Raw genomic sequence first — 221803 nt, 5'->3', positions numbered from 1 at the left:
TGCAAATTTTCCCTGTAGTAATTTCCATTTTCAATGTACAGGTATCCTCTATCTCTGTCCCACCCTCAGAAACACTTTTTAAAAATCTGCTTGTACACATGCTAAACAGGGCCAAGAATGGTCATCAGTAAGACCCCACAGTGTCAAGCACAGAAATGAGTCATCCGTGCCTCTGTTTACATGTATATGATTAAGAACCAACTTATATGTGCTGTCAGAGGAGGAGCACGATTTCATAGATTTTCATAACTTTCTTATAAATATGGAGGAGGCTGAATATCCACTTACTGTAGTGCTAAAAGATAATGACCCTGAAAATCATCAACCCCACCATCATTAATGTCATCAACATATCATCATCGCCAAGGCATTCTGAGAGGCTGATATTAGAGATTAATCAAGAGAAGAGAAGGCTATGTTTGACTTTATAAAAGCACTTACAGTAAATGTCAAATTTACAGTAAGAGTAAATACCAATCTACCTTTAATCTCCATTAATCTACAGCTGAGAACATTCAAATATATATGTATATATGGGCTTTTACCAAACTAAAATGTTTAAATAAAGCTGAAATTGTATGAGATAAAAGGTTTAATATATTAGGATATTTTGGATTTTCCGTTCATCTACTTGTTTGTCATATAACAAAAATTTTCAATGAAAACCTCTAACATAATATTATGTTTTTTCTGAGTAACAAATGAAGAATTTTCCAGTTCAGTGTCCCTGTGTGACTGTTAGTGGATATTGCATTTCAATATGTTTGTTATTATCTTTCAGGGTGTATTTTTTTCTTACTTATTGAATGTTCATTGAGTCATTATGTATTTCTGGCTGGTCTTGATGGAGGATGCTAAACCACATACTGTCCATATTAGCTAATGTTCTGCCCATTGGCTGCGGCTACTTAAAATGTCAAATGAGTCATCATTACTAATATGTCCTTAAATGTCATATTAGACATCTAATTTGGCCTTCTGTTTAACCTTTTGTGTTATTATGATGCCAAGTACCAGACCAAGTACCAAGAAGATTTATTAACAACTGACCACTACATTATTCTTCTTTTCAAATAAATACAAATATTAGTATTAATATATTTTTATAAACTGTGCCTATGTTAAAATTTAAGTAACTTACATAAAGTAACATTAAGTTGTATTAACACACTGTATATAGTATGCTATATATATATAAGTCTCAAGTGTTGCCATTTCATTGATTTACAGATGGATTTATAGATGGATTTCATTTATACTAAATACCAGCAATAAAACTACAAAGCACCATAACAGCTGAGTCACAAATATAGTGATGAACAGCAGCAGTTAACTAAAGTTCATATCATTATTTACCATATGTAATAAAAACTAACATTTTTGTTCATGGCTGCAAAAAACAAGACGTAAAATGCAGTGGAGGCGTCAGCATGGGCTGTGTCTAGAAGCCGGCTCCCTGGCAGCCTGCGAGAGTCTCATTCACTGCTACTAAGGTTAGGTTTAGGGTTAGATTTAGTGGTAGGGTTAAAGGGGTCATTTCATGTGAAATCAAATTTCCCTTGATATTTTGACATACAGTATAAGAGGTCATTATACTCAAAACTTTCTCTCCAGTTCGAAAAGAGCATATTGTTTCCACCTTGCAAAAACGACTCGTTTTGAAATCGGCCCCATAGTGACATCAAAATGTGAGGTTTATTTGAATATTCTCGCCTCCACAACGTACATAATGGTCACGGTGAACTGAAAGAGTGGCTGAGGTACTTCAGCTCTGAAAGTGGTACTATTGTTACTGTAGTTTGCTTTTAACAAACAAACAAAAATTAAGATGTCAAGTAAGGACCCCAGACTTCGTTGTGCTCTTGGTTGTGTAAAAACTGCATCTCTGCATAGCCTTCTGAAGGATCCCAACATTAGGAATGAGGACTAACCTTAGTTGAGCACATTTCTCTAAGGATTCTATTGAGAACCATTATGAATCAGGCTTTGCAAAGAAACTTATTTGAAAAATGGAGCAGTGCCAAATATATAGACACGATAGTAATGCTGGTGAGTAACAAATGTAATACTACTGTTTCATCTGTCTGTGTTTGTTTGATATGTAAGGAATTGTATGGTTAGATATTTTTATCACAAAATAAACTATGATCAGGACTTCAGCGCGAAGCGGATCACGCTTATTACACGGTTACTTACCAAAGATAATATGTTGCATAACTGCTCACGAAATATTGATGTGAGATTCAATTATTTTATTATATAAGAAGAATGCATAGCATGGAGTGCAATGAAAGACAGTGGTGAAGTAGACACTGGTGGCTGCCATCTTATCTATCTTGTATTTGCCAGGACGTCCTGTATTATGGTCGAAACGAACTCATCGGGACGTCCACTATACCGTATTTAAGCAGTGAAACAGTCGTGGGTGATCCCTGCCTTTATAAACTTATACGCTTCACATTTCTGCATTCAAACCCTCCAAAGATTGCCCCCATTCACTTCCATTGTAAGTGCTTCACTATAACCTAAAGTTTTGCCTTTTTATGCCACAAATGCTGTCGAATGAGATTAACTTGTATTGAACTGGGAATATTCCTTCAAAGGTTATTGCAACAACAAAAAATGGCTTAGAAAAGCACTAGCATCATTTGTTAGCAGATGCCTCTTGGTTTGATATTTTGTAATCAAATGCAGTTCATTTCAAATACTTTTTGGGCCACAGTATATTGTGTTTGTGGTTATTTCAGAACAGCTATGTGTTTTACACAAGACAGCCTTGCTGTTAACAAGATTATCAGTGGGGGTAAAAACCTTTAAAGAAAATAATGTTTGCTGTGAAATCTCAGTTCTCTAAACGTCCCTTTTCACGCCACCCTCACCTCTATCGCAACATTTCCTTTGTCCAAAAGTTTTGACAAGATCAAACTTACCCCACATTTTCAAAACCTGGTCACTTTGCTTTATTCTGATCAATGTGCTCTACGCTTCAACTCAGTGTCAGAGTAGTCAAGAGATAAAAAAAAGAAAAAAAAAAGGAAAAGGGAAGGAGGGGTGAATGGGGGGTCGGCTTACTTTTTTAGATGGCAATTGTATGTCTCTGTGGCTGCCTTACCTGTGTTGCTTTGATCATAGCTGAGCATGGCGTGGCGTTTGATTCCAGGACTACTTTGACAGCTCACAGGCTGGCAGAAGCCTTTCGGATGACTGGAGATCAGAGGAGACAGGCTGGAAAGCAGAAGTCCAGCTGAGTGAAGATCAGAAGAGGCACAACTTCAACCAGAGCTATTGTGAAGGAACATAATGACTTAGATAACTTTTCCCCCCATTTTTCTCGTGAAAACTTCCCCTTCAGAATTTTGACTTGCCCACTTAAAGGTCTGTGGGGCTTTGTCTATCTTTGACAAAAGAGGCATGTTTTTCTTTGTGCCTCATCCTGCAGAGCCAGATCCATTTAAAAACTATCACTCCTGTCTCAAGTCCTCTTGGTTTATTTAAGGACTGCTGGTTTAGTCTGGTTTACTAGCTTAAGACATACACACTAGACAAGAATATTATAACTGAAATATACTAAATAGCCCTGGTTATAGTTTTCGCTTAATGCAATTCAATCTCTGACTAGTTATTATACTTGCATGGGTAGGCCTTTATGAAATCTGCCTTTAGGGTTTTATTTTGGGGTTATATTGTTGTTGCTGTTGTTGTTTAATGTTTGTTGCGTTTCCTAAAATGTGCTTAAAATATTAATTCCATTCACAATTATTTCCTTGAAACTCCCTCCTGAACCTGTAATATATGTGACAGCAAAAACAATCCAGAGGGTTCCTGTAGTGTCATGTCTCCCTCTAGTGGTTGACATATGAACATTTTGCGCAGCACTGTAGATATTTTGTTTTAAACTATAGTAAGTAGGCAGCAAGTGGACTATCTCTTAACATACAAATATACATTGGTATAAAAAAAATAGAAATAAAAGAGTAAATTACAGTTTGTTTTATAACTGTATTTCTCTTAATATTTCTCTCAATTTCTCAAAGATATTCCAGGTTCAAAACATGTTAAGCTCAGTCGACAGCATTTGTGGCATAATGTTGATTACCACAAAGTAAAAATAAGTCTCATCCATCCATTTCTTAAAAAAAAAAAAAAAAAAAAAAAGTTACACTGAGGCACTTACAATGGAAGAGAATGGGGGCCATTTTTTGAGGATTTAAAGGTAGAAATGTGAAGATTATAATTTTATAAAAAGTACTTTAATGAAGCCTTCTTTTAAAACTAGTGTATTATTTAAGCTGTAACGTTGTTTAAAACATTGTTTTTTGCAGGATAACAGACTTTACGTTGCCATGACAACAAAGTATATAACCTTACCCAGAAAAGGATGTAAAGCGATTTTATCACAATAAAATCATGTAAACATGCATAGGCCTATTGTTTATGTGTTATGGCTATAGTTTTGAAACAGTGAGCATTTTAAAGTTTATGGCCTGGCCCCATTCACTTCCACTGGAAGTGCCTCACTGTAACCTATAGATTTTTTGCTGTTAATTGGGCTTAACTTGTATTGAACCCAGAATGTTCCTTTTTAATGTCTATAATGTACTTTCATATAATGTATTCAAAGTAGATAATGTACTCTGACTGATGAGGTTACTGGTTTTGTGTCTTTCTGAAGGTGTTTTTAGAGGAGATCTTGATGTGTCAATGCAAAAGCATTTAGGAGTTTTTGTCTGGTTTCTTTTCTACACAGAACATGACACAATTAATTAAAAAAAAACTATTTATTTGAATAAAAGCAATCATGCTTCACCAAATTTGATTTAAAAATTAAAAATAATTAATAAAACTCATAATGACTGTTCTCATGATTGTTCATACATTTGGTACAATACTTATATATTTTCCCCTGTAAAGGGTTCTAGCTTGGAATGAGTTGAAACTGAGGTAGACGTTGATCTGTGGGATCCTCCAGTTGTGGATAATGACTTATCTGCTCATCTGGAACCGATACTGTGCATCTCTGGACTAGTTTCCTGTACAAAAATAAATTATTTAGGGCTGGCGGCTATATAATATTAAACAAAAGCACTGCTACGTTTCGGCTCAGGAGATAAACTTTTGTCTTTTGTTCACGAAAGACTTGGTTTGAATCCCACAATGTTACGTTTCTTTTGTTGCATGTAACACAGCATCTCTAATAAAAAAGACAAGAGTCCTGAACTGTGAGGACATGAGGAACTTAATGATTAGGGTATAGCCCCCACCCCCAGAAATCCTCAGTTTAATTACCAATCTTATTTTCCAATCTCGAATTTCCTTTTTTCCTTATTTTGTAAATGATTTGTGACAAACCACCCAAAAAGAACCTGAATGTGCTAAGTTGCCAGTAGATGAGTGGTATAAGTGTAGTCCACTTGTTGGGAAAACCTAACCTGTTGATGCTCATTGTTCCCACCCATAGGCCTGACTTTAGTTTGCTTAAATAAGAATTTGTCAATTTGGCATGCACATCAACAGGTTTTTGAGTCCCAGTCAAGAAAAATTTGCTGATTTATTTATTTATTTATTTTTTGGGTAATTAATTTAGAGAAAACCTTAATGTATGTGTCACAGTGGCGTAAGCGCTAACCACTTGCACAGAAAACCTTGGTTATATTCCCATTGAAAACATGACAATTTACTTTAGTTTCTTTCAAACCTCCTAAAAATAACTTGAATAAGTGCAAGGGCCAGGGGCTTAGTGGTATATGCACAGTCCTTTTTCACATTGCTCTCCTAATTGAGACAACCCTCCTAAAAAAAATTGATGACTGGGATTTGAACCAAGGCTTTCCATATCAGAGGGCTGATATTACTGAGCCACAAGTACATCTGCACTTTTCTGCTTTTTTTTTTCTTGGGAACTTTGTCTCAGTCACTTACAAACATAATCGCTTTTACCAAGTGGGAATTAAAACCAGGATCCTAAATATAAGGACCACACATTCATACCACTGAGCCGCTGGAACTTCCACTCATTGTTGTGGTTTTTTGGGAGCTTTGTCTAATTATTTAAAAAAAATGTAATTTTCTATGGCTCAATCATTTACAAAGCAAATTTCTTCTTTTGAGGTTGGGATTTGAACCAAAGAATTCTGCACAAGAAGCTGTTATTTATACCACTGAACAACTGATGAGTTTAGCTGAGTTGGGAGGTTTGTCTCAAACATTTACAAACCAAAGAAATAAGGCAAAATTATGCTGGTTAGACTTGTAATTGAACTGTGTTTTCTGTGCAGGACCACACAACTGCTGAGACAAATGCACTTTTTCTTGCATGTTCTATTTTTAGGAGTTCTGTCTCAATCACTTACAAACTGTAGATATAAAGCAGTTTTTCTTTAACCACACTGGGATTCAAACAGGGATTCTCTATGCAATGACAGTGCATACCACTGAGCCACAGCCACTTCTGCTCAAACTCTACTTTTTTCTGTATTTGTCTCAATGAATCATGTACAAACTGAAAAAAACTTAAACAGGTTTTCCATGAGATTACTGAGATTCAAAACAAAGTTATCCAGTCAAAGACAACCATACTTTTACCACTGAAGCACTTTGTAGAGCTTTTGTTCTTCTGGTCTCAATTTTCAACCAAAACAGTTATAAACTAAAGAAGTGATTATTTCTTGGTTCAAATCCCAATGTAAACGTATGTTTTCTTTAGTCTTTTTGATTTGTAACTGAGACAAATCTCACAAAAGACATTTAGGAAATGTGTAAGTCCTAGTGGCTCAGAGGTGTAAGTGTGGTACTTTTGTATGGGAAACCTTGGTTTGGTTACCAATGAGAACTTCAGTTTTAAGTCAAAAAAACTGAGCTTTTTTCCTGTTTGTTAAAAGAAATGAGACAAAATCTCTGGGGGTAAAAAGCAACAAATGTGTGCATTGCAATGCCAGTGGTCCAGTGACATAAGTGCAGTCCACTTGGCATGGAAAACCATGTTTTGATTGTAAATCATTTAGACAAACCACCCAAAAAACTGAATATGTTAAGTTACCAGTGGCACATTTGAATAAGCATGATCTTCTTGTACTGAAAACCTTGGTTTGATTCCTAGTGTTATAATTTGTCTCAATGAATCACTTACAAACTGAAAAAAAAAAAATACAAATAAACAAGTTTTCCATGAAAGGGCTGAGATTTAAAACGAAGTTCTCCAGTCAAAGACACACTATTACTACTGAAGCACTTTGTAAAGCTTTTGTTCTTTGGGTCTCAATTTTCAAACAAAAGTTATGAACTAATTAACTAATTGAGGCAAACCTCCTAAAAACTTTGATGTCCCATAGAAGTCCAAGTAGCTCTGTGGTATGACTGTGCCTTCCTCATGGAAGGAGGTGTGGCACACCCTTGTTTGGAGCTTGGTTTGAATCCTGATTATGTCACTGAAAACATGCTTAAGTTTTTTTCATTTTGTAAGTGATTAATTGAGACAAAACTTCTAAACAAACAAGTGTTTGAGTGCAAGTGTCAGTGGCTCAGTTTCATGAGAGTTTCTTCCTTGTGTGCAGGATCCTATTTTGAATCAGGGCCTGGTCACAAAAATCTGCTTTTGATTGTTCTGCTTTAGCTTTATTCAGTTTGTTGGTGAATACTTGAGATAAAGTGTCTAGATAAAGAAGTGTTAGTGTGGAAGTGCCAGTGGCTCAGTGGTATGAGCATGTCTTCCTTGTGTGGAGGATCCCAGTTCAAACCTGGCCTGGTCATGGAAGCATGGTGGCTGAAGGGTTGTCTGATCAGCTGTGGAAGGCTGAGTGAGTGGGGGGGTCAAACAGCTGGGTGGCCCCCCCTGGACCTCCAACACAGTGTCCAGCTGTGGTTCTGCAGCTGGAAGAGAGAGAACAATAACTTAGGTTTTAAACTTACCCAAAAGGAGCTTAGATTTTAAAGTAATTGTTCTCCCAGCTGAAGAACCACTGTGTTAGAGGTCTTGGGGGGGGCACCCAGATGCTTGGCCCCACTATCACTTGCTTGCTCAGCCTTTCACAGCTGATCAGACATCCAGTTGGATGACCCACCATGCTTCCAAGACCAGGCCAGGTTTTGAACTGGGATCCTCCACACTAGGAGAACATGCTCATACCACTGAGCCACTGGCACTTCCACACTAACACTTCTTTATCTAGACACTTTATCTTGACTTGCCACCAAGAAGACGAAATTAAAGCAGAAGAATCAAAAGCAGATTTTAGTGACAAAGCCAGGATACAAACCAGGAAGGAGGACCCACTAATCCACTAGTACTTGAGCTTTGAAGGGTTTTTCAGGATTTTGGTCTTATTGTTTTTGACTGGGATAAAAAAATAAAAAAAAGTTCAAAAGTGTATGAACTTTCATCTCGAAATTGATGGGCATAGCATGGAGCATACCTCAAGTCACTAACTTAACAGTATGAAAGAAGTTGTATCAGAGGGTGTTTTTGAAACAGGAACACTCAGAGTTCATGGAGCAACACCCTACCTAAAGTGCCACTGAAATTATCATGTCAACAGTTCCTGTGTTGCATGAGACAAAAACTTAAAACATTGTGGGTTTCGAACCAAGACTTTCATGAGCAAAAATTGAATGTTTGTCTTCTGAGGCACTGAGTTTGGTCGGTTTCACATTGTGTCTTTGGAGGGTATGCTATGTTACATATGACCTAAGAAGCCTAAACATTGCCAGATTCAAACCAATAGTTTCATGTACAAAAGGTGACAGTTTATCTCCTAAGCTACTGAATTTGCATAAGGCTCAGTTCATGGTGCATGTACTTCTACCTCTGTGTCACAGCCAAAGGTGGATTTTTAGGAAAAATGGCCTTTAAGAGGCTTCAGATAAGCATGTGTCTGTTAAAGACTGGTAACAGGAGAGTGGTATGCTGGTGAATGCCAAACCTGACCTCCATATTTAAGGTCGCCAGTTCAATCATTTCCGGGGGGTTTTGCCACTTTTAGATGCTTCGGTTATGTTGGCATCTGGCTATATACTGAATTAGGCTGGTAGGGAGGGAGTGGGTGCCAAACTCGACTTGCATTTTTAAGGTTGTCTCTTTGATCTGTTAAGACTCCTTGGTTTATTTGTTTGTCTGGCTATATCAAATTTAGTCTGCAGGTAATAGGATAGTGGGCCCACTCCCAGTTTGCGTACCAAAAGTCTCAACCCTCACTGTTTCAGGGCGAGGAAGAGATGGGAAATGGACATTCAGCCAGACTTACAATCTAAAGTTTCCCAGTACAAATCCCATGAGCACCAATTCAATTCAGAGCAGAGGTCTATTGAGATGCTTTGAGCAAGTGTCTGTTCAAAACCAAATTTAGATGGTAGGGAGGAGTTGGGTGGTGAGATGATGGATTTTCAACCAAATATCATGAACCACATTTATTGTTCACCTTTTTTATGTTGGACAAAAAAAAATTTAAAAAAATAAAAATAAAAATACAAACATGTCTTGTACAGATGATTTTATTAGAGCATTACATAGGAGATCATACTGTATAAAAGGCTATAGTTGATCATTCATACTAAGGTATGCTCTTTTTCTTTCTTTTTTAACACCAACAACCTGAAATTGAAAAAGTGTGATCTGAAAGATTCCTCACTTTCCTTACACAAGCCCTGAGACTGAAACATTACGATATTAAAAAAATGTGCAAGCTTTGGGTAAGAAAACCATTATGCACATTAACCTGTTTGCTAAAGGTTTGATGAGTAGTTATACATTTGAAGACTAATTTTGCACAGAATGCTGCCAGCATTTGAGAAGGTTAAAATCCAGTGTTTTAACTAGCAATTTTCAGATCCTTGGCCACCAGCATTTCTGTGACGGGGTGCAATGCTCCACGGTGCTCCTTAAAAGTCTTCACTGCCTTGTCACTGTACTTAGGGAAGTTGTACACTTCCCTAAAAGAGAAGGGAAGAGAGAGAATGAGGTCAGCAAGGACTTGCATACCAAGAAAGCACCTATTTGCAACAACAACTGGATTCTTCAAAACAGAAGTGTGTATAAAGTCTCCTTGGCTGCAAACAAGCAAATGTTAGGCTGCTCATACAAACAAGTAAACTACAAAACTCCACTAGTCTGTAAAATCCTATTCCTTGTATTAATCTGTAGTGATCTCCCCACCTATGTACGTACGTACGTACGTACATACATACATACATAACACATAACAGACAACTTTTTTTCTGGTGAAATCATGAATTGTTAGAACAAACTGATGAATTTACTTAAAGAGGGGACGGGTGAATTTCATCCTGCCCTGTTCAGTAGCCATCTTAAGTGCCAGGGGAACGGCTTCCTCCCAGTGTGCCTTGACACACACACGCAACCATCTGTATAAACACATACGTGCAAAAAAAAAAAAAAAAAAATGTCTGATGTCTGCAGATGATCATTGACTGTTAATTTATTAGCATGACACTTCAAAGACAAATAATCAAAGGAAGTGTCCTGCTTACCTGAAGCGGACCTCTGCATTTTTAATACTGTTTAGCTGGTAAACCTCTTGCATCCTCTTCACGTGGGACAGAGGGAGGGGCTCCTGATGCAAGACAATACATATTGAGAAGACAGACATACATATTTCAAAACAACTTCTGCTTTCGGTACCTTAATAGCTTTTAAATTAGGGTAAAAAAAAAAATACTTAAACTTAGACACTTCAAACATTTTAAACAAATGGATTACTATCTGATTGCGTATGCACATCCCACTTACAACTGGCATAAACAAAAATGTCTCCGTCTAAAATAATAAAAAAAAAAAAAGAAACAGCCAAGTCTATGATGCAGCCAGTTACAACAAACCATTCAAGTCCATTTTTACTTTACATTCTCCTCCCAGCCCAGTAGTTGGCAATATGCACAAAGAATGCGAACTGCTAAAAACAAAAGAAGAATGTGAATGTGAAAGTGGAGGTTGATAATAAGGACTTAAATATTGCATGTTTCTCACCCATACTTATCAAATCGCTTCTGAAGATATAGAATTAATCACTGGAGTCTTATGGATTACTTTTATGCTGCCTTTATGTGCTTTTTGGAGCCACACCTCTCCTTATCAAGCCGCATGATTTGAGATATCATTCATGGACATAGCACAAACGGTGCATGACAAGGTATGTGCCAAAGCTTAATATTTAACATTAGGGATTTAACCCTAACGTTAAGTATGAGAAATAGTAATAGTGATGCTTCTCTTAGCAACTAATTTAGTACCTCTTGCAGTAGCAAAGCCATGAACTCAATGAGCTGAGGAGAGTTTAATTTCTTCACATCTGCCTCACTGAAACTTGCAAGGTCTCCTTCTTTTGCCTAAAGACAAACACATACAGAGAGAAAAAGGAAAAGAGAGTTTTGTCTCAGACTCAGCATAACTGAAATAAACTCTAACGTTGAAGCTCTGGTATTTTTTTTAAAAGAACAGCTTTTGCTCTTTAGAGAAAGCCTCACCTTTACCCATCTCTGACACAGAGAAGTGCAGGCGTCAGCCATTGTGGTGTCATACCTGTGCACAATGGCAAAGTTCAAGTTAGTTTTTCATTTACTTATAAATTGTCTTCCCAAATGAGGATGTCCGCAAATGTCCTTAGTGGCAGGTTTGGTCAGATTGAGCCAAATTTGTTCCCAAATTATAGCCAAGTAAACCTAAACACACACTAAACATGTGCTCACTTTGGTTTGATGGGAGGCATTCCTGGAGTGTGCATCCATGCATTCCAGTCCACTTTATTCAAGATGTCCACCTGACACAGATAAACAAAAAGAGCTCAGTTACACAGTAAACTGATCGTCAAGACAACCTGAAATTTGCTATATTGCACAAGGATTACAACAACTTCATGAACAGTTTCCAAATACGGAAGAACTGAACTGCACAGTGTAAAAATAATTCAGTAGGTGAACATTTTTTTGGTCCTACAAAAATCTCTAAACATTCTCTCTTAAAAAAAATAAAAATAAATAATAATAATTCTCTTAATATTTTTTTTTTTTTATCTCTTAACATTTTTTATCTCCATTTTCTCTCTTTTGCAAATGTTTTTTCTAAAAAAAATTGTCAAAAAAATGTTTTGTTGTCCTCAAGGAGGCATCACGTGAGAATAATAATTAGCATGCAGTACCAACCTCGGCCACCAGATGCCACTATCAGCAAGCATGATATCCTATGCTTACAAGGTGACAGATGACAGCTGTGGTACTTGATCTGTTTATTTATAGTCTGTATAATACTCTATCAAAAAATGTTTTACAAATATTAATCAAGGGAAAAAAAACATATCATGTTTGGGAGTCTACTAATACATGAAATACTAAAATTAAATTAATATACCTCAGGTTACATATGTTTCATATGGCATTCATTGTCAAGTGGGACAACGGGAGTGATTTCTGTTTGTTTAATGATATTCACCAGAGGGAATACTGATTCTTCTATTGATATTGTGCTATTTTAATTTGTTGACCCATGTAAACATGCACTAGACAGACATCTTCTACCATGGCGGTGCCTCTGGCTGCATTTTCAGTGCTGTGATTAAAGGGATGACTTGTGTTAGTGTTGCCCAAATCATTAAACTCTTTGGAGTGATGCGTCAGCTTCAACGGTACCACGGCACCGTGTCGAGTTAAAGGAATATGCAGAGCTGCTTGAGGAAAATGGTGTACTCTTCGTGTTCAAACAACATCCAACTGTCTGGTTGTCCCCTGGTCTGTGAAATGAGGGGAAGCACTGAGAAATTTGCATCTCTTAAATATAAAGCTTATAATGTAAAGGGCTACTGCACCAGAGATACAGTAGATTAGAGCAGAGTATGTCATTGGCACGAGTGGTTCTGTAACAAATGCACGAAAACAAAGCTTTAATCGCACCGTGGAAATATCATCCAGACAACCGGACGTTGTTTGAACACGAGTACACCATTTTCCTCAAGCAGCTCTGCATCTTCCTTTAACTCGACAAGGTGCTGTGGTACCGTTGAAGCTGACGCGTCACTCCAAAGAGTTTAATGATTTGGGCAACACTAACACAAGCCATCCCTTTAATCACAGCACTGAAAACACAGCGAGAGGCACCACAATGGTCAAAGACATCTATCTAACAGATGTATACATGGGCCAACAAATCAAAAAAGCACAATATCAATAGCAGCATTGATATTCCCGGTGGTGAATGTCCCACAACAAATGCCATTTGAAACCTGAGGTATATTCTTTTAACTATAGTATTTCATATATTAGTAGACTCTCAAACATTATGTTTCTTTCATTGATTAAGACTTGCAAAACATTCTCGTTAGAGTATTATAATAGAGTATTAAATACACTTTTAGAGGGAGAAAAAAATTGAGAAAATAAATTTTTTGAAAGAGAGAGAAAAGAAAATTAGAAAATAATTTGAGAAAAAAAAAGACAGAAAAAAAACATTTTAGAGAGAGAAAAAAAAAAAACATTTTGAGAGAGAAAAAACCAATTAGGACAGGTTCAGACACCTTAAAAAAAAAAAAAAAAAAAAAGTATTCAGTGGTTCAGGGCTTCCATATCCAAGAAACCTACTCTCAACAAGAAAAAATAAATCTGACTGGAAAACATCCTAAAAATTCCCATTTTTACTTAATTTGAAACTGAATTTCACAATTTCAGTTTAACTAGTGGCTTATTAGATTCTTACAGAGGATTAGATGAATCGTTTGAACTCATTGGTTCTGAATTATGATTATGAAATTCCATTAGCAATGCTCTACAATTATTTGACAAGAGTATTGCACGTGCTTTCCTTAATAATAATTTGTAAATGCGGGGCCTGGGTAGCTCAGTGGTAAAGACGCTGTGCTGAGTGACTCCAGCCAGGTCTCCTAAGCAACCAAATTGGCCCGGTTGCTAGGGAGGGTAGAGTCACATGGGGTAAACTCTTCGTGGTCGCTATAATGTGGTTCGTTCTCAGTGGGGCGCATGGTGAGTTGAGCGTGGATGCCGCGGTGGGTGGCATGAAGCCTCAACAAGTGCTATGTCTCCATGGCAACATGCTCAACAAGCCACATGATAAGATGCTTGGGTTGACAATCTCAGATGCGGAGGCAACTGGGATTCGTCCTCCACCACCCAGACTGAGGCAAATCACTACGTGACCACGAGGACTTAACTGGGAATTGGCCATTCCAAATTGGGGGGAAAATCCCAAAAAATAAATAAGAAAATAATAATAATTTGTAAATTTCCCAATTTTATTGTGCATATTACATGCATGTGTATATATTCATACACAGATTATATCAGTTCTCACCTTATCTTTGAAGTAAGTGAACAGATAGTTCTTCCATTCTTCTGTGGTCGCGCTGCCATAGGCAAACAGCTGAATGTAGGACTTCACAAAGCCCATGAAGACCTCTACAGTTCATACAAGAAAAGCGAAAGACTTATTTCATTTTATTTACAAAATAAAACAAAATGATGCCCCATGGGTATCAAAAAGCACTAGCAAATCTTAGCGATTCACTGACAGGTTTCCAGACACAAAGGTATTACACATGTGAACATGTGGTTTAGCCAAGTGGTAAAAGATCTGGGCTGGAAAACTAAAGGTTGTTGGTTCAAACCCCACAAGAGATGATCTGGGCTGAAGTCACATAACTTCAGGAGGGATGTACTGCAAGTTGCTTTGGATGAAAGCATAAATATAAGTACCTGGACCTCCCATGAGTTCCTCGAGATGATATAGCAGAGCGAATCCTTTCTCATAGGGCACACTGGAGAAAGCCTCATCCGTGTCCACCTCATGCAGATTTGGGACCAGGTTTGTCAGGACATTATTAGCTCCAAACTGTTGCACCTACAGTACAAAACAATAAAATAGTAACTTATTTAACAACTAAACTGCATCAGAAAATCTAAATAAAGATCTAACAATGGACATTCATATTTTTTTTTTTGTTTGTTTCTCATAACTGCATTATGTATACCTGCAATGACATGAAAAATTGTCTATATAACAGTGTAGTGTAGATAAATCTAGATTTATCAGGGTTTTAAAGCATAATTGAAAAGGCATATACACGTGCAAGTATGTTGTTTTTGTGTATGTGTGTGCTGATCTTACAGATTCCTGAAGCTCTTTCCATCCTCCTATGCCTTTAAACTGCCTGAGCTGTTCACTCTCCATGCACCTGGCGATCATTCTCTCAATATACACTGTATGACCCTCATTCAACCTGGAGACAGAGAATGAGCTTACTTGTTAAATATTAAAAGGGTCATATTATGGAAAACAGCACTTTTCTTGCTCTTCTGAAATAAAGAGTTAAATGTAGTATGTAGACAAGCTCTAACGTTCACAATGCAAAGCTCCCTCCCCAGGCCAGCTACATTACATTTCAACGCATAATTGTTTTTTCGCTACTTGGTTGCCCTGACGAACAACAGTGTGAACAATGCCTATACAATATGTTATGGTTAGCCATTCAACAGTGGTTGATTACATATGGAGGTCTTTAAGGTACAGTAGCAAAAACAGCCTGTTTAATTCTATGGGTTAGAGAACGGGTGAAATGGTCATGAAACAAAATTAACAAACTGTTTTTGGTGCAAGAAACCTTGATAAACCTTATAAGTGGACTTCAAGGAAAAAATGTAATGCTACAGAAGTAGAGAAAATTCCCCTTTAAGTGTCTTGGCCTCATTCCCACCCAGCATGCATCTTATATTTCATGCATATTGACCATTGCAACCAAGAGTACAGCGAAAGAGGTGGAGTCTGGGTGTCTCATTTGCACATTCAGTGAAAGCTCAATATGTGCGGACTGACCAGAAATGCTCCCAGGTCCTATTGGTCACCAGATTTCCTGTCCAGCTGTGAGAAATCTCATGAGCGATTACCTGCAGCAGGACAGATGCATGCAAAATAATGAGCATGGAGCAAATTCACATAAGCACAATATACAGTATCTGGTTTAGAACAAATAATATACTCTTCATGCACATCAACAGAATAATTGTTTTTAGCACTTCTTATAAATGCACACAGATAACTTACCCCAGCGAGGGACCGGTCTCCAGCCTGAAAAAGACAGAAATAAACAGAAGTTTATAACCACAGCTGATTATGCTTGATTGCGACCATAAACGTTAAAACTGCCATAATATGTCAAATTTGACATAATATGTCAAAACAATGTCTATATGGCGGCTTGAGTTGTTTCCAAGCGAGATTCAGTTGAAAAGAATGTGCATGAGAGTTGGATTATATGTACTACTGACCAGTACGGTTGGAGTGACAAATGTGAGGCAGGGGTTCTCCATGCCTCCGTATGGAAAAGATGGAGGCAGCACCAGTAAATCATACTGGCCCCACACGTATGGCCCGGCCAGATTCTCAGCCGTCTTTAACATGGTTTCAGTCTGAGGAAGAGAGAAAAGAGTGATATCTTTCTGTATATCTTGACACATATCTGAAAATGTCTACCATTTCATACTGATAAGCATCAGTGTGAAATGAGTCTCGAGCAAAGCACCATCTCACCTCTGAGAACTCAAAAGCGGCCTCATCAACATACTCCTTCTCAGACCAAACTCTGGACCGAGGACCGATTTCCCTGTAAACCATAAACAACATGACCATTAACACCTGAACTGGGAGGTGCAAACAGACAGCATTTTGTAAAACTAATTGACGAGAGGTTACAAAGGGGAAAATGAGTAGTGTAAAAGTAACTAGTTAAGAAGTTAATGGTTGCTGCAAGGTGTGATAGTCTACATTTACAATTATTCATTTAGCAAACCCCTTTATCCAAAGCGACATACACATGAGAAATACAACAGAAGCAATTCATCCTAAGGACGCAGTAATATGAGAAGTGCTGTAATACAAAGTTGCAAATTGCTCAGGGTAACACAAGTGGAGAGGAAGGTGAGAGACAGTGGTGAAAGAATGGAAATTTCTTTTTTTTTTTAAGAAGAAAGGCTTTTACTGCATAAGAAGGATTGGGTCAAGTGCTTGTGAAAGGGATGCGTCTTTAGATACTTCTTGAAGGTGGCTAGAGTATCAGCTGCTTGGGTGGGGTTTGGTAGGTCGTTCAACCAGCGAGGAACAGTTGAAGTAAAAGTCCAGGAAAGTGATTTTGTGCATTAGAGATGGCACCATGAGGAGTCGCTCACCAGCTGAATGTAAGCTTCTGGAGGGCACATGGACTTGAAGTAGTGAGTGTAGACAGGGGGGCATGGAACCGGTGGTTGTTCTGTAAGCGAGCATCATTGCCCTAAACTTGATACGAGCAACCATTGGCAGCGATGAAAAGAAGCATGACATGCACTCTCTTGGGCTTAATGAAAACCAATCGTGCCACTGCTTTCTGGATCAACTGCAGAGGTTTGACTGTACATGCAGGAAATACTGCCAGAAGAGCACTGCATTAGTCCAGTCTAGATATGACAAGAGCCTGGGCAAGGGGTTTTGTAGCATGCTCAGATAGGAAAGGTATGATCTTCCTAATGTTATATAGAGCAAATATGCATGATGGGGCTGTTCTTGCAATATGGATCGTAAAGTTCGACTGATCCTCAATCACAACCCCAAGATTTCTGGCTGTCCTGGATGGTGTAATTGTTGACGAGTCTAGTTGAATGATAAAGTTAAGATGAACTGGTGGGCTTGGTGGAACAACAAGAAGCTTCGTCTCCTAACTCAAACCTGTCTTAGAGAACCCTCAACACTACACATGTTTGGATTCAACTCATCAGCTCGTTAGTGGAGACTCCAAGACTTAAATTGGGTGTGTCTGAAAAGGGCGACATACAAAATGTGCAGTGATGAGGCAACTGCAGAACCAGTTTGAGAACCAATCCTAAGTAGTGTAAAATGTGAGTGAAAATTATCATGCAAACTGAATCCATGGTTACATGATGCATTAAAAGGGCCATATTTCGCATATTTTTGTAGCATTTTTTTTTAGTTATTTTTATTCATGTTTAATGTTAGTCTGGGTTTCTTAACATTAGGCCTTTTCACCCTTAAGATTAACAAGCCTGTTTTGTACCTTTAAGATTTCTGTATGTAAATGACCTCTGTTATGATTGCATATAAAATGAGTAGCAAAAACAACAAGTATATAAATGCTGAATACTAAATAGGCTTTAATACGTGACAATGTTCATGACAATTTTCTGAACTGACTTCTGAACTTTTAGTAAATCAAAATTGTATTTCAAAAGTACCAGAAAAATCTGGTTTTCCATGTTATGACCCTTTTAGAAAACATGATAAACTAAGTAAGAAATAAACTGAGACAGAGAAAAAGGTAAGGTAAGTATTAAGGAGATGAAAGATCACCTGCTTTCCAAATCACCAACTACAATGGCAATGAGGTAAGAGGGCATGGGGACCTGAAAGACAGAAAAGATGGAGCAATCTATGGTGTTTAAAGACAGAGAATGCTTCTGCCAAAAATATAAAATTTCACTGAGGAAGAGAAACCAACCGGCTGCCTGAAGCGATATAGAACTCTGCTGCTGTCGTTTGGATCCGGTTCCTGACCATCCCGCAATGCACTCATTAAAGCCACCAGCTCTCTGGGGACAGACACCTGAAATAAACACACAAACCAAACATATATTAATATATATATATTCAGTATATAAATAATATATTCAGTGCTCAGGCAGAACAACTGTCCATTTTAAGTAGTTTGTTGTTTTCGGTCGAGTTGCATTTAGATTGGAGTGTTTATCTTGGTGTAAACTTCGAGTGTGCAAATAGTAGTTTGTGTTACCTGCGCATAGTAAGTGTGCTTCACTGATGGAGTGTCCTGGCAGGGCACCATGGTCCTACAGTGAATGGCCTGTTTTAAGAAAACGTATAACATGACATTATCTCTCAGAGGCCAAATACCAAGTTGATTTTGTTTCAGTTCCACAATTGGAAAACAAAATCACACATGCACACACACACACAGTGTTGCCATTATAATGACTACATATTAACCCAAACCCTACCTGCAGCTAAGAAAGCAGACACTTTTAACAGTAGGAAAATGTGTACCCATGTTTATCAGAGATGGTGTTTGTGATAACTGTTGAGGTCTAAAGTGAAGTAGTTTGTGGATGAACTGAGCTCCTAATGGGAAGATTGTGCAACAGTGTGGTTTGTACTTCATGGTTGCATAAATTCTAATATCTCAAGGAAACTGCACTGCAACCACACATCTTAACACATATGCAAACAAGCACGCACAGACTGTAATTTTGAAAGGATCTTAAAAAATACCTGGCACTGGCTGAAAAGGTAGGGATGTTTCTTTCCAGCAGTCTGTGCAGGAGTCAGCCACTGCAGTGCTGTAGCACTAGGAGATGTCTCATATTCAATCTCCACAATCACGTGCTGCCCACTAAAAACACACGAAGACAATTCAAACAAAGCCTCAAACAAAGAGAAAAACAAAAAATGTAAACTTGTCTGCAAAAGTTGACGTGTTAACATCTAAAAATTCATTAAAAAGGGCAAAACTCTGTTTTTTTTTCTGTTTTTTTTTTCTGAATGCCTCAGACTGAAATAAATGTATCAAAACTGACATTTAACACTGACATTTTAACTAAATGTACAACACATTTCAAGACAAATAAAATATATATTTTAAAGAATGACATTTTGGTCCTTTTATCACCCAAAGCGATCGTATCCCTTCAAAAGACATGGATTAAAACCACTCATGTCATATGGATTACTTTTATGCTGCCTTTATGTCCTTTTTGGATCTTAAAATTTTGGACCCCATTGACTTGCACAAAAACACATCATACATCCTCCAAAATATATTTGTTTGTGTTCCGCAGAAGAAAAAATGATGTAATGAGTAAATTATGAAAGAATTATTATTTTTGGGTGAATTATTCCTTTACGGCAAATTCAACATCTAAGATTACGGTAATCACATTAATTCCCCCCAAAAAAATAAAAAAAATCATCGGATTATTGACGATAATTATTTTATCATTTGATAACTCTACAATTTTTTTTCTGACTACAGCTCATTATAAACACATACCGACTTCATCTCTCACCTTTTCTCGTGTTATACTGAATTCGTGTAATTGCTTTCACAAAAATATCAGAAAATATATTTCAGCCTTTAAACCTTCCAAACGCTGGCAACACTTGCTTCCATTGTAAGTACCATCTGCCAACATTTATGCAATAAATGTTTTTGATTCACTTGTATTGAACCTGGAACACCATTTTAATAGTTACTGACAGCAGTACTCAATGGTCCTAAAACCAACTTTCAGTACGCAACTCATGACAGCATGAAATCTGTTGCAGTACCGTGAGAGCTTAAAAGGCAGAGTGATCTCCAGAGGGGTTCCCTTAAATCTGTGCTGAGCCCCCAAAGCAAACTGAGCTGCCTGGCCATTGGCAAAAACCTTGAAGATCTTTAAGTCCTTGGAGTCCAGAGTCTAGAGAGAAGGAAAGAAAAGAATATGCATGAAACATTATGTCTAAAACATTAAGTTCATCTGTTATGGAAATTATTTCTAGCAACATTTAATGCAGTATCAAGAGTACTTAAGATAATGTTGTGGCATTCCTCATTTTAAAGTCATTGTGGATTAATAAATGAATCTAAATGAAAATGCAACCCCAGATGCTCCCATCAAAAGATGTTGATTTGTTGTTATTAGGTGTGAATACTAGGAATAATTACACATTAGAGAAAGTGTCTCTCTAATACAAATAAGAAATAAAAAGTTGCACAAGAAAATCTCAATTTATTGTCTATTACTTATTATGTATAATTGTAAACTGCACTGTTCCAGTCAGCAGGGGTGATTTCATTTGATAGTGCATATGATATAGTACATGTCACATTTTGTCCAAATAAATGGTTAACCCCTAAAGTGATAGCTGTGATCAAATTCTTAACATACTTGACTGCAATGTGCACCTACTAATATGCAAAGATATGAATGGAACTGGCAATTATAACTATCCAGTATTTCTCTGAAATCTTCTTGCCTACGTGTGCTAGTCTTTCAAGCTCAGGTAAAAAGTCCAGTAATGTGATCTGTCAGCTTCTGAAACCAAAGTTCAGATCAGGTGCAGTAAACCAGGTACACAGTCCATTAATAAATAGGACAATCAATGCAAAATGCATATGCAAATACTTTTGCAAAAGATGACATATCAATGCATTCATTTAATAAACAATAGGCTTTAAATGCAGTGAGAAGTCATCCACATCATAACTATATCAAGTTCAGGTAAATATGTAACCCAGTCCTGATCTAATGTTGAAACTGCCGTTACTGTTTTACTGTATCACTTTCACATCAATCAAAATAAAAGTAATAAAAAAAACACACTGCACTTTGAATCTTGTTTATCCACATGTATGTACATGTACTGGAATGAAACAGAAAAGCATGCACACTGACAGCATTTATGAATCAAGTGAAAACTATACCAGAGAAGAGAATTTATCTTCCAGAACTTCCACAGTCAGTGCGACCTTCCCTTTGAGCACATGCCTGTCGAAATCCACATGATATGTCAGATTTAAGTGCTTGGTAGTGCACTTTGATGAAGAAGAGAAGGAGCTCGGGTCTGAAACAGGAGCCATGGTTTAGAGACAGAGACTAGTCGCCTCGCGCTGCGCCTGGATTTTTAACGCAGAGTCACGTGACACCGGCCGGTACGTTGCATTGTGGGAATTATAGTTTTTCATCTGATCTGCAAAAACGATTAATTACTGCCCTCTTGCGGCTGAGGGTGTTTTCAAAGCGGAAATAACTTTGTCTGTTGTCGGTATCCTTTCTCACTCACTGATATATTTAATCACTCCAATACAATTTAGCTTTAGGTTTTTGTGTTTCTGATATTGTGTTGAATGTTTTTTATGTACATTTATTTTTAGTATTTTGAGTGTCTAAAATGGCTCTAAAATGAACTTTTATTAGGACATCATGCCTATATTGTTATTATTATTATTGTAATAATAATAATAATAACAGAAAAGTGGAAGTTGAGTAAAAGTTAAACTGCTCATCATGTCACCTTCACCATCTAACCACTTTTTACTCTTTTCTGTAGTTCAGTAGTCCTGCATTGTGACACATTATTTTATTTTATTTTTTATTTTTTATGAAAAATATTCACTGTAGTTTCTCTGCTAATTTGTGCTCATAAAACTGCACATATAATAATTATACAATAATTAGAAAAATACAAATGTTTAAAATGGTTTTAGATTAACTGGCCAAGTACTGAATAATCAATTGAAAATCAAGATTCAATACGGAAAATTATAATATTCCATATTTTACTAAGGAATGCTTGTATTTTAGCTATCAAAATTAGATGCACAAGCCAAGCACATGCAATGCCTTCTCCCTCCACTAGAGGGCGTTTTATTGGCGCAGGTTGTAATGCCTTCTTTCTCCACTAGATGGCGTTTTATTGGCGCTTGTTGTAATGACTTATTTTTCCACTAGATGGCGTTTTATTGGCGCTTGTTTTAATGCCTTCTCTCTCCACTAGTGGGCGTTTTACTGGCGCTTGTTGTAATGCCTTCTCTCTCCACTAGAAGGCGTTTTACTGGTGCTTGTTGTAATGCCTTCTCTCTCCACTAGAAGGCGTTTTACTGGCGCTTGTTGTAATGCCTTCTCTCTCCACTAGATGGCGTTTTAAAGGTGCTTGTTGTAATGCTATTTCTCGCCACAAGAGGGCAGAAAACGAGAAGAAATGGTAAACTGGAAACAATTGCTGAGAATTACAGTTTTTCTGAATTGCCAAAACACATTTCTTGAAACCTTCACCCATTTTCTCACAACTTTAAACACAAAACCAAGTCTTCAAACTGCATTCACAAAACCCTTCTGACAAAATCAAACAATCGCCCCAAAACCATTTAATCTGGGCTCAAAATCAAACAGTGCTACACAGCATACACACAGCAAGTCGATATGTAAACACTACAGAGCATTCATTGGACACAACATAATTTTTTTTTTGTTTTTTTTGTTTTTTTTTAATGGAGAACACAGCGTGCAGGGCATGTAGTTACAGACATTTTTTTTTTTTTTTTTTTTTTTTTTTGTATTTAGAAATCGCATTTTGCAATTACTGTCAAAAAAACTATAGTTATCACAACTTACAGTATTACAGTGAATATACCGTATACTGTAAGTACTGCAAGTAATACAGTAGTGAATGTCTGTATATTCAACACTTGCATACTGTAAAAATACAGTAGTCCAACTCAAAAACCCCAAAGAACAAAGAACACTAAATGAAACACATATTACAGTACACTCAAAAATGTTGTGCAACTGCAAAATCAAAGTCAATGAGAGATTACAGTAATTCAGCCTCAGCATCACGTTTTCACATCATTAGAAACTAGTCTGAACAACTTTGAGTCGTTGTGTGTAAACGATGACAACTGCTGCCGGTGTTTACCGTGTTGCAGCACAAGTGCATCACAGTGCGAAATGTGTTTTAGTGAGTGAGAATGTGTGTTTAGAGTTTTGCCAAAAGAGTTGACAAATGTGTTTAGGCCACTGAGCGGGTATAGTGGGTATAGGGTATAGTGTTTTAAAATTCAGAAAACTGTAATTGATTGCATATGTTCCCTCAAAAAAAAGTGTTGCAAGTGGACACATTTAAGCCTATCATTAATATTAGAACTCATTTAAATCATAAACACAAAATAAAACAGAATTTGTGCTGATGCGAACAAATTGTTAGTCAGTGTGTGTGTGTGTGTGTGTGTGTGTGTGTGTGTGTTTGAAGGATACAGCTTCCTGTCAGTGGATATCCCTCCAGGAAATCGGAAGATGGTTCCACCCAACTGAGCCCCATGTCACTCATAAAATAAAAAGTTGCTGTCCATTTATTGATTTATTGGAATGAAACATGTTAAAGACCAACCTAAAATGGATTATAACTTTATTACCATCCCACAATTGCATTAAAGCAATTCTGTTCATTATGATTTACTGCATCCTGCCAATAAGTTGTTTGTAGCTAAGCAATTATCACATGAAAATCAAATTAATTGTAACTATAAGTCACATTAATTGTAACAGATTTTTATCTAACTTTATATTTATTTAAGTTTTTTAATTAAGGTAATTATAATTACTAGACTCACCCAAACCAGTGTTATTATAGTTAACGAAAACGAAAACTAACTAAAATCATTTTCGTTAACTAAAATAAAATGCTTTTTCAGAACTCCAAAACTAACTAATTTCGAATTCATTTTATTTTTAGTTTTCGACATAATATGGTGAATATGGGCAAAGTGGGACAATTTAGGAAATATTTATTTTCTTGACACTTTGAATTATGATCCAAACGACACATAACCTAACATTATACCTTTGAAGAAAGCTTAGGATGTCTTCTACCTTTGTCATAGAAAAAAATTAAGAAATATCTAATACTGGGAAGAACCTTTGAAGATCCTCTTTTGACAAAATCCCAGATGTGTTTAAGCAGCAGGGCCTACTGGTAAAGTGGGATAGAGGAAAAATGATTCTCTGAAAAAAAATAAAAATAATAATAATAATAAAAATAAATATATATATATATATATATATATATATATATATATATATATATATATATATATATATATATATATACATACACACATATACATATATATACACACACACACACACACACACACACACACTTTCACATCATAACATTAAGTTAACTTTTACTTGTTTATAAGCTTAACTTGATTCACCTCAAATTTCTTTCATTTTCTTTACCATTGCTTTTCCCACTGCAGTGTGTTTATTAAATGAGCTCTGCCTCACATTCCAAAGTAAGATCATCAATTTTAAACCATAAAAAGATAAAGGGATAGTTGACCCAAAAGTTAAAACTGTCTTATCATTTACTCGCCCTCATGCCATCCCAGATGTATAAGACTTTCTTTTATCAGCTGAACACAAATGAAGATTTTTAGAAGAATAAATCAGCTTTGTTGGTCCATACAATGCAAGTAAATGGGGTCTAAAACTTTGAAGCTCTAAAAAGCACATAAATGCAGCATAAAAGTCATCCATAAGGATCTAATCTGTTTTGAGTGAGAACAGACCAAAATATAACTCCTTTTTCACTGTACATCTTGCAATTGCAGTCTACAGGAACAATCATGATTTCAAGCTCGATTACACTTAGTTCAGTTCACAGAGTGCTAGATGGTGCTTGGAAATATAAGTGAGCTTGAAATCATGATTGCCAAGGAGACTGCTGATGTTAATATTTACAGTACAAAAATATTTTCATATTAAATATGTATCTGTTTCTTACCCACACCTATCATATCACTTCTAAAGGCATGGATTAAACAACTGCCGTCTTATGCAGAACTTTTATGCTGCCTTTATGTGCTTTTTGGAGCTTCAAAGTTTTGTCCCCTATTCACTTGAATTGTATGGACCTACAGAGCTGAAATATTCTTCTAAAAACCTTCACACAAAAGAAAGAAAGTCATACACATCTGGGATGGCATGAGGGTTAGTAAATGATGAGAGAACTTAAATGTTCTGGGGTGCACTATCCCTTTAATTGTATACTCCCCAAATATTAGTTTAGTAATGATTTATAATCATTTAATAAAATACATATGGATACAGTGTGGATCAAGGTTAAATGCCTTTTGTCACTTTGCCCATATTCGACCTATATTATCAAATTTGCAACATTTACAATCCACATTAAACATGAAAATACCACTAGATAGACGTAACACAAGAATGCCCAGAGAAACGTAATGATGTTAGACTTTTTAAATTACACCATTAAACGATCAGCTTTGGCAGCCATAAAAAATACTCAAACTAAAATAAAAACTAACTAAACTAAAAAAATAAATAAAACAATAAATAAAAATTACACTGAGAAAACGAAAACGAAACTAAAACTAAAAGACAAACTGTGAAAACTAACGAAAATTAAACTAAATTGTAATAACAAATTAAATATAAAATAGAAATAAAAACTAAATTAAAAATCCAAAACTATAATAACACTGCGCCAAACCCTAACCAGCCACATAAATACAACTTTGGGGTATTTTTAGAAGATGAACAAAGGCATTCTCTTTATCCACAAACGCAGGTTTTTTCCAGATTTAGTAAAATTTTTAGAACATTTTACAGCAATTTGGTCCCGTAAGTGGTCAGAAACGCACACCCACACAAACAAAATGTGTGTGTGGAGGAAGGAACCCGGACTCCTCCAGGCGGGTCCCGGACAGGAAGGGGGTGACGTCAGTGTACTCCGCTCACAGCAGATTCAGGTTACATTATATTACCGTGTGCGCGCGTCCGCATCCGCGTGCGCGTGTTCTTGAATGTCGCGCATCCGTGGATGGTGGCTGGAGGAGGAAAAGCGTGTTTACTCAGACGGGCCGAGTGCCTAAGGAATAGCGTGCGGCGAGAGGAAGTGAGCCGGCTCACTGTCTGCCTGCACCAACTTCCTGCTCAGAGAGAGAGAGAGAGAGAGAGAGAGAGAGAGAGAGAGAGAGAGAGACCGAGAGAGAGAAAACAGTCGGGATCCCATTACAGTCCGACTGCGATCTGCCGAGACAGCCGACAGCATGGAAAAACAGCGCATTATACGGAATTCTTTTTAGAAAAGTGAAAAAGGAACCAAAAAACGCCCGACCAATACGCACAGGTATGTGAATTATGCGTCCGTGCTTTCTGAATGTTTTATACATGTTATTACATGTTTACAAATATAAATGTACTTGTTAATAACATTAAAAAGAAGAACGCTTCCAAAGTACAGGAGTGAAACTTGATATCCCAAAAAGTCGGTCATCACAATAGACCTATCCAAATGAACCAGCTGTTTGAAAGTCTTATACAATTATACAGGTAACATACATAACTTAATAGGTACAAAAATAAAAGAGTCTCTTCTATCAATAATAAAGACACAAGACACACCAGAAGTGTCCACCGTTCCCGTTACTTACGCGCAAGTTACGCACTATTAACTTACGCACGACTGATGAAAGTTTGGATACCTGTTGAGCTCCTGATCTTATATTATATATGTCATAAACATTTGGCGATTGTACATTTAAAATCAATGTTGCTTGACAAGCAAGGCTCAAATTTGGCTCCTGGCTCTTTAAATGCACTAGTAGAGTTTCTGGTTTGTCTGGAAACAGCAGCAGACTAATTGCCATGAGTTTCCGGATTGAAACTGGCAGCAGACAGCATCTTGAAAATGAGTCATTGGGGCAAACAAAGAAACTTCAGTTCAGTATTAGAGCTGATGGTATTCATGTATCTGGATTGGGGAAGATCAATATTTTGGGGCGATATACAGCGGCCCCAAAAAGTATTTGGACAATGTTTGAATGTCACTGCGTTAGATAACAAAATATCAAACCAAGTGGCATCTGCAATCAAATGATGCTAGGCTTTTTCTCAGAACTAACTTCACTTTTCTGAGCCATTTTGCAATTACTTTTAACCAAGTCTGGTCCCTTCAAGTTCACACAGGTGTCCAAGCAGAGTAACCACAGGTGTATAGTTCATCACTATGGACATGTTCCACTAACATCTGACAACCAGATGTGTTCAAATCCTATTTGTCATATTTTCTTAACAGTATATCTGTTGTTTTATTATTTAAAATCTAAATGTTTTGCTTGAAGTGTGCTCAACCTACTGCATTAATATTCATATTTTGCAATACTTTTTGGAGCCACTGTATAGAACAGAACATCCCCAGATCTGTCTGTGTAATTTAAAGCACTGTAGCTCTCTCTGGAGAGATGTGGTCGTGGAGAGAAATCCTTCACGGTTCTCTCTCCATCTCCTTTGCCGGATCTCCCTGAATTTTCCACTGCTACAGTCTGTGCACAGGAAGAGCGCACATTTAGTCATGGCGTAGTAATGTCTGCGCACACCAACTAATCTCATTCCGAGTTTCCACTGGAGCTACAATGGAGAGGTTTGTGCGCGCAACGGCAAGTTTGGCTTTTAAAAGCTGCCCGGGGGCCATTCAAAACACTGTGCCGCGGGTTTTGCTTTCCAAACTGTCCCTGCATGTCTGTTGCATGAGTCTAGAAGGGTGTGAGCGTGTCACTACTAAGCGTTCCTCACTACTCACCTGAGAGATCCTCCTGTTTCTCCACCCATACCTGCACACACACTAGCACACAAATGTCCAAAACCTTAAAAAAGACAGCCTCATCGGGGAGTATCTGGAGGCAAAAAGGTATCAAGACGCATTGGAAGCTTGTCTAAAGCAGTTCCCTTAAGAGATGCCATCATACAAAAACTTCTGTCTGCAAAGCCCTTGATGCCTTCTGGTCACAGGCACATATGTAATTAGGTAATAATTAGTTTTTTCCTCCTGTATGGTTAGATTGTTTGAGTAGATTTGCAGGTATGCAGGTTTCTTGGTGTTTTCCAGTGACATTGTTTGGAGATGAGTTTCAATACACTAACTCAATTCGTTTTAAGCTTGTGGTAGTGAGACTGTGTCCTTATATAAGAGACCGCTCTTATGCAGAGAGATGCAGTTCTCTGCTAAAGGGGATCTGAGACAATGGCCTGCTGTATTTCCTGATGCCCTGTGTCTGTACAGAGAGACAGAGAGAGTAAATAGAGAGCTTCTTCCTGGTACTAATAGTAATAGCATTTATAGTGGCATAAGTTTGGACACTGTTGCCTCAACTGAAGAAGTTTAAAAACATTGTGCTGCATTATTATTACAGATGCACAATATATCAAAGATCTGATTAGTTTGGGCCATTGGTGGCATTTTTTAAATGATCATCTTCTACATTGATTATGAATGTGATCCATGCCAGACAGCAGCACTGTAAGAACACAGCCAAGGCAGTGCTATGTTTAAGATGACTCTATAGTGTGTCTTTTTTAGTGCGCACTATCTATTATTAATTTGTGTGTCATGAGACGGAGGTCATTCTTCCGGTGAAAGATTCAGTGTTCTGTTCACTTTAAGTGCCTAAATGCAGTTTTTAGTCCAGCTGTCTTATACTGGCTTTGGATTCAAACTGTTTTAATGCACTATTGCTGTCATTGCTTACCTTGAGAAATACAGACAAAAATAATTTGATTGGTTGTGTCAGAGTTAGGGCAGGACTTCTGTCATTCGTTTGCAAATGCAAATTGCATTTGTACACAGCAACGGCGAGCTTAAAAAGGAAACATGTTTTTCCTCTTGCAATAATCCAACAATGACTTTTACAGCCACGTTCCATGCAGGCACGTCTCCAAACAGCCAAGAGGTTTTGTAATCAGGGGGGCTGTTCTCACTCCCCATGTTTATTCCCTTTGATTAGGGCGGTAAATCAGGTCACCTATGAGTCATGATTATTCTTCAGGATGTCACATCGACATTTAGTCCATATGGGCAAGAGAGAGGGAGAGTGTGTGTGTGGGGTGGGGGGGGGGGGGGATGTTGGTGCCAGCACAAAAAAGAAGAGGAAACCTCCCATTTGTGCTGTGTCCGTGTGGTCCCCGCGTTCCTCCCTGCAGCAGGAATTCCTACCTTTCAGTTTGGGATCGGCATTCCCATGAAGACGCCCTTCAAAGGAGAATTGGAGGAAGTCCTGATATAGACAGTTTTACGGTCCTTTAACACAGATGCTCAACTAAGAGGATGCTGTAGCAGGAAATGATTTTATTTCGCTTCTTTGGGGATTTGAAAAAAAAAAAAAAAAACATAGGGAGAGTACATTTGTGTGTGTGTTCACCCATGATGTACTATAGGTGAGTTATGGTTGTTCTACCAATAAAGTAGATAGGAGTAGAGGTAAAAATATGTATGTATTATGAGATATACAGTACATATGTAGAACAGTAATTGACGTGAATGAGTGTGTGTGTGTGTATCTGCACAGAACTTCCTGATAAATATCTGCAGTCTGTATTGGCTGTGTTTTTGGGGCACATCCTCCTTTGTCACCAGTCACCACAGGTCTGGCCTGAGTGTATCTGGCTGTTTGTGTCTCTTACACTCGATCTGTCTGAGTTTCCAACCATAAACTTATAAGACTTATAAAATGATGGTTTTTAGAACAAAAATGGTCAAGAACATGTTGGTGGTCATCTTTCGCCCCATAATCAAGTGGAAAAATAAGATATTCAGGGTTCCCACAGTCATGGAAAAACTAGAAATATCAGGGAATTTTTAAATTATGCTTTCCAGGTCTGGTAAGATGTTGTGTTTACAAAAAAAGTGTAAAAATCTGCATTCAGCAATCACAATCACCTGGAAAGGTCATGGAATAAAGTGGAACTAAAATTATATTAAATAGTAAAGTACATTTGTAAAATATAATTGCAAGTGTACATCATGGTAGTAGGCTATTTGTTGTACTGAGTGTAATTTATGTTGATTTTAATTAAAAAAAAAAAAAAAAAAAAAAAAAAACAGGATTTTCATTATTGTACTATAGTAATGAGAATGTTTTTCATGTTGCAGTAATGTGAATTTGAGGCTAAATGTGCTTTGTAAATTGTCATGAAAATAATTGTCAAAATAATTTTTTTTTTTTTTAATTTCTTTATGTAAAAACTAATTTACTATTTTTGTTTTGATTTTCTGGTGAAATATGACCCAAAAATTTCTTCGTGAGATTCACCCAAAAAGAAAAAAATCTTAAATTATCAAGAACCCCTAAAAGCAGACAACATGGCGTTGATTGCATCTAGGGCTGTGTCGATACAATCAAATATCGACATATCGCTATAATAAAAATAAAGCTAAAATGTCACCAAAATGATGAAAAACGAATGATAAAATTTTATTTGTAAAATTGATATGTCCGTAATTTAACAAGTAAGGAGGTCCCCTGCATAATGAATAACAGCATTAGCTGAAAGAGAATTTCTTTCTTACTGTATGTAAGCAAAATGGACATTATAAGTGAACTATACCCAAATTAATTGAAATTAAAAGTGAAATCAAACCATGATATCGTGATGTATCGCGATATATCAAATCATGACGTGTATCGCAATACGTATCGTATCGTGAGGTGACTGGCGATACCCAGCCCTAATAGCAACCTCTCCTGATTGGCTTTGGCATCAAAAATTATTTCTCATCTGCTCTTTTAGACATCAGTCCTGGGCAGTCATTCTCTCAATCCCTCGATGTCTCCCAGAGCTGTCAGTTTGATGAGCGAAACTGTGGTAAATACACTTGCTGGTGAAAGTGTGAGCTTATGCTTCATTGTCAGAATATGACAGAGACTTTCCCAAAATAAGCCAGACTGCAATCAGGGAGTTCCTCTTGGCCTATAAAACATGTTCCCTGTCAGTGCTATCCACACTAGTGAGTTAGCCGATGACTTTTCCCCCATCTTCTACTGTTGTCTTTTTCTTTCCCTCCATCCAGTGCTCCATCTCAGGGGAGTTCTTGCTCAGACAGCAGGAAGGTTGCACTAAATGCCAGCCCACCCTGTTTGACTGACTTACAATTACCAAAGGGCATGATGTAATGCTAGTTATAACCAATGAGTGTGCTCAAATATTTAAACACACATTTGACAGCTTTGAATTTTGGTTTTCTCATGTCTATAAAAAGCTGTCAGTCCTCAACCTGAGGTCTGTTCTGTCCTCCACTCAGGTTTTCCTGCTCTCTCTCTTCTACAAACCCACGTTCCATGTCTCAGCAGCATTTTTCATTTTAGCCAGTGACGGAGTGGAAGAGTACAGCAAGGTTAAGTGTTTGGCTCATGGGCATGACGACAGTGGGCACAGGTAGATTTAAACCAGGGTCTGCTTATACTGCAGGGCTTTAAATATTGAACCACTGAGCCTTCCTGTTGGAGTCAATCCCAGATCCCATGCATGAAGGAACTTACTTCTAAAACCCTGGTTGATTGGAGTGGTGACTTTGATGTCTACATCTGTGTGTGCTGGAGAAAAATGGTAAGGTTTTTTTGGTAAATAACTTTTATAGTACTCAAATCTTCTCAAAGGTATACAGGTCACAGATTTATAAGGGCTTTGGTTATCTATAAGGTTTCTTGGTGTACACTGGAATGTGAGTAGATAGCTTTGTGGACACTGTGTTTCATGTGATTGTGGCTTCCTGTCTGTGTCCGATCTCAAACAGTGCATGAGAATAAAGTACACTTTTATGCAGTTTACTACAGTTCTCTGGTCAGAAACTCATTCACAAAACTGGACTGTCTGTCTGTCCTTATCTTCAAGATGGGCTGTTAGCCAGTGAGTGTGTAAAATGTGTATGTCTACACATGGGTGTGTTAGACTACTTTTGTCAGTATTAGGGCATGATAATGACTGTGATATTCATAGTTTGACTGTGAGTGATATTCATGGTTTAAGCAGCAGAAAACATTAAGGGAAGTGTTTGACTTCATGTTATTTTTCTACCATGTTATTCTGAAACAGCAGGCATTTGTTTTATAAAACTGAGTACTCACCAGCTCAGATCTAGATTTGTTTTGTGTGTGTGTGTGCGTGTGTGTGTGGGTACTGTAGTAGTAGTTACAACCCAATTCCAAAAAAGTCTGGACAGTATGAAAAATGCTAATAAAAATAAAAAGGAGTGATTTGTAAATTATATTCACGCTTTGCTTTATTGAAAGCACTACAACTACACATATTATATTTTTCCTTGTGAATTTCATTGTTTTTTGAAAATGTACAGTAATTTCAAATCAGATGATTGTAACATGCTCCACTGGGGCAATTTAAGGCAAATAACAATTTGACAAGTTGAAATAACAAGGTGGTGTGAAACAGGAGATGTTAAACAGGTGAAGCAATTGTGTCATAGTATATAAGGAGCCTCCAAAAACAGCCTAGTCCTTCAAGAGCAATGATCGTTCAAGACTTGTCAATTTGCCAACAGATGCTTCAGAAAATAATCCAGCACAGAACAATGTTCCCCGAAGACAAACTGGAAGGATTTTGGGCGATTCAGTGCACAATATATTTAAAAGATTCAAGGAATCTGGCCAAATCTCAGTGCGTAAAGGGCAAGACAAAAACCACTTCTGAATGCACATGATCTCCGATCACTCAGACGTCACTGTCTTAAAAAATTTCATTCATCTGTAACGGATATCATGAACATGGGCTTGGGTAAACCTTTGTTAGTTAACACCACTTCCCACTGCATACACAGATGCAAGTTAAGTCTTTACTATGCAAAGCAGAAGCCATACATCAACACTGTCCAGAAGCGCTGCCGACTTCTCTGGGCTCGGTCTCATCTTAGATGGAAAGTAGAACAGTGGAACCATGTTTTTTGGTCCAACGAGTCCAGATTTCAAATAGTTTTTGAAAAACACAGCCATCGTGTTCTCCGGGCCAAAGAGGAAAAGGACCATCTAAGCTGTTATCAGCGTCAGGTCCAAAAGCCAGTGTCTGTATGGGCCAGTGGTGTGTCAGTGCCAATGGCATGGGTAACTCACACATCTGTGAGGGCACCATTAATGCAGAAATGTAAAAATTTTGGAGCAACATATACTGCCATCCAGCATGTCTTTTCCAGGGATATCCCTGCATTTTCCAGCAGGACATCTTCAAACCACATACTGCTTGGATAACAAGTGCATTCCTGTGTAAGCAGAGAGTGTGGGTGCTAGAATGGCCTGCCTGTGGTCCTGACCTGAGAATGTGAATGTGTGCCGCATTATGAAGCACACCATACGGCAACGAATATCCAGTACAATTGTGCAGCTGAAGACCTACATAATGGATGAATGGGGGAAAATTCCACTTTTTAAACTTAACAAAATTGTGTCTTCAGTGCCCAAATGCTTAAGTGTTATTATAAGAAATGGTGATGTTTCACAGTGGTAAACACTCGACTGTCCCAACTTTTTCGTGCAAATCTCGCTAACAGATTCGAGGATTCTATGTGATGGTGAGGCAGTTCTGAGGGATTTGTAGTGTGGTTATTCTCCGGCCCAACCTCCAAGTCTCTTATGATATTCTGGTCTCTTGATATGGCTTGGTCTCTCCTTCAATGTAAGTCTTTGGGCTTCTTTTTGCCAGTTTTATGGTCTGCCAGGACAAAAAAAAACGAAAGTCTGATTGCTTAGAAAAACATAGCACACCTCTCCTCAACAAACCATCAAATTTAAGGTATCATGCATGTGAGTTTGTGGACATTTGAGTGAACTATTTTGTACCCCTTCCTACAAATGAACATACTGCATATTTGCTGAAGTAATAATCTCTGTCCGAGTGTGGATGTATTTGCCTACCTTTGAGTGGACACCTTCATCACAAATAAAAAAACTAAACTCTGCAAGCATATGAGTTGGCTCAGCATGTAAGCTGACCTAAGGTCAGCGAGAAGGCCAGTGCTGCAGCACGGTGCTTGTTTGCAGGAGGTGAAGCCATTCCTGTGTCAGCGTTTGGTTTCTGGCTCAAAGCCCTTTGTTGTTTATGAGCCTGTGCGTTAATGTACAACAGGACAGGAAATGCTTGCTGAGTTTGTGGGAGGGCACCCAGGAATTAAGATTTTGCTCATGGAGAGAGAGGAAGAGTGTAGAGAGAAAAGGGAAATTAAAAGAATGGATTCATACTCATCCTATGCTAGAGGTTAAGGCCGGATCAGGGGCACGAACGTGGCGTTCATTAATGTGGTCGTGTTTACTGGACCGATGCTCTTGCCTCTCCCACAACCACTTCCTGTTAGAAACCAGCACGGATACTGCTCTGGTTATAGGAATTGATAATGATATAACTCCAAACCCGTATGATGTTATTTTTTTTCCATGGAACCTAAAAGACGAAAATTTGTAAGAATCTTTATGTAGCACTTGCCATATAATGACAGTTTATTGTGACAACAGCTGTCAAGCTCCAAAGATTAACACCAAACAGCTCCATAAAAGTATCATGTATGAGCTCATGATATCATCTGCAAATATGCAGATATCTAGTATAAACACATTTAATTCACAAACCTCGAAGCTTGAGCAAATCCGTTTTCTTCATGTTGGTGCTCATATATATTCCTCTTAAGCACGTTTTATAATAGCCTTGAACAAAACTGTGTCCCTCTGACTGACGAATGTTGCTCAACGGTCAGTCAGTGACACTCAAAGCAGGCGATCTGGGCAGAGTAAACTGGAATCGGTCAGTAGATTGCTGTGCTCGATGGATCTGCAGAGCGATAAAGCAGCTTCTAAGTAAAAGTGCTTTACATGCACTATAAGTAAATGTCATATTCACTGTGCAGTTTTTGTGAATATGTTTGATTCTGTCTTTTTGTGAGAAAATGCGATTTTTAATGCGCACATACTGTCCGTGGTTGCTGGACTACTGTGTGCACTGTTGTTATTTCCATTTTTCTAATGTATTACAATATCTTTTTGTGCAAACAGTTACTAAAATGGAAGACTAAACCAGGAGAAACTGTGATCTACCATCTTAAACACGAAGTCTTATTTTTTATTATTTTACAAAGTTTTGTGTGAAAGTTTGAGTAAATATAATGCTAAATAAATGTTAATTCATTTTTTAGTCAATTTATGTATATGTCATGTACTATTATATTAAATTGTGTGATAAATTAGCATTATATCAGCCACCCTGCTCTCTGGATATCGGCATCGGCCATGACTTTGGCTATATCCAAAGTCTTTTGAAACCATATAATAGCTTTGTGTGATGAACAGACCGAAATTCGGTGGTTGGAACTGCATAAAAAGTCTCCTTTTGTGTTCTACGGACAAAATAGCAGCTTATGGGTATGGGGCAACATAAGGGTGAGTTAATTATGACAGGATTAAAATTTTTGGTTGAACTAATACTTTACGCTCTTGCAAATTAAAACATTTTATGAACTTTTAAAAAAGTTTCTGAGCTGAAAGATTGAATCGAACACATTGCACATGCCTCTTTCTGGAAGGGAAATTGTCTGAATATTAGATAAATAGAAACGAGGCCAGTCCACACATAAGCAGGGTTGGGGAGTAACGAAATACATGTAACGTGAATACGTATTTAAAATACAAAATATAAGTAACTGTATTCCACTACAGTTACACTTTAAATCATTGGTAATTAGAATAGTTACATTCAAAAAGTATTTTGATTACTGAAGAGATTACTTTGCATTTTATTGTCATTTGTTTCATTTAATATTTAGTCCTTTCAGATGGAAAACATTTATACATATAAATGATGCGATCCAAAATGCATTTGAACAGCGGTGAAACACTTTCTTATGATGTGTTACATTCATACGAGCAGACAGAGAAGTACGTTTGAAGTTTGGAGCAGAAGAAATAGAAATAAACCTTGTGTAAATTGTCAGCTTTACACTAAGCTAAAATGCTATTTCTAGCCATTTTACATGCACGTTACCAGGCACGATCATATTTTATCATCAAGAAAATTAATGTTGGATCATAATTTCTTTTTTTCTAGTAAGACCTTTGATATTAGGGCAAAAATTGTATTCTTGATAATAATTTTTTTATTGTTTTCCTGTAAAAATATCTAAAAATCCTTAAAACAAGATCAATTTGATTAATCTTGCTTTAGAAACAACACTGCATAAGATATTTAGGTTTTTCAGAGAATGTATTTTTAACATGTGTATTTTGTCTTACTGTACTGGCAGAGTTTTTATAGTCAAAACAAGTGAAAAAATCTACCAGTGCTGAAGAAGTAATCCAAAGTATTTAGAATACATTACTGACCTTGAGTAATCTAACGGAATACATTACAAATTACATTTTACAGCATGTATTCTGTAATCTGTAGTGGAATATATTTCAAAAGTAACCCTCCCAACCCTGCACATATGCACACACAAACTAGTAAATTTGGATTTGTAGTACCACAGGATCATCCTAAAGATCCTTAAACTTTGTAAGGATAATTAGATGATGTCCTCATGGCACCTTTACTTGCCAAATAAACACAGGACATACAGCAGCAGGCGCACACAGAGTGTAACCTCTGCTATAGAATTAGACGGAAGCTCTGGAGCAGTGCTACAAAATGTACGCCACAGAAGTCACTCATATGACAGACCCAATGATACACACCACTTTAAAGTCAATGCTATTTACTTTCTTAATACATGTTCCTGGTTTTGTTGTAACAATTCATCTTATTTCAAAGAAAACTTTAAACTGAGTTGCTGCCATAGAGTATTCTGAATCAGCCACTTGTGAGTTCCCATTTAAATTAGGATCCTGCCTTAGAAGGCAGCTGCATATGTAGTTAGTAAACAGCAAGGCAGCTCACTAAGTTTTGGAATAGAGCTAAAATTAGCATGATTATGTTATGCAAATTGTAATAAACAGAATTTCCTCTCTCTTGTATGACAGATATGGAGAGTGCTATCACGCTGTGGCAGTTTCTGCTGCAGTTGCTGTTGGACCAAAGCCACAAGCACCTGATTTGCTGGACGTCCAATGATGGCGAGTTTAAGCTACTCAAGTCTGAAGAAGTGGCCAAACTCTGGGGACTGCGCAAGAACAAGACCAACATGAACTACGACAAACTAAGCCGAGCACTACGCTACTATTACGACAAGGTTACTAACCCTCAAATGTCATATACTGTATGTCAGTTAGTGACAGATATGTAGATTAAGATTTGGCGATTTTGACTGGGGCCACTCATTCTTGCTCTAAAAAAGCAAGAAGCAGCGCAACAAATGAAACAGAATGCAAAAGTCTTGCGAAAATGGTCAGTAACATCCATCTAGCGTATGTTTACATAGCAATAGCACAGATAGATGCAAAAACGCATTTGGTGTGAACGTCTCCTATCAGAAGTGGTAATTTCCTCTCATGACAGGTCCAAAATCTAGCACAATTTCTGTTTTGAAATATAATTTATATATATATATATTAATATTTTGTAAGTGTTAGTTTGTATTGTGTATGATTACAGTATGTACTTATTTAAATTGTATTATTATTATCGCCATTGGCCACCCTGCCACAGTTATTTAAAACCCATATCGGTTTATCACTAATGATAGTACCTACCAAATGCCTGATCAACCAAATCCGCCTTGTTTTTTCTCCTTCTTTTGTAGAATATCATCAAGAAAGTGATTGGTCAGAAGTTTGTTTATAAGTTTGTCTCGTTCCCTGACATTTTGAAGATGGATCCTCAAGCAGTCGAGCTCGGTCGGGATGGGGGCCACATCTTGGGAGGCGTCATGTTGCAGGAGGTGGATTCTGATTGTGGTGAAGGGGAGGAGTCTCCGAAGCTGTCCCTGTCATCCCTGAGAAGCCCCGCCTGTAGGAACGAGTATCTTCACTCAGGTCTATACTCATCATTCACAGTCAGCTCCCTCCAAAGCCCACCTCCTCTGCTACGTCCAATCAAAGTCGAGAAACAGCAAAGGGGTGAGCGAGGGGAAGAGGGACCAACAGTGATACGGTTTGTCACAAATCGGTCAGAGAAGGTGGTACCCTGCTCACCACCACCCACCTCTGCGGAGGTCTTCTTTACATCGAAACCCTCCCCCTGCTCCTCTTGTAGCCCCTCCCCCTCTCATAGTCCCACATATACGCTGCGGCCGGGGCGAAGCCAAGAGGCTCACATAGACGAATCAGAGCAGAGCACTCAGCCTCTGAACTTATCATCCGGCCACAGGGAGCGAGCCCAGAATCAGGCCACGCCCCCTGAGAGGAGGACCAGTAGCAATGGACTTCCTCCCAAAGCCCGGAAACCCAAAGGGCTGGAAATCTCCACCCCTTCCATACTGCTTTCAGGAAGTGACTTGGGCTCTATTGCCCTAAACAGCCCAGCACTGCCCTCAGGGTCACTTACACCAGCCTTCTTCACTGCACAGGTATGGCATAACGTCACATGTACATGTACTGTCACACAGCCTTATACACGTATGCATTAGAACACCTAGCGAGCTGTCTACCTAGACAGCATTTAAGCAGAGACTGTATAGAATGAGACGAGTCACTGATATCCTTATGAATGGGAGAAATCGAAATGTCGAACAGGGCATCTCTAGGAGTGGAAGTCCCACTTACTCCCACCTTTTTTATAGAGACATCACCAGTCAGTTTTCACCAAGAACACACAAGCGCATTAGCTAGACTGACCTAGAAAATTCTTGTTTTTTAGCGTTCTCTAAGCTTTAGAAGCTAAATTTATGATACGATTGTTGTCAAATTTTATTGTTATATTTGTTCATAATCTTGAACAACCGTTTTGGAGATTTTGGTCTTTTTCGATTCAAGTAGATAGGAGCTGTACGTGTATCCCGTTTGTATCCAATAGAGAGAAAAAAAATATCTGCCCAGAAGTGTTGCAAACATGGCCGTCGAGTGACCTAAATTGGCTTAAAGGGAATTAAATTTAAGGCATCATAAGCTGGGTTTCCATCCACGTACGTTTATGCGCATTTTGGGATATCGCATAAAAACTAATGGTTGGAAAGATGCGAATAAAATCTCCAAAATGCACATAAAAACATATACGCTTGCTCTAGGTGGATAATTTTTTTTTCGATAAGAAGAAATGCTCATAAACTATAATGAAAGCACATGTAACAAATAAACTCCTATTGAATTTATTAGGAATACAAGATGCACATAAAAAAAGACATGTGACTGAATAATTCATTCATAACTGAACTAACCAGAGAACTAATCATCGCATCTGAAATTGCTCTGGTCATCCTGTAATAACAGTGTCCTTACAATCCAAAGCCTGCAAAGAGTTTCCAGAGCAAATAAGTCGAATACAAACTTGAACTGTGCCGAAGAGCAGGTTTATTGACACTTTTGAAAAATATATTATCCGGACGGCAAAGACATAAGGAATGAGGAACGCACACACATAGTGCTCCCAGAACTGAGACAAGTTCTTCTAGAGTGTTTTGTCTGCATGCTCTAAACCTTGAGTAATTTGTGAATAAAATTCACAGTGGCTACAGTTTTTCAGGAAGTGGCGATATTGTTCATTTGAACACATGGGATTGCAACATGTTAATATGTTAATGTGAATATGTTAACGTCAAGCTCTTATCATCAGTTGTGTGTGTTGTTTTGTGTGGCGTGGAGTTGCTGGCTATTTAGTGTGTTTCAAATTAGTCACATTCAAGGTTTCATTTCGGTTAGGATGTATGCAGCACACTAGGCTCTGGTTCATTCCTCCTGACTATTCCTCCTGACCGCCAGAGGTTGTTTTTGTGTTGAACTGTAGATCTATTACAAAACACTAGTTACGTAGGTAACTGTGGTTCTGTGAATTCCTCCTGACTGCCAGAGGCAGTGCTTAAGCACTAGTGGATTATTGCTATGCCAACTAGATAGGTCAAGAGCATATACCAACAAAGTCACGTTGTGATGTAGGCTGAGCTTCGAGGATAATAGTCTCATTAACTCAGCGTTCAGCCTCTTTTGCTTTCTCGCCTGATAGAGATAGGTTGTTATTCTTCGTGTGATTCCACGCTGAGAAGTACAGTTTACAAGAGCAGTGAAATATCGTCCTTGAAAGCTGTGACAGCACGCTCCTAAGCCTTTTGGATTATTTTGTCGGCGTTTGGTGAGTTTTTGTATTTCATTGGATATATTGTCACGATCTGTCAGTAACACTTTGTGCTTCTCGGTGCTATCCGGTGGCTAGTGTTTACTGCGCTGATAAGTTGGTGGTCCCCCAATAAATTGACCCCTCAGTTTCTCAGTTCCTGCATACAGCTCTTCTGACTATGGGCCATGTGACCTGTGAACTAGGTCTTACCGCCTCACTTCTGGCAACCCACCGCCAAGTGTAGCTTACTCAGGCGAAGGATGGTAAGAAAACTCTGCGGGACCTCCCAATTGTTCCTGGACACCTCTTTAGGCCTAGCGTTCCAGAACTGCTAGAAAAGAAAGGGTGAAATTGTCTGAGGCCACTCGCCAGCTGACACAGGTGCAGCACAATCCTGCCTTTATGGTGCCAACAGCTCAAGCTCGCCATCATTATACCATGGCAGAACAACGCTTCCGCCAACATCCTACTCCACATCCTCAGGGGCCCACAGAGGCCCCGTGCTGCTGACGATGCTCGAGGTTTTCGACCTCATCGGCAGTTGCCAGGGGGACCACGCCACTAAAAGTCGCACCCATAAAGCCTGAAGTGCTTGGGCTGGCGGTCGATCATTTTTCAATGTAACACCTGCAGTACTGGAGGAGCACAACAGTAGATCCCTGGGTTTTGACTACCCTAAGCAGGGGGTATGCTCTACAGTTTCAATGCCGGCCCCCCAAGTTCTCAAGGATTGTCCCTACAGTGGTCAGGGATGCAGTTCATTCAGTGGCTCTCTCTCTGTTGGAGAAGGAAGCCATATGAAAGTTTCACCCCTTCGTTCAAAGGGAGGGTTTTTATTCAACTTATATTCTAGTTCCAAAAAATGATGGTGGTTTCGTCCAATTCTCAATTTAAGGCATCTAAACTTGCTCCTGAAAACTCTGCCTTTTTTAATGTTACGCATAACCGATGTTCTTCGGTCTGCCATGAGGGAGGATTGGTTTACGAGCATCGACTTGAAGGATGCATACTTTCATGTTCCGATTGCACCTCAGCACAGGAAGTTTCTTCAATTCAGTTTCAAAAACCAAGCCTACCAATTCAAGGTCCTAACTATCTCTGGCCCCTCGTGTTTTCACGAGGTGCATGAGTGCAGCTCTGTATCCTCTATGGTCCAGAGGAATGCGGATCCTGCCTTATTTGGACAACTGGCTGCTTTGTGCCCCCACAAGGCATCAAGGTGTCTGCGACACCAGACTGCTTTTGGAGCAGGTGCAGAATCTGGGTCTCGCTGTATATGAGACAAAGGTTTGCCTGATTCCGATGCAGTCGATTACTTTCATTGAAATGACTCTTGAAACTCATGCAGTGTCTGCCAGTCTGTCACATGCTCAGGCAGACAGTATTCTGCAGCTCCTTGCTCATTTCCGGCTGGAAATGATGTTGCCATACAGAGTGTTACTACAGCTTATGGGGATGCTGATTGCCGCCACTTCTGTGATTCCACTGGGCTTGCTCCACCTTAGGCCTTTCCAGCGGTGGAACAACCGTTTGCGGTTGAACCCCCACCAGACATCTTCATCAGTTGATTGTTGTTTCACACCATTCTGTTCACGCATTGACACAATGGAATCACTGAGAGTTTTTAATGACAGTTGTACCCCTAGGGGTAATTTCTTCTCGTCGAGAAGTGGTCATAACCGATGCTTCCCTCATGCACTGGGGTGCAACGTGGAATCACGGGGTATTGGCCATTGGTGTCCATATCAGTCCACGGACCACATCAACCTCTTAGAGTTATGCATGGTTTTCCTATACCTGCGATATTTATTGCTGGTTCTGGCAGGCCGTCATGTGCTCATTCGGTCCGACAACACTTCGATGGAGTCCACCTGAACCAACAGGACCTTGGATCTCACTCACAAGATTCTCACCTGGTCTCTCCCCCAACTAGCATCACTGAAGGTGTTTCACCTCCCAGGGTCGAGCAGTCAGGTATCAGATGCTCTTTCAAGGGATCTTCTGCATCCGGGGAAATGGAGGCTTCACCCAGATGTGGTGCAGAGCATATGGCATCAGTTTGGCGAAGCAGAAGTGGATCTTTTTACATCAGTGGTGACCACTCACTGTCACTTGTGGTTTGCGAGGGCAGAGACATCCAGCCCTTTGTGGCAGGATGCACTGTCTTACCGGTGGCCGAACTGCCTACTTTATGCATTTCCTCCTATTTCGCTATTATAGGAGACAGTACACAGGATCTCCCTGTGCAACCCCAGGGTGCTCCTTGTAGCACCCCAATGGCCAGCCAGGCCTTGGTTTCCCATACTTCCAGCGGGCAGACCGTGGCAGCTTCCGCTCCGGAAGGATCTGCTATCGCAGATGGACGGCGGTGTTTGGCACCCGGATCCAGCCCATCTGCAGCTTTGGGTTTGTCCTCTGGGTCCAACCCTCTTCTAACTGATTGTGAACCTGCTGTTGTTCATACTATTGCTAGTGCTAGGGCTGCATCCACACGTCAGCCCTACGCTGCGTGTTTGAATTTTTTCTCTTCATGGTGCAGTGATTGTGGGTTCCAAGAGTTTTGAGTTTTTTGCAACATCTTTTGGATGCAGGCAAGGCAGCTTCTACATTAAAAGTATATGTTGCGGCCATTTCTGCGTATTATGTACCAGTTATTTGTTCTTCTCTTGGTTCCCATAATCTTTTAGTTTTTTAAAGGGTACGAGACATTTAAGGCCAGCCCGCAACCCTTATGCTTGTTTTTCTCTGTTTGCCACCATTCGAGCCTTTGCAGACTGACCTTAAGTAGGGATCTTTCAAAACTACTTTTCTGTTTGCCATCGCTTCCACTAAGTGAGTCAGTGAGTTACATGCATTGTCTGTTAGTGAATTATGCATGCGTTGGTTGCCGGATGATTCTGGTGTTGTGCTTCGGCCAAATCCATCTTTTTTTCCTAAAGTTGTTTTCTCAGTTTGTAAATCAGTCTACTAATCTGGCTGCATTTCAGAATTCATCCCAGTCAGAGTCGAGGGATCACGTCTTGTGTCCTGTGCGAGCCTTGAGGTGTTACGTGGATGCTACCGCTCGTCTTAGACAAACAGATCAGCTATTTGTTTGCTATGGTGGTGTCTGGAAGGGTGTCGCTGTATCAAAGCAGAGATTGTCACATTGGATTGTGGAGGTGATCAATCTAGCATACAAGAAATCCCAAAAGTCCTTGGCAGTAGGTAACTCTTGTCATTCTACTGGGGCTGTGTCTTCATCTTGTGCTGCCTCATGACTATATTGGTAGGAGTCATCCACTAGTGCTTAAGCACCGCCTCTGGCGATCAGGAGGAATGAAACAGAATGCTAGTTATGTAGGTAACTGTGGTTCTGTGAATTCCGGATGATTTGTTATTTATCAATCAGAATGCGCAAGAAAGACGTACCAAGGCTGAACGATGAGCTAATGTGGCTATTATCCTCGAAGCTAAATATACATCACTATGTGACATTGTTGGTATATGCTCTCGACCTATCTAGCTGGCACTGCAATAATCCACTAGTGCTTAAGCACCGCCTCTGGCAGTCAGGAGGAATTCACAGAACCACAGTTACCTACGTAACTAGCGTTTTGTAATAGATCTACAGTTCAACACAAAAACAACCTCTCCGGCATAGTTTAAAACCTGTAACACGCAACAAATACACAAGAAACACACCTATATTGGTATTACAGCAAAACTACACAAAGTTTTACTCTTTGCTGGGTGTGTAGGGAGAAATGTGTGGCAGGCAGACAGTTTTTTAACAAGAGGTTGAAAGTGAGACACGAATAGGAAAAAGACAGACAGCAGGGCATTAGAGAGTGAAGAGAGACCTGTAAGTAAAGCCATATGTCTGTAATCTTGCACACTACAGCATAGTGACACAGCAGAGAAAAACAGAGAGTGCACGAGAGACAAATTGGTTTCATATGCTGCCCTATGGCCACAACCTGGTGATCCAAAGTGCATGACCCATGAGAAGCAACACACTCATATAGACTTCTCTCTTTAAAGGTTAGTTCACCCAAAAATTACAATTCTGTCATCATTTACTCACTCTGATGACATTTCTAACTGTATGACCTTCAATGAAACACAAAAACAGAAGTATGAGACAATGTTTACGTGGCTCTTTTAAATTCATCAAACAGAAAAATATTCCCCTCTACAAATCTCATTCACTCTTAAGTCCAAATTACTCTTCGGTTTTGACACGAACGCTTAGCACCTGCGTACAGTCGAATGCTAGCCTTTCAAAGTATACTTCGTTTGACTGTGCGTGCATACACAGGTGGTTGGCGCATGCGCACTACAACTGCTATGAGAGACTGGACTATTTATCTCGAGTTTAGACACATGAAGATGTCTTTATAAACCTTCAGACTCGAGTTATACAAATGCAGGTATCTCCTGATGTCCTCGCACACATGCTCTTGACGTGCACATCCACTCTTGTTGTTTCCACATTCGTCTCCTATTGTTTAGCAGCCATTACACCTTCTACTAGTGCTTCTTAGTGACAGCAATGGCTCAACTGTGAGTGTTGTCACCTTGTGGACCCACTAAGTAGTGCAAATAATTCCAAGTGCATACTGCGCATTCAGACTGCACGCGTTTAGAAAACAACTCAAATTTTTGTCTGTTCCTCATATACAGCTATTGTATGCTTTCAAAAGAGAATGTAGGACACAAGTCCTATGGACTACTTTTATGGTGATTTTATGTGCATTTTCAGAGCAGCTTTGCAATGCCATTCTGCAAAATATCTACTTTTATTTTCCACGGAAGTCATACGGCTTTGGAACGACAAGATGATGGAATTTAAATTTTTAGATGAACTACTCCTTTAAACACACCTAAAACAGACAGTTATTTCAAAATGATCCATCTGTTAGGACAGATATTTATCAAATATCAGCTGTTTTGGGGTCAGTTGTGCTACCGCTTACAGGCATTTAATTTGCTCTACATACTCTTTATGTTTGCAGTCAAGATTTGTCCTCTTAGGGTTTTTCTTCTCAAAACATCTGTTTTTTTATCATTCTTTAAAGGGGTTCTCAGACTTTATTTCTGCATGACAGGCTTCACAAGCTATCGCAAGCTAACCAAAGCAAAGACAAACTCAGATGTGCCCAAACATGCAGAAACTCACATTTGTCTTTCCTAAGTTTCAAAAAGACATTGAGATTTCATGATCCATGACCTCCATGACTAATACAAATAACGTCTTATGTTCCCTTTCCCCCCCCTCCTCCCTTTCACAATACCTCCTCTACTTTTCTGTCTCTCTCCAGACTCCCTCTGGTTTGCTGTTGACGCCCAGTCCTCTCCTGTCCTCCATTCATTTCTGGAGCAGCCTGAGCCCTGTAGCCCCTCTCAGTCCAGCGAGACTACAGGGCCACGGTTCACTCTTTCAGGTATGCACGAAACACTCCCAAATATGCAAAACCATTTTAACAGCTATAAAAGAGCAATTTGGAGGTTTAGAGGAGATACAAACAGTTAATGTTTTGCATTGTGTATGTTTTACGGTTCTATAGTTTTACTGCACAGAATGCCTGATATTCACAAAGTTTTACACATTTAGTCTTGTGTAGCCAGATCTTTGCTTAATAGACAAAGGCCTGGTCCACATACTGTAGCATAAGAACTGGCCCACTTGGCCAGATTAAGGACAGGAAGAGACCGTGTGACTGACATGTAAAGCAATCGATCACAGTTCATTTTGTTCTTAGGTGCCGTTTGGGGGGTGGGGGGGAGGGATATGTGAGATATATATCAATAACAGATCAGCATGGGGAAAAAATATTTAAATAATGGTAAATTATGAACAACTGTACAAAAAAGACATGGAAAAACAGCAGACTTTAAGTACAGTACAGAAAAAAAACAGTAAGTTCAGACTTTCTTAGACTTCACCAAGCAAAATATACAGTTCTGATTGTAGATATCTTGTTTAATTGCTTCTAATTGCTAGTTTAAATGTCTTTTAGAGATTTGGTGTCAAAATTTGGAGTCAAATCCAGTCATTATTTCACTCTCAATAGTGCTTAAGACAACTCGGTGCCTTGTAAGCACAACTTTTTTTTTTTCAAATGGACATATAAAATTGATGTGCCCTTTTACTCTAAAGCTGTGTAAAGAAGGCTAATCAGACAACGTTTTCAAGTTTTGTCTGCAATATGCATCAAAAGGTCAATAAATAGGTTTTGGGCGTTTCTGGGTGTCTAAGGTTAAGATTTGTAATAAGAGTGTAGCACTATCACATTTGACTATGTTTACATCCATTCCACATAAATCTGCAGTTTTCCTCCTAAAATCAGTATGGAAATAAAAAAAAAAAACATTTTTTTTTAAAACGTATAATCTATCTGGTTATCTTTGTTTCCTATCATAGGCAGGCAAAGGACAAAGCCTATATATGAAGGTGTATCACTTCTACATGTCACTTTAAATATGTTTTTCGTGTAAGCGCTGACATACATGAGCTTGTCTGTTTCACGAACATGCTAGTCTTTTCTCTGTAAGCGTGTTTGTGTTTGGTGTCGTGTTTCAGTCTTCATGTGAGCGAGAGGGGAAATCCTGTGGATACTTCCTGTTCTGGCCCGGGGGAGAGTGTGTTGCAAGGTGTGTGTGTGTATGTGTAACTGACTAAAAAGACAGAGAACAAACTGTATATGTATGCCCATCTTTCTTTTTGAGGGGAGGGTCCAGTCTTTATTGTAATCATTGCTCCCCAGCAGGAAACGATTAAGGTAACCACAGCGTCTGTTTGGCTCCGCCTTCACATGAGTAGTGACAGTTCGTGATGTGCACTTTTAACGTGCTGCTGTATACACACACACAGTCATACACTCACTCCCCCACTCTCACTTCCTCCCCAGGCGACCTGATTGGGAGCTTTTCTGGTTGGTCACATGGTTGCCGATCCTGCAGTTATTGGCTGCGGTGGAAAAACTCTTGTTGCCCGCCTGGCTTTTTCATCCAGAGTCGTTCATTTTTGCTGATTTCTATGCAGGCTCTGGAAAAGATGCAAGGGTCTTGCATGGAGTTATTTTTTAAATTCATCTGTATCAAGTTTTTTTGTCACTCCATGTATTTACTGGTGTGTGAGTGTGTATTAGGATTTGGAAATAAGCTACAGATGTTTCCTCTCTGCTTTGGATATGGGGGGAAAACAGCTTCCTGTTAAAAAAGGGAGGGGGTGATAACTGAAAAAGACTCAGTGTGTAGTCAGCTCTCACATAACAGGAAGTTCCTCTCCACCATGATGCCTTGCCTACGAGCGTGTTTGTTTTGTGTGAACGTATGTTGAAGCACAAAGAGAGAGACTTTTTTTGGGGGGAGGTGGGCGGGGGACAGGTTTTACTAAGGTGTACTGCATATTTCAAGCCAAATTAATAATAATAATAATAATAATAATAATAAAAGAACATTTTTAAGGGTCATTAAAGTTTTTTGCATTGTGACATTATCATTAAGACAGTTAAGGAAATTTTCATTTATGTAATGTAAAATATATATATATATATATATAATTATTTTATATTACATTAATATGGGTATTTATTCATTATTATATATTACATTAATGTGGCTATTTATATTACATTACATGAATGAACATTTCCTTAACTGTTTGTTAAATAAAAAATAAAATTAAAAAATATATTTATAATAGATTTTGAACTTAATTTATGCTAATTTTAAAATAAACAAATTGTATCACAATTTGGAAAGGCAATTCGATAAACCATCATGAAAAATAATGTCACAGTAAAAAAAAACAAAAAAAAAACACCTTAATGGTTCTTAACAATAGGCTTAATTTAAGAAGGTGGTGAAATATGACCCAGACATTTCTTTGTGAGTGGACAAGGTCAGATATAATCTATTGTAATTGTAATCAGGTCAAATTAGAGCTATTTGCTTGATATGACCTTCCATTCAGTAGTAGAGTTGCCTATACGCCCTCATTAAACTATTTTTATTTACGTTATAAAGCATTAGCTGTGTTTGAAGGCTGTCGTAATTCGGTGTTGGCAGCATTACCTCAGTAGTTTGTTTACTTTCTACTTTTCACAGTTCCCATCCCTGCTAAACGGACCACTTCCCGTGCCACTCCCCAACCTGGACTCGTCTTCATCATCCTCTTCTCTTCTCCTGTCCTCCAGCGCCCAGAAATCTTGATTTCTGGACAGTTCATTCTATATTTCCTCAGTTATACCTATACCTTCACACTAAGGTAGAAGGAAATATGGACCTTCAAGTCATGTTGAGCCAGACTGCACTTCGCCCCCTTCTGTTGAATTTAGAAACGGACCAGCAAACTGTATTTTTACTGTTAAACTCAGGCTGCAATCCAAACATTTCACCAGTCTCCTCCCTCAAGCTCTTTAATTGGGTAATTATTATGAAATAAGGCCAAAGAATATGAAGTGTCCTTCTGAGGAGATGGTGAGTCACTGGAAATGCAGTCCAAGAATTTTTAGCCTCATTTTATTGGAAAACATGTCTGAGACTTGCCTTTTTGGCAGGTTATTTTCAGTGTCTCTAGGACAATGACAATGGCAGCTAGAGACAACTGCAATGCTGGACCATTCTCAATTGTGATCAATGCAAAAACGTTTAAACCACAGTGCCCGTACCTTCAACACTGAACTCTCTCCATATCCTCCAAATACAGCCCAAAAATCCTTCAAGCAAAACCTCTGATGAGTTCCCAACAGTTCTCCATTAATGACAACCAAGGTGCTCCAACTTGAATGTTCTGCTTATTTTTGACCAGCTCAGTAACACTTGGAGTTCTTATTACAAAGAGAAGTTTAAACAATGTTATAGGAATATTATTAGCATTTTTTAAAGGAACGTTTTGGGTTCAGTACAAGTTAAGCTCTATCGACCCCTTACAAAAATTGAGAGTTCTGGCAAACCCCTGTGGCAAACTTGCTGCAAATTTTCCACTCATTATTTTCTCATGCAAATGAGCTTTGCGGCAAACACTTCATTGTTGACACAGAGTTTGCCAGTAGCACCATGTGTCCATTGTTTCCAAAGGTTTGCTGCAGGTTCACCACTACTGGTGAAGAGCAGCAAATTGTAGCTCATTTGCATGTGAAAATAATGAGTGCAGCAAGAAATCTAGATTTTTGTTAGGGATAATGTTTATTACAACAGAAAATAATTTTGACCCTCAAAAAATAAAATAAAATAAATACTTCGATTTCAGTAATGCACTTACAATGAAAGTAAAAAGGGCAAAGGGCCAGTGTTCCGGAGAGTTTAAATGCAAAAATTAGCATTTCGTATTTTTGTTTAAGCACTTACATGAATCGTTCAGTAAAACCCTGTTTACTGTTGAGATTTAAAGTTGTTGGGACTACTTTTCTAGGTGGATGAACTTCTAATTATGTGTAACCAACATCATTTCTGTGGGCGTAGTTTATGATGCCCTTTGTTGTATGCTTGCGTTTATCTACACGTTACCGACTCTGGCGGCGTTACATTGTCATCACAATGAAGTTAAAAAATTGGATATAACTTTATGCTGACAAGGTCAGCAAGTGATTATATCACAGTAGTGGCTCACGTTGAACTTATATTGCAAATGCCTTACAATGACCACAATTTTTGCTTTAAAAACTGAGGAAGAGAAATAATTTTCTGTGTTAACTGACATTATATAAATGTTGTCGACAGAGCTTAAATTGTATTGAATCCGTAACATTCAATTTAGTCTCTCATTTTTTTTTATTATTTTTTTTTTTTGTAATATTTGAGGCTGTGAACCGGGTTTCTATTTGTTTGTTTGTGTGGTATTGTATTGTATATTGCATTTTGTATGCACTGTGCTTCAATTGTACTACCGGCTGTGCCTTTTTTTTTATAAGAATTGTGTATTTGTATTATTTTCTTGCTTATAAACTTTTTTTTTTTTTTTTTTTTGGTAATAGACGAAATTCCATTTCAATAGTGGAAAGAAAAGCTTTGTAATAGCTTACGGTCATATTTTTTTTTTTTAATTATTATTATTTAGGATTTGATTAAAAATGTATTCTGGTATTAATTTTATATTTTTTGCTTTCCAAGAGTCAAGACAATGTGCCTTGTGTTTTTAAAATAAAAGAAGCATTGAATGCGACTCAACGTCTAGCCATGTGAAAATAATAAACACCTCATATTTCTAAGAGAAACACTTTAAACACAAACATGCACACAACAAAAATTTATAACAATGGACAGAGCGTTCTCTGTATGAAACAGACCATGTTTACTTTACTGATTAAGAGAAATAAATATCTCCAGTACAAAGAGTTTAACTGTCAATTCAGCCAACAGCTGGGACTGAGATTGTCAGTTTCAAGAGGCGGAGCTTACAGGACAACACGCGTCACGTACACACACACGCACGCACGCAAGCTCTCTCTCTCTCTCTCTCTCTTTCACACACACACACACACACACACACACACACACACACACACACACACACACACATCTCCAGAAACAATCAACTCCAATATTACAATATTGATTAACATCTGTCAGTTAAAAAAAAAGAAAAAAAAAGTCATCTGTTGAAACGAAACCTGCTTGATATCTTCTGCGTTCTTCATGTACATAAATGCTGGGAAAAAGAAACATTGGTCCAATGCAGCTGTCCAAATTTTCAAAAACATTTTTTTTTTTTTTTTTTACTTTTTCTTTTCATACAATTAATATCTTTTTTTCTCTTCTGAATAAAATAAGAGCACAAATGTGGGACAGTCGGACTCTAACATGCCACATTTAAGTTATCATTATTCACAGAAGTGTCAATATATAACATTAAAAAAATCTCTTAATACTGTTAATGAAACTAGCTCATCTTCACAGCCATCGCTTGCATGGAGCAATGTGGCTCTGTACAGTTACTGGTTTTCATATTCACATACACTCTCTCTCTCATTTACAAACATTATAAAAACGCTCACACTCATAAGCTACAGAGGAGCTCAACTGATAGGAAAGAGTCATTTCTGTTTGTGATGATGCATTAGGAAAGTAAACTGGCAAAATATAAAGAAATAAAAAAATCTGCCATACAAGCACTTCAATTCAGGCAGTAAGTTCGCTAAGAACTTAAAAACTAAACAAATGAACAGAAAAAGAGGGAAGCTAAGGGTATAGTTTATCCAAAAATGAAAATTTACCCTCATGTTGTTTCAACCCTATATGCCTATTTATTCTGTGGATCACAAAAGGAGATGCTAGGCACAATGTAAGCCTCAGTCACCATTCACTTTCATTGCATCTTTGTTTCATACAATACAAGTTTACTGAGGCAAGCATTTCATCTAACATCGCTACTCTTTCTTTCAAGTTCCACAAAAGAAAGTTACAGGGGTTTGGAACAATATGAAGGTGAGTAAATCATACTTCAACTATCCCTTTAAGAAAATATGGTCCGGTTCTCAATCAGACTGGTGAGGTCACATGGTTCCTGCTGGTCCAGTGTTTGTTTTCTACCGTCTCTCTTCCGTCACATTAACCGGATGTGCTGTAGCAAGACCATAAACCATAAACAGTCACAGATTCATCCGACTAACAGTGTTGCTGATGAAGCTGGAGCTTTCTGAATGCAACCCGGTTGGGAAGGTCCCCTGGAGCAAGCTTGCTCAGCAGGCCCACAACTGTCAGTGTGCCATAGTCCTCACAGATAATGAACATTCCCATATCAGAGCGAGTCAATGGAAGAAGCGTGGGTCTCTTTTGAAATGGTATGTTAAAATTTGATGTTTGGAATGAATATTTGGGAAGGGGTCATTTTTGTCACTCAGTTTTTCTGCGAAATGGCCATGCCAGAAAAAACTAAATTAAATTCAAAACACACTTGTATAGGCACTCCATCTCTGTAAAATCAACACAACAACAAACAACAGTTGCAATGTCGACATTTCACCAGAATTATAATAACTTTAAAAAAAATAAGAACAAACAAAATTATCAACATGGGACTGATGTGTCCATGGCAACCCGTGAGGGTCACCCAAGAGTGAGGAAGTTACGAAAAGACAGTAGTCAATTAGCAGCAAAACAATCCCCCAATCAATAAATATATACACGTTTACACGCGCTCACACACCCTAATCGTCACACAGGGGAAGGGGTGGGGCGTCCAGACAAAGGGCGTTGGGCGTTCTGGCTCAAGGCTGCATGCTGGTGGCGGGTCACTGGAGCGAGACAGACAGTAGGTTCGACCAATCCCCTTCATCTCACATGCACGCAAAAACACCCTCTCTCGGAGAGTAAGAGGGGGGCTAGTCAGTTAGCCTATACAACACAGTCACGGATTAAGAACCATCAACATGATCCGTTAAGTGTGTGTGTGCTTGTGTGTTTATGTGAGGGTGTGTGTTCATGAGGGGCAAGTGTGCGAGGGAACGCAATTTAAAACAGCATGCTCTGCCTTCTGTTCTTGCCGTTTCCTGTGAGGAGAGAAAAAAAAGAAAAGGAAGAGAGGTGAGAAAGGTGTACAGAGTTGCAAAACAATGGCAAAAATAAAAACCAAAGTTTTAAAAAACACAACAATATACAGTTTTATGAGTTAAAAAATGCCTCGTTGACATAAGAAATGTGTCAAACTATGACACACTTGAGGTCAACTGATATATGGCAGAGGCTGATTAATCATCTGGTATTTGGTATATTCGATTACCAGCATCAACAAAGGAGGCGTGTCTAGTGGTAAACCGATATGGGCTTTGCAATGAGCGATATAATACTGGTATGTACATAATACAACATGATGACACCAAATGAGCACAAAAATACAAAAATTAACTGAACAAGCATTTTACACAAGCATTATGAGATTATCAGCATCAACCAAGAGGCTTGTCTAGTGGTAAACCGATATGGGCTTTGCAATGACCGATATAATACTGATACAGTTGAAGTCAGAAGTTTACATACACCTTAGCCAAATACATTTAAACTCAGTTTTTCACAGTTTCTGACATTTAATCGTAGAAAATATTCCCTGTCTTAGGTCAGTTAGGATCACTTCTTTATTTTAAGAATGTGAAATATCAGAATAATAGTAGAGAGAATGATTTATTTCAGCTTTTATTTCTTTCATCACATTCCCAGTGGGTCAGAAGTTTACATACACTTTGTTAGTATTTGGTAGCACTGCCTTTAAATTGTTTAACTTGGGTCAAATGTTTTGGGTAGCCTTCCACAAGCTTCTCACAATAAGTTGCTGGAATTTTTGCCCATTTCTCCAGACAGAACTGGTGTAACTGAGTCAGGTTTGTAGGCCTTGCTTGCACACGCTTTATTAGTTCTGCCCACAAATTTTCTATTGGGGCTTTGTGATGGCCACTCCAATACCTTGACTTTGTTGTCCATTTTGCCAAAACTTTGGAGGTATGCTTGGGGTCACTGTCCATTTGGAAGACCCATTTGCGACTGAGCTTTAACTTCCTGGCTGATGTCTTGAGATGTTGCTTCAATATATCCACATAATTTTCCTTCCTCATGATGCCATCTATTTTGTGAAGTGCACCAGTCCCTCCTGCAGCAAAGCACCCCCACAACATGATGCTGCCACCCCCATGCTTCACGGATGGGATGGTGTTCTTCGGCTTGCAAGCCTCACCCTTTTTCCTCCAAACATAACGATGGTCATTATGGCCAAACAGTTAATTTTTTATATCAGACCAGAGGACATTTCTCCAAAAAGTAAGATCTTTGTCCCCATGTGCACTTGCAAACTGTAGTCTAGCTTTTTTATGGCGGTTTTTGAGCAGTGGCTTCTTCCTTGCTGAGCAGCCTTTCAGGTTATGTTGATATATGACTCGATTTACTGTGGATATAGATGTTACCTGTTTCCTCCAGCATCAACACAAGGTCCTTTGCCGTACTATTTTTTGTACAGATGAACGAGGTACCTTCATGCGTTTGGAAATTGCTCCCAAGGATGAACCAGACTTATGGAGGTCCACAATTGTTTTTCTGAGGTCTTGGCTGATTTATTTTGATTTTCCCATGATGACAAGCAAAGAGGCACCGAGTTTGAAGGCAGGCCTTAAAATACATCCACAGGTAACCCTCCAATTGACTCCAATTAGCCTATCAGAAGCTAATTGGCTAATTGCCTAAAGGCTTGGCATAATTTTCAGGAATTTTCCAAGCTGTTAAAGGCACAGTTAACTTAGTGTATGTAAACTTCTGACCCACTGGAATTGTGATATAGTCAATTAAAAGTGAAACAATCTGTCTGTAAACAAGTTTTGGAAAAATTACTCATGCACAAAGTACTTTGCAGATATGAAATCTGTGGAGTGGTTAAAAAATGATTTTTAATGACTTCAACCTAAGTGTATGTATACTTCTGACTTCAACTGTAGAGACAAAATTCTAAAATGAATTGATAACACTTATTTTACACAATATTTGCACAAAATGTACTAAAAAAAAACATCAACAGAAAATGTGCACTATTGACAAGATTATCAAGATGTTTTTACAATTTTGACCTGACACAATGGAAAGATAGCAATGTTAATCAAATGGTCATTAGAGATTATCTGACCAAAATGGCCAAATATTGGCTGATTAATCTGTATATGACCAACCAGGTCCTTTTGGGTGATAATAAGAAGGTTTAGCTCCCTCTAGTATCAGTTCCAAAATCTACTGATATAAATGGTATTATGCATAGGCATTACATGGCGCATCGGCCATTGAAAAAAACAATATTGGTGGAACACTGTAACATCCTTTGTGGAGAAAGTCTAAAAAAGTATTTAAATATGTACAAAGACTACTTGCACAAAAGCCCGCACGCATACCTGTCTCTGGATACGAGGAGTTTCGGTAACCGGGGTCCCTCTGAAGCTGCACTTCCTTCAGTGTAAATATGGATATGTCTGCAGAATCACAGCACATCATAAGAACATGAGTATATGTGTGTGTTTGGAGGTGATTACGCAGTATTTCATGAATCCATCTAGTTGTTTGTGTTGGCACTCACTCTCTGGCAGTGTGTGCACACGCATGCCCAGACTCTTGAAATAGGAGTGTTTCATTGATTCATCTGCAGAGATTCTCTTCTTGGACTCATACTACGGGTAAAGTGGAAGGTGTTGTCAGATTGATAAAGAGTCAAATCAAGTTTGATGTTTATTGTATTATAATAAAATATAATCAGTTATAATTGTGTCTATAAGTGTATATTTTAATGCAGTCCATATTGTGGGGATTCTTACCCTTAAAAAGGACAACAACAACTCTATTCCGTCAGTATCCAACCTGTAGGGAGGGAGAGAGAAAGAGGGAGAGAGAGAGAGAGAGAGAGATGTGACCATCAGCAGGTTGACAAATTAGACTGGCAAACTAAAGGAAGGAAACAAACTGCCTCTGAAATTCCACAGGATATCCTGCTTTCCTGGCATGCACACACACACAAGTTTCTAACATACACCAGGACATACACAAACTTTCCCACACTAACAACGGCATGCACACATACACACAGGTCATGGTCATTTGCTCTGTGTGACAAGACAAACACACAAAGGTAATGGCAAATTCCCTGAATAAATAAACATAACAAATACATTAGACAACATGTTATTTAAAAAGGAAATGTACTGCCTGTTCACAAACACACACACATTTAAAAGTACCTGGGTGCATGATTGATGAAGGGCTGAGGCTTATATTTGGGGAAGTTGTAGGATTTGAACTCATCGATGGACGAGATACCAGGCCAGTTGTCCTCTGTAGGTGTACCTGTTTAAGAACAATCATGAAACACATATTAACCCTGTCAAAATGTTAGCGATGTTTGAGGCCGTTAACTAAAACGAAAACAAAAATGAACTAAAAAATAAAAAACAATATCGAAAAACTGAAACTAAACAAATACATTTTCATGGCTCTGAAAATAACTAAACTAAATTAAAAATAAATAATCTTGAATAATATTTAGTTTTCGTTTTTGTTGCGGTATGTTTTTAAACCTTTAAACCGGCCATTACCGTGACATGAAGATGCCACTAGACAGCAATAATAGACGACCTATTGACCTCATTGCATTAGCAACAAAGTGGGAATCACTACCATCACGGAAATAAGAAAATCACATGCTAGTCATGTCTGGGACCAAAGTACATGTACTTAGATGATGTCGATTCTGAGTACTCTGACACTGATGCTGACGAGGAGGAGGGTAAGGATTATATAAACAGTTTCTCTCATTAGTATAAGACTGTTGAGAATTACTGTTGCCAAATGTATTTATTTAGAATTTATTCATTTATAACATTTTAATTCTAAGTTATTGTATGTAAAGTTGTGCATACCCTTGCAGAAATTGTGAAATTTTGGCATTGATTTTGAAAATATGACTGATTATGCAAAAATTTTATTCAAGGATAGTGATCATATGAAGCCATTTATTATCACATAATTGTTTGGCTCCTTTTTAAATCATAATGATAACAAAAATCACCCAAATGGCCCTGATCAAAAGTTTACAAACCCTTGAATATTTGGCCTTGTTACAGACACACAAGGTGACACACACAGGTTTAAATGGCAATTAAAGGTTAATTTCCCACACCTGTGGCTTTTTAAATTGCAATTAGTGTCTGTGTATAAATAGTCAATGGGTTTGTTAGCTCTCACATGGATGCACTGAGCAGGCTAGATACTGAGCCAGGGGGAGCAGAAAAGAACTGTCAAAAGACCTGCGTAACAAGGTAATGGAACTTTATAAAGATGGAAAAGGATATAAAAAGATATCTAAAGCCTTGAAAATGCCAATCAGTACTGTTCAATCACTTATTAAGAAGTGGAAAATTGGGGGATCTCTTGATACCAAGCCAAGGTCAGGTAGACCAAGAAAGATTTCAGCCACAACTGCCAGAAGAATTGTTCGGAATACGAAGAAAAACCCACAGGTAACCTCAGGAGAAATACAGGCTGCTCTGGAAAAAGAGGGTGTGATTGTTTTCAAGGTAAACAATATGACGATACTTGAACAAAAATGAGCTACATGGTCGAGTTGCCAGAAAGAAGCCTTTACTGCGCCAATGCCACAAAAAATCCTGGTTACAATATGCCCGACAACACCTTGACACGCCTCACAGCTTCTGGCACACTGTAATTTGGAGTGACGAGATCAAAATAGAGCTTTATAGTCACAACCATAAGCGCTATGTTTGGAGAGGGGTCAACAAGGCCTATAGTGAAAAGAATACCATCCCCACCTTGAAGCATGGTGGTGGCTCACTGATGTTTTGGGGGGGGGGGGGGTGGGAGGTGAGCTCTAAAGGCACGGGGAATCTTGTGAAAACTGATGGCAAGATGAATGCAGCATGTTATCAGAAAATAATGGCAGACAATTTGCATTCTTCTACACAAAAGCTGCGCATGGGACGTTCTTGGACTTTCCGGCATGACAATGACCCTAAGCACAAGGCCAAGTTGACCCTCCAGTGATTACAGCAGAAAAAGGCGAAGGTTCTGGAGCGGCCATCACAGTCTCCTGACCTTAATATCATCGAGCCACTCTGGGGAGATCTCAAACGTGCGGTTCATGCAAGACGACCAAAGACTTTGCATGACCTGGAGGCATTTTGCCAAGACGTATGGGCAGCTATACCACCTGCAAGAATTTGGGGCCTCATAGACAACTATTACAAAAGACTGCATGCTGTCATTGATGCTAAAGGGGGCAATACACAGTATTAAGAACTAAGGATATAAAGACTTCTGAACAGGGGTCATTTCATTTTTTTCTTTGTTGCCATGTTTTGTTTTATGATTGTGCCATTCTGTTATAACCTACAGTTGAATATGAATACCATAAGAAATAAAAGATACTGTGTTTTGCCTGCTCACTCATGTTTTCTTTAAAAATTGTACATACAGTATATTACCAATTCTCCAAGGGTATGCAAACTTTTGAGCACAACTGTATGTACATGATCAGTGTTGGGTAAGTTACTCCAAAAAATGTATTAATTACTAACTACTAGAGTTGTACCCATATGGAATTTTGGCCGATAGCTGTTATTTGTTCCTATGTTAACACAAACTAATACAATGCCCGATATTAGAATTCCATTCCGTTTTGTCTATTGTTGTTTTCACACTAATGTTGCTAGAAGCAATTTTACATGCTTCATTGCTTCAGTTTATTGCTGTAGATCAGCATAGAAAAAGAATATACTATTTTAATTGATGAAAAAAGCCCTGATCTGCATTCAATATCTGACAATTGCAGGTAAATAAATAAAAAAATAGTACTGGCTGATACCGATATGATCATTGATATACATATTTTGGTTCCCTTACCAATTTAGATTTGCTGAAGATGTCACATTAATATTAATAATTGTCGGAAGGAGAAAGATGATTGATGTGTTTAATCCTTCAATTCACTTGTATATTTGACTATAATAAAAGCACTAGTGGAAAATGCAACATTATCTTTTAAACTTTCCATAGAAAGGATGAGCAGTGGAACTCATCAGGTGAGTGTCAGCCGGACAGGATTTCAGCTGAACTGCAGTAACCTACCATGTGATCTCACAGTTTCCATGCAAAAGCCTGTGTGTGTGTGTGTGTGTGTGTGTGTGTGTGTGTGTGTGTGTGGTTAACAAGCATGGCACAACTCAGATGACTGCAGTTTGTTTTTGAAGCAGGTGAGAGCCACTTCCTGGTCTGAATGCTATGAAATAAGCAGTTTGTGTTGAGTGTCGTAATGTCTGGAGTGGACGTGTGTATTTCATCACATAGGCTCTGAATTGAATCATTTAGTTTGAGGACTGGACGCAAACATGTGAGATCGTGTCTGCTCACCCAGTAATCGAAAGATTAGATGCAGCTCGTCTTCAACGGTGGATCCGGGAAAGAGTGGCCGACCAGCAGCCATTTCATAAAATATACATCCAACACCCCTGAGAGAGAGGGTAAAAAAATAGAAACATTCTCTGCAGACAAAAGGGAGAGGGTTGAATCTAAATGAATCTTAATGATGAATCTTGAATGACCCCTACTGCAACGCACACGTTACTCACCACATATCGATCTGTGTGGAGTACTCTGAGGATCCCAGTAGTACATCAGGAGGTCTGTACCATAAGGTCACCACCTCATTAGAGTACGTCTTAGTGGGGACAGACTTGGCTCGCGCCAGACCTACAAACACAAACAGTTCGAGGGAGAGAAATATAAATAAAATTACTTTATCCAAGAACAGTATACATTATTAAAGTATTCATCAAACTAATCAATAAATATTTAATGCAATATGTAAGGAACAATGTACAGCACTGATCGACATGTCAGGGTTTTGCGATTATGACCCCGCTGACTGTACATTAACCCACATATTGCATTAGAGCAATCAGAATCAAGTATTCCAAAAGCTTTCATTAGTACTTAATGAAGTCTTAAAAGGATAGTTCACCCCAAAATTTAAATTCTCTCATCATTTACTCACCCTCAAGCCATACCAGATATGTTTGACTTTTTTTCTTCTGCTGAACAAGTGAAGATTTTTAAAAGAATATTTCAGCTCTGTAGGTCTTCACAATGCAAGTGAATGGTGACCAAAATTTTTAAGCTCCAAAATGCATACAAAGGTAGCATAAAGTAATCCGTAAGACTCCAGTGGTTAAATCTATTTATTCAGAAGCGATACAAGTGTGGCTGAGAAACAGATAAATATTTAAGTCCGTTTTTAACATAAATTCTCCTCCCTGCCCAGTAGATGGCCATATGCACAAACAATGCAAATCGGCAAAAACAAAAGAAGAAGAATGTGAAAGTGAAAGTGGAGATTGATAGTAAAGAAGGACTTAAATAATGATCTTTTTCTCACCCACACTTATCACATCGTTTTGAAGATATGGATTTAACCACTGGAGTCTTATGGATTACTTTTATGCTGCCTGTATGTCCTTTTGGAGCTTCCTAATTTTGGCACCCATTTACTTGTATTGTGAGGACCTACAGAGCTGAAATATTCTTCTAAAAGTCTTCGTTTGAGTTCAGCAGAATAAAGAAAGTCATACACATCTGGGATGGGATTAGGGTAAGTACATGATGAGAGAATTTTCATTTTTGGGTGAACCATCCCTTTAAACTTGATTGTTGTCCTCTGAAAAGTGAAAAATGCAGTGTTCTCCAAAATTGTGCACTGATGTGGATTCAAATGCAAATGTCTGCTCTCACATTTAGTACACACATAGAAGACACAAAAGAGCAGGCAGAATTTATTAGTTCATCTGAGTAAAAACACCAAAGTGTCAGAAAGGACACAGTAGGCTTTTCTTGGATATTAAACGTACCAAAATCAGCCAGTTTGAGTTCTCCTCTCTCATTAATGAGCAGATTTTGTGGTTTCAGGTCCCTGTGCAAAACCTTGCGTCTGTGGCAATACGCCAGCCCTCGCAAAATCTGGAACAGGAAAATCTACAACAACACATTACTCCAGGTTACAAAACCAAAAACACAATGTTGTTGTTTTTGCATGGCAGTGTAACAAACCACCAGTTTATGTTGTCTAAACTATTGTTCTTATAAAATAAATAGCTTTACAACCGCAACCAACATATATTACACAGATATAGTACTTACCTTAACATTGTGCATACTCATGATGTTCCCACAGTCATCCATGTACTGCTTCAGATCTTTATCCTGTGGGAAGACAAAGAAAAATGAATGAATAAATGCAAAGAAGGGCTAAAAGAACAGGGTGGCACAAACCAAGAAAGGGGAAGTTCTCTCACCAGGTACTCAAAAACAAGAGTGAGGGATTTGTCTGTGTGGACGATGTCATGAAGCGTGACAATGTTGGCGTGCTTTAAATCCTTCAGTAACGACACTAAAAGAGAGAGTGGGAGGAAGAGACCAAACAAATTACTCATGTGTAAACTAAATACTGGTTGATTAGGTCAAAATTAACCAAGGAATCTAGGAATCCAGAGGTGCATGGGAAAGAGATGAAGAGATAAAGTTTACACCTCACCCTCTCTAATAGCCGTGCATGGCGCTCCCTCCTCGTGCTCCAATCGGATTTCTTTCAGAGCTACGAGGTTGTCAGTCAGTTTGCTCCGCCCCTTGAAGACAGTGGCATATGTCCCCTATGATACAATTATGAGTACAATTTTATTTTAATGCATGTAAAAAAAATTTTTACAACCATTTTTGACAGAAAGGGTTTATTTTACATCTAACTACACATTTCATTATAAAATAGAGAAAACAAAAAAATGATTACATAAAAAATGTGTAGCCTATTAAGAAAAACTTTATTTTTAAATAGTCTACTGGATAATGCAGCAGCTAAATTAAAAGTAATTCTAGTGTCTTCAGTAGAAAAGAAACCAGTTGTTTTTTAACTTTTATTTCGACCTGGATTCAGACCTTTCCTTGAATGACCCCTACTGCAGTCCACTGAGTCCACTTTTCAATCACACAGTTATTTTTTTGGAACCCAGTCAACTTAAATATTATTGTAATTTAATATAAAAAAAAAAAAATAAGAATAAACAATAGACTCTGCACTTTCAGTGCTTGGGCCCCACTTCTGAGACAGCGCCACCAATAGTTCAAAAGATAATCCACACTTTGTGCTGACTCTAAACTCGGCATGTCTCTTTGCCATGGCTGAGATGTGTCAGAGTTGCAAAGTGGTTAGTGTCGGACTACGGCTCAAAAGGTTGTGAGTTCAAGTTCAGCAAAGACTGATTTTCACATTTTTAATTGTGTTGACATCTCAGACTTCATGTTGCACTTGATACTACATTAGCTGTACTACATTGATAATTCCTGCTTGAATTCAAAACCACTTAGCATTAAAATCAAGATATTCTCAGCTATCGTTTTATACTCTCAGCTTGGAATGTGTCTTTGGTATTGTTGAGCTATGTCAACTGAGTGACCCACTGGTTAAAGCATTGGGTTATGGCTCAAAAGATTGTGAGTTCGAGTCCAGCAAAGTGTGCTTTTAAAAACTGTGCTTCTGATGACCTCTGAGTCTTCCTGTTGTGCTTACTACTACTGCAGGCTGGACTACATTGCATAATTCTTGCTTGAATTCAAATCCACTTGGCTGTAAGAAAACCTTCGCTTGGACAGTCTCTTTAGCATTGCTAAGCAGTGTCAGCTGAATGGCCGAGTGGTTAAAGCTTTGGAATGAAGTTCAAAAGGTTGTGAGTTTGAGTCCAGCAAAAATTTGTTTTTACATTTTTACTACTGTTGACCTCTGAGTCTTCAAGTTATGCTTACAACAGTGTAGGCTGTACTTCATTGCATAATTCCTTATTAAAAAGTGATATATATTTTAAAAGGAGTGTCAGATTTAAAAGAAAATTGGAATGCATCATCTACATAATGACCTGAGCATAACTGAGCAGTTTTGAGACAGCGCTAACTATAGTTCAAAAGATAATCCACACTTGTTTGCTGAGTCTAACCTTGCTTATTTTGACAGAACACTCCAGGAAGACGATGACCTTGGAGTGTCTGTGTGTGGGCTAGTTCCAAGTAGTTTAAAATACTTTTCATTCAAAATTGAGTTTTGATCTCAATGCATATTATAAGTGAACCAAACTATCGAGCACTATCAGCCCACGCGTGCTATGTGTGTGTGTGTGCGTGCGTGTGTGTGTGAAGCGCGCTGCACATGCAGACAATATATTTTTTATTAAATGCAGCCTTCTGAGATTCACAAAGCTATCGCATGTCTTCAAGACACTTTAAATAAAATACACGAGTCATGTGGACTACTTTAATGGTTCTTTTATGCCATTTTTTAGCTTGACGGTAACAACCATGTCTATCACACAATTTTGAAATTGGAAAGTGCTCGTCAGACCGATACCCGATCCGGTTAAAACTGTCAGTATCGATCCAGGTATCGGATCGATGCATCTCTACAGCATACTTACACTAAGTGAACATTTCAAACTTCAGTATGCTTGACTGTTGTCACATGACTATACTGATTTTTTAATTTGTCATCTCAGTTCTGGCAGTCTGTTTATGTCCAGAAAGACATCTTAGAAATCGAAAACTGTATCTCATGCAGTGTGCTCTGGTTGTATATTTCATATTTTGACAAAAAACTTGCATTGTATAAATACTGCATTCTAAAAACAAAATAGCATACAGTATGCCAATACGAACAGAACTTTAAATGAATGAATGTTACATTTATATAGCGCTTTTCTGACACTACACTCATAGCACTTTACATAGTAAATAGGGGACTCTCCTCAACCACCACCAGTGTGCAGCATCCACCTGGAGCCATAGTACACCAGTACACACCAGATATTGGTGGAGAGGAGAGAGTACAGTTATATAGCCAATTACTGGATGGGGATTATTAGGAGGCCATGACTGATAAGAGCCAATGGGGGGAATTTGGCCAGGACACCAGGGTTACACCCTACTCTTTTCAAGAAGTGTCTAGGGATTTTTAATGACCACAGAGGGTCAGGACCTTGGCTTAACATCTCATCTGAAGGACAGTGCCTTTTTACAGTACAATGTCCCCATCACTATACTGGGGCATGCATACCCACACAGATCGCAGGGTGAGCACCCCAGCTGGCCTCTCTAATACCTCTTCCAGCAGCAACCTTAGTTTTCCCCAGGAGGTCTCCCATCCAAGTACTGACCAGACTCAACCCTGCTTAACTTCAGTGGGTAACCAGTCTTGAGCTACAGGGCGATATGACTGCTGACAACAGATACTTCAGAACTTTTGTATAGGCTCACCTCTCCCAACTTGTCAAGTTTTATGTAGGTCTCCAGTTTCCCAAACCCGATTTCAGACTGTAAGCAGAGAAATGAGAGAGACAGAGGGAGAGAGATATTGTCTTATTAATGCAATCTGGTTAATGCTGAACAGGCCTGCATGTGTTCAACAGACCTTATCAGTTAGAACCATGTGTTTGAAGTGTTGCTCGCTGTCTCTGATATCTACAACCAAAATAATTTCTCAGACAAAGCAATTAACCATCACACACACACACACACACACACACACACACACACACACACACACACACACACACACTATACTTGCTCATATGTGCACCAGGGGTCACTAAAATCTCAACATAAGTAGAAACCCGCTATCTCTCTCTCTTACACACACAAGGACTGGACGGGGGACAAGATAGACGGATGACAGCTAAGAACAATGGATGCAGAGAAGACTCAGTCACTCATGCAGGGGGCTTTTCACATGCAAAACCCCTGTGTATGCAACCTACAGACAAAGAACATGGTATGTGTCTTTGTGCTCCACTGAGAGTACTACGACACAATGTACATAGTGACACTGGGTTTCTTGTTTAATGGTCTGGGTAACTGCATGACTCCATGGTGTGTTTGAGAAGAAAAGCTTGCTGTGCAATGTGCACTCATTACCAAAAGCAGTTCAGAATATACCTAAGCAAACATAACAAATCGTTTACTCTTTAAAACTTAATTCCTTTATGATTTATTCACCCTCGCTACTTTTAGGGTGCTTTTTTGATAACTGTATACGTATATTGTATGAAAAAGAGCAGCATAAACATTCTGTCTAAAATCTCCTTGTGTTAAGAAAGCAAGTAATACATGTTTGGAAAGCATAACGGTGAGTACATGATACACATTTCATTCTTAGGCGAACTACTTCTTTAAATTGATATAAACCACACTGTTTATTAAATAGCACTTGTTTTTTCTTCTTCTTAACATTAAAAACCTACCAGCTGTGTCACAGTTTTAACCCTGGCAGAGGGAATAGTTTACATAAACCTTACTAATTCAACCTCAGGCTAGGATTTATTAACCTAGAATACAATCTTGTTATGACAGATAGAGCAACATAATTGACACGTTGCTATGCAGTGTGGTTGCTAGGTAGATGTCCCATTATGTTCTTCTCCTGATACGCTCAAACAAATAGATATGGTGAGTGCTTTGCATCTGAGATTAAACTATTATAATAAGGAGTTTCATGTTTGCATGATAGAGAATGTAATAATTGCTCAAAAACATATGTTTTTGAAGGCAGCCATTGGAGGCACATTGCATTTTAAACCTCAGTGTAGTTCCATCTTTACAAAGACATCCTTAGAGATGACCTGAGGGTTTATGCAAGTAAACAAACACACACACATACACACACTCCTCTCTCTAAACTCTCTCACACACACACACACTCACTAGCGAAGCTCTACGTGATCGTCGGCTGAGGGGTTGGTCAAACGGTGGGCTGCTCAACTGAAGCTTTTCCAGGTAACCGTCAGGAATCCGGATATCAGCAGGCAATGACAGGCGTTTATTCAGGTCCTGAGAAATCACACACACACACACACACACACACACACACATATGCAAACAAGTCAGTCACAAGGGCCAAAATTAGGGCACTTCTTATCAAAGCATAAATCAAATTAATAATTGATGCTTGGTGGCCAATTTTCATTTATCACATGTGTCTAATTTGAAGGCAGTCTGTGTGCGTGACTGCATAAACCCCTTCTCAACCCAAAGCATTAGCGTCTTCCATAAATAGCCCTCCATCATGCTCTGAATGTCTTCCATTTACAACTCTCTCTCTATCTCATGCCTTTCCTCTCCACCCACACAAACACACACACTAAAGAAGCATGAACTGTACAGCACTATGAACATGTATCTGTACCATGTCTAGATTCTATGTAAAAAAAAAACTAAAAAAAAAACTGAATCTGGCGAATGCATCAAAACTGTATCAAATACCAAATAAATATATGTTACAAAAAGGTATGTCTGGCTTGTCACTATAGAAAAAGCCAGTATTTTGATATTTAAATGGGATCTGTGAACTAGTGCTGAGCTGTATATATAATATTTATGAAATATTCAATATTAGTTTATTAGCGATATAAAATAAATCAACATCGTCAATTTCGCAATTATTTTAGTGCACTTTTTATTTGGCAAGTGAGTTTTGTAAAGGCTGCACCAGTAGACCCGATTAATGCCCACTTCTTATGATTCGTGAATATGAGAGCTCTAAAAATATATATATTGGAATAGTATCTCTAATTTAAACTTTAGAAGCAAAAAAGCTGATAAGAGTTAGGAATTTTGGATCATTTATACAAATCATGTCCCGGCGTGGTATTTGTCAGGTATTAAAATGTTTTAGTAAAAACATATATAGGTAAAATGTTGCTGTTTTATATTAATATGTATTTATATATTGGTGCATACACATCAAAATGATAAAAAAATTCTTCCTTGTACTTGCTTAGTGAAAAACTGAATGGCAATTTTAAAATGTAAAAATATTTTTCAATATTTCAGTTATTTTAGGTTATGGTTTCTCTGATTGAAAATAATCCTTTTAAGCCATTTCTGAGAAAATACATTAATACTGAGATATACTGTATATTAAATATCAATTCACTGTGCGCGTAGTCAGTGTAGCTGCAGTAATCTCATTCATACAGCAGGGGGCAAAAGAACATCAAAGACAGAGACTGAGCAAAAAAAAACGGTCAAATAACTAGTTTGGACAGATGTTTGCAATTCAAATCTCAGAATAAGAGGCTTTAAACGCTTTATGTAGCAAGACTGCAGAGTGTGACGTGAATGGTTTGATGTATTCAGGTTAATTCTGATAGAAAGTTTTCCAGCTTCAAAATCCTCTCTGAATGCTATTCAAACTCACATTTCCCCTCACATTTTACTACAGAAAAGAGAGAATATAGAGTGCAAATAATAAAGCATGGAAAGGAGTGAGAAAGAACAAGTATAGTTAGGACAGCAGAACGGGCTTAAAAGGGAGAAGAAAATTCTATATCTTTTATTGTTGACGCCAAAGGCCGTGTGTCCATTCAAGCTCCTCAGTGCTAATTCATCTGAAATTTGGTTGAAGCTAAAAAAAAAAACTGCAGATGCCAACATAGACAGGTAGCAGAAATGAACCATGAACAAAACCACACTAGATATGGGTTATGTTTGGTTCTGTGTCGGGTCGCTACTTTATATTCAAGGTACAATCTGGACGTGAAGCAAAACTTGATGCTTTATACCATCTGTACACCATTGCCCACAAACCGTCACATTTCTTAAGATGTCTCATTAAAGAATCAGTGCGGAGGAAGAGGAAGACAGAAGTGAGTACTGAGAGAGAAGAGAGAGAGAACTGAAAAAGAGGAATCCCTCCACCTACCCAAAGCAAAAAATAAAGCTTTTAGTAGTGACACATCACAGCCCAATATAAAGCTTTCAGGGTGCAACACATACACGGATGGTTTCTGCTGCCTTGAATAACTGAGCATGTGGCGAGTTTGTGGTGGAGATTAATTATGGACACACATAGTTGTCTTACCTCCATGGATATACGCCGGTGTGATCTGGTGCGGAGACACACACCAGTGGGCGACTGAACTTCGTCTGAGGATGTCCCCGAGGCCTGATCGCTCTCTCCGTCAGAACCCATCTTCAGATTCTCATGAACAATGTCTGGGAGAGAGGATAGGGAGGTTAGGAAATGAACTGCATGATATATGTGTTGTTAGATTGCAGAGATCTAAGGGAAGGCAGCTACTGGCCCTCTAACTGCTGAGAAGTGTTAGCTTGTACATGTATGTGGCTTTACTGTCTTTATGTATGTACGTCGCTGGTTATGGAAAATTTCTGTGGTAATCAACATTATACCACAAATGCTGTTGATTGAGCTTAATTTATTAAACCCAGAACATTCCAGAAAATCCAACAACAAAAGAATAATTTCTAGATCTTTAAAGAATTTTAAAATGCCATTTTAAAAAAGCATTTACCAATAACCTTTCTTAATCCTTCAGTCAATTAAGCTAAAAAATGTCATAACGAGGAAGCTAAACACGAGGAAGCAATCAATGAACTTTTGACTTAAATGTGTGTGTGCGTGTGTGTATGTATGTGTATGTATGTATATGTATATATGTATATATATATATATATATATATATATATATATATATATATATATATAGTCTATTGTGTATTCTTTATATACTTTATTTTCTTTTCAATATTTTTTTATTTTATTTTTTTTTATTCAATTTTTAATTATTTTTTAAAAGTCTTGTTGCTGTTTTGTACTGTTGTGTACTGGAATCTCCTGTCACCAAGATTCCTTGTATGTGTAAGCATACCTGGCAATGAAGCTCATTCTGATTCTGATTCTAATACTGAAGAGGCTGCACCTCTGTTAATAATTCTCCAGCAGTTCATCATATTCAACAGCCACATTAATCATGAAAAACACTTGAACATGACATGGACACACACACTAAACTTACATTCATCTACGCCACAATTTCCAAAGAAAGAGGAAGAGACATGGACTTCTCAGAAAAAAGAAATCTGACAAGGCATTCAGCATGTACTGTTCCATGTGCATTTTGTTTGTAAGCGATTGTGTGTGTGTGTGTGCATTGAACTGTGTCCTCATCTCATCTCTATTACATTAAAGTATGATCCTGCTTATCGGAGCTGGCCAATGGGTCAAATTATGATGTAATCGGGGTTTATAAACCGCACAAACACAAACTGAAAAACAGCTAGGAATTAAGAGTCCTCATGTTCATGTACATGTGCTTGTATGTACAGTCTTTCAGTACTCGGAAAAGAGACGGACTAAAAGCACAAAAATTTGTTCCAGAAGAACACAGATGGATATTCCTTACAAAAGAAAGCTGGGAACTACAGTCCATAGGGGTTGTCATGACTCTGTAGTTTTTTTGGCAGGCTGCTTGCTGCAACACAGCCCCCACCTTCCTGTCCTCATAAGACGGCGTCCCCTAAGGGTGACACATCGATCCGCTCTTTTATCTGGCTGAGGCAGTAAAAAGCACCTAATCTGAGGGCCTTCCATTACAGAACAGAGCTGTCCACTGTCTCTCTCCTCTGATGTCTTCAGACAAGAGGGGAAAAGGAGGATAGGGGTTAACTGTCCTGGTCATATTTTACCCCAAATCAAAAGAAAAATTAAATTATATTTTGCATAATGAAAATTAAGCCTATTCTAGGACCATTTTTTTATACAGTTGAAGTCAGAAGTTTACATACACTTAGGCTGAAGTCAATAAAACTAATTTTTTAACCACTCCACTGATTTAATATTAGCAAACTATAGTTTTGGCAAGTCGTTCAGGACATCTACTTTGTGCATGACATGAGTAATGTTTCCAACAATTGTTTACAGACAGATTGGTTCAATTTTAATTGACTATATCACAATTCCAGTGGGTCAGATGTTTACATACACTAAGTTAACTGTGCCTTTAAGCAGCTTGAAAAATTCCAGAAAATGATGTCAAGCCTTTACGCAATTAGCCAATTTGCTTCTGATAGGAAGTGTACTGAATTGGGGGTATACCTGTGGATGTATTTTAAGGCCTACCTAAAAACTCAGTGCCTCTTTGCTTGACATCATGGGAAAGTCAAAAGAAATCAGCCAAGACCTCAGAAAAAAAAAATGTGGACCTCCACAAGTCTGGTTCATCCTTGAGAGCAATTTCCAAATGCCTGAAAGTACCACGTTCATCTGTACAAACAATAGTACACAAGTATAAACACCATGGGACTACGCAGCCATCACACCACTCAGGAAGGAGACACATTCTGTCTCTTAGAGATTAACGTAGTTTGGTGCGAAAAGTGCAAAACAATCCCAGAACAACAGCAAAGGACCTTGGGAAGATGCTGGAGGAAACAGGTAGACAAGTATCTATATCCACAGTAAAATGAGTCCTATATCGACATAACCTGCTCAGCAAGGAAGAAGCCACTGCTCCAAAACCTACAGTTTGCAAGTACACATGGGGACAAAAATTTTACTTTTTGGAGAAATGTCCTCTGGTCTGATGAAACAAATATTGAACTTTTCGGCCATAATCACCATCGTTATGTTTGGAGGAAAAAGGGTGAGGCTTGCAAGCCGAAGAACACCATCCCAACCGTGAAGCATGGGTGTGGCAGCATCATGTTGTGGGGGTGCTTTGCTGCAGGAGGGACTGGTGCACTTCACAAAATAGATGGCATCATGAGGAAGGAAAATTATGTGGATATATTGAAGCTACATCTCAAGACATCAGCCAGGAAGTTAAAGCTCGGTCGCAAATGGGTCTTTCAAATGGACAGTGAACCCAAGCATAACTAAAAGTTGTGGCAAAATGGCTTAAGGACAACAAAGTCAAGGTATTGGAGTGGCCATCACAAAGCCCTGACCTCAATCCTATAGAAAATTTGTGGGCTGAACTGAAAAAGTTTGTGAGCAAGGAGGCCTACAAACCTGACTCAGTTACACCAGTTCTGTCTGGAAGAATGGGCCAAAATTCCAGCAACTTATTGTGAGAAGCTTGTGGAAGGCTACCCAAAACGTTCAACCCAAGTTAAACAATTTAAAGCCAATGCTCCCAAATACAAACAAAGTGTATGTAAACTTCTGACCCACTGGGAATGTGATGAAAGAAATAAAAGCTGAAATAAATCATTCTCTCTACTATTATTCTGACATTTCACATTCTTAAAATAAAGTAGTGATCCTAACTGACCTAAGCCAGGGAATGTTTTCTATGATTAAATGTCAGGAATTGTAAAAAAAAAAATAGGGTTTAAATGTATTTGGCTAAGGTGTATGTAAACTTCTGACTTCACCTGTATATACTGTTTATATATTGCAGTACTTTCTACAATTCCAGATTTATATACAGATAATTGTTTTTATGGATCAATGTATTTAAAACAAAAATAGGTATTCAAAAAGAAGTACTACCATTTTTTTGCAATGTGACATAATTTTCATGTCACTTAAACTCATTTTTTGTACGTTAAAAATATTTTGTACTATCCCAGATTTATATGCAAAGATTTTTTTTTTTTATATGGACCAAAGTATTCTTTTCTCTCTTTTTGTTTCGAATGTAAATATTGTTTACAATAAAAAATAAAAAAAACACGTTATTAAAAAAAAGTAATAATACCGCTTTTTGCATTGTAACATTATTTTCATGACATTAAGCATTTGTAAAAAAAACTTCAACAATCCCAGATTTATATGCAAAGACAATTTGTTGTTTGATTTGTGTGTGTGGTGATGTGGTGCTCTCATAACACTGCTCTGTTTGTTTGAGCAGACCAACACAGCAACACTGGCTAAACCAATAGTGCGAGTTTGGGGTGGGACTATCTATTTGTCCAACCAAAGAGAGATTGAGGAGTGTTCGGAAAAATTGCAACAAATTGTATTGTTCCTCACACAGCCTTCATTTTCTTTAAGCATATATATATATATATATATATATATATATATATATATATACAGTATATATACACACACACACACACACACACCGATCAGCCACAACATTAATACCACCTGCTTAATATTGTGTACGTCACCTTTGTGCCGCCAAAACAATGCCAACCCACATCTCAGAATAGCATTCTGAGATGATATTCTTCTCACCACAATTGTACAGAGTGGTTATCTGAGTTACCGTAGACTTTGTCAGTTCGAACCAGTCTGGCCATTCTCTGTTGACCTCTCTCATCAGCAAGGCATTTCCGTCCACAGAACTGCCGCTCACTGGATATTTATTGTTTTTGGCACCATTCGGAGTAAATTCAAAAGACAGTTGTGTGTGAAAATCCCAGGATATCAGCAGTTACAGAAACACTCAAACCAGCCCATCTGGCAGCAACAATCATCCATGTGATTATTTAATCAGCCAATCATGTGGCAGCAGTGCAGTGCATACAATCAAGCAGATACAGGTCAGGAGCTTCAGTTAATATTCACATCAACCATCAGAATGGGGCAAAAATGTGATCTCAGTGATTTGGAGCATGGCATGATTGTTGGTGCCAGACGGGCTGGTTCAAGTATATCTGTAACTGCTGATCTCCTGGGATTTTCATGCACAACAGTCTCTAGAATTTACTTAGAATGGTTCCAAAAACAAAAAACATCCAGTGAGTGGCAGTTCTGCAGATGGAAAAGCCTTGCTGATGAGAGAGGTCAACAGAGAATGGCCAGACTGATTCGAACTGACAAAGTCTACGGCAACTCAGATAACCGCTCTGTACAATTGTGGTGAGAAGAATAGCATCTCAGAATGCATACACAATATTAAGCAGGTGGTTTTAATGTTGTGGCTGATCGGTGTGTGTGTGTGTCTGTGTGTGTGTGTATTTATATATATATATATATATATATATATATATATATATATATATATATATATACAGTACTGTGCAAGTTTTAGGCACTTGTGAAAAATGTTGCATAGTGAGGATGTCTTCAAAAATAATGACATAAATAGTTTTCATTTATCAATTAACATCATACAAAGTCCAGTAAACATAAAAAAGTGAAATCAATATTCGGTGTGACCACCTTTGCCTTTAAAACAGCCCCAATTCTCCTAGGTACACCTGGACACAATTTTTCTTGGTTGTTGGCAGATAGGATGTTCTAAGCTTCTTGGAGAATTCACCACAGTTCTTTTATCTATTTAGGCTGTCTCAATTGCTTCTGTCTCTTCACTCTTGCAGAGTCCCCTGTTCCTCTATTCTAATCTTTTCTATTTGCAAAAGTAATGTTTGGGAGTCTAAAATGTATTTTTCCTATTGACACACTAAAGCTGATGATATAAATAACCATCTTAAGACAAATGTTTTTGTGAAACATCTTAAGTGCCTAAAACGTTTGCACAGTACTGTATGTATATATATATATATATATATATATATATATATATATATATATAATTGTTTTTTTTTTTGTTTTTTTTATAGTAAAATAGAGCCTGTACATTTCTTTTTGAGATTCATCCATAGAGGGCTGGAGTTTTAGAGAGACAAGAAGGGAGATCCATTTTCTTAAAACAGCATTTCTGCACCCTGTCACAGTGAAGTCTTTGAAACAGTGAAACGGTGCATGTGTGGAAGTGTAAAAAGTGTGTGCTGTCATAGGTGCAGTGCTCTACTCATTTAAAAAAAAATCTAATATACTGCAAGGTAATGAGTCGCTCTGTCAGATTACCCTGTATTTCCCTTTGTTCACTCTGCCTTTCATTTCTTTTATCTCTCTACCTCCTCTCACTCTTTCAACATCACAAGCACTGTGCTCTTTCATTCCCCATCATGCCCGAGACAACCTCAATCTCTCTCTCTTCTAATTTTGACATCTGTCATCTTGTCTCTCTCACCCCTTCGCTGTGTTCTGCTCTCCTCCGCTCTCCAGTCTTTTTCATACAATGTGCTGAAATTCTAGCATGCGCAATGTTCCACTTTTCCAAAAAAAGTGTGGCACGGAAAAATCTTGCAAGAACAAAAGTGGGTCAAACTGTAATAAACTCCAGACTGTCTTATAAACTTCCAGAGTTGCCTGAAATCACTCTGATCCGGAATATATCCTGTTCGAGGGAATTCAAGACATTTACCGAACAGATTTACAGTACCAGTAAAGTTTAGACACATTCCTTCACTATCCTCTCCAACTCATCCATTTAATTTTTTTTAAAATATCAGTTTTGTCAAGAAATTCATACTTAGACAAAGTTTACAATTACTATTTTATAAATCATGAGAACCATAAATTCAGTAAAGTGTGTCTTAACTTTTGACTTAGTAGTGTACATCGCAGTTTCCAAATAGCACATTCCATGCCAAATAAGCACACACTTGCTCTGTGACATTGGTGTTAATGGATAAAAATGGGGGTATGGGGAACAGACGCGTCTGGACTCATGTCTGTATTGCTGGTAAATAATATGCTCACGCATGGGAACCACCACGCATGGACACACACTCAGAAAGCAGCAGGACTGAACTGTGACACACACTTCTTGCTCGGTTACCTCCCACTAGCCTTCTTACGACTCACATCTCGCCAGTGTGTGAGTGTGTGTGTTTGTGTGAGAGAGAGAACATCCACACACACTTAAACGCTTGCACACCAGGGTTAGACATGACTGCTCCCATGACAACAAGGAGATAAGGTCAAGTGGCCCAGATTCATTATATACCAAGATTCTGTAGACTTGATTTTCTTTTTAATGTGACACAGTCGTTAATTTAATGTTTGTTGTGCGTGGTTTGAATGTCTTTAGAATGTCTTTTGCTGACAGTCATACAGAAGCAACAAACGAACTGAAAGTGGATGTGGTCTTGGAAAATGTAGGATTGGGATTGGTCAAGGTGTGTACGATCGGACACTTTCAGAAGTGTCATATAATCCATGTTCCATCACTATCATGTTCCCCAAAAATTTGCCACAATTAAGCCAAAGGTTTTAAGAAAATATATAAAACATTATTACTTAAGACTTCAACACCCCAAAAGGAAATCAAAACATTTCAGTAACAATAAAATTTATATTGCATATTTTCACTGGTCACTGCTCAAGCATTTTGTGTTAGGATTGTTATCAGACAGAGCATGGACAAAACACAAATAATGTATTATAGGTTTACATATCACAATATATCACAATAAAACTTTAGGCTTTTGTTTAGCTGACATTTAACTAAATTTGCTAAGGGCAGGAAAAGACCATATGTTGCACTAGATCAGATGGCAAGCCAGCAAATTTCCTACAGAAATATACAGTGGCAAAAAAAAAAAAGTATGTGAACCATTTGAAATTACCTGGTTTTCTGTATTAATTGGTCATAAAATGTGATCTCATCTTCATCAGTCACAAGTACAGACAAACACAATGTGCTTAAGATAAAAACACACAAACAATTATAATCTTTATATATAGTCTTTACTGAACACATCCCAATAAACATTCACAGTGCTGTGGAAAAAGTAAATGAATCCTAGGATTTAATAACTAATCGATCCTCCTTTGGAAGCAATAAACTTAACCAAGTGTTTCCAGTAGCTGCAGATTAGACTTGCACAATGTTCAGAAGGCGTCTTCCTTCGTGGTGTCCTGCCATGGACTCTATGCCTGTTTAATGTTTTCTGTATAGTAGACTCATAAACAGAGATGTTAACCAGTTCCAATGATTCCTACAAGTCTTCAGCTGTCACGCTAGGGTTCTTTTTTACCTCGTTGAGCATTCTGTGGTGTGCCCTTTGAGTCATCTTGGCTGGACGGTCATCTCCATTCATAGACAATTTGTCTAACTGTGGACACATGAATATCTAAGATCTTCGAGGTAGCTTTGTTAACCTTTCCAGCTTTATGCAAAGCAACAATTCTTGATCGTAGGTCTTCTGAGATCTCTTGTTTGCGAGGCATGGTCCTAATAATGCAGCAAACTCGAAATGTTTGAGTGCTTTTTATAAGTCAAAGTAGCACTAACCCACACCTTCGATTTTGTTTCATTAACTGGATGTCAGGTTTGCCAGCTCCTGACTCTAATTAGCTTTTGTTGACGTCATTAGCCAACATACTTTTTAAACCTACAATGTGAAATTTCAAATGATGTATTCAATATGTACAAGAACAATACAATAATTTGTGTGTTATTAATTAAAACAGATTGTGTTTGTTCATTATTGTAACTTAGATGAAGATCAAACCAGATTTTAAGATACATTTATACATAAATGCAGGTAATTCCAAAGAGTTCACATACTTTTTCTTGCCACTGTACACTAATAAAAATAAAACGATGGAATATCACAGTACAAAATGTCTTACTCTGTATGAAGTAGCTCATGGAGATGCATTTCTATTTAAAGGTGCACTTACTAATCTTTGAGTACATAATGCACTAACACCAAGCGGCTTATCTGCAGCATCACACCAAAACAGAAGTTCTCAGTTACCAATGTCATTGTGAAAATGTGCTACTCACAGTCAGCCATGATTAATTTATTTTGAGAGTCAAAGCTTCTCATTACAAGGGATAATTAAGAAAAAGCGAGTGGTATTTATCTTATTTCTCTATGACTGATCTCATGCGTGAGTACTTTTTAAACATGTTTTTCCAAAATACTATTCTACTATAAATATTTATTGAGTTTTGCAATGAACCTTTTGCACATTTCAGGGTTTTGAACACGGAAGTAAACTATAGTGGGGTAAACTTCGATGGCAGTTAATGGGTGACCACAGCAAATATTAAGAAATGTATTACTCCATTAATACATTTCTATGACTTTTCAAAAGAAGAAAAACAGGAAACAAGTGGTGGATTATGGCAGTCAGATGAGAGAAAGATACCACATTTACAGTGACTCCCTTAGCAGCTGTATTAGAAGCCCATCGCAGCTGTGGTAACTATTTAATATAACACAAAGTAATACATTTACACTAAATAAAAATGGAAAATATTAAAAAAGTGCCCTAGATTTATGCTACTAAATATGGTGGAAACCCGTCATCACAGTCTGTGAAAAGGTTCATTAGCAAAAATATCACCCTCAAAATCTTGTCATCTTTTTTTGCACATAAAATTCTAACTTGGTGTGAGCAGACTTTAAATGGTTCATTTTTATTAGAACCTTCAAAAGTGTAATGATTGGTCACTCACCAAGACGACTGCCATTTCGGGGCATTGCCATGAAGGACCCCAGGCTGCCCCCGATGACACTGTGCGGCCGACGCAGAGGTGGCTTCTTAAAGGAGCCTGTGTACTGGTGCAAGAACGAGTGCATGCTGTGGGAAGAGGGCGGCCGTCCATTCCTCACAATGGGCTCTGGAATAATGACAACACCTCTGTCAATACATACAAATCTGTGTAATTGCATGAATAGATTTATCTTTTCATGAACAAGACCCAACACAGGCAGTCAATACTTCATGTAAGTGATTATTTTATTTAATAAGGTCAGGCTGAGGCCAAAGGGAATATCAGATAACTTTCTAGAAACTGATGATGGAGGTTGAAATAAACCTATATACTTCACTCCCCCGCCAAACTGAGTGATGCTGAGCAGGCAACACCTGCTGTGTTTTTCACTTTTGATCGAAAGGTGAGACAATAACTGCATTGGTTTTGCTATGGCAACGTTTCGACCCATAGGAACAGAGCTGTAAATACTGGAGTAGTTTGAGCCAATCAGCACAAGGCATGATCAAGCAAATGTCCTTTAGATAAAAAAAATACAATGCATTTATTAACTTCAGTCAAGGTCTGTAGAGGTCTTTTCCTCCCACCTGCTACTGCTTACACAACCTGTCCCATCAAAAAACTTCTCTTTGAGCTTGCACGCACACACATGGCACCAAAGTGGTATTGCATTACATAAGGAGATAAAAAGCTGCTCTCTAGGACATTGTAATCTAAAAGTCATTCAGCCCCCTCCATGCTAACACACAAACAATTAGAGGGGCTCTGCATCGCTACAAGATCTAAGCAATTTCTTTACCCTTATGGGTGAATCTCATGAACCCTGTCTAGAACATGTCTGTGTCATATTTTACTCCAAAATCAACAGAAAGCATTACATATTTCAATTGCAAGAAAACGAGGCCTATTTGTTTGCATTGTTTTGCATTGTGACATTTTCATGACAATTAAGCACATTTCCCCACAAATTTTTATTACCATAATGCAAAAAAATTAAAATAAATACATAAATAAATATCTGGATACCTAAATTGTAAAAGTATTTATACATCAAGGTAGCATTAGTTGTACTGCTTTTAATGTAAATCGTTGTATCGAAGCATGTTTCACAGTAATATATTAAAAAATACTGTATTACAATAATGACAATCCTTTTAGAAAAATAGGACAAATGTAAAATCATGCCAGACACATAAGGGTTATGAGAATTTGGTGGGGTGACGATGCTTGAACATTTGAATGTGAACCTCTGATGTTGTAGTATCCGCATTTATTCAAAGAGTCTTCTCTTTTCTTTTTCGCTGTGGTCGCTCTCTCATATCTTCCCACATCACAGCTCTATCTCTTATTACAACAGGCCTTTCAACCTGCTTCCTAAGGACAATCCAACAAAACATCAGACTCCCAAAAGCAGAACAGCACAGTGTTATTGTGGTGCAGGTCTAAGCCAGCCGAGCCTATGTGGTAAAAGTTCCACTCATGTCCAGCTGCGCACAGGGGCCTTGTTTACATATTAGCATCTTGGAAACTCTGGAATGTTCCACGGCCAACGCCATGGTAATGATCCACAGGTAGGGTTGACAATATGTCATGCTGTCAAAAGCCGGAATGTCCCAACGACAGCATCAGTGGGTGTGCAATAATGAAAAAAAAGGTCTAAAAAATAACTTTGTGTTTTGAAGAGAAAACACTGTGATCATTTTTAATGCGTAAGTATATAATATGTAAACTCTAAGCCTATCCTTACCACTACATCTTGTTGCTTAGCAACAGCGCTCCTGAGAAAAATACTTAATGTCAGCAGAAGCTCTCAGGCCCAAAGCAAGACTGCTTCCATGGTTGCCGTGCCGAATGTCTCCAGCGACAGGCATGTAGGGGTCTGTACAGAACCCTGATGCCCCTTCCTGATTTACGAAGTGAACACACAGGCAAACAGCCATAAATTCACTCCATGTATCCATTATTGAGGCAAAGAATGTCTTCAGAGTGTTTGAAACATGTAAGGAACCTACAGAGCACAAATAAATACACAAAACCACACATATGACTAAGGTATAAGTTCAGCAAGACAGATGGCACAATATGCTCATGACAGTGCTGTTCTGGCAAAGAAAGACCTCAAACAAATAAAATAAAAAATAGCATTGTTTGAAATTTAAAGAAGCAGACCTTAAGAAAAAAAAAATGTTTCTACCCTCTTTTTCAATATGTATTAATTTCCAGTGGACAAAGGTGGACCAAAATTAAAAGGGTTCATTAGTAACACTTCATCATTTTTTTAACCCTCCTATTGTGTTCAGGTCATTTTTGAGCTGGGAGAAATAGATAATAATTTTTAACTACCACATAGTTTTTAGTACAGAAACCAAACTTTGGGACTTTGTCAAGACTATCACAATACACATAATACATATTTTTCAGATGTTTTAATACAATTGTTGAAGAAATGTAACCTATTTTAAAAAACAAATTTCCATCTTTTACATCAATTTTGACCCGGGCATTAATTGTGGATTAACATGATATTATTATTTTATTGTACATCTATCTTGTTTACAATCATGCACAAAAATTACACATACAGTCACATACAGTCACACACACATTCCTGTACAAAACAGACATGACACATGTAACAAACATAACAAATAAACTAAATCAAAGGTACTACTGTCTGAAGGTGGTGTGGCAAGAGCAAAATTTCATGAACACATTAGTCTAAATAGGGCTTGAAAGAGGAAATTGTCCACATTTTACTCTGCAGCCATCTGATGCAAAACCAGCTTACAGAAAACTCACACATCAACATTCGACAGTTCATACAAGTAAACAGAATAGATTTTGCTTAAAACATTGTAAAGAAGTATTAAAGAGCACCTATTATGGTTTTTAAACGTGCCTAATTTAGTTTTAACGGTCTCATACAATAGATTTACATGCATCCAAGGTCAAAAAACACTTTAATTTGTTCATAATTTAAACTGCAGCATTACGTTTTTTCCCAGTGTCAAAAACGACTCGTTCAATGATCCGTTCTAAAGGATTCATTCTAAACTCCTCCTTTCAGAAAGCCTACTCTGCTCTGATTGGTCAGATGTCCCAGTCTGTTGTGATTGGTCTACTGCTTAATGTAGTGTTTGAGGGCGTGTCAAAGCAGTTCGTGAGCAGCCAATAATAAACCAAGACCAGAGGCGGGTTTTTTGTTACCAAATTACGTAGGTTAGTACAGGAAGTAAGACTGGAATTACTAACGACTCGTTTCAGGTGTTCAGAATCGGTTCTCCATTTGTCATGCACTTTGATTTTTGAAACTTTGCAGACTTTTTTTACATTGACAAACAGCTATATAACATACTACGTGAAAGTAATATTTGAAAAACCATAATAGGTGCTCTTTAATGTTGTATACTTGAGCTGTACAGTTGTTTTGATTATGTTTATTTGAAAAAGAATACATTGGTTTCATAAATTTGACCACCAAGTTGTATTGAGCAGTTATGAGTAATAGAACATTTTCAAATTACTAGTAATTCTCACATTAGATGATAATAAAAATGGTGTTCTATTTAGATAAAATTTCACAGAATTGTTGACATAAAAGATGACTTCACATGTATCACACTGGTTTTGCTATAGTTAATGTATATTTTGAAATGTCAAAGAATTTCTACATTTTATTATTTCTAAAAAAAATAAAAAAATAAAAAGGCATATTAATTTTATATGTCAGTTAACATGCATGTCAGTTATACATGTTTACATGTATAAACAGTTAAGAACCTATTAATGACTTACAATATAGTTTTAGATGAATACCATTGGGTTATGAATGATTTAAAAGATTGAATTCCACCGGATCAAAACGTACCCACGAATGCAAAAGGTGTATGCAGATTCTGAATGCAATAGGAGGGTTAATAATAATAATAATAACAAACATTACAATAACGTAATTCCAAATGGGAGTTCTATGGCTTTGAGTCCATGTCTGTTAGCTTTGAGGCCATATACAGTTGAAGTCAGAAGTTTACATACACCTTAGCCAAATACATTTAAACTCAGTTTTTCACAATTCCTAACATTTAATCATAGAAAACATTCCCTGTCTTAGGTCAGTTAGGATCACTACTTTATTTTAAGAATGTGAATTGTCAGAATAATAGTAGAGAGAGTGATTTATTTCAGCTTTTATTTCTTTCATCACATTCCCAGTGGGTCAGAAGTTTACATACACTTTGTTAGTATTTGGTAGCATTGCCTTTAAATTGTTTAACTTGGGTTGAACGTTTTGGGTAGCCTTCCACAAGCTTCTCACAATAAGTTGCTGGAATTCTGGCCCATTCTTCCAGACAGAACTGGTGTAACTGAGTCAGGTTTGTAGGCCTCCTTGCTCACACAAGCTTTTTCAGTTCAGCCCACACATTTTCTATAGGATTGAGGTCAGTGATTTGTGATGGCCACTCCAATACCTTGACTTTGTTGTCCTTAAGCCATTTTGCCACAACTTTGGAGGTATGCTTGGGGTCATTGTGCATTTGGAAGACCCATTTGCAACCAAGCTTGAACTTCATGACTGATGTCTTGAGATGTTGCTTCAATATATCCACATCATTTTCCTTCCTCATGATGCCATCTATTTTGTGAAGTGCACCAGTCCCTCCTGCAGCAAAGCACCCCCACAACATTATGCTGCCACCCCCATGCTTCACGGATGGGATGGTGTTCTTCGGCTTGCAAGCCTCACCCTTTTTCCTCCAAACATAACGACAGTCATTATTGCCAAACAGTTCAATATTTTTAATCAGACCAGAGGACATTTCTCCAAGAAGTAAGATCTTTGTCCCCATGTGCACTTGCAAACTGTAGTCTGGCTTTTTTATGGTGGTTTTGGAGCAGTGGCTTCTTCCTTGCTGAGCAGCCTTTCAGGTTATGTCGATATAAGACTCGATTTACTGTGGATATAGATACTTGTCTACCTGTTTCAACCATTATCTTCACAAGGTCCTTTGCTGTTGTTCTGGGATTGTTTTGCACTTTTCGCACCAAACTACGTTCATCTCTAGGAGACAGAATGCGTCTCCTTCCTGAGCGGTATGATGGTTATGTGGTCTCATGGTGTTTATACTTGTGTACTATTATTTGTACAGATGAATGTGGTACCTTAGGGCATTTGGAAATTGCTCCCAAGGATGAACCAGACTTGTAGAGGTCCACAATTTTTTTCTGAGGTCTTGGCTGATTTCTTTTGATTTTCCCATGATGTCAAGCAATGAGGCACTGAGTTTGAAGGTAGGCCTTAAAATACATCCACAGGTACACCTCCATTTTAGCACACCTTCTATCAGAAGCTAACTGGCTAATTGTCTAAAGGCTTGACATCATTTTCTGGAATTTTCCAAGCTGCTTAAAGGCACAGTTAACTTAGTGTATGTAAACTTCTGACCCACTGGAATTGTGATATAGTCAATTAAAAGTGAACCAATCTGTCTGTAAACAGTTGTTGAAAAAATTACTCGTCATGCACAAAGTAGATGTCCTAAACGACTTGCCAAAACTATAGTTTGCTAATATTAAATTAGTGGAATGGTTAAAAAATTAGTTTTAATGACTTCAACCTAAGTGTATGTAAACTTTTGACTTCAACTTTATATGCTAGTGTACTCCTAAAAGTTGACAGCACTTAAATTAACAGTCTTTCTGGATCAAATATATTGAGGACTTATCTTAAAAATTCTGCCCAATAACATCTCTATAATGAAATAATATTACCATAATATCACCTGAAACCAACTAAAAATAGCAAGTAGCAAATCATGGTTCATGGCTGTGATATAAACTAAAGGTTATTGGCTTTTTAAAAACAAAGGTTCAAGCCCTTCGATTGGTTCTGACCCAACATCCTGTTTCAATAGGAAATGCATCATCAACACAGGAAATAAAACAGCGCTTGTCAAGTAAAAATACAAAAGAAATGTCATGATACCTTGATTCATATATTTTCACATATATTTATATTCTAATGCATGGGTTTAATTACTGCAAGTAAAAAAGTATAAAAAGGTTGACATTATTTGACTTTGGTGTCATTTCATTCTGAAATCATTATATTGATCATGATTATTTTATTGTATTGACAGCCATAGTAAAAAAAAAAAAGATAAAAACAGAAATAAAAATAAATTGGCATATGATTTAATATATTATAAAAAAAAATATCATACTTGTAAGAAATAAGAGTTGTAATACACTATTGTGTGTAAAGCTGCTTTAAAACCATATTTATTGTTTTATGTATACATTTAAACATTTATTATATAACGCTTTTTCCCAATAAAGAAATATTTTATATATATATATATATATATATATATATATATATATATATATATATATATATATATATATATATATATATATATTTGTTTTTTAATTTAAAATCTTTCTCTTCTGGTTTATATATCTAACATTACTCCAGCATAAGAAAGTGTGTCAGCTTAAGTTAATATTTTCCAGATAATATTTTAATATTTTTTTTGCATTTAGTACAATGACAAAATAAAAGCCATTTAAGTTTGCAAACAAGTTTCCTACTTTTGTCACACAGGGATTCCTCGCAAGGGGATCATTAAATTTGGGGGTCTTTGACATTTAAAGGTTTGAAACCCCCTGTTCTAATGTGCATGAACTACTAATCTGAAAAGCATTATGTTTGTCAATGACTTTTAATGAAAGTTATTATATAGTGTTACTAGTTAATTTACAAAATGCATAATTAACAGATTTTTCAGATTTTTTTAGGGAGCTAAGATTGGAAATTAAAGAAATCAGATCAAGTTTACAATCACCTAAAACCTATCAGCAGTAAGTAATTTAATTAATGTTAAAGAGAGAATGAAAAACACCCATTCATCTAACCTCATATCCATATTGTATTTATATCTTTCCTGCTGGTAAAGTGGGACCATAATTCAAATGGTTCATTTACAAAATGAGCAATTAAAATAAAAACTTCAGGTTTCCTTCAGGTATCTCAACACAACAAAAGATACATTTATTTTTCACGTTTTCATAGTAATATTGACATTAGCTAAAATATCACAATAATTGCAGCATACAATTTTCCTCTGAACGGTCTCTAACATTATTCAGATTGGCTAAGCTGATATGTTCCTGCAGTGATTCAGCATCACTGTGATCAGAATGCAGCGCAGTGGGTTTAGTTGAACCCTCACTAATGTACGGATTAAATAAAAGAGAAGCAAACGGCATAAGATCCTTATGTAATGGTAGAGTCTTTATAAAACATTCATCAGTCTTTGACTTAGAAACCAGCTGGGTCAACACTACAGCCATACCCCACATTCAACACACAAGCCACGCTGCTTAAGTAAGGCTATGTGTGTCTGTATTCATTGCTGAGTGAGCATGTTAAAACCATTATGTACATTTCAGTGTAAGTGTATTGGCGAATGAGTAAAACTATAAAAAAAAGTGCATTCTTTGAATGTTAGTCTTAACCTGTGAATTCTATCATGTAGGTTTTTGGGCATGGGTGAGGGGGTTGTGGCTGTATATTGTTAGTGCTGTCAAAACCACAGTGAATACAGCCAAGTCAGCATGAAACGGAAGTTGCGACCAAATTTATTTCCGTATTGTGACGTATTTCCGAGTGAAACAGCTTATCGAACAAGATATATGGGCGTTGCACAGCGGAACAGAGGCAGATCTGAATGCGAGTTTGCAGTGGGGACACACACCCCTATCACCGTGCTGCTTGATTCAGAGCCGGTAATTGGTGAAATTGAGCAGCAATCTCAACACATATATTATCAAACTGACAACATGAACATAAACGCACGAGTACATCGCAGTCTTTGCTTACGAAGAGGCTGTAGCCTTTGAAAAACGAGTGAGTAAAAGATAATCGTATTTTAATGTTTTGAATCACAGTACACCAAATATAAAGGAAAAAAACCACTACTCGTGCTGTGCATCCCAAGATAATTGCATTCAAAAAAATAAATAAGCTCCAAGAGCATTTGAAGCATTGTATTCATTAGTAATCACTTCAGCAATTCAGGCGTGAAATGTCTCAAACACAACCACGAATTACCTCCTCATTTGAAATGTAAATTCAAGCCAGCTGACCCGTAAGCAAGAAAGTTTGGGTTAAGGAACGATAGTTTTGAGGAAAACAGATGAAAATACACCTTGCCATCTTCACCAACATGTGACTGACGCTTCGTTCAACTCTACACAAGGTTGTGGTATTTATAAGAAAGGGACAGGGTTTAAGCAGACTAAATCATTGGAGAAGTCCTATATACATCACCAGAGAGAAGTCTGTCATTTCTCCGGAATATCGTGTTATGATATTTTGATTAAAGATTACGAGGTAAAAAAAAATAAATAAAACATATGCATGGATGAATAGTTCACAATAAGATCAATAACATGCATTTAGAAAACAGATAGGGGGAATTTTCATTTCATGCCGACTTTAATGTTTTAGTCTGCCATGTGTCAGGATGTGTAGAAAAGGCCACATTCAGTCACAAGACAGACGTAAAGATAAACGCATACATGTAACTTAAATGAAATGTCATTAGTGACTGAATTGAAACTAGAGTACATAGACAGCAACTCTGTTAATGGTCACTCTCGTGCGCCAAACAAATAGTGCTCCCTACGTGAAACGAAAGAGACTACCGCTCACAGTTGATTCTAATTGTCTAACGTTAGCATGTTGCTAAGCTAATAACCAATAAATACTCTAATAAGCACAATAAATACATATATGTCTTAATTCTGTTAAACCCATAAACACATCGTGGGAAGATGCGTACACAATACAATGGGGAAATATTAGAAAAAGCCCGCACATTGTCGTGGCTTGCAAATCTTTATTAGTAATCTTCATGCCTTTATTAGTCTGCTAGCATGAACTGAAAATGTTTACACAAGAGCTTCAAGTCAAGAGTTTTTATCCTCGTGCCACCCCGTGGCCTCATGCGAGGACTCGCTATTTTGGATTCGCTATATGCAACGCATAATTTAAATACATAAAAACAGACTGAATACTGTTCACAAGACCCTAGACTGTCATTTAAAGGGTTAACTTCTGTCGCACTGAGTCACGTGACACAACAGCATGCCGTTGATTTCCTTGAAGCACTCCTACGTATGCAGCACCAACAAAAGTGCCCCTGGTAAGAAATATCTTTCTTTTTTTTCTTTCTATTTTTTTTTCCTCCCCAACTTGGAATGCCCAATTCCCAACGTGCTCTAGGTCCTCATGGTGGCGTAGTGACTCACCTCAATCCGGGTGGTGGAGGACAGATTACAGTTGCCTCTGCGTCTGAGACCATCAATCCACGCATCTTATCACGTGGCTAGTTGAGTACGTTACCGCGGAGACATAGCATGTGTGAAGGCTTCACGCTATTCTCTGCGGCATCCACGCACAACTCACCACGCCCCACCGAGAGCGAGAACCACATTATAGCAACCACGAGGAGGTTACCCCATGTGAATCTATCCTCCCTAGCAACCGGCCAATTTTGTTGCTTAGGAGACCTGGCTTGAGTCACTCAGCACGCCCCTGGATTCGAACTCGCGACTCCAGGTGTGGAAGTCAGCGTCAATACTCGCTGAGCTACCCTGGCCCCCGGTAAGAAATATCTTTATGTTTTTTTCATTGAAACCTGTTTGGTTGTAAAGAGTAGTGTCTCTAATTTCGTTTGATATGCCGCTTTAAAAAATCTGTTCAGCACGCTGATAAACATGATGTCTACATTTGTGGACAATGGCACCGCATTTTCTCAAAAGTAGAAAAAAACATGTTAGTTATTTTGAATAACTTTCAACTCTAACACATCTGTGGGTCATTTAGCTTCATTTTAATATACATTTTGTTATGTTTAATTTTGTTATCTCTGTGCAATACGATTCTATTCATTAATATTAGTAAATGCATTCCTATATACTTACTAAGCTTTTTCACATCGTGAATAAATGGGTTCATCCAAAAGCTGAAAAAGTTTGCTTTCAGAGGCTTTATATGGAGTTAGGAAAATAATGTGCATTCTGAACTGTTCTGAGACCAGCACACTGGTGGTCAAGTCATTCACTAAATAGTGAGCAAGGGAGCATCCTACAGCTTTCTATGAAGCTAAGTGCATTCAATACTAAAATCCAACCAAAAGTTCAGTTTCAGGCTGCAGGTGATGTTTGGACCACTCAACATGTTTGGCAGACATGGGACAATGGTAATCAGTACATAGATTCAGAATTGTATAATGCTACATTTTATTTTAACATGGTTGGCAGTGATAGGATGATGCTTATAATTATTTATTCAGCTTTACAGAAAATCAGCTGTAATGTCTGTAACTTCTCAAAAACATGAATAACCAACTCTCCTGGAAACATAATAAACAATTTGATAAAAAAAAAAAAAAAGACAAAAAAAAAAAAAAAATCGGACTTTCTATAACTTGGTATTATTTAAAATTTAGTCCCGCTGTTCACATATGTGGACATACATTTTTAGGCAAACTAATTACTCTAGAAAAAAATTTGTTATTTATTTTGCGTGTTTATTAGGTGCTACTACATACAAATCATAAAGGGAAATGGGAAATGCACACGCAGGGGTCTCAGGAGGTTATTGGCCTCTTGGACTGTTTGATTCACAAAAGAGCCTCCGATTACAGCAAAAACATGCGATTAATTTTCCACACTTTCTTTGAAACGCTACTGTGTTTGCTCAGTCAGAATGTTATGATATGAATGCACTTCATTCATTAAAAAAAAATTAATTATTGTTATGCATAGATGTTAAAAGCATTTACTAGTGAGTCTGGTTCTTACTGGCCGTTTTCGTGCGCTTGAATTATGATAATTCTCAATGAACGTGCACACATTCCCCTATTACAAATGTTTGGAATTCACTAACATATACACATTTAACAAACAAATCTGGGGTGTTCACAGTGTTTGGGAATCCGGAAAAAAGTTTTCAGGAAGGTTCATTATACGCGTAAATTACTACCAATTTACTTATATACAGTATTTACGAAAGTGTCATGAATGAAGCCCTTATTTTTACCCAGCCCTACACACAAATGTTGTGTGAAATAGTTTATTTTAATTAATGGATGGAACTATTTTCTTATATTTTTCAGTAAAGAATAAAACAGTTAAATTTTAAACAGAAATTTCCCTTGACTATCTCCATTGTTTTGAATGAAATGTTTCACTGAGAAATACATTTTGTAAATGCATTTCATTGTCCACCAAGGATCCATGCGACGCTGCCTTAGAAATTAGGTCAATTCAAAGTTTCTAAAATACAGCATTTATAATACTTAATAATAAATTAGTAAAGGCACTCTTTGGAGCAGCCTTCATTTAGCAAAAAGTGTTTGAGGCAGGATGATATGGACGCTCACGAGCAGTTTACGAAACCAGCTGACAAACATTCGTGATGATTTTCAGCATGTTCCCTTCCCTTAAAACACTCCCTCGTAGGTGTTCCGATAGGGACGTGGAACTCAACCATCTGTTCTTAGCCAAAACATTTCTTTGGCAGTTCAATTTAGGCAGTCGATAAGTGTGGTTACTGTTTTACTACAATCGAGCATGCTACACACACTGCGGGTGCGCTGAAGCAGGCTGGCGAGGGAAGGTAACCACAAATGCACTGGAACATGTACCGCATTGGCTTACAGATTACACAGAGTCTCATTGTATGGTCTGAATCAGTCTGTGATTCTAGTTCAACCCTCAGGTTGGCCCGAAGGCACCGGAGTTAATTTAGCCTGTCTCTCACAAGCTGTTGCATGCTCCCTTCCTCTTAAACTCAGAGATGTCATTGCTGTTATGTAATTACTAGCTAGCTGAAAGTACAGGAGATAAAGGAAAAAGGCCTCTGAGGGAATGGAGGAAGGGGAGAAAAGAAAGTGTTTTGCTTCATTTCTTTTCCCTGCAACACAAATTACATTGCTTTAGGGTTTCGCAATGACTGGAAACATGACAGTATATTATTTCTTCCACATCAATCCTGGCTTAACTTTGCATTACCAACCAGAAAAATAGTGCAGACTTTGGTTACCACAGATTGAGTGAGATGTTTTAGTTAACTTAATTGCCAAATAAAAAGAGCATGAAAATCACGGCCATGTTCACAATGTTAGAAATAATATAGAAAATACCATTAATATCAATATATCGTTCAGCCCTAAAATTAAGTAGTAGTTATGATACTGCCAAGTAGTAACACTTTATGATTAGTTTTAAATGCCACATATTTATGCCTGTACATCTTTGAAAGAAATCAAGGGGTCTAATCAATATCAGAGTGAAAATCTTGCAATCTGGGCCAAAGTAAAATGAGGTGGTCTTCACACCGACTGCAACAATGCAGAATATTCATGGTATTTTAAATATTAGTGCTATATGTTGATGCTCCTGCAGTATATAAAGTTCCTGAATGTTTGCAGTCTTTTCTGTTCTGATTAAACAATTTGACTCATTGACCCCTCATATTCTCTTGACACAAACAAAGTGAATTTTAACACCAATGGTAAATAAATGTTTCATTCATAAAATAGACATAATGGGAGCAAAACAAGAACATTTAACACTCTAAACCTCTTCTAGATTGTGATGAGCATAGCTGCCCCTCCAACCTCATATAATAAGCTTTCCTAAAAATAGTTTTATTATAAAATCTGATAATCTGTTTATAGAGCCCTAACGTTCCGAGCTGCAATACAGGAGGCCCTTTTTCTGCTGAAGTGGAACTTTTCCAGGTTTCCTGAGTGCTAATTCCACAAACTAATCAAAGTGTTAATAAATCAAGCTGTAATCTGGACTACTCAACTCTAAAGGTGACCCTGCAAATACAGTACACACACTGCAAACAATATGAAAGATACAGTAAGTACACACTCACCGCTGTCCTTGCTGCTGTTCTCCTCGATGGTCATCTGTTCCGCCAACTCAGAGAGCGATTCATCGATCGTCTGGCTACCACGCAGAGTGAGCGAGAAACGCCTCCTAAACCTCTTCATCCTCTCCATAGGCCTCTGAGGCAGGGGGGGCCTGCAAGACAACATACCACCGTTAATTTATCATCAGCTTACAAATATCCATTATCCAAGGGTTGTGCAGCATGCAATGATATCGTTTCATTAAAAAAGGAATTTAGTCCAGTGGGTGGTTGAGTGTAGTTTATGGTGTATGCTACTGACTTTTTGGGGGACAAAGTTGCTGAAAAATGACCACAGAAGGTAAACACCTACACTTTTACACAAAACTGGACTGATATATATATATATATATATATACACACACACACACACACACACACACACCGATCAGCCACAACATTAAAACCACCTGCCTAATATTATTTAGGTCCCCCTCGTGCTGCCAAAACAGCGCCAACAAGCATCCCGGAATAGCATTCTGAGATGCTATTCTTCTCACCACAATTGTACAGAGCAGTTATCTGAGTTACCGTAGACTTTGTCAGTTCAAATTAGTCTGGCCATTCTCTGTTGACCTCTCTCATCAACAAGGCATTTCTGTCTACAGAACTGCCGCTCACTGGATGTTTTATGTTTTTATGTTTAGAAACGCCTTGTTGATGAGAGAGGTGAACGGAGAATGACCAGACTGGTTCGAGCTGACAGAAAGGCTACGGTAACTCAGATAACCACTCTGTACAATTGTAGTGAGCAGAATAGTATCTCAGATTGCACAACACGTCGAACCTTAAGGCGGATGGGCTACAACAGCAGGGGACCGCGTTGAGAACTTTATTAGGACCATAGTCTTCCTAATAATGTGCTAGCTTTAAAGTGAGTGTGTATGCATGTGTGTATATATACTAATATATATATATATATATATATATTTCTGAAATAATTGTATGGTGTAACGGTTCTCGGTAAAAAACCAAACCGTATGGTTAGTCAACCACAATTCAGTAAGCATTTTCTCCACAGTTTAATAACGCACCTGGATCATACAGTTTGGCAAAGAAAATAAAGTGCCAAATAGACATGGGCAGTTATAACCTCCGCTAATGCACCCATATGGCTCTGTAGATGGACAAACTCTGCCTGTGTTTCACATGGGTCAACTTTCTACAGAGAGAAGCTGTCCTATTAACTGTTAGTATGTTAAATCAGTTGATGACATCACAGTTCTGCACACGTTAGTTTACAAAATGGCAAGCGGAGAAAACAAGCCACAAGAGAGAAGCCCCTGCATCATTTAAGTCTCCTGTCTGGGAACTTTTTCTTTATGCAGTCAATTACAACAGCAATGGTTAAAACACATTTACAAAACAGGCACTGTTTGCAGACATTGCTTGACGTGAGTGCCGCATACTTGTAATACATCGATATTTGATTATCTATTTACACTGACATCACCCGAGGATATATAGCGCGCAGTGCGCACAGAGCCGCAGGTGAGCACGAAACTGCATACAGACACAATCCCTTTCGTCTTTAAACAGGCACTCAGTGCCAGTTTGGACAGACACGAAACAAGAACTTAAGCGCTTGGGGTGTTCATACCCAAAGTTAGGTTGCCCTTACTCCGTTGATGAAAATGTGTGATTTCCACGTATGATTAAAATACTCGAGTCACGTTACGACATCCATTCTCATATTCATTTTAATAGTAAAATACTAAAAAGTATTTCTTCTATAGTGATGTACAGATTCTAAACGTTGAATATACGTTGAGTTGAGTTGGATATGCATTTTATGTTGATGCATGTACTGTAATAATGCAGGTATTAAGTTAAAATGTTGAGTTAGAAATTAGAGAATTTATTTTTTAGTTAAGGACCCTAATGATAATTAACCACGGTTTTACTTTAGTAATATTGTAGTAAGTAACCATGACAGTAATAACAAGGACTGTTTTCACCATGGTTTTCTTAGCAGAAATAATGGTTTTGATCGAATTAACCATGGTTTTATGTAGTAATATTGTAGTAACCATGACTGTAATAACAAGGACTGCTGTCACCATTGTTTTCTTGGCAGAAATTATAGTTCTGATACAATTAACCACTGTTTTACAACAGTAATACTGTAGTTTCCATTTAGTAATCTTGATTTTACTATAGTATTGTAACCATGACAGTAACCATGTTCATTTTGTGGTTACTATGATTTTACTACAAATACAATGTTTAAATAAACTATGGTTACTGTTGTAAAACCATGGTGATTTGTAGTGAGGGCAAATCTCTTGAAGTGTCTGTTACCAAATATAATATTTTTACTTTGGATTTGGCAATAATATTTTTTTCCCTTAACATAACAAATACCGAACCATACCGAAACCGTGACCCTAAAACCGTGATACAAACCGAACCATGAGAAATGTGAACTGTTACACCCCTACTGTACACCACTCTCTGATTGAAATATTCAAATGTAACGAATTCATTAATATGAATGTATTGAGTAACAATGTAGCACACTATGTTTTAAATGTTTATCACTACATAAGGCACACTGCTGGAAACTATAAAAAATAAATAAATAGAAGGCAATATACAGCATATACTGCACAGTATGCTAGGACTCTATTCCAAACATAGCCAATGAGAAGTGTTCAGGTAAATTAGACAGGGCAATGTGTGTGTGTGCCTGGGACCGTTTTTGAAACTACACAGCAGGATTTTAAGACTCATGCACGTGACAAGTATAAATAAAAACCTTCATTAATAATCAAAAGACTTTTAATAAAATATTCATGAGACTGTATTTTGTTTTTATAGGCACTTCAACACATGATGTCTTGTGCATTATTAAAACATACACTCCCACATGCGTCATAATTCCCCTGACACAAATGCTTTTTCTTCATATAAAATAATGATATGTATTTTACTAAATTAATGATGGTATTTATTAATATAAGATAATGAAGTTTTTATACTTTTAGATGAATATACTTTATTCTGAATGTATGCGTTCAAAGCCATTGTAAAATGCCAAAATATACACACACCTCTTTCTGCGCATTACATATTAATGCAACAATTCTACATTGCTTGGCAACCGTAAACAGCCCACAGTTATCTTGGTAGAATTGTTTAATCTGATTATTATTAATAAAAATAAATATTTCTTGAACATGACATGGTGTTATTGCTTTTGACTGCATTTTATTAAAGCAGTAAGCCACTCAAAACCATCAATTACAATGCTTTTACCATGGTTATGGGAGTTAACCTTTGCATCATGCCTAAAACGTGCCTTACCCTAAGAAGACCCTTTAGCCAAGGTAAAAATACTGTAACATATTGCGTCTCATGGCAAATTGCTTTATTTTAACATAGCTTTAAGGTGAGTGTGCACAGCAGTGTTTTTCTCTCAATAAATCCATGCTGACTTTGCACTCTTTCAGGCAGGAAACACCTTGCTTTGGGAGCCAAAGGGAGTCTTTCTGTCCATTGTATTACCACCCTCAGACTACACACCCATATTCACACAGGAGCGCAAGTTCATTTTGTTCAAAAGGCGAATGTAAACTAAACCCTTCAAGGTTTTCCGAAGCATTTCATGAGTACAGCACATACTGATAACATTTGGTCCCTATACAAAGAGCCAGTACACTGTAATCATACACACACACATACAAAAGACTATCATGTTACAACTAGGTGGCTTTTTGCAGGTGGTGTCCAATTTCATGGCACTGCAAAATGGGAAATTGCGAGTGTGTGTGTGTGTGTGTTTGTGGGACTGGTCTACAACCATAGGCCAATATAGCACCAGACAGCTCATTTTCCAACACATACATACACGCAGCAGTTAAATGTCCATGCTGACAGAGCACATCTTCTCAAACAGCTGGTATCTCATTCTGCTAGTCAGGACAACAGGGTCTCGACACACCCTGTGGCCTCAAGTGTGTTTTTTGTGGGTCTGTGTTTAAACAGTTGGTATTCTTTTTTGGACCTGCTAGGACAGGGCAAAACCAGCCTGAACATACACAAACATACTTTAATATGTGTAGAACTTGCATCATGTTCATTTCCCCTACAGTAGTCTTGCACAGCCAGAACTTTCACTAAACATCAAAAGGTCTGGACTATAGTTCAGCTTATTCTGTCAATTTTAAAGGCATTTAAAGTGACCAACTATAGTTTTTGTTTTGTTTTTACATGCCGCTTAGGGGAGGGTTTATCTGATAAAGATTATACCACAATAATAAACCGCTGATATCTAGTTCCTCAAACAAAACTATCTTTATATCAAAGATCAGATGCCATCAACCTGGAATACTTGGGCAAATCTAGTGATTATTTCATGCTCAAAAGCATTGAACCTTGTAAATAACTTTGTTTAGAGGCAGAATCATAACAAAATCCTGTCTGCCCTTATTCATGGAAGTTGCATGATGTCAGTCGATCAGATTAGAGCCTGCCATACTGAGAAAGTGCTTTACAGTTTTGTGTGCAATATGCACCAGTCTGTCAGTGAATGGACTGTGGGTGCTCCAGAGACGTGCCATCTGAGGCTGAGACAACCCCTATGGCAACTGCATGAAGGAGGAAGATGGCTATGAGCGCACACACGTTCCCGCTCATCATTTCTCCCCCATGAGATGTTAGTCTTTGATGTTGGCCTACAGAAGCTTTATGGCAAGTCTTTTCTACTCTGCTGGAGTCTGCCTCATTAAAACGACTTCAAACACACTGCAGGCTCAAAACACAGAAAACAGTTTCTGTTTTTTGTTTCCTTTCAAGAATTCAAGAAAGAATGTTTCTCTCTTTAAATCTGTGTCTCTCATTTTCTCCACCTCTCTTTTTATTCCGCCTGGTGTACAAGGCTTCAGAACTATTTGGCCAAGACAGTGACACTGTTGTTACAGTGACAAGCTGCATTCTTGGCCAATGAGCGAATGGTATTAGGGACAGTGCTGCCTATTGTCACCCCGCCTCCTCCCTCCATCTACCTCTGGTGCAATATAAGTCCCCAGACAGCAGCACTCCGGGGGATCAGGCTGCTAGGAAAGTGGGCTGCCTTAGGGTGTGTTCACACTTGGCAGATTTGGTTAGAATAAAACGAACTCTGGTGCGATTGCTCTGTTAGTGCGGTTCATTTGAACAAGTGTGAACGCTGTCATCCGAACCTTGGTGCGCACCAAACAAGTGGACCGAGACCGCTTGAAAAGTGGGTCTCGGTCCGCTTCCAAACGAACTCTGGTGCGGTTCGATTGATATATGAACGCAACATGGACCAAAGACATCTAAACGGACCAAAAACAGGAAGTAATTTGCCTAATACTGACCTCAAGCATACCTGGTTCTTCTCATCATAGGAGCTATGTTGCCCATTACAGTTCGGTACAGGCGTCGGAACCGCCGTCAACCGTCCTTGCAGCATATCTTCATCTGTGTGTGCAACAGAGGAATTCCTGGTGCTGTTTTGACTCCTTAACATATTTTATTAGCTCTTTGTTTGTTCTCAGCTGGTAAAAATACCACCATATATACATATATAAATTCAACGAGCGCATTTCGCCCAGCAGCCAGCACTGTTTTGGATGATCGGCATGATCCCGTCAAAACATATACGTCATAAAAGCTGTCCAATCAGGTTGTGATTTTTCCTGATGCCTTTGGTTTTGTATCGTTAGGTTCGGTGTTAAAAATGCTAGTGTGAATGCCAAGCGAACCAGGACAAAATGTATCATTTTCTTTTTTGGTCCGGACCAAGAGGACCAAGAGAACCGAACTACAAGTGTGAACACACCCTAAAGGGGGGAGAGTAGACCGCAATGAGACCAATAATCCAAAATACGCAAAGACGGTTATACATGCATATTAAATGATGATAGTTCTTTTAATATGGATGTGGAAGAGGGTGGGGCTTCTGTTCTATGGGACTGGTGTAGACTTTATTCGAGAACAGACAGCATATTTAACTTTGTCGCAAATGAGGCTGTGAAGGATAGATGTACAGTTCATTGTATGCTCGTCGTACAATATGTCGTACTGTCTTAAGTTCCTAAGTCACATAAAATTTTCACAATCACTGATTTCTATGTTTTTGGTCAGCTGTAAATGTTTTTAGAAAGACACAGTAATTCAAGTTGTTTATAGTTGTCAAATCAAATGTACTGACTGATTTTACCTACAGACCTTGGTCAAAATATGCCATTTTTAATTTTATAAAAATAAAAACGAGGCTGCAAGGGATAGAATTACAGTCAGTTAAATGTGAATTAGGGCTGGGCGATATGACGATATATATCATGGCGACGATAAACTGTCAATCGATAGAGATTTTGCTATATTGTGTACATTGCGACATGCAAATATCCATGTGTGCAGCCTGTGCATATCTACCCATGGTCAGGGTTTCATGTGAGACTGAGTGAATTGAAGAAACATGACATGGTTTTTCTGGCATTTCAAATTTCACTGTAATTCAGCAAGTTCCAATTACATTCATCTAGTGTTCAGCGCTTCATAAGCGCTAAATATGCATCTTATCTGACACATGTATCTATGTTTTAGAGTCTCGCACGCCATCTCTGCAGCACACAAGTGTGTGCGAGTCCAGTAGGCTTCCCAATATTTGTGCTCCACAGACATTAGAGCGCAGAGTGGAATCAAATGCGCAAATCAACCTGGCTTCTCTCGATATCACAATGCAGACCACAAAACTTAAGTGACCCCTATGAACTCTACTGAGTTTTATACCTTAAAGCACTATGGAGGAATTCAAACATCACAAACGGCTAGACAGCCCAACATTCTAACCACCACTGATGAGGAAAACAGTTACACTGTCTCATGTGCCAAAATAAAGGATTTTTAATCAACACATCATTACCCTTATAAAAATCCTGTTTGCATTATGTTTGATATTAGGAAACCAACCGGCCATGTTTGCCTTCAGATATTCATACAATCTCTATAGAGATGACTTAAATCATTAAAGGCCTAATGTGTTTATTTTCATTGGATATTTTTTAACTTATGTAGTATTCTCTTTGTTGCATTGCTTTGAGATGTTAAGTTTGAGGAACATTTATAATAACAATATTGGTCATTAACAGACTGAAATGTGGCATAATGTGAAATTTAGCATTACAGTAAGGGTGATTTTAATTTTATTTATTTTTTTATACTTTGACTATGTTTGCCAAATTCCATATAATTAAAAAATTATATAAGAGAAAGTAGTTTTCAATTATAAACTATTTCATATTTAAATATTTAATTCACTGACTGGATTCTTCAAAAATAGTTATTGCATTATGGTTATGTAATATATAAACCTTTTATCAGAATTATTTTTACTGTATCATGATATATAGATTTTGGTCAAATCATCCACCCCTAATGTGAATGGCACTTTTGCCTGTGCCAAACTGCCACGATGCTAGGGTGTTGTGGGTTGTTGCCAAGGCGTTGCTATATGGTTGCTATGGTCCTCTGAATTGTTTTGACACATTGCTAAGTGGTTTCTTAGGTTTTCTGTGCGGTTGCTAGTGGGCTGCTAGTTTGTTGCCTACAGGCCCAAATCAAAAGAGTCCATCCAAGTCTCTCAGATATTCTTGACCATACACAGAGTATGGCTTGTGTCCCTCCTTCAATGTTAGTCTATGGGCCTTTTTTTCCAGTATTATCATTCGATCTCTTAGGGTTAGGGATTTTTTTAAAACTTTTCACAACTTTTTTTTGAAGTACAACAGGAACAGTGATGCTTGATTACGCAATTATTATCATTATTGATGATAAAACAAAACTAGTTCAAGGTTCATAAACAGACAACACAAACCAGTTGTAAAGCACAGCAAGACGTAAACAGACAAATCTAAAGATCTGTTCTTCCACTGTCTCTTTTGCCCTTTTCATTTATCAGCCTGTCTCTATATGTGTTGTTACACAGTCATCCAATCACAAAAGAGCATGAGTCAAACACCAGGAGAGAATTTGTTTACATCCCTCCACACATCCCTTGGGCTGGGATTAGCCCACCTCCCCTGTACACACTCCTCTTGAGAGATAACGGGTCTTTGTGTGACAGCGAGAGGGCATATTACTCAAACCATAACAAAAACCTGGTGTGTGCTGGGGGAGGTACAGGAGCTGATAATACCTCCTAAATTCATGGCAGCTTCTTGAATATCAACACAAACCTGCAGAGCTTGCACAAATGAAAAACCACTGTCCAAGAAAAGGGTACAAAATGGGGCCAGAAACTCAGTAAAAGTATTTTAATTTAATTTTTCATCAAATACTCAAACTACAGTTCAGAATCAGAATCAGCTTTATTGCCAAGTATGCTTACACATACAAGGAATTTGTCTCGGTGACAGGAGCTTCCAGTGTACAACAATACAAAAACAATACAAAAACAGCAGCAAGACACAGATAATAATAATAAAAATAAATAGTTATACACATACGTACATACACACACAGACACACACATAAATACACACACACACACACACACACACACACACACACGTAGTGCAATCTAATACAAATCTGTTATCTGTTATGTACAGTGCAAATACAAATCTGTTATATACAGTGCAAATGTTTTTTTTTCTTTTTTCTTTTTCTTTTTCTTTGTTTTTCCAGAGGAATGAAATGGCAGAAGAGGTTGGATATGTTGGATAAATATAAAAAAAGACTAAACTGTGTATTGCACATAGTTATTGTTCAATGGGGCAATTTAACTGTTCATGAGATGGATAGCCTGAGGGAAAAAAACTGTTCCTGTGCCTGACGGTTCTGGTGCTCAGAGCTCTGAAGCGTCGGCCAGAAGGCAACAGTTCAAAAAGGTAATGGGCAGGGTGAGTGGGGTCCAGAGTGATTTTTCCAGCCTTTTTCCTCATTCTGGAAGTGTATAGTTCTTGAAGGGGGGGCAGGGGGCAACCAATAATCCTCTCAGCAGACCAAATTGTCTTTTGTAGTCTTCTGATGTTTGATTTCGTAGCTGAACCAAACCAGACAGTTACTGAAGTGCAGAGGACAGACTCAATGACCGCTGAGTAGAACTGTATCAGCAGCACCTGTGGCAGGTTGAACTTCCTCAGCTGGCAAAGGAAGTACAACCTCTGCTGGGCCTTTTTCACAATGGAGTCAATGTGGGTCTCCCACTTCAGGTCCTGTGAGATGGTAGTGCCCAGGAACCTGAATGACTCCACTGCTGCCACAGTGCTGTTTAGAATGGTGAGGGGGGTCAGTGTTGGGGTGTTCCTCCTAAAGTCCACAATCATCTCCACCATTTTGAGAGTGTTCAGCTCAAGGTTGTTTTGACTGCACCAGATAGCCAGCTGTTCAACCTCCCTTCTGTATGCAGACTCATCGTCATCTCGGATGAGGCCAATGACAGTGATGTCGTCTGCAAACTTCAGGAGCCTGACAGAGGGGTCCTTGGTGATGCAGTCATTGGTGTAGAGGGAGAAGCGTAGTGGGGAGAGCACACATCCCTGGGGGGCACCAGTGCTGATTGTACAGGTGCTGGAAGTGAGTTTCCCCTGTCTCACAAGCTGCTGCCTGTCCGTCAGAAAGCTGGTAATCCACTGACAGATAGACATGGGAACAGAGAGTTGGTGTAATTTATTCTGGAGTATAGCTGGGATGATGGTGTTGAAAGCCGAACTGAAGTCCACAAAAAGGATCCTTGCATATGTCCCTGGTCTGTCCAGATGTTGCAAGATATGATGCAATACCATGTTGACTGCATCATCCACAGACCTGTTTGCTCGATAAGCAAATTGAAGGGGATCTAGAAAGGGTCCAGTGATGTTCTTCAGGTGGGCCAACACCAGTCTCTCAAATGATTTCATGACCACAGACGTCAGGGTGACAGGTCTGTAGTCATTAAGTCCTGTGATTTTTGGTTTCTTTGGGACAGGAATAATGATTGAGCGTTTGAAGCAGCATGGGACTTCACACTGCTCCAGTGATCTATTGAAGATCTGGGTGAAGATGGGGGCCAGCTGGTTAGAACAGGATCGAAGACACGCTGGGGGACGCCATCTGGGCCTGAAGCTTTCCTCATCTTTTGTTTCCGAAAGACGTGGCTCACATCATCTTCACAGATCTTAAGTGCAGGTTGAGTAGCAGGAGGGAGGAGGAGGGGGGTTGCAGGAGGTGTTGGTGTTTGTGTGAAGTGAAGGTCAGAGTGGGTGTGAGATTGGGCCTTTCAAATCTGCAGTAGAACACATTCAGGTCATCAGCCAGTTGTTGGTCCACCACAGGGTTGGGGGTAGGAGTCCTGTAATTTGTGAGTTGTTTCGTGCCACTCCACACTGATGTAGGGTCGTTAGCTGAAAACTTGTTTTTCAGCTTCTCAGAGTATCTTCTTTTAGCCACTCTGATTTCCTTGTTCAGTGTGTTCCTGGCCTGACTGTACAAGACTTTATCCCCACCCCTGTAAACATCCTCTTTGGCCTGACGAAGCTGCCTGAGCTCTGCTGTAAACCACGGTTTGTCATTGTTGAACTTTAAGTCCTAGTAGGAATGCACATATCCACAGAAACTGATGTATGATGTAACAGTATCTGTGAGCTTGTCCAGGTCTGTGGCTGCAGCCTCAAAAACACTCCAATCCGTGCAATCAAAGCAGGCTTGTAGTTCCCGCTCTGCTTCATTGGTCCATTTTTTACAGTCCTTACTACTGGCTTGGTTGATTTTAATTTCTGTCTGTAGGTTGGAAGAAGATGAACCAGACATTGATCAGAGAGTCCCAAAACTGCTCTAGGGACAGAGCGATATGCATCCTTTATTGTTGTGTAGCAATGATCCAGTATGTTCCTGTCTCTGGTGGGGCAAATAATGTGCTGTTAGTTTTTGGGCAGTTCACGTGTGAGATTTGCTTTGTTAAAATCCCCAAGAATAATAATAACTGAGTCTGGGTATTGTTGTTCTGTGTCTGTGATTTGATCAGCCAGCTGTTGCAGCACTGCATTCAAACACGCGTTTTGTGCGATATACACACTCACCAGAATAAACGAGGAAAACTCCCGTGGTGAGTAGAAAGGCTTACAGTTAATAAAGAGCGCTTCCAAATTAGGACAGCACATCCTCTTTAACGTTGTTACATCTGTACACCAACTTTCACTGATGTAAAAGCATGTTCCACCGCCTCTCGTTTTCCCCGTTAACTCCACGATGCGATCCGCTCTGAACAGCTGGAAGCCCGGCAGATGTAACGTGCTGTCCTGAATGGCTTCACTCAGCCAGGTTTCTGTGAAGCACAAGGCAGCAGAGGTTGAAAAATCCTTGTTTGTGTGGGTGTGGAGATGTAGTTCATCCGTTTTGTTAGGAAGAGAGCGTCAGAAGTTAACATACACTTAGGATGAAGTCATTAAAACTAATTTTTTAACCACTCCACAGATTTAATATTAGCAAACTATAATTGTGGCAAGTCTTTTAGGACATCTACTTTGTGCATGACATGAGTAATTTTCCAACAATTGTTACAGACAGATTGTTTTACTTTTAATTGACTATATCACAATTCCAGTGGGTCAGAAGTTTACGTACACTAAGTTAACTGTCCCTTTAAGCAGCTTGGAAAATTCCAGAAAATGATGTCAAGCCTTTAGACAATTAGCCAATTTGCTTCTGACAGGAGGTGTACTGAACTGGAGGTGTACCTGTGGATGTATTTTAAGGCCTACCTTCAAACTCAGTGCCTCTTTGCTTTATATCATGGGAAAATCAAAAGAAATCAGCCAAGACCTCAGAAAAAAATTGTGGACCTCCACAAGTCTGGTTCATCCTTGGGAGCAATTTCCAATTGCCTGAAAGTACCCCGTTCATCTGTAAAAACAATAGTACGCACGTATAAACACCACGGGACCACGTAGCCATCATACCGCTCAGGAAGGAGACGCATTCTGTCTTCTAGACTATTCTAGATAGAAAAGTGCAAATCAATCCCAGAACAACAGCAAAGGACCTTGTGAAGATGCTGGAGGAAACAGGTAGACAAGTATCTATATCCACAGTAAAACGAATCCTATATAGACATAACTTGAAAGGCTGCTCAACAAGGAAGAATCCACTGCTCCAAAACTGCCATAAAAAAGCCAGACTTCGGTTTGCAAGTGCACATGGGGACAAAGATCTTACTTTTTGGAGAAATGTTCTCTGGTCTAATGAAACAAAAAATTGAACTGTTTGGCAATAATGACTATCGTTATGTTTGGAGGAAAAAGGGAGAGGCTTGCAAACCGAAGAACACCATCCCAACCGTGAAGCATGGGGGTGGCAGCATCATGTTGTGGGGGTGCTTTGCTGCAGGAGGGACTGGTGCACTTCACAAAATAGATGGCATCATGAGGAAGGAAAATCATCTCAAGACATCAGCCAGGAAGTTAAAGCTCGGTGGCAAATGGGTCTTCCAAATGGACAATGGCCCCAAGCATACCTCCAAAGTTGTGGCAAAATGGCTTAAGGACAACAAAGTCAAGGTTTTGGAGTGGCCATCACAAAGCCCTGACATCAATCCAATAGAAATGTTGTGGGTAGAACTGAAAAAGCATGTGTGAGCAAGGAGGCCTACAAACCTGACTCAGTTACACCAGTTCTGTCTGGAGGAATGGGCCAAAATTCCAGTAACTTTTTGTGAGAATCTTGTGGAAGGCTACCCAAAATGTTTGACCCAAGTTAAACAATTTAAAGGCAATGCTACCAAATACTAACAAAGTGTATATAAACTTCTGACCCACTGGGAATGTGATGAAAGAAATAAAAGCTGAAATAAATCATTCTCTCTACTATTATTCTGACATTTCTCATTCTTAAAATAAAGTAGTAATCCTAACTGACCTAAGACAGGGAATGTTTTCTATGATTAAATGTTAGGAATTGTGAAAAACTGAGTTTAAATGTGTTTGGCTAAGGTGTATGTAAACTTCTGACTTCAACTGTAAATATTATATGTGCCATTTGCATATAACCCATTACAAAAATTTGGGGCATGCCTTTAAATACAGTTTAAATCCTGTTTTGTGTGATTTTCTTTTTACATTTCTAGAAATAAGCATAAATTAAAACATACAAATTTAATAGAGAAACTTCTATTAAAAAAAAACAAGTCCTAGTTGCAAGTAACTGTAAGTGTTGCAAATTTGTCCTTAGTACAGGCTGGCTAATTCGGTTTGTAGTTATTGATAAACGTACACACATTGAGCACTTTATTAGAAACACTATGGTCCTCATAAAGTGCCCGATGTTGTAGCCTATCTGCCTGGTTTGACATGTTGTGCATGGCTGATTAGATAATCGAATTAATATATAGGGGTATGGGTGTTTCTAATTAAGTGTTCAATGAGTGTTTTTCTCCATAAATTAAATTAAATAAATAAAAAAAGAGGAAAAGAGGGTAGAATGGCTGAGCTTGATGAATGCAATCAATACTACAATATGGTCAATATGGTGGTGCATGCCAAAATCACCATTTGTGGGATTTGTTCCTCTAATACTTTGAAATAAAGTCATGAGACAACACAGTGTACCTTATTCATGGAAAGTGCCTAACTTTTACCCAGTTACACTCGTTTTCTGGCACGCATATATAAACAAAACACCAGCACGATCTAAGCAACCAGCACGATATGTTTGTGGCCCACAAAGAAGGCTGCTGCTCCCTCAAGCTTCAGCTGTATTGTGGAACGGCCCCTGCAACTGGGTGGCACCACAGACTGAAGGTAATTAGAGCAGGAGGTCCTGACATCAAACACCACACCAGTCACCAGCCAGAGGCATCAAACAGCAGCCTCATTAACTGAAGCCTGCAGGAGGCAGAAACTGGGTTATCCAGCTAAACACACACACAGATGCAAACACACACAGACATACAAACACAACTTACTAAAGAGAAGCAGATAAACCTTGTTTATTGGCTCAAAATGTGTTAAAAAAAATGGGATAAGTCAATAACCAATGTGATTGCTGATATGTCATTAATACCCATAATAACCAATAATCAACTTTTGTCAGTTTTACAAAAAAAAGTTCTAATTTCTAAAAAAAAAATATTTTTTACATGTTTGAAATCAGGCACCAAAACATAATTTACAGTAGAACTAGACCATTTAAAATAGGGAAAATCCAATATCAGCCTAATCAGACTTTTAAGATTTTTACATTTTCTGAATACATTTTGAGTGGTGCTTGCCCGTGCAAAACTCGCCACCACAATGCTTGGGTATTTTGGGTGGTTTCCAGGGCATTGCTAGGTGATTGCTAGGGTGCTCTGGGAAGTTTTTAGGTGGTTGCATACTGGTCAAGTCAAAAGACTCCACCTCCAATATCTCAATGATATTCTGGTTTCTATTTATGGCTTGGGTACAAATGATGTCTTAACCTAAGTATGTGCAATAGTAATACTTGCAGGGCATTACATTAACACCCGCCCACCTCACTCCATCACTCCGTCTGACACACGCATCTCTGCGAGGCAAATGAAGCGTGCTTTTGCGCGAACCGCCGCAGTGCACATCAGCATGCTCCAGAAATAAACGCAGAACAGCTAAGAGCGAAGCTTGTGTAATTCATTCGGGCTTCACTCAATATTAAGGTGGCCGGTAGAGAACACAAAACTTATGTTATCCCTTTGAATTCTACTGAGAATCTTCTTTAAAGCTCTATATGGAGGACGACGAACCTCTCAAACTGCTTGACAGTCCTGACATTATAAACAGCACTGAGGTGAAAAAAAAAAAAAAAAAAAAAAAATATATATATATATATATATATATATATATATATATATATATATATATATATATATATATATATGTTTTACTGCAGTAACACTAGTCACTGGTACACATGCATATTAAATCGATTAGAGTGAATCTATAAAACTTATTTTTTATTAATAATAATTATCCTGTCATCATTCACTCACCTTTATCTTCATCTAAACCCGTAGGACTAAGATTTATGTATTTTTCCATTTATGGAAAAGGTGCAATGAAAGTGAATGTTGACTGAGTTTTATACACCTAACATCATCTTTTGTACTCCATGGAATTATTAACTGTGAAAGTTGTAGTTGAAGTTTCTAAACATGTTAAGGCTATTAGTTTAACCAAAAAAATACTATAGATTCATTTTCAAAATGACTAGTGTTGTCAAAAGTACCGGTACTTCTGTAGCAAGTCGATACTAAAATTAAAAAAGATGTAATGATACCAGTGTTTCTGCAGTACTGGTAGTACCGAGCATTGACTCAATCCGGTACCAGCGCGCAGTATGACTGACAAACGACTGCTTTAAAATGCTCATTTTGAGCATGTGCTCTGTTACTCCTTACACTGAAATGGACAATTAATCAAATTAAAATCGTAACATGTCCTAGTGTAATTTATTAAACCGCTAAAGGCTGCAATTTTAGTGTGGAAGAGCTGCGTACTTTGAATGAATATATAACCTCTTCATGAACTAAATTGAACAAAAAAGAGATCTGAATCCTTTAAAGTCCAGATGCAAGTTGAAAAAAGTTTTGGAAAAAAAAAAAAAAAAAAAAAAAAAAAAAAAAAAGGTAAAAATAAAACACTGGTTTCTTTTCTACTGAAGACTTGAAGACTGGAATTACTGTTTTTTCACACACCGCCTTGTATATATTTCCTGGAGGGAGGGAAGCTCACCTCCGATGATGTGTTTGGCAGTTCGCACCACCCTTTGCAGTGCTTTGCGGTTGTGGGCTGTGCTATTGCCGTACCAGGCGGAGATGCAGCCAGTCAGGATGCTCTCCACAGTGCAGGTGTAGAACCGTGTGAGGATGTGGCAGTTCATTCCAAACTTCCTCAGCCGTCTCAGGAAGAAGAGGCGCTGATGAGCCTTCTTCACAACGACTTCAGTGTGGACGGACCATGTGAGTTCCTCAGTGATGTGGACACCCAGGAACTTGAAGCTGCTGACTCTCTCCACTGGTGCTCCATTGATGGTGATTGGACTGTGTTCTCTGTCTTTTCTTCTGAAGTCCACCACAAGCTCCTTTGTCTTACTGACGTTGAGGGAGAGGTTGTGGTCCTGACACCAGTGTGTCAGAGTGTGCACCTCCTCTCTGTAGGCTGTTTCATCATTGTCAGTGATCAGACCTACCACCGTCGTGTCATCAGCAAACTTAATGATGGCATTGGAGTTATGTGTTGCCACACAGTCATGTGTGTACAGGGAATACAGTAGTGGGCTGAGAACACAGCCCTGCGGGGCTCCAGTGTTGAGGGTCAGTGATGAGGAGATGTTGCTGCCTATTCTAACCACCTGGCGTCTGCTTGACAGGAAGTCCAGGATCCAGCTGCACAGCGAGCTGTTTAAGCCCAGAGCCTAGAGTTTCTCATCTGGAGGGCACTATGGTGTTGAATGCTGAGCTGTAGTCTACAAACAACATTCTCACATAAGTGTTCTTTTTTTCCAGGTGGGAGAGAGCAGTGTGTATTGTAGATGCAATGGCATCATCAGTGGAACGGTTGTTGCGGTATGCAAACTGCAGCGGGTCAAGATTGAGTGGTAATACAGAGCAGATGTAATCTCTGATTAGTCTCTCAAAACACTTGCTGATGATGGGGGTCAGAGCAACAGGACGCCAGTCATTTAAACAAGTTATTTTCGATTGTTTTGGAACAGGCACAATGGTGGATGTTTTAAAGCATGTGGGAACTACAGACAAAGAGAGGGAAAGGTTGAAAATGTCCATAAAAACACCAGCCAGCTGGTTCGCGCACGCTCTGATGACGCGGCCCGGAATGCCGTCTGGACCCGCGGCTTTGCGGATATTCACCCGTCGGAAGGATCGGGTTACATCCGCTACAGAGACGGAGAGTGAACTAACCTCTGTAGCTTCGGCCGTGAGAGCTCTCTCCGCGAGGGCGGTGTTATTTCCCTCGAAACGAGCATAAAAAGTATTTAGCTCATCCGGTAGAGAGGCAGCGGTGTTCATGGCGGAGTTTTTATTCCCTTTAAAGTCCGTGATGATGTTAATTCCCTGCCACATGCTTCTAGAGTTGGTGGTGTTAAACTGTCCTTCAATCTTGCTCCTGTACTGGCGTTTTGCTGTTTTGATAGTTTTTCGGAGGGCATAACTGGCTTGTTTATGCTCCTCCGCGTTCCCGGAATTAAAAGCGGAGGTCCGCACATTAAGTGCCGCGCGAACATCGCTATTGATCCACGGCTTCTGATTCGGATAGATTCGCACAGTTCTGGTCGGAATCACTTCCTCTACGCACGTTCTGATGAAACACATTACGCTATCAGCGTAAAGCTCGATGTCGTCATCAGAGGCGGACTGGAACATCTCCCAGTCCGTGCGATCAAAACAGTCTTGTAGCGTAGAGTCTGATTGGTCCGACCAGCACTGGATCGTTCTGAGGGTGGGTGCTTCCTGTTTCAATTTCTGCCTGTAAGCGGGCAGAAGCAGAATGGAAGAGTGGTCCGATTTGCCAAATGGTGGGCTACAATCTATATTAGCCTAACCACAGTGTTGTGGAGCCATCCATGGTCTGACCTTTGGTTATGGCCTGATTATGAAGTTTAAGTTTAAGTTTGGCTTTTATTGCCATTCAACCCATGGTGGAACGAGACATCGTTTCTCATGGACCACAGTGCATAAAATATAGACAACAAACAAATAATAAATACACCAAGTAATCTAAGATACAAAATATAAACACTACACTAATGACAAATGCCACTTAAAAAATTAAAGAGCAATTGTAAACTTTCATGAAGGCATGGTACAATTTGGAATGGTTAAAGAAGTTACTTTTATCACTTTTTGTGGGGCAGGGGATTTTGGCTAGCGAAAATGCTGAGTGGCTAATGACTGGAATACCATTAGCAACAGTGGTCGGTGAGCCAAAAAGTTAATGTCAAGCCCTGAATACTTGCCTAAGTAAGTATACCGATGACTAATATGGACACCAATACATGATGCATCCCTTGGGCAAATCCCCAAATTAACAAGTCAACCTTGGAAAAGCACCAAATTTTATCTCCAAATTTTCCAAAATCTAAAATCTTTCTGATGCTTACTCAATAGAGGGAAAGTCTGGAGAGTACAGATCGCAGTTTTAATAAATATTAGAGGAATCTTGGGTTAGACTCAGATACCAGGGTATTTTCTATTCTTTTTCTATCTCTTCCCACATTCACATACAAAAATCCATTCACATCACCATGGCAACACATCTTTCCTGGGACTTCTCAGCATCTTCTTTCTCACAGATCAGAAACTGTAATCTACCCCTCCATAAGCCCAAAGTGTGTGTGTGGGGAGGGGGCGGGGTCTGAGTGGGAGTGAAAGCACAAAACAGACAAGAGAACGAAAGAGAAAGAGACATAGAAGAAACAGAATGATGGCTTTGTGTTTGACTACAAAGCATGAGATCTCCACGGCAACTCTGCGCCAACTGCATGCAAGTGAGACAAACTGACAAAAAAGAAAAAGAAAAAGAGAGAGAAAATATAAAGAGAGGCAGCTAGCAAGTTAAACAGGGAGTTAAATTAGCCATATCCAGTGTTGGGCAAGCTACTCCAAAAATGTAGCTAACTAAGCTACCAACTACTCAACAGAAAAATTAGTTAAGTTAAGCTAAAAGCTACACTTCAGAAAAAGTAGCAAGTTACACTACAAGCTACATGCCTAAATGTAGCAAGCTAAAAGTAGCTTGCCACATTAAAGCTACTTAATTTTTTTTTCAACTGCAGATGCACAGTGCCTACTGTCATAAACAAAGCACCTAAAGGACTTATTCACATGACGTTTATCAAAGCCACGGTACAGTATATTACAGTTTAGTGCAATACAGTATACAAGTATACAGTAGGTGCAATACGTATGTGCACATAAAAAAACAAACAAGTAAATTCATATTTAGACATACTACCTATACAAACATGTTGTGTTCAACATGTAAAATCACTACTTCTACATTTTATTTTTCATATTTATACTACTACCTCTACAAACATGTTCAATATGAAAATCACTATTTTTACATTTTATTTTTTATATTTGTAATACTACCTCTACAAACCCATACCCATTTAAACGAAATTTCATTTGCACATTTCTGTATAAAAACTCTGCTTACATGCAGTATACTATCCATCTTATCCTGTCTAGTGTGTCTATTTCTCTATGTACCGGACGCTTTTTATAAGAGATCAAATTCTGTGTGTGTTAGTGTGTGTGTGTGTGTGTGTGTGTGTGTGTGAGAGAGAGAGAGAGCATATCTGGGGAATAACAATGTGATTTCTGATGGTATCAGATGGTAATACCATGGTACTTTGATATACAACTTTTTATGCACCATTCTGTAGATGCAAGGTGTTTCAAAGTACTTCAAAGAATACCATATTAATTTGATATATGATTACCATATTCATATACTATTGTATTTACATGGTGCTTCAAGGTAATTAAAAAAATGCCATGGTACTTCGCTATATTACCATATTCATATACAATTGTATTAACATGGTGCTCCCAGGTAATGGTACATGTCCAAAAAACATGGTACTGTCATGGTACTTTAAGTGTTTTCGTGTAGGCTAATAAGTGTTTTGATACTCTTTTGGTTGGAAAATGTCTTTACCTGCAGAAGTCGTTCACAAGCTGCACATGTATTGAACTTAATAAAGACTTTCTTAATCACCGACAAACGATAGGCTGTATATGTAGGTTTAGTTTCCATTGATTCATTGTAGATCCACTGCAACCAGCGTTATCTTTATTTGTCGTGTTATAAAATATTCCATGAGCTTGTTGACAAGTGAGAGCGCGCCGCGAACGCAAGCTTTCTGAGTCATTCAGATTGAATCGTGAACCAATTCAGACCGCTTTCCTATCACATGTGACCAATTCATTGTAAAGAATCGACCCAATTGAGCGATTCATTTGTGATTGGACATCTTTAGTTCTAATTCAAAATTGGCATTAGTAAACACCGGGTACAAGGCATGATGTAGCGGTGTAGGTTTTGTCAACACTATGCCGCTACCTTGTCAAAAATATAGCTTCGCTACTGAAAACCTACTTGATTTAAAAACTAGCGAAGCTACCGTCTCGCTACTCAGAAATGTAGTTAAGCTAATAGCTTCTCTATCACTGGCCATATCACATGCATGTCTGTTCATGTGGCTTTATAATTAATTTATAAATCAACAAGGTCTTTAATGCCCAGAGAAAGCTATCCGTTAGCATTCCAAAGTATCCAATTTCAAATCTGTAATCTTTGTTTATGGACACTCCGTTCCACATCCAGGTTTTTTGAGCCAATAATCTGAGCCGTAGATATTTTCATGTGACTAATTACTCTGGAGCCACTGGAAGATAACATCATTACAATGCTGCTAACCAGCCAAACCTTGACCCTTTGCTAGACTGCAACCACACTTTCACCACAATGAAAGCAAGGGTAATCCGGAGAGCAGACAGTGTGGTCACAAATGTATCTAAAGATGGTTCAAGTCTGTTCTGCTGATGTATGTGCACGTGAAAAAGGTTAGGATACATTAGCAGATCTGCCCTCCATTATATACAAGACATACAAAATGCACAAACATCGGTGCTATCATTTAAATGGCATAACATAATCAGTGCAACAGAGAGGGGGAGAGAGAAAGAGACTGTTTTTTTTAAATCTGCTGGTCCACTTGACAATGCTTAAAGCACTTTAGCGTGTCATTAGCACACTCTTCAAAATCACTCGCTCCCAGCTGCTATACAATCATGCCACGGTCCAAATCACTGAGATCACATTTCTTCCCCATTCTGATGGTTGATGTGAACATTAACTGAAGCTCCTGACCCGTTTCTGCATGAATTTATACATTACACTGCTGCCACGCGATTGGCTGATTAGATAATCGCATGGATGATTGTTGGTGCCAGACGGGCTGGTTTGAGTATTTCTGTAACTGCTGATCTCCTGGGATTTTCACACACAACAGTCTCTTGAGTTTACTCAGAATGGTGCAAAAAACAAAAAACATCCAGTGAGCGGCAGTTCTGTGGACGGAAATGCCTTGTTGATGAGACAGGTCAACAGAGAATGGCCAGACTGGTTCGAACTGACAAAGTAACTACAGTAACTCAGATAACCACTCCGTATAATTGTGGTAATTAGAATAGCATCTCAGAATGCTATTCTGAGATGTGGGTTGGCGCTGTTGGCACGAGGGGGACCTACACAATATTAGGCAGGTGGTTTTAATGTTGTGGCTGATTGGTGTATATATATATATGTATATATATATATATATATATATATATATATATATATATATATATATATATATATATATATATAGTATATATATATATATATATATATATATATATATATATATATGTATATGGGAGTGCATACATTAAATAGATTTTATATATTATACATCTATACATCTAACTATCTATCTATCTATACATCTATCCATACATCTATCTATCTATATATAACATTTAAAAAAATCTTAGTGTTTCTTTACTGTGTCTAGATGGCCCAGACACAAAGACTACAAGAGTGCAAATTAAAAGAAATCCCTGATGCAGTTAATTGTGCTACTCCAATCCCAATCAATAATAACCAGGATAAAAAAAATAAAAAAAAAAGATTTGGTGCATAACACGGGACTTTTCATTATAAACAGGCCTGAAATACGCATGGGACTATTATTTTGAAATGTTTGCGCTCCCAGTTCACATGATTCACTGAGAAAGTGACTCAAATTCAAACTGCTGACCTGAGCTCCTGAGTTTAAACGAGCTCTTGTTGGGCGATTCATTAAAAAGACCCAGTTCAAAAGAGTCATTTGTTCACGAATCGGACATCATGGCTCGTGCTGTGTTTGTTGTTGCGTGCAGCCAGTGAGCTCATATCATCAACAGAAAGGGTGAAAAGTGGCGCGAGATACACTGGCCCTCTAAAGATGTATTCAATAACTCAAAAGATGATATCTGACAAAAAAAAACTGTGAAAGCACACATCCCGACTGTCACCAATGGAGACTGGATTTTAAATTATTGTCAAAATCATTTATTTTTGGTTGAATTTGTGACCATTTTAGTCGCAGTCTGGAGCCCTGTACGTGAAGTAACTTCCTCCATTCTGGCTGTGTCTCACACACACACACACACACACAAAATGCCTTGAGATAGGAATGTGGCTGCAGACAGATAATGCAGTCTTTCAGCCTAAAGTAAACATAAACACATACTATTTCTAAAGCCAAAACATCTCCTTTTGCAGTACAGATCGAAAGAGATCCCAAGGTCAAAGGGTATAGGTATAGAGTTATTAAGTTTTATGAAGAGATGATGTTTTGTCTGTAAAAACTAACAGAAAAATAAAAACTTCTACACAGGAAGAGGAAGAACAGAGGGATAAGCTAAAGTAATTCCAAGCAGAATGCAGCTAGATCAAAAGGAAGCATGTTCCTCAGGTAAAACTAATGGTGATTTTCACCTCAGCAAACTCTCAGGTGTCTCACAATGTTCCTAGAAGCATCTCTAGATACAATTATCACAAATAGGTACAAAGAGCATATACATTGTGCATGCTTCACTTTGAGGTGCCAAAACAGATTGATTGTATTACAAATGATTATTGTCATCGTGCAACACAGTTTGCAGATTACATTTTTCTGCTCTGTGATGGCTTTTGTAAACCCACACCACACACATTCATGTGAAATACAGATGCACGCATCAGATGAGAAGCATATTTAGCACTTTTGAATGGCCTTATGCTAAAATGCTTTAAAACATTTTTTTTTACATCAATCTACACTCCATACCCCATAATGACAGAGCAAAAACCAGATTTTTGATAACTTTGCAAATTTATTAAAAAGAAAAAACTGAAATATCACATTGACATAAGAATTCATACCCTAAACTCAGTACTTAGTTGAAGCACCTTTGGCAGCGATTACAGCTTCAAGTCTATTTGGTTATGATACGACAAGCTTTGCACACCTGGATTTGGGGATTTTCTGCCATTCTTCTCTGCAGATCCTCTCAAGCTCTGTCAGGTTGGATGGGGACCGTTGGTGAACAGCCATTTTCAGGTCTCTCCAGAGATGTTCGATTGGGTTCAAATCCGAGTTCTGACTGAGCCACTCAAGGATATTCACAGAGTTGTCCTTTAGCCACTCTTGCGTTGTCTTGGCTGTGTGCTTAGGGTTATTGTCCTGTTGGAAGGTGAACCTTCAGCCCAGTCTGAGGTCCTGAGAGCTCTGGACCAGGTTTTCATTAAGGATATCTCTTTATTTTGCAGTGTTCAGCTTTCCTTCAACCCTGACTAGTCCCCCAGTCCCTGCCGCTGGGAACCTTCAATGCAACTAAAAATGTTTGTAGCCTTCCCCAGATCTGTGCCTCGTCACAATCCTGTCTCTGAGCTCAGCAGGCGGTTCCTTTTTGCTTTGATATGCATTTTCAACTGTGAGACCTTATATAGACAGGTGTGTGCCTTTCCAAATCATGTCCAATCAATTGAATTTGCCACAGGTGGTCTCCAATCAAAGTGCAGAAACATCTCAAAGATGACAGAGAGAAATGGGATGCAACTGAGCTAAAATTCAAGTGTCATAGCAAAGGGTCTAAATACTTACGTCAATGTGATATTTAAGGTTTTTCTTTTTAATACATTTGCAAAGTTATCAAAAATCTGTTTTTTGCTTTGTCATTATGGGGTATGGATTGTAGACTGATGTGGAAAACAAAATAGTTTAAAGCATTTTAGCATAAGGCTGCAACATAACAAAATGTGAAGAAAAAAATGAAGGGGTCTGAATACTTTCTGAATGCACTGAATATCGCCCAGCCCTAGTTTCACAATAAATAATATTTTTGGTAAATTCAATACGTTTCTGAATGTGTTTAGGCTACTATATTTTACAGTGACCTAACCACAGTAATGAGCAGCCATCATTCGTCTTACATGTGCTTGTATGGCACTGCACTATAAATATAAGGGCAAGTACATAAAGGGCTTTAAAGTCTGGACCTCCGAGACTTATGGACAAATTATGGATGTTTTCCTCCTGTGTAATATATGTTTCATTGATGTTTGATATTAGGAAGTAAAGTGGATAATAAATTTAATAGGCTCATATAAATAGGCTCACCATTTTTTAAAAGGGTGGAGAGAAAACCTCTGTTATCTTTTGTTGTTGATATCAATGTCATTTGATGCATGCTCTTATCCTTGAAAACCATTAACCAAACTATGTAACATAAAAGAAAATGTGACTCAGGCTACATTACATCCAGGTTACGTTTTTAACTACAGTGGGTTGCCACTTCATGTCCAATGTAAAATCTGGGTCCCAAAGCAAAAACCAATTGAGAACCACTGGTCTAGAGAGCTTTCCCATTTCTTATTGTGCTCATAAGTTTGTGTGTGTCTGCGGGAGATAAGAGGATGATCACACACACAATCCCCCATGACGAATTAAGCAGCACTGACTCCAGCATGGTACTGCCTGTTCTTTTTCTCTCATACGCACATACATGTATAATACATGTCAATGCAAGGTCAGACTGATATTAGGCTAGACTCTGCACCCACATGAGCTACTGGGATGGAAGTGAGAAAGCAGGGAGCTCATATAATACAGAGGGACAGTCCTTACAACAAAAAAAACTGCTGTACCATGGTGATGGTACATGCTACCCATAAACCTTCCATTGCAGATTTCATAACTGAAATTAGGCAAAATGAAAACTTGCCCACAGTCAATGGCCAATGCAAAATGCAATCTCAAAATGACCAAATATCTGCCAATTAATCAGGCTGGCTGATTATATCAGTCTATAACTAGGCCTATGGTTATACCACGGTACTTCTTGAACAAATTTGTCAATGAGAGATAGAGAAAGAGAATGTATATATGGTTTTATAGGCATGAAACAGTTTTAAGGGGGCCTATACTAACAGGTCATTGAATAAGAACAAGTGTCCCTCTCTATGTCCCAGAGGTAGCCGCAATGCCGCACATTCTCTCTCTACTTGATGCTCCATTACTCCACTTAGACTCTTCCATTTTTTAGCCCTTAGCACAGGCAAGTTTCCTTCCATCACCCAGATGTATCATTCTACCACTCCATCAAAGATCCTTCATTCCCCACACCGCAATCCTTTCAACAAAATAAGCTTCGACTAACCTTGACACAAAGGTCAAAATTGACATTGCCAAAACAGGAAGTGCCGAATATGCATTTTGACAGAGGGGAATCATTATTTCAAAGTATCACAATATTTTCCCTCACTATATTGTTTTGATATTCTAACACCAAGAATCACTATTTTAGTTATATTTTTCTCAATATTTTATAATATCACTAGCGTGCAGACACTGATATGGACTGACTGCAGATATGGGGCAGCAGTTCACACCTCACGTGTTGACACTTGCAGCAGGCCACTAATCCCACGATCCTCTTTACCGCTGTGTAGCCATGACGACTGCAAACTTCCTGTCATTGTCCCCGCAGCAGGTGAGTAACATTCCTGAGCCAAGTCATAAAACAAACCACAACAGGAGCAACAAAGGTATGTTGTAACTGTGTACTGCCGTTATTTCCCTGCCCCCAAGAAAGCTAAAGGTTTTACTTGAGTATTATAATATTAATATGTAAAAAAAAAAGTTTGCTGCTATAAATATAATAAAGGGAACAGGGAAAAATCAGAGCATGTGGAAAAAACTGGGTTGGTTAATGTGGAATGGTGGTTCCGCACTGTGTGAGCTGGTTTTAGTGTTTAGGTGTGTCTTCAGGGTGCTGTAAACTATCTGTGGACAACGTGTTTAAAGCCCACCTGACTAACAGTTAATCATTCCCCACATTCTCCTGCTCTCTGCCATTTATGACAGACAACAACATGAGAGAGTGTGCACTTGTGTTTTTCTCCACACTAGGGGTGTAACGGTATGAAATGTTCACAGTACAATAACCTTCACAAAAAATATCGCAGTATTACAGTGTCACGGTATTAAGGCACCTTGCTAAAATTCTTAGCAGTTGAATTTTTATTTATGATATACCTTATTTTCTGGAAATTAAGTCACAACTGATATAAGTCGTGCCTGGTCAAAATCGCATTGTTCAGAGAAAAGAAACACAGATAGCCTATGTACAAGTCGCACTGACAGAGGTTGTATAATGCAGGCACTAGGACCCAGGAACAGCTGCCCGAGTCCCGACTTCCCTTCATCTGCTCAAAAGTCAGACGCGTTCCATTATGATGATTAAATTACCTCAGGAAATACAGATCTCTATGCTTTGTAACTCTATGCTATATACAAATAAACAGCTTATAGTCTGTGACTAAAACAGCATGCCTGTTGTATTCTATTCATTCAATAAGGTTAGAGACTGATATTTCTAAACTGTGCATTAATTATCCGGATCACTGACTGAATGTTTTTACTATAAGTGTGATGAAATGTAGAGTTTGAAAAATAGATATGCTTTGACAGACATAATATTTAAACTGGTCACTTTAAAATGCTTCTACCATCTCTGACTGATGTTGTCATCTGTTTGAGTGTAAGCTTATGAGCTTTGGTGTGCGTCTTTGAACGGCCGCACAGTTCACGTGTGTGTCTTTTAAAATGAAGTGACAGTTGAGTGAAACAGAAGGATGTCACAAGTTAGAGATTTATTTGATCAAGTTTAGATGATGCTGTGTAAATGGAGCCGATTCTCTCTTAATTTAACTTATATTTACAATGGAAACTTTCATTCATTTAATTAGATTTTAGAAGAAAAAAAAATCTAAGTTATACCGTGAATTGTAAATGTCAACAGTCTGATAACAGTCTCTTTTTAAAACCATGGTATACAGTGAAACCATGACACCGTTACATCTACACCTACGCCACACTAATGGTCAATATCAAACAGGTTTAGTTACCTAAAAATGAAAATTCTGTCATTTACTCACACTCATGTCGCTCCAAACCCATATTACTTTTTTTTTCGTAGAACAAATAAGATATTTTGTAGAATGTGAATGCTGGTAGGGTTTGGAAGAGTAAGTAAACGATGACAGAATTTTCATTTCTTGGTGAACTATCCCTTTAAAATAGCTATTTTAAATACCGTTTTTTGAGACCGAGTACGAGTACCAATAATAATTTTTTGGTACTCGCCGATACCAATACCGTGTTGTTTTGTTTTGTTTTTTCTGAATTGCATATCAACTTTTTATTTACATTTTATCATCAAAATGGTAGTATAACAGTGAATGTTACATTTTTGACATACTTTTTTTTATTTAAATTGAGCTTTTATTTTGGCAGAGCTTTTATTTTGAAGTGTTTCTGTGTTGTTATGACCAAGTAGCTCTGACCAGAACCCTTCTATATAGGGAAACCTTCAAGCTTAGCCTAAAATGGCTTAACGCTGCAGTCCCATAGACATTCTATGGGTGGTACACTAGCAAGGAGACAAGAGGCAGTTTTTTTTAAATGGATGTCAATGGAGTAGATGCTTCTTTACGCTGAATAAACTGCTTTTGTGAGGAAACAGCTCATCATTTAATGAACTGACCGCCTGTCTGCTAATCTTCAACATGTATTGCACTAAACAATACTTTTGGAGTGAATGTGTGTGGAGTTTACTACGATAAAATGTATGTTTTGTAAGAGAAGACGCAAACTATTTTGTGAAGGGTAGGTGCCAGTTTACAGCTCTCCCTATTCGTTTGTATGGTATCTGCAAACTGTGACTTAATGTCGAAACACGCTTGTTGACCGTTGCGCTCTATCCAATGGTAAAAACACTGAGGTTTTTATCCCAATATAGAAGATCTCTGCTCTGATGTTATGATGAGCTTCCCAATCCGGAAAAGCCGGTCACAACACCGAAGAACAAGAAGACGCAACCGAAGAAGAAGCCGGTCGCTAGGTTACTCCAAATAATTATTAAACCACAAAGGCTGCTATTTAATTAAATAAGTATATTCTCTGTTTGTGCCTCGTGCTACAAAGTGAATTTGCACTCTGTTCGCTGTCATCTGCTTCAAACAAAGCGCTTGATGTTCATGACAGTGTTCTCTGTATGAGCCAAGGAGGATTAAAAGGTACGTACAGCTGGTGTCGCACAACACTGTCTCCACACATTCACAAGTGCTCACATTTGCAGCGCGCCGCCCATCCAAACTATACATTTATATCATTAAATCCCAGCTTTTGCGGTAAAATAATCTCACTAGGACATAAGGTGGTTTTAATTTGTGCGCTGAATGTTTTGGTATCGGAGCATTTTTACAAGTATGAGTACCAGTACACGAGTGTGGTATCGGATACCAGTCTCGGTATCGGGACATCCCTACTTTAAAAACAACAAAGCTCTGAAATGTGTTTTGAATTTAATCTGATTTAAAAATCTTGATTTTCAGCAATGCCCTCAGATATCGAGTAGCAAATCTAGGGCTGGGTATTGATACAGATTTCCATAATTGATTAGATTCCGATTCACAAGCTCTCGATTCGATTCAGATTTAGATTCGATATCGAATCATATGGGTTTATTTCAGTTACAATGTCCATTTTGCTTAATATGTAAGCAATTCCTTCTCAGCTAATGCTGTTAATAATACAGGGGGCCTTCTAACTTTCAAGGTACAACTGAAATTATATTTTCATCAGTTTTACTGTTCACATTTTAGCTTTTGAACATTTTTTACATTTAGTGTATTCCATCAATAAAACATTTGTTTATCATATATTATACTGCATATATATATTTTGTTACATGTTTATTGTCTACATGCATAATTTGTAATATGCAGAACACATGCTAAACCGGTACCGTCTCTTTAAGACTACTGGCATCAGCATGAGAGGATGCGTTTCTTTTTAATTAACACACAGAACAATCAAACTAAACTTTTAGTCTCAACACGCAGTGAAAGGATCTCGCTGATGATGTGCTTCACCACTATACTTCTCAATCTGAAAGTTTACCAGCCAGTGACTACTCACAAACATTTTAGTCACATAGAGCAAAATTTGGTCGAATATATGAGTGCTTTAATTACATTGTAGAAAGTTGCACATAGAATAAAAAAAAACATAGTGGGATTTAAGAATCTATATCGAGATCATTCAAACTAAGATTGCAATGCATCGGAAAATCTATATTTTTACCCACTCCAAAGCAAATCATGCTTTTGCCAAGCTGTGATATAAACTAATATCTGGTACTGGCTACTTAAAAAAAAAAAAAAAATTCTATTCTGATATTTCAAGCCATAACTTCCTGTATCAATAGTGAATACAGCAAAACAGCATGGCAGTTCCCCATATTGACATAGAGACAGGGGAGGGGTGGCCCATTTCAGCTGACCTACACTTCACCCAACAGCCCATTTTACAAATAATAACACTTACTAAACCTTTACCAGCTTTAGATTTTAAGACATCTTGCACATATGTTCAGAAATCTGCATAAATCAAACAAAAAAGTGTCCCAATTATGAGTTCTGTACCTGTTTGACACTGTACAAAAAACAGTGTGCTAAAAACCCCAAAGCACTGCCTGTTCCCATGACAGATCACAAGAACGATGTGTGTGGACAGATATTTCCGGACAATCAGCCTCCAAGTCATTGGCTAAGTCAGTTAAGATCTGGGGTAATAAATAAAATGAACTACTGTAATTGATCACGTTGACGTCAGCAGGACTAAATGGTGAGGAAAGGCAGGATAAATCGAGTGTCCACGGGAAGTCATCCTTGTGTGACCCCTTACAGAATTATGGGAGAGAGACAACTCGTCTCTCAGTTTGTAAAAACAAGCTAAACTCACATTGGCAGTAATTCACTTTCAATGTAGGTGTATGGGGCAAGATATTCCACCAAGATAATCATCAAAATACACAGTTTTGAAAGTATATCCACAAGACAAGACCTTGTGCAACATTAAATCCAATGTTCCAACTTCTGTCAGGACCATGTACAGCCAGTAAATCTAAGTCCGCACAAGGATACCAGAAACGGACATGGCTGATATCCACAAAGTACTATTTACATAGAAAAATCCAGTCATTTGAAATATGCTGGCAACATGTAACTAAAATTTAATTCACCTGGAATAGTAGCTCTGCTGCTAAAAGACGATTTAGACAATTTAACACCTCAAATAATAGGGGTGGAGGGTAAAAAATTATTCTGTTACAAATTGCGATTCTTGAGACAAACTGATGAAAAATACATTTTTAACTTAATTTTAAAAATACCTGTTCAGCTTAATATACAAATTCAATGATCGTTATTGGAAGCTATTTGTGCTGAGTTCCACGTGAAAAGGTTTCCGTCTCTTTAATTCTTTACGTTTAGTACCCCCCCCCCCATTGGTTGGAGAAAATATTTGAATAAATATGATTACCTAATATAATCGCATTAAATTAGATTATAATAATATAACTTTTCTAACTTATTTTCAATTATTTTAAGTCATCTTGAGGCCCCCTTAGATGTCAGCTGATGCCCTCATACTGGTTTTAATGCACCACTGCTATAGCCATTATAGCGCCGCTTGTTCACTGTCAGATGTCAAATCCTCTGCTATGCGTAATGTTCCTGTTTTTATGCATAATTCACAGGTTTATTTGTGAGGTGTTGTGGAGAATATTTTTCAGGAATCAGACTACATTAAACCGGATAAATGGCCATTTTCGCTTTCAAAATGCTCTCCGTCCACACTGCCATTTTAAAACATTTTCCAAAAGTTGCTCATCCACAATGAAACGTCTAAAACGCTTAAATACTCTTACTGCGCATGCGAACAAACTAAAGTGTGGCCCTGCGTCATTTCCATGTACGGTATGAAACGGAATTGTCCTTATGTTCCGAGTAAACGGTTCACCCTGTGACACCAAACACAATTACAATAAAGTGCGTCATTCTGCATCTGCAATTCTCAGCTCTATCAAATTACACACATAGTTGTACGAATCAATATAAAGTAAACACTAACAAAAATATGAACTGCACATTTCTGATTTTGAAGAACGCCTTTCCACACAGACTTCCATTATATACTGTAATTAAATTAATGTATATGCGATTTTTGCTTGATTTAACAAACTGAGGGACAAAATTATTGTCTGTGGTAATCGAGATCTTCAGTCACACATACATTAACTAGAGCTCAACAAAAAAGAAGAGAGATATTAGATTTATATATGAGGTGACAAAATTATTAATATCCTTTATAACTACCTTTACGTATTATTTACAAACACAGCAAAGAAAGAGCTCACTCACAGGTGGCAAAGTCCAGGTAATGTAACTTTCATCAACCACAAGTCCACAGGAACAAAGTGTGCTTCACTGCAGAAAGACATGAAAAAAGACAAGTGCAGAGATCTGTGCTGCTCCTCTGTTGCTTAGAGACAGCAGAGAGAATGTAAACACTGAGTGAGCAGCAGCAGTGAGCTCACTTTACTGTGGACACACACACACACACAGACGTGAGTGACACCAAAAGTGTCTGTTCCCTATCGATGTGTCTCGCCATAAATATTTTAGATGCAGAAAGATGAAAGATCTCCCAAAGACACACTGTCAGAGTCGCACAGGCTAAGTTTTTGAATTGCAACCTTAGGGGCCATTCACACAGGACAAGTTCTTGCGTTCAAAGACAGAGCGCAACAGAATGAAATAGATTGCAGGGGTTTTAATGTACCTTTTGGGGCATTTGGAAACCATTTTTTAAAGGCGAAGTTTGTGATTTCTGTGCCTCTACAGACAACACACGGGATTGCAAAAATAATGACATTTCCCCAAAAACACTCTGACCCTGCCCATCTGCCACTGGATGGACAAACAGACAGCCCCGGTTGAGTCAATTTTGCTGTGTCAGGCTGGTCAGAGCAAAGTATACATTACATACACACTCACTGAGCACTTTATAAGGAACACCTGTACAGTACACTACTTTTTCATGCGATTATCTAATCAGCCAATTGTGTGGCAGCAGTGCCATGCATAATATCATGCAGATACAGGTCAGGAGCTTCAGTTAATGTTCACATCAACCATCAGAATGGGGAAAAATGTGATCTCAGTGATTTCCACATTGGCATGATTGTTGGTGCCAGACGGGCTGGTTTGAGTATTTCTGTAACTGCTGGTCTCTTGGGATTTTGACACAAAACAGTCTCTAGTATATACTCAGCATGGTGCCAAAAACAAAAATCCAGTGAGCAGCAGTTCTGCGGACAGAAATGCCTTGTTGATGAGAGAGGTCAATGGAGAACGGCCAGACTGGTTCGAGTTGACAGAAAGGCTACGATGACTCAGATAATCACTCTGTACAATTCTAGTGAGCAGAAAAGCATCTCAGAATGAGATGCGGATTAGGCGGATGGGCTACAATAGCAGAAGACCATGTCAGGCACTTTATTAGGACCACAGTTGTCCTAATAAAGTGCTCAATGAGTGTACATACTGAATATAAATAGGCCTATATGGCAAAAGTAGTGTGTAAGCTGAGCTCACAGAGTAAAGAAGGTCAGAGATGGGCATTGCATGGTACTGTAGGAAATTTGTGTGTGTGTGTATTTGTGGGATGTTGAAGCAGTCTGACTCTGTGCAGCATTATACAAAGAAATCTTTCAGTATGTTGAGTTTGGAGAAGGAAAGAGAGAGAGATGACTGAACCAGGAACAGGCTACACCAACAGAAACATACAAACTTAATGCAAAACTTACTGGTTACATTTATGCATTTGGCAGGCACTTTTATCCAAAGCAAATTATACTGTATCCTAACTAGACTTCATGCAGCAAAAAAACTTTTTTGTCAGATTTGATTCAATTCCCATTCATAAGCTCACAAGCTTGATTCTGTTCCAATTTGATTGGTTCTGATTTAGTTGGGCATATTTCAGTTATAAAGTCCATTTTGCAAATATAAAATTAGCTTACATATGAAATTCTATCTTTTTAGGTATTAGAGGTCAACCGATAGTGGATTTTGCCGATACCGATAAATAAGGTGGTGGAAAAGGCTGATAACCAATTCATCAGCCGACAGTTTTTAAAATCTACTTATAGAATCTTAAATACAATTCTTAGTCTTTACTTACTATGACGGGCACAGACACAGAGGCTACAAGAGACCAGCAGCCTGCAATTTAATTTAAGAAATATCCAGTTATTTTGTGTTGCATGCTTCAAAGTGATGTGTGAAGGCGCTGACCCGCTAAAAACATCACATTATGACTTCTGTAATCTGTGTATTAGATTACAGAAAACAAAAAGCTAATTTAACATGAAGCGTGCAGCACATTCCAGACTACTTATTTAATGAAATTGCAGCCTCATACGGTGTAACAATCAAACGACCATGTTGCGAACTGTTTATCAGATACAAACTGACACAGTGATCCATCAAAATAAAAGTTTGGTTTAAATGGACGAAATTATGAAATTGAAGAAATTATGCCAGAAAAAAAATATATTACTACTGCATAGTAAAAATGTAATATTCATTTTAATGATAATAATAATAATTATTATTATTATAAATATTATTATTATTACTATTATATCAGGAATCATTTTATTTTAGCAAATTTCACAAGCAAGTGTGCTGTTGTACTGAATGAACTGTACGTTTTTAAGTTATACAGTGATTCTCTGTTGTGCTCACGTTATTTGACAAAACAATAACTGTTTTAGATTCAGCTGTGCAGATGTTGTTGAAGCACTTTATTTGATCAAATTATTTCATTTGATGAACTCTATGAATTCACTTGATTAGTCATATTTAAAAAATATATATATATTTTAAACATGTTATTTCAGAAAAAATAAAATGGAAAACAGATTTTGGGAAAACAAAGCAATTATTTCATCGGGTCTTATTTTTTATGCCTTGCAAACTTAAACATTTTTCATTTTTAAACATTTTCTTTGAAGTAATAAAAGTTTTTGATGTATTGAATATCTAATTTTGCTCATTGAAACTTGTGATTAAAGTGGTGATTTGGCTAAAAGAAAATTCTATGAGAGACAAATGTGTCTTATTGAAGGGGGCACCTCCAGGCCTGAATCCTGAAAGCTGAATTCTTCGTTGATCAGCATTCAAATCTTAGGAAGTTTTTGTCATATTGCAGACATTTGTAAATTAAATACTGTGCTTGTATCTTTTTACTTCAAGGATTGGTACCTGAGATACAAATCCAATTATTACATAAAATGCCCTATTCAATAACCACAAACTACTGTTATTGTTCCATCCGGCCCGGCACTGACAAAAGTAACATTGTACTCTTCAGCAGCATAGTAAGGAAATTTTCACTAATGAAGTTTAATAGGCACTGAATTGGCAAAATATCATTTAAAGTCAATAATATAATGTTACATGCACTTTCCCATTTCTGTTTTTTTTTTTTTTTTTTTTTTTTTGCCACTTCATCACTGTCATGTGACCGTGGTGACATGCTGGCTGTTTCCAGGGCACAGACTGTAGAGGGATTTTTGGACTTTCCTTCTGGAATCGGATTAAATTTAATGAAATATTTATAGTAGGTCCACTGGTGAAACTGAATTAAACAGTAATTTTATTTGGCAATAATGAGAACAAGTCTGCTTATAAAGTTAATAGGCTGGAACATGCTAAAATGGTATTTGAGCAATTAGAGGATCTCTTTTAATAAACTGTGGATTTTCCTCTCTCACTATTATTCCTGTACATTTGTGTTGTTTCTGATTTTTTTTTTTTTTTTGTGTGTGTGTTTTGAGCCTTTGTGATTGAGATGCTGTGGAGATTGTTATTTCGGGGCCAAGTTTTCAGAGTAATGGATCATTCATAAATGTTTATTTAGGCATATAAATTCTCACTTTAGATTAGGTCACGCAAAATGCTTAGTTAGCAATTAGTCAATGCTTTATTACGACCTATATATTAAGTAATAATTGCTTTAATAGTAAGTGTTACTAAAACAGTAACAAATACATTTACATACAAATGTACAAATACATTTAAATACAAGTACGTTTAAATGCAAATACAATTAATTACATAATTTATTTACTATGAATTCATGCCTTGTTCATGTTAAAAAACATTATCAAACTGCCTACAAATGAACTTATTAAACAATAATAAATAATTTGCTACAGTGAATATAAACAAATAAATAACTATTTGTATGTAGCTTATTAATGCAGGAACAATAGTTTATAAATGATCAACTGACTATAAACTAATGCTTTAAAAATACTTTATACCGTGTAGTTATTATAAAGTGTTACACAGGGAACCTTCTAACTTGGTACATTACAAAAAATATTCATTTAAAAAATTACCAACAGGGCCCAAACAATGCAATTCAATTGCTATTTATTTGACAGAAATCAACACGACCAAAAACGTAAGTAAACCTTACAGTAAAAAATTGATCTTGGGATTTTAAGAATCAGTATCGGGATTGTTCAAATGAAGATCGCGATTAATCAGAAAATCTGTATTTTTACCCAGCCCTACACCACACTAACACAGCCAATCAGAACATATTTGATGTTTAAATGTACATTTACATGAACCTATGAAAGGTCCTGTCGCCCGTCACTGTCATGGCTGTTTAAGACAAAAACTTACATGGAAGAGATATGGTTTATATCTTTACTGTGTCACATCTGATTTGAACAAAGTGTTAATTCAACTTTGTGCATTCAAGGTACACCTTTTATCATTATGTGTGTTCTCTGGGAATCAAACTCAAGACTTTGGTGTTGCTACCATGATCCATGCAACATGCTCTAACAATTGATTAAATGGAACTGTGGTTATTAGTCTGATCCTTTAAACATTGGACTTGAATGAAATTAAGTACTTGCACACAAATAAACACACACACACACACACACACACACACACACTTCTCCTTGCTTGGTTGGTTGAAATACAGTTGAAGTCAAAAGTTTACATACACTTAGTTTGAAGTCATTAAAACACATTTTTTAACCACTCCACAGATTTAATATTAGCAAACTATAGTTGTGGCAAGTCGTTTAGGACATCTACTTTGTGCATGACACGAGTAATTTTTCCAACAATTGCTTACAGACTGATTGTTTCACTTTTAATTGACTATATCACAATTCCAGTGGGTCAGAAGTTTACATACACTTAGTTAACTGTGCCTTTAAGCAGCTCGAAAATTCCAGAAAATGACGTCAAGCCTTTAGTCAATTAGACAATTAGCTTCGGATAGGCTAATTGGCTAATTGGAGTCAATTGGAGGTGTAACTGTGGATGTATTTTAAGGCCTACCTTCAAACTCAGTGCCTCTTTGCTTGACATCATGGGAAAATCAAAAGAAATCAACCAAGACCTCAGAAAAAAATTGTGGACCTCCACAAGTCTGGTTCATCCTTGGGAGCAATTTCCGAATGCCTGAAGGTACCACGTTCATCTGTACAAACAATAGTACGCAAGTATAAACACCATGGGACCACGCAGCCATCATACTGCTCAGGAAGGAGATGCATTCTGTCTCCTAGAGATGAACGTAGTTTGGTGCGAAAAGTGCAAATCAATCCCAGAACAACAGCAAAGGACCTTGTGAAGATGCTGAAGGAAACAGGTAGACAAGTATCTATATCCACAGTAAAACGAGACCTATATCGACATAATCTGAAATGTCCTCTGGTCTAATAAAACCAAATTTTAACTGTTTGGCCATAATGACCATTGTTATGTTTGAAAGAAAAAGGGTGAGGCCGAAGAACACCATCCCAATAGTGAAGCATGGGGTGGCAGCATCATGTTGGTAGGGATGCACCGATACCACTTTTTCTCTTCCGATCCAATTCCAATATCGGAAATCTCAGTATCGGCCGATACCAATCCCAAGCCGATAGCAGTGTTGTTGTTTTTTTGCATAATCAATTTAGAATATCTTTACATTATTGTGTGGAACTAATTGGGAGTACTCTTTAATATGTAAAGAAACACGGATCTCTAACTACACATTATTTAAATATGAATGTATAGCTTATTAAGAAACACTTTATTATTAACTAATATACTGGATAATGTAGCATCTAAATTAACAGTAATTCCAGTCTTCAAGTCTTCAGTAGAAAAGAAACCAGTGTTTTATTTTTGCCTTTTTTTTTTCTTTTTTTTCAACTTGCATCTAGACTTTAAAGGATTCAGATCTCTTTTTTGTTCAATTTAGTTGTAAGACATCAGTCCCCTTTTCATTCACAGTTATTTTTTGGAACCCATTCAACTTAAATATTGTTATAAATTGTAAACAAATACTAATGATGACAATAATAATAATAATAATAAATTGTTATTAATATTATTATTATTGACTTTTAATTTGAAATACAACAGTAATATATTTAAATCGTGCACTTTTTAAACCCTCACGCTTTTATTTTGACATTCTAAACTCTCCAGGAAGTCCTGTATGTGTCTTTTTGTAGGCAAGTTCACAGTAGTTTAATTCGCTTCTTATTCAAATTCTGGTAAAATACACCTCCGGTGCCATTCTAAATGCATATTATAAGTGAACCGAACTATTGAGCATCTACATCTGAGATGCTGTTCTTGAGTAGCGCTCAACTATTGCACACCGCTGTGAAGGCTAAAAATAGCCACGAGTGCATCACCAGCCTGTGCGTGAGTTTGTGTCAACAGAGCAGCACCATCCACTAACGCGCTAGCGCTGTGCATACCATATATTTACTTATTAAACACAGCCTTTTGTTATTCACAGAGCTACATCTTCAAGTGACTTTGAATAAAATGCACACGTCATATGAACTGCTTTAATGGTGTTTTTATGGTTCTTTTATGTCATTTTTGGAGCTGGACAGTAACGAACATGACTAACACACAGTATCAGATTTGGATCGGGCTCGTCAGACCAATACACGATCCGTCTAAAAGCTTCAGTATCGGAGCCGATAACGATCCAGGTATCGGATCGGTGCATCCCTAGTTGTGGGGGTACTTTGCTGCAGGAGGGACTGGTGCACTTCACAGAATAGATGGCATCATGAGGAAGGAAAATTATCTGGATATATTGAAGCAACATCTCAAGACATCAGCCAGGAAGTTAAAGCTCGGTCACAAATGGGTCTTCCAAATGGACAATGACCACAAGCATACCTCCAAAGCTGTGGCAAAATGGCTTAAGGATAACAAAGTCAAGGTATTGGAGTGGCCATCACAAAGCCCTGACCTCAATCCGATAGAAAATTTGTGGGCTGAACTGAAAAAGTGTGTGTGAGCAAGGAGGCCTACAGACCTGACTCAGCCACACCAGTTCTGTCTGGAGGAATGAGCCAAAATTCCAGCAACTTATTGTGAGAAACTTGTGGAAGTTTATGCTACCAAATACTAATGAAGTATATGTAAACTTCTGACCCACTGGGAATGTGATGAAAGAAATAAAAGCTGAAATAAATCATTCTCTATACTATTATTCTGACATTTCACATTCTTAAAATAAAGTAGTGATCCTAACTGACCTAAGACAGGGAATCTTTCTACGTTTAAATGTATTTGGCTAAGCTGTATGTAAACTTCTGACTTCAACTATAGCTTCTATTGTGTAGCAGTGCAGAGTCTGGGGCTACAGGGTTTAGAGACAGAAAAAAATAAGAGTAAGCCAATAGTTTTCCAACCATAACAACCAGATCACACACAACAGAGGTTGCCCAAATTCAGGCCCTGCAAAGCATGTCTCTCTTGTGTTTGGTTAGTTTATGCCTATGCAGTTGCTTTTTTTTTCCTGAAAGTTTATCAATTGTACATATAACCCACAGCGGTTCTGTGATTGCAAAATTGAGTGAGGAATTAAATTTCCGCATGACTTGGCAAAAACTGAATGTCAATCACACCCCTATACAATCACCAGAAATACACAACAGCATTATGATGTCATTACAGTAAAAAAGAAGGGCCACATGTGAACTCTCTAATTAGGTCACTTCCTGTGAGATTTGCCACTTCCTCTTTAAGGAAGACAGAAGAAGAGAAGGTTCTAAACAATACATAAGATCAGGAACATGATGGCTGCGTGGTTCTTACAAGACGCAAGAGTGACTAATTACAACTCGAATGACCATTTTCAGTACACATAGGCCTAGAACATTCCACAGAAGATGTGATGGCATCCAAGCTGGTTCACATCCTTGAGAAAGAGAGAGAGAGGGTGAGTTAGCATAAGAAACTGTAGGAAGAGAAAGAGAGAGTTCTGTTGCCAATAGCAACATGCCCTTTCCAGAAGACATGGATACTTTGCTAGCAGGGTCCAAAATGTGCAAACTACCTCAAGAATATAACTAGCCTACAAATTCCGTGCAGGAAAAGACATGAGACCTAAAACAACAAAGCAGCTTTTGCAGAAAATCATGTATTAATGTCTTAAATCTACCCAGTATACAAGCCAAAGTTTACTGTAAACTTCATAATAGTGGAAATGTTCTGGGTTGCTCACATTAGAAAGACAGCAACCTACCTAGAACAAAAGTTGCTGCATATAAAGGGCTATGTGGTAGTGAGGTTTTAATATTTCACTGCAGAGACCACCACGTGGATCAGTCCTGCCTTTTTGGTTTGTGTGACTAGGTCTGTATAAAAATAAAGTGTGTGTATGGCCCCTTATTCACAGCACTAGTTGAAATGTCTAAAAATGTTATCTGCAAAGAATAGCCTTTTCAATGGAATTCAGTAGAATAGCCTTTGAATTTTCAACTGAATTCCTGTATCCTATTCTGTTTTACTGAGCAAGAAACCCTCCAAATACTTCAGTGAATACGCGGTCCGAATGAATCGGACTGAATTGCGAATCGATTCGGAAATGGTTTGGCTTTAAAAAAAAATTATACTGAGCAGAAAACAGCGATTTGCAAGGTTTGTACATTGTGTCAGTCAATATATGTAAATATCCATGTGTGCATATATAGCAGTGGTCAGGGCTTCTTGTGAGACTGAGAGAAATGATGAAACACATGGTTTTTCACTGACAGCTTGAGTGACCATCAAAGCAAATTCAATGAGATTCATCCCACACTCCAAACATGCCTCCCATCCAAACACGCGCAGCTGTGTTTTATGCGAGTGTTGTACAGACGCGCAATCTGAAACACGCTAGTGTGCGTGAGTGTTGACGGCATCCCATTCCCTTCATTTGTGCTCCAGTGACAGAAAAAGTGCAGATCACACCCGCTACTCATTCTGGTTTGTGTGTCATGTGGGTTTTTAAAACACACATCAAAACCCTTTCTAAAATTCAGTTCGAATAATGTTTGATAACAGGAAACAAACCATCCATACCGTATTTTCCTTCAGATATATTTTCTTTATATAGATTACTAAAAACACTAAGAGCCTTATTAAGTGTTTATTTATGTATAATTTTTTATTTATGTAATTTTCTTTGTTGCATTGCTTTGAGAAGATGTTAAGTTTCATTTGTAAAGTTAATAATAATAAGAAGAAGAAGAAGAAGAAGAACAAGAAGATTAGTGCACATCATCATGCTGAAATGTGGTATTTTTTTATTTGATTTTTTTACTTTATGTTTGTCAACTTGGAAATAAAGAGAAAATTATATAAGATGAAGTAGTTTTCATTTATAGAAGTATTTAATTCATTGACTGGATTACTCAAAATTACACATTGCAACATGACTTAATATCTAATACAATTTGATTGATTTTTCAGAGAAAATATGTAACCATATCGTGATATATATTGTTATCATGATATAAAATTACACGTATCATGATATAAGATTTTGGTCATATCGCCCACCCCTATGTTAGAGGGAAAAATGCAACCTCTGAATAATGCTCGTCACTGATTATGCGAACACGATTACTTCCTCGTTTTCATGCGGGATCTGAATCCAGGTCTCCCATGCTTCTTACGCATCGTGCTTCTGGTCATGCCACAAGAAAGGTATACACGCTTGAGCCGATGCTGAGAGCCGATGCAAAAATGTCTGATGGGAGATGCCGCTTGTCAGCGAGTCGGCATAATGTGGCCAATCGTAGGGTACTGGAACTCTCAGAAACAACATGCCGACTTCCCGTGTGTTCATGTTGGTACAGCTACAGGCGCCACTGTGGGTGTGCAATCAGAGCGGTGTGTGTGCTCATACAGGGTAGTGCCTCAGCTGTTCTCCAACAAATTATCTTCATCTCATAATGCCCCTGACCAACTGATTGGACAAGAACCCCAAAGTAGAGAGAACAAGAGATATCAGTTCTCATATAACAGAACCCACTGCCTCAGTGGAAGCAGCTTGGCCTTGCACAGCTCAAGTAACATTAAAGCCAGCAACAATGTGTTTCCTCCCTCTCTCACCTACCCGCAAACACACATAAAAACATGAACAATCTCTCTGCAAAAAAACACCAAGAGACCAAATCAATGCATGACACTAGAGTGAAAAAAAAAATTATGGACACTTTTTTTTTTTTGACTTTTTTTTTTACACTCAATTTGATTCTCTAGCATTATCTCCTTCCCAATGTTCAATGATTATTTCAGTGAAGTGGATTAAGTATCGCTGGGTATTATTACATCATAATGATAATCAGTTACGCTAAGAAAAGTGGAAATATGTAGCATTAACTTGAATAACATGGGAAAACAAAACAAAAGCTCTGTAGTATCGAGACACTCAGGCGCTTGGGACTTTTCTGCTTTCTACTGTAACAACTGTTGCTTTGGTACCATTAAGATGAACACATTATCTGTTTTGTGTATTATAAATATAGAAATTAAAATATTTTAAACATTTATCCTCCCAGTTCTTTCAAAGACAACTAGGGTTAATTTCAACATCCCTAACTCCAAGTATTAAACTTCAGCATGTTACTCATCCCGGACCATTTGGGCTACAGAGGTAAGTGATACCTCAAATTATGCAGCTTGTTGAAGAGTTTAAAAGTAGAATAATATATCAGTTTTACCGATTAATAGGTGCCGATAGTTGCTTTTTGGAATTACCAGTTATCAGCAAAAATCTGTCGATAGTAGAAGATAGTTTTTTCATCATTTAGTAATTTCAAAATAAGAGTACATGGTGTGTTTCGGGCTTGTTTATATTGTTGTGTTGTTATATTATTAAAAGTCCCGCGCTATGCACCAAATCTTAATTTTTCCAGTTTATTATTGGGATTTTGGTTGAATAAAAAACTGCATCTGGGACTCTTTGTCTTTGCCCACCATAATAAACTTGTGACATTCTATTAAATCCATTTTAAAAACTATCAGCCAATGAATTGGTTATCAGCCTTTCCCACCACCTTAGTTATCGGTATCAACGAAATCTACTATCGGCCAGAATACCATAGAAATTTTTGACTTATTACAGTAAGAAACCATCTAGTGACCACCGAAAACACTCTAGCAGCAACTAGGCTAGGTAAAAATATCGATTATCTGATGCATCGCAATCTTCATTTGAAGGATTTCGATATCGATTCTTAAATCCCAGGATCTATTTTTTACTCTACGCAGGAAAGTTTCATAATACGAGTCTCTGGCATACGTGACCCTATTTTGCACTATGCAACTAAAAATGTCCGTGATTTGCTGCGGTTAAGAAGCCATTCAACTCCACTCTGTGCGAGATGCTCACTGATCTGCGCGATTTTTAAAGAGATGATACAGTTTAGCACATGTTCTACATATCTGTAAATATCCAAATACATGTAAATATATGTAAATAGTAAAAATTATGCAATTATGTACAGAGCCGAAACTGTATTTTTCCACTGCGGTTCTGCCGTTTGGGAACATCCTTTCCAATTGGTAACCATTTAACAACATTCTTTTTAAAAAGACAGTACTCTGTGCTTTGGGTGGGTGATATACGTACCATTTGCAGTGTATTCACGCACACATTGCGTGGGGAAGTTTGGACTAAACACCACTGTATGCTAATTATTTTATTTTCATTATTTGTTTTAATTGCAGATCTGCTTCTCAGTCAAAACCTGGCAGTTTTATTGCATCATACCTACCAATAATTCAGTGAAGACTTTGAAACTGAGAAATTTACTGTTTACCTTAATATTTTTCCTTGCATCTGGATTAATCATGCATGTATATGTAGTTGTTATATATAGTTGCCAAAAAGGTCTTTAGCATGTTATGGAAGGCTACGTCCAAAACGTGCAATTAGGCAAAGAAACGTGTAATGCCGCGGTTTCCTTCAGGATCAAAGCACATGCACTAAAAAGAGTGAAGCCCCATTTTTGGAGCAACATGAAGTGGTGTAATACAGCAAATTTACTGTGAAAAACCCTTTGGGCTTTGGTTTTATTAAAAAAAAATTATCGGAATGAAAATAACCAGTTATTAACCGGTTACAAGTATTTAAAAATAACATTTTCAATCTGGAACAACTGAAAGGGACTTTGTTCCCGTTTTCTGTTACGTTCTCGGTTTTTGGTTTCATTCCTTGAACCATTTTTAGTCCCTGGTTATAACTGAAATATACCCATATGGATTGGAATCGTACCAGGAATAACTCGTATCTCAATAACCAGCCATTCAACTTAAATATTATTATAATTTGTAAACAAATGATAACAATAATAATAATAATAATAATAATAATAATAATAATAATATAATAGTAATCTATAGTAATATATCTCAATCGTGCACCTTTAACTTTTAAACCCTCAGGCTTTTATTTTGACATTCTGAACTCTCCAGGAAGTCCTGTATGTGTCTGTAAGTTCACAGTAGTTTAATTCGCTTCTTATTCAAATTCTGGTAAAATGCACCTCCGGTGCCGTTCTATATGTAAATTATAAGTGAACCGAACTTTTGAGCATCTACATCTGAGATGTTGTTCGTAAGTAGCGCTCAAATATTGCACACTGCGTGAAGGCTAAAAATAGCCGTGAGTGTGTGTGTGTAAACAGAGCAGCGCCATTCACTAACACACTAGAGCTGCGTGTGCATTTTATATATTTACTTATTAAACACAGCCTTTTGTGATTCACAGAGCTATTGCACGTCTTCAAATGCACGAGTCATATGAACTGCTTTAATGGTGTTTTTATGGTTCTTTTATGTCATTTTTGGAGCTTGACAGTAACGAACATGACTAACACACAGTATCGGATTTGGATCGGGCTCGTCGGACCGATACACGAACCATTTTAAAGCTTCAGTATCGGAGCCGATAACGATCCAGGTATCGGATCGGTGCTTCCCTAATTGCAATGCCCTGGCAATCACCCAGAACACCCCAGCATCTTGGCAGCAAGTTTGCTAGTTTTAAGGGCAAACACCAATTACACTTCCTTCAGAAATTATTTGTTTTTCCAACATCATTATTAATATGGCTACCTAAATTAAACCCTGTGTCCAGCATCAAGGGATATCAGATTTCTTCCATTTCAAATTTTCCAAGCTTACAACTTGTTCCGTTTTCTAGATGTTTTGAAGATTCTAAAACCCCAAAGTACCTCTAAGCCTTCTAAATTCAACCAATCACAGCATTTCAACTGGAACAAAGATATTTACTTTTCACGCTATCAGACAATTATTACGCAACCCTGTGGCATTACAGAAGAGACTCAGGGATGAAAGATGGGTACGAACGGTTTATTAAGAAGACAAAAAAGAAAGCGTAAAGTGTGTGCGTGGGTGTGTGTGAGAAAGAGAGTGAGCGAGGCTGTTTTTTTGTGTTGCCTTTTTATGGGGCATGCATAATCAGCATGATCCACCAGAATAATGATTGTCAACTACAAAAGACACAGAATCGACAAAAGCCATGTGACCCTGCTCCTCTTGTCACAGCATGACACTGTATCATGAGCTTGATCTGGGTGAGACATGGGCCAATTGTCCTGATGTTACATTGTACTTCATCTTCAAACACATAACTAGAGCACATACTGTATAGACATGATGACAGGATATCCACTTTTTTGGTAACTATGCTTTTAAAATGCACAATACAGACATAAAACTACGCAAAGCATGCCACCTCTATACCCAACATTTCATCCATCACCATGTGGGCCACATTACATACAGCCTCCCAAATGAGTGAGCGACCAAGCCAACGAGAACAGCCAATGCAGAGCTCCTGATTTGGGTCATCCACACAACAGCTGCATGCCAGGCTGTGGAACACACCCTTATTTCCATTTGAAGAGCCCCTGATTGTGAGATGGGCATCATTTCTGGCAAGCCCCTCCATTGGCCACCAGCCCATTATCACACATCCAAACACGGCACACATAACACACACATTCATATCCATGCATGCATACACGCATGCTCACTTGTGGCATTCAATGCATGCATATTTTTATCCACTGCATTTGCTTGACACACAAAAATAGACAAGTCCTGCATAAGCATAAAAGAGGGCATTTGAAGTTGGCACCATGCTGAAGTTCTCTACATTAAAGTATAATAGTGCAACCCCGTAGCTCTGCTGGAGAGGAAAGATAAATTTGTCCATGTAACGATTCATTAAACACATTAACACATTCCCAGTGTTATGAAGTCACCTGTGGTTTGGCATGAGAAATGCCTGGATGAGATATTTGAGCTTTTGCAACAATATTTTTACAGCATTTATTACTGTTACTTTATAAATGTACAATTGTTCATTGATAGTTCATTTTGCATTAACTAATGTAAACATATACAACTTTTAAATGTAAAAACATTTACTAGTATACATTGAAATGATCATTAACTAATATTAATAAGTGATGTAAATGTATTGTTCATTGTTAGTTCATGTTATATAACGTAGTTAACAAACCTTAATGAATTCAACCTTATTGTAAAATGTTAACGATGTGTTCAATTATCTTACATGAAAAACAACTAGTTGTCTATTAAGAGGGCAACACAGTCTTTGTAGTCCATGGAAATATATGCAAACTGGTTCAACTGAACAGCAGACTGTGGATTTGGGCTTTTCATTAATGTTTATTCAACACAACATTACAGCAAAATTATGATTCTGTTCGTGGAGACACATCAGCACAATATACCAAAGCCTGTCAACTGTTGTAAAGTTGTTTTTATATTGGACATTCATTAGACTTTCGGCAGGCAAAGTTAGGGAGTGTCTCTAAAGTGTGAAATGGAAACTGGTAAAAAACAGATTACTCTGTGGCTATAAAAACATGTGTAGCTTTATCCAGATGTAACTTAATATTGTCAAACAAGTTAAGTAGAAATATATGGTACAAAAACAAACATTTAAAGCCATAAATGGCTTATTACCTAGGATATGTAATGATGTTATAACAATGTAATTTAACTGAAATTGCATTTAACTTATAGCTAACAGAAATAGATGAATGTCAGACCTCCTATAGCACATGTATACACAACACCTTCCCACCTTTCCATTTTTTTATGGATTTTAACTTTTATTTTCAAAAATAAAACCTGTTTATGACCTGATGATGTCACACCGCCTGTTATACATTTACAAACACCTATAACGCATCTTACACAACTAGGATTTTGGGAATATGATTTTGTGTATTTTTTTCTGAATTTTTGAAATGTTCAAATCTATATAACTTCTTGGTCATATGACCTTGTGATGTCAGACCACATGTAATGCATTCACAAACATCTGACACACATCTTACACGACTTTCACGGATTTTGGAAATATGATTGTGTATTTTTTTATGAATTTTTGACATTTACAAATCCATGTAACTTCCTGGTCATGTGACCTAGTGATGGCAGACCACCTGGAAATCATTCACACAGATCTGACACACATCTTACATGACTTGGATTTTGAAAATATGATGTTGTGTATTTTTTTCAGAATTTTTGAAATTTTCAAATCTACTGTATCCACGCTGCAGTTCAGGCGGCCTTGGACATTTATCGTACATAAGGAAAGGAGGAGGTGCTCGTTCCAAAGGAGGAGGCCCCGTGTCAGGCTAAACATTGGCAGCAATCAGATTCCGCCCTGAAGATTTATGTAAGCTACTACTGTTATGCTGTCCAATCGAACAACATGAAAGAAGCAGCTCCTCCAACCTAAGTGCGCACAGAGTAGGGCGTGCGCCATGTATTTGTTAGGTCCACAAGGACCTCCGGGGAAAATGGCGCTACTCTTTAGGGCACAGTCTTTTGATGGCAGCCGGACGGTAGGAACCATTCATCCAGACGAGATCTTTCTGGCTTGACTGAAGGAGACCACTGTAAACTGAAGTTCCTTGACCTCCCGTGAGAGGACAGAAAGCAGCTCAGTCACAATGGTGTGTGTACACTCTTCACCCTCACCAGAGGGAGAAGTGTCAACGTCTTCCGACGGGCCTGACTACTCACCCATAGATGCTGTGATGGACATGGCATCATCCCCATCATCAGATCCGCCAAATGTAATAAGACCATGCACTCCGACGGAGGTCCGGAGATCCTCATGGGCATACTGCAGGGGCAATGATGCTGCGTCGGGAGACCAAGGGTTTCGCGGGGTTTGTGCCAGTGCAAAATCCTCCTCAAAGTCTTCCAGCTCAACCTCGCAGCCTCACCATGCCTCCTCACTCATGTGGTCCCTCGGAAGTCACAGGGGAAGCACAATTGTCCCTCAGAACAAGGGTTCTAGAGCAGAGAGTCCTGAGACTAATGTCATCACAGTGAGGGCAGTCTGTCTCCATGAGAGCCACTTCAGTGTGGGTGCGGCCCAGGCAGCAGATGCATATCTCATGCCCGCCTGATGGCGGGATGTGTCTTTCACACAGAAAACACTTGTGGAACGACATCTTTACAAAGATGCGCTTCACACAAGTGACTCTTTTAGATTTACAAATGTATTTATACTGTACTCAATATATCATAGCAATAATAAAGGATACAAATGTCTCCACCGGAACACTGCAGGGGAGCAGGTCAGTCGTCTCACTGCAGGCACTGTGCTGTCAAGGCGACGAGTCATCTTGCTTGCATCTGAGGGCGAAGAGCCCATCTGCTGGTGGAGTGTTTCTTGCCGGCGAAGCAGAAATGAGAGGGCTTGTCAAGACGAGAGATGAACTTGCTGTCTTGAAGGAGAAGAATTCTGAAGAAATGGTGGTTTTGCACCCACTTATATAGGCCAACTGCATGCTTAAAGGAACGGGGCTCAAACACCATTGGCAATTTTAGAATTGGGGTTATTGTACAAAGGGCTTCAACTAGGTTGTTGAGAAAGGAATTTCCCATAGCGTCAGTGACGCAATGTTGAGAGACCATAATCGAAAAGGAACAATTGATACTTGTGTGAATGAGACAATTTTAAACATAGGGAAACATGTTTTCATTGGGTTTCCAATTAATTACAATCTAAATTTTTACTAGTACATATTATATGGCTTCAGTGACTTTAGCACAAGTTATAAGCACAACTGAGTATTGCTCTTTTGCTTCCTGTTTGGAGCATGACATCCACCAGCATCTGCTTTCATTGAATGGAAAAATCTGCTTGGATATTCAGCTACATAACTTGCATGTAAGTAACTTTTGTGTAACATGGAACTAGAACAATATTAAGGGTTTCACATGAGCATACAATGGTATTAATGATTGACATTTTAGTTGTGGGTAAACTAACCTTTGTGTTAGTAATCCAGATGCCATGTAAGTCTTCTAGGTCATTTGGAGTAAGTCCTGTAGCTCAATGGATAGAGCAGGGTCTTGGCAACACCAAGAGTATGGGTTCAAATCAGACATCATCCAAACTACAAGTTATGGTTACTTAGTATTAAAATTGTTGATTGCTGCATATTAAATGGCAGCAAAGCAGGCTGAGATGTGGTCTAGTGCAAGTGCTTTGCCATGATTCATTAACGTAGGCATGCTGGTAACGTAAGTTGAAGTCTGTTCTGTGTCAAAGCAGGATGATTGTTTTTTAAATATTTCAGAAATTACAATTCATAAAAAAAAAATATACATTTTAATCTAAAATCCAAGTCATGTAAGATGTGATATAGATGTTTGTGAGTATAGTGTTCGTGAATGAATATATTGCAGGTGGTCTGACATCACTAGGTCACATGACCAAGAAGTTATATAGATTTGACAATTTCAAAAATTCATAAAAAATACACAAAATCATATTTCCAAATTTCAAGTCATGTAAGATGTGTGTCAGATGCGTGTGAATATTTTACAGGTAGTCTGACATCGTCAGGTCAAATGAACAAGAAGTTAAATGGATTTTAGTATTTTATAAATTCTAGAAAACTACACAAAAACATATTTCCACAATCAAAGCTGTGTAAGATATGTAGCAGGTGTGTAGAAATACATTGCAAGTGATGTGAGATCATTAGGTAAAAAAGCCAGAAAGTTAACTAGATTTATTTTGTTAAAGCATTCAGTTTACATTCAATAGTTATAACAGGGATATAAATCATAAGAAAATGAAAAATATGTATATTTTAATTTAACTTAATTTGTTTACCAAAATAAACAATACACGTGTAAAAAAGAACCATTTTTAATGTAGTCGTGGAATAATGTAACTCTTAACTGATATTTGTGCGTTTTGCACTTTTGAGACACTCCCTAACTTGGATTGCCATAGTTGGGATTGCTGTTGTTCGTTTTCACTTTTGATGCTTAAAACAATTACATTTATCAAATTACATCATTATTACTTTTGCTATTATAATTTACAGTGTTATCTGAACGAGACACATCACGAACCGCCATTATTTTGCAATTACATACCAATTAATGTTAAATGAAGGATCGAATAAAAACAATTTAGCAGTAGCCTGACTGGGTAGTTTTTCTATCAGGTGGTGGAATTCGCTACTAACTCGGTCAAACCTTATATAAACAGCACTTCAAACCAACGGCTTTGCTTTCACTGTATAACTAAAAAACGTAAACACGACATATACTTCGAGTGGATACAACAACAGTCGATTAAACAAATTTAAACCAGATTAGTGGACCAACCGCTTGGCAGAGCTTGATTTTGTTTGCTGACCTGCAAAGTGATTCGTAAACATAAATGACAAACATTACATTGTCTCTTCCGAACTCGTTGTTGTTTACGGAACAACAGAGTCATTCAACAATATAAATTAGAACTGTGTCTCTGTAACTTCCAATGTTCCAGTGTATCGTTTGAACACAACAGTGTATCATTCTTTCGCATGTTACATTGTTACTTTGGAACGTTCCATTAGAGCGTAACGTCTACCTTTTGCTTTGGCAAATATAGCGATATTCACACTCACCAGAGACGAATAGCGTTGTTTGGACCCGAGTCCCTGCCCTCGCCTGCTTCTCTGAGGCCGGATGCCGTCTCTTCGCCAAAAAACAAAAACACAAGTCGCCTTTCCGATAAAAAAACACACTCTCTCCCGACCTATATCGTTCAAACTTATGCCAATATCCTCACTGGAACGGGTCGAGAAGCTCACGGAGGAGCTGCGGTTGTTGGTTCACTATGGCAATCGTTTCCTTTGAGCGTATGGTGGTTTAGTCCAGGAGGGGTGCTGCTGCCCGTCTACTGACGCCTCCGCCTAGGGGTGACATCGGAGGAAGTGGAAAAACCTCCTTGCACAATTTTTCGAGCGTTGCACTGATCTATAAATTGACATAGAGCTCCATCTGCAGTAAAAAAAAAAAAAAAAAAAATCAAATAAAAAATAAATAAATAAAACAAAAGGCACTATGAAACATCTTTTCTTGGGGTGCCGGTGTCGGTGTTGGATAGTGGATAACAGCCTGAGCCATTTCTGTTGACTAAGCTCTCGATTGCCTCTAAGGTTTTAACCTTTAAATGCATGGGAATTTCACCAAACACTATTACGTCCCGGCACTGTTACATCTTTCACAAACTGATCTACAAATAATAATTTATTATTAAATTAATAAATAAAGACAATTAGAAAAGAATAGAATCAAATATGATGTTGTATTTTCATATATCAAAGAGAACATGCAACAAAACAGGACAAATCTAGAACAGGATTTATTAATTTCACATTGAAATTTCCTGAGACGCAACTGACTGTCAAAAGCATATTGAGCTACACATAACACATAATCTACACATAAGTATTTTCTCAGGCACTTCTTGAGTCTAAATAATGCACAGCTTACATAATTTCAGTAGTACATCCAAATGACAGTAGCTATATCGTGCAATGTCTACATTTTGATTTCGAGGTAATATTTAATCATTTTTAAAATGTTGCAAATGAGAATCCCTAAAATTATCACATTTATTTTTTAGAAAAAAAAATACTTATTTATCATTTTCAGTTATGTACAAAATTAGTTTTATTTTGATAAAATCAAAAGTTTTTTAATAACTGTTCAATAAGTGAAAGGATAGTATTTGGGGTAAAAAGCCCCCCTGTTGCAGGGGCTAAAGGCCCCTATAAAACACACTGTATGTGGGGCAAATAGATTTGTTATGAAAAATGTTCAAAGTGGGCTTTCAATAAAAATAAAAAAAAACATCTTGTTGTTTCAAAAGTATTTGCCTAAGTTGTGTGTGTGTGTGTGTGTGTGTGTGTGTGTGTGTGTTACACTATTTATAAGAGAGAGATTGAGGAATCCTAAAAAGGTGTGGATACATCTCCAAAAAATGTATGAGGTACAGGGGGTGGAATGAGGTATGTGTTTAAGGGTTAATATATAGATGGTTTTCCAAAAAAAAATGTAAAAGCAATTTAAAATAAAAAAACATTTTTTATGGAACTTATAAAGCTTCTTTTATGGAATCAGGCTGTAAATGCTTTTTTGATTCTAACTGGTACCTTTTATACCCCCTGTTAGTTGCTTTGGATAAAAGTGTTAAATTAGAAATTAATCATATTTGCGTATCTGTGGACTGACTGAATTACATCTTTTCTGACAACTGTGGGTAGCATTATATAATAACTTTCACTTATAGCAATAACAAGGATTATTACATTATATACTGCAAAAAAAGATCATTTGATCATATACATTTAAATAGTTAAAATCTAATTACATTTTCTGATTTACATATTTTAAAATACATTCATACAAATCATGAATGTTCATGAACCACTTATGTATAACATGTCACTTATTACCTAAATGTAATATATTGAAAGCAAGTGTAAACTAGCTTTCAAACTGATGTCATTCTGGAAATTATTTTGTAAATTCCTTTGTCATTTGAAATGTCAACAGTTTGAGTAAAATAATTTGTTATCTCTAAAAGCCATATTGATTTGATTTCTATAAGCCACATTCTGTTGTCAGAAATAGTCCAACACAAATACATCTACTCACAATCACTGATTAACACTGACACCAAAGACCAAAGATTTTTAAGCAAGACAAAATATTTTTGTTCTCGGAATCAGAATCAGTGAGATTCCATTTAATGATAAAACTCACTGTTTGGCAGTTGAGGTATTGAATTAATTGTGCATGAGGTCAAATAATAATTGCATCATTTTTAAACATTCATTACAGAAAAAAATAAATAATATTTTACATTAATCTCAGCTCTATGTCATCAGTTTAGCAATAAGGCACCGGAAAGCTTGAGGTCATTCCTCTTAGGGTAAGGACAAAGTTTTAGTTTTTTTATGTCAGAAACCCACATTTCACCAAAAAACTAAATAAATTCATACATAAACTTTGTGATATGATGAAATATGACTCACAAACTTGAAATCATGAACAACACATAATAACAAAAAGTAATCAAAATAAAATAAAACAGTGTACCTCAGCAATGCCATGGTATTCAGTGAAGTACCTTAGAGTAATAGGGCCCTCAAAACTGAAATAAAAATAAAATCATAGGTAATCCAAATTATCATTGTCTACACATTCACACAGTGAATTCGTCAGGATTGGTCTGACTTTTCTCAGTTTGGCTAATTCGTATGATATCGTACGACTGCACTCGTTTGAATTGCTACGACTTTCACTACAGCCAATGATGTCGCTGGACATCATTTCCATTTAATACACAACAATTACTTGCTTCTGTCACACACAACAGCTTCCTATCATGTTTACACACTCTACTGATTGGTTAAGTTTAGATAAGGGGTTTGGGTAAGGGCATAATATTAATAAGTATATCCTTAACGCCTCGTGCGCGGAACTTGCGCTTACTTCCGCATTAGACATCTGGGAATTTGCACGTGATGAAGTCGTACGAGTTTATGCGAACTACAAGCAAGACCAGCAAGACCATACGAAATAACCAACTCATAAATTATGTACGAATTTTCAGGCAGGTGACAAGAAAGCTTGCAAAGTTTCAACATGAGCACACTGTTTTCTTAAAATTGCGTTTCACAAATGCGGAATTATTGTTCATTTAGATACACTGAACACAGAAGTTACCATCAGCACCCATTGACACAATTCTGTATTAGCTAATAAACTATTACAATAAAAGGACTGGTTCATTATAAAAACTGTAGTGTTCGGTTTAGGGAAAAGAGTTAAAGACAAGAACACTCCAAACCCCAAGAAACATGAAGATTGCAGTCTTTCTATGTCTTTGCTCCGTATTTTCAGGTGAGCCCTTAATGCACTATTTTCATCATACCAATTCATTTTTTACAGCTGTTTGTCATGTATGCACAGTTGCTTTGAATAATTTGACACTGGAAAAATTCTTAATCAGTATTTTTGTCATTTTTCAGTAAAAAAAATAAATAAAATTATCTCTTAAAAAAAGATTTATAGTTTAAAAAAAAAACTATTTGCCAAATGGGTAAGAAAAATAAACAAATCTTGTTATAAGGATGTATGGATATTTTTACTGGAAAACGATCTAAACATACTGATACAGAAAAATGTTGCTGTGTATTCAGTGATGGTTTCTCAGTGAAGCTTTTAAAATACACACTCTGTTGCTGCTCCAGTTACAGTCTGGCAATCAGCTCTGTGGAAGATGTGTATTAATATCTTTGGGAGAAGAATAAGACATTGCCAATAAGACAATTGAGGTGGACTTCCTGAGACAAATGGAAAGTGGCAGTCTTCAGGCAGAGCAATATGTCAACTTCACCATTCAAGACAACAGCTATCTACTCAAAGTGACCAAGATGTTGAGGAAAATGAGTGAAAAAGTAACAAAACCTGATTAACTGAGGGACTTTATGAAAGGCAGAGACTCCAGTTACAAAAGTTTTGCAGACTTAATGCTCAATCAATACTTTTTCAAGGTAAGAAAAAAAAAATAGTTGAAGATGGTTTGGTAAGGCTTTGCAATGTTCTATACATTAACATTGGTTAATGCATTAGGTATCATGCACTAACAAATAACTATGTTTCTTAAAGCATTTATTAACCTTTATATTTTTTTAATAAATTATATATAAAAAAAATGTTTTATGTTTTAATGTTAAAAATGTAGGCTTTCAGTAGGTCTATATCAGAAATTAACATTAACCAAATAAATTCTGTAGATGTATTGTTCATTGTTAGTTCATGTGAACTATTGCATTACTTTAACTGTTAAAATATAAACATTGACATTTTATAGATAGCATATAGCATTAAATATACTGTATATACTGTATATAATACATATCATTTTGTTGTATTTGATTTACATTTCTATAAAGGGTTACAATTCTTTACTCTCATTTGAACAGGGCGAGCCTGCTATACAGCAAACACCAGCTATGAGTAATTATCTGTCATTCTACAGAAAGCTGATGTCAGGAGATCCGATTTACTTTGCTTTGGGTCTTTTGCCCTGCTCTAGACTCTGGGTATGGCTGGCTAATAATCTGAACATCCCTCCAACCAATGCTTACTACACTTGGAGGTTAGAGAATATGAACGGCCATCCTGAGAAGCACTACAAAGCTCTGCTGAACAAGTATCTAAACACAGCGGAAAAAGTGGCGAAGGCTAATACTTTATTCCGTACACAGATGCACAGTAGTTGATGGCTGTTGTAAGTAGTTCTGGGTGTTTATGGGATATTCCAGTGTTGTAAACCATGTCTGAGTAATAACATCATTCATTAAAATAAAACTGATGGATGTATTTGATTACTTATTTTAAGACTAGTCAATAAAAGATTAATAATTATAAAATGCAAGCTTTTAATATCAATAGATTATAGAAAACTAGGTAACACTTTAAAATACTGTTCCATTATTAATAGGTAACTATGCAGGAATTAATGCAGAACAAATGAGTAGTACTACATTATCACTTTAGTCTCTATATTAACTAATATGGCAACATGATAAACTAATCAGAAGATAGTGAATTGATGATGGTAGTAGTTCACTATTTGGTAATCAATAATTACAGAATTTTTTTTGCCTTTTTGAGAACTATTAATTAACTATTGATCAATTAAAATAACTACTATTTAGTTACTCATAACAAAATGTGAATGCTTATATTTTTATTTTCAATATGAAAATGCATCTTCAGAGAAGCATGACATTGTGCCTCTGTGTTCTTTATGAACTGGATGGACATATGAACCTAACACCCCTCTAAATCAAAGCCTGGTCAAATCATTGAGATTAGGTCAGCATAAAAGTAATCCATAAGATTCCAGTGGTTTAAACAATGACATCTGAAGTGATACAGATGGTTTTGGATGAGAACAGACCAAAATATAACTCCTTTTTCACTGTACATTTTTCTATTGCAGTCTCCGGCATGATCATGATTTCAAGCTCGATTACACTTCTTATAATTCCATCTAGCACTCTGCGCATGCATCAAGCACTAGGAAGAGTAACTGAGCTTGAAATCATGATTGTGCCTAGAGACAGAAATGTCAAGAAGTACAGTGAAAAATAAGTTACATTTTGGTTTGTTCTCACCCAAAACCACCACTTATCCACTTTCACTTTCAAAATGTGAAAGCATGTGAAAGTGAAAGTGGAGATTTATAGAAAACAAGGACTTAAATGTTGATCTGTTTCTCACCCACACTTATCAGAACGCTACTGAAGATATGGATTTAACAACTGGAGTCCTGTGGATTAATTTTATGCTGCCGTTATGTGATTTCTGGAGCTTCAAATGTCTGGTCACCATTCACTTGCATTTTATGGATCTGAGATGTTATTCTACAAATCTTCAACAGACTATTTACACTGATGTGTCAAATCATTATTACTACCTGCCTAATATGCTGTTGGTCCTCCGTGCATTGTAGGCGCTTTCGACAGTGGACAGGGGTCATCATGGCACATCATGGCTATGCAGCCCCATACGCAGCAGTGTGTGATGCACTGTGTGTTGTGACACATTCCTCCCATAACCATCATTCAAATTTTCTGACTTTTGCCACAGTAGACCTTCTGTCAGTTCGGACCAGACGGGATAGCCTTCATTGCCCTCACGCATCGACGATCCTTGGGTGCCCAACACCCTTTTGCCAGATTGTGGTTTGTCCCTCCTCGGACCACTGTTGGTAGGTACTCACCACTGCTGACAGGGAGCACCCCACAAGCCTTGCCGTTTCAGAGATTCTCTGACCCAGTCATCTGGCCATAACAATTTGGCCCTTGTCAAAGTCACTCAGGTCTTTACTCCTGCCCATTTCTCCTGCATTCAAAACACTGACTATGAGAACTGATTGTTTGCTCACCATTTAATCTACCCAGACCTTGACATGTGACCTTGATAGGAGATGATCAATGTTATTCACTTCAACTGTTGAGTGGTCATAATGTTTTGGTTTATTGTTGTATATACTTTGGGTAGCAGTAATTGTTTATTGTATGTCTTCAAACAAAAATTTTATATCCATAAGTAAGCTTATTAGGTCTATATTTATGTCCTGGTATTTGTGCCTCTTTCTGTCTGCATGTAAATGAAAAACTGCAACTCACTTTTGTATGTTGTTCAACCAGTTGTATGTGGTTTAACCAGTTGGGCTGAGCAGCGGACTTGTGCAATCCAGATCTGCAATGATTCCATTAAACTGAAGAGGACAGAACCCGCATTTAGCATAAACTATCTATAGAAGACAACAAAACAGGCCTAGTTCCAGTCCAGATTTCCACCTGGAACAAGTTAAGGACTCTGAGCATCCAGATATTATTGTAGGTATTGTAGGTATTACAAAAAGCATTCCTGGTAAAGAAATACTCACAGGCTCAAGCAGCCAAAAATTAGCACAAGCAACAAAACCTTGACATTTTCGACTTTATGGCTCACAAGAAATATCAAAATGGATTTAAATTGAGAAAACATGTTACCATCCCAATTCTGCAGATCCAATATGATTTTTAGCTGTTTCATTGAATATGTTAGATGAAGATACATTTCTCCACAACACCTGGATGTACGATACACCTGTTAAGTCAAGCCTGTTACACTTTCATCATTTCATTCTCTGTCAAGGAATTCTTTCACAACCAGTCCAATATCCACATACTTTGTCAACAGGAATTTAAAGCACTGTCATACAGATGAAACATAGATGTAACCATCAATATACAGACACAACTCTGTATTGCTCAGTAAACAACCACTACTGTAAGTTCAGTATAAGACTGGTTCTTTGTAGAAACTGTAGTCATTTACAGAAGAATTCAAGACAAGTTCACCACAAGATTCAAGAAGCATGAACACTGTTGCCTCTCTGTGTCTTTGTTTCTTATGTTTCAGGTAAAGCATTTATATACCTGTTTTAATGATACAGATAACTTTCCTATATTGTGAGATTTATTTGTTGAATAAAATTATTATGTAAAAAAATTGTTTATTCTGCCCTGCGAAGGCAAAGCACAGTGACTACACATTTTGTCAAAATTAAGTAATAACCGAAACAAAGTCCCTTGGACCATGATCTGTCCTGTGACAGGCAGGTTTGGCTAAACTATGCTCAATTTCAGAAAAACTAGGCCATAGTTACTGCATTTTGGCTTTGTTGGGCAGAGTTTAGGAGCTGAGGACAAGGGAGGAAAAGAGTGAGATTGATTTTTCATTATAATTATTATTATATTGTACATTTTTATGGTGTTTATGATATTTGCTCCTCTGGAATTAATTTTCATCAGCATTTTTTATATATATTATTTATTTATTTATTTATTTATTATCCCCTTTTATCCCCAATTTTGGAATGCCCAATTCCCACTACTTACTAGGTCCACATGGTGGCGCAGTTACTCACCTCTGCTTCTGAGACCGTCAATCCGCACATCTTATCACGCGGCTTGCTGCGCATGACACCGCGGAGACTCACAGCATGTGGAGGCTCATGCTACTCTCCGTGATCAACGCACAACTTAACACGCGCCCCATTGAGAGCGAGAACCACTTAATCACGACCACGAGGAGGTTACCCCATGTGACTCTACCCTCCCAAAGAAAAAGGGGCAATTTGCTTGCTTAGGAGACCTGGCTGGAGTCACTCAGCACACTCTGGATTCAAACTCGCGACTCCAGGGGTGGTAGTCAGCATCAATACTCGCTGAGCTTCCCAGGCCCTTGCATTTCTTGTATCTTTATTTTGTATCTGAGTTCATTTGTTTTCTTCTATAAAAACACAGCATCTTCCATTTCTGTCAAATACTTTAATCAAATAATTGAAATAAATTCTCTATCCCTACTGTTAACTCTAACATATACTAACTAAACCCATAACGAGAAAGGCGTAGCACAGAATGTCATACAATTTATAGAACATTAGATCACACATGAAAAAACTGAGGAATTCACAACATATTCCAACATTTTTGTCACTTTCAATGGCATTTTTGCCCTGAGTTCTGGTTAATTCCTGACCCTGGTTTGTGCATCTCCTCCACAGGTACACACTCAGTAACAGGCCTCAATGCAGCAGTAAATTTGTGGATAGTAAATCTTCGGATGATGTGTATGGATTTCTCAGGACAAACAACATAGACATTGCCCATCAGATAATCCGGACAGATTTTATGATACAAATGGAATACGAGAGCCTGCAGGCGGATCGATACGTCAAGTTCACCATACAAGACATCAACTATATACTGAAAGTGGCTGAGATGTTTTTTTTTTCCACCTAATTTGGAATGCCCAATTCCCAGTGTGCTTTTAAGTCCTCGTGGTCGCGTAGTGTTTTGCCTCAATCCGGGTGGCGGAGGATGAATCCCAGTTACCTCCGCGTCTGAGACCGTCAACCCACACATCTTATCACGTGGCTTGTTGAGCGCGTTGCCACGGAGACATAGCAAGTGTGTAGGCTTCACCAAGAACAAACTACATTATAGCGACCACGAGGAGGTTACCCCATGTGACTCTACCCTCCCATGCAACTGGGCCAATTTGGTTGCATAGGAGACCTGGCTGGAGTCACTCAGCACACACTGGGATTCGAACTAGCGAACTTCAGGGGTGGTAGCCAACGTCTTTACCACTGAGCTACCCAGGCCCCCTGAAAGTGGCTGAGATGTTGAAGAAAATGTATGTAAATGTAGACCAGCCAGACATGATAGAATTCATCGCAGACAGATACTTAAATTACCTAAATCTTGGAGATCTCTTGCTTAATCAGTACTTTTTAAAGGTAAGAACACCCATCTCCTTTAAGATTTATCTACTTTTCAGCTAGCATATTCAAGGAAACTCATTCAAATGACATGGTTACATTTTTTAACTGATATGATTTACTCTCATTTCTACAGAGTGATCCTCCCATTCAGGAAACTCCAGCTATGAGTATCTGTCATTCTACAGTGAGCTGATGACAGGAGATCTGCTGTACTTTGCTGTGAGTCTTGTGCCTGGTGCAAGACCCAGGGTGTGGCTGGCTAATAATATGAACATCCCTCCAACCAATGCCTACTACACTTGGAGGTTACAAAATACGGACCACTGTCCTGAAGAGCAGTTCAAACAAGTATAAACAAGTATCTAAACACAACTGAGAAGTTGGAGAAGGCTAATCAGAATCAGCTTTATTGCCAAGTATGCTTACGCATACAAGGAATTTGTCTTGGTGACAGGAGCTTCCAGTGTACAACAATACAAAAACAGCAGCAGGACATAGATAATAATAAAAAATAAAAAATAGTTATACACATATGTACATACACACACACAGACACACACATACATACATACATACACACATACACATACGTAGTGCAATCTAATACAAATCTGTTATCTGTTATGTACAGTGCAAATGTTTTATTAACCAATAATCCTCTCAGCAGTCCAAACTGTCCTTTGTAGTTTTCTGATGTCTGATTTCGTAGCTGAACCAAACCAGACAATTACTGAAGTGCAGAGGACAGACTCAATGACTGCTGAGTAGAACTGTATCAGCAGCGCCTGTGGCAGGTTGAACTTCCTCAGCTGGCGAAGGAAGTACAACCTCTGCTGGGCCTTTTTCACAATGGAGTCAATGTGGGTCTCCCACTTCAGTTCCTGTGAGATGGTAGTGCCCAGGAACCTGAATGAATCCACTGCTGCCACAGTGCTGTTTAGAATGGTGAGGGGGGGTCAGTGTTGGGGTGTTCCTCCTAAAGTTCACAATCATCTACACCGTTTTGAGCGTGTTCAGCTCAAGGTTGTTTTGACTGCACCAGATAGCCAGCTGTTCAACCTCCTTCTGTATGCAGACTCATCATCATCTCGGATGAGGCTGATGACAGTGGTGTCGTCTGCAAACTTCAGGAGCTTGACAGAGGGGTCCTTGGCGATGCAGTCATTGGTGTAGAGGGAGAAGAGTAGTGGGGAGAGCACACATCCCTGGGGGGCACCAGTGCTGATTGTACAGGTGCTGGAAGTGAGTTTCCCCTGTCTCACAAGCTGCTGCCTGTCCGTCAGAAAGCTGGTAATCCACTGACAGATAGACATGCGAACAGGGAGTTGGTGTAATTTATTCTGGAGTATAGCTGGGATGATGGTGTTGAAAGCCGAACTGAAGTCCACAAAAAGGATCCTTGCATATGTCCCTGGTCCGTCCAGATGTTGCAAGATATGATGCAATCCCATGTTGATTGCATCATCCACAGACCTGTTTGCTCGATAAGCAAATTGAAGGGGATCTAGAAAGGGTCCAGTGATGTTCTTCAGGTGGGCCAACACCAGTCTCTCAAATGATTTCATGACCACAGACGTCAGGGCGACAGGTCTGTAGTCATTAAGTCCTGTGATTTTTTGGTGTCTTTGGGACAGGAATAATGACTGAGCGTTTGAAGCAGCATGGGACTTCACACTGCTCCAGTGATCTATTGAAGATCTGTGTGAAGATGGGGGCCAGCTGGTTAGCACAGGATCGAAGACACACTGGTGAGACGCCATCTGGGCCTGAAGCTTTCCTCGTCATTTGTTTCCGAAAGACGTGGCTCACATCATCTTCACAGATCTTAAGTGCAGGTTGAGTAGCAGGAGGGGGGAGGAGGGGGGTTGCAGGAGGTGTTGGTGTTTGTGTGAAGTGAAGGTCGGAGTGGGTGTGGGGTGTGAGATTGGGCCTTTCAAATCTGCAGTAGAACACATTCAGGTCTTCAGTCAGTTGTTGTCCACCACAGGGTTGGGGGTAGGAGTCCTGTAATTTGTGAGTTGTTTCATGCCACTCCACACTGATGCAGGGTCGTTAGCTGAAAACTTGTTTTTCAGCTTCTCAGAGTATCTTCTTTTAGCCATTCTGATTTCCTTTTCAGTGTGTTCCTGGCCTGATTGTACAAGACTTTATCCCCACCCCTGTAAGCAACCTCTTTGGCCTGACGAAGCTGCCTGTGCTCTGCTGTAAACCACGGTTTGTCATTGTTGAACTTTAAATAAGTCCTAGTAGAAATGCACATATCCTCACAGAAACTGATATACAATGTAACAGTATCTGTGAGCTCGTCCAGGTCTGTGGCTGCAGCCTCAAAAACACTCCAATCTGTGCAATCGAAGCAGGCTTGTAGTTCCCGCTCTGCTTCATTGGTCCATCTCTTTACAGTTCTTACTACTGGCTTGGTTGATTTTAATTTCTGCCTGTAGGTTGGAAGAAGATGAACCAGACAGTGATCAGAGAGTCTCAAAGCTGCTCTAGGGACAGAGCGATATGCATCCTTTATTGTTGTGTAGCAGTGATCCAGTATATTTCTGTCTCTGGTTGGGCGTGTAATGTGCTGTTTGTATTTGGGCAGTTCACGTGTGAGATTTGCTTTTTTAAAATCCCCAAGAATAATAATAACTGAGTCTGGGTATTGTTGTTCCGTGTCTGTGATTTGATCAGCCAGCTGTTGCATCGCCGCATTCAAACACGTGTTTGGCGCGATATACACACTCACCAGAATAAACGAGGAAAACTCCCGCGGCGAGTAGAAAGGCTTACAGTTAATAAAGACAGCACATCCTCTTTAACATTGTTACATCTGTACACCAACTTTCATTGATGTAAAAGCATGTTCCACTGCCTCTCGTTTTCCCCTTTAACTCCGCGATGCGATCTGCTCTGAACAGCTGAAAGCCCGGCAGATGTAACGCACTGTCCGGAATGGCTTCACTCAGCCAGGTTTCTGTGAAGCACAAGGCAGCAGAGGTTGAAAAGTCCTTGTTTGTACGGGTAGGGAGATGTAGTTCGTCCGTTTTGTTAGGAAGAGAGCAGAGATTCGCAAGATGAATGCTCGGCAGGGCTGTTCGAAAGCCGCGCAGACGGAGTTTGACCAGCGCACCGGCTCATCTCCCTCGCCTGCGTATCCTAGCGCGTTTAAACAACACAGCCGCGCCTTCGACTAAAATGTTACTCTTTAAATATAGCAGAGAAGCTATTAAATAGCATATACATTTTGAATACAGATATGTTTTGGAAGATGCCTTTTTTAACTTTATTATTTCGTATTTCAAGAAGATATTCTTCTCAAATTAATAAACAGCAGGTTTTATATTGTGACAATGTACCTAATATAGTCAGGGGCGGAGCCAGGAGTTTTTCACAGGGTGGCCTGGCAGGGGTCAGCGATCAGTCTGTAGTGGCACAGAAATTTCAGGCAGCATTTCCGTCGTCATATCGTCGGGGGGGGGGGGCTGATACAGTGACACTCGGGACAGAGAGGTGCGGCGACCTTGGTGTGCGCACATGTTAAGACTCCGGTGTGTTGCGGCTGTACAAAGACAGTTCCACCTCTAAAAACTAAATTGTGCCCAAGACAAAAAATGACCAAAGCGGCAGTTGCGAGTGGGGTGGCCAGGCTTCGGTCCATGGTGGCCACGGCCACCCCTGGCCACCCCCTAGCACCGCCACTGAATATAGTGTAATATACCCAACAGTAGATCTATCTAACGGATGTTTGGTTTGGTTGTTTGTTCTGGCATTTGTGTGCAGATACACTTTTGAGACGGATGTGCTGAGCCCAGAACAGAGAATCGCTTATGAAGAGGATGGATTCATTCTCATTCGAAACCTGGTATCGGACGAAGACATTGAACGATTCAGGCAAGACAGATCAAAACACAAATGCACAAATGTATTTGTCAGATTAGTACACCCATCTTCATGTGACACATTTAAAACAGTTCAATTATGACTGTTAAGATCTATGCAAATAGATTTTAGATTATTGTTATTTTTTTTTTTTATGAAAGAAATTTGAATTATTTAAGTAAACACAAGATCACCATCCAACGTCTCACTGTTAGAGTTAATTCAGAGGTAATCGATAACTGAATCCTCTGACCGTAGGTTTATATAAAGCAATGCTCTACTTTACACATAGGCTACATAACTGTGTGTTTATGTGTTTCACAGGAAGGCATTTGAGTGCATTTGTAAGAGAGAGGTGAAGGTGCCTGGTTCGGTGGTCATGAAGTATGTATCCATTGCTAAGTCTGAATTTGTTGAAGGAGAGAAGGCTGTGACCAATTTTCAGGACTTCCAGGAAGATCCAGAACTTTTCCGGTGTACACAGTGTACTCACTAATACAACAACACTACCACTGCATATTTTATCCTGAAACATGAGAATGCAATAATTAATCTTTATATGTTTATTTGAATGTGTCTCTCCCAGATCCTGAAGTATGTGAAGTGTTTCACCAGACCCAATATCATGGCCATGCGCACCATGCTCATCAACCAGCCACCTGACACAGGTATACACACATGATGTGACATGTTCCTGGATAAAGATCCCTGTTGAGATGTTCACTTCCGATTCAAATCAAACACTGAAATAGTAATAGTTTTTGTATTTTTAATAGGATAGATAACTGATAAATAGAATTATGAACAAAATATTTTTTTTGATGATTTACATTTATTTTTATAAATTTGTTTCAGGATAATAGCAATTTACATTATATTATTAAAAAAAAAAACAACAACAACAAAAACAACAACATTTAATTTAACATTGTTTTAAATCAAAACACCAGTATTTGATTTTTTTTTCATCAACAGATAAAATTTATCTATATATAATGCCCACCCCTAAACCACAAATGTACACAAACAGCAACTGCAAAGGTCATATCTAAACTACAAACAAATAATGTCTCCATCATACTATATTTCCTAGGTAAGAAGACCTCTGGCCATCCCATGCACCAGGATCTACTCTACTTCCTTTTCCGTCCCACAGACCGCATAGTGTATTCTTGGACCGCAATGGAGAAAGTGCACCGGCAAAATGGCTGTCTGGTGGTACTGCCCGGCTCACACAAAGGCACACTGCAGGAACACGACTACCCGGATTGGGAGGTGAGAGAGACCGAGGAGAGCATGGTTACATTCCTCAGATGGTCCTCATGGGGATGGAAGTTCAATCAATGATCATTCGGTCTCAGTTTATCCCTTAATTTCCTCCCAGGGTGGAATAAATAAAATGTATCATGGGGTTCGTAATTATGACCCAAGCCATTCCAGAGTGCATTTAGAAATGGAGAAAGGAGATACTGTGTTTTTTCATCCTTTGCTGATCCACGGCTGAGGAATGAACCAAACTGAGGGGTTCAGAAAGGAACGTATTGTGTGCAACACTCATTAGATAGTTTTGTTGAGCTTCACTATGTAAGGGCACCCTGAAGGAGTTTATTTTGCAATATTAACTGGTATTAACCAACTACATTATCTCGCTTATTGCATGGGTACTCATCAAATAAATAAATGGACATTAAATATGCGAGTTTAAACTAGCATAGCTTTGTATGAAAACGGTTGTCTGACAATGACAGTGCTCAGTTGTAAAGTTAAGGTCATTTCTAAAATATGTGACCATAGTATGCTGTGATTGACCAATCAGAATCAAGTGTTCCAGAGAGCCATGGTGGTCAGTAAATTTGTGTGTTTATTTCAGGCGATCACTTGTCATTATACCAGCGTTGACTGTTATTACATTGATGTGAATGGAACAACTCAAGAGAACATTAGCAATGAAGTGAAGGAACTTGCAGCCAAGGGGTTAGGCGCTCATACTATGGTCACATTTCAGGTGTGTTTAGAAAAACATCTTTGTAGGTTTTTATCACTCTCTATTCCCTTAAAGTGGCAGTTCTTTTTTCCATGATATCAAATTGAATGGTGACCGAGGCTCAATACTAAAAGAATCATTAAGGAACCAGAATTGTTCAATCTTCTTAACATTCACATCCCTAATTGTATTACATATGTATTTGTGTGCTCTATATACAGGACACCTAGGCTTTGCGTGGACGCCTGGTTCAAGGAGACAGAACGTCACTGTGATTTGGTGTGTCACCGTAACATCTGACTGACTTTGAGACAGGACAGCTCCACTTAACTGGAATAATTAACAGCACACAGCTCTTTGTTAATTATTTGATGATTTCCTGATAATCACAAACTCACTAAAAGTACAAACTCTGACCATCAGGTGGCACTGTCGGAATAAATCGATACACATTGAATCACCTTCCGTGCCTTGGAGTGTTAGTCCTAATTCATGTTTAGCAGGAATAATGAACACCAGACATTGAAAGATGTAAGCCAAACCATATGGTAATTTTAAGGAATGCTAGAACATTTGATTGAAACTTAAGGTTTTTGAGACTGCTTGCTGCAAATAATTAGTGAGTTTACTGCTAAAGATGTTTTAGTACTTTGATCAGAAGTCAAGTAAACAATGGATGCTCCAGAAGGTATAATAGAGTAATGCAGCGCTTATTTTATTAAACCCCATCCGAGATGTCTTGCATTGTGTTGGATGTTGTGTAATAATTATCTTAATCGAGCACAGATCCAGCTCTTTGAGATGGAAATGAAGGTTTTGAAAGAATGAGAGGCGAAGTAATGAGAGGCAAATGTTTTCAATGTCAAGTTTGCATTATCAAAGAATTAATGTGTTTTTAGATCAAGTTCAAGCATTCTTATTAAACTTTATGACAGTACAGTAAAAGTAACTTTGCCTTAACAACAACACCTGCCTTTTGGGTTTCTACCATATAATTTTGCTAACAAATAACCAATAGTAGATAAAGTATTTATAAATGAAATTTATATTTTCTATGTTGTACTAAAATAAATAAATATAATAAGCTAATGATGAATATCATGTGTCCTTTTGTATCTTGTGGTGCTGAACACGTTTGTGTCATGTGGAACTTGGCAACCATCTTTGGACATTAATGATGATGATAATTGGATGGCAATGCAGGTACATTTGCAATGTAATGAGGTCATGTGGCAACAATGTACCATTCTGTTGTTTGAGCACTGCATCGTTGCATAATGTCTTCTACATATATATATATATATAGAATATAGTGGGCATATAGTATGTACTTCACTGTATGCAGTATTCCATTCAGAAGATAGCCAAAAACACCAAGATTGGGCAGTGAATTTGGGTCCTGCATTATTGACATTTGAAGATGACATTGAATTTGCACTGAATTGATCTTTAGAGGATGCACATTTAACACTACTCTGCATGGGCCTTTACTAGAGCAAGAGTCATTCTCCAGAGCAGAGAGGCTGTTTTTATAGGGGGAACTCTGTGAAAAAGTAATCTAATGGCATGAATAGTATTTTACATGCTTTTCATTCTGAGTTGTGCACTGTGGGGATTGGAGAATGGCTGGGGTTGCTACTGTTTCCTGGACTGTCTGCTCCATGCAGACTTGGAACCTGAAGAAAGTACCTGGAATGTATCCAGACTTGAAAGAATCAATTTACCACAGCATGGAAAAATGTCCACCTTTATAGCCAAGCCAATCCAGAAAGTGCAAATTCTTGATTCAGTATTCAAGTTTTTCTTGTAGACTTTTATATATTTTGATAAGTGTGGAGAGTGGAAGAGAAGCCAAGTAAAATGCACAAAATACATCCAAAACTTTGCCCTTCTCACTTTCTCTTCCTTTAAACACAGTTTATAGACAGACACAGACAGACAGATAGATAGACAGACAGACAGATAGATAATTGGCTTAATACTAACAAGTAGCTGCTTGTGAAACCCATCACACACACTTGATCTGGTATTCATTTATTTAATTGAAATGTAAACCTGATGCTAAACTTTATATCTGCCAGACAGAAACAGTATGTGATGACAGCAGCTGTTATGAATACAGAGCTTTTTGTGAATCAGTGGGTGTGCATTACAGTTCTGTATCTCCCCTCTCCTTCTCTCGCCCCTCCTGCGTTGCCCTGGGCGAGTAAAATACCAGTTTGCCCCCTCTCTCCCTTTGCTTTCCCTCTTCTCTCTTTCACACACACACACACGCACACACTCTCTCGGGTCTCAGGACTATCCGCTGTGGTTCTGATACCTGCAGAAGACACTCTCTCACACACTCCTTCTTAAAGATGGCCTGGACTCATACAGCTCTGCTGACACTGCTGCCCATTGTTTTCATTCTGATTGGTGAGTACCACTTCTGTGCATTTTTACTTAACTATACTTTGGGGACAAAATTGTCCCCAGAAGTTATTTCAATTTGACAAAACCTTTCTTTGGAGACATATCGGGACATCCTCAATTAAAAAAAAATATATTTATAAATGATTTATTTTATTTGTTAAAATTGTATATTGAAATATTGAAATGGACACACACCCCCCCAAAAAAAATGTACATGTCAAAATAAACATGCTATAACTACGGTACCATGTCTAAAACCCTATTGTAATACCATAGTACTTTATATATTGGTGTACTGATTTATTTAAAGCTTGCTTCCATTTCTAGATGCCCTTTAACTATTTAATATATTGCCGGAATAGTAATCAATTATTCACTTAAGATAGTCAAAAAGATCTTTTTAAGAAGAAAGGGGAACCAAACCCTTCATTTTCTTTGTCTCTCTGTTTTTCTCTCTTCAGTGCTGGCAGGGGTTGAAAGTGCAGCCGTGAGAGATGGAAAAGACATTGAACCTAAGAGTGAGTTCAATACATACACACACACACACACACACACACACATTTCCTTAGCTATCCTAATCAGGGACTAAAAATGGTTCTAGGTACGAAAACTGAAAATATATATTTTTTTGCAAAACGTAATCGAAAACAGGAACGAACACCCTTTCAATTGCTCGGGAATGACAACGTTATTTTTAAGTGCTGTTAACCAGTTAATGACAGGTTAATTTTGTTCAGATGATTTGTTTAATGAAACAAAAGACCAAAAGGTTAATTACAATAAATTAATCAGAATGATTCTACTTCCTGTTGCCTGAAAAAATGAGGCTTCTCTCTTTTTAGTTGAACATAAGCATGTGCTTCGATTCTGAAGAATAACGCTGTATCACACATTTCTTTGCCTAATTGCACATTGTGGATGTTGCCTTCGGTGACATGCTGAAGACCTTTTTGACAACTATATATAATTACTACATATACATGCACGGTTAATCCAGATACAAAGAAAAACATAGAGGTAACAAGTACATTTCTCAGTTGTTTTCACTAAATTATTGTTAGATATAATGCAATAATACAGATTTGATGCTCCCAGGTTTTGACAGAAAAGCAGATTTGTAATTAAAATGAAAGTATTCATAGAAAATGTTCGGTTTCCTGTGGCTTATTACAGCTAAAGAGCCAAGAACAATGAGTGTGTGCTCCCTTCTCCTTTACCACAATTTTGGTTATTGAATCAATATGAAGTTGATTCAGGACTTTATTAGCTCCAGAAGAACAGTCTGTGCATGCACTCTCTGTGGGTAAAGCAAGGTAAAAAAGAAATGCTTCTGAAGACATTGATTTAGCCACTGGAGACGTATGTATACATTTTATGCTGACTTATGTGATTTTTGGAGCTACAAAATTTTGGCACCCATTCAGTTGCGTTGTATGGACCTAAAGAGCTGAGATATTCTTCTAAAAATCTTAATTTGTGTTCTGCTGAAGAAAGAAAGTCATCACACCTGGGAAGGCATAAGGGTGAGTAAATTATGAAAGAATTTTCATTTTTGGTTGAACTATTTTTTCATTGATTTTAGAAGATCAGATGTATATTTGAAATATTATTGAAAAGACGTTATTTTATACAGGCTACTGTATACAATGCTTGTTATGATTTCTATGCTTATAAACGCTTATTTTGGGTGAGGCAAGTTCCTTATTTTGGGCTTGTTTTTCTGGCCAGGTCGCTTGTTTCTCTTGAGAGGTATGGCAACAGTCCAACTGGTAAATCACCCACCCTTAACACAGAGTACTGTCATTTTAAAAAGAATGTTATTAACCTCCAGCCAAGTCTCCTAAGCAACCAAATTGGCCTGGTTGCTAGGGAGGGTAGAGTCACATGGGGTAACCTCCTCGTGGTCGCTATAATGTGGTTTGTTCTCGGTGGGGCGCGTGGTGAATTGAGCGTGGTTGGCGCGGTGGATGGCGTGAAGCCTCCACACGCGCTATGTCTCCGTGGCAATGCACTCAACAAGCCACATGATAAGATGTGTGGGTTGACTGTCTCAGATGCGGAGGCAACTGGGATTCGTCCTCCACCACCCGGACTGAAGCGAATCACTATGCGACCACGAGGACTTAGAGCGCATTGGGAATTGGGCATTCCAAATTGGGAGAAAAAGGGGAAAAATGTTATTAACCGTTCTATTATTTAGTTCTAACTGGTTACCTATTGGAAAAAAGGGTGCGGAATGCCGGAACCAGAAAAAAAAAAGTTCCTCCTTAGAACGACCCAAAATTAAAAATATTTCATTTTTAGTCCCTGATCCTAATGAGGGCATACCATAGACTTCTACTGTCTATTGTCTTTATATAAAGCTAATAACTCAATCCCACACTCCAACTGTACCCTCAAAAGAAAACCTTTGCAAAAAATATATATGAAAATATATATACATACAGCAGTTTTATTAATTGATTGTTTTTCCAATTGAGGATATCTCTGGATGTCCCAAACAAAGGTTTTTAAAGACATATAGCTCACATCTGGGAACAAATATCTCCCAGAGTAAACCCACACACATTCTCCAAATCTCTCAAGCTTTCTCCTCTTTCCCCATTGCTTTTGCAGGATCATCTAAACGAGTTTTCATGCTAGCATCTGATGCCTCAAACTTCTTCAAACATCGCAGTCGCAGATCCCCGAAAACATATAACGAGTACTATGGTGAGCATTGTGATAATATTCTGACATTTCTGTTTTCCTTATAACCTTTGATGGATGAAGCAAAGTATAACAACTGTCATTTGCAATCACACAAAATTACACTCCTATTAATATCTTAAGCTTTAATCATCTCAGATTGCACATTGTCAGAAAGAGCTTGGTTTTGTCAGTTGTTGTTTTGGCACGTTTAAGTCATAATTGCCTGGGTGCTGCTCCAGCCTAGTTTTGCTCCAACTCAGCTGTGACACACCTGCCTGTAATTTATGTGAACCCAAAGACCTAGATTAGCTGGATCAGATATGCTGGACTTGGAACTAAACTCTGCAGGAAAATTTTTTTAGGGAATTGGATTGAGAACCCCAGATATCCCCAATTTGTGGTCCAGAAGGCCACAAGGATCAACAGGACTATATGGAGCCGCTCTCTCACATTCACGCACACTGACACTCCCCAAAACACCATCACGTTGTCCTGTAGTCCGCCAGCCCACCATTACAGAAATGAAAGCATGGAAAACTTTAACTGAAGTGTGTTTTAAATTGTCAGCAATGTATGTGCGTATGTAATGATAAAAACAAGCACACAGAAGGTTATAGGAAAAGGGGAAAAGCAGTTGGGGCTCGACAGTGGAATGTGCAGACGCAGAACTAAACTAACCTCCCTCAATATTGAGAGAGAGAGAGAGAGAGAACAAAAGGTAGATTATTTTTGGCATTCCACCCAAATTTGCTAATATCTTTCGGCTTCCTGTCACACAAACTGTCTGACTGCTAATGTGAGTGTGTTAACCTTACATGTGTTTATGTTGTACAGTCATCAGCTAAAAGCCTGTGAGGTTTGAGAATTCTGAGAGGTATCCTACATTGAGAGCAAGAGAAAATGTTAGTACAGTAGATGTTTAATTGCTCCTGTACGTTTCTGAATCGCCATGGCATCACTAACGAACAAGCAGACTAGCAAAGAATTTGGGTTAAGGTTGTTTTATGGAAATCCACAAGCAATTTTAACCTTAGTATTAGAGATTGATTGAAGTTTAATGATAAACTGATACATCGGCCAATATTTGGCCATTTTGAGATTATCGGTAGGCCTATCGGCTAACAGTTGTGTCTGCTTGGCCAGTTAACAGAAGAGTTTCCATAATATACTGACAGCCTTATCAATGGATAAAGTGAAGATGGTTAAGGTGAATTTTGAATAAATGTTGTATGTGTTCATTTAAATTTAGCAATTTTGTGTACAGTACATCTTGTCGTATCCCATTTTACTTTATATAGGCCGACCCTCCAAAAATATCACTAAACTGAGGTTCTTATGCATAAACCTATTCAGTTTACAGTTCATCATTGAATACTGACTGTATCCTGACCTCAGCATAACTTCTCTTTACTTTAGCGGAGCAGAGAGTAAAGATGGGCGCAAAAGAGCGAAGGAGGGAGTACTTAGAGGAACAAAGCAACGAGCATGAGAACTATTTAGAGGAGGAGCGTGACGGTGAGCTTGATCTCTCTTTTTGATTATTTTGGCCTCTAGAAATGAGAAACACCCTGTGCAATACCTCTAATGAAGAGACAGAGTTGCACTTTACTTTTTAAGACTAATAAGAGGCTGATGACAGCAATGGCTCTGCAAGCCTGATATTTAATTTGTGTTGGATGCCATGTTTTTTAGTAATTAATTAGGAATTATAATCCAGATTCAATTCCTAAAATGGTAGAAAAATTGGCAAAGAAGAGGAAAACTTTAAGGCTGGATTTCTAAACACAATGATTACCCTGCTGAAAAAAACCCCCAGCTAAAACCAGGCTGGTTTCAGAGGGGTTTTGAACACTGTTTAGCTGATCAGGCTGGGAAACCAACTAAAACCAGCCTGAACAGCTAAAAGAAGTGTTCAAAACCCCTCTAAAACCAGCCTGACCAACCAGACCAGCTAAAACCCGCCAACAAGTCTAGACTGGTTTTAGCATTTTACTTTCTTTTTCAGCTGGGTAAGCCCATGTTAATTGACCAGTTGTTGACTATTTCAATAATTATTCTCCAGTCCTTAATGGAATAGTTCACCCAAAGATGAAAAGATGTGTATGACTTACTTTCTTCTGCTGAACACAAGCGAAGGTTTTTAGAAGAATATCTATGCTCTTGGTTCTCACAATGCAAAAGAATGGGTACCAAAAATGTGAAGCTCCAAAAGTACATAAAGACATCATAAAAGTAATCCATAGGACTCTAGTGGTTAAATCCATATCTTCAAAAGTTATATTATAGGTGTTGGTGAGAAAAATATCAATATTTGAGTGCTTTTTTTATTTACTATAAATCTCCACTTTCACATTCTTCTTCTTTTGTTTTTGGTGATTCGTGTTCTTTGTGCACATCGCCACCTACTGGGCAGGGAGGAGAACTTATAGTGAAAAAGGACTTAAATATTTATCTGTTTCTCAACCACACCTATAATATCGCTTCTGAAGATATAGATTTAACCACTGGAGTCCTATGGATTACATTTATTGTGCCTTTAGGAGCTTCAAAGCATTGTAAGGACCTACAGAGCTGAAATATTCTTCAAAAAATCTTTGTTTTTGTTCAGAAGAAAGTCATACACATCTGGGATGACATTAGGGGGAGTAAATGACAAGAAAATTTCAATTTTTGGGTGAACCATGACTTTAAGAAAAATGAACTATAGTAACTATATAATTTCTTCCAAAATACTGTATTTATTAGTTTTTGTTGTGACTGTAAAATGATGTGTAATATGCAATCTCCTTCAAAAAGAGTAAGAAGGCTAAATCACATTCAGTGTGTGTGTGATCATCTTAGAATCAAGTTTTTGTTGCGGCCTGTCTTTCTTTCAACAGAACAGTATGAGAGGACCAGAGAGAGGAATGAACAGTGGAGAGAATTCCACTATGATGGGCTTTACCCACAATACCCTCACCACCGCCCTTATGTCTAAATACACCTTGGGCTTCCATCAGAAAAGAGTCACCTTGGTTGGGGAAAAATGTTAAAGATCACATTAATATGACCATATAATGTAATTAACATAGTAATGTAACATAGAAGCACTTATAGATTCAATTCCTTAATACATATATTATAAATGAGACTGTGTGTTTTTAACACAAGTTCTTTCCATTCTAATCCTGTTTAGTCATTTATCTTAAATGTAACATTTTCTTTACCGGATGTTACATTGTCCAGTCAAAACATTCATGATTTTTTTTTTTTTTCAAAAGTAACTGCTTATCCCAGTAATAACTTTTCTTTTTAAATAACTTTGTTCAAACTGAGGTTTGTACTGATGTGTGAATAAAGATGGTTCACATTTTCCACATTAGTGAGATTTTACATAAAATGCAGTGACCAGAACACTATAAAAGAGGGAGGAAAAGCCAATTAATGTCAAAAATGAAAAGAACGACCTTCACCTCTATTGCAACATCTTGTTAACTCATATACTGTATATATTAAAACAGATGCACGAGTTCGTGCACCTACAGGGTGGATAATAATTCGGAGACAGTATTTGCTGGCAATGGAATAAACATTGCTTCATTGAGAGCTTGGACAGATGGGAAAATGAGAAAAAAAATAGACAAGTGGAAAGATTTATCGTCCTTCAAGATCCTAGGTGCTGTCATCCTGTCTGACAGTAGAATGGCTTATTGCAGCACCTACTCCTTAAAGAAAAGCACAAGGGGGTATTAAAGCTTTAAAATATACAGTAACTTCATACCAGGAGCCAAACAAGATTGAGCATGTGTGCCATCCTCTGCAGTCAACAACTGATTATATGATCATTTGCAAATCGGTTATTGATTTAAAGTCAATAAAACAGCACAATTATACTTGATTGTTTAATTCAGGCATTCCCTTTTGGCACATTTCATATAAAAGTTCACAATTAAAACAGGAAAAGTACAGGTTAAAACAACACAGACACCAAACACAAACAAGTAAAAGAAAAAAAATCATATTTAACATTTAGCGATACAAAGTCTTGTTTCAATCCAGCGTGGACGCTTTCCAAGAATAAAGTCCCTGTCTCGCGTTCTGCTTGTGGCGACATTATAATGAGTCTTCACAGATCAGGTCGGAGAAAGGCAGGGATCAGGTAGCACACAAGGAAAACTTCTGCTACTTCATACTGTTAAGGAATTTGGGCTGTTCCTCTCCACGCGGCAGCAGCAGCTCACCACCGATTTTGGGTCCCTTTTTCTCCTGTGGAAAGGAGAAATGCGGGTTCAAACAGAAGGAAGGTGCGTCAAACATGCCACCGCCAGTTACAAATACATGCTGATGTATTCCATATAAGATCATTTATAATGCCTGAGTGCCAATACCCAAATCTATAGTAAATAAATAGAAGCTGTACCTTAAACATGCCGTCTCTCTCCCACTTGAAGAGACCACAGTGGCTGGAATGGAGGGTGAGAAACACAAGTTCAAAGTTACAATAGTAACTGTTAACTGATGGTTAAGTCTAATGTCTTTATCATGTTATTTGTAAGGGATAATTTACAGTTATTAATTGCAACAAAATAAATAAAAAACATTATCAAGTTTTTAATGACCCTGAAGGGGTTTATTTTGCAATAATGACCGGCTGACAGTACATTTTACAACTTATAACACAAATACTTACCAAAGATTTAGATAAACAGATATGAAATATTGATGAGTTGAAATTATTTATTTTTTTAAGAAAGAAGAAAGGGACCATAGAGTGATACAAGAGACAAATCTAGCACAGTTATGTAGGAAATTGGTTGTCTGGGACCAACCACCAATTATGCAAAAACATTTGACTGCAGAGTATAGTGACTGACCAATCAGAATCAAGTATTGCAGAGTGCAATGAACTACAAATATGGTAATAACAGATGATAACTAGAACTATATATTAAAAGGTACTGATATGCCTTCTTACCTGCAGGCACCGTGTGGCATCCGTGCCAGGCAGATCTTCCTCTGCCCACAGGGGCATTTGAAGAAGCGTTTGACGGCGTCGTGCCAGAGGTAGTCGTGTTTCTCTTCCACGCAACGGTCGGCTGGTTTAAAGTGGGTGTATTTACACTGCGGGTAAAAAGAGTTCATGAAGTACACAGTGTAAACCGTCTGTGATTTACAGATGTAATCGATCCGAAACCACATAATCCTTTCATTTCTGTTGAACGGTGCTTATTGAGTGGGTTTAAGCCTCTATGCAAGATTGGATGTTCATTACCACTGCTGTGACTAAATACTGATTTGTTACTTATAATGCAGGACCAATCAATGTTTATGACTGTGTAAACACTAATTACAACAAACTTGGTATTACTCCATAGGGCTGTTAAACTTGAACAGCTTGAAGCGCTTAATGCACCATTTTGCAGCATTGTCATAGCAAAGCACACAACACAGAAAGTAATCCATAAATTAAATAGTACATTGACAGATGCTGCACTTCCTTGGTTAAATAGAGTGCTGTGTGTTGACTTACAGTTTTGCAGGTGATGGCACGACATTTCATCTCCCTTATACTCTTCATCTTCTCCTCCATCTTCTCCTTTTGCACCAGTGGTTCAAAATACTCTTGCATGGCCTTCTCCTCGATCTAAGCATATGGCATGTTGTCAGACATGATATAATCTTGTATCCACATCATTATTTTTTTAGTTAATAGCTGCATACAAGTATTTACATAAAAGTAAAAAGAAAATCTATCAAATCTATTAAAACAGGCTGAACGCTTGTTGCACTGTATCCCGTTGTCAAATAAACCACATGGTCCACCCACCCATTGTGACATCAGAATATGCAGGGAAAGTAAATCAAGCATTAACATTCAACAAAACACTGATATTCGGCCAAGATACACACCTCTCCCATCATCCATGAGTTTGAGGATTTGCCGTTGAGGATACGTTGAAACTCCTCTGATTGAATGTACTCTAGCTGTGCCCGCCTCTTCTTCAGAGCTGGCTCCTCCTCCTCACAAGTTGAATTTTCATCTGTTACTGCAGGCGGATATTCAGATGAATAAAAGCCAGAGAGTAAAACAATCAATCAATTATAAAACTCAATTGTCGATGTCTGGTTTTGTTTGTACCTTTAGGTGTGGAATGATTTCGGGCCACTCTCTCTGTGATTTCATCGCTGTTGGCTCGCTTGCGTTTCACAGCGTTCGGGTCATCTTTAACAATGACTGAGCCTTTTGCTTGCAGTTTCCTCACTGCTGCCAACTAAGCAGAAATGAGACAAGCTATTAATGTATAACTAATTTAAAATAGTTGTGGTGGACATTTTGAGCTGTTGTTTAGATGATAGTGGTCAAACCCTCAATGCAAACAGAATACCCCTGACATTGCCAATTATTAAATATGAGCCCTCTTTACAGTGCAAAGGCCATTACCAAAATTTTACCATTACCAGGGCATATTTTTTCTAACCAGAAAAGATATTGTCATCCTTTTGTGACGTACATATAGTAATCATCATTAACATGAATTTCATTCAATAATATGCACACCTAGGCTTAGAACAGAATATTAACCCTTTAAGGTCTGAAGGTGTTTTTTTTTTTCTCCCCAATTTGGAATGCCCAATTCCCAATGCGCTCTAAGTCCTCATGGTGGCATTATGATTCGCCTCAATCCGGGTGGTGGAGGACGAATCTCAGTTGCCTCCGCATCTGAGACCATCAACCCGCACATCTTATCACGTGGCTTGTTACTGCGGAGACATAGTGTGTGTGGAGGCTTCATGCTATTCACCGCGGCATCCACGCACAACTTACCACGTGCCCAACCAGGAGCGAACCACATTATAGCGACCACGAGGAGGTTACCCCAGGTGACTCTACCCACCCTAGCAACCGGGCCAATTTGGTTGCTTAGGAGACCTGGCTGGAGTCACTCAGCATGCCCTGGATTCAAACTCGTGGCTCTAGGGGTGGTAGTCAGCATCTTTACTCGCTGAGCTACCCAGGCCCCCCAGTCTGAAGGTGTTTTTAAAGATTTCCTGTTTCAGTGGCATGGCCAAAGATAAGGCTTATAACTCTTACAAAAAAAAACAAAAAACAAAAAAGTGACCCGCCACAGTCTAATTTGTCTCGCCACAGTTTCATAATGAACTGAAAATATTTTTACACTTCTCATAATAACAAAAAAGATCTCTAACGTTGTGTTTTGCACCCTTGCTTCGGCAAAGCATCTCTCACTCCCAGTCAGTCAGCTTCAGGCCGACCTCCCACTGTACACATGCATGCTCACACACACACAGGAACCGTTAACGTTATTACCAACGGCTCTGACAACGTAACTATTTTCAGCATCTGAGGAGCAAGTTCAACACAGGTAACCACTTTTGCTTCATTTCTTTGCTCACAGGGCTCGACAAAATGCTTGTCCGGGACAAGTGGATTTTTGAAGGGGCAAGTGAAAGAGAATTTTCCTTGCCTGAACAGACAAGCAGACTGATTAAAACGTCAATAACAAAAAATAACCATATATATTTGTGGTAGCCTAGACCTGTGTCACTAATTAGCAAGTTCATATTTTTATTCTGCTGCTGAAAGTAATCAAGAGCACATAATTTTATAATTCGCAAGCGATCTAGTAACAGCTGCACCATGTTTGATTGACAGGCGGCGTATGTGTGTGTGCTGAACATGCGCATGTTCGAAAATGCTCGCGCTAATGCGCAAATTAACGGTCAAATACATTTCAAAATTCTGGCAAAATGCCCATCTTGGTGAGGTATTCATGTAAACACAGAGAGTGATGTCAAAAGTGAACGTAAACAGCGGATTTGTACTAACTTATAAATGTAAGCTAGAGCTGCTGTGTAGTGTGTCATTATATTAATCAAACAACCATAACAAGAAAATGAGAAAAAAATCATTGCTCTTGACTGTGTAACTTTAGTAGCTTTAAAAAGTATAAATGTATTATAATCATACAGTGAAGGCCAGTAGTAGTTTTAAGTTGCATTTCATTCTGAACGTTTACTTGAAAACTTGATAGCCTACTGATGTTTAAAGCTGTTAAAAAAAGCACTGAATTTTCTTAATTTGTATTTTGGTCCTATTATTTTTAATCTATTTCTATTCATTGCTGTTTTTTATTGTTATTGTATTACTGACTGTTTACAGTCTTGAATAATTTCTTAAGAACTTAAAACCATTCTTCCATAATTAACATGTTAGTGTTATTATTTGTTGTGGTTTTGAAGCTGGTATTGAAATTCATCAGATTTCACTACAGACTACTGAAATTTTGGTATTGTGATGATGTATAGCCTTTATTGTACATGGCAGATCTTGCTGCAATAACATGATAAAAAGTAGATCTCATTCCATATAACTACAAGCATCCCTGCCGTTAATGGTTGCAATGGAGGCTTTTCTTTATTTGACTACCATACGTTACATAAAATAATTGTCATATGACAATAGCCTCCTCCCCTATCTAGTGCAATTTACATTTCTGTCACAGAGAACTGATTGCATAGGTACACTATTAGGTTGGGCGTCGGTCATAATTTTAGAAAAATATACAACATCAACTTTGTTACTTGAACAAGTAATTTAAATGTCCTTTTTACTTGACAATGCTTAAATGTCGAGGCCTGGGTCAAATGTATGCTCTAGTCGATTTTGTATTTTGACTATTTGTGAACTGCGTTAAACTCAGTCTCGTTTACCATGCTTTGTGGGTGTGACGTGTCATCGCCATTCCATATAGCATTACAAAATTATTTATTTAATTGTCCAAAAACATCTCCAAGTGTCCAAAAGCCTCACCAAACAAATAAAAACATAACTGTACATAAGAATGAATTACACATGCAAATACAACAATGACTACAGGTATGCTCTCTCTACAAAGCATGCAGGCATGAGTTTGAGCCATCATTGAGTCTGTGTCACGTACTTGGTGCCATCACTTGGAAGTCATATGTAATTAGAGTGAACGATCCTCTCTGCCCATATTTGGATGACTTCCATGTCTGGTTGCAGCAATCTGAATCCTAATACGATTGGTTTAGCGTTCCATGACACTGAACAACTTACTACATAATTTCCGATGAAGTCATCTGATCCAGGAAAGCTAACGTGTTTTTAGCCAGATTATGCACATTATGTGCACATTATGTGCAGTGCACATTGTGCTTCGTATGAATTATCTAATGATCTATGTATCCGATTATGTTGTGTGTTGGCTCGTTTTAACAGGACTCCCTTCCTTCAAGCAATGGTTTGATATATTATATTAACTGTTTATTTTTTGTGAAGTTATAAGTGAAAATGCGGCTTATAAGCAACACCTATTTACATGTAACATGCATGTCAAAGACATGTACTTAGCTATTACTTGCTAAATTTTTTGTCTGAGCAAAACAAATAGGCTGGTTGTATTCTACTTTTTGAGAGCTTTCCAACAACATATGACACATGGCTATTTGATCAGATTGATGTTTTTACAGATTATATTATGTTCAGTGTAAAATAATTAATAAATTATTCAAACGGAACACTTCTGATTTCTCTGCAAATTTCAAAGCACTTGTTCAGTTTTGGTCATAATGCCTACATGCATTTTAAAGTACAGCTTTTAAGCTTTAAAACAATACCTATTTTGTGTTGGTCAAGACTGTAATTAATAGTTATAACTAGTTATAAACTAGTTATAATTAATATTTTGAAAAACAATTCTGTGCGAGCCCGCTATCCAAGCTTAAAGGGTTAAGAAATACATTCGATGCTACAACACACACACACCCACACAAAGATTCATTATAGGGGCATTTTTGACATTGGAGAAGCAGCATCTAGATGTTGCACATATACCCCAAAAAGGAACATTTCCATTGACTTCAATGCAACACAGATTTCAGCATAACACTGTATTTACACAGAAATCAAATGGCTTTGCCTTTTTCACATTATGGAACATGTTCCTAGGTCAGTACCTTTGCAGCTGATTGGATCTTTGATGAAGGTGGGGAAAGATCGAGAAGAATATCCTCTCCCTCTGAAAAGCCACGGCCCAGTGTTGGAACAGGACGGCCTGAGAGACGGGACATGGAGCCAGGGGGTCCTTCTGGAACCTCTGAGGTAGCTTTCGGGGAGAGCAAGGGACCCCCGTTTACAGCTGGTTGTGAGTGAACAAAAGGCCCTGCGCTATTCTGGAGCACTCTGAGGAGAGAGAAGCAGGAAAAGCAGTCATTTCACTGACAGTTTTATCAAGAGCTACTTACATTACACTTTGGGGGGGGGGGGGGTTGAATCTACAACCTTTCAGTTACCTGACCAGATCTTTAACCACTATCCCAGAAGGTGAAATGGGTTTGAATGCATTCAATCAAATACAGTATATGCAAGAACATCCACAGGCAGACAGTAGCATGGTAAGAACACAGAGCCAATCAAACCCTCTCACCTCTTCTGAATCTCATCTGCCCTCTTCTTTCGATCCATTAGTCTCTGCTGGTGCTGTTCCTTTTGCTGTTTGAGGAGGTCAGCTGCAGAGATAGACTGAACTGAAGATCCAGACACAACTACATGAGGGGCAAATGAAAAAAATCAGACAGAGGTTAAATTTGCATGATTATTAACAGGCATTGAAGCCTTATATTCCAGTGAAATTCTAAAACGGCTTGATTTCTGTTTATTTAAATTGTGGTCTGGTTTTCTATGGCCATCTGCTGGCTAACAATTAAACTGCAGCACCAGAGAACATGTATCTAGCAATTGAATAAAAAGTGCAACCAGTAGCTCTCAAATCTCATTTGTGCTTATGCACATTCAGACTTGCCGCGTCATGATTGTTTACAAGACAATAACATTGATGCATCAGGTTTGAATGTGCATAAATGTCAAAGATATTTGAAAGCTCTTTGAAGATTTTCAGCAAAACACTTTTGTTCTGGTCCTTGCACAGTGCTGGCGTGTGACTTGAAAACAGCTCACAAACTGTATCCGGTATGGACCAATTTATGTTAGTTTTATCAAGTCTTTTAATTTTTTGAAGCTTGACAGCCACTGGACTACAGTCTACTGTCATTTTATGGATAAAAGCAGCTAAACTGCTAAACTTCTCCTTTTGAGTTTCTTTTGGTGAAAATCATACAGGAAACGACAAGAATGTGTGTAAGAATGTGTTTTGTGTGAAATTTCCCTTTAAATTACCTTTATTCTTGGATTGTCCTAAATGTCTCTTAATATTAAGCGCTCCTGGTGTCGGCATAGACATGAGACCTTTGAAGTCATCTGAACAGCCTGATACTGCACCTGAATTCAGAGCTACAGGAAACAGAATTAACACTTCATTAGAGGATCTCCACACAAACATAAATGGCAACCATTCCAAAAAGAAGGCAAGCATACTCAAGACATATTTTACCTAGTTTCTTAGTTGGGATAGATGCCAAAACAGACTGAATAGAGGGTTGTTTCTTTGGCTGTGGGGCAGACCTGTCAAAATAATAGAGATAAATGCAATAATTTTAGGGTGTGTGTGGATTTAAAGGGGAGGTGACAGCAGTCATAAGAGACAGTGAACTCACATTGAGGGTGCACAGGCAAGTGAAGACATGCCCCCATAGTGGAAGTCAGATTGGCAGAGGCGTTCCTTCAAACTGCCCCGACCTTTTCCTTTGCCAGGGGCGGGGCCTGTGAAACTGGACTGCAGCTCTGCCCTCTTTGAGCTCATTTTCTTGTACTGAGCTTTGACGTGGTATTGGCAGTACTGGCATTCATACTGGTAGGGAAACAGAATTAAGGTATTGAGCGACTGTGATCTACTTCAGAAAACACTGGATAACAAGTATGATTTTCGACAAGGAGACTCACCAAGTTGACTAGCTGAGTGCAGGAGTCTCCGTTCTTTTTTTTAGCCTTGCAGGTGCCGAAATCAATGGCTTCCCCCACCATAAGCACCTTCTGTGGGTGGTCCACTGTCAAGCAGACCTGGAGAGAGGGACACATAGTACATTACTGGTCAAATGAAAACAGGGATCATGGGCACAAAAGATTTCTGAAACCTAGTTTACTTCCTTAATCTGTAATATTTCTGTGAAACCGGATATTATAAAAATAAATAATACAGGGAAAGACTTGATTTTATCCACTGGGAAATGTGTACTTAAAGATAACATGTGAGGCTATAATATTATTGGACGAATAATATTATTATTCATCAGCAGAAAAGTGAATTACACTGTAAACCCTAATGTTGTCATTCCTGGAAAAATCAAGTTGTCTTAATTACACATGACTTTAAATGTCAAGTTTCAGGTTAATAACACAAATATCTATGTTTCTTGAACTTATTTTTCTTTAAAATCTTAAGAAAAAAAAAGAAAGAAAAAAAGACTTAGGATTTTAAGTGTTATTAACAAACTATCGAGTACAACATTCAGGCTACGGGGAATACCCATAAAGTCTTGGTCAAAGGGAACATATGGGGTTATTTAAATAGTTATTAAGAAGGTTTTAGCTCTTTTGTAGTATTACGTATGTTGTTTTGTTGCAAATACTTGTTTTGTGTGATGTCATAGCATTTCTGTGGAGAAATGTGATTATAATTAATGATTGTTTATAATTAATTTTCTTTAAGCTGTATTTTTGTATTACCTAAATTGTAGTCCATTCAATTAAGATTAAATGGTTAGTTCACCCAAAATAAAATTTCTCTCATTTTCTCACCCTCATGCCCTCCCAGGTGTGTATGACTTTCTTTCTTCATCAGAACACATTTGAAGAAAAATAGAAAAAATATCTTAGCTCAGAAGTCCTTAAAATGCAAGTGGATGGTGATACCACCTTTGAAGCTCCATTCGACTCCACTGGTTAAATAATGTCTTCTTAAGCAAAACAATTACTTTTGGTATGAAAAAGATCAACAATTAAGTACCTTTTAACTATAAATCATCGCTTCAAAGGTCGTAACTTTATCCACTTGCATTTGATTATCCACTCAAAAGGTTCTGCTGAAGAAAGAAAGTCATATACATCTGGGATGGCATGAGGGTGAGTAAATGATGAAAGAATTTATATTTTGGGGTGAACTATCCCTTTAATTGGTAGAAAAAACAACATTTAAATAGCAAATCTGAGTTAAGTCTACTTGCACAAAAACCAGAGAACAGAACTTACTAAACATTCCTGGAGAGTTAGTAGTCAAAGAACTGATGCATTTCTATGCCCAGCCTTATTTTGTTTAAACGGAGTATTCGAAAATAAAACAGAAACACAGAGGAGGCTACAGGCAGCCACAGTCACACCATGTCCTAACCTGACGCAAATGACACACGAAAAAATGTATCTTTTCTTTGTTAATCAGAGTTTTTGTCCTAACCAGTAGTGACGAGCAACGGTACATTCTATCAATCACTTGTTTTCTATTTTCAGCATCACACCGGTAACTCCGTCAGCTGTGAACTGGCCCCGGTCCAAAAACGTTCCCATAACATTATATCAAAGCCAGTATCTCGTAAGCTGGTTAAAAAACAAATTGATTTTGACAGAGAATGTTACACCTACTGATTGTTTTTGCGGAGGTCTCTCAGATCTGTCACAAATACTCAGTGGTTCAGAATGGAGAAGAGGTGACAGACATTCCCACCTACATCTCTCTCTTTGATTGAGGACTCAAAAAATAAGGCTGGGCATAGAAATGCATCTATTCTTCAACTACAAATTCTTAGATATGTTTAGTAAATTCTGATCTCTGGTTTTTGTGCAGCTGTGTTTTTCTGTTGTCACAATCGTTGTGGCGGACCTGTTTTTAGATAAACAAAATGAGTTTTCACTTGAATGACCCAATGTCACAAGGGGGCTGCGTGAACGGTTGGTGAACCAACTCTAATGTCATATCATGAACGCATACAGGAGGTAAACGGTTGGTGAACATTTTCACTAAATAATACATTAGATTTCGGTTTGTTTCTCACCAAACCTTATTGTATACTTTCATAACAAACCTTATCGTATGCTTTCATAACAATCATGAGTCTCATGGAATCATTTATTAGACTTCTGAATTATACTTTTGCATTCTTTTGAAGCTTGAAGAGATAGTCACCATAAACTGCTATTGTAAGACATCACTGAGCACAAATTTTTTTCACAATTTCTCCCTTTGTGTTAAGAAAAAGAAAGAATATCATATAGGGTTATAACAACACAGGGGTAAACAATGACTGAATTTTCATTTTTGGGTGAATTATCCCTTTAACATAAATTGAGTTTGTTCTATATAATCACCAAGTTAAGTGAACTTACACAAGTTTTGGAGATGCCATTAATCAATTCAATTGAGGGAACAAGTTAACTCAATCAACTGAGTTAAGTCAACTTACTAGAATTTCCATTGTAGAGGCAGAGAAAGATTTTGATGGAGGATTATGATAATCGTGAATAATTATGTAAAGGACAATTAAGAAAGTAAATGGGGTCCATTTCGCTTTTATGTTGTTGTTTTTAATGTTAAAAAAAATAACATGTTTAAAAAAGGTTTTCTATCTGAACCACATACAAACCTCACTGGAACCATCTTTGTTCTTCATTGGGTTTGGATTGAGGATGCCAATCACTGTTCCAGTGTCAGTCTTCCACAAATCTGTGTGCACATTCCCAAACAGGAAGAGAGACACATAGACCTCCAGGTTATGCAGATCATTCAGTTTCCAGATGCTGAAGGTTTTCCCCTGCAAAAAATTAAAGATGATGTTAAATGCACTCATTGATACCAAACTTGCCTATGCTGGATGACAGGTATCAGGGAGGCTCATTGCTGCTTACGTTGTTTTTGCTTTGTGGGGTGATCTTATTTATGACAACTGCGAATGTGACCCAGTCGCTATCCTCTAAATTGTCTCTAGCTAGACGATCGGGTAACTGAGAAAGCCTGATCATCTTGCGGTTGGCCATTTTTTGCTCTAAATCTATGGAAGACAGACGTGGTTTCCTACAGAGTGGGCAAAAATAGATATATAAATGTATTAAGGCTTATATAATGAGAACATTTAAAATGTTAATCAAATACAAGGTTAGACAATACTGAGCATATGTTTGTATACATTTATCCATCTAGAAAAATCTACACTTTAAAGAAAAAGTAAGTTACAGTACACTGACCTGAGTCTGAGACCTGAGAACTTCTCCACAGCTACCTCTTGACTGACAGATGAACAGGGTTTGGCTTGACGCACAGTGGGAGGACTCTTAAGAGGGGGAGGTGACTTCAAGGTGCCGTTTACTTCTGTGTGCGCTCTCATTGGCAGTTGGCAGTTGCTCATTCTCTGGCCAACAGGACTCTGCTTTTCTGAGGCGGCTGTTTAAAAAAAAAAAAAAAAGAGATATGATTGAGGAGTTTGTCATCTTATTTAATAAAATGCAGAAATCTCACTCTTATGGAAGAAAATGTTACCAAAACCCTCTTTAAGGGCAAACAGATTAAGAAACTATTGAAATATTTTCAATTATGTACCATGTACCTGCTTTAGATTCGTGAGCCATTCTCTGCTTGTTTTTTAGTTTTGCTGTGGTGTCTGATGATGGCAGAGTGGCCCTACTGGCACGTTGTGTTTGTGGGGCCATTTTAGAAAGCCCCTGGGATGGTGTTAAGGATTTGGTGCTTGACTGCTTCTTTAAGGAAGGTTTGTTTTCTGGTTGTGTATTTCTCTGTGAGGCCTCTAGCTGTTGTTGTAATCTTTGCATTTTCTGTTGCATCGACTTCAGTTCAGCTGGAAAACAGAGAACCAAATGCAAATGTAATCACCACACTACAGAACACATATACCTCTTTCACATCCAAGCACACCAAGACTATCTACCAAGAATAAATCACATATCCCAAACACAGAGCAAAGCTTTTTTTTTCCTGTTTCTCCCCAATTTGGCATGCCCATTTCCCAATGCGCTCTAGGTCCTCGTGGTGGCGTAATGACTCGCCTCAATCCGGGTGGCGGAGGATGAATCTCAGTTGCCTCCGCGTCTGAGACCGTCAATCCACGCCTCTTATCACATGGCTTGTTGAGCACGTTACCGTGGAGACCTAGCACGTGTGGAGGCTTAACGCTCCACACACAACTCACCACGTGCCCCACCAAGAGCGAGAACCACATTATGGCTACCACAAGGAGGTTAACCCAACGTGACTCTACCCACCCTAGCAACTGGGCCAATTGGTAGCTTAGGAAGCCTGACTGGAGTCACTCAGCACGCCCTGGATTCGAACTTGTGACTCCAGGTGTGGTAGTCAGCGTCATTACTTGCTGAGCTACCCAGGCCCACACAGAGCAAAGCTTAAAGGGATAGATAACCCCCAAAATTTAAATTCTTTCATTAGTTACTCACCCTCATACCATCCCAGATTTGAATAACTTACTTTCTTCAGCAGAACACAAACAAAGTTTTTAGAAGAATATCTGTAGGTCCATACAGTGCAAGTGAATGGTGGCCAGAAGGTCCAAAAAGCATATAAAGGCAGCATAAAAGTAATCCATATGATTCTAGTGGTTAAATCCATATCTTCAGAAGATATATATTTAAGTGCTTTTTTTTTTTTAATGTAAATTCTCCTCGATGCCCAGTAGGTGGCAACGTGGACAAAGAATGCAAATTGCCAAAAAACAAAAGGAGGAGGACTTTTAAATATTGATCTTCTTCTCACCCACACATATCATATCGCTTCTGAAGATATGGATTTAACCACTGGAGTCGTATGGATTATTTTTATGCTGACTTTGTGCTTTTTGGACCTTCAAAGTTCTAGACACCATTCGCTTGCATTGTGAGGACCTACAGAGCTGAAATATTCTTCAAAAAAATCTTCGTTTGTGTTCAACACAAGAAAGCCATACACATCTGGGATGGCATGAGGGTGAGTAATAAGTCACACAAATATATCCTTTCCGCCAATAAGTAAATTAACCTATCTGTAGGTGACATTGCAGATATAATGTAATAAAATATAAATAATATACAACTGATATGTGGTCAGGTTTGTGCATATATTAGCCATTTTATAATGTCTTTGAACGTGTCTTAAAAGGTTAGAGTGAAAAATGGCAGGGTCTAATACTCCTACCCTCCAGATCTTCTTTTGATTTATTCAAGTCACCATCGCCACCAGTTGAGCTGGATTTCCCAGGTGCCACCTCTTCCTCGTCCTCCTGTTCCTCCTCTGGCTCAACATATTGATCACAATCATCATCCTCCCCATCAAAGAGGTCATCCAGATTGTCACTGCCCTCTCCAGTAGCTGCAGCAGTCTCTGGATCTTGGCCCTCACTCTCCGCAAATAAAGACAGCAACATATCCAGATTCTCCTCTTCTGATGTCACACACACAAGAAGGCAGATGACGAGCAGATCAGACAAATCTCTAATATCATAGTATAGTACAATATATATAATATAATAAAGCACATATCCACACACAATATATAACTACATATACTTTATTAAAAAAAAAAAAAATATGATGGATCTGATAAAGGTACCACATTTACACACACACACACACACAATATATATATATATATAAGTGTATAGTATAAAATATTATATATAATAAACATTATACATTGTTAAAGTTGTATTTGTCAAACGACCATACAGCATTTGTGTAAAAGAGTTCGTAGTGTATAAAGTGGCAATCGATATTTTAACTAGACAAAGGATATTAATACATAAATAAAACTACAGTATACATTATTTACTATAATATATACTAATGATATAAATACCAGCTTAATATATGATAAGTTATAAAAGAGATTTACTATGTTGGTAACTGTTAACAACCAGATCCCACCTAATTTCAATATGATTTATTTAACCGAAGGGTTTTAACGGCACCATCAACTGTATTAAATGACCAGATTACCTGTCATTTTGATTTCGATCCTTTTTCCTAGTTTTAAATAAAAAGGGCAGAAGTGTCTCGGACGCTGAAGCTGTTGTTTCAATGTTGGCGCGAAAAATGATTAATATTCAGGACCCCGGAACTACGTCACATTTCCGGGAGAAGTCTTTGCCTGCCCGTAATGCGAATGAAAAGAAAAACATGAAATTAAATTAAACAAAACTTAATTAAAAGTAATATTTAATGCATTTGAATAACATAAAATACTAAAGAAAATAATATATCGATTTGTTGCGGTCACGCGATATTGTGTACATTTGCCATGTCATTCAAATTATTTTTTCATATGAACGGCTCAGAATCAGATAGTAAAACTATGGTATTTTGTACAAGGTACTTTAAAGAAATACTATTGAAATACTATAGTAAATGTTCAAAATCTTAACCAGCTCGGTCCCTACTACAAGCTATAAGTTTTTTAAAACACACACCACTCTGGCTTATAGCACACTAGGGCCAGATAACAAATGATAGCAATAAATAACACCACACACAAATGCAAAACCCCAAATTTCCAATTTATTTGATAAAAAATTAATACAGTTATTCAGCAACACACTATTACTGAAATATTATTCAGACAGCACTGAATGTATAATCCCAAATGAATCTATAATAACTTGGTAATTCTTACATGTAATGATGAATCTGCTACTGACCTTTTATGAATACACAGCTAGAGTACATTTGTACCATTTTACCATAATAAGAATTTATTTAGATATATTTGTTATTACTGGTCGTGGAGGAATAACATGAGACAGTACAGTACATATCCCAAAATGTCACAGATAGCAATGCAAATCATTCCAGTTGGTCTTGTGCAAGCTTAAGTAAATAACTGTTAATTAAGTATTGTTAGTTTGTTAGGAATGTTTAGGCAACCTTGGTAAAACTCTAAGGCCTTTGTCAAGTATCATCTGATTTTGTCACTCCCATGTGCTCACAATAGTGTGTAACAGTAAACAAGTTTCACTGTCAGCTGTGTACAGTTTTATCCAGTGGAGAAGTTTATGCACTTAAATTTTCACTGTTTCAGCACAGGCAACTCTCTAGGTTTAAAGAAGGCCTGGGACATCCCCATTGCATAAATATACACCTTGGAGTCCACCACTATTTTCTCCTTCTGCACCAGCTCTTTAAAAAACAAGAAGAGTTACAATGAATGTTTAGTTAATCAAAGCAACACCCAACACCCTGAATAAAAACTATACTAAATGAATGTAAATTAAAGGTTTATGAATTATTTTCATGTCAGAGAAGGGCCCTCACCGTCAATTTTTTGCTGAAATTCATCCAGAGGTAGAAGAATCACCTCTACAAATTCTTAGATAAACAACAACAAGAAAAAATGCTAAGTCAAATAATGGTGAATTTTAGGCTATATATACATATATTTGTTTTTAGAAGTGAATACCTACCTCCATCACCTAGACATGCCACAATGAAGAAGACAAAAGGATGGAGACAAAAGAAAAAAGAAAAAAATCACAGTTTGTGCAACATTTAAAACATTTGAACATTTAAAATGTATTATATTAACTTTTGAGTGTTCCTGTGATGAAATAACATTAAAAACGCTTTCAGATGCAAGACAGCATCATTACACTCACCCAGCTGCTGAGTGGGGTTTATATTTTCAATGTCATCTCCATTTATATGTACCATTACAATCTGTGTGGTGCAGTTTGATAGGCCTGGGTCTAAACATGTGACTAAGAGACAGAAAAGATAAAAGAAGAGGGAAATATTTGATATTAAAATATATGAGGTTGAATTATTGTTGGTGACTATACACACATTACTGCTGCAGTTGTACCTGGGGTGTTGCCCACTACTTCTCCTTTGTAACCAGTTTCCTCCTTTAGTTCTCTCAAAGCAGCTGTTTCAGCACTCTCATTGTCATCAATAAGACCTGAAGCATACACAGAAAATAATACATGATTTATGATTTTATATATATATATATATATATATATATATATATATATATATATATACACACACACACACACACACATTCTGATGGCCAAAAGTTTGGAATAATGTACAGATTCACCAAAGGGGCATTCAACTGATCACAAAATATAGTCTGGACATTACTGATGTAAAAAAAAAACCAGCACCATCACTACTTGAAAAAAGTCATTTTTGATCCAATCTAGACAGGTCCCATTTCCAGCAGCCATCACTCCAACGCCTTATCCTTGAGTAATCATGCTAAATTGCTAATTTGGTACTAGAAAATCACTTGCCATTATATAAAACACAGTTGAAAGCGTCAAATGAAGCTTAACATTGTCTTTGTGTTTGTTTTTGAGTTGTCACAGTATGCAATAGACTGGCATGTCTTAAGGTCAATATTAAGTCAAAAATGGCAAAAAAAAGTAACAGCTTTCTCTAGAAACTCGTCAGTCAATCATTGTTTTGAGGAATGAAGGCTATACAATGCTTGAAATTGAAGATTTCATACAAAGGTGTACACTACAGTCTTCAAAGACAAAGGACAACTGTCTCTAACAAGGACAGAAAGAGATGTGGAAGGCCAGATGTACAACTAAACAAGAGGATAAGTACATCAGAGTCTCTAGTTTGAGAAATAGACGCCTCACATGTCCTCAGCTGACAGCTTCATTGAATTCTACCCGCTCAACACCAGTTTCATGTATAACAGTAAAGAGAAGACTCAGGGGTGCAGGCCTTATGGGAAGAATTGCAAAGAAAAAGCCACTTTTGAAACAGAAAAACAAAATGAAAAAATCAGATTGGGCAAAGAAACACAGACATTGGACAACAGATAATTGGAAAAGAGTGTTATGGATCTAAACCACATTGAGATTTTGTGGGATCAGCTAGACAGTAAGGTGCGTGAGAAGTGCCTGACAAGACAGCCACATCTATGGCAAGTGCTACAGGAAGTGTGGGGTGAAATGTCACCTGAGTATCAGGACAAACTGACAGCTAGAATGCCAATGATCTGCAAAGATGTCATTGCTGCACGTGGAGGATTTTTTTGATGAGAACTTTTTGAAGTAGTTTAAGAAGTTCTGAATATTTTCTTTCAAATTGTAATAGTAATTTTTCACATTATTAATGTCCTTACTATACATTGTGGTCAGTTGAATGCCACTATTGTGAATAAAAGTACCAATTTCTTTCCATAAGAGCAAAATCTGTACATTATACCAAACTTTTGGCCGCCAGTGTAAATATATATATATATATATATATATATATATATATACCCACACACACACACATATATATAAACCATTATATGTTATATACAAACTGTGTTGAATGAGATTCATATAAGTCAGACATCATCAGACCTGCAGGAAACTCAAGTGTGTTGCAGCCCAAGGGTGGTCTAAATTGCTTCACCATAACAACGCAATCTTTGTGCAGAGTCCTCTTCAGCAGGGCTATGATTCCCACACCTTAAAACCATTTCAAATGCATTAATATTTATTAATATTTATAGAGCACTGAACTATAAACATGGATTCAAACAAGAATATGTGAGAGAGTTTGGAAGCATAAACACACCATCAGCTTCAGTGTTGGCTACTCTGGTCGTTCTCTTTGCCGTTTCCCATATTCTGAGGGGACAAAGTTCCAGAAAAAAAATAAAAGTATTAAAAGTTATATATAAAAGTATAATAAGCTATTATTAAATGAAGTGGCTTCGCCATTGTCCACCTACAAAGTGTCATTTGGTGGAATGGAATAATAATCTAGACAATAGATTATTCTATTAACTCTTGTGCGTCAATTTACTCAGAGGTACTTAGAGGACAAAAATGTCCACGTCAAAAAACTGCCATAACAATATTATATATTAATATTATTTTCCACTTTCAATGAGTTATTTTTTTTATAACCAACATCAGTCCTGATCATAATTACCAAATATTCATTAATTTTCAGGATTCTAACCCTTTAAATGCCAGTTTGTTTATATAATGCCACTGTTGTTGTTTTTTTTTATGAGAAAAAAAAAAAGTATTATTTTCCATATACTAAATGCTAAGGGGAATTTTTTTTTTTTTTTGGGATGATCACAGTCTGGAATTTGCCAATGATTAGCAACAACATTGATTTTGATGCATTATTATTTTTTGTGCAGTGTCAGATTAAAAAAAAAAAAAAAAAAAACACTCAGTACCTTAGACAAAAATGTCCACATCAAAAAACTGCCATAAAAATAACTACCAAATGTTCAATCATTTCAGGATTTTAACCCTTTAAATGCCAGTTTGTTTATATAATGCCACTGTTTTATTACACACACACACACATTTCTCAGTACACACATAAAAAAACACACTCTGACATCCATTCCAACACACCCACACAGCTGCATCATTTATTCAATTGGCCTGCAGTGCTCTAAAATACAGCAAACAGAAAATAGGAAAAAAGCATGTATTTGCTCCATAGGCTCAACATGAGAAAAATGACGCCATCTGGTGGAAAATATTAAAAATGTAAATTATGAAGCCAAGGCTCCGGAATGAACGCATAATATCAAAGAATTCACGATCTTATGCTTTAATGGCACTGGGATCACATACTGCAGTTTAATGGGTTTCAATGAGGACATTTTTGTCCTGAGTGTAACTATTTTGTGTACAAAATATATTATAGATGTATTACTAAAAATATCAAAAATACACACCTTTGACAAAATTTATGCCGTTGGCATTAACAAAATGATCAAAAAAACAAACATGAAAAAGACAAAAATGTCCAACACAGTCCAGAGGTCACACATCACTCACAGATCAATACCTGGTGCTTCCAGAGGGGTCCACGTATGTGGTCTTCTCGAGCTTCACCCACTTTCCACTCGCAATCAGCTATCAGGACCATATTCATAAGTCATATGCATTCAAACACTTATATAACATGGCAGATCTGAATTACATTGAAGTTCAATTAGTAAGTCAGATTCTTACCTCCTCTTTGACTACGTGAGGTTCAGTCGTGGCTTTCTTTGGAGAGCTCATCTTGTGTAGTGGGTCAATGACGTCTGTGCTCTGGGACAGCTACAGTAATTCTACACGTACAACATGAAATTAATTATACGGCGCATGATGCTGTCATGAACTAGTATATACATATATACATCTCTCTGTGCGTAGGTTTTCAAGGTAGTTCAAAAAGTGAGGCACATACCCGAAATATCCAAGGAGCTTCTCCAAAGTGTTCGTCCAATAAATCACAGTAATCGCTTGAGAAAAGTGATGTGATTAGTTTTTCCCCCCAATGTAGTCACGTGTTTAATGAACATCTGCTCACTTGTGTGCGACGAATATGTTTCCCCCTTTTCCGAAACATATTCTGTTATGGTTAAACACATAATATGGCCAACCTGAAGCCTAATATTTGAGCTATTCAAACACAATGGAACATAATAATAATTATTTACATCTGTAATAAAGTATAAGTTTCAACACAAAGCACAGTCATGAACCGGAACCGCTATTATTGGTACTGTCGTTAGACCGGAATGTTTTGGAGGTCGCGCAAATATCCAGTTTTACAGCATGAAGAAAGAACAGGTTGTCAACTGTCAGTTCTCTGTTTGGTATCCTTTATTCAGGAAACACACTATTAAGAGGTAAGAAGATTATTTCTACTAACTACAAATATAGAATGATCCTGACTCATGGTGAAACTCAGAAAGCGTCTAAAAAGAGTGTATTGTATAATTGCCAAAAACTCTCTTAAGGAGGTTACCATAGTGTTTTGGACATGTACCATAGTATATAACCATGATTATTTCGGACATGTACAATGGTAGTATTTGAAGTACCTTAAGATACCATGTAAATCACGCTGCAGCAAGGTATGTATCACAAAAAGTAATATTATTACCTTCTGATGCCATGACTGTACTATGGTTTCACTACAGTACTTTTAACAGAAAACAGCTAGTATTGAGTATCAGTAAACATGTAGATCAGAAGCTGATATCTGAAATTATTGTATATTATAAGGGGTTAATCAATTGTTGATGCCATTGTAGTAAAACATGTCTAACATTAAGAAGATACAAAACAAGATTTTGGATCACAGCTTTTTTTATTTATTTAATCTGTAGTGATGGTTGTTTTCTCTTTTCCTAGCTTGATTCTACCTATACCTCAAAATGTAATTGACTACTTATTAGACGATGGGACACTTGTGGTTTCTGGCAGGTATGATTTGGGCAACCATGTGGTATTGAACAAATTATTAGGCCTACATTTTGAAAGCTTTTGTCTGACTGGCTCTTTTTTTTTTTTTTTTTTTGGCTCAGGTGATAGAGTGGGTTGTCCACTAATCGCAGGGTTAGCGGTTCGATTCCTGGCCCACATGACTCCACATGCCGAAGTGTCCTTGGGCAAGACATTGAACCCCAAGTTGCTCCCAATGGCAGGCGCTAGCCTGTTAGTTAGCCTGTTAGTTAGCGCCTTGCATGGCAGCTCTGCTGTCATTGGTGAGTGAGTGTGTGTGTGAATGGGTGAATGAGACACAGTGTAAAGCGCTTTGTAGAAACGCTAAGGTTACAAAAGGCGCTATATAAGTGCAGACCATTTACCATTTTTATAGTGAGAACAGCAATCAACACACACAGGCTAACAACAGTGACTCGGATGAGGAGGACATTCAGGTATTTGACATTCAGTCATCTCTTTAACACTTGCTGTAGCCTGTTATCAATGTTACCTAATGCCATGGTTTGTTTTCCAGTGGACTGATGATGAAACCACAACAACAGTTACGGTGAGATGATGTCCTGAGCTGATCTAAGGCCATTTAAGGGTAGTGTTGTGATATACTCGTGCAAGGTATTGAAGAGTAAACTGTGTGAATATTTTGCAGGCCCCAGAATTTCCAGAGTTCAGCATAAAGGTGCACCAGGCTATAAATGTTCTGGGTGGGCGTGTCTTTCCGAAACTGAACTGGAGTGCCCCTCGGGTGGGAAGACCAACCAGCCACTGTTCATTTACATCTCTCATTTGCCTTTGAAGCTGCTTTTGCTCTATAAACACAGAAGTGTATCATACTCACCCTACCCTCTACCTTTCCTTTTAGGATGCCAACTGGATTGCCTTGAACAGTTCCTTACAGTGTCAGAGTCTAAGTGATATCTTCCTTCTTTTTAAAAGTTCAGATTTCATCACACATGACCTCACACAACCGTAAGTGTCAAAGGCAACATTTCTGAGCTCTCAAACATGTTTATTATGACGCAAACATGTGTATCACTCGAAATGCTTATACTCTCGGTTCCCTATCATGCTCCATGTGACTTTGTTTTGTTTCACATCAAGAAAGACTCTTTAGCAGGTCTGTGCAAGTAACTATTATCTCTCTCTTGTTGCAGATTTCTTCATTGTAGTGATGATTCTCCAGATCCAACCATAAACTATGAGGTATATTTTTGTTCCATAGCATACGCAATGTACATATATATGCACAGTACCTAAATGAACCTTAAACAAAAACAGGAGGACATCCCTTAAATATCTTATTTTCTCTATGGCACTTATTTTGTCCAGTTGGTGTTGAGAAAATGGAGTGAGCTCATTCCAGGAGGAGAATTCCGCTGCTTTGTGAAAGAAAACAAACTAATTGGTATGACTGTTCTGCATATGTGGACGATCTGTTTTTAGTGGAACACTTTCAAGTAAACAACACAAATGTGTATCATGATGTATTGCAATGATTTGAAAATTAGGGGAACTTTTCAGACATAATGCATTGTAGCTTTGACCTAGCACTTCTCTGGCACATTTTATAATGTGATAAGCTAGCAATCTGATTTATAGTCAATATTGAGATTAGGCCTGTTTTTTTAGCAATCTGTCAGAGAGATTACACACAACATTACCAGCACATTGCCAAACAGGAGGCCAGCATCTGCTCCTCTGTACTGCTGTTCTTCAGGGACCACATTCAATATCAGTTCCCAGATGAGGACTGTAAGTACTGTATATTACAATGAAGGTAAAAGATATTTAATTTAGTTATTAGTATACTATATATGGGCAATAATGCTATACTGTTTCTTTTTTCAGTTGTCATGGATGTTTACAGAGACAGCTCAGTAAGGTTTTTATGAATGTACATCTTACATTAAATGTGTCATTTATGGTTTTGCAATGTGGCCCATTTCTAAGAAAGGAATAAATATCAGCATTCATCCATCCTGAAAAGACGTTATTATAATATATATATATATATATATATACTGTTTTTCAAATGTAATTCAGATGTAAGCCAGTGGTTGTAAAGTTTGGGTTGAATTATAAAAGGACAGCTTATAACAACATGTGTGTATGAAACATGTGTTTTCTTATAGGGACGTGTATGGTTGATTGACTTAAACCCTTTCGGTGAGGTCACAGACTCTTTGCTCTTCACGTGGGAGGAGCTAGATTTTGAGAATAACCTCACAGCCAATCAGGCACAGGCAGACATGGCACAGCAAGTATGCCATACTTGTCATAATGTCGTACCAGTCTTGTAAATAAAAGACAGTTGTGCACTGCTGTGTTTTGCATACAGATGGTTTATACAGTATACCATATATTATTAGGATGGACCTGCCTTTCGGTGCACCACAAGTGAAGTCACAGTGCAGCCCAGCCCATGTCTGTCCTACCGAATCCCACAAGACTTCCTGGACCTGACCACTGGAGAAGATGCATATAAACTCATCGATTTTTTTTTTAAGCTGGTGAGTGAAATGGGGAAGAAGAACAGTCTATTAACAGGAGAGGAAAACTAACTTTACTGCACTTTAAAAGAAGAAACAATGTATCTCAATTGTATTGTAACCTTCTATAATTGCAGAAGAGGGGTCAGCAGGAGGAGGAGGAGTCTGAAGAAGAAGGGGCAGGGCCTCAGTTATAGATGAGCAGAGATGCTGTTTCAGTAGTCCTTAAAGGGATAGTTCACCCAAAAATGAATACAAATTAAGATTTATATCTCGGCCCTGTAGGTCAGGTTACTAGGATGCAAGTAAATGGTGACCAAAACTTTGAAGGTTTTAAAATCTTTGTTTGTGTTCCACTGAAGAAAGTCATATGGGTTTGGAACAACATGAGGATGAGAAATGAATACAGCATTTTTATTTTTGGGTAGATCACCACAAGTAGGATTGAGCACTCTAGCTGTATTTAATGGGATGGGTGTTGAGTAAAACAAATGAATTTTCTATCAAATGCTTTATTCACGCCTCTCTGTTGCAGAAGACATTTTTATGTTTTCTATCCACAATAGTGCTCACACACCTAATAAGTTCAAAGTACAATACATTCAATACTGTGCTAGGAAATAATAAATCATGTGTAAAAATTTGAAAAAGATGATGTTGTTCATGATGCAAAATAAAAAAAGCAATATAATAATATACAGTGTACAGCCCTTTTTCATCGTCCACATGAGGGAGCCAAATAACTTTTGAATGCTGGGTTATGAGATTAATTGGCGAAAATTTCAGATTGCTCTTAGGTCTTGAACAGTACTTTGGGAGAAAAGGCATTCAGTTCTCTCCAAGTGAACATTTACCATATCTTTCTTACCAAAACACAACTTGATTGGGTTCTCTTAGTTTTGTGTTTTTTGCACCTAAATGTAAACCTCTGACCCTTTTCACAGACTGTGATGATGCGTTTACACCTTATTTAGTATCGGTCTAGCAAATTGTAAATTATTTCATGTCAATTCATCACATTATTCTTTGTGTTATATCACCCTGGCATTCATTTAAAGGGGTTTTATTAACATAAGGATTCAAATTTTCCTTGATCCTTTGGTCATTGTACTATAAAAACATACTGTAAGTTTCAGAACTCAAAACTTCCTCCTCACTGCAAAAAGAGCATTTGTTGAAACCAAGCTGCCAAAATGACTCATTCTCTACTAGGGGTGTGCAGCAAAGCCATTATCTGTATCTGTTCATATGACAAAATTGTCTGTATCTGTCTCTGTATTCGGATAGAACCGGGTGTGGGCAGGGCAGTTTATATTAATAAAATATGCCTTCTATATGCCTTTTAAAAATAATAGCCTTTTAATAATAATACATTGTCATTATTAATAACATTTTTATTTTATACTTCATTTTATTTATTTATTTATTTTTTTTACCAGATGAAGCTGAATTTGTAGGCTACATTACCTGTGGAATATGTTGTTCACTGTGGTTTCTCCTGGTATTTCAGATATCAGTATCTGCATGAAACAGAATTTTCGTTTGTCTATGCATGTATAACAACATTATTCTGAAGGCAAGAGGTGTCAAGCGAAATGTAAAATGTCAAGCGCACATTTTGCAGTGAATAATAAATGCAAATTCAATCATTAAAAGAAATGAAAATAAATCAATATAGCCTACAAACAGGTAAGTCTATCAGGATTTTTTACAATAGGACACCATTATTTAGTCAAATAATAATAATACAAATAATAATAATTATAATGTTTACATTTATATAGGGCCTTTCCAGAGCTCAAGAACATTTAACATTCTCAAATTTAACACAGTTTAAAGAAGATGAAGAAAAAAGAAGACGGAGCATGTTTCAGTTTCTAAGCAGGAATATTCCGAATAGAAGAATACTCTATGGATCATTTAAACCTTTATGGAGCATTTTATTCTTTTTTTCGGAATAAATTCTTAACCAGATCATTTCCTTAATCGCTGATGTGGATATAAATATGATCAATTTTCAAAGATGGATGGAAGAGCTCAGACATGAAATCATCTCTTCAGGTCATGAATTTTACATTGCGCTCAGGTTTAGGCTAAACATGAATACATGGGAATCACGTGTGATACATTAACATAGACATTTCAGGAAGTGGAAAGTGTATATGATGTCTTATCTTTGTTAATGTTACACTCGAAAAGCTCCAGACGCGCACAATTAACGGAGAGTGCAAATCCGATCTAAAATCACATCATGGGTATTTTCATTCATAAAGTTTGCACTTTAGAAATACTGGCTGCACAGATTCATAAATTCATTGTAATTTTGGATATGTTTATTTAAAATGTCGCTTCATCCTTGTACTTCTTGGATAATCAGTCAAACGAATATTTGTTATATTGTTCGGATGAATCAGTTAGGCCCTATTCATTTTGAAGTCATTATTCATGCCTTTCCGAATAAGGTATTTGGCTTTGGGCACATCCCTATTCTCTACTTCCTCCATATTATGATGTCACACGGTGATACACGTTTGCATCTGACCGTCCCCACAACAACACATCAACACCATCTTTGCCTTGTGATTTCCGTAGCCCAGCCCAGTAGTATTCGCAAGTTGAGAGAGAGCAGGTCAGTCAAGAGCAGAGGGCCAGTCATAAGAATGGGCATTTACTACTAATAATAATAATTTGTATTTATATAGTGCCTTTCACAATACTCAAGGTCACTTTACAAAGAAGTCATATATCAAAACAAAATTAAAGCAAAACAGAAACAAACAAGCAGTCAATCAACAACAACAACAACAACAAAAAAAACAATCGATTAATAACAGGGGTTATCATAACACAAAGCAAAAATGTGAGTTTTGAGTTGAGATTTAAAGGCAGACAAGGAAGAAAGTTCACAGAGAGAGGGTGGAAGAGAATTCCAGAGATGAGGGGCAACACCTGAAAAGACCTGCCACCCATAGCACACAACTTGAACTTAGGGATGGTGAGAATATTAGCTCCAGAGGACCGTAGCGTACGAGAGGGTAAGAAGATAGTAATTCAGAAAGATAGAGCGTAGCAAGTCCGTGTAAAGATTTAAAGGTTATGATTTAAATTTGATGCGATAGGATAGCTGACATAGTATGGGAGTGATATGGTCACATTTCTTCACATGTGTGAGGACCCTGGCAGCCGAGTATTGAATGTATTGAAGTCATTTGAGTTTTAGAAGGAAGACCAAAAAGAAGTGCATTACAATAATCTAGCCTAGTGGTTATGAATACATGAATAACAATTTCAGCATCTTTCTTGCTTAATATGATTTCATGATATCATCATGATGGCGCCATGGATGGCTGCCTCGGTGTGGAGCTCCTCAGTTCTTTTGTTGTTTTTGTATGTTTGTCTTGTGTTTAGTAATCTTTTTCCAGTCAGTTTTAACAGAGATGAACTGCTGAACATTCAACAGCATATACCAGACAATCTTTTCCCAGTTTTTGAATATTCAGACGTTTTGCTAGACATTTTAGTTGGAGGCACATCTCTGCTATTCAAGAGACGCAGGCGAGGGAGACGAGCCGGTGCGCTGGTCAAACTCCGTCGGCACGGATTTCGAACAGTGCTGCCGACTATTCACTTAGCGAATCTCCGCTCTCTTCCTACGGACGAACTACATCTCCTCACCCGCACAAACAAGGACTTTTCAACCTCTGCTGCCTTGTGCTTCACAGGAACCTGGCTGAGTGAAGCCATTCCGGACAGCGCGTTACATCTGCCGGGCTTTCAGCTGTTCAGAGCGGATCACATCGTGGAGTTAACGGGGAAAACGAGAGGCGGTGGAACATGTTTTTATATCAATGAAAGTTGGTGTACAGATGTAACAACATTAAAGAGTATGTGCTGTCCTAATTTGGAAGCGCACTTTATTAACTGTAAGCTTTTCTACTCACCACGGGAGTTTTCCTCGTTTATTCTGTTGAGTGTGTATATCACACCAAACGCGTGTTTGAACACAGCGCTGCAACAGCTGGCTGATCAAATCACAGACATGCAACAACAATATCCGGACTCAGTTATTATTATTCTTGGAGATTTTAACAAAGCAAATCTCACACGTGAACTGCCCAAATAAAAACAGCACATCACATGCCCCACCAGAGACAGAAATATACTGGATCACTGCTACACAACAATAAAGGATGCATATCGCTCTGTCCCTAGAGCAGCTTTGGGACTCTCTGATCACTGTCTGGTTCAAATTCTTCCAACCTACAGGCAGAAATTAAAATTAACCAAGCCAGTAGTAAGGACTGTAAAGAGATGTACCAATGAAGCAGAGCGGGAACTACAAGCCTGCTTCGATTGCACAGATTTGAGTGTTTTTGAAGCTGCAGCCACAGACCTGGACGAGCTCACAGATACCGTTACATGATATATCAGTTTCTGTGAGGATATGTGCATTCATACTAGGACTTATTTAAAGTTCAACAACGACAAACCGTGGCAGCTTCGTCAGGCCAAAGAGGATGCTTACAGGGGTGGGGATAAAGTCTTGTACAATCAGGCCAGGAACACACTGAACAGGGAAATCAGAGTGGCTAAAAGAAGATACTCTGAGAAGCTGAAAAATAAGTTTTCAGCTAACGACCCTGCATCAGTGTGGAGTGGCATGAAACAATTCACAAATTACAGGACTCCTATCCCCAACCCTGTTGGGAACCAACAACTGGCTGACAACCTGAATGTGTTCTACTGCAGATTTGAAAGGCCCAATCTCACACCCCACACCCACTCTGACCTTCACTTCACACAAACACCAACACCTCCTGCAATCCCCCTCCTCCCCCTCCTGCTACTCAACCTGCACTTAAGATCTGTGAAGATGATGTGAGCCGTGTCTTTCGGAAACAAAAGACGAGGAAAGCTTCAGGCCCAGGTGGCGTCTCACCAGCGTGTCTTCAATCCTGTGCTAACCAGCTGGCCCCCATCTTCACACAGATCTTCAATAGATCACTGGAGCAGTGTGAAGTCCCACAGTGTGAAGATTATTCCTGTCCCAAAGAAACCAAAAATCACAGGACTTAATTACTCCAGACCTGTCACCCTGACGTCTGTGGTCATGAGATCATTTGAGAGACTGGTGTTGGCCCACCTGAAGAACATCACTGGACCCTTTCTAGATCCCCTTCAATTTGCTTATCGAGCAAACAGGTCTGTGGATGATGCAGTCAACATAGGATTGCATCATATCCTGCAACATCTGGACAGACCAGGGACATATGCAAGGATCCTTTTTGTGGACTTCAGTTCAGCTTTCAACACCATCATCCCAGCTATACCCCAGAATAAATTACACCAACTCTCTGTTCCCATGTCTATCTGTCAGTGGATTACCAGCTTTCTGATGGACAGGCAGCAGCTTGTGAGACAGGGGAAACTCACTTCTAGCACCTGTACAACCAGCACTGGTGCCCCCCAGGAATGTGTGCTCTCCCCATTACTCTTTTCCCTCTACACCAATGACTGCATCACCAAGGACCCCTCTGTCAAGCTCCTGAAGTTTGAAGATGACACCACTGTCATCGGCCTCATCTGAGATGACGATGAGTCTGCATACAGAAGGGAGGTTGAACAGTTGGTTGTCTGGTGCAGTCAAAACAACCTTGAGCTGAACACGCTCAAAACGGTGGAGATCATTGTGGACTTTAGGTGAAACACCCCAACACTGACCCCCCTCACCATTCTAAACAGCACTGTGGCAGCAGTGGATTCATTCAGGTTCCTGGGCACTACCATCTCACAGGACCTGAAGTGGGAGACCCACAATGACTCCACTGTGAAAAAGGCCCAGCAGAGGTTGTACTTCCTTCGCCAGCTGAGGAAATTCAACCTGCCACAGGCACTGCTGATACAGTTTTACTTAGCACTGAGTCTGTCCTCTGCACTTCAATAACTGTCTGGTTTGGTTCAGCTACTAAATCAGACATCAGAAGACTACAAAGGACAGTTCGGACTGCTGAGAGAAATATTGGTTGCCCCCCCACCCCCCCTTCAAGAACTATACACTTCCAGAAAAATCACTCTGGACCCCGCTCACCCTGCCCACTACCTTTTTGAACTGTTGCCTTCTGGCTGACGCTTCAGAGCTCTGAGCACCAGAACCGTCAGGCACAGGAACAGTTTTTTCCCTCAGGCTATCCATCTCATGAACAGTTAAATTGCCCCATTGAGCAATAACTATGTGCAATACACAGTTTAGTCTTTCTTATATTTATCCAACACATCCAACCTCTTCTGCCATTTCATTCCTCTGAAAAAAAATAAAATAAAAAATGTGCACTGTACATAACAGATTTGTATTTGCACTGTACATAACAGATTTTATTAGATTTGCACTACCCATGTGTATATGTGTATGTATGTATGTATGTGTGTGTCTGTACGTATGCGTATAATTATTTTTTATTTTTTATTATTATCTTTGTCTTACTGCTGTTTTTGTATTGTTTTTTTTTATTGTTGTACACTGGAAGCTCCTGTCACCAAGACAAATTCCTTGTATGTGTAAGCATACTTGGCAATAAAGCTGATTCTGATTCTTAACAGAGGCCGAAGATGGGCAATATTGCATAGTTGAAAAAATTATGCTTTTGTGACATGATTAATATGTTCTTCAAAAGTCAGCAAAGGGTCAAATATCACCCCTAGATTACGAAAAGTGAGAGAGGGCTGAATGGCAACACCATCCATGTCCAAGCAAAGGTTGTGTTCAGAGGAAATAAGGGTTTTGGGGCCAACTAGTAATATTTCATTTTTTTCATCATTGAGTTTCAGAAAGTTGGAGTCCAACCAGTATCTGAGATCTTGAATAGATGCAGAAAGTGATGGTGGTGGAGAAGCTGATGAGGAGTGATAGCTGATATAAATTTGAGTGTTGTCAGCATGCTGTCTCATGATTTGCCCCATAGGGAGCATGTGAATAATAAAAAGGAGCGGACCCAGCACCGAACCCTGAGGAACACCACGTGAGACAGGAGCAGTGGAAGATTTGTGGTTCTTAACTGTAATGAACTGATGTCTATCCATCAGATAAGATCTGAACCAGTCTAGTGCAGACACCTATAGCTGAGAGGCGAGAGAGCAAAATGCTGTGATAAACCGTATCAAAGGCTGAGGTTAGATCTAATAGCTGAAGAATATTAAGCGCTCCAGTGTCTGCTGAAGAGAGGTCATTAACAACCTTAAGAAGTGCGGTCTCTGTGTTATGATAGGGACAAAAACCTGACTGCAAGGGTTCATAAAGATTATTGGTGAGCAAGTGAGCTTGTAACTGGGCAGCCACAACTTTCTCCAACATTTTGGCCACAAACAGAAGGTTTGAGATGGGTCTATATTTTTGTAAAACTGACGTATCCAGGCCAGGCTTCTTGAGAATGGGTTTGACAGCTGCCACTCTCAAGGCAGCAGGCACAGAACCTGATGCCAGAGAGCTATTAATTAGGTGAGAAATAGGTAAAGTGAAAAGATGGAGACAGCTTTTGAGAAAGGTGGTAGGGATAGGATCGAGCTGGCATGTCGAAGAATTTGATTTGCTAATCAACTCAGCAATAGTGTTGGGGGTGGTCGGAGAAAATGTTTTGAAAAGTGTGACCAGGAGTGCTGGAGAATATTCAAAGAGCTGATTAGAGACAAATAATTGGTAGATCAATTCAATTTTATTGTGAAAGAATTGGAGAAAAAGATTCACATAATGCATCAAAGCCTGAAAAAAATGTGTCCGGAGGCTGTGTGAGTTTTTGAATTGAATTAAATAGAGTTCTGTGCTTACAAGTTGAGATAGAGATGATGGAAGTAATGTAGGAAGAGCGTGCAGTGTTCAGGGCAGCTTTGTAAAGTGAGCGATGGTCAGCAAGGGCCAAGGCATGGACAGTAAGACCAATTTTCTGAACAAGTCTGTCAAGACGCTGACCTTTAGCTTTCAAGGAATGAAGTTCCAACGTAAACCAAGGGGAAGAATGAGATGATGGTTCACACCTAGTTTTAACCAGAGCATATTTATCTAGGACTGCAGCCAGTGTGTTATTATACATGGAGATAATTTAATCTGGGCTGGACAGTGTAAGAGAGGATGGAAGAGAGTAGGCACAAATTAACTAATATTATAAATGAACCTCAAGAAACATATAAAAAATAATAATAAAAAAAAAGGCATGTCATGACCCCTTTAGAAAACTAGTCATCACTGCTACAATGGGGTTTCAAATATAGCTGTTGAGGGATTGACCGTAAATCATCGTAATTAATCTTGCTTTATTTATTTATTTATTTTTGGGAAAGTCATGGAAACATAATAGTGGATTATTTCCTTTGCTATTGGAGCAAATGGGAATGCAAAAAAAAAAAAAAAACATATTTCCCACTTGCATCTATAGCTATAACTATACCCTGCTATAGTTTACTTCTGCATTCTAAATTTAGAACTGTGAAAAGGGTCCATTTACACATTAATATGAGATTTTGTTAAATCTTTGAATCTGCAATTACTATCATATAGTAGAGTCATGTTTATATCTAAACGATTGACTAAGAAACTAATATTTAACAAGTATTAACAAATACCTGTGAACAACATGTTATTGCTAGGTTGCATCATTTGGAATGCTTTCTAGTAGCTGGAAACAGGCATGGATGGAGTGGGCTATAGTGAATTCAGAGGATGAAACCTCATAGAGTTAAAAAACATTTTGGATGATGAAGATGAGAGGGGGTTGGTGATGACGGACTCTGTCAAATCAAACTGCTTAGACTTGCTGACTCAGCGCTGGTAAAGAGGACGAGAGAGAGAGAGAGAAAGAGAGAGAATGCAAAAGGTGGGACAGATTTTCCTGAGCCGAGAAACTGCAGTGGTTTGCAGCTGGAATACTCATGAGTGGGTAGACTAAAGCAAAGGAGCTGACGAATGCACACACACGCATGCAAGGGCGTAGATTTGGCTTGAATATTGGGGGGTTGCAGCGTGAAGCATCTACATGTTTCCATTGGGGGTTGGTTGGACTCACTTTCAAAACCATGGACTCACCCACTAATTTCACCCCAAAATCATTCTCATTGCCATGTTGTTACAAACCTATATGAATTTATTCCATGGTGCACAAAAGGACAAATCTAGTCCTCAGACATAATTCTCTTTCACTATACTGTATATAAATAATAACAGATGCAATGAAAGTGAATGGTGACTGAGATTGTCAGTCCCTAACATTCTGCATAAATATCTAATGTACCCATGGAAGAAAAAAAGTCATACAGGTTTGGAACAACATGAGGCTGAATTATGGATGAACTGTCGCTTTAACACTTTATCAGTAAAGACAGGCACATCTTCAACTCAGTGGAGGCTGATTTAGTTAAAGTTTTATTTTTATTTTTTTACATTCCCCCCCCCCCCTTTATTTTGCCTAAATTATTTTCCCTAATCAATTGAATTTGTTGCTTGAGGGGAACAATCTGCATTCTCAACAGTGATTCCACAACCTCTCTTCCACGTGTCATTAATCACCCTTATTAATCTGGCCACTTCATTAGTTATACTGTGTCCTGAGAATTCTTACATTCTGATATTATTGATTCGAATGGATGCATGCCTTATATATTTGGTCTTGAGAATGCTTTTGGTGCAATGCGAATAATCCACACTGCCACATGGTCTCTCCTCCTCTCCTCTCTCACACGCATTTGCTCTTTGTCAAGTCGCGCGGTGAGAAGCAAAGCATTTTCCTCCCCTCTTACACACACTCTCTCTCCTCATTGCCATAACAACAGATGCGGTGCATCAATCGGTGCGGATCTGTACGGGATCAGCCTTCAGCAGCCAAGCGTTAAGACACCGCAAAAGTGACGCGCGCACACGCACGCGCCATTTGAACTGTTTACGTCAAACCGTTTAAACCGCTTCAAGGAGAGCCGAGCGCGCGCGGGAGATCCTCAGCGGGGTTATCGGGGCGAGCGAAGAGGAAAAGAGAAAGGCAGGAAGTGCAGCGTGTGAAAGCGGGGGAAGATCTCCGGGGATCGCCTGATATCCAGCGCGCGTTCACTTCTCTATCTACAGTCCTCCCCGGTTTGGGTCTTTTTTCGGCCATGGCTCGGGAGAACGGAGAGGCCGGCGGGGATTGCTCGTGGAAGAAGCAGGTCGATGATATCAAGGAGATGTTTGAATTCAAGGAGGTGCTCGGGACGTGAGTAACTTTTTTGGCTTTGACATGGGGCTGTGACTGTAAACCGTTACGGAAATGTACCATGGCAACTATAGTTTCCACTAAAACCATAATGAATAACTATGGGTACACTGTATTAATTTCTCCTTAACATAAAGTTATCAGAATCATTCTGTAATTTTTTCCCTTCTTGATGACAGTGGTGACTATATGCCAAGCTACCACAGTTTCAGTCACAATAACTTTAGTAACTATAGTATTATGGTAAATTGTGTGTAGTAGGCTAAGAAAGATCTGATGCCTAGTGTAAATGTGTAACCAGCACAAATCCCTTTCCTCTTGTTTGTTGGTAAACAAACTGATATACAACAGATCATAAACAATAACAAACAAACGTGAAGCTGATCTCTACGTCTAAGATGATCAATAGTATTCTGATAGTGGATTCAAGCCTTCTCTAAAAGCAGAGGAGTGTACACTCAGAAACATTGTTTTAGGTGCCCAGCCATCTGGCTATTGTTTTGCCTTATGAATAATTTCTAATATGTTATTTTAATGCTTATCTTGGAACCTTGGTCCTCACTCAGTGCATAAAAGCCCTTTTTGTTTTATGCATAAAAGAGCATGGCAGTATCCGTCATACCAGCATGCGACACATGTAACAGTGTGTTTGTGGTAAACGGTGGGACTGTCTACCTGTCTGCAGCCACTTGCATCATCAAGTGGGTATGTTTCATTCACTACCCATTACTGCTCTGAACCTACTCTCATATTAGATATCTGATGTTTCATGGACCTAAAGACAAATTTATGTGCATCTATTGTGCCCTAATTAGTAACTACATAGATGGGGTTGATGCAACGTTGTTGTTCTTGTGCATTTTTGAAGGCCTGTATATAGTGTGTATCTGTGCTGCGGCGGGCTGTCCCGGTCGCATTGACTGCAGTAATTTAATCCCTGTGTGGATTTACCAGGTTGGATTATAGCACTAGAGGAAAATAGGCCTTAAATAGATTGCCTCAAAATGTTGTAATGCACTGTCTTAGAGGTTTACTTAACAATCATGGTAATACTGTACAGTGCATCTACGTTACACTATTAGAGTGCATGTTAAAATATTGGATGTTAAAGGGATAGTTCACCCAAAAATGAAAATTCAGTCATTGTTTACTCACCCTTGTTGTTATAACCCTATATGATATTCTTTCTTTTTCTTAACACAAAGGGAGAAATTGTGAACAAATTTTGTGCTCAGTGATGTCTTACAATGGCAGTTTATGGTGACTATCTCTTCAAGCTTCAAAAGGATACAAAAGTATAATTCAGAAGTCTAATAAATTATTCCACGAGACTCATGATTGTTATGAAAGCATACGATAAGTTTCGGTGAGAAACAAACCGAAATCGAATGTATTAATTAGTGAAAATGTTTACTGATCGTTGATCTCCTGTGCGCGTTCATGATATGAAACGAGAGCAACAGTTCACAGAGCCCCCTCGCGACACTGGGGTGTTCAAGTGAAAACTTCTTTTGTTTATCTAAAAACAGGCCCACGACAGCGATATTGACAACAGAACACAACACAGCCGCACAAAAATCAGAGATCAGAACTTACTAAACGTGTCTGAATAGTTTGTAGTCGAAGAATTGATGCATTTTTATGCCCAGCCTTATTGAAATTTATATTAAAAAAAGATACTGTTGTAAAATAATATTTTTTTAAATCTGCAAAAATGAAGCGTACTCGGAAATCAAACGGAGTACTTGGAAATCAAACAGAAACATAGAGGAGGCTACAGGCAGCCACAGTCACACCGTGTCCTAACCTGATGGCAAACACCACTGGTAGTCAGAGTTTTTGTTCTAACCAGCAGTGACGAGTGAAGGTACACTCTATCGATCGCTTGTTTTCTATATTCGGCATTGCGCGGGTAACTCCGTCCGCTGTGAACAGGCACCGGCCCAAAAACAAAAAAATAAATAAAAATAAGGCTGGGCATAGAAATGCATCAATTATTCAACTACAAACATGTTTAGTAAGTTCTGTTCTCTGTTTTGTGTGCAGCTGTGTTGTGTTCTGTTGTCACTATCACTGTGGAGGACCTTTTTTTTTTGCCTTGAACGCCCCAATGTGGTGAATTGTAATTTTTTGGCTGAAATAATCTTTTAATGTAATTAATTGCAATAGTATAACAATATGTTACATGCAATGCAATTGCATGTAATTACTCAGTAATTACAACTGTAATGTAAGGTGTGGCCATGATCATCTCAAATGAGTCGCAGGTCTGTTCTGTTAGAATTGGGGAAAAACAATGCTGAAATGCAACTAACTATTCAACTGTGCATAGTTATGATAGCAAAATACAGACTCAGATTCTTTTTTAAGGGAGGAGATAGCACTTTCTAGGCTAGATTGTTTGGTGTTAACAACACAGGCTGTGTACTGTATTTTGGCATAAATTCATCTGTCACTTGGCAGAAGCTAACTAGATTAGGCAGGTGGAAAAATTTTGCATAAAGAAAATTAAGTCTATATTTAGGATCATTAAGATTTTTGCATTGTGAGATTATTTCCAGGACACTTAAGCACATTTTACCCCCCAGTTCTCATTAACGTAATGCATCTGGATGTTTTACTTTTACTATTCCCATTGTTTTGATGCAAAAATGAAAGGCACTACTAAGGGAGGACAACTATGATGTATAAATAGTTTACAATTTTTTTCTTCCTTTCACATTGCAGTAATGAGAATTGGGGAAAAAATGAAAATAATTCTTGACAGCCATAAAAAATAAGCTCCATTTTCTATATGCAAAATATAATTTCTTATTCGTTTCTTTTGATTTTGGAGTTAAATAGGACCAGGACATTTTCTTAACAGGTTTCATAAGAATCACCCATAATCATGGTTTGTGCCAACTTGATATTTAATGTAAAATCTGGGTCCTGTCGAGTTGAGAAACACTGACATATTCATTTTAGTTTTCTAGGTAAATTTGACCACCAAATTTGGACAATTGGCATTGATTTTTGCATATGTGAGTTTGTATGTTTTCTAATGAAAGCTCTCTGTGTCTGTGAGCACACATGAAAATCTTTCCCATCTGTTAAACCTCTTATTAGTTGGATCTGAACTCGGTGTGAAGACACTGCCGTCATAGCAACCTAAGAGACAGGAGTCATGGCAACTCTGACTGGCCCGTTCAAGCACACCATTAAGTGGGTCTCACCGATCTTCATTTCCCCCCTTATAAAAACTGCTGCTGTCACCTTGCGTCCCCTCCGCCCACGTTTAGTCACACGCAGATTTCATTTTTCCTCCCACAGACTTTCAACCGGTCATTATAAACCAGTACACAGTATGCCTGATCTTTACAGTACTCACCTGTAACGAAGAGGAGGGCGTGTTTCTGGGCCATAACGATGGATGCCCGGTGCTGAATCAGCACAATCAGCCGGGAGAGGGATAAAGATGAGCCGGGGACTCAAGTTTGAGAGAGAGAGCTACGCACATCCCCCGAGACTGTACTGTTCCTATGAGCCTTTGAGATGGCGCTGAAAAGCGAGAATGTTTTGTTTATGAGAATAAATACCATTTGTGTTCAATTTTGCCGACTCCCGCTTCCTCCTTGCAACCATCACGAACACGTTACAGTGCTGCCAAAACATAGGATTTAAGGGAGGAAGAACGCCACCATGGATGCCTCACCTCTGGAGGACATTTTCAAGACCCTCGCCAGCATCCACCAAACACAACATCAGGCCCTCCTCAAGCTGCGCACAGAACAGGAGCAGCGGTTTGTTGTGCTCCTCCAGCCGGTCCTCTGGAGCTTGCTGCCCCAGGAGGGTGCTGCCGCCGTGATCCTGGACCCTGCGACCGCCCTGCCCCATGTTCTGCTAGTCAAGATGGGCCCCCAAGACGATCCGGAGGCCTTCGTGGAGCTCTTTGAGGGGACGCTGGGGGCCTGCGGATGGCCGAGCACCCAGTGGGTGGTCCGGTTAATACCACTCTTGTTCGGGGAAGCCCAACTTGCGGTGCAGCAGTTACCAACGGAGCACCTCCTGGTATACGCCGACTTGAGGAAAGCCATGGGTCACCCATCCGCTAATTTTGGGCACGAATTGGCCAGTGTTTTCCACTTTATTAAGGGAAATTTGTGCTGATAGGTCCTGTAACAAAAGTGCACACACACAAACACTGCTGCGTGCGTCTCTCTCTCTCGAACTGGCCTCCCTGGCTCCTCTTTATCCCTCTCCTGGCTGATTGGGCTGATTCAGCGCCGGGCATCCATTGTTGCGGCCCAGCCATGCACTACTCCTCGTCACATCACTGTATATTGTTTTTGCTGTATTTTCGTTTGGAATAATTGATTATTGATTCTTCCTAAAATGGCATGGAAATGCTGCAACATACCTGTGTTTTTCCTGAATAAAGACAGCTGTGTTGCCATTTCTGGGAGTGTGAATGGTATTATTTCCGCCCATATTCTTGACAGATATGTCAAATTCAACAGTTGGGCTCGATAGAGGCAGTTTTCTAAAGCTGGTTGTTTTCAGAAATGCCTGGAGACCTTCACTATTTCACATCCTCTCCTGAGCATCTCACACTTTGAGTCACATGAAAAATTCAGTTTCAGCTTGTTTGGCCTTTAATGACCACATAGGACAATTCACTCACCCCTACACTTTCCTTTTTTAGCTTTCTGTTTGTTCGTGTTTTCCACAGCTACATAACCTCCTGATCTCTCATATCTTACTTACAGCCTCATCTCATGAAAATACACTCACTGAGCACTTTATTAGAAACACAAGTGGTCTCAGTGACATGCACAGACACACTGACTTAAGGCTCACGTGTCGCCTCACATGCTCTTCAGGGTTCATACCAGATTCTTCCATGTTGCAAGTACAACAATCTATCAGTTGAATTACCACGCAATTTGATTGTACAATAATCTGCTTATAAATAAATGTAGATGGTTATGTAATGAAACTATTAAAATGAAGCATGTCATAAAATATCAATATATCGATTATTGATCGACACGTTATTTTATCAATATTTTTTTGAGGCATCGATATATTAAAATTAGCCGACATTTAAATCAGAAGCCTAATTTGCGTATTTTGCAACACACTGTCAGTTCTCATGTTATATCACCACAAGAGAGTGATATAACATTTACTGAAGCAGGTTGCAAGGCACAGGTATCACAACATAGGACGGGTATTTTAGAGCTCTTTGCACAGGTCACATACTGTATACACAAAAGTTACGTAGGTTTTTCTACTTTTCAAGAATGAAAGTAACCAGGTTTGCAGGTTAGTGTATTAAACTGATTTAACTGCGCAAATTGAACGATTATAAATGATTATACAATTTCTCTTTATGTATCTTTGAAGAGGTTTCAAATAATCTTTGTCCTTTTGATAATGATCTGGGTCGAATTTAATGGAAAACTATACGAGTTATGCTTTGTGGGGCTGCAGATTTTTAAGCAGCCTCTGGAGACAGCGAGACCACCCTGTGAATGTACCTTCATAGAAAATATATTTTTTTGAATTTTAAAATGCGCCATGTCATCCGCCAGACACGTCCGGTGTGCGACCCCCTTAAATATACCCTGCTGCTCACACTTTACCAAAGTTGTGTTGAGAAATATATTTAAAAACAGATTACTGTGCAACGAGCAGCCTATTTTTATATATATGATATATATCGCAGTGTTTCCCACAGGATTTTGTGAGACTGTGGTGGGTGGACCTTGGACCCATGCACCCCCTGAAGAAATTGTTTTACATTTTAAAATTAAACGCATCAATCTGGTGCACTTTGAGAGCAAAATTAAGTGGCTAGATCTATGAAGAACTTTGTGCTCTTGTAAACAATTTTGTGCTCTAGTAGTAATTTAATCATAGGCACATTGGTTGTATAGATATGAATGGTGATGATTACCAGAGGCGCTGGTAATAACGTTAACGTTAAATAATTAGATAATGTTAGCTAACTAGATATAACGTTACATACGTTATACATAGTTTTTCACAACAAGCAGTCGGGTATGTCAGTCGACATAAGCGAGGAGACTGACAGCTAACGTCGTTAGCTAATGTAACATTACCTAACTTAGCTAACGTTAGATTAACGTTAATTATCAATGATAACAAATGATAAAAGAATGTTATTTGTTTGCTGTCATACATTGATAATGATATAATTGAGTTTGGACTAGTGGATAGCTGCAGTGGATACTGTAACGTTAGTTACTTACTTCAAACGATGTTGTGTCCTCAAAATGCCTTGGTGTCTCGGATGCAGCCAGGTGGTTCCAGTGCATGTGTGTGTGTGTGTGAGCATGTGCGCTTACAGCAGGGGGCTGGGGTTGCTGACTGACTGGTATTGAGAGATGCTTTGCGAAGCAATGGCGCAAAACACAACGTTAGAAGTCTTTTATGTTATTATGAGAAGTGTAAAAATATTTCTGGTTCATTATGAAACTGTGGAGGGCCACCACAGTCTAGGTAATTAATGGGAAACACTGTATCGATAATGATCGGGAAAATCGTCCGATTATTGATGTGTGAAAAAGGCACTGATCCAAAGCCTATTAAAAATGTATCGCTTTTCAAATCATGCACTAGTAAATGTATTTTAATGTCATATAAGATAACATTGTGTGAGGAACAGGGTGAAAAGTAAGTGTTTATGAACTGATAATCATCCATTTTACACTTGATTTGTGTGAAAGGTAATAAAAGTCATCGTTTTAGCACCTCAAGTGTTAATTTAGTTCATGTAGAACGAGCCATGAAAAAATCATTTTACAAAAAAGTAGGTATAGTAACGTGATTCTGTGAGACCAGATTGCTTTCAGCCTTTGTTTTAGTTATGGTCTGCTGACACATTCTGACACATTTTGGTGGCTAGTTTCTTACACATGACAGTTGCAATATAATGTTTTGATCTTCACCAAAACCACTAACTGTAACTGCTAGGGAGGGTAAGAGGTGGCTTGTGTATTGTGTTTAAAAGTTCACTAAGCAGTTGTAGTCAAGCTTCTTTGTAGTAGTCACAAACATGATTTATATTGTTAGTTCTGGGTTAATTATTTATGTGGTCATTTTTTTAATTACTTTCACATGGTCATGGTCTTTTTATTTTTGTGCTGTGTCTATTCATAAATGTGCTCCACTCTGCTTAGTAGGCATTAAGGACATGAGAATTCAGCGTTGTGTTTCATCTGTGTGCGTGTACACCCCCAACGTGGTGCTCAAAATTAAATTATTCAGTATGTGAAGCACCCAGAGGCCGCAGGAGGTCATGTGATCACTCAAAAGGCGCGCGGGTGCCAGGTACAGCATGCTACTATTAAAAACTCCCAGAGCCATTATCTAAACCACACATGCAGTGCACCAGGTGAGGTGACTCAAGAGGAGAGAAAGGAAAGACTTAGGAGAGATAAAAAAGAAAGGAAACATTGAGGCCATGAAGCCCTTAATTGCCTGCTCCACTTTCAGCCTCATGCTCCTTGCTTTGTCCTCTATTTAAGAATGCCTCTCTCTTTCTCCATAACATCGCTCTGTTTCTCCATCTCTCATCACTGTACTGTATTAAAGTGACATTTGCAGGGCAAACCAGAGTTCAGTTGTCACTGCTACTCACTGTGCTTTGATACAAAGGGAATCCAGACAGGTTTGCTGTTTAGAAAAACTCTTAAAGGAATAGTTCACCCAAAAATGAAAGTTCTGTCATCATTTACTCACCCTCATGTTGTTCCAAACCTATGTGAGTTACTTTCTTCCAACACAAAAGGAGAATGTTAGGCAGAATGACAGTCTCAGTCACCATTCAACTTTAATGGCATCTTTGTTTCCATACAATGAAAGTATATGGTGACTGAAGCTATCATTTTGCCTAACATCTACTTTTGTGTTCCATGAAAGAAAGAAAGTGATACGGTTTGGAACAACATAAGGGTGAGTAAATGATGACGGAATTTTCATTTTTGAGTGAACAATTCCTTTAACGGTTCAATAAGTGATTTTTTTTTACCCTTTAAAAATGTTTTACACAAAGAAATGAATACTCAAAATCATGTCAACCAAATTATAATTTTGACTAAATAATAATAATTTGACCAAATAACAATAACTAAATTATTTGACTAAATAATAATTTTGACTAAAATAAAATTACTCAAAACTAAATGTAAATGTGCAATGCAGGTAATAATATTTTTTATAAGAACAGGAAGTAAAAAAAAGTGAAAAGCTGCAATTTATATAGTAATTTTTATATTATAAACCTCTCGACATGCAATGTACAATGTAGAATACAATCATACACACACACACAAAAAAATATTTTAAGATTTACGCATTTAAATTTCATAAAAATTCCATTAAATTAATCTTTAATAAAATAAAATGTAAAAAACTAAATATGTTGATTTAATTTTTGTTAAACATTACACAATTCAATTTGATGGATTTTTGTTATGAAATTAAAATGTGTAAATCTAAAAAAATTAGCTAAAATATTTATTTGAGTGCATGTACATGTGTTTAATATTCTTTAATATATATTCTTCAATTTGCACATGGTTTGGTGTGGAATATTTTTTGTTTGTTTTATTAATAGAAGACATCAAATTTTGCTACTTTTAATCTTATTTGGGCAAACAGGTGTGAAATTATGTACACTCACGTGACATGAAGACTCCAGTCATATCAGTGTGTTCTAATCGACTGTTCAGTGATGTGGTCAGCATGAATTCCTGAGTCAGCTGTACGAGGTGTAATCTTTAGCCACAACTCTTTGTCTCTATTCTGGCACGGGGGGAATTAAATAACACTTACGCTGACAGAAAAATGTCAGAAATTGCTCAAAAGTGTTGTTTGTAATTTGTTGAAATAGTTTCTCCTATCCCAGGTTAATGTGCAGGGAGAACTATAAATAAACCATTTTTAGGTTGAAAGTGTTAACGCTGTACCTCTATAGTGCTTTCAAAACATTGCTCTGTTTATTTGAGCAGCCCAGTGTGCCAATTTCAGGCTCAACCCAAGATGCAAGTTTAGTTGGGAAACATTCATTATTTTTGCCAATCCGTTTAGTGCCAAACAAAGTTTGTTGACAAATCAGGGTCTGAAGAGGTAGAGAAATCTCTATAAAAGTTCCGGCTCTCAGGAAAAGGCCCCTTTCCCAGTGGCACAATCTGTTTTGGAGAACAAAAACACCCACAGTTTGAATTGTTTTCTCTGATGCAAACATCTTGTGACTGCTCTAATAGATACCCCCATGTGTGCAGCTCACGCAGCCATCTGTTATGTGCTGTCAATGCTGAAGCAAAAGAATCTATCAGGTATTAAAGGAATAGTTCACCCAATCATTTACTCACCTTGTTGTTTCAAATCTTTATGACTTTCTTTCTTCCATGGAAAACAAAAGAAGACATTTAAGAGAATATATTGGTTGTTTTTGTCTTTTTTTTTTTCTTGTTTTTTTTTTTGAATATCAGAGCTTTCATGCTTAACAAAGGACACAAAAGCACCATAAAATTTCATAAAATTGACCCACAGGTCTTTTGAATTCATACAGTAGCTTTGTGTGAGGAACAGACCAAAAATGTTAGTAATTCAATGACTTGTACATTCTTTATAATTTCTCCTTTTGTGTTCCACAGAAGAACGAAATGAAGGTGGGTAAATGATACTAGCTCCGACATAGAAATGTAATGATAGGATCATGTGAGATCTTCATAAGTTCATGCGCTGACAGGATTGTTAGCAGGATGTTAAATGGTGATGTAAGTTGTTTGGCTTTGGAGGTCATGTGCAGGATTAATGTAGGCTGATCAAAGCAAACGAGCATCATAATAGAGGAAACCCGTCTGGAGATTATCCTCTTCCTTCCGTCTCTCCTCAAGCTCTGCTGTCTTTGGCTCGCTCCCTCTGTTTTCTGTTCATCAGAGTGTACTGTCTGGTTCCTCCCGCCGTTTTCAGCCAAGGGGACGACCGTCTGTACACATGTCACCAATGTTTATCAGCAAAGCTTGTTCACTTAACAAGAGCAGGTCGAATCTCAATGAGATTATGCCCAAATCCCATCTGCTGTTTACAACATGGGCACACAACACGCCACCCACAAACAGGCTTATGTGTTTTTTATAGACTTTAACTGGTCCTTGTTGCATTTTATGTACTTTCCTTGCATAATAATGGGCAAGTAGAGTGAATATGCAAAGCATATCTTTGTTAATTTGGTTAGCATCACAATTACAATTGCTTATTTGTACGGTTAGGGATTTGAACAAATCCCTTACGCTAAGGATAGTTGCACATAACCCGTCCTGCATTGTTTGCGCTACATGAATGATGCCTCAAATTGTGCGTCTTGTTAAAGAAATGTTGTGGGTTCAATACAAGTTAAGCTCAATCGACGGCATTTGTGGCATAATATTGATTACCACAAAAATGAATTTTGACTTGTCCCTCCTTTTCTTTAAAAAAAAAAAAGAAATAATCTGGGTTCCAGTGAGGCACTTACAAAGGAAGTGAATGGGGCCAATCCATAAATGTTAAAATACTCACTGTTTCAGGGCCTGGGTAGTTCAACGAGTATTGATGCTGACTACCACCCCTGGAGTCGCGAGTTCGAATCCAGGGTGTGCTGACTCCAGCCAGGTCTCCAGCCAGCAAACAAATTGGCCTGGTTGCAAGGGAGGGTAGAGTCACAAGGGGTAACCTCCTCGTGGTCACGATTAGTGGTTCTCTCTCTCAATGGGGCGCGAGGTAAATTGTGTGTGGATTGCAGAGAATACAGTCGCATGAGCCTCCACACGCTGTGAGTCTCCACGGTGTCATGCACAGCGAGCCACGTGATAAGATGCGCGGATTGACTGTCTCAGAAGCGGAGGCAACTGAGACTTGTCCTCCACCACTCATATTGAGGTGAGTAACCGCACCACCACAAGGACCTAGTAAGTAGTGGGAATTGGGCATTCCAAATTGGGGATTGGGCCAAATTTTCATTTAAAAAAAATAAAAAAATACTCACTGTTTCAAAATTGTAGCCAAAAGTGTGTTAACATGATTTTAGTTTGATAACATCTCTTACTAAACTTTTCTGTGTAAAGTTACAGTCAATTTTACAACTTCGTTGCCATGACAATGAAATGTCAACAAACCCTAAAACGACTGTACAAATGACAAATTAAACAACGTTACAGCTCAAATAATACATACGTTTAAAGAGAAGACTTAATGAAAGTGCTTTTATAAAGTTCTAAGTTTCACATTTCCTTTAAACCCTCTGAAAATTGGCCCGATTCACTTCCATTGTAAGTGCCTCACTGTAAGCTCGATTTTTGCTGCTTTTTTAAAGAAAAGGAGGGACAAGTCGAAATAATTTTTTGTGGTAATCAACAATATGCCACAAATGCTGTCGATTGAGCTTAATTTGTATTGAACCTGGAATATTCCTTTAAGGAAAGGTGTGCCATTAATTTCTGAATCAGAGTTACGATTTTCGTGTGGCAGACAATAAGTCCTATATACTTTCATTGAAGGAGGGACCCAAGCCATATCTAGGGACCAGAATATCATGGAGACTTGTGCTCTTTTGACTTGGACTAGTAAGCAACCACCTAGAACACTGTAGCAATCGCCCAACAATGCGTTAAAACCACTGAGAACACCTGGGAAACTGTATAGCAACACCCTGGCAACCACCCACAACACTCTTGTTATGGGAAGATCCCCATTCTATGGTTTTGTCAGGTTTTGCTTTTCTTCTGGTGACATTATGAGACATTTTGTTTCCACAAGGAAAGCAAAACCTGACCAAACACAGACACACACACAGACAGTGTGCGCATTTCACACCAAGTAGGAGTATTAGATTCACCTTTCAAGTCCATTAGGCAGGAACCTGTTTCCTTAGCAATGTTTTTATTGACACTTTGCAGCCGTTTAAATGTATGTGAGTTGCTAATTATGCCCTGTCTTAATGGGTTTGAATCACATCTTAGCACGGATTTCACTTGATGCCATCAAAAAACCTGTATTCCAACAGATCTGCTCACTAGGGTTGGATTCAGTGTGTATTAATTAGCATGCAGTGATTATCTATTACAGTCATTTGTAAGAAGTTTGTAATTTTGTTGCTTTTTTAAAATGATAAAATATTGCAGAAATATAACAGTAATATTACATGGTATATTGATGGTTTTAAAACCTCAGTGCTGTTAAATGCACATTTTCTCCACTAGTGCAATTATTGTCATCCACAGGGACATATTTATGCATTTAAGGGGGTAAAGCTGTAATTGCAGGCTAAACGAATGTCATACTCAGTGTACCATCACCAACCAAAAATGTAACTGCATATTAAATTGCTTTCATCTTCAGGGACTATTCGTCCTAGTCGGGTTTAATTGGAAAACAAGATGGTGACATGGACAATTGGAACGTTCATCAAAAATCACTGTGGCTGCCTCATTTGATTGTAGTTTAAAATATTGCAGCAGCAGTTTTTGTGTTTATTTCCTATGAGGGTAGTTAGGGTCATTGTCTGGTCTATTGTTACAGGTTATGTTCTTGGTAGCATTATGATTCCGCATTCAGCATTCCGCAGTATGAATAAACTGGAGAATGAACTGGAAGAAGCAACAACCATGACTGCTAAGAGTCAAGACATTACCACACAAACTTAAAAATGTATTTGTGACATAATAACAACTTGCAAGTGGTGATGTCATGTGACAACAAGTATACTACTGTTTGTATAAACATTTTATTTTTAAATAATAGTATGTGTAGTATGCAGTTGGACAGTATGTAGTACCCTAGTACCTTGTTTTATGCTGTATTTCATGACTTGTCCTGTAATGTAATTGTCTATAATAGGTTCGACCGATTGCCCTGTGCTTTCACATTAATAAATCAAATGGAATTCCTAACAAATATTTTGTTGTAATTTAGTGTAAAAAGGCAATTTGCTACATTATACAGCTTGATACATGAAAACAATAGTACTGTGCTTTCACCACTTGAATTATTTAAGGGTGCGAAAAGAAAATTCCTGTGTATTTAGAGAATTTTTTGTGTTTTTCCCACGTGGACTGTCATTGAAGGTGTTTGTACTGTATGTGTGTTTAACACATCACTGCTGATTGCATGTTTATGAATGAATTCTTGTTCTGTAAAGCTCCTCCTTTCATTTCGATCCATCTCCCTTTTGGAATACTTGACGCCTAAAATAGAGAAAGCACATGAGAGAGTAGAAGATTTGTCCCCTGCATTAGCGTTCATTACTGTCATTATCTACAATCTTCCACTCGTCACGTACCCCGTGTTCTAACACGCTTGTAAACATGAAGCTCGCACCCAAGAACTGCCCATTATTTTAGGAGCGACCTCAGTTTATAAATAGCAGCCAGCTTTTCCGTCCCAGTCGGAATACGGTCTTCATTTAGCCGAGGGGGTCAGGGCTTTGGCATTCACAGCAGTGACAAATAGTGCAGCAATTTAAGTCTATTACGTTAGCCACATAAATCTGTATCAGCGTCAACCTTAACTTCTTTCACGAGCCTCCAGCTGTTTCCTCGATTACTATCTCTGCTGCTAAGCCACGTCTGTCCTACAATGCGATTGGCGCTACGGTATAAAGTTGGAACCACTTGTGAGGGAACAGACTTTCTGTATAGTGATGGATACATGGATAGTGATGAAGCGTAGTGTGAAGTATGTTTGATAGGGCACTGGAAGTTAACTAAATAAAAAAGACAGCATGGAACAGCATGTTCATTATCTGCTTGGCCTTTAACTTAGCTCTGTGCTGATTGTGAATGCATTATTGCTAGAGATTGCAGTAGAAAAGAGTGATTAGTGTGACATGAGAAGTAAAGTAAAATGGTAGAGTGTGTGTTAGCGGTGGGCAGTGTGACCAAAATTGTACATGATTAATTTTAGATCACGGTAATGGTATAAATCACAACATAATAATTTTTGCTAGAAATTAAACTAAAATGGTTTATATTATATATTAACCACATGGTAAAGAAAGTCAGTTGATGTGGACCCATGATGCTACATGCCTGTCTGTCTCACTTCCTCGTTCCCTCTTTTTTTTTTTATGTCATGATCCCTTTTCTCCCTGCTCTTTGATAAGACACCAGCCCAGCGGTTTCTTTCTCCATAGCAAAACCCTGCTGTGAGCTCAGCCTGATCCACATGGAAACCCGGAGAACAGAGCTGAACATCAGATGAGCCCCTGTCCACATCACAGCAGCATTACAGCTTACAAAAAATGTCATCTCATCCACAAAGCAGCTTCCATTTACAATTACAAAGCCATTTAAATCCACTACAATTAAACATTTCATTATACAAAACCAAATATAGGCTATAGTTTTAAACTGATTAATGTGCAGTGACTACTTATAGTGGCATTAGAATTACCACAACCTGCAAAAGATCAATAACCGCAGGCTTAGACAGCGTTTTAAGGCATCATTGCTGCATTCCCATCATGAAAGCTGTTGCAAAAGGTAGGCTGCAACATAGGACCCTATAAAATCAGTTTTTATTTTTTTCTGAATTCTGTGTTTTAAAGTTTAATTAACTTTTATCATCAAAAAACTGTTTAATTCAAATGAATTCATACAATTTTAATAAAGTGATTTTTTTTTTTAATATACCTTTACATTATTTTTTATCAAATGAAGTGCTTCTGTACAGATCCTCACAGCACATCCAAAACATATTATTGGAGTTATTATTATTTTGATTTTTTTTAATGTCAAATACAGTGCTGCAGAGCATCACAGTACAGTATTAATGAAAGCGCTGATGAAAACTTTTATTCAGTATAATAGCATTCTTGCTTGTGAGATTTTGCTTAATTATAATGTATTTTTTATTTATTTAATTAATATTATTATTATTTATTACTACATTGAATATTTCTTTTTACTACTCAGTAGAAGTAAAATTCTGTCGCTATTTGTGCAATTTCACACGTCTAGTTAAATTGAGCTTTTATTTTGGCAGAAAGCAGAATATGTTTTTGACGAAAGCTTCACACCTTTGCTCTGTGGCTTAGATGTGCTTATTAAACCTCAAAAGACTGCGATTTAATTATATAAATATATAGTCTGCATGTGCTTCTCGCTTCAAGCTTAATGCGCGCTCTGCTGTCTGTAAACTATTACAAACACAGAGTGCACTGATGCTTATTAGTGTATGAGTGGCCGGCTTCACACATTCTCTTTTAAGCACGCACCACTTTCACACTGTATATTTACTTATTGAAATCTTAGCCTTTTGTGGTTCAATCATCACTCTAGGACATATGATGATTTTTATTTGGTTAATTGAGCATTAATACATACATTTTATCTCAGATATGTAAAATTCCGTGACATTCCGTGTTTAATAGTTAATTCAGTTTTTATGACTGGATTTCGTGATTCCGTCCGTGTTTTCCGCATCATGATATCATAGGGCCCCAGCTGCAACATTATGATGCCTTCTAAGATAAGTCATTTTGGCCAAGAGGAATGTTGATTTTAGATATATTTCATTTAATACAGAAAAGTTTCCAGAAAATTAGTCCAGTGTAATCGAAAATTGATTGTTCCACCCAGAAGTTGGAATGTTCCGGACTGTAGTGAATGAATGAACGTTACATTGTTATAGCGCTTTTCTGACACTGCGCACAAAGCACTTTACATGGTGAACAGGGGACTCTCCTCAACCACCACCAGTGTGCCGCATCCACCTGGAATATGCGATGGCAGCCATAGTGTGCCAGTACGCTCACCACACACCAGCTATTAGTGGAGAGGAGAGAGTGGAGTTATAGAGCCAATTAATAGATGGGGATTATTAGGAGGCCATGATTGGTAAGGGCACTGTGTAAAGCACTTTGAGTGTAGTTTCAGAAAAGCGCTAGATAAATGTAACGTTCATTCATTCATTCATAATGAGCATGAAAGCTACAGCAGCAGTCGTCTCCCTGTTCAGTCAGAAACCAAGCTGACCTGCTGAGCGAGAGAGATGAACTTGAACCGCTGCAGAGATGTCAGCATGGCCCCAGGGGTAGAGCGACTGCAGATTTCAAAAAGCTCTGTCATTACCCCAGTGTTAAATGCCATTTATTTGCTTGCACTGTAGCACTTGCCTCCCCTGCACCAACCAACATCTCCTGGCAACAACATCCTATTCTTGATCAGTATTTTTGTCTTGTTTTCCAGTACAAATATCTAAGTCTCCATATTTTTTCACTTGTTTTAAGGATAAGCCTTTAGTGAGGTTTATGCTTAAAGTGAATGCATGAAATCAAAATTGACCCTATTTACATTCTTAATACACATTCTTGGTCTTATTGTGAACAATTCTTTAGCGCATGTTATTCGAAAGAAATAAAAAGTTTGTCTTTGTAATTTTTCATCCAGCTCTGAAAAAAACATTCCTTTTGACCTGACGTCACCAAGTCAAGTCCTCTTTTTTTTAACCCCTCCCCTACAAATATGTGGCATATACCACTTTTGTACAATTCAATCAATGCTTAATGAATCAAATCAAGTACAGCCCTACATTTTGAAGTGAAGAATCTGTTAAACCAGGAAATATGTCACATTTCGATAGTTAAATAGGTTGTGAGCACATTTACAACGTTCACAAAACAATCACCGAACAAGACTACTTGGACTTATGTATTTAACATACATTCTCTGAAAACAAGTTGATATTGCTTGATTTCAATTGTTTCAATTATGCACTTTTCATGTGAATTTACCTTATATGTTTAAATATTTTCCTGGAAAATAAGACAAAGATACTGATTGAGAACAGGATTTTTCCATGTAAGTACTGTGCTTTCTTAAGACAAGTCTTAAATAAATAAATAAAGTCTTTTTTCTTTTTAAAAGTGCAATCAGTTCTTTTTCAGACATGTTAGTACATCACAAACGTCCTCAGTATTCAAGGCAATTCTAGTAGGATATTTGAGCATAATTACTAACTGGAGGGCTCTTTTCATAGAACTTACCTTTGAATAATGGTCTAATAATTGTAACCGACAGTTAATAATTAATGATAGAGAGTTATAAAGTTCTTCAGTTAGTATGAAATTTGTTCCTGGTCAAATTTCTCCAGTAAGTAATAGCAAAAGCAAGTTACATCATCTAACCAGTTGTTTTAAATTGATTTTATTTTTTGAACATTTGTTTTGTTTGTTTTTGGATAAATGTTCTGATGACACCCTGCCCATCTCTGTATTGCTTTTGTTTGCCGCAGTCCTTTCTTTTTCATTAAGCTTCTCTTTCCACATCACCTCTTTCTCCCTTCTCTCTCTCTGGCCATGTTTCATGAGAGACCTACTTTGGAAAAGTTCCATTAAAGGTTGTCTCCTCAGAAGGGATCTAAACAAAGTGACTTTTAATGCAAGTGTCTTGTATGTGCGTGTCCCATTTGTGGGGAGGGAACTGCAGTGAGTTGTTGTCCTTGAGTTGTGCTGGTCTTGACATTGGTCTTGGAATGCAGCAAGGTCAGAACTACTGTGTAGCACCCTCTTTCTCTATATCTCCATCTTAAGCCCAAAGTATACTTCGGTTTTAACGGGAAAAGTTAAACGTGAGCCTGTCAAAGTATACTTTAATTTACTGTTTGCGCATACACAGGCGGTTGGCGCATGCAGGAGTTTAAACTCATAAAGATGTCTTTATATTCCTTCAGACTTGAGTTATATAAAAGCAGGCATCTCCTGACCTCCTCACACATGCGTTCTTGACCTGCATATCCACTGTTGTTGTTCTCACATTCATCTCCTGATGTTTAGCGGCAATAATATCTTCTAGCATTTCTTCTTTACAGCAACGACTCATATGTGAGTATTGCCATCTTGTGGACCCACTAATTAGTGCAAATAACTCCACTTTCTGAGCTTTCAAAGACGTGCGGTTTGAAAAATCGGGCTGCATGAGTTCAGTGCTCGAGCACTCTGCTGATGATGAAATTTGCATCACGTGTCCTGTACCGCATCCTTCCGAAGTATACTTTGGGCTTTAAAGCTGATATGTGTATGTTTTCTGCATTTAAATACTTTATATTCCAGTTTAATGTGCAGGGACAACTATAATTAGCTATTTGTAGGCTGACTTCTCTTAAAAATTGTAAACACTGTTGCTCTGTAGTGCTATCAAAACATTGCTCTGTTTGTTTGTGTGGCCTGCAAACTTTTGGCTCAGCCAACGGCTTGAGTTTGGGGTGGGACTACTTGTTTGGCAAACTATCAAAGACAGTATCCCAGCATTCGCTCAGCATGATCTCAGTGGGATATGGGAGCTGAGATAGACTATTTCTCTGCTGATTTTCTTCTTTGTCCCTACTGTTCACATCCATCAGATAAAGCTTCTATCTCTGCTGTGCCATGAAATATGAGAAGAGGATAATCTCTCTCTCTCTCTCTTTCTCTGATACACACAGAAATGCACAACCTGGTCTTATAGAATCACGTTACTATTCCTACATTATTCCAAAATGATTTTTACGTGGCTTGTTGTACATATCACATAAAGTGAAGCTAAAACTGGCCAGTGCGTCAAGTAATATATCTGCATTCTGCAAACACAAAACAGATCTGCAAAGCAACCGTTCTCCTTCATAGCACAGCCTGCAGGCGTCAGCCCACTGAGGAGGAGGGGGTGGGGGACAAATAGGGGGTCTTTTCCTGTATGTGGCTGTTACTGTACTAACTAAGGCCTTTTCCCGTAACGCTTTCTGTAATTGACATATTTGCATAATGGCCTGCGGTTGTTGCAAATGAGTGCTCACTGTGGTTGTTTAATTGAAAGCTCTTTGTTGTTGTTTATGGAACAAAACGTTCAAGTCCTTCCTCTCGTTTGATGAGAAAACTCTTGTGTTGAGTTGTTTCAGTGCGTCAATTTACATATATTGCCGCTTTTCCACCATCAGGCCAAACGGTTCTGAGTACAGTGACAAACAATTCCAGCAGCATTTCCACTTGAGCATGGTTCTGCACGGCACGATTACAAACCATTCTCTGCCCGGATTTCAAATCGTGCTCAACCGTGCTTGTGGGATGGCTTTAGTACATGGCTCCTCACGATTTTCAATTTTCCAGCGCCAGGGTAACTTATTTGTTTCTAGGTAGCTGGAATAATATTTTGTCAATAAATATACTTTTTATTTCGACTTGGCACTTTTTGTGTGCTTGTGTCCGGTGGCATGCACAACCCCTCACTAAATGATGGTAAACCTCTTGTCTTCCTCTCTTTGCTTTCTCATTTTTGCGACATGGGTCATGTCTTTCCTGTGCTTTTGCAAAGTAAAAACTAGGGGGAAAATATGTGCTAAAAACTGGAATATGCAATCATCCTCCGTAGCGCGTTCACTCCAATTTTTACCTCTCACGCCTTCGCCAACTGACATATTTGTTACGTACATTCAAGCACCACAGTGGAAAAAGAAACCATAATCAGCACGGAAAGGCACGGTTTTGCAAAGAGAACCGTTCGGCCCGATAGTGGAAAAGCAGCTTATATGTGTATACACAGTTCAGCCAAAGATGAAAATTCTCTCATTATTTACTCACCCTCATGCCATCCCAGATGTTTATGAATTTCTTTATTCTGCTGAACACAAACAAAAAATTTTAGAAAAAATATCTCAGCTCTGTAGGTCCATACAATGCAAGTGAATGGTGGCCAAAATTTTAAGGGTACAAAAAGTAATCCATATGACTCCAGTGGTTAAATCCATATCTTCAGAAGTGATATTATATGTGTGGGTGAGAAACAGATCAATATTTAAGTCCTTTTTTACTATAAATCTCCACTTTCATGTTCTTCTTCTTTTAATTTTGGTGATTCACATTCTTTGTGCATATCGCCACCTACTGGGCAGGGAGAAGAATTTACAGAAAAAAATGATCTTTTGATCTTTTAATTGAAAACTTTCAATTTAATTCCCTAACAAAACATTTGTATAGGGTAGAAACTATCTATATACAAATTTGTTTGTCAAAGATGGTAAAGTGAGAGGACTTTTGCATGAATACATTTTCTTTGTTTTTGTGGTAATGTTTGTTGCGGTCTCATAAATGTTCTGTCCTTTTGTGGCGGCACATTGCTTTTATTAAGAGGAAACAGAAGCCAGCCCAAATTCACTCACTCAAATCCTGTGCCTACACTGCTCTTGAATATGTATAATTATTTAAATGAGTTTCTAATTTACTGACAGAGTCTTGTTGATAATACTTGCAAGTGTAATCCTGTGCATGCACTGCATACTTGTTATTCCTCCTGTTAACGTGTTTGATTTATGGCTTTCCTTTTACTCTTTGTATTTATGTCTGTGTGTATGTCTGTGTGTGTGTGTGTGTGTGTGTGTGTGTGTGTGTGTGTGATTCCTGATGTGCATCATGTCCTCCTGTATTTCCTGGTTAGGTTTCAATATTATCAGATCAACAGGAACAACAGAACAGTAGATGATGTGTGTGTCTTTAGTTTTATGTACTTAAGGGATTGTATGCTCCCTTGACACAGAGACAGCAAATTTATCTTGCTAAAAAGGATAGAAAAGGGCACGTGTAAGAGGTTGAGATAGCTGTATCTTTTAGTTAGTTAGCAGTAGAAGCAGGAGGCTAGATTGGATGCTGTGTACGAATATTGCGCTCTAAGCCGTTGGAACGCTCCGACTCTGTCATGTGATTTGATCGCATATTTAAAGGGAGAGTTCACCTAAAAAATTCTAATTCTGTCATTTACTCACATACTTAGTTTCCTAGAATACAAAAGCAGATGTTAGGCAAAATGTTAGACTACCATTCACTTTCATTGTATGGAATATGCAATGAAAGTAAATGGTGACTGAGGCTAACATTTTGCCTAACATCTGCTTTTGTATTGCACAGTAGAAAGTCATATGGTATGAAACAACATGAGTATGTGTTGACATTTGTTGATTTCTGAGTGAACTATCCCTTTAAATCAGTGGGAACGCTTAGATCTGAAACTGTCTGTGATTTAAAAGCATTTTCTTAATAGAGTTACCATGGAGCATGCACAGCAGACGCCCCCCCCCCCCCATGTCCTTGTATGCGCGCTCTTTCTCTCATTTTTCTCTCTTTTTTCTCTCTCTCTCTCATGCTGTTTGCAGGTGCAGCCGCAGAGAGCACATGCAGTCTTCCTGTGGTTTTTACCGGCACTGTAACTCCATTTAAATGCATCAACACACAGGGCAAAAACACACAAATAAACATGCACACATGTTTTTATATGAGAGCTCTGTGTGTTTTGAATGCAACGGGTGCTGAGTTTTGTACAGATCAATGTACTAGCATTGCTCCATCAAAGGTGGTAACCCAAAACTGACCCTTATAATTTATCGCACATGTTTGTGTCCCTGCACACGGGTTACATTCTGTCATCCTCTATGCAGAAAAAAAAAAAAAAGACATACTTTTAATGGTTTAGGCTTTTACCCTTTTGACTTAGGACTTTAAAGATTTTAAAGTTTTTTGTAGAAAGTGTGGTGCTTCTCCATGCTCGATGCCATGATGGCTGGGTGGTTGTCAGGGCATTACTATTCTATGTTTCGAGTGTGTTGCTATGCGGTTGATAGGGTGTTTTGTGTGTTTGCTTACTGGCCCAAGTCAAAATAGCTCACTCCCAAGTCTGGCCATTCTGGTCCATAGATATGGCTTGGGACATTTTTTTTACCTTGTTTTATCATCAGCCAAGTGAAAATTGCATTTCTGATCATCTGAAAGAGTAATAGCAGACCTCTCCTCAACAAGCCGTATGTTTGTGCTGTCGTTTATGCCCGTAGCACAACATGGCGGGATGAGTTACGTACCAAAGTTTAGTACTTTTGGTTAAACATGATCACGTTGGAACTCGACATGCTGCTACTGAATGTTCTGGTATCCTGACATCAACCCCATTCTGCTAAGTTACTGACAAGCACCATCTCTAATCAGACAACTTTGCATCAATTCAAATGTGTTTACCTTTTCCTGTGGCGCGACTCATAGTATGTTGCACGAGCAGCCTCAGAGATGCGGGTTCTGGTCCCATACAAACCATGAAGTAATTGCGTTCACATAAATGTCAAGCAAGATTCAGATGTTGCATTTTCCCTCTAATATTGCATTTTCACTCCACTGACGGCTAGGTTTAGTGTTGGGCTTTGGTGAAGGGGATATGATAATACAATATGCCTTCCTGTTGACTGTATTACATCATTTACAACAACAAAAAAACTTGCTTTACAACTCGCTTTTGGCACCACACACTGATATTTCACAGGGAAAATGGAGCTCATACGTGCCCAAACATTCAACAACACTGCCAGCTTTGGCCACTGGGGGCAGTGGTAAAAATTTTGGTAAGCAGAGACTGGTTTCAGCTGAAGAACTTTCGACCTTCTGTTGCTAAAGGCTGTCAAATTTAAATTTGAATATTTGTTGAAATTAGGAATAAAATTGAACATTCGATTGCTAAAATGAGCATTCAAATTTTGGATATGTGCCAAGCACTATCATCAGTTATATTCTTGGGGTAAAACAGGCGCAGTGCAATATATAAAACAGAACGCATGTGTCTCGAGACACGTTTTAAAGATTGAATTGACTTTTACATCTAAAAAATGCTTGTTACTGCATGAGGCATTGAAGTAACAGCGAGACGTGATGCAACGGTCAAAGACGTCCATCTAGTTCATGCTTACATAGAAAAAGATGGACACGTTCAGAGTGAACGGCCCCCAAAGGTGGAAATCTTTGGCGGTTGTGTCTTGACTATCTATGCGTTGCTCTCTTATCAGCGCCTCGCTGCGTAAGCATTAGGTACGTACATACAACTGTATTTATTAATGAAAAACACTGTAGTACCATCAGTATTATGAAGCTCGTGTCCATGGTAGTACAATGGCAGTGGTATAGGCTACTGTGTAACACTGAGTTAACCTAGAACCATCTATTGAAGTGTTTCTTTTCTCGTTTTACTTTTTTACTTAATATTTGAGAATAAGAACTGGCTAATTATTTTGTCTTTATCCTTTTACGGACATTTGTTGACAGCCAGACATTTTCTTTGTGATAAACAATCGCTATAACACTGTGCTGATTGGTTTATATTAATTTGTTGTGCCCTCTTGTGGACATGGGAGACAACAACGTTGATTAAAAACCAAGCGTCTTGTAGATTTTTCCATCTACCTGAAATAATATATTTAAAATTAGAATATACATTTTTTTTATTACAAATTTCTTAAAAATCTTATTTAATTGGAATTTTGGTAATATTTCAGTGAAAAATTTGAATTTAGATTTTCTCAGCCCCTGCTTGTTCAAATCCCTAACCCTATGTACAATATGAGCAATATTAGTAGTGATGCTTTACTTAAAAAAAAAAACAATGAGCGACTGAGCAAATTCAAAGGGCTATGTGCTTGGAGTACCATGTAAATACAGCGCTATATGAACATGGTAATAATGAATACAGCACCATGGTATATTTCAAAGTACTATGGTGTTTCTCTCTTAAATCACTGTACCATGGTACTACCACATATCTGTATGTACATAATACCTTATCTACTCTAAAAACCTCCATAATAATTCTATACTGTAGTACTGCAGCAAGTGAGAAACAGAACATTTGGATTTTGCTGTAGTGAATTGGAGGGAGCACACAGTCAGAATGAGAGGATAATAGGACGTGTAATTACCCATGGTCTTTTGGGCCTGCCATGGATAATATCTCCAAGAGGCAGGGAAAGAGAGAGCGAACAAGTGCAAGAGTGAATGTTCCTTTAAAGTGATAGTTCACCCAAAAGTGAAAATTCTGTCAGTTTACTCACCCCCATGTCATTGCATGTCTCTATGTCTCTCTTTTTTTTTCCAAAGAAACACAAAAGGAGATGTTAGGCAGAATGACATCCTCTGTCATTCACTTTCACTCTCTGGATAAAAGATGCAATGAAAGTAAATGATGACTGAGACTAACACATCACCTAACATCTCCTTTTGTGTTGCACAGAAGAAAGAAAGTCATATGGGATCGCAGCAAAATGAGGTTTAGTAAATGATGACAGAATTTGCATTTTTGGGTGAACTATTCCTTTACCAAGAGTGTTGTTCTATTTTGTGCCTGTTGAGCAGATCTGCAGTAGGTTTGTACCTCAGTCCCAATGTCTCTGTGTCCTCTTGTTCCTCTTCTGTTTGTTAGATCTGTCTGTTTTTACATCTGTCTTTTCTGTAGACTTACTGTCATCAGGCGATCATCAGT

At 38.1% G+C, this 221803-nt stretch overlaps 8 protein-coding genes and 2 pseudogenes across 12 annotated transcripts in view; 6 read left to right on the top strand and 4 right to left on the bottom strand.

The window, feature by feature from the left end:
- Positions 1–9467: 9467 nt before the first annotated feature.
- LOC127435136 (leukotriene A-4 hydrolase-like) lies at positions 9468–21651 on the bottom strand. Its single transcript, XM_051688351.1, has 19 exons — positions 21468–21651; positions 20330–20460; positions 19274–19394; positions 18780–18848; positions 18489–18593; positions 18341–18393; positions 16535–16607; positions 16273–16413; positions 16049–16072; positions 15821–15891; positions 15116–15227; positions 14704–14848; positions 14303–14406; positions 11695–11765; positions 11473–11527; positions 11239–11334; positions 10480–10562; positions 10249–10353; positions 9468–9921 (listed from the first exon to the last, which is right to left on the bottom strand). Exons 1-19 carry the CDS (start codon positions 21621–21623, stop codon positions 9801–9803), a joined length of 1836 nt encoding a protein of 611 aa, XP_051544311.1. The 5' UTR covers positions 21624–21651; the 3' UTR covers positions 9468–9800.
- A 4617-nt stretch (positions 21652–26268) lies between these two features.
- LOC127434953 (ETS domain-containing protein Elk-3-like) lies at positions 26269–51058 on the top strand. Of its 4 annotated transcripts, none has more exons than XM_051687999.1 (6): positions 26269–26704; positions 37356–37564; positions 38075–38839; positions 45843–45965; positions 47105–47175; positions 47433–47899. In XM_051687999.1, the coding sequence occupies exons 2-6, from the start codon at positions 37358–37360 to the stop codon at positions 47608–47610; spliced, it is 1344 nt and encodes a 447-aa protein (XP_051543959.1). In that variant the 5' UTR covers positions 26269–26704; positions 37356–37357; the 3' UTR covers positions 47611–47899. The 4 variants fall into 4 exon arrangements, with proteins under 4 accessions (XP_051543959.1, XP_051543961.1, XP_051543962.1 ...); XM_051688001.1 differs by lacking the exon at positions 47433–47899 and adding an exon at positions 48634–51058 and having other exon boundaries at positions 26283–26704; XM_051688002.1 differs by lacking the exon at positions 47105–47175 and having other exon boundaries at positions 26290–26704; positions 47433–47564.
- On the bottom strand, positions 50468–140716 carry cdk17 (cyclin-dependent kinase 17). The gene is made up of 17 exons (XM_051687998.1): positions 140420–140716; positions 90094–90242; positions 77097–77261; positions 67943–68076; positions 65785–65910; positions 64342–64398; positions 61583–61697; positions 61344–61438; positions 61189–61251; positions 60900–61023; positions 59625–59745; positions 59407–59504; positions 56223–56328; positions 55803–55845; positions 55568–55658; positions 55386–55463; positions 50468–53015 (listed from the first exon to the last, which is right to left on the bottom strand). The coding sequence occupies exons 2-17, from the start codon at positions 90218–90220 to the stop codon at positions 52978–52980; spliced, it is 1581 nt and encodes a 526-aa protein (XP_051543958.1). The 5' UTR covers positions 90221–90242; positions 140420–140716; the 3' UTR covers positions 50468–52977.
- Positions 140717–143903: 3187 nt separating this feature from the next.
- On the top strand, positions 143904–147065 carry LOC127434945 (uncharacterized; annotated as a pseudogene).
- Positions 147066–149874: 2809 nt separating this feature from the next.
- On the top strand, positions 149875–156531 carry LOC127435374 (phytanoyl-CoA dioxygenase, peroxisomal-like; annotated as a pseudogene).
- Positions 156532–157743: 1212 nt separating this feature from the next.
- On the top strand, positions 157744–163889 carry LOC127435373 (unique cartilage matrix-associated protein-like). Its single transcript, XM_051688797.1, has 5 exons — positions 157744–157930; positions 158389–158445; positions 160544–160639; positions 162035–162133; positions 163498–163889. Exons 1-5 carry the CDS (start codon positions 157873–157875, stop codon positions 163593–163595), a joined length of 408 nt encoding a protein of 135 aa, XP_051544757.1. The 5' UTR covers positions 157744–157872; the 3' UTR covers positions 163596–163889.
- A 209-nt stretch (positions 163890–164098) lies between these two features.
- Positions 164099–178607, bottom strand: mcm10 (minichromosome maintenance 10 replication initiation factor). Of its 2 annotated transcripts, none has more exons than XM_051688795.1 (18): positions 178524–178607; positions 177724–177969; positions 176129–176377; positions 175770–175965; positions 175434–175599; positions 175172–175339; positions 172482–172598; positions 172196–172389; positions 172033–172103; positions 171819–171932; positions 171070–171187; positions 170600–170825; positions 166737–166869; positions 166508–166644; positions 166128–166241; positions 165573–165718; positions 165018–165060; positions 164099–164863 (listed from the first exon to the last, which is right to left on the bottom strand). In XM_051688795.1, the coding sequence occupies exons 1-18, from the start codon at positions 178528–178530 to the stop codon at positions 164780–164782; spliced, it is 2529 nt and encodes an 842-aa protein (XP_051544755.1). In that variant the 5' UTR covers positions 178531–178607; the 3' UTR covers positions 164099–164779. The 2 variants fall into 2 exon arrangements, with proteins under 2 accessions (XP_051544755.1, XP_051544756.1); XM_051688796.1 differs by having other exon boundaries at positions 177757–177969.
- A 458-nt stretch (positions 178608–179065) lies between these two features.
- nudt5 (nudix (nucleoside diphosphate linked moiety X)-type motif 5) lies at positions 179066–183892 on the bottom strand. The gene is made up of 9 exons (XM_051688800.1): positions 183744–183892; positions 183524–183624; positions 183357–183424; positions 182112–182164; positions 181895–182002; positions 180382–180477; positions 179984–180277; positions 179835–179888; positions 179066–179699 (listed from the first exon to the last, which is right to left on the bottom strand). The coding sequence occupies exons 2-7, from the start codon at positions 183572–183574 to the stop codon at positions 180096–180098; spliced, it is 558 nt and encodes a 185-aa protein (XP_051544760.1). The 5' UTR covers positions 183575–183624; positions 183744–183892; the 3' UTR covers positions 179066–179699; positions 179835–179888; positions 179984–180095.
- Positions 183893–184098: 206 nt separating this feature from the next.
- On the top strand, positions 184099–187971 carry LOC127435382 (cell division cycle protein 123 homolog). Its single transcript, XM_051688809.1, has 13 exons — positions 184099–184188; positions 184697–184768; positions 185163–185223; positions 185304–185336; positions 185436–185531; positions 185649–185755; positions 185941–185989; positions 186116–186191; positions 186416–186538; positions 186635–186663; positions 186919–187047; positions 187156–187296; positions 187413–187971. Exons 1-13 carry the CDS (start codon positions 184115–184117, stop codon positions 187470–187472), a joined length of 1050 nt encoding a protein of 349 aa, XP_051544769.1. The 5' UTR covers positions 184099–184114; the 3' UTR covers positions 187473–187971.
- A 9027-nt stretch (positions 187972–196998) lies between these two features.
- The window catches only part of camk1da (calcium/calmodulin-dependent protein kinase 1Da), a 70274-nt gene continuing 45469 nt past the window's right edge, over positions 196999–221803 (top strand). Inside the window, exon 1 of the mRNA XM_051688565.1 lies at positions 196999–197501. Within this exon, the coding sequence (XP_051544525.1) occupies positions 197404–197501 (98 nt within the window). The 5' untranslated portion in view covers positions 196999–197403. The remainder of the gene's footprint in view (positions 197502–221803) is intronic.

The sequence above is a fragment of the Myxocyprinus asiaticus genome, chromosome 45 (assembly GCF_019703515.2).
Source record: "Myxocyprinus asiaticus isolate MX2 ecotype Aquarium Trade chromosome 45, UBuf_Myxa_2, whole genome shotgun sequence".
Lineage (NCBI taxonomy): Eukaryota > Metazoa > Chordata > Actinopteri > Cypriniformes > Catostomidae > Myxocyprinus > Myxocyprinus asiaticus.
This window is presented reverse-complemented; position numbering and strand designations above follow the sequence as displayed.

Bases quoted from the DNA above. Each gene is read 5' to 3' on its own strand.
- LOC127435373 (XM_051688797.1), top strand. From the start codon at position 157,873: ATGGCCTGGACTCATACAGCTCTGCTGACACTGCTGCCCATTGTTTTC. The intron at 157,931-158,388 runs GTGAGTACCACT...TTCTCTCTTCAG, and splicing joins CATTGTTTTCATTCTGATTG to TGCTGGCAGGGGTTGAAAGT. The intron at 160,640-162,034 runs GTGAGCATTGTG...TCTTTACTTTAG, and splicing joins AACATATAACGAGTACTATG to CGGAGCAGAGAGTAAAGATG.
- LOC127434953 (XM_051687999.1), top strand. From the start codon at position 37,358: ATGGAGAGTGCTATCACGCTGTGGCAGTTTCTGCTGCAGTTGCTGTTG. The intron at 37,565-38,074 runs GTTACTAACCCT...CTTCTTTTGTAG, and splicing joins TACGCTACTATTACGACAAG to AATATCATCAAGAAAGTGAT. The intron at 38,840-45,842 runs GTATGGCATAAC...GTCTCTCTCCAG, and splicing joins CAGCCTTCTTCACTGCACAG to ACTCCCTCTGGTTTGCTGTT.
- LOC127435382 (XM_051688809.1), top strand. From the start codon at position 184,115: ATGAAGAAAGAACAGGTTGTCAACTGTCAGTTCTCTGTTTGGTATCCT. The intron at 185,990-186,115 runs GTATATTTTTGT...TATTTTGTCCAG, and splicing joins ATCCAACCATAAACTATGAG to TTGGTGTTGAGAAAATGGAG. The intron at 186,192-186,415 runs GTATGACTGTTC...CTGTTTTTTTAG, and splicing joins GAAAGAAAACAAACTAATTG to CAATCTGTCAGAGAGATTAC.
- nudt5 (XM_051688800.1), bottom strand. From the start codon at position 183,574: ATGAGCTCTCCAAAGAAAGCCACGACTGAACCTCACGTAGTCAAAGAG. The intron at 183,425-183,523 runs GTAAGAATCTGA...TGGTCCTGATAG, and splicing joins CTCACGTAGTCAAAGAGGAG to CTGATTGCGAGTGGAAAGTG. The intron at 182,165-183,356 runs GTATTGATCTGT...TTGTCCCCTCAG, and splicing joins GACCCCTCTGGAAGCACCAG to AATATGGGAAACGGCAAAGA.
- cdk17 (XM_051687998.1), bottom strand. From the start codon at position 90,220: ATGGAGAGGATGAAGAGGTTTAGGAGGCGTTTCTCGCTCACTCTGCGT. The intron at 61,024-61,188 runs GTAAGTACTATA...GTGTTGTTGTAG, and splicing joins TGAGTATGCACAATGTTAAG to ATTTTCCTGTTCCAGATTTT. The intron at 53,016-55,385 runs GTATGCGTGCGG...CTCTCCTCACAG, and splicing joins CTCCTCGTATCCAGAGACAG to GAAACGGCAAGAACAGAAGG.
- LOC127435136 (XM_051688351.1), bottom strand. From the start codon at position 21,623: ATGGCTCCTGTTTCAGACCCGAGCTCCTTCTCTTCTTCATCAAAGTGC. The intron at 19,395-20,329 runs GTACTGCAACAG...GTGTGTTTTTAG, and splicing joins CTGCCTTTTAAGCTCTCACG to TGGGCAGCACGTGATTGTGG. The intron at 10,354-10,479 runs GTAAGCAGGACA...GTGTTTATACAG, and splicing joins AATGCAGAGGTCCGCTTCAG to ATGGTTGCGTGTGTGTGTCA.
- mcm10 (XM_051688795.1), bottom strand. The intron at 171,933-172,032 runs GTAAAATATGTC...TGTTTCCTGTAG, and splicing joins TATCCCAACTAAGAAACTAG to CTCTGAATTCAGGTGCAGTA. The intron at 166,242-166,507 runs GTGTGTATCTTG...CCATATGCTTAG, and splicing joins ACTCATGGATGATGGGAGAG to ATCGAGGAGAAGGCCATGCA.